Source organism: Erythrolamprus reginae, chromosome 1 (genome assembly GCF_031021105.1).
Source record: "Erythrolamprus reginae isolate rEryReg1 chromosome 1, rEryReg1.hap1, whole genome shotgun sequence".
Classification (NCBI taxonomy): Eukaryota; Metazoa; Chordata; class Lepidosauria; order Squamata; family Dipsadidae; genus Erythrolamprus; species Erythrolamprus reginae.
Window position 1 is genome coordinate 251,280,484 of NC_091950.1, and position 249,884 is coordinate 251,530,367.

At 41.1% G+C, this 249,884-nt stretch overlaps 3 protein-coding genes and 1 long non-coding RNA gene across 24 annotated transcripts; 2 read left to right on the top strand and 2 right to left on the bottom strand.

The window, feature by feature from the left end:
* The first annotated feature begins 30,236 nt into the window (after window positions 1–30,236).
* Window positions 30,237–40,720, top strand: LOC139160536 (uncharacterized). Of its 3 annotated transcripts, XR_011557956.1 has the most exons (4): window positions 30,237–30,373; window positions 34,259–34,399; window positions 35,418–35,508; window positions 40,510–40,720. It is a non-coding gene; the product is annotated as an uncharacterized lncRNA (long non-coding RNA). The 3 variants fall into 3 exon arrangements; XR_011557957.1 differs by lacking the exon at window positions 35,418–35,508; XR_011557954.1 differs by lacking the exons at window positions 34,259–34,399; window positions 35,418–35,508 and adding an exon at window positions 35,613–35,704.
* Window positions 40,721–70,439: 29,719 nt separating this feature from the next.
* On the bottom strand, window positions 70,440–73,518 carry RHOB (ras homolog family member B). Its single transcript, XM_070732811.1, has one exon. It carries the CDS (start codon window positions 72,672–72,674, stop codon window positions 72,084–72,086), a length of 591 nt encoding a protein of 196 aa, XP_070588912.1. The 5' UTR covers window positions 72,675–73,518; the 3' UTR covers window positions 70,440–72,083.
* Window positions 73,519–99,716: 26,198 nt separating this feature from the next.
* Window positions 99,717–123,646, bottom strand: LOC139160544 (b(0,+)-type amino acid transporter 1-like). Its single transcript, XM_070738557.1, has 6 exons — window positions 122,884–123,646; window positions 116,964–117,097; window positions 106,866–106,995; window positions 104,757–104,881; window positions 103,443–103,530; window positions 99,717–101,081 (listed from the first exon to the last, which is right to left on the bottom strand). The coding sequence occupies exons 1-6, from the start codon at window positions 123,637–123,639 to the stop codon at window positions 100,848–100,850; spliced, it is 1,467 nt and encodes a 488-aa protein (XP_070594658.1). The 5' UTR covers window positions 123,640–123,646; the 3' UTR covers window positions 99,717–100,847.
* A 21,345-nt stretch (window positions 123,647–144,991) lies between these two features.
* Window positions 144,992–221,699, top strand: PUM2 (pumilio RNA binding family member 2). 19 transcript variants are annotated; one of them, XM_070732813.1, is made up of 21 exons: window positions 145,004–145,304; window positions 155,471–155,539; window positions 157,856–157,961; window positions 158,115–158,302; window positions 160,235–160,407; window positions 167,307–167,577; window positions 168,669–168,762; window positions 176,584–176,706; window positions 180,777–180,919; window positions 181,835–181,973; window positions 191,354–191,497; window positions 194,256–194,537; window positions 197,065–197,301; window positions 207,200–207,467; window positions 207,971–208,100; window positions 211,647–211,781; window positions 212,308–212,445; window positions 213,197–213,322; window positions 216,262–216,383; window positions 217,144–217,336; window positions 219,894–221,699. In XM_070732813.1, exons 1-21 carry the CDS (start codon window positions 145,014–145,016, stop codon window positions 220,023–220,025), a joined length of 3,504 nt encoding a protein of 1,167 aa, XP_070588914.1. In that variant the 5' UTR covers window positions 145,004–145,013; the 3' UTR covers window positions 220,026–221,699. The 19 variants fall into 19 exon arrangements, with proteins under 19 accessions (XP_070588923.1, XP_070588914.1, XP_070588916.1 ...); XM_070732815.1 differs by having other exon boundaries at window positions 211,647–211,775; XM_070732817.1 differs by having other exon boundaries at window positions 145,012–145,304; window positions 176,599–176,706.
* The last annotated feature ends 28,185 nt before the right edge of the window (window positions 221,700–249,884 follow it).

The following is a 249,884-nucleotide window of genomic DNA, read 5'->3' on the forward strand; positions in this document are numbered from 1 at the left end:
CTCATTCTGTGTTTTTTCCAAACGGAGAAGTTCAGCAGTTTCCCTCCTTAGTTCTTTCTTTGCAGCTGTATCATCTCTTATTTGATCATTCCCTCGATAGAATATTCCCCCCTTCACCCATTTCCTAAAGTTATTCCCCATTACAATGGCAGATTGACAAGTCCAGTAGGTCCATTTTTAAAAGACATTTTTTAAATATTCTTGCCTAATCTCTAAGGGCAACAAGTATCCCAACTCCATCATATTTTTCGTCACCTTGGGGTGGTACTGGTATATTTAAAAAATAAAAGGCAAGATAAAACAAATGAATGTCACATGTAAGAATATGACTGTAGTCAATACTTTCAATACAACGGCTTTAATTAGAAGTATTACTCTTTCTGGACAAACCATCTATTTAACTAAACATTACAAGCAAGCTCAAACAGAGCTTCAGACATCAGACTTCAAAGCTCATATAGTTCATATGAACACTGATTTTCCTCCCAGTAACCTTTAATACTATTTATTAGGTTTAGCATACACTGTAAGATTTTGACTCCCAAAAGCTGGTGGGCACGCTTCCAATGCAAACCAAATCTTTTTCCTCCTGCCATCTTGCTGGGAGTACATACCATATTTTTTGGGGGGAGGAAATAGGGGAAAGAATTTGCTTACAAGGTATTCATCTGGCTCACACCTTTAGTCTGGTCAGTTTCAGCAGATTATTTTATCCCCTGGTTAGGACTTTAAAAAAACCTTATTTGGAGAGAGTAACAATGAAAGAGCTTGCAAGCCAGTAAGAGCTGGGAACATTGCTAGCACATGGTTAGGGCTGGAAAGAAACATGTGGAGCAAGTTAGAGCAATGAAAAAACCCTGCAAAGACTTAAGGCTTGGAAAACATTATTGGCAGAAACAATGAAAGATCTTACAAGCCAGTGAGAGCTGGGAACATTGTTAACACCTGGTTAGGGCTGGAAATAAACATTTCGGAGCAAGTAGAACACTAAAAAAACATACAAAGACAAGGTTTTGAAAACATTATTCACAGAGAGTTACATTGAACATCATTAGCAGCTGGTTAGGGCTGGAACGAAACATTTGGAGCAAATTAGAGCAATGAAAAAAACCTGCAAAGGCAGGGCTTGGAAAACAATCTTAGCAGAGAGTAACATTGAAAGAGCTTGCAAGCGGTAAGATCTGGGAACATTGTTAGCACCTGGTGAGGGCTGGAAAGAAACTTACTTAGAGTTTGAGAAATGAAAAAAAACCTCTGCAAAGACTTAGAGCTTGGAAAACATTCTTCTCAGACAGTAAAAATGAAAGAACCTGCAAAATGAGAGCTGGAAAGATTGTTAGCACCTAGTTAGGGCTGGGGAAAAAAGCTTCAAAGAAAGCTGCATTCAGCATATAAAACTCACCTTAATTTTCAGCCTCTTTTAGGGAGGAAAAGGGTGCGTCTTATACTCTGAAAAATATCTGAATGTCTGAATATCCTTCCCTCACCCACTTTTGAAAACCCTGGATATGTCACAAAGAACCTGGCAATACTTATAAAATCAATCAAAGTTGTATAGCTCTACCCTGTGCAATCAGTTGAAGGAGTGATGGCGCCTGGCATAACAGTACCATATTCCCCTGAAAATAAGACTCTATGTTATATTTTTATTTCTTTGAACTCTGAAATAAGCGCTTGGCCTTATTGCCATGCACTCAAAAGCCCGATTGGGCTTATTATCAGGGGATGTTGTATTTTGGGAGAAACAAGGTAGTAATTATATTGATCAAGCCTATCTAACTAAACATGATATCAGCAGAGAATAAACCAATATTGTAACAGAGTGCAATCAATCACAACATTTCAGTATAAAAGAAGGACCCTCTGGACAAAAAAGTCAGTGGCCTATAATATCAACATCTGCACCTTCAAATGAAGAGTAAGAATGTTTTAAAACAATTTTACAAGGACTTTAAAATCTAGGAAATATAATAGTAAGACAGTTGAAGTTTAGGATTGATGGGGAAGAAGGAGAAGTCACAAATGGTGGAAGGAGCATCCCAAAGGCCATTTCGGAAATGCTGAGAAATAAAAATACATAGTGTAAAAGTCTTTATGAAGGAGAAGATGGGTAATGGCAGGTTTGTCATCCCCCCCCCCCTAAACAATGGAGAAACAGATAAAAGTTGTATTTTCAGGGACAAATCTTCAGCTGCAATGACAGACATCAGACAGACATCAGAGGCGTACATAAGTGCACTGGTGTGCCTTTCGTCCCCTGTCCAATTGTCTTTCCTTTCTTTCACCTATCATATATATTCTCTTCCTTTCATATATCCTCTCTTCTAAGTTCACTTTTACCCTTATATATATTACCACATGTCTATTTTTCTTCCTATGTATTTGTGTATTGGACAAATGAATAAATAAATAAATAATAAATAAATAAAATATAGACTATAAAGAACCCTTGTATCTCTTTCTCATAGAATAAAAACTAATGTAGTGCATGAGGGAGAAAAGGAATTAGGCAGAAAATGAAGAATTGCCAGAAGAAAAATGGTAGTTGTCGAGTGCAGCACCACTTTATTTATTTATTTTACAGCGCCGCTGAATAAAACAGGCTAAAATTCAAGAATCCGATGCAATTTGGCTTCAGAGGGGAAAAGCTGTCAGACTGACAGAACAATTTGTAAAGGCAGAAAACTTCCCAGGGTTTCGGCTTTTCAACTGTGCATCTTTGAAAATTTCCAGACTCCTTTCCTGAGGCAATAATAACCATGGCCTCCAAAATGGTGCAGCATCAGGATGAAAAGGGAAAAAAGGCTGACAGAAGAAGGGACGCAGCAGCAAAGCACAGCTCACCAGGCCTCAAAGCAAACCCTCAATAGGCCTGGCCTTCACAACATTAATCAGTTAAAGAGATTAAGAAATTGAGGAAGAAAACTTGTTCTGGGATTAACGTTTATGGGTACATACAGTGAAGGGCTACCAACATTTTTACTACCACACTGTGGGCGTGGTTTATGCAGGACATCTGGCATTTTCTTTCAGTGTAAATTGGGAGCTCTGGGGTGGAGCTCCATTTTCACTACCCCACTGCGTTCCCCCCCATGAGTGACAGGGAGGAGGAGAGTGTGGCAGACAGCTCAGAAGAAAATCAATTATCTAGCTCCTCCTTGGATTCAGAACAAGAGTTAATGATACAGCCACATATGCGGAGAGCGATGCATAGGCAACAACAACTGAGAGATTATTATCAAAGAAAATGAGGCCACCTGTGGTTGGGTGGGGCTGTGGTAATTAGTGAGGCTGCTATAAATAGCAGCCTGTGGGTTTGGCCATTGTGGAGGATTATCTGATCGTTGTGTTTCGTGACTGTTTTACTGACTTTGACTTTTTGTGTGCTGATTTTCCCCCGCTTTGAAACTAAACCAGAGCAAAGTGTGTTTCACTTTGTGAAAGAAGAAGGACTGTGAATTGCCTCACAGCTGCAAGCTAAGTATCACAGAACTGATAAGGGACTTGTACAAATTACCAGTTTGGTTGGAGACAAGTGCTCCTTGCTATACCAAAAGAGGGCTTGGGTTAAGTGAAATTTCATTATAAAGAACATTGTTTTGAATTTTCAAACGTGTGTGTGTGTGTGTGTCTGAAATTTGTACCTGTGAATTTTTGGGAGGAGTCTACCAGAGAGCCCGACAGAACAGTTTCTCTCCCAAGAAACCAAGCCGCCATCACCACCATTACTATACCTCTCCAGAAATGGCATGAACTAGGTGGGGATTCCTACTTACCGCTGCTACTGGTGTGCTCCATGGGCAGCTCCGGGTGACCAGTGGGTGCGTGGGTGCATCCCATTGAGCTTTTGTTTCTGCGCATGCACAGGAAGTAAAGCCTTGTGAGGGGACATGCCTGGGCATGAGATTTCGGCAATTTTTTTGCTTCAGCGTTAAAATCTCATGTATGTATGCTCATGAGATTTTGCTTCCTGCGCATGCACAGAAACAAAATCTCGCTCAGACAGGGGCCCATGCACACTGGAGATGTGGAGCTGCGCGCCCAGCTCCATTTTCGCTATTGGAGCTAGGTGTGACAACGCACTACTGGTATGTAGCTATAAATGCTAATCCCAGAACAGGTTTACTTCCTCAATACCAGAGCTGGCAGGTCTATATTGAGGAAATCCAGATGACCACAAGATGGCAACAAAGAGTGAGAGTTTTTGGTATATTTGCTGTCATCTAGTGGTCATCTTATTCATTACATACTGAGGCTGGCTCTTTCTGCCTGCTGCTGTGCCTCACCCATCTTGACACCTTGAGCAAATTTCAGGTCTCTCTACAGCTGCACCTCATCTTTGCTTTGACTGTGACAGGTGAAGTTTGCTTGATTAACATTTTTATTTGCAGCTCAGAAAGGCACTCTGGAGCAAATCCTCTTTTGTGTTTGTGTGTGTGTGTGTATGTGTACAAAGGATGACTGAATTCTGCAATCATGAACATTTCCCAGGAGTCCCACAGCAAGAAAGGAACTGTTTTCTCAACAATCTCTGTAAACTACACTCCCCAAGATTCTCTAGGAGATGGCAATGTACGAAGAAGAGTTCAATGTGTGTTAAATCAGTGATTTACCCACCATTCTTTCTGTCCTCTTCAAACAAGCCACTGTAGCATGCAGGCTCAATCTAAATTACTTATTAAGGGGCGTACATAAGTGCACTAGTGTGCCTTTCATCCCCTGTCCAATTGTCTTTCCTTTATCTCATATATCATATATATTTTCTTCCTTTCATATATCTTCTCCTCTATTTTTACATATTATCTTTATATATATTACTTCATGTCTATTCTCTTCCATATGTATTGTGTATTGGACAAATGAATAAAAAAATAAAATGAAATTAAGAACAAAGGGGGGGTGGCATACATATTCAAGGTCATTAAGACACCACTGTCATATATTAGGAAGTGGTGAAGTTGACCCCCCCATCCACCCCCCCACCCCCAAAAAAGCTATAAACAAGTCTGCAGTCACAAATGTGTGAGCTGTTGGTTATCTTTGTAGAGCAGAATTACAGTAATTAAAGCTTTTACCTCAGAAATTTTAGGAATGCAGAAATCTGTAGTATGTAAAGAATTTTCTTTCTTTCTCTGTGATGTTTTTGTATACCTTGAGGAACTATGGAATTTGTTAAAGGAGAGTGTGTGTGCATCACAGATTTATGAGGCTGTGGACTGTAAACTTGGATTGCTTTCTGAATGAAAGAAGATCACCCCAAAAGAATAAGGAAAGAAAGCCACTTAGGTGACCACTGTATGTCTTGCATTTTTCTGATGAAATAACACAAAGGAATCCCTGGCGTTTGCTCCCTTATTTCCATCTCTTTGTGGTGTTACTCAGAAGGTGACAAATGAACAGTTGGTTGTAGCAGGAAAACAAGCAGATGCCAAGATGCAACAGTGAAGGGTCTGTTAATGACCCCAGGAAAGGAAAGGAACAGCGGCATTAAATCACATCTCCATCTTTACATGTTGTTGTAGCCAACAATATGCAATCAGCCTTTCATTAATGAGGTTTGTGTTCCTCATGCAAGTTTCTTATCACAACAGGCAGGATCATTTCACATATCATTTCACTTAGGTCCCTCAAATAAGATAATTTGTATAAATCACAAAACATTCATCAACTCTGCTAAAGCACAATATGCTATTTGTTTTGGCTTAACACAGTGGTTTCCCAATCTCTTTTTTGGGGGGCCATGCCCCACCTAAGCATCTCTAAAATCCCGAAGCCTCCCCCCCACCCCATGACATATAATTCTTATTATTCAAAATGTGAACTACTCACACAGAGGAAGCCTAAAAGGCCATTAACTAAGTTTAAATAAGGTTCCAATTGCCCACATTAAAAATGAAATTGCACCCGGGCTTAACATGTCTTTGGAGTCTTTGGAGATGGATGGTATATAAATCTTGATGATGATGATGATGATGATGATGATGATGATGATGATGATGTTTCATGAATTCAGTCAATTGTGGATTGTTCAGTAAATCTTGACAACACTGTTGCTTAGGACAAATTGTCAACCCAATATAAGCAGGTCAATTACAGAGTCTCAGAGCTCAGAATTTGCTATAAAATACAGAGTGGGGGGAAAACTCTTCTGACCAAGCTCCTCAATTATGACAAACCCTCTGTGGTTATAGCAATGATTCCTTTATTAGCAACACCAGCAGCCCAGGCAAAAAATTTCTCTCACACAGCATGCTAACAAGTCTATCAGGTGGGGAGATGAATAGTCATCTGCCACATCTATTTATCTCCAGCCCCTGCCTTTTATCCCCAGCAGTGGTGGCTCTTCCTTCGTGAGGATCGAGGATTGGTCCACAGATTTCCACTGCTCTCCTCTCCTCTGCTTTCTGTGCATCCACGCATCAGTCACTGGACCCAGCTGTTCCTCACCAGCCACCTCCAGAACTGGGAGCTGTTGACTCTCCATCTGAGGAATGATGGATAGCCCAGGACCCACCTTTCTCTCTCTCTCTCTCTCTCTCTCTCTCTCTCTCTCTCTCTCTCTCTCTGACAGCTCCATTCCTTCTTCCCCCTCAGAGCTCTCGGGTTGGCTTGATGTTGACCCTGCCTTCCATGCCTCCTTCTCATCTTTTCATCCTTCTCATCTGATTCAGTTGCTAAAGGGCTGGTGGCCAATAGGCCACAAGAAAAACCAATGTACAGTGGTACCTCTACTTATGAACTTAATTCGTTCCATGACCAGGTTCTTAAGTAGAAAAGTTTGTAAGAAGAAGCAATTTTTCCCCATAGGAATCAATGTAAAAGCAAATAACGTGTGTGATTGGGGAAACCACAGGGAGGGTAGAGGCCCTGTTTCCTCCCAGGAGATTCCTAGAGAGGCCCCACGGAGGCTTCTCCTCACCTTCCAGCCCTGTTTTTTCCCAGGGGATTCTTAGAGAGGCCCCACAGAGGCTTCTTCCCTCCTTTCATGGCCCTGTTTCTTTCCAGGGGATTCCTAGAGAGGCCCCACGGAGGCTTCTCCCCACCTTTTCCAGCCCTGTTTCTTTCCAGGGGATTCCTAGAGAGGGCCCACTGAGACTTCTCCCTGCCTTTTCCAGTTACAGTTTCGGTGGCTCAGGTTTGTAAGTGGAAAATGGTTCTGGAGAATAGGCAAAAAAATCTTGAACGTCCTGTTCTTATCTAGAAAAGTTTGTAAGTAGAGGCATTCTTAGGCAGAGGTACCACTGTACTTGATTGGGGGAGTGGGAGGCATAAGAGGACGAATAGCATCTGTTGTTGCTTCTGTCTAACCCAGGGGTGTCAAACTAGATGCATTATACACATGTCACGTCCATCCCAGCTTCACAAAAAGGAAAAACATCATGATATTTCATATGATGGCAATATGATGCCGCAGGTTTGATACCCGTGGTCTACCCTTAAATCAATGTAAGGTTACTAGATCTGGGTGTAATCATCTGGTCTAGTGTCTCAGTCTCATCTTCCTCTTGCTCCAATGTGGATGTTTAAATGTTCTTTTCCTATACCCTCTTTTTACATAATTGTCCCAGTAAACTTCCCGTTATCCCCCTTTTGGTTTATCTTTGCTGATGTGCTCCCTTGCAAAAAAATGCTCTCTTAAGCAAGGAAAAATCTACCTCCGAAAGCAGAGTCTGTTTTTATTTTTGTTTTCTTACTCTTGGGACTACGTGTCCAAGATGAAAGAAAGGAGTGTGGTTATGCATGTGATCAGGCTCACTGATACCATAAACAACATGAGCTTTGGCAAGCTCTTTAATTCCCCAAGGTCTCTGATGATTTTTGATGAGAAGCAGCTTTTATTGTATTGGGCACTGGATTCCCTTTGCTTTATTTTATTTGAGTTTTTTTTTTAAAGGCACATGGTTACCCTTTCTGAGCAGATGGCAAGAAACTAATGCAATGAGCAAATAAATAAACTGAAGGGCTTTGTAGAAAAAAGCAAATCTTGTTTATGGCTGGCTGACTTTCTTGCCAAAGTGATTGTGTTATGGAGGTACTTTTCTAAAGATAAAAGCATGTCAATACATGCATATATAAGGGGAGGGGGTAGTCCAGGGGTGAAATCCAGCAGGTTCTGACAGGTTCCAGAGAACCAGTAGCAAAAATTTTGAATAGTTCAGAGAACAAGAAAATACCTCCTCTGGCTAGCCCCAGAGTGGGGAGGGAATGGAGGTTTTGTGGTATCCTTCCCCCAGGAGAGGGGAAGGAATGGGGATTTTGCTGTATCCTTCCCCAAGGAGAGGGGAGGGAATGGGGATTTTGTAGTATCCTTCCCCCAGGAAGTGGGAGGAAATGGGGATTTTGCAATCTTCTTCCCCCAGTAGGGGGAGAGAATGGAGATTTTGCAGTATCCTTCCCCCAGGAGGGGGGAGGGAATGGGGATTTTGCAGTATCCTTCCCCCAGAAGAGGGGAGGGAATGGGGATTTTGTAGTATTCTTCCCCCAGGAGGGGGGAGGGAATGGGGATTTTGCAGTATCCTTCCCCCAGAAGAGGGGAGGGAATGGGGATTTTGCAGTATCCTTCCCCCAGGAGGGGGGAGGGAATGGGGATTTTGTAGTATTCCCCCCCCCAGGAGGTGGGAGGGAATGGGGATTTTGCAGTATCCTTCCCCCAGGAGGGGGAAGGGAATGGGGATTTTGCAGTACCCTTCCCCCAGAAGAGGGGAGGGAATGGGGATTTTGCAACATCCTTCCCCCAGGAGTGGGGAGGGAATGGGGATTTTGTAGTATTCTTCCCCCAGGAGGAAGGAAGGAATAGGGATTTTGCAGTATCCTTCCCCTGCCACACCCACCAAGCCAGGCCCACCAAGCCACACTATTCTCACCAAGCCATGCCCACAGAACGGGCAGTAAAAAAAATTGGATTTCATCACTGTGATGGTGTCCCTCTCAATGTCATAAAAAGGAGAAGGAAAATGTTCATATAAGAATCAGCCCCACTGAAGTCATTGAGAATTATTTCAGAATAGACAAGAACAGAATTCTACTAGAAATACTGTATACCTTGTGAAAGCAGCCAATGTAATCTTCCGTATGCTTTACACAGAGGTTTGTTCCTTTGATTTCAAAGGATGATTGTACTATGCATACTGTTAATGTATGAGCAGAGTAATCCTTGTTTACCAAGGTTATGCACACAACACCCAGAATCGTTTAGATTGAGATTAGTTGTGAAAAACTACTCAGTCACACACAGATATACTAACTTGTATTAAAGTTTACTTTGAGAAATAACATATACAGATAAACAGTCTAAAGTCATACACATAGAAAGTCAGAATAACAATCCAAATATTATTAAGCACAAAGTCTTTGCCTTTGTCATAATCAGTAAACAAAGATATCAAGCCTAAACACATTTTAGTTGATATACATAAGTACAATAAAAAGAGATTGCAGAGCTAACCTAATAGTGAGTAGCCATTAATAGTGAGTAGACAGGCAAAGAGAGAACAAAGAGGGACTCCAAAGAAATAAGCTATGAACTCTAGCTCTTTCTTGTGGCAATTGCAACACATCAGCCAAACAGAAATAGCTCAGTTATAACACATATTGATGGGCTATATATTGCCAACCCAATCATTATGGAGAGCCCTAACACATACAATCATGCAGTGTGTGCAAGCTTAAAATGTAAATAGTGTTGCAAATTTTCTCCATGGTCAGGGTTTTAACATGATGACTGGGATCACCAGTTGGCCTACAGAATTATCCCTTGAGACCCAATAGCCTTCCTGTCCCAACTGATTTATTTTTATATGACTTTAGTGCAAACAGGAAATGGGAAATTAACCTATTACAAAGTCAGTGCCAGCTATTATTGTGATCTGTTTCTTTTCCCCAAAAAATATTTCTGTACTCCATACAGTATAGCTATTCTTAGAACACTAAAATAGTGGTTAGCTACAGCCTGGTGTTTTGCTTGGAAATGTGCTCACTTTGCAAAGGAAAGAAAAAGTCAGCTGAGTTGGTAGAGACTATTCTTGAGCTCGGATGAGAAAACAAGGAGAAAACGCCCAAAATTTACCTTCTGATAACCCAGACTTAGGCAACAGGTCACAGCCACCCTGTCGCCATTTTGCAAAACTTTCGGCCCCGTTATGAGAGCATCCACAACATACATTTATTTATTTATTCATTCATTCATTCATTCATTCATTCATTCATTCATTAGATTTGTATGCCGCCCCTCTCTGTAGACTCGGGGCGGCTAACAACAATAATGAAACAATATGTAACAAATCTAATATTTAAAATAATTTTAAAAACCCTTATTTAAAAAAAACCAAACATACACACAAGCATACCATGCATAAATTGTATAGGCCTAGGGGGAAGGGAATATCTCAGTTCCCCCATGCCTGATGACAAAGGTGGGTTTTAAGGAGCTTACGAAAGGCGAGGAGGGGGGGCAATTCTGATCTCTGGGGGTAGCTGGTTCCAGAGGGTCGGGGCTGCCACAGAGAAAGCTCTTCCCCTGGGTCCCGCCAAATGACATTGTTTAGTCGACATACCTTCTAGCCTAGTGGTTCTTAGCCTGTGGTCCACAGACCTCAGATCTCTGGGGAGGGATTATGATGTCATGACCGGGGGATCAGCAAAGGAAGAAATGTTATCATTTAAACCTCAGGTTAAGTCTCAGAGGTCCGTGGACATGGTCAATGGCCACAAAAGGAGGTCTGCCATGAAGTAAAAGCTGAGAACCACTGCTCTAGCCTAAAGGTGATTCCAATTGCTGGCTGAATATCTCTCATGGTGCCAGGCCAACTGGGAACAGTTTTTTTCTCTCACTTGGCTGTCTCATATGTAGAGGGAATGGGTGGTGGTAGTAATAATAATAATTATTTATTTATTTGTTTTGTCCAATACACAATAATACACAATAATAATAGAGGATATATGCAAGTAGAATGTATCAAAGAGGGTATAGAAGAGAAATATAGGAGTAAAATATAACTAGAGAAAATAGCAGAAAATGTAAGAGATAAAAGAGATACAAGAGATATAATGGATAGAAGAGAAGATATATATGAGATATAGCAGAGACTATAGGACAGGGGACGGTAGGCACTCTGGTGCACTTATGTATTATTAGTATTATTAGTATTATTATGTATTAGTAATTATATAATTATAATTTATTAGATTTGTAAGCCGCCCCTCTCCGAGGACTCAGGGCGGTTAGTAGGTAGAACATTTTAGGTAGTGTTTTTAGGTAGCATTTTAGGTAGCTAGTAGGTAGAACAGTTCTAGTAGGTAGAACATTTAACATGTGGCTTGAAGAAGGTGGTAAAGTATTAAGCACTCTCTCCTGTAAATCATTTAACTTCTCACATTATATAATTTAAAAACAACAACAACTACAGGTTCACCTTGAAAGACCTCTTGCCTGCATTCTGGAAGACTGAAGGATAAATTAAGGACATATTTGAGAAGAAAGCCACGAGGTAGGACCAAAAATAGAGGAGCAGAATCCAGTAAAGTATAATTGGAACGGAAGCCATTTTATAGCCCTGTCAGGAGGAGTTCAGAGGCTCACGAAGTTAGGAGGCTGGGCTGACGATCAGCAGGCCTGTGTTCGAAACCCAGTTCTGATTTGGAATGGGGTGAGGCCCCATCACACACTTCAGCTTTTGACAACCCAGCAGTTTGAAAGCGGGGGATTGCAAAAATAGATATTTCTTTAGTAGGTGACTTAACAGGGACATGATAGGAGCGCCCAGCTGTGTGCAATGGTGATTCTTTCAACCCAGAAGCTTCCAACATGACGGTGGTAGTAGTAGTACTAGCCCTGCCAGAACAGGGCTCCACAAACTTCATATGGCTGAGGAAGCAAAGAGAGATGCAATGTCAAAAAGGCACAAAACAAAACAAAATCTTGATGGGATCTAAATCAATCACATCAGTGATGCTGAAAGAAATAGAGAGAAATGCCTGGTCAGCGGTTTAAACCGCCGGCTGAAATTACCTTCGGAGCCCAGGAGACGCTGCCGGCAGCTCTCTTAGCTCCGTACTACAGAAGTTCAGCTTTTGGCAGTGCGCCAAGGTGGCACGCTGCCTACTGGGACTAAGGGGAGGTCCTGGATCGACTCGGACAGGATCTCCCCCTTGCTCTGGCTCCCTCCAAAGCGAACAGCTGCCCACCCTCCGCTATCAACAGTGTGTCCTGAGGAGGTTGCTTCGGGGCCGAATAGGATTTTTTTGCAGCCTCCCCTTTAGAGGCGGCCGTTTTTTTGCCTATTCCACACTGACGGTGCGGACTGGATTGGTTAGGGGGTGCGGCGCACTTAGTGGTATAGGCCTCCCTTTGGTCATTGGGGTTTGGCAGGTTAGGGGCGGAAATGGGTAATTAGAAGTGACTGTGCATGCTCCTTTGGGGCATCCTTCAAAGGGTGATGGACCGCCTCTCTCCAGGAACTAGAGGTTGGAACAATGTCGAGGATTGGAGAGAGGATGTCCATGGGAATCACCGGATCCAATTTCCCACGGGGATTGGGGGGTGAACTCCTCCCACACAATGAAGGGGCGTGGCTTGGATCCAGGTGAAGGTGGTACCTTCACCTGGTTCAGCAAGGAGTTTTGCCCAAAGTTGCCAAGGAATTTTCTGGTAGGAATTTCCGCCCTGTTAGTTTTGGCCTCTGCAGGTCCTTAGTTCGTTCTGAATTTAAATATTTAAATTGACGTATTCAAATTTATTTAAATTTATGTTAATTCAATAAATGGCCCATATTTAATCCACAACATGTCTCAGCGTCGTTACTCGGCTTCCGGGGGTAAATAAAGTTTACTATTTGGAGTGCTCATTTAGTTTTGGAGGGGGGGGGGAAATAATGTTGCAATTAGTCTTTTTTTCAAAAGGTTTCTTTAACCCTGACAAGAAAATAAACTCCAGGTGACCTCTCTGAGCAGGAAACAAGTAATGTCAATATCATGGCATTCAAACAAGGCTTACAAATTTGACACAAAGTGAGATAAACATCAGCTCTGCTTTCTATCATCGAGGGCTGCAAAGTGGCCATGTAGTCATTGTACAAAGCCCACACTACCTATGGAAAAGGTCAGATAGAGTCCACTCTCCATTTCTAGAGAAGCAGATAGTCATGGAGAGCATTGGTTTATTGAATCTTCCCGTCCCTCCACACCCACGTTTCATAAAGAAAGATTAGCAGAAACAGTCATTTCCGACTGTGCACAGTAGCCCAGGGGCACTTGATCTGAGATTAACTCTTCCTGCTCTTGATTTGTCGGCAGTTTTGTTAGTAGAGTTTTGTGAAGTGCCTGACAACCACACAGTGCTTTTTTCTATAAGGAACAGCTGTGTGGCTCAAACCAAAGATCTATCTGATCAAGCATCATTTCCCCCCCACTGTGGCCAGTGGCCACAGAAACATCTCACATGCAGAATACAGTGTAAGAAAAAGCCTAAGGTTCAGGAGGGAAGTGTTTTTAATAGGAAAGTGAACACAAAGAACAAGGGGACACAATCTGAATTTAGTTGGGGGGAAAGATCAGAAGCAACGTGAGAAAATATTATTTTACTGAAAGAGTAGTAGATGCTTGGAACAAACTTCCAGCAGACGTGGTTGGTAAATCCACAGTAACTGAATTTAAACATGCCTGGGATAAACATATATCCATCGTAAGATAAAATACAGGAAATAGTATAAGGGCAGACTAGATGGACCATGAGGTCTTTTTCTGCCGTCAATTTTCTACGTTTCTATGTTTCTATGCCTCTCCTACAGCTACAGCTAAGTTGAGAGCAGCCTGCCTCTGAAATCTGATCTCCCATCCCTTCATTGCCACATTATAATTATCTTACCAGGATATTATTCACACACCGCTGCTTCCTTGCCGGTTTGATGACTAGTCGCTGATCCTGTGAATTGATTTTAGCAGTTACATTGGAAATAGTATGGGATAACGTGGAAGCTGTGTCTCTATAATGCCTCCACGGGCATCTGTAGTGTTTCACTCGCAACAAACCTATTGCAATCATCAAGTGATAAACTGGGCTAAGCGATAAGCCTTACAGATCAGAGTGTTCTGGAGATCCTACAGTGCATCTTTACCTCTGTGAAGTCTTAGTTTTTTTGGCTTCTGTTGCACTCCTTATTTCTTTGTTTTTCATTTCCCCGCAATCAGTGAAGGGCTATCAAAATTTTTACTACCACACTGTGGGTGTGGCTTATGCAGGATGCCCTGCATTTTCTTTCAACATCTTTTAGTGCCAATTGGGTGCTCTGGGGTGGAGCTCCATTTTCGCTACCCCACTGCGTCCCTCCCCCATCCGGGCAGTAGTCCACCCTTGCTCACAATGCTTTACATTTGAAGGCCAATGGGTGATCCTCACTGTGCAGGGGTGCAAATCTTCAACCCTTTCCCCACTGGGCTCATGTGGCAGGCACAACTACTTAAGTAACCATTCCACATTTTTCTCTCTGCTAACGATAAAACAATATTACTAGCTGCACCACCACATTAATCATCTCAGAAACAGAATGCATTTTGCAAATGGAATTATTAAATGTATTTATTTATTAAACTTACTTGCTGCCCATCTCACTATCCAGAGTGATTCTGGATCTGAGTGGTTTGCAGTGGCATAAAAGCATAAATATTAAAATGTTAAAATTAAGAACGATTAAATAAAGATTTAAAAGCAAGAGTATGGGTGGTATAAGTGGGAGCTTCCTTCTCTCTCTCTCTCTCCCCCCTCCCTCCCTCCTTCCCTCTCTCTCTTTCATCATTCTGAAACAAGTAGCCTAGCAAATGGATTATAGTTACTAAAACTGACTGCTTCACTTACAGAACCCCTTGTCATTTGGGGTAATTACTTTATGAGTCATTTCTGTTGAAGACATACAGCCTACTCAAGCAAGGAGAAAATTTCAGATCCTTTTTACCCCCAGTTAAAAAAAATGTCATTGCCAATTGCTCATGAGATATTGCCCTTGAATGACTGGAAACTAAGTTCCAAGCATATATGTGATGACCCAGGGCACTGCACAGAGATAACATAAACAGCTGGCAGTTCAAACCTGCCCTTTTAGTGCTCCAAATCTCCCCCAAACAAACCTCAAACAGCCTCTGGTCCCATGACGATATATGGCGAGTAGGATCCGAGACCAAGCTATAAGAAACAAGTTGGAATCACTCTATAAAATGTAAAGAAATATTTCACTCTTGGGTTTAAATGATTTATACAAGAAATACCCCCAACTGGTGGTGGGGTATGATTGATTGTCTGGTGGTGGGCACAATCACTGAGCACATGTTATATGTTATGATTTCTTCCCCATCCATCCAGCTACACATATATAATTTTTAAATAATTTCTGAGGTTATAAAAGTTTCATTGTAATCACTAGGCCTGATTTCCATCCGATGAAATGTACATGATCTCTTCGTAGTTAACCCACATTGGAGTCAGACAGGTGGTTTTAGCTGACAAAGATAAAAATACTATAACTTGGAAAAGCTGAAGAAGCATTTGGAATCCGAGAGGAGGCCAAGAAGCTGATGAAACTGAGTAGAGGACAAAACAATTAGATTTTAAAATTAAAAAAAATTTACTGACTAGAGTTGAAGACAGTTTGGTATTTGCAGTGGAAAGACAGCAAACGCCTCCCCCCGTCCTCCACACACACACAAACATCATTTTTGGTCATCAAAAATGACAAACTAATTCCTAGATACATGGGGACAATGGCTTAGCCATGGAGGGGAGAAACTCACGTGCCATCCCATGTACCAGCAATTAAAAATAGGAAGAGTTCCAATGGGCCGCCATTTCATATAATCAGGTCTCCCCTAATTTCCTTCCAAATATTTATCCTCATGCAGTGAAGGGCTACCAAAATTCTTACTACCACACTGTGGGTGTGGCTTATGCAGGATGCCCTGCATTTTCTTTCAACATCTTTCAGTGCAAATTGGATGCTCCGGGGTGGGGCTCCATTTTCGGTACCCCACTGCGTTTCCCACCCCATCCCCTGTCGGGGCAGTAGCATGGTATCCTTTGTAGAAATGCAGACTGACAGAGAGTGATGGAGTTCAAAATAATAAAGTAAACAAAAAAAAAGTCAGGAATTTAATTCCAGGATTTTTAAATCAGACTTGCTTGCTGCATCTTGTTGGTTAATGCCAGTCAATTTTGTTTGTACATGCTATATTTATTTATTTATTTATTTATTTATTTATTTATTTATTTATTTATTCATTCATTCATTCATTCATTCATTCATTCATTCATTCATTCATTCATTCAATTTATTCATTCAATTTTTATGCCGCCCTTCTCCTTAGACTCAGGGTGGCTTACAACATGTTAGCAATAGCACTTTTTAACAGAGCCAGCCTATTGCCCCCACAATCCGGGTCCTCATTTTACCCACCTCGGAAGGATGGAAGGCTATGTGTTCTTGTTGTTCTCTCTTGTTGTTTTGGTCAACCAAAACTGGCAATTACATTATAGTCTAATATAAAATTAATTCAGTGTTGGTATACTCTGCATCAAAAGAAAATAATAAAAGAGTCAGGTGAATTCATTGACAAATGGATGCAGCCCCACAGTGATCAGGTCACTTTTGCCATAATGGCTTTTGGCTTTTGTTTTACAGTTCTAAGAAATATGGTCATGAGCAATAATGATTTCTGCCTGACAGGAGATCCATGGATTTCCTATCAAAGGTCAATCCTATGAAACTTTGCTTGGAATTTAGATCCTCGATATTCACTCTTTGCCCATAGGCTGCTTGTTTAATTTTTCTAAACAAATTGGCAGAGAGATTAGCAGCCGGGCTGTCTGGTCCTTGGTATGAGACTGTGGGTTGCATGTGTTGTCAAGGTGATATCTGCAACCATATGATTGAAGCCCTGCCTCGTTTTTATGTGTGAGGAACACACACACACAATTGGGTTTCTATTGAGTGGTCATAATTGCCTTTTTTACTCAGTCCTGTGGATACCTTGAAAGACCCGTCACTCATGTCACTTTCCCCTGAAAGTCTCCCGGAAGAGATGGTCTAAACCAGTGATTTTCAAACTTTTTTGAGCCATGGCACATTTTTTACATTTACGAAACCCTGGGACACATTGAGTGGGGAGTGGGGGGCGGCTAAAAAAAGTTTGGACAAAAAAAATCTCTCTCTCTTCCTCCCCTTTGCTCTATTTCTTTCTCCCCCCCTCTTTCTCTCCCTTCCTTCCTTCCTCTCTCTCTCTCTCTCCATCCCTCTTTCTTTCTCTTCCTTCCTTCCTTTATTTTTTGCTCTCTTTCTCTCTCCCTCCCTGCCTCCCTCTATGTCTTTCTCTCTCTCTCCTTCCCTCCCTCTCTCTTTCTCTTGTTCTCTTTCTCTCTCTCTTGCTTTCTTTCTCTCTGAGCTTTGCGGCACACATGACCATGTCTCGCGGCACACTAGCATGCCGCGGCACACTGGTTGAAAAACACTGGTCTAAACAAAGGTAGCAAATATAGCAGGAATTCCTTTCAAGAACTAAGCAGCACCTTGAATTTCATGCAGGCTAATTGGCATCCACGGTGCTATAACTGGGCAGCACAGGAAGCATCCGATGCGCTCTCTGGCCCATTCCTTGCCTATGATACATTGCCAATGCAGTGGCAGGCCCTGCTCTCTTTGCCTTAACCTCTGCTTGAAACCCATTCCCCAAAATTGGATTAGTGCTATCTCCTCTCCCCAAGGACTCAGTCAGTCTGACATAATCTGGCTTCCCTGGCACATTGGCGTGCGCCTTAAAGCCTCCTTTTCTTACTAGATTAAACCACAAATCCTGCCTGTTCCAACTTTCCTCGTAGGCTTCCCATATTCCTGATGGCCTTCCTGGCCCCTCTCTCTTTGTTGCAATCTGCCTTTGTCCCTCTTAAAAGATTATGCCAAGATAGGGGCCCAAGTCAAAAACAGCAAGTGGAATTAAGTGATTAAATATCTCCCAACTGTCTCAAGATTAGGTTTTGCAGCTAATCCATCCCCAGATCAGATTTGTATCAAGGGGCATTGCTGGCTGCCCCTGCTCAAGTTCTTCGGTTTTCTGTGAGGCGGCAACTCAGATGGTACAGCTTGTTCAATGACCTCCAGGCTTGTTTAAATACAATAAATATTACAGAGTGCGACTGAGCTGTGTGTTTATATCAGTGGCTGGAGCCAGGTGAATGAATAACCAGTCTCGGTTAAAATGAATAATTCAAAAGGCAGCTTATTCCTTACCATGCATATTGTTTGAAAAATTAACTGGGCCTCTTTATGAGTTATCTTTTGTTTGAAATGGCTTCTTTAAACAGTGGTTGGAAGGATGCTTTCTGGAAACCACCAGCTGCTCTAAATGGCCAAATATAGAACCTGATCCACAAACTGATTACATTTAAGTCCTTGGATGTAAGATGATAGAATTAAATTGGCCGGTGTTAACTCTTTCCCATCTAATTTGGGGGGGGGGGAGGTCTAATATTTCAAGTTACTTTTTAAAATAAAATATAAATGAAGAAAAAAATATCGCCCCAAATAAGGTGATTAACTTGGCTCTGCCAACAGGCCTGTGGCCATTGAGCAGGAGAAGCACGGCATAGAAACCAATCAACCAATCAATCAATCAATCAACCAACCAAATAAATAAATAAATAAATAATAAATAAATAAATACGTACATACATACATATATGCATATATAAATACATAAATAGCATCTATCTCAGGCCCAGAAGTATGAATGCTTTATTAATGGGGTTTTAACTGTTTTCTACTGTTTTATATTATTTTTTTACCTGTTGTACGCTGCCCAGAGTCCGAAAGGAGTTGGGCAGCTCACAAATCCAATAAATTAAATTAAATTAAACAGGCAGGGTAAATGAGAGAAGGAGTTCATAAAGCAATTCTAATTTGTTGGGCACCAGACCAAGTTTTGGAGGGTCAAAAATGTTTCTTCTGAAACTTATCTCAGTAGACCACAGGAGAAGAGCAGTTTGAGCTGGAAGGTGGAGTTAAATATGTCGTCGGTTTAGAGTCATTGCGTTGCCACAAGTGACTCAGGTCCAACCCCTCCCCATGAATTCCATTAACTTTTATCTAGAGTCAATTTAGCTTTGACCGCTAGTTGACTAGATTCTTGTATAGAGGTAGCAAGAATAAACTGTTCTGTGCTTTGAACTTTGCAAATGCTTCTGGATATTTGTGCCAGGCATAGACTGAGAAAATTAAACGAGTAAACAACTGAATTGGATTCTCAAGGTCCACTCTCTTAGCTTCCCACTCCCAACCTTGTTTCCTTTCCTCCTTGCTAGTAAATTGGTTACCCTATCTCACCTGCCTGAGATGCTTTTGAAGAGCACTGTAGGAAAAAGTTATTAAAGCAAATAGCAAAGATAGAGTATTGTAGCAAATTGGAGCATGGTTCCTTCTACTTCTTTTACAATTAGTTGGGCTCCCTTGGAATTCTGAGAATTGTGGTGTGGAAGTCACAAGAAAACACTTTAGTAACTTTTTAACACTCCCATCTGTTTTGAAATATGTGACTTCCAAAAAGAAAAAGGGCAAAATGTCCAATAATATCTCTGTTGGGGCATTGTCAAATAACAGTCAAGGGTTACTCATGGCTGGATCTGTTATTTGAGTTTCAGGATACAGGAAGCAAAACTTTTGAAGGCTCCAAGAGAAGCAACTCAATTGCCTATGTTTTGAATCTAAAATTGTTAAAGGCACCGGGATAGAACTGGCAATTTAGCAAGCTTTAAGAACATATGGATAATCTGTAGGCCATGGGCCACATGCTGTCTTCAACATGACATACTGGGGGTGTCCAGCTGCCGTCAATGTGCTGTGAATGCCCACCACTGCTTGATCTTGCCCAGCACAGCCTTTAGCAAGCTGGCTGGATAGCAGAGTTGCAAGATGAAAGTTGAAAGTTATTATAAAGATGAAAAGTTATTTCTTCTCCTCCTACTCACTTTCAACTAATCTCTTTTTCTTTATCCATGGAATATAGTGAAGTAGACCCAGAGACAGGGTTCAAACAAATCGGTACTTTTTATTCAGCTCAGAGAACAAGTGACAGCTCAGCAAGGCAAGTGACAATTCAGCGAGTACCGACTGACTCTGCTTGGAGAAACCGCTTCTTTTATACATTTGCGGCTCCCGCCAAAGCAAGAGCCAGCCGCGTCTGAGCCAATCAGGAGCGACTTCCTGCTTTAGCTCAGACAGCGCTGGAAGACGGAACAAACTATCTACAGGAAATACAAGGTAGCCATTACAAGATACAACACCCCTCCCCTCATAGTTGGACACATCCATCAGGATAGCCATGTGACAAAGTCGTCCAATCGGTGGGGTCTTCGTGAAGCTCGCTCTGACCTGCGCAGTTCAATTTCTCCTTCGACACCGACTGTGGAGGATGGCTCTCCGTTGTTCTCCCGGTGCGGTGGACTGGGCCTGGCGGGCCCAACGAGGACCTCGGAGGAGGAGGATGGCTCGGCGTCGCTGGATGGCTCTCCCTGGCCCGATAAGTTCCTTTGCGTGTCTCTTAATTCGGGCAATGTGTTAAAGTCTGTTGAGGGGGGAGAGTCCATGTCAGCGGTTTGTGGCAAAGGATTTTCTGTTCGTTTCCGAATGTGGTCGATGTGTCGTTTCCACAGTCGACCATCCTCTAGTTTTACCACATAAGTCTTTGGTGCATTTTGTTTAACAACAATTCCCTTCATCCAGTTTACACCTCCATCAAAAATTTTTACATATACATTTTGTCCCAAGTACATTTCTCTTTCAGGTTTTACAAACATTTGATTATTAACACAGAATCTTGGGTTCAACCTATCTAGTGGTGACCTTAATTTTCTTCCCATTAGTAACTCTGCAGGGCTTACATGTGTGTGAGAGTTAGGGGTGATGTGTTGGGTGAGCAAGAATTGGTCCAAGTTTTGTTGTACATCCCCAGGGCCTGACCTGCGCAATGCCTCCTTTGCCACACGAACGTAACGTTCTGCCAAGCCATTAGCCCATGGCGAGTAAGGCGAGATGAGGGCATGCCTGACCCCTAGGCCATCTAGGAACAATTCGAATTGCCTGGCTGTTAGCTGTGGCCCATTGTCAGACACTAAGATATCCGGGCAACCATGGGTGGCAAACAGTCTACTCAATACCTTGATGGTGGCACTTGTGGTTATGCTGTTCATTGCTATTATTTCCACCCATTTGGAGAACGCATCAACCACTATTAAGAAATACTGGGATCCCACTGGACCAGCAAAGTCAATGTGGATTCTTGACCAAGGCCCAGCAGGCTGCTCCCACTCTGCTGGAGTTGTTTTGGGGGGATTGGGCCGTGATTCTTGGCATGGGTCACACTTTGATACCCAGTTTTCAATATCAGTATCCAAACCTGGCCACCATAAATGCCCTCTCGCTAGGCTCTTCATCCTGACAATCCCAGGATGGCCCACATGTAACATTTTGAGTACCTTTACCCTTAGGCTTTTGGGGATGACCACTCTATCTCCCCACAGCAGGCAACCCTTTACATATGATAACTCAAGTCTTTTGGTTTTGAAATCACACAATTCAGGTTTCACAGAGTCATTTTGCCATCCCTTAAGTACACAGTTGACCACTTGTTTAAGGATTTGATCTTGCTGCGTGTGTGCAGCTACCTCTTTGGCTGTGGTTAGTGGGTTATCCTCGAGCTCTATCATTAATACATCTGTGGAAGGAGCAGGGTCCTCCACTAAGTCTGTTATGGGGCACCTACTGAGGCCATCTGCATGATTGATTTCCTTCCCCCCCTTGTGGGTGAGTTCATACTGGTACCCTGAGAGGAAAAGGGCCCACCTGATCAGTCTTGGAGACATAAATGGCGGAGTGGGCTTGTTGGGGGCTAGCAGGCCTAGTAAGGGCTTGTGGTCTGTAACCAATTCAAAACTTCTTCCAAAAATGTAATTGTGAAATTTCTTCACCCCTGCTACTAAAGCTAGAGCCTCTTTATCTAACTGGCTATAATTCCTCTCTGTGCTGGTCATGGTTCTGGAAAAATATGCGATTGGGGCCTCTGTACTATTAGGCAGAACGTGAGCTAGGACTCCTCCTATGCCGTACGGTGAAGCGTCGCACGTGAGCCTAATGGGTAGTGAAGTACTGTACTGGACTACCACACTTTTAGAAGTTAATAATTGCTTTATTTGGAAAAAGGCTTCACGTTCAGTTTCCCCCCAGGTCCAACGGGTTTCCTTCTGGAGTAAACGATGTAGAGGCTCTGCTACTGTTGCCTTCTGCTTCAAAAAAACGGAATAAAAATTAAGGAGGCCTAAAAATGCCTGCAGTTCATTCTTATCTTGTGGCTCCGGGGCTTCCCTAATGGCCCTCAGTTTCTCTGTTGTGGGGTGGATACCTTCTTTGTCCACTTTATATCCCAGGAATTCTATACTGTTGGTTCCCCAGACACATTTGTCAGGCTTGATCCTTAAGCCTTTATCCTGTAACCTCTTAAGTACTTCCCTTATCCTTTTGTTTACTTGTTCTTGGTTTTCCCCTGCAATTAAGATGTCATCAAAATATGGGATGGCCCCATTTACCCCTGACAATAGGCGTTCCATAATACTCTGGAATATCCCTGGGGCTATGCTTACCCCAAACTGTAACCTCGTGCATTTGAAAGCCCCCCTGTGCGTTACAATCGTTTGTGCGTTTGCTGTTTGTTCATCGACCGGAAGTTGCTGGTAAGCCTGCGCGAGGTCGATTTTTGCAAACCTTTTCCCTTCCCCCAGGGAGTGTAGGAGTTGTTGTACCACCGGGATGGGGTAGGGGTGATGTTGGAGAGCCTTATTAAGGGTGGATTTATAGTCAGCGCAAACCCTTAAAGAACCATCTGGCTTAAGAGGCGTAACTATGGGCGTTTCCCATGGCCCTTGTTCCACAGGGACCAAAATACCTTGGCTTATAAGTTTATCTAGCTGCAGGTCTAGCTTGGGGAGAAGCGGGAGGGGTACCCTGCGAGGTTTGAGCCGGACTGGTGGGACCTTGGGGTCAATAGAAAATGATATAGGGGGCCCCTTATACGATCCCAAGGTGGGGCTGAACATTTCAGGGAACTCTTGCACAAAGTTAGGCATATTTACAGTACAAACACCAGAAATTTCAATCCCCAAAGGTTCCATCCAAGCCAAACCCAGGAGAGAGTGCTTAGCCCCTGTGACAATAAGCATGGGTAGGGTACATTTGACATTCTTGAATACAATAGGTACATTTGCTGTTCCCAGGACCGAGATTACCCCCCCTTGAAAATCTCTGATTACTAAAGAGGTTTGCCTTAGATCAGATTTAGACAGATTAGGCATATACAGTTTAAACTTCTCCCATGGCATAATGGTATATCTAGACCCTGTATCAAGCTCCATCGAGCATGGTTGGTTGTTAAGTAACAGTGAGATAACAATTTTACCCCCTTTTTTGGTTGCCGTGTTATTCACGGAAAATTGAGTGTTACCTCTTGAGTAGTCGCGGTTGGCGGCTGAGTAGTTCCTTTGACCCGAATAGCGGAACGGTCGGTTTTCTCGCGGCTGGGGCGTTTGGTTTTGTGGCCGTTGGTGGCGCGGTGTGGAGAAAGTTTCCTCTGGTGTCGATGCTCTGCATGCGATGGCGATGTGGCCTCGACGGTTGCAGCGGTGGCATGTGGCGTCCCGGAAGGGGCATCGATGGCGCTGGTGGTTCCCTCGGCAGCCGGCGCAGGGGACTGGGGGGTGAGTAGCTCTGTGGTGTCTTGGCTGGTCTTGTACCAGGAAGCAGTTGTCCACGTTGTGAGCTGGTTGGCTGAGGTCGTCTGATCCCTTGGCGCGGGGAGACGCGGAGTCAATCTTGGCGATGAGTTCTCGCCTTCCATGTTCTTTTAATTCCTTAGCCGCTGCATCGGCGGCTTCAGTGGTTTGCGCTAGTTTAATCACGGTTTGTAGAGTCGGTTCGTCTTCGGTGAGGAGTTTGTTTCTCACCGTGGCGCTTCTCATTCCGAAAACCAAGGCATCGGTGAGGCGAGCTTCCGGGTCTTTAAACTTGCATTGTGCAAGTACCGTCCGAAGTCACGTTGTAAACTGGTTGATTGATTCTGTTTCCTTCTGAGCCATCATGGAGAACTGATGCCGAAAAACCATGGCTGGCTTGGTCGGCTTGAAGTGGCTCGCTAGCTTGGCTTGTAGGACGTCCCAAGCGACGGTTCTTGCTGGCTGCGGGTCGGTGAGAGTCTGGGCAAGGCCACGGATTTCTGGGCCGCAGTAATTTAAGAAAATAGCCCGTCTGCGATCGGCGTCGGCGTCCTGTATTCCTGCCGCCTCGAGGAAGATCTCGAAGGTAGCCAGGTATTCGTCCCAGGACGTTTTTTCGGGGTCGAAGAATTCTGAAGCCCGGCCGATCTGGACGTTGCTCATGTTGCACGCGAGGTTTTCTTCCGTCCGTCGTCGCCAGTGAAGTAGACCCAGAGACAGGGTTCAAACAAATCGGTACTTTTTATTCAGCTCAGAGAACAAGTGACAGCTCAGCAAGGCAAGTGACAATTCAGCGAGTACCGACTGACTCTGCTTGGAGAAACCGCTTCTTTTATACATTTGCGGCTCCCGCCAAAGCAAGAGCCAGCCGCGTCTGAGCCAATCAGGAGCGACTTCCTGCTTTAGCTCAGACAGCGCTGGAAGACGGAACAAACTATCTACAGGAAATACAAGGTAGCCATTACAAGATACAACATATAGTATCTGTAAAAATTCCAGCTCATCTTGCTTTTGAAGATGAAATGACAACTCAGTCTTTGCTAAGCTCTTTTTTCCATCTTAGGCAGGGGAACAGCAGTTGGGAATCTCCCTTCCCTAATCATTGCATGTGATGATAGCAGGATAATTGGTGATAATGAGTGTTACACCTAACCATAGCTGAACTGTGATTGCCTCGGTATGTATGTTGTTTGATTGGATAGTTTGTGAAAGGTTTTTTATCATTGGTATTATGGAGGTTTTACTATGTTACTATGTTATATTTGACTTTTTGTAACTTTGTATTGTATTATTATTGTTTTAAGCCGCCCTCAGTCCCATTGGGATTGGGTGGCATAAAAGTCAAAAGTCGAAGTTGAATAAATTAAATTTAGGAGGGTGTGGGGTTAACTATGGCACCTATGCTTCTTCTCTGCCCTCCAAGACAAGCAAATGGTGGGATGAATTAGACCAGTGGTAATTCTTTTCTGGCTGGCTGGGCACTTAGAGGAAAAGGGGAGGGAACTATTTTGAGAGCAGCAAAGATTGTAGCAGTAATGCAGTGGCCATTTTGTTCAACAAGGAGAGGGGTCTTTTAAAAAACACATGCAATGTATCCCAGATTTCTTTTCACTGAGTGTTCTCTGGTGCAGGCTAAACTAGGGAAGATCCAAAGCAAAGGCCCTGAGACCAGATTAGTCTGTCACAGTAACAAATAATGACAGGTGTCCACCACCACTCTGTCCCTTATGCAGGGGTGGGCTACTGCCTGGACGGGGGGGATGCAGTGGGCTAGCAAAAATGGAGCTCCACCCCAGAGCACCCAATTTGCACTGAAAGATGTTGAAGGAAAATGCAGGGTGTCCTGCGTAAACCATGCCCACAGTGTGGTAGTAAAAATTTTGGTAGCCCTTCACTCCCCATATGACACATAACTAGGGGTTTGCAGGTGCTGGGACATAGTGTGGGTCTTGCACCATTATAATAGCTAAAATAAAACTGTATTAGAAGGATCTATGCCCTCTAGTGCTGGCCCAGGTGAAGCCAGACATCTTCTAAGAGAAGTTTGCTACAAGGTTGTTTGATTGAAGCAGCCATCTTATGGAGCAAGTAAGCCCCTTTAAGAGAGTATTAGGTTAGCAACCCTCTATGTGTGTATACTTAGAGGCAGTGAAGGGCTACTACAATTTTTACTACCGTGGCTTTTGCAGGACGCCCTGAATTTTCTTTCAACATCTTTCAGTGCAGGTTGGGTGCTCTGGGGTGGAGCTCCATTTTTGCTACCCCACTGCGTTCCCCCCCCATACCCGGCTTAGAGGTACCAGTGACTTTAGTGCATCTTTCACCCATGTATGAGGGCATAGCTATACAGTCTCTCATAGTCTCTCATCTCAGGCAACATAGCCATTTGAGTGAACTTTGGGCCTGGGTTAACTTTGTCAACGTTTCCAGAATCATAACAGATGGTTTTAGCACACAAGAAAATAACTATTTGACATTATTATTATTATTATTATTATTATTATTATTATTATTATTATTTATTTATTTATTAGATTTGTATGCCGCCCCTCTCCGAAGACTTGGGTCTATTGTTTTTGACATTGCCAAAACAATGGAAATCTATACTGTGAAATCAAAGGTTGCTTTTCTACGTTTCAAAAATTGCATGGCATTATATTTATTATTCACTTTATTATTATTATTATTATTATTATTATTATTATTATTATTATTATTATTTATTGGATTTGTATGCCGCCCCTCTCTGTAGACTCGGGGCGGCTAACAACAATGATAAAAACAGCATGTAACAATCCAATACTAAAACAACTAAAAAAAACCCTTATTATAAAAGCAAACATACACGCAAACTTATACAACACGGCTTCCATTTTCTCCATATTTCTTAGATTGCTTTCTAAAAATAAATACTGCAGCACTTGCCAGAAATATGGTAAAGAATAATACCTGTGTTATTAGAGGAATCATAATTTTTTATTTTATTTATTTATTTGTCAAAACATGTACAAGATAACAGGTATAAACACAAATAAAAGCAAAGTAGGTATAGGCAAAATTGGACATAGGACATTAGGACAGGAACGGTAGGCACGATGGTGCACTTATGCATGCCCCTTATAGACCTCTTAGGAATGGGGAGAGGTCAACAGTAGACAATCTGAGGTTAAAGTTTTGGGAACATTTTTGCTTTTTGCAATGCAGGTGGTCTTCATTGACTGCAATTGGGCCTCATAAAGCCATCACTAAGTAACATGGTCATATACTGAAACAATATGCCAATATTGTCAAAGGTCAATATGACTTTGACATTTTCAGGCTGCAGTTGCGAAATGAATCACTCACTTGAAGTCAATAAATATGACATCATGTGATCACTTCTTGCAATTTCCTGCTGGCTTCTCCATTGATGTTGCCATTTATTTATTTATTTATTTATTTATTTTATTTATTCAATTTTTATGCCGCCCTTCTCCTTAGACTCAGGGTGGCTTACAACATGTTAGCAATAGCACTTTTTAACAGAGCCAGCATATTTCCCCCACAATCCACGTCCTCATTTTACCCACCTCGGAAGGATGGAAGGCTGAGTCAACCTTGAGCTGGTTATGAGATTTGAACCTCTGACCTTCAGATCTACAGTCAGCTTCAGTGGCCTGAAGTACAGCACTCTACCTGCTGCGCCACCCCGGCCATTGCTCGGAAAGCGGCAGTGGAGTCACAAATGGCAATTGTATAACCCCAAGATGGTGTGATCATTATAAACATCCACCAGTTGTAAAGCACACACATTACAATCATGTGACCATGAAGAGGCTATGACAATAATAAGTTCAGATATCAGACATAAATACCCTTTTCAGTGCTATCATCATTTTGTAGAGGAGTTCAAAATTATGATGGCTGAAGGAGTTCATAACCAAGGACTTATGTGCATATATGCACATGTAAGAAATAAGATCTTTAATCTTGGACTTTCATAGCTTATATCATAAAAGACCTTTTCAAAGCAGTGTATATGTCTCCTGTGATTGTCTCATATCTCCAGTGAAAGACTGCAAAACATTTTTACTACCGCACTGTGGGCGTGGCTTATTTTATGGGCGTGTCTTATTGGCCATGTGATCAGGTAGGAGTGTCTTGATGGTCATGTGACCAGGGGTGGCTTAGAGGTCATGTGATTGGCTTAAAGATGGCCAACTTGACATCACTCACATCAAAGGTTTGGGTTAGGGTACCTGGCCTCTTCTCGCCTCAAAGAGATACAATTTCCCCATCTATTTACCATTACTGAACATCTAAAATATACTATTTAATTCTATGTATATATGCCATACATATTACTCACAGTCACACAAAAATATACATTATCTACTATATAAAATGTATGTGTATGCACACACACACACGCACACACAGCTCTTCTAAAATTATATACATTTAACCTCATTTACTGCAATACCCTGTTTCCCCGATAGTAAGACACCCCCGATTGTAAGACGTATCGGGGTTTCAGGGGGGTCGGCTAATATAAGCCGTACCCCGAAAGTAAGACATAGTGGGGCTTTTGGGGGTAAAAAGAAAGTAAGACACTGTCTTACTTTCGGGGAAAGACGGTAGGAAAAACATACCCAGAGCCCAGAAGGGAAAAAAAGAAAAAAAAATCCAAATTTTTCTATCGGTTCTGCGTACCTGACCAAATATTTTCTACCAGTTCTGCGTACCTGACCGTACCCGTAGGCAGTGTTCTCCGCAAGCTGTGCGCATGCACATGCGCATGCCCCAAAATACCCCCCGCGCACCCTTTTCCATGGGCGGGCGTGCACTCCCCATCCCCCTGCCAGCCCACGGGGAGAGGGGGAGGGGGCAGGGAGGTGCCGGCAGTAGAAGGAAAGGGAGCCGCGGCCACCCCTGCCTCCCCACAGTGCCTCCGGCCCCCTCGCGCCCCTGGCCTCTCGGCGCTGCCGCCCGATCCGCCCCCTCTCCTCCTCCGCTGCCTCCTGCCTTGGGGCACGACTTCTCCTGCGGCAGTGGCTGCGGCTTCTCCTTCTCCACATGCGCTCCCAGCCAGGGGGCTGCGAGAGAGGGTTTTCTCCGCGCGCTTCGGGAATGCCCACCCCGTCCCTCTCACAGCCCCTTCGCTGGGAGCGTTTTCATCCCGGACTTTTAGCAAGGGGGCTGCAGTAGAGGCAGGGCAGGCATTCCCGAAGCGCTCAGAGAAAGCGCTCTCGCAGCCCCCTCGCTGACAGAGAGAGAGGGAGAGAGAAAGTAAATGAGAAAGAGAGAGGGGGGAGAGAGATAGCAAGAGAGAGAAGAGAAAGAAAGCAAGAGAGATAGAAAGAAAGAGTGAGAGAGAAAGAAAGCAATAGAAAGAGAAAGAAAATGAGAGAGAGAGAGAAAGAGAGAGAGAGCAAGAGGGGGAGAGAGATCGAAAGAGAGGGAGAGAGAAAGTGAGAAAAAGAGAGAGAGAGCAAGAGGAAGAGAGAGAAAGAGAGAGAAATGACTCTTGATTTAAAGCATATGGTAAAAAGCACCCAAATAATAACAGAGGGGGGGAAACCAGCCGTGTGTGTGTGTGTGTGAGAGAGAGAGAGAGAGAGAGAGAGAGAGAGAACTCTTGAACCATTTCCAATAGCTTACCTGTTATTGGAAATGGTTCAAGAGTTCACACACATACACACACACACAGGGATTGAAAAAGAGGAGAAGATAGTAATAATAGTAACAGATTTTGGTTTTGTTTTATTATTAATTTCTTTTAATAAAAAAGAAGGGAATTTTTTTCTTATTTATCTATCTATCTATCTATCTATCTATCTATTTATTTATTTATTTATATTTCTATGCCGCCCAGTCCCAAAGGGACTGCCGCTCAGACACTATATTTTTCCGCCCACACCGAAAAAAAATTAGAGGGAACATTGCCCGTAGGAGCCCATCACTACATATCTCGGGGAAAAAACCTTTATTCCTATTTTTTAATCTTTATACTCAGGCAATGCTACACAATTCTTCATATCTTCTTATTCTCCTTTCCTATTTTTATAATTATGCAAAAGCACAATACAGTCTTTCCTGCTGTGCCTCGCTTCCTCCCTATGCCTTTGTTTTGTTCAAAACGCTAAGCAATGTCGTGCCATGAAAGTGTCAGTTTTCCGTGCTTGTGCTGTGCCTTCTGATATACTTCCCTGTAAAAGAGGCTGCATTCGGCCTATTTCAAAGGATGCATTTGTATGTGGCCTCACTTACTTCTCGCTAAGTTATTATTTGGTCTTATGCTTATAAATCCCGGCCAAGTCATTTCTGGAAGAACTACATCATTCAGACATTTAATTAATAACTGTTTGGATTAACTGCTAGAGCTAATGCCTTGGCTTACATACCTGCCATTTAATGATCCCCCAGGAATCTCCACTCTACTCTATTAAATTTAAGGCTATTAGCCTGAGGGGAACAATGTAGCTCAGAAGACAAGGTCTGTCCAATGAAGCTTGCTGGTCTGCCAGATTTGCAATGCAGAGTGAAAAGAGAGGATGAATTTGAATCTCAGTTTCATTACAGAATCAATGAGATTCACTTTAAAAGGTTAGTTCGAAGGGGTCTTCTTCAGGGGCAATTAGAAACTTAGATACTATTATTATTGGAAACACTTTTTAGATATCACTTCTATGAGAAGGTGCCAAGTCTCAAAGATGCTTCAGATTTCTCAAAGGGTGTTCAAAGGCTAATAAGAGTGATGGGCTCCTATGGATATGGTCAAGTACGCAGAACCGGTAGAAAAAAATTGATTTTTTTTCCCCTTTTTTTCTCTTCTGGGCTCTGGGTATATTTTTCTTATCGCAGTAAATGAGATTGAATGTACAGTGATCCCCCGCTCGTTGCGAGGGTTCCGTTCCAGGAGCCCCCGCAACGAGCGGGTTTTCGCGAAGTAGCGATGCGGAAGTAAAAACACCTTCTGCGCATGTGCAGATTGTGTTTTTATTCCCACAGCGCTAGCGAGGAGCCGAAGATTGGGGGCGGCACGGCTGTTTGCCGCCGGCATGGAGGGCTTCCTAGCAGCCCCCCAAACCCGGGTTGGAGGTCCGGGGGGCGCTGGCTCTCGCCGCTTTCGAGCTGAATCCGGGAGCGAATTCGCTCCTGGATTCAGCTCGAAAGCGGCGAGAACGAATGGCAAGGAACGCCTTTTCTACGCCGTTCATTCTCGCCGATTTTGAGCTGAATCCAGGGGCGAATTCGCTCCTGGATTCGGCTCGAAAGCGGCGAGAACGAATGGCAAGGAACGCCTTTTCTACGCCGTTCATTCTCGCCGATTTTGAGCTGAATCCAGGGGCGAATTCGCTCCTGGATGCGGCTCGAAAGCGGCGAGAACGAATGGCAAGGAACGTCTTTTCTACGCCTTTCATTCTCGCCGATTTTGAGCTGAATCCAGGGGCGAATTCGCTCCTGGATGCGGCTCGAAAGCGGCGAGAACGAATGGCAAGGAACGTCTTTTCTACGCCTTTCATTCTCGCCGATTTTGAGCTGAATCCTGGATTCGGCTCGAAAGCGGCGAGAACGAATGGCAAGGAACGCCTTTTCTACGCCTTTCATTCTCGCCGATTTTGAGCTGAATCCAGGAGCGAATTCGCTCCTGGATTCGGCTCGAAAGCGGCGAGAATGAACGGCGTGGGCGGGCGAAGGGCGGGCGGCAGCGAGGAGTTTGCGTGGGCGGTGGGGAAACTCCTCGCTGACGCCAGCAAGAGGGGGAAGACTCAGGGAAGCCGCCCAGCAGCTGATCTCCCGGTTGCCATCTACGCATGCGTGCCCACGGGCACGCATGCGTAGATGGTATTTTGACTTCCGGGTTGAAAAATAGCGAAGTACCCTGTTCGCAATGGTTGGGGACGCAATAAACGGGGGATCACTGTATATAATTTTAGAAGAGCTGTGCAGGTGTGTATGTTTGTACATATGCATACAGTTTATATACTATTGTTATTATTATTATTATTATTATTATTATTATTATTATTATTATTATTAATTAAATTTGTATGCCACCCCTCTCCGCAGACTCGGGGCGGCTCACAGCAGCAATAGAAAACAATATACAATACAAATCTAATATTACAAAGTTAAAAACCCATAATTTTAAAAACATGCACACAAATATATGTTAATAGATAATGTGTATTTTTGTGTGCCTGTGTGTAATATGTAATATCTAGGGCATATATACATAGAATTAAATAGCATATTTTGGATGTTCATTAATAGTAAATAGATAGGGAAATTGCATCTCTTTGAGGCAAGGAGTGGCCAGGCACCCTAACCCTAACCCAACCCTTGATGTGAGTGATGTCAAGTTGGCCACCTTTAAGCCAGTCACATGACCTTTAAGTCACCCCGGTCACATGATCATCAATCCATATCCACCTGGTCACATGGCTGACAAGCGACAGCCACAAAATAAGCCATGCCTACAGTATAGTAATAATTTTTTTTGCAGCCCTTCACTGGCTGATAAATACAAATGATGTACAAATCTTCCAAAACTTAAAGGTCGTGTGCAGGGGTGGGTTGTGACTTACCTTGCTATCGGTTTGCTTCCTCCCTGAAAAACAGATGGTTGCCACCTGTATAGTGCTGGAACTTGGCTTCTGCATATGCTCAGAAAGAAAAATAAAAATAAAAAACCCCATCCCAAACAAAATGGTGATGCATGTGCAATGCCAAGAACTCAGCTTCTGCGCATGCTCAGAAGAAGAAGAAAAGAACCTCCCCCAATTGAAAAATATTCAAAAAGATTCCAGAAAAAAATGGCACACCCCAGGAATTGGCACCGGATTGATGACATCATCAGTGGGCTGCTACCAGTGCGCCACACCAGGCAGGAATGATATGGAATGTTTGTGTGTATGTTTTTATATAAGGTTTTTTTTTAGGTTTTTAATGTAAAATTGTTATTTTAGACTTAATATTAGATTTGTCATTGTATACTGTTTTATCACTGCTGTGAGCCGCCCCAAGTCTGCGGAGAGGGGCGGCATACAAATCTAATAAATAAAATAAAATATAAAATAAAATAAAGTAAAGTAAAGTAAAGAAAAGTAAAGAAAAGAAAAGTAAAGTAAAGTAAAGTAAAATAAAAAATAAAATAAAATAAAATAAATAAATAAATAAATAAAAATTAAAAAAAGTAAAATAATAATAAAATAAAATAAAATAAAATAAAATAAATAAAATAAAATAAAATAAAATAAAATAAAATAAAATGAAATGAAATGAAATGAAATGAAATGAAATGAAATGAAATGAAATGAAATGAAATGAAATGAAATGAAATAAAATAAAATAAAATAAAATAGTGTGAATAAATAACAAAGGATGGCTTTAACAAGGATGGGTCAACCATAACAGTTCAAACTCAAGTTTCATCACCTAGAATCTCTTGTGCTGTAGAATTTAGTGAGAAAATGAAGGATTTCAGTATTGTGTGGATTTGGAGATGTGTTTCGGTTGATCGGTTGTGGGGTTTTTGCATTTTAAAAATGAAATAAAAGGTAAAACAGGTCTGGCAGACATAGTTCTCTCTAAGCTGAGCAGTGAGCAATCGCTCACTTAAAAATCATCATCAACTCAGAGTTTTCCAAACCTGCCCAGAAGCCGAGAGGGAAAGAGTGAGAGGGAAGGAGAGAGAGGGGAAGAGAGGAAGAGAGAGAAACGGATAGAAAAAAGAGAGGAAGGAAAAGAGAAAGAAAAAGAATGGGACTAACGAAGAGAGAAAGAAAATCAAAATCTAGTTTGAAACTAGCTCAACTATTTAAGTGGCATTTTGATATTGATAGAGTTGCCCTATTATGAGCTCACTGTTATAGACACACGGTACAGTATTTTATTTTGAAATTCTCTGAGGCAAAACAGGGTGGGTTTTTTATTTGTTTGTTTGTTTGTTTATTTATTTATTTATTTATTATTTCTGTGCCACCCAGTCCCGAAGGGACTGCCACTCAGACACTATAGTTTTCCGCCCACCCCCCAAAAAAAATTAGGGGGAACACTGCTGGCAGACTTTTTCCTTCTTGCAAAGTATCCATAGGCTTATGTCAGTCAGAGTCTGCCTGTGCTTCAAATTAATATAATGCTATATTACTTCCTCTGTTAATATTCTCCTGCCATAGTGGCAAGGCTTCTTAGTATAATCTTCAGAATTGCATTTTGTGTAATTCTGTTTTTTCAAACAACTCAAGCAACTACTACAGGGCAGCCATGTTTTCAGGCTTTATCAGACAAATCAGAACTAGAAAATTCAGCTGAAAAATTCATACATGGCAACAATTATGTATTTTCTGTGCTTCTTGGGAAAGTTGCGGATGTTTCACACTTTTTGCTACAAATCAAAATTACCTTTGCATGCAGCTTCATTTCTACAAAAAATAGTATTTTCCCATGCTTGTCATTTTGCAAACTGTATATGCTCCATTTCTACAGGTGCTTTTTAGGAGAGCACACAGAGCAAGTTCCTAAGATCGGTGCCTCCTAGAAAAATTTGATTACAGTTCCAATAATTTACTACTACATGATTTTTGGCCATAGTGGTTGGAGATAAACGGACAAAATTGAAATAGCCAGGTACAGAAATTGTAAATATTTTTAAACTCTTGTTTGTGGACAACCTGTTCATTTTAAATATGCAATAGCTAATCATGGAATAGCGGTTAACAACAACATGACCTATAAACAGTCAATTAATTAATGATTTACTCAGAATTCTTTCAGCACTCTGCTTAAGATTTTCTGGCACTTCTTCCACTAATTCTAGTCTCCAACAAAGATGCTCCTTCAAAAATCCTGTTTATTCAATGAAAGCAGAGCCTTCTTGGCCAACTTAAAGGGCTCATTAAATTGCACCAGAGGTTGGTGAAAACCATCTTTTAGTGTACATGCCATTTTTGTTCAAATGATGTACCTTCCTAGTGTACATGTTTTCTTTTCTTTTATAAACTTTATTAATTTTCCATAAAAATTGACAAACATACAAACATTTAACATAAAGTTGGGGTTACAATTCCCCCTTTTGTCATAGAAGTCAAATTTCCTTACAGAAAAAAGAATACATTGTTAATACCTTAAGTCAAAATATTAATTTAAATGAAAAGAAGAAATTTTATTCAACCTTATATTTAAAAAACTTCATATATAAACAAAACAAGAAGGTAAATCATTACGATACATCTACAATTCTCATATAAATTTTGTATTTAATTTTTCTTCTTATTTATCCATATATACACCTTATTCCAAATCACATAGAATTCTGATTCCTCTTGGTTATTTAACCATCTTGTCGTCATATCCATCTCAGCACAATCTAATATTTTCTTAATTACCTCTTCCTCTTTGGGAATATTTTTTCCTTTCCAATTTTGCACATATACTATCCTGGCTGCAGTCAAAATATGAATAACTAAATGAAGAATATCTTTCTTATATTTCTGTTTAGTTATACCCAGTAAATAAAATTCTGGGGTTTTTTCTATCTCTTGCAATACTATTTCTTTTATTATTCTTTCTATCATTTTCCAGTATAACTTAACTTTGCTACAGATCCACCATTGATGATAATATGAACCTATTTCTTTCTTCCTAGTGTACATGTTTTCACCTGGCATAAAGTTTGATAACAGACTATTGAGGGGAGATTTGACAAAAGCAGAGGAAAACTGTTTATGCTGAGTGAGGTATGAGGCTGAGAGGCAGCAAAAAGGAAGAGTTGACTTGTTCTTCCTGCTATTAAATAGTCGCAGCTATGTTTACAGAATTCTTGTTCATAACATCTTTCCAGACTCTCTGACTCACTTATAGAAGCAAGCAAATCATGCTGCAAGCTGACTGAACGGTAACAACGTTATCTCTTCCTGGAAGCTAAAAGGCATAGTATGTCTGGCACTTTTCCTCTTATTTTATTGGCTTCCTGTTTTTCTCTTACTTAAAGGCTGGCTAAAGATGTTTCGTGTCTTTCTTTGGTGGTTGTTTTTTTCCTGAAGAAAAGGCACAGGAAAGAATGGAAGTCGTAGCCCAACACATGAAGAGAACATCAGGTTCTGCAAAGTTGCTGCAGAGGCCAGCCTATGAACTGAAGTGCTCCCACACAAATGTTCCCCAACAAACATTTCTGTCCTCTGCCATAGCTCATTCAGTAATCTATATCTCCATTAGCTTTTGCTCTTCTTTGGCTGTAATCATAGTGATGCTATGGTTCCTAAAGCCTCTTCTGCAGCTACCTGCAGCCCTGGGAACAGAGGTGAAATACTCGTGCCTGCGAATCGTCAGAGAGCTGGCCGTGAAGGGTGCGCAACGCTCTGCCCATCCACCAAGATACCTCCATTTGGGTTCTTTTACCCTCTGTACATGCACAAAGTGTTCTGCAGCCCACCCCACTATTTGAAAAGCACTGCCCTAATCCTAACTATTGAAACATGGCATCTCAAATCAACAATGCTTATTTCTAAATAAGCAGATATATCTTATTTGTTTGTTTGTTTAATATCTATGCTGACCATCTTCCCTACTACCCTGTTTTCCCCGAAATAACACTTCTCCTGATAAGCAGCCCAATCGGACTTTTGAATACATGGCAATAAGGCCAAGCACTTATTTCAGGGTTCAAAAAAATATAAGCCAGGGTCTTATTTTGGGGAAAACACAATAGATGATTCTTGTAGGATTACCACCAAGATACTTTATCTGCCCAATCATTCAAGCTCTCTGGCCATCTCATTTTTTATAGATTAGATTAGATTAGGTTAGGTTAGGTTAGGTTAGGTTAGGTTAGGTTAGGTTAGGTTAGATTAGATTAGATTAGATTAGATTAGATTAGATTAGATTTGTATGCCACCCCTCTCCGTAGAGTGGGGGCAGCTAACAACAGTAATAAACAGCATGTAACAAATCTAATGTTTAAAATAATTAAAAACCCTTATTGTAAAACTAAACATACATAAAAACAAACATACCATGCATAAATTGTATAGGCCTAGGGGGGAAAGGGTAGTTCAGTTCCCCCAATCCTGATGACAGAGGTGGGTTTTAAGGAGCTTATGAAAGGCAAGGAGGGTGGGGGCAATTCTGATCTGCGGGGGGAGCTGGTTCCAGAGGGTTGGGGCCGCCACAGAGAAGGTTCTTCCCCTGGGTCCCGCCAGACAACATTGTTTAGTTGACGAGACCCGGAGATGTCCTACTCTGTGGGACCTAACTGGTCGCTGGGATTCGTGCGGTAGAAGGCGGACCCGGGTGTATTCTGGTCCGATGCCATGAAGGACTTTATAGTCATAACCAACACTTTGAATTGTGACCGGAAACTGATCGGCAACCAATGCAGACTGCGGAGTGTTGGTGCAACATGGGCATACCTGGGGAAGCCCATGATTGCTCTCGCAGCTGCATTCTGCACGATCTGAAGTTTCCGAACACTTTTCAAAGGTAGTCCCATGTAGAGAGCGTTACAGTAGTCGAGCCTCGAGGTGATGAGGGCATGAGTGACTGTGAGCAGTGACTCCCAGTCGAAATAGGACCGCAACTGGTGCACCAGGCGAACCTGGGAAAACGCCCCCCTCGCCACAGCTGAAATATGTTTCTCCAATGTGAGCTGTGGATCGAGAAGGACGCCCAAGTTGCAGACCCTCTCTGAGGGCGTCAATGTTCCCCCCCCCCCAAGGGTGATGGACGGACAGATGGAATTGTCCCTGGGAGGCAAAACCCACAGCCACTCCATCTTATCAGGGTTGAGTTTGAGTCTGTTGACACCCATCCAGACTCCAACAGCCTCCAGGCACCGGCACATCACATCCACTGCTTCATTGACTGGACATGGGGTGGAGATGTAAAACTGGGTATCATCCGCATACTGATGATACCTCACCCCATGCCCTTGGATGATCTCACACAGCGGTTTCATGTAGATATTGAATAGCAAGGGGCAGAGGACCGACCCCTGAGGCACCCCACAAGGGAGAGACCTAGAGGTCAACCTCTGATCCCCCACTAACACCGACTGTGACTGACCAGAGAGGTAGGAGGAGAACCACTGTAGAACAGTGCCTCCCACTCCCAACCCCTCCAGTCGGCGCTGAAGGATACCATGTTCGATGGTATCGAAAGCCGCTGAGAGGTCGAGAAGCACCAGGACAGAGGATAAACCCCTGTTCCGGGCCTTGCCTTGGCTCTCATTTCCCTAACAGAGTAATTGTTCCTGCCAACTAAATTTAAACCATGATGAAATTTCTTTGGTGTCAGTGTCAATAGTGCTTCCTGTTCTGTTTCATATTTGCTGTCGCTATCACTCTGTTGACAGAGTAGGTTCAGACAGAGAGGGTGTCAGCCTGAAACCCTGCGAACTAAACGGGCCAAATGAGATCATTTTGAAAGCAGCACATACTCTTGCATCACCCATTAGATAATTTAAATATATATATATACACAGACTACCTATTTAAGGAAATGGGACCATTGTATAACCAACCTGCTCATAATAAGATCTTGCGAGCATTTTAAAATTATTATTACAATATCAGAGCAATTGAAGAGTCAGACTGGATCAAACAAAAAGTTTTGGTGTTTGTACCGGTATTTGTTTTTCACAATGGCTAAGCAGATACTGATGAGATCACAAGTAAAATGGGAATTTTTCTCCTTGTGTTCCCCAGCAACTGATAGTCATAGGAATAACACCATCAATAATAAATGTATATAATATGACAATAGTGGCCATTGCTAGCCTTATCCACTACGACTTGAACTACTTCCATGTTGAAGCCATTGAACATTGACATCACTACATCATCTTGTAATGGACTCTATAACTCAGTTATATTTCCTTTATCACGCCAGAATTTTTTATCATTTGCCTTAAACCGAAGATTCCAATTAAGTTCAGAGATTATAAAAGAGAAAAATGTTTCTTTACAGTATATATTAGTCATCATGCATAATTTTATAAATGTCTGCCTTTTGAACAAGACACCAGTATTGTTTCATTGTTCAAAAACTTCTACTGTATGTATTCATTAGGTACAGTACCTATAAGCCCAGAGTTCCATTTTTCACTATATTTCATATATTTCACCATATTTCACTATAAATGATCAATTATGAGTAATGCTAGAAGTTGTAATTCATTAAGGTTGAAGAGACACAAGTTTCTTGACCTATAACTAAATATGGGAAGAAAGTGAGATACATGAGTGTAAATTCTTTTTCATATATCTTCAACATTATTACTATAAAGGCAACAGTGCAATCAAAGCTACCAATTCCTTAGAGCCTACTGGCCATCATTCATATAGAATTCTTACCAAGTAACTTACGATGTCATAACGTACTGGCATATGTGCAGATCAAAGCAGTGTGATCTTTTGTAATTGACAGATAGAAATTTTGTCAAAGCAATAATTTTCTAAGTGCTTGACAAGATTTTTTGGTATGGCACCCAGTGTGCCGATAATAGACCATCATCACTGGTTAATACCATAATCTTTCAACTTCAGTTTTGATCTTGGTATTTATGATCTTTTATGTCTTCTATTCTACTATCCCCTGGTAATTGCCACATCAATTATCCACAGTTTTTCTTTTCAACCACAGTTAAATTTAGTGATGAGCAGTTCAGAGTTTGTTATGAGGTGGATAGCTATATGTTTTAAATAGTGATGGGCGAACCCAACGGTGTTCGGGTTCGGCAAGTTAGGACGAACTTTATGCAAAATTTGGCCGAACCCGAACTGAACCCGAACCCAAATGGGGAATCCCACCAAGAGATTCCGGGGGCGGAGCTTTGACATCATGTATACCGGCAGGTTGCTAAGGACGCCAAGGTGATCACTTCCTGGATTCCAAACACCGAACGTGACCCCGAACTTTGCCCGAAGTTTCAAAAAATTTCGGGTTCGTGTTCGGCATATCGAACACCGCAAAATTCAGTACAGACCCGAATTGTGCTGGTTCGGTTTGCCCATCACTAGTTTTAAATGAAATAAATAAAATAAGACTGTATCAGTTTACACTCAGAAATCTCACAATATTTTAATCTCTCATCTTTAAGTACTTTCTCAACTCTATGCTCCTACTAATTTTTCATTAGTGACTTTTTACAGATATTCCAGTGAATCATTTCAGCCTCTCATTGTTTATAATCAGTTTGTCAGATCTTTTTACATGATCAAGGAGAATCAGTTTGATTTAGCGATTAAGTCATCAAACAAGAAAACAATAAACCATGGGTTCCAGTCCCATCTTAGCAGGTTTGGATTGGTTCACCCATACTGTTAGTGAGCTGCTGATGACATCGTGATGATGTCACCAAACTGGTTCAGTCAGTGCTGGTCCATGGGCACCGCCATCTTTTTTTTGAATTTTTAAAAATATTTTTTCCTTATGAGAATGTGCAGCAGCCGGGTTCTGGCACTGTGCATGCGGTCACCATCTGTGCAAGAGGAAGCGAAGTGAACTGGCAGCAAGGTAGGTTAGAACCCACTCCTGCATCTTAACTATGGAAGTCAGCTGGGTGACTTTAGGCTAGTCACATTCTTGTAGCCCAACTCACCCCACAGAGTTGTGGGGAAAATAGGAGCAGGGAGGTGTGTTGGATATGGTCATCATCATGAGTTATTCGTAATAATATTAATGGTGGGATAAAATTAAACAAGTAAATAAAGTGATTTGCTCTTTCTTCTACTTCTTTGCAGAATCTACAGCTTGAATCTTTTGAGGATTTTTATTACTATATTTGTACTCCATCTTTATGTTTGGTCAAAGTAAGATGCTGAAGAAACCTAATACAGTCCTTGCCTCCATTTTTTCTCAAATAACAATCTGTGAAAAGGGATAAAATGGGACAGATAAAGTTTAAAAGACAAATCTTCTTCTTCCCCACATCAAATAAATAAAATAAATAAATAATCCCATATAAAATTCCCTGTGAGTCTTTTATTTTTCATATATTAGCTGCTAGTCCTGTAAAACATTAGGCTTGTTGCCTTGCTGCATTTTATTTTAAATGAATATTTTTTTTAAAAAAAACTGCTATTTTTCGCTCACAATCATCAAAGGAATGTTTTTAACTAATGTCTCGGTTCTATTTTGGGGTTTTAAACCTGATTGTAACTTTCAGGAAATCCACAAAGATAAACAAATACATATGGCTTGAAGGCCCTTCCTGTTTTGATCCTCCCCCCCCCCCAATTTGGGTTGCTTGCATCTATTCCTTTGTGGTTCCAATTGTTCATGAGGACCAGAACTAAAGAGGGAGAGGAGAACCAAAACTAGCTCTCTAAAAATGCAATCCAGAATTTGATTAAAGGCAACCTGGAGGATGAAAATAGTTCATTAAACCTGATTTGGTAGGAAGGATCTTCTGTAGACCTTAAAGCCTAAGGAAACCTTACAACGAAGAATTCACTCTTTCAGATGGTCTAGTTCCAAATTAGATTAGGCTTTCTAAAACCATTCCCTATAATTGAATCAGCAAAGAAATAGACTCTGGATCAACTGATATTTCCAACCACATTTAAAATATATCCCAGTTATCGAAGTGAAATGTTACTAATACATAGGTTACAACAGCCATGTAGAGCTTCCCCTTAGCAATAGATATTATTGGTGTGTTAACAATGGCTGTATCATTATAGCTCTATTCAGAGTCAAGTACTGATTAGTGATGGGAGAACCGAACCCGCACAACTCGGGTCCGTACCGAAATTTGCGGTGTTCGGTATGCAGAACACAAAACCAAAAATTTTTAAACTTCGGGCAAAGTTTGGGGTCGTGTTCAGCATTCGGAGCTTTGATGTCACCGGCAGGTTGCTAAGGACGCCAAGGTGATCACTTCCTGGATTCCATGGAATCCAGGAAGTGATCACCTTGGCATCCTTAGCAACCTGCCGGTGACATCAAAGCTTCGCCCCCAGAATCTCTTCATGGGAGGGATTCCCCGTTCGGGTTCAAATTTGGGTTCAGTTCGGGTTCGGCTAAATTTTGTGTAAAATTCGGGCGAACTTGCGCAACCTGAACACCGTTGGGTTCGCCCATCACTAGTACTGATATATATTCCAAAATACTCACAATGGGACACTGTTCCAGTTTGTGATTCAGGTGTCTAAGAGTATCCTTGTCTTCATCCAGTTTCCATCTGCTTCTCCTCATCCAATCCATTACTGATGTAAATCTTGATATAGATCTTGAAGAGAAAGAAAGGGTTACTCCTTGGTATAAAAGTGACACTGACATCTAACTCCTTGATTATAGATTAATTCTATATTCTATAATTAATCCTATAATTATAAATAGGCAAGAGAGAATCCACAGACAAATCTCCAAACTTTCCCATGTGGTAAAATATATGAATTGCATCTGAATTTAGAAACATGGCACATAGGCAATGGCCTGAAATAATAATAAAGGAATAAAGCAAAGCAACCCACTAAACACTTGAAAGAATGTGGCATTAGATGTACAAAGACTTGTGAATGGCTTAATTTGAAACTAGACCAGATCAGGAGCCAACCACTCAGCGAAAGCCACACTTCAAATAGTAAAATCTTGCTCACTCAGCAGTGATAGCAAATAATGTCAGCACAGTTAAGATGGAAAGTTAAAAAAAACTGCTATGAAAAAGGGATGGATAGAAATCTGATTATAAGACATCCTTCTGCACAAGCAGTAGAATCATAACCAGGGGTCAAATCCAGCAGGTTCTGACAGGTTCTGTAGAACCGGTAGCAGAAATTTTGAGTAGTTCGGAGAACCGGCAAATACCACTTCTGGCTTGCCCCAGTGTTGGGTGGGAATGGAGATTTTGTAGTACAGTAGTCCCTCACCTATCGCTGGTGTTACGTTCCAGACCGGGCCGCGATAGGTGAAAGCTGCGATGGGGAATTTATCGACTGATGGTACTTATTTAAGTATTTAAATTGTAATTGTTTGGTAAGTTTTCATTGTTTTAAGTGTTTATAAACCCTTCCCACACAGTATTTATTTTAGATACAGTATTTAAATACAGTATTTACAATTTTAGATTTTTTTTTTTTTAAAGCCTGCCGATCGAGTTCGGCGGGCTGTTTAAATCTGCTGATCGACTTCCTCAGAAACCCGCGATGAAGTGAAGCCGCAGTAGGTGAAGCGCGGTATAGCGAGGGACTACTGTATCCACACCCACCAAGCCACGCCCACAGAACTGGTAGTTAAAAAAATGGATTTCACCATGATCACAACACATTTTTTCCATTCCAATCAAATTTCTTAACCAGTTATTTTGACGGAGTCTGATGAATAGCATAGGTGAGAATGAAAGGTACATATGTGTGCACGCTTAAGCAAAGGCTTGCTAGTGATCTATTATGATCAGTAAAGCTGTGAGATTGCTAATTAATTGATTGATTGATTGATTAATTAATTAGAAATGGGGCTCCATGATACTGGTTACTTCCAAGTAATGTGTTTTATTACACTTAGCTCATAAAAAGCATATTTTGACATTGTTTGTCACTGGAGTTTTACAAACCAGATCCCACTTCAGGATCGGAATGGGGCATGGCTCGATGGCATTGTTTCCCAAGTTGTGTCTTTTATTCAAGTTTCAGAGCACAAGCATGCAGTTTGGGTGAAGGCCAAGCCTATCAGTTTTCAGCTTCAATGTTGTTAATTGTTTTGCATTCTTTAGCGGTTTCCCATTTCCTGGACTACAGCAAATTGCTAATTTAATAAGTATTAGACTTATCTTTGTACTTAAAAGCATTCTAAGTAAACAGAGCTTAACACAATAGTATGTGTTTTCCAAATACAGTGATACCTCGTCTTACAAACGCCTCATCATACAAACTTTTCGAGATACAAACCCGGGGTTTAAGATTTTTTTGCCTCTTCTTACAAACTATTTTCACCTTACAAACCCGCCGCCGCCACTGAGATGCCCCGCCTCCAGACTTCCGTTGCCAGAGAAGCACCTGTTTTTGCGCTGCTGGAATTCCCCTGAGACTCCCCTCCATGGGAAAACCCACATCCGGACTTCCGTGTTTTTGTGATGCTGCAGGGGAATCCCAGCAGCGCAAAAACAGGCACTTCGCTGGCAACGGAAGTCTGGAGGTGGGGTTTCCCAGCAAGGGGAGCCTCAGTGAAATCGCAGCATCGCAAAAACACAGAGGTCCAGAGGTGGGGTTTTAAGGACTTCAGTGTTTTTGTGATGCTGCGATTTCACTGAGGCTCCCCTTGCTGGGAAACCCCACCTCCAGACTTCCGTTGCCAGCGAAGCGCTCATTTTTGCGATGCTGGGATTCCCCTGCAGCATCGCAAAAACACAGAAGTCCAGAGGTGTGGTTTCCCATGAAGGGGAGCGTCGGGAGAATCCCAGCAGCGCAAAAACGAGCGCTTCGGCTGGCAAAAGGGGTGAATTTTGGTCTTGCACGCATTAATCACTTTTCCATTGATTCCTATGGGAAACATTGTTTCATCTTACAAACTTTTCACCTTAAGAACCTCGTCCCGGAACCAATTAAGTTTGTAAGACAAGGTATCACTGTATATGCAAACATGCCAAGGTCCCTAGCTCTTAGATCTACTCCTATTTACCCTTGTAACTCTTAGGAAAAGGCTTATATGATTGATTGGAATATCATTTACTCCAGGCTGAAGATGGCTGATCCTAGAGCAGTGATGGCGAACCTTTTTTTCCTTGGTGCCGAAAGAGTGTATATGTGCCCCTATCATACATGCGCAAGTGCCCACACTCTTAATTCAATGTCTGGGGAGGGTGAAAACAGTTTTCCCCATCCCCTGCAGGCCCTCTGGAGGCTGGAAATAGACTGTTTCCCGACTTCTGGTGGGCCCCGTGGGCTTGTGTTTCGCCCTCTCCAGGCTCCAAAGGGTTCCCTGGAGCTGGGGGAGGGTAAAAAATGCCCTCCCCCATCCCCCTGGTGGCTCTCTGGAAGCCAAAAATTAATTTGTTTGTTTGTTTGTTTGTTTGTTTGTTTGTTTATTTACTTACTTACTTACTTACTTACTTACTTACTTACTTACTTACTTACTTACTTACTTATTTATTTGCCACCCCTCTCTGTAGAGTCTGTGTGAGCCAAAAATCATACAGGCACGTTGGAGCTGAGTTAGGGCAACGGCTCGCGTGCCAGCAGAGATGGCTCCACCTGTCACCTGTGGCACCCGTGCCATAGGTTCACCATCACTGTCCTAGAGTCTTCAAGTCAAGCGTCCCCACAATGCTGTTCCTTTTCAGCATTTATTTCCCTAAGGCTGTGATGACAAATCTATGATGTGCATGCGCAAAGTGGCACATGAAGCCATGTCACCCAATACGTGTGGCCTTGCTTGTTTGTCTTTCGGGTTTCTGGAATGCATGTGCATGTGACAATTAGCTGTCCATTGGGCGTGCGGCAGTGACAAAAACAGATGTGTGCAAGCATGCCAGCCAGCATACATCCATGCTAGAACCCGGAAGTTCAGTTTTTATGTAGTGCGGTCCCACTCAGTGCCAAAAAAGGTTTGCCATCACTGCCCTAAGGCATATTCTCAACTACTTTGATGAGTCAACATCCCTTAAATTCTAGTTAGTGTCAACTAGACATGCCATTTTAACTTACCAGCCAAACTTATTATAGGTAAAAACTTAGAGTCCAATAAAGCGCCTTCAACAGCTGTGAGAGATTCCTAGTCTATTTTATCATTTATAACCTCTGTTATCTTGGTGTGGTCTTCATGGGAGTTTCCAAAATCCTTTCCTTCATGCCAAATCTATATCTCCATCTCTTTCTATTTTCAAAATCCAATCCAAAGTCATATCCTCATTCCTTATCAGCAAGCAATAGCTTCATTTAGAAGTTAAGAAGAAGGACTAAACCCTAGAACACCCGATATAGGAGTGTCGAGAGTTTTGTTCTGTCTTCTTCATCACTCTTGCTTGGAGCCACACACTTGGAAAGAGTAAAGCCATTGTCAAAGCCCCCCCCCCAAAAAAAACCTCTAGCTCTTACAGGCAGCTCTATGATATCAAAAATCACTGACAGTTATAATAGGACCAAAAGAACAGCACTCACCCCATGCTGATTCCATTCCAGGTAATCCTCAAGAGTGACCAATGCAGGGTCTCTCCGATACCTAGATCTGAATCTATGATGACAAAGATCCAGATCATCCAATTTTTCCAAGTTTCCTATGCAGCTTAGACCCAAATATTAGCCAGAGGTCATCTTGCAGAGGATCCAACCCATTCTTCAGTGTCCAAATGATTGTATAGCTTCCAGATAATATGGCAAGATAATGTTGTAGGCAACTCAGTGGTCTTTGCATAAGAGGCATTTAAGCTCTTATTAAGTTGGGGTGGCATGCCTATTTATGGAAAGACGATAAACAAAAACAAACTGTCTTTAACAAACACATGATAAGAAAATCTCTCCTTAAAACCTGGTATGAGACTAAAAGAAAATTTTACAACAAAATTCCTAGATGGCTATCTACCATGGAAGCCATAGTATATCCGAATTTAATAGACCCTACCAAGACCATAAAATATAAAGATATTTTACATCCAAATGGAGAAATTAAAACTAAACAAGAATTGGAAATACAAAATTATAGGATGGACGAGTGGACATATATGCAAATAAAATCAAGATATAATAAGGATAAACAAATACCAGGTATAGCAAATTCCACCCAAACTCTAGACAAAATCTTAACAGGAAACGCTGAAAAACAGATAACTAAACTATACCAGATTTTATTAGAACACGAGAAAGAAAAAGAGATGATTAAAAATCCAATGGTAGCCTGGGAGAAAAACCTACAAAGAAAAATCCATATAGCAGAATGGGAGAAAACATGGAATACAATAACCAAAATCACCCTATCATCAGCCTATAAAGAAAATTATTACAAACTATTTTACAGGTGGTATCTACCACCGGCAAGACTTGCCAAAATTTACCCAGCACTACAAAATGTATGTTGGAAATGCAATAAAGAAAAAGGAACTTTCTTCCATATGTGGTGGTCCTGCCCTAAAATCCAAAAAATTTGGGAAACAATTTACAAATGGTTAAAGGAAATCACAAAGGAGGAAATAGAGTACTCACCGGAGGGGATGCTACTCGGAATTTGGAAAAAATCTTACTCGAAACAAACCCTTTTTTTAGTGACTCACATAAATACAGCTACAAGAATTGCAATTGCGCAAACATGGAAGAACAAACAGACCCCCAATATAAATTTAATAATAGAAAAAATATATACATGTGCAGAAATGGATAAATTAACAAACCTACTTAAGGGAAACAGAATCAACGAATCTAAAAGCATGTGGAACAATTGGCACGAGTGGATTCAAAGGAAAAGATTTGTATAACCTTATACAAAATAGCAGTACAAACCTTAAAAAAAAAAAAATGAAAATACCATTTGAATGTTTTTACCCTGTTTTGCATTGCATAGTATTAAGTTATTATTATCCATATAACAACTGTAACCGGTAAAAAAGTTGGATAAGACCTGTAAACTGTATAAACAAATTGTGATATATGTATCTATAAAACAATAAAAAGATTTGCAAAAAAAAAAAAAAAAAAAGAGGCATTTAAGCTCTGAGTGACAAGCTACCCCTTAAAAAAACTGAAATGGTTTGTTAGTTTGAAAATGATTTAGATATTATATTCATTTTTTACACCATTAAATTCCTAGGATAGGTCTTAAAAATAAATGTATTAGCTTGAAACTAATTTATTCAATCATGTTTCTTTTTTATATATATAATAAACTTTATTAATTTTCTTAAAATTAACAAACATACAAACACACACTTAACATAAAATTGGGGTTGCATTCAATCATGTTTCACCCTTACTGTCCTCCACTTGGTTTGTCTCAGTTTAAGGTATAGCCATTGAATTTTGTAAAGTCCAATTTACAAATATTTATGGTATTTGATTTCCCCCCACCCCAACAAACTGTAGTTAAACATTGAGGTTTAATGTATTGTGCTAGCCCAGACATTAAACAGAAGCTTCATGGTTTAGGCTTCCATTATGATTTGCAGTTCTGGCTTAAGTCCCAAGGCTAAAAAGAAAGATTAAGTGGAATTCTTCTCTTTAGAAATCAGCCTAGAGTGATGATTGCAGAAAGAAAATAAATGCTCCCAAAGCAACCCCTTCACTGATGTTTCCAGTCTCAACTGTGAAATATCCATCTGTTTTCCTCTTGGATCTGGGTGACAAGCAAGTGTTCCCTGTCCCTTAGAGAGAAAAAGACAAATTTTGTACTGTGGTGAGAACTCTGATTTTGAGTAAGGGTTTTCTCCTTAAATTGTGAGGTCATTGTGATGACTGTGCCTGTGCATTTTTGGCATTTTAAAAATGTTTGGAAGAAGCTACCCAAAGGTTTTCTGATGGGACAGAGAAGAATTTGAAAACTTCTGCAGAATCTGAAGCTAAAGAATTTGTGGTTTCTGTGACTCCCATTTTTTCAAGGACATCTCTTCCATTTCCTGTGTCATAACTTTGGGTCTTTTGCTGAGCTTCTGGTGGAGGGGAAGGTCACATTTTGAATGAGTCATTTAAAGGGAATACAAACTGGTCTTTCAACTCTTAAAAGGACAGATTCCTCCTTTCTCTGCAGTTCAGTTTAGCTTTTCTTGAGGAATTTTTTGTTTGAATGAGAACTGAAGCATATTAAGGAGTTGCAATTAATATGCTCTTGCAGTGGCTGAGTTCACACAACTAATTAAGAACAAAAAGAGGGCTAACCTAACACACTTGCTAAATATGAAGCAAATAAACAGCATTGTGACCTAACTGATGGTCAATTCGTGCAACAGGTTAAGATGATGGCAGGGTTCAAATAAAATATTATACCACCAATGCCGCAACCACATTTTAGATTAACCCAGGATGCTTTATGAATACTGACAGTGCATGGATTCCAGTAACCAAGTTTACTATTTGCAAAACATGCCTATGTATGCAGGTAACATTACATTCACAGGTAGGGTTTAAAATATGCTGAGAACAACTACATTTGGCATCTTAACTGATTTTCAAGTGAATGTAGTATAATCTGGTTTCAGCTTCCCATTTTCCCCCTTTCTTTAACTCTCAAATTAGCCCATTTGTTTCTTTATATACTAAGAAAGGAACCACCATGTGACAGCTGTTCAAATTACCATTTGATAAATAGCTACAACTTGAGTAATTAGCATGGTTGTGTGAAGTAGCCTATAGCAAAATGATCAATATACAAACCAATTAAGGTAAATTATATATTTTGAAACTGGTTGAGTAACCCTGGTTCCTTCATCTTAACTAAATAATGATGTCAAGGAGGCTTATATACTGTTCAAAAAATAAATAAAGGGAACACTCAAAGAACACATCCTAGATATGAATGAATGAAATATTCTCATTGAATATTTCATTGGCACAACTATTCCATTGGCACAACAACATGTGAAATTGATTGTCAATCGGTGTTGCTTTCTAAGTGGACAGTTTGATTTCACAAAGATTTGATTTACTGTTTTTAAGTGTTCTCTTTATTTTTTTGAGCAGTGTATTTTGTAAAGCAACACGGTCTTTTATTTCTAAAGGGGAATTGAAGCAACAAAGCTTATGTCCACTTTCTGCAGAGCTCACCATAGGGGAGGAGGCCGAGAGAAAATGTCTAGGATTGCAAGGTACTACAGCAGGGGTGTCAAATTCATGTCAACCTGGCGGCATCAGAAGACATATCGGGACTTCTTTCCTCTTTGATAAATCGGGTGTGGGTGTGGCCATCATGTGACGTATCCGGCCTGTGGGCCAGAAGTTTGACAGTCCTGTACTACAAAATTAGATGAAGTAGAGCAGGGGTCCCCAAACTTTTTACACAGGGGGCCAGTTCACTGTCCCTCAGACTGTTGGAGGGCCGGACTATAAAAAAAACTATGAACAAATCCCTATGCACACTGCACATACCTTGTTTTAACGTAAAAAAACAAAATGGGAATGTACTATTTAGAGGGGGGGGGGGAGAAGTCTGAAATTCATACATGTTTATGTTTTGTTTTTAATTTTCTTTTGTTAACATATGATTGGCTATACAAGGTTTTCTTGGTTTATAGAAAAATGTATAAAAATATTTATAGAAAAATATATAAAGAAAGAAGGAAGCACTTTGGCATAATGGTTAATAAGTTAGAAATATAATTGGTGTTGTACTTTTTGAAGGAACATTAAGGAGGGAATTTAATTAAAAGAAAAGTATGTACCTGGATGACAACATTAGAAAAAAAAATTTGCAACTTTTTTGATGATTGATATTAGTTACTGACAAAATACTGCATTTTATTCAGGGAAAATTAGATGGTACATGGTATTGTTTGAATGAATGTTGAGAGAAAAATTTTAAAAAATTTACATCCCCCCCCCCAAAAGTCCTTCCTCCCTCCGCCCCTCCATTCATTTCATTCTTCCTTCCTTCCTTGTTCCCTCCATTTCTTCTTCCTTCATTCTTCCTTTCCTTCCTTCCTTTTCCCTCCATTTCTTCTTCTTTCCCTCTCCCTTATTTTCCTTCTTTCTCATTTGTTTTGTTTCCCTCTCCCTCGTTCTTTCCCTCCATCATTTTCTCATTTTTCTTTTTCTCTCTCACATTCCCTCCCCCTCTCACTTGTTTTCTCTCCCTCTCTCTCTTGCTTTCTTTCTCTCTCTCTCTCCTTTTCTTCTATCTTCCTTCCTCTCTTCTTTTTTTTCCTGCCCTGCAACACGCCGTGGGGCAGTCAGCTGCAAGCAGAAGCTCCAAGACGGTGGCACCGATGTCGGGTCGCAGTACATTGCTGGCGCTGCACTGGGCATGGGCACGGACTGGCACTGGCCCACTGGCTGGGCCGGGACAGAGGTGCCAGCCCCATGCCCAGCGCAGCGCCAGCAATGTGCGGCGTCCTGCAACACATCAAGCTGCCGCCGGCGCCAGTGCCTTGCAGCCAACCGCCCCACCGCCACCCCACGCAACTGCTCAGTGCCCTCCCGCTCGACCCACATTTGGCTGCACCACCTTCGCGGCTTGCCCTGCTGCCCCGCGCCCGCCAGAGCTGCCCGGTGCAGACTAAGTGCGGGGCAGAGTAGGCAGCGGCGGTGGCTTCAGGCCCGCCCCCAAGCTGAGCTTCCTTTGGCTTTCTTCGAGGCAAAACTGCAAAGCTCACCTGCCGCCTCGAAGGAAGCCAAAGGAAGCTCAGCTCAACGAGGACCGGCTGTTGGTCTCTTGAAGCTGCCGCCGCCGCCCACTGCAGAGATCCCTTCGCCCGAACGGAGGCGGTGGTGGCGGGCTCGAGGGACCAAGAGCCGGTCTTTCTTGGCGCTGAATAGTTGCAGCCTCTGAGGCTGCCTCCGCCTCCAGGCGAAGGGATCTCCTCGGTGGGCGGCATCGGAGGCTGCAGCAACGCAGCTCCGAAAAGGACCGGCTGTTGGTCCCTTGAAGCTGCCGCCGCTGCCGCCGCTGCCGCCTCCATTCGGGCGAAGAGATCTCCGCAGTGGGTGGCGGCGGTGGCGGCAGCTTCAAGGGACCAACAGCCGGTCCTTTTCGGAGCTGCGTTGCTGCAGCCTCCGATGCCGCCCACCGAGGAGATCCCTTCGCCTGGAGGCGGAGGCAGCCTCAGAAGCTGCAACTATTCAGCACCGAGAAAGACCGGCTCTTGGTCCCTTCAGCCCACCGCCTCCACCTCCGTTCGGGCGAAGGGATCTCTGCAGTGGGCGGTGGCGGCGGCAGCTTCAAGAGACCAACAGCCGGTCCTCGTTGAGCTGAGCTTCCTTTGGCTTCCTCCGAGGCGGCAGGTGAGCTTTGCAACTTTGCCTCGAAGGAAGCCAAAGGAAGCTCAGCTTGGAGGCGGGCCTGAAGCCACTGCTGCCGCCTACTTCTCCCCGCGCTTTGGCCGCACCGGGGCCAAGTAAGCCAAGGTTAGGCCTGTCGCCCCCGGCTCCAAGCGCGGGGCCTGGGCGGCGGGCAAGCATCGAGAAGGCCTCGCCGTCGCCTGGCCGGGGAAAAGCTCCCCTCCCCGCGATCCGGCCGTTAACAAGTTAGTGCGCAGGGGTCCTGATGGCTTGTTTACTGTCCCCTCCAGATGCTCTTGCAGGGCTTCCAGGCTCCCCGTGGGGCAGTGAAGAAGCAAAATAGCAGTACTCTCCCGCTGTCTCTGCCCCTCTCTTTCTTGCTTTATTTCTCTCTCTCACTCCCTTTCTATCTCTCCCTCTTTCTCTCTCTCTCCCTCTCCACAGCAGACCCCCCCAACGCAAAAGTGCCCAAACACGCGCAAACCTCTCTGGTGCAAAACAAAAAAGCAAAAAAGCGGCACTGGAGGGACCAAGACGGTCTGCAGCTGAGTGTCTGGAGGAGGAGGAGGTGGAAAGCCAGGGGGCGGGGAGGAAAGCAATTGGCCAATTTCTTTCTCGCCTTTAGGGAGAGGAACTGTTGCTGCTCTGCCATAGGGTGCTTTCCTCCCCGCCCCCTGGCTTTCCTCCTCTTCCTTGCCGCCGCCAGACGCTCAGCAGCAGAGTGGAGGGGAGATTCAGGAACTTAGTATATAGATTGTAAAATCTCGTACGCTGCTGCGGGCCGGGCAAATGGCCTCAGCGGGCCGCATCCGGCCCGCGGGCCGTAGTTTGGGGACCGCTGAAGTAGAGCATCCCCAGTGTTGACTGTGGTCCATCAGGCTATGCACAGTTCCTTAGCATGCAATTCCTGTGTTCAATTCCACAGCACTGGTTGAAACTGTTTACCTGGGCACCGGGGAACGGCATGTGGCACCCCTGCACCACGTTTTGGCTTCCAGGTTGATTCAGGAGGCCTTCCAGGCCCAAAACTGGGTACAGGGGAGGAGGGGGAGGCACATGTATAAAACCCCCCAAAATGCAATGCAAGGATCCCATGCATGCACTTTGAATCCTGCACATGTGTGTCCAATGCATGTGGGGGGGCCATGCATGTGCAGCAGAGACACAAAGACTAGCTGGCTAGCAGAAGGTGCATGCGCAGTGCAGCTGGGCTGGGGCAACGATAGGTGTGCCTACAGAGAAGGCCCTGCATGCCATCTGGGCCATAGGTTCACCATCACGGGGCTAGAGTCCGCCCTAACTTCAATGGCATTGCTCCTACCAATTCTTGCTAATGAAAGACAGTGGTGAATTTGAAAGCTTCTGACCAGTGTGTTTCATTAAAACTTCCTATAGTGCTGATGGAACTCTATAGTTAGTGCAATAATCTAATTTCATGTTTCCTACAACTCAGCTCCATCATATTTTTCTGTCACCCAACATGCATTCATGCCTGCCAGTTTTCATCATAGAGCATTTACCATTTGAAGAGGCCATATCCATTTGAGTCAAGCCTTTAATTTGCACTTTGAAGTTATAGCAGAGCAAAAAGAAGCTCTTGTGGTTCCTAATTATTTTCATCCCTAACCCTTCCTGTACTTTTCTCTGCCTGGGCTTCATAAACAGGAGCTAAAATGCAGAATTGTTCTTGCGGCATCACCAAAGCTGCAAATTGGAATGTCAGCAAAAATGAAGACTTATAAGGAAGTAATTTCCCGGGAGAAAAAGGAGGAGGCATCTGTCTTTTATAGAGAGAAATTAGTATTTCTCTCTTTTCTTTGAAATCTTTTCAGCAAACTCAGCCTCTGACCCAGAGGTGGGCTCCTCCCAGTTTGCACCAGTTCTATAGAACCGGTAGTAAACCGGTGGTGACCCCACACAACCAATTCTGTTGGTGCCGGTCCATGGTCACTGCCATCTTTTTAAAAAAAAAAAAATAATTGGTGGTTTTGCTTTGTGCAAAAGTAAAGTTGAAATGAGGTGAGCAACCAACAGCCATTTTAGAGGCCATACATCTCTCTCAGTAATGGGCATTCCCCGGAATGGGGGGAATACCATTCCAGTAGGAAAAATGGAGCTGACCGGCTGCCGTTCACAGTCGCAACTGGCAAAATTCCAGCGATTTTCGACAGTTTTTTAAAAAAAAAAAACGGCGAAAATCGTCAAAATTTCACTCGCACAAGGATGTTCACGTGAGATTTGGTTGATGCGCATGCACTGCAGCCAAATCTCACCACACACCTGAGAGCCCCAGCCAGCAGCAATAGCGGCTGCAGCAACGCCGGGCTCTAGCCGCCCAACCTACTCCCCATGCTGCAGAAGAGGGCGAAGAAGCAAGCAGCAGTAAAGGTAGGGAAAAAAGAGACCGGGCAGCGGCGACACAAAGGGGAACAGGTGGGGGGAACACTGGAACGAGTGGCGAGGACATGGAGAGGAAACTTTTGCATTGGGGGGGCGGCTAGAGGTCTCTTACCTATGCAGGCAAGGGCCAGTGGAGAGGAGAAGGCTCTTCTGCTCCCCTCTTGCCCTTTGAGTTGCAGCTGAAGCCATGTTTCACCGATTTTTGGCTATTTTTTGCTTCTGCACATGCACGGAAGCAAAAAAATGCTGAAGATTGGCAAAATCATGCATATGCATATGTCCTCGCACAAGATTCAGCTTCTGCGCATGCGTAGAAGCCAAATCTTATGCCGGGAGCATGCACAAGTGTGCTCCCAGGGCATTCCAGCCCTTCACTAGTTTCCTCCCCATTCAGTTCTATAGATCTGGGAGTTTTAGACTGTATCATGCAGAGTTTTAGACTGTATCATGCAGCCTTGTACAGAGTTGTAGGATTCTATGAGAACTCGGTGGATATGAGAGACTACGTTTTAAAAAAATAGTCAGTCTATTTGAAATGCAGCCAAGTTTCTATCACTACAGCTTTAAAAAAAATGAAAATCCCTTCTATGGTGCAATGCACTGCGGTAGGATCACTTCCAGATGGGTTGAATTGGACTTTCCACGATTCCTAGGGCAGAAGGGTCTGCTTAGGCCACTGATGCCAAACTCTTTGGGCTTGGTGGTCTTAATTTGATTTTGCTGCTGTGTCTTGTACCCAAACACACATACCCCAAACACAAGAGATAATTCTCTATGTGTCAACCCTCAGCCACTAGTGATGGGTGAACCCAACGGTGTTCGGGTTCGGCAAGTTCGGATGAATTTTACGCAAAATTCGGCCGAACCCAAACCCAAACCCGAATGGGGAATCCCACCTAGAAATTCCGGGGGCGGAGCTTTGACATCACGTATACTGGCAGGTTGCTAAGGACGCCAAAGTGATCACTTCCTGGATTCCATGGAATCCAGGAGGTGATCACCTTGGTGTCCTTAGCAACTTGCCGGTGACATCAAAGCTCCGAATGCCGAACGTGACCCTAAACTTTGCCCAAAGTTTAAAAAAATTTCAGGTTCATGTTCTGCATACCGAACACCGCAAAATTCGGTACGGACCCGAATTGTGCGGGTTCGGTTTGCCCATCACTATCAGCCACCTCCCATCTAGGCCACCCTGAACAGCGGTACTCAGTGGCAGCACTGAACCTGGGCTTGAAGTAGTGGCCCAGGCCTCAACTTCAATCCTAACACCATTACTGCCACTCATAAAGGACATTTTGTACCATTTTCCAAGGTGCATGAGCCATTCCTAGGATCTGCCATGCGCTGCTTACCTTCAGGTGATGGTGTCTTTCTATTGACAGACCCCTGTGGTCTACCAAAACCTGCCATGAGTCACGCAAAGCCTCCATTCTAGAAGCACCTTGGAAGAAGGATCTTCCACAGCCTCTGCATCCTCCAAAAACGACGTGAAGCTACCACCCCTTTCTTGTGCAATTTTCCAAGATTCCACAGGCCTTTGCAACTTGCCTAGGATCTGGAGGCTAACTATGAGTATGGCTGATTCTTGCATGGCTTCAAAAATGAACATGAGAACAGAACAGAATAACAGAGTTGGAAGGGACCTTGGAGGTCTTCTAGTCCAACCCCCTGCTTAGGCAGAAATGTGCTTTCAAGAATAATGCTGGTGAATGCCGGCATGTCACCCCCAAAAGTTGTGGTGTGGTCCCCTTTAACATGTGTATCATAGAGTCACCGTCCCTGGCTTAAGCATTATAGGAAAGCAAGATGAAAAAAGGAAATAAGAGCAGTTCACCATTCATTATTTCTAATTAAAAGGCACTGTTTGAATCTCCAGAGTGTGGCCCCTGGAGCACTTCTAGAAAGTGCTAACAAATTGCTTCTTTGCATGTGACAGATAGTAGAAATAATGAATATGTAAAAATGATTATATTGTAACGGGGTGCAATTAACTTTAATCACTTGGTTCGGATTGAATTTATAGTTTTTGTACTGACTTGACTTACTTCTTTTCCCGTGACTCTGCTTCTCTGTTGGAATTGAATAGTTTCATGCCCTACCAGTCTTGAAGTTGGGTACAGTAGTCCCTCACCTATCGCTGGTGTTATGTTCCAGACCTGGCCGCGATAGGTGAAATCCGCGATGGGGAATTTATCGACTGATAGTACATATTTAAGTATTTATATTGTAATTGTTTGGTAAGTTTTCATTGTTTTAAGTGTTTATAAACCCTTCCCACACAGTATTTATTTTAGATACACTATTTAAATACAGTATTTACAATTTTAGATTTATTTATTTTTTTGAAAAACCTGCCGATTGAGTTCGGCGGGCTGTTTAAATCTGCCGATCGGCTTCCTCAGAAACCAGCGATGAAGTGAAGCCGCAGTAGGTGAAGCGCGGTATAGCGAGGGACTACTGTAATCCTCAATTTATGACTGCAATTAGAACCAGAATTTTCTGTTGCTAAGCAAGAGGGTTGTTAGAGTGAATTGTGTTCGGTTTTATGACCTTTCCTGCCACAGTTGTTAAGCAAATCACTGTAGTTCTTAAATGGGAGCTACATTTAAGTCATTAAGCAAATCTGACTTCCCCCCTTGACTTTGCTTGTCATAAGCCATTTGATGATCACCTGAATCTGGGATGCTGCAACCCTAGATCACATGACTTTGGGGAAACTGCAATGATTGGTAAGTGTGAATATTGGCTGTAAATCACTTTTTTCAGTGCTGTTATAACTTAAAAACATCTCTAAATGAGTGGCAGTAAATTGAGGACATGTAATTCTATTGAATGTAAGAGAAGAGGATAATACAAGTTTGGAATTCCTGGTTCTTTTTCAATTAACAATTAACTCCAATGCTACCTGGTAACTTCACTATGAACAACAGGCATATTATATGTACATTATATATGTACTCATTTCATATGCTCCTATCCATGTTTATACTTACACCTGTTATCTTGACAATCTAAATAAAATGAAAATAAAAACAATACAGTTCTCGTCAAGCAGTTTTATTAGCATTAGAGTCTTCGGAGAGGGGCAGCATACAAATCTAATAAATTATTGTTGTTGTTGTTGTTGTTGTTGTTGATTGGAAATAGCATATGTAATCTTTTTTCCAGAATTATTTTCTAGATGAAATTTTTTCTGCCTTTTCCCCCAACACTATGCTGTGTTCCCAAAAAATGGGTAGAACAACAAAAATGTATATAACATCATTCAATGAAGCAAAAGAGCTAAATAAAATTTAATGAAATCTAATTTAATGTTTTGTTTTTTTTGTTTTTAAAAATAATTTATTTTCAGTTTTTGTCTCCTAGATCAAGTTCAATTTGACCCAATTCAAAATCTCTGGGTAGTGAATCACAAAGCAAAACTGAAAGATAAAATAACCATCACAAAATAATCAACTCATGTTAAAAGCACAGGTTTGATTTGAGGACTTTACAGAGGGGAGAAGGACTAACCAACCCTTGGAGCAGAAGTGGGTTCCTCCTGGTTTTGACCAGTTCGCCCAAACTGGTAGCAAGCCGTTGATGACATCATGATGATGTCACAGAGCCAGTTCTATCAGTGCTGATCCATGGGTGCTGCCATCTTTTTTAAAAAAAAATGGGTTTCTTCTTCTGCACATGTGCAGAACCCAAATTTCCAGCACTGTGCATGTGTTGCTATCAGGTTTTTGGCATTTGGGGAAGGAGATTTTTTTTAAAAAAAAATGGCACTGCGCATGGTGGCATGGAAGGAAGTGAACCAGCAGCAAGGTAAGTTAGCACCCACCCCTGTTCTGGAGGACAAGAGTTCCAGAACATTGCAATGACAATGAAAAAGAGAAGAAGAAAAGGCCTGTTGCCTTTTATCACAAGTTATAATTCAGCCAAGTATCTGAGAAGTAATAATCCCCAAATCTACGAAGAAAACTTCCAAAGACCTCCAATTTGTTCATTCCTGGCCTTATTCAATGGATATTTAAATATCTAAACAAACTGTGAACCTTTGGGGAGGCAGGGTGAGAGAGATGAGGCTTCCATTAAAAACATCATTATAATTTTATTCTCAATAGTAGAAGATTCATGATGAAAATTAAAATGGTTCTGTTATCCCTGTATTAAAACTCGGGGGGGGGGGGGAAGCAAGACATGATTAATATAGAAAAGCTGAAGGATGGTCATTACTCTTTTGCGTCAACCATTTAATTGTAAATTATTGCCATTGCTCATGAATTCCCGCATTCCTAATGGGCATGCTTACTGGTGGGATTTTTTTAAAAAAAATAGCTATAATCAGAGAAAATTGAGCTGTGGGTTCATGGAAGAGAAAAAAATAACTAAATGAATTTATTTATTATTATGCCATGGCAATCAGCCCTGGCCAGCTGATTTTTAGCTGGCCCCACCCTTGCTGCCCTTCCTCTCCCCGGAGTCTCCACATGGCCTGTTTTGGATGCCAGATAAGTACAGGGCTCACACAGAGGCTCTGAGAGGATGAAAAAACAGGCTTCCCAGAAGTCTGGCAACAGGCTGTTTCTGGCCTCCGGAGAGGCGGGGTAGGCTGTTTTTGCCCTCCTGGAGGCTTCAGGAAAGCCTCTGGAGCCTGGGGAGGGCAAAAAACAGGCCATTGGAAGTCCAGAAATGGGCTATTTCCAGTCTACGGCAGTGTTTCCCAACCTTGGCAACTTGAAGATATTTGGACTTCAACTCCCAGAATTCCCCAGCCAGCATTCGCTGGCTGGGGAATTCTGGAAGTTGAAGTCCAAATATCTTCAAGTTGCCAAGGTTGGGAAACACTGGTCTATGGGGGCTACAGGGAGGCCTGCCAGCCCCCAAATGGGGGGGGAGCGGGGGCGGATGATCATGCGGACATATGCAAGGGGGATCACAGGGGGATTGCATGCGCATGTGCAGGAGAGAGGGGCAGCATGGAGGGGGTCACACACGCATGTGTAGGGAGCATTGCATTATACGTGCACGCTTTTGGCACCCAAAGGGAAAAAAGATTAGCCATCGCTGCTCTATGACATCTGCTGCTGAATAGCTAGCAAAGTTAAGAAGAGCATGAATTTCTTTAAACCAGTTTAGATTCCATCTTTACCCGCTTAGCCTGTTTCTAGCAGTGTCTCAAAGCAGGAAATGATCTTTGGCTACAAACCTCAAGATCACTCCAGGCAAAGTAACAGAGCTTTCTGTAATTTTTACTTACCATTGAAAGATCATCTGGATCTATGGAACATTGCAAAGAAGAAATTGTGAACTGAAAATGAATTGTGGTGAAATGAAGAGCCAGAAAGTAGACTGGTTCTTTGTAATTCCTCTCAGTACATCACCCATAGGCGCTTCATATAATTGCTGTTCACAAGGAGATCACCCAAAAAGTGGGTTTAGACCTCTGGGTGATGAGAGAATAACCATCTTTTTGGTGGGACACTGGCTTTTCATACTTCCTTTTCTAATCATTTTTGGAAATTATTAACTGCTTTTCAGATATTGGGAACCTTTAAATCAGAGGTCTTCAAACTTAGCAACTTTAAGACTTGTGGACATCAGCTCCCAGAATTCTCCAGCCAGCTATGCTACGCTAGCTGGAAAACTCTGGGAACTGAAGTCCCCAAATCTTAAAATTGCCAAGTTTGGGGACCCCTGCTTTAGATCAACAGGTTTTACAGCATCAGGTGAGTTTCCTTAAATCCTTAGTGAAAATAAGTTTTGATCTACACTAATTCACTCCTCATATCTACTCTCCATTTTTCAATTTCTTGCCTCCAAGTTCACAGAACAATGTATGTTGCCATCTAGTTATCTTGGACTTGGATATAAACCCGGAACACTTTTTACACTACGGTTTTATCACTTGTCCCTAGTTGCACTTCACCTTATCTTGCTTTGGCAGCAGAAGAGGTACAGCTGAAGCCTGATACAAGTCGTTTTGTGTGCTAAACCCAGGGGTGGGCTACTGCCCAGCCTGGAGGTGGGGAACGCAGTGGGGTAGTGAAAATGGAACTCCACCCCAGAGCACCCAATTTGCACTGAAAGATGTTGAAAGAAAATGCAGGGTTCCCCGCATAAGTCACGTCCACAGTGTAATAGTAAAAATTTTGGTAGCCCTTCACTGGCTAAAACTATCTTCAGTTCAAAAATGTTACTCCCAGGTAAGTGGGTAAAGCAGCCTTCCCCAGCCAATAGTTTGCTTGCAGCTTATAATAAATAAAATAATAAATATTAACAGTAAAATTCCATTGGGCCCCCGATCAGAGAGTTGTATGTGTGTGCAAAATGTTTACTTCTTCCGTGTGTGTGTGTGGGGGGGCTTAACAGAAAATAATTAAGAAGCACTGCATTACACTAACATGAGTAAATGTGCATTCAGACTTTTAAAGAGTAGTGCACACTCATATAATTGTTCCTTGTACTAATACACACACACACACACTAGCTGATGAGGCCAGAATAAGGCCGAAATAGCGCTATCCTAGCCTCCCTTAATTTTAAAAAATCAGCATATATATGTTTTCGTAGATTTTCACGGGTACAGGTATGACGGTCTTGGTATATTCGGGTTTCTTCCCGTGTAGGATTTGGAAATTTCTGGCGATGTTTCGATGAGGTCCCACTCATCATCTTCAGGCTAGTGTTTCTGTCCTAGTTCTAAGGCGAACACTGCGAGACCTAAGCTGCCTTCCTTCTATAAATACTGGTGGCTGGGTGTGGTTTGATGGCTCAGCAATTGCCTGCTGTGTAGAAACTTCCTGGTGAGTCAGTGGGATAACATCTGGGGTCGTTGATGTAGCTGAGGTATGCTGATTAGTTAATGGTTGTTGATTAGGCATGATATCCTGGGTAGTTGGAGCTTGCAGGCTACTTGATTGTTTTGCAATATGTGTTCTGAATCTAGTTTCTGTTTTTATGGCTGGGTTACGTTTGAGGGCTGGTTTCCAGATGTCTGGTAGGCGGGAGGTATCATCCCGCTTGTTCATATTTTGGGAATGTTTTTCTATCTCGATGGCTTCCATTATTATTCTTTTGCTGTAGTGTTCTGTTTTGGAAATTAATTTAGTACTATCAAAATCTTTTTGTAGGTTTTCATGGGTACAGGTATGAAGGTCTTGGCATATTTGGGTTTCTTCCCGTGTAAGTTTTAGAGATCTCTAAAACTTACATGGGAAGAAACCCGAATATGCCAAGACCTTCATACCTGTACCCATGAAAACCTACAAAAACACACACATATATAAAATTATTATTATTATTATTATTATTATTATTATTATTATTATTATTATTATTATTATTATTTCTCTCAATATACTCAGCAGACCAGAAAAACAAATTAAGAAAAACAATTCTATATGGTTTTAATTAGTTTTTAAAAATCTGTATAAAGTTTTCTGTATTGCTTTGACATCCGGGCATTTGTGGTCCAGATCTGGTAACCTGAAATCTGCCTCCCCACCTCTCCAGAAGCTGATGGCAGAGGCTGCTACAACCAGGGATGTCTGCATAGGGGGATTTTAAAAATCAGGAAGGCAGCTGTGATTATAAAATCAAAATCCTGCCCTTTTTAAGTGTGCCAACTTGATGTTCTCGCCACTGGCCCATGGGTTTTCTGGCTTTCACATTTTGGCTCTGCAAAGCTGACCAGACACATCCTCTCAGTCCACTTATAATCCCTTCCAGAAAGGAACATTTTAGGTCCTATACCCCTCTAAACTATTGTAAGAGGTAGGACCCACTAGGATGCTCCAGTAAATAACATTTTATGGGAATGGAAACAACTAAATTGTTTTCATAATCTTTTGGAGAAGGACCCTAGCATTTTAATTATGGAAATTGAAATGCTGCCCTGTATTCATCTACTGTATGTATGAATACATAGTTGTATTCATACAATTGTATAATAGATCAAGGAAACCAGTGGTGAAGGCCTGACCATATTCTCAGGGGTTCTTTAACTGAATGACAAAAACTTGCCACAGGCAATAAAAATGTGGACTCTATTGGTGATCCTGCCCAGCTTAAATATGAATATGTTTTAAATTAAAGACATTTGCAAAGAATGGAGCCATTCAGCGTTCCTTTTGAATCATCGCCAACCAAATGGAAACAAACAGGACCCAAACAGCTATAGCCATCGGCAACCATTCAGTTGTTACCATATTTAGTTACCTCACACAACAATTTAAAATGGAGGATCTCTGCCCTCTATTCATATACATTCTATGAATGGATAATTGAACACACACACACAATTCCCATTCAGTATAGTCCTCGATTTACGACCATAATGGAGCTCAAAATTTACGTTGCTAAGTGAAACATTTGTTAAGTGAGTTTTGTCTAAGTTTACAAACTTTCTTGCCAGAGTTGCTAAGTGAAATACTACAGTTGCTAACACAGTTGTTAAAGAGAATCAGGCTCCTCCGTTGACTTTGCTTGTCAGAAGGTCACCAAAAATGATGGTCACAAAGTATCAGGTAGGACGCACGTCTCGTGGTGGGGCGCAATTTGGGGTGGCAGGTCGGGCGGGGTGGGCTGCAAGACAGCCGTTGATGGAGAGTTGGGGGGGGCAAAATGTTTACTTCTTCCTAGGGGGAGCGTAACAGAAAAGTATTGAGAAGCACTGGACTAGGTCAAGAAGTTTGCTTCTGGGTATCATGAGTCATGGCTCATAGTGGGGATTAGGCCCTGCATGGTGGGTTTACACCCAGTGAAGGACTACCAAATTTTTTACTACCACATTGTGGGCGTGGCTTATGCAGGACGCCCTTCATTTTCTTTCAACATCTTTCTGTGCAAATTGGGTGCTCTGGGGTGGAGCTCCATTTTTGCTACCCCATTGTATCCCCCCTGGTCCAGGCAGTAGCCCACCCGTTTACGCCACTTATTGGGAAGCATACAAATTAAACAAAAGCGCTTTTCCCAAATATTTGCTAAGATGATGGCTGCAAATGAATGAGTTGTTGTCTCCAAAAGAGGGAATTTGCAAGGGTTTGCTAGGGCAGTGTTTCCCAACCTTGGCAACTTGAAGATATTTGGACTTCAACTCCCAGAATTCCCCAGCCAAGCTGCCAAAGTTGGGAAACACTGTGCTAGGGGACCATTTTCACAGGCCAGGATCTTTATCTCTATAATAATTCTGCTAATATTAAATAAGGAGAGGTAATACACACTTTTGTTCTTTGTCCATTTTCCCAGCTGTTTGTTTCTTATAGCCACAGGCTTGGCACGTATGAACAGTGGCTTTCTTCTCATTCTTGTGCGCTCGCAGAATTTATTTATTTTTATTTATTTGTATCACACCTTTATCAGTTTCACGAAAACCCAAGGCAGTGAATATATCAAGCATACCTCCTCCTATTTTAACCACAACAGCAATCCTATGAGGCGGGTTTGGCTGAGGGAGACTGACCCAACTGGCTTTTATGGCTAAGGCAGGACTAGAACTCCCAATCACCAGATTTCTAGACCGATGCCTTAACCACTAGACCAAACTGTCTCTTCTGCAGTATGAATGCAGTATGTTCAGGAATGCAGAGGTGGCCTCTTTCCCTGGATTCTGCCTCTCTTTTTTTCTGGCATTGTAGTACACTCTGCCAGCCTGAGGAAAACTTGGGAGTGTTGTGTTTGCACAGCTGTTTTTTTTATTTCTTGCCTTGTTCTCTAAAATAATACCAATCTGTCAAAATAAAGTCAAAGCTAATGATGCTTCTTGCATGAGACTTCTTTGGCATTAATAAAACCAAGATGTTCTCTTGATTTATGCCACCTTCTAAATGTCATGGAATGTGGCTCTAAGTAATCAGCACATCCACAAGGAAAATGCAATGAGTGTGCTGAAGGGATGCATGGCGATGCACACAAATTAGCATTGCAGACACACACACCCCGCAGTTTCCACCTCATCACGGTAACTCTCCTGGGGATGGAGACATTGATACTCTGGTTGGAGGTTTTTTTTATTGTTGTTGAATTAGCAGAAAGAGGATTCTATGTGGGACACCCAGGTTCTGCTCTGGATCAGTCATTTGGAGGGATATGTGCAGTGAAGGGCTGCAAAAAAAAATTCCACCACACTGTGGGTGTGGCTTATTGTGTGGGTGTGGTCTGATGGTCATGTGACCGGGTAGGAGTGGCATGCTGGCCATGTGACCAGGTGGGTGTGGCATGACAATCACGTGACCAGGGGGTGGCTTAAAGGTCATGTGACTGGGTGGGAGTGGCTTGCCGACCAAGATGCGTTTTCAGATAGGTGCTTGGACTCTTTTTCAGTTTATGAAGTCACATGATTTGAACAAATCAAACGACAAATGATAGACAGAATTATTTGTTAAGGAGCGCAGTCACATTTTAAGGTTTTGTACTGAAACCACAAGGTTCAGTATGATAACAGATTAGGCAAGTAGCTCAATTTTCTTTCATTGCTATAAAAGTTAAGTTCTAGATAATGATTAGTGTTTATGGATAAAAACATACTATTTAATTATTTTCTATTTTAAAAGTAATCAAGGCTCCTATTAAGGTACTAGAGAAGGAAGGGCAATAAAAAACTATTATGTAATCAATAAATAGGGCATAAATTTATACCCTCATCGCGTCACCCTCCTGTGGGGACAGCAATCCATCACTGGATGTGTGTCATATTTTTACAGTGGATCCTGCTCACCTAAGTAGCGTGAAAGCATGCCAAATGTGAGTAGATAAATAGGTACCATTTCAGTAGGAAGGTTCTGTGCAGCTCAGTATATAAACATGCTGGCCACAGAACCATGAAAATGTCTTTGACAATGCTGACTCTCTCAACTAAGAAACGGAGGCCAACTCCTAGAGGTGGATACAACTGGTCAGGAAAAACCTTTACCTTTATAAAACAGAAAAGCACCTTGATGACAAAAGCTATTTTCAGATTCTGCTCTTACTTATTTGATTATGAATCCTTTTTATTATTTTAGCAATAACAAACATATATAATCCTCTTATTTTCTCCACAACCACCATACTATGAGGTAGGTCGAACTGAAAGAAAGTCAGCTTTCCTGCCTAAAACAAGACTAGACCTCACCGTCTCCTGGTTTCTAAGGAATACCGTCAGGTCCTGGGGTTTTGTTATTGTGCTGTTTTGCAATGGCCAATTTAATTTCTGTAGAAGTGATATTCCTATTTAGTTTTTTTTCTTTCTTCCTCTGTTATCTGAAATGTTTCATTTAAAGCTAAGTATTTCTTAATTGCGGAGTTATCTGGTTTGTCTGAGTTGTATAGGTCCTGATAAAATTGTTGTATTATGTTTTTCTTTTCCTCTGTGTTGTTTTCAGTAGGCCCGAGTTATCGTAAAGCGATTCTATTGCTTTGTCAGCTTTTTGTTGCGCTAACTTAAAAGCCAACCATCGACCAGGTTTATTAGCGGATTCAAAGTTTAGTTGTTTTAAAGTTTTGTACTTAGCAGTGAGTTGTTGTTGAGTTTCTAGATTTATTTCATGTTTTATAGTTTTAATTTTGGTTAGTGTAGCTGTGTCATCCGGATATTGTTGTAGTGTTGTTTCTGCTTCCTGTAATTTAGTGTTGAGGTTGTTAAGTTTCTCTTTTTTTTTTGTTTATTGGTATAGGCTGAATAAGATATACAGTGATCCCCCGTTTATTGCGTCCCCAACCATTGCGAACAGGGTACTTCGCTATTTTTCAACCCGGAAGTCAAAAATACCATCTACGCATGCGTGCCGGGCACGCATGCGTAGATGGCAGCGGCTTCCCTGGGTCTTCCCCCTCTTGCTGGCGTCAGCGAGGAGTTTCCCCACCGCCCACGCAAACTCCTCGCTGCCGCCCGCCCTTCGCCCGCCCACGCCGTTCATTCTCGCCGCTTTTGAGCTAAATCCGGGAGCGAATTCGCTCCCGGATTTAGCTCAAAACCGCCGATAGCAAGCGGCAAGGAACAGCTTGTCTCGGCGCTTTCGAGCTGTCAGCTCGAAAGCGCCGAGACAAGCCGTTCCTTGCCGCTTGGTATCGCCGGTTTTGAGCTCAAAACCGCCGGTTTTCAGCTCAAAACCGCCGATAGCAAGCGGCAAGGAACGCCTTGTCTCGGCGCTTTCGAGCTGACAGCTCGAAAGCGCCGAGACAAGCCGTTCCTTGCCGCTTGGTATCGCCGGTTTTGAGCTCAAAACCGCCGGTTTTCAGCTCAAAACCGCCGATAGCAAGCGGCAAGGAACGCCTTGTCTCGGCGCTTTCGAGCTGACAGCTCGAAAGCGCCGAGACAAGCCGTTCCTTGCCGCTTGGTATCGCCGGTTTTGAGCTCAAAACCGCCGGTTTTCAGCTCAAAACCGGCGATACCAAGCGGCAAGGAATGGCTTGTCTCGGCGCTTTCGAGCTGACAGCTCGAAAGCGCCGAGACAAGGCGTTCCTTGCCGCTTGCTATCGGCGGTTTTGAGCTGAGTCCGGAAGCGAATTCGCTTCCGGACTCAGCTCAAAACCGGCGATACCAAGCGCCCCCCGGACCCCCAACCCGGGTTTGGGGGGCTGCTAGGAAGCCCTCCATGCCGGCGGCAAACAGCCGCCCCGCCCCCAATCTTCGGCTCCTCGCTAGCGCTGTGGGAGTAAAAACACCGTCTGCACATGCGCAGACGGTGTTTTTACTTCCGCATCGCTACTTCGCGAAAACCCGCTCGTTGCGGGGGCTCCTGGAACGGAACCCTCGCAACGAGCGGGGGATCACTGTATATATTCCACGTATATAGGCTTTCATTGTATCCCAAACTCCTGGTTTCTAGATCAGCACCTTAACCGCCAACACCAAATTGGCTTCACCAAACTATACAACCACACTTTATCAAACTATAAATAAGAAAGGTCTGAATCTGTGTGAAATTAACAGCCTACGATGCTGGATAATGCTGTACGATCAAGAGATGTTTTTGTTCTGAACAAACAGGACACCCAGCTAGGACCATGTCTGTTATGTTTGTCATGGATACGCATGCATTAAACTTCAGGGTTTGATTGAGATTGAACTACCACATTTTTATTTGATGAGAATATGAAATATCCACAGCTGTACAGTTCAGAATTTCTGTAGCATTTTTCTGGTTCTAAAGCACTTTAATAATTCTTGTCCTTGAAGCAATCTTGAAAGACATGTTTAATTAAGAGGAATGAGGCGTGCCCGTGGTGGTCTGAAAATCTGCCAGTTTGATGATCTCTCCCACACTGAGTAGCAATATTCACTTCATCAGCTCTGGTCTAATATTCAGCAACTGGCTTCTATTACCTCCAGGAAAAAGAAAATTGTGGTAATAAAAGGAGATGCGCCTGTATCACAGGCTGTGCCAGAGCATTGTTATTATAAAACATATATAAAACTGCAGATGTTCTTCATTTATATTAGCTTACAAGATGAATTTCAGAACCTCCTTTTATCTTTACAAATCCATAGTGAAGTGCACATACAACACATGAGCAAGGCTAGGAAAACAAATCAAATCACCAGCTGAAAGACAAGGAAAAGCCTATTCAGAATTACTGTTAAAATACTTAACTAAAATTTACCGAATGGGAATTGAAGTCCTAGAAGTGGCAGATAAAACAACTTATTACTCATATTGACTTCTTTTTTTGAATTGTTTTTTTTCCAGTTTATCCTACAGTGGTAGATTTCTGAGGTATCTATACTTCATATCCTTAGGTTCATATGCAAAGATTTCATGAAATAACGAAGCTGCACAATTCTCAGAGGATTTGAATTCCAACCAATTGTCTCAGGGGATTTTGAGGTGGTTTCCAGAGCATTTTGCAAAGGACCAAAGAGAAATCACTTATGGCCTACAATACTGGAGAGTTGGGACATATAATGGATGTCTGATCCCATATACCGTATTTTTCAGAGTGTAAGATGTACTTCCCCACCCCAAAAGAGGGTGGAAATGTATGTTTTATACACTGAATGCAACCATTTTTGGCCTCCCGAAGTCCCGTTCTACACGAAAATGGTGTGTAGAGGGTTTGGGAAGTCTAGAGTGCCCCTGGGGGCTGAGGGAGGGAAAAATTGCAAAAAAACGGCTTGTTTTTCACAAAAAATGCGGTGTGCAGAGAGTTTGGGAGGTCTGCAGAGTGCGCCTGGGGGTTGAGGGAGGCAAAAAACTTTTTTTTCTTACTTACCTCTCCGAAATCTTGGTGTGTTTTATACATCGGTGCGTCTTATAGTCCAAAAAATACGGTAGGCCTGTTACGTAGCTATGGATATACAGTACTATATTGGTGAAATGGGAAGTGGGATTTTTAAAAGTGAGGTTCTTAAGGGACAAAAGTGAAGTAAAAATATTATTTTTAAGTTGGGTCAGGGAAACACTGCCAAATAATGGTAAAACTAAACCACTGATAGATTAAAAGGTAATTCCTAAGAGAACCTAGACATGATACTGCCAACCACATCCCATTGTTCATAAATAATGATTTTACTATGGGTCTCAACCTGACAAATGAGGTGGAATGAAATAATAGCCAAGGGTAAAGATGCTGTCTAAGCAAAAGAGGCAGATTTCACTGAATGCAGTGAAATTTAAATTAGACAAAACCACAACTCCAGCATGCCATCATCACTGGTGTATTCATTAGGGCTACAGGCAAAAAGAGCAAAACTAAAACCCAGTAATTAAAATAACAAAGATGATTAAGAACAAGTTTAACAAGAGGCTATAATGAAAAAAAAGGCATTCCATATATCCATTGTGGCACTGGAATATGTGGACTGTATTTTCTGTACACATTTAACAAATATGCTTGGCATTTAGAACCAATCTAACCCAAATAGCAAACTTAAGGAGGAATTTATTCAGGTTATGGATAAGATAAAATAAAGCACTGCCTTATTGTAGTTATTTCACCATTTACCCCCCAACTATACTTTTCTAGATACTCAGCCTTATCTTCTAAATGGCAATCTTTTTGCCTTGAGCAGAGCCGCTCTGAACTGCTTGAGAGAAATAGGAATCTATAGCCTCCAGATGCTGAACTACAACTCCCAGCAATCACCAAGTCAGTAAATTCAGTGATGAAAATGCTGCACTTCAGCATCATGTGAAGAACGGTAAGTGCTTCAGTTAAAAAAACCCAACTATTAATTCATTTTAGCAAATGCATTTCCTCCCTCTTTACTGTGCATAGTTGGGCCTTTTTCAAATTATACTTAATGTCAAAGCAATCTTGCCAAAGTGTATTTGCTCACTTAAATTGAAACTTTATGTCACAAGATAGTTCTGTCTTCCAGCTTAAAATTATAACCAACTAAATTAATACTGGAATTTAAGTGAAGTGAAAGTACGCTTAAAATGACTTATTTTATCATCACTAATTGAAACCAATTGTTTGGATGGTTGGATAAAATTTCTAGTGGAATAGCCTGGTTAATTTTTCTTCCCGCTCATGCTAATCTAACCAAGATAAATGATTAGCAGCACCAATCAAGAGAAAATTGACATCAAGTGTACACTAACTTAATGTCACATAATCAAACTATCACTCAAAGTAATTTTGTGATTTATTTTTATAAATTAATCTATATATTTGAGAAATGGATGGTTCAGATATTTCAAAGCTGTATGTTTGATCTATTGTGCTATGGAATCTAATTGTAATAATTGAAAAATCATGCTTAATCAGTATGAACCTAGAGAACTGTTTTCAATAAGCTATGGTTTAATTCTAACCATTTTAAATTATGAGTTAACTAGGACATTGTATGAATGAGTCAGTGCTTGGATAAGAACTCCAAATTATAGGTAAGGTGGTACGCAGAAATATTCAGAATTTTGCTTAATTAGCATCAATATAGAAATATTCCATCCCATTATGTCAGATCTACTATTTATTGAATCCATGTAAATAATGGGCCCTACGACCCTGAAGACTCAGGGCAAAGGGCATTGAGCTCATTCAAACAGGACAAAGGCTTTAAAAACAAAAATACTGCACAGCTGTTTCCTAAGGATCTAGGACCCATTCTCAAAACCTTGTTTTAAGTAGCAATCCATTTCCTTCCCTGTTATAAAAATATCTCTTTAGTGCAAGCTCTTTACTTCTAGAACTGTAGTCCTGCATGTACTTTGGGATGTGGAAATTCACAATGTAATTTTTTAAAAAAAAACAAGATGGAAAAATGGCACCCAATTTTAATCCACTATGCCATTGAGAGTTTATGTATGCTTCCAAGGGGATCCTATTTCACTATTGTGAGCCTGAGTGATGTAATTTTCAGTTAGTCCAGTAAGGATCCAGGATGTTTAAAACAGTTTCCAGCAGCTGTTATTTCAAAGGAAAACGCTTACATTCCCCCACCCCCCAGAACCAACAGCAGACATTCATTCAATCAGTCACAACAAAGAAGCAAATAATATTCTCATGAATGTAGTCATAGAACTTTTTTTTAATACTTTACCAAAAAAATGTCCTGCATATACAGCTTAGATGATTTTGAAGTAAACTCCACAAGTCTTTTCTTGTAACCAAATCAATATAGTGTTTTGTGTGCTTGTTTTAAATAATAAAACTCTTTAGTACCACTGTTAAAAAATGGTCAGTGGGGAGGGGGGGGTTAAATCAATCAACTCTCTGAAACAGAGAAGCACAGGTTATTCTCGCACACCACTTGGACGTGGGTTGGTGAAAATAAGTGTACTACTCTTTGAAAGGAGACCAGAGATGGCACTTAGTGCTGAAAAGGTAAAACAAAAAAAAATGTCACATTCTTTTAAAAAGACAGTGTTTCCACTTGTTTCTTGATGCAACAATAACCCCAGAAGATATTACAGTGGCTTTACACAAGTCATCAGTTATACAGAAACAAAAGGCGCACAACCCAGTCAAAAAAAAGAGAAGCATTTGAAAGTCCCATTGATGGCTATCTTGTTGATATCTTGACTCAACAGTCAAGGGAAAGGAGGAGGCTGTTAAAAAGTGTTTCCCCTGGAAAGTGCTTAGTTGGACTGTGCTCCAAATGAGGTTCTGGCTGCAAGGGGTTTTTGTGTGTGTCTGTTTGTAATGGTACAGTGTCACACTGCGCATCCCAAGTGCATTAAGGTGTCCAGATAAACACCCTCATCGTTTGTGCAAAATAGGTTTGCCATAGAAATCAGATTAAAGAGGGATGGGGAAAAAGAGAGAGAGAGAGAAAGGAGGGCATCCAAACGGTATGGAGGACAACAGGCACCAGAACTTTGGGAAGTTTGGGAATTCTTTCCACCACCACCACCTCCAGCAACCCAAGGGAAACAAATTATAGCATTCTTCTTGCAAGAAGGGGGGGATATTTTCATTACGGAGGGGCTGGGAAGAAAGAAGCCCAATCCACTCAAACTCCCCCCCCCCAAAAAAAAACCCCCCATAGAATCAGTCTCAAAGAGAGCAAGGTCCAGTGTTAAAACAAGCACGACATCCTTTCCTTGCCCCCAAATTCAAACAATCGGCTATGTACAGTCAGCAAATGCCCCTCCCCTCCCTCCCTCTCAGCGTTTCTCAGTGTATGAACCCAGCTTGAAGGAAAACACCGATTCAGTGCAAAGTGAGTTGGGGGGGAGTGGATCCCGATCTAGGCAGATCCCGATCCACCAGCCTCCTTTTTCCAAGGTTAGAGAGCAAGGCGCAGCTACAGTCTTTGGATCGCCTCCTGCAGTTTTGTTTGTTTGTTTCTTTCCCACGGGAGATCTAGGCGCGGCGCCCCAATAGGCAAGTCCAGTTCTTTTCCTCCGGCAAGGAAACAAAAAGAGGAGCAGGGAGGAGCGCGTTGGGTTCGCGGAAGTCCCACGCGTGTCCTTCGCGAACGAGGCGTAATAAAGAGAGCCAAGATCGAGAGTTTGCATCAACGGGGGCGCCTGCTTTGCTCTCTTTCTCCCCCACCCACCCGTCCCCCGAAGAATAGGAGGGGTCCGACCCCTCCCCGGTTTTTGTTCTGCGGTGCGGGGGGGGGCTCTTCTCCGACGGGCTTTTGCAATTGTCAGCCCCGAGTCCTTCTTCTCCCGCCCCTCCCTTCCACCACCCACCCATCCAGGGCATTATAGCACCTTGCAACAATTGATGCAACCGTTCTGGGTGCCGTAGCGCTTCTGCAAAGCGGCTCGGGTGGCCGTCTCGAAGACCTCCCGGACGCCCTCCTTGGTCTTGGCCGAGCACTCGAGGTAATCGTAGGCTTGGATGCGGACGGCCATGGCGCGGCCGTCTTCGGTGCGGACGGGCTCCTGCTTCATGCGGGCCAGCTCGTTGCGGACGTGCTCGTCGTTGCGCAGGTCCTTCTTGTTGGCCACCAGGATGATGGGCACGTTGGGGCAGAAGTGCTTGACCTCGGGCACCCACTTCTCCGGGATGTTCTCCAGCGAGTCCGGGCTGTCCACCGAGAAGCACATGAGGATGACGTCGGTGTCCGGGTAGGAGAGGGGGCGCAAGCGGTCGTAGTCCTCCTGGCCGGCCGTGTCCCAGAGGGCCAGCTCCACCTGCTTGCCGTCCACCTCTATGTCGGCCACGTAGTTCTCGAAGACGGTGGGCACGTAGACTTCGGGGAACTCGTCCTTGCTGAAGACGATCAGCAGGCACGTCTTCCCGCACGCCCCGTCGCCCACCACCACCAGCTTCTTGCGGATCGCCGCCATGGCCAGGGTCGCCGCCAAGCCCGCCCGGTTGTGGGGCTCCAGCAGGAAGCCCGAAGCGCTCGCTTCCCCCCGGCGCCCGGTTGCGGGAGCTACTCCGGCCTCTTCTTCGCCTTTCCCACAAGGCAGCGTGGCTCGGTCTCTCTCTCTCTTGGCCGGGCGGGAGCGAGAACGAACTCTTTAGGAAAGGGGGCGCCGCCCACTCCGCCCGGGTCTCGCTTCTCTTCTGGGCTGGCTCAGCCGATGCTCTCCGCCCGCTCGGCTCTTTTTCTCGCCGCTTCTTTCCAAGGGAGGCGGAAGAAGCCGAAAACACCCGAGCTCTCAAAGAAAAGCGGCCGCGGTTGGTGTATTTTTTTTTTCCCTTGCAAGTTTCGTGCACCGGCTTTTCCCCACCTTTTTTTCTTTTGGACAAACTACCCAACAAGCCGACTGTATTTTATGCCATAGCCAGGCGACAAGTCGGGGCTCTGCTATTTAAAGGGGCCGGCTGCGTTCTTAATATAGCCGGCCAATGGAAAGGCAAAGGATGAAGTCATCGGTTTGGAGGAGGCGGGTGATTGGTGGAGAGCATCGCAGGCGCTGGGGTTGAAGGGAGGGGGGAGAGAAGCAGGAAGTGAGTGACAGTCGATCATGAAAAAAGGGAGGTGTCTTTTTTGTGATTTCGAGAGCTGCTGAGATTTGGGGGGGAAGGGGGTTTGTGGGGAAATTCGAAACAGAAAAAGAGGGTTTCAAATTTTTTGTATGCCCCTTCTTCCGCCTACCGATCTTCCAAATTCCCCGCTCCAATCTGGAGATGGGTTTTTTTTTAAATAAAGTTTCATCCAAGGTAAAAATAAAATAGAATAGAATAGAATTTTTTATTGGCCAAGTGTGATTGGACATTGTCTTTGGCGCATATGCTCTCAGTGTGCATAAAAGAAAATATAGATTTGTCAAGAATCATGAGAAACAACACATGATTGTCTTAAGGTACAAATAAGCAATCAGGAAGCAATATAAATTGTAAGGATACAAGCAACAAGTTACAGTCATAAGTGGGAGGAGATGAGGGATAGGAACATGATGATGATAAAAATAATGATGATGATGATGATATAATAATAATAATAATAATAATAATAATAATAATAATAATAATAATAAATTAGATTTGTATGCCGCCCCTCTCCAAAGACCGGGGGGGGGCTCACACCCATAAAATCTCTCTTTAGCCTTCCCCTCTTGCTTCCCAACCCCCCCCCCCTATAAACAATACATATTAGCTCAGGTTTGTCATTCAAGAAAGGACCACAAAAGATGGCTTAAAAAGGCTTTGCATATTTTTTAAAAATATATATTTTAGAGCTTTTCTATACTGTACTGTATTGTTTTGTTCATAAAGACTCGACAAGCTGTAGTTGGTCATTTGTTGCTTCTTCTGGGAATTGAAGCCCACGCCTCATAAAGTTACCACAGCTGGAGACCTCTGATCTACAGTATATAATTCTGTTAATTTCTGTGGCCCAACTCTCCTCAAATGGAAGTAATATTTTGCAGTAGAAAGCCAAGGCCCTATCAGGCTGTTGTTTATGTAATGAGTGTCAAATCACATAAAAGGAGAAGTCCCTACTGACATTCTACAGTAAGACCTCACCTATCGCGGGTGTTACGTTCCAGACCCGGCTGCGATAGGTGAAATCCGCGATGGGGAATTTATCCTCCTCCCCACAAGCTCCGGATGCCTGGAGGCGAGCAACGGCTAACCTTCCCCCCCCCACTACTACTTACTCTGCGCCTGAGGAAAAGAAGGGGAGGGGGCAAAAGAATCGCGGGCCCCGAGCATTCCCGACCCACTGCTGTTCTTTGCAGCGGTTCGGCCAAACGTTGTCTTTTTTGCCTTGCCCCGGCTGGAAACTCCCTGGTGAGCTGCCCCGGCTGGTTCTTTTTTTCTCTCTCTCTTTTCTTTTTTTTTTCCCCCTCCACCCGCCCAGCACTTCCTCTTCTGCCCTCGAGCCCAGTCTGTAAATCCCCGCCGCGTCACGTTCCTTTCTTTGCTCGCGCTCGCCCGTTCGCACGCTGCCGGGAGCTCTTTCTACAACCCCAAGCACACCGCCGCCACCGCCAACCACTAAGCGCGCCTCCAAAGACTGCCTTCTCGGCACTGGCGAGGCGGGTTGAACGAGGGGACGGGCCTCCGCTGGAGCTCAGTCCCCGCCCCGCTCATCATTTGGGAGTCCCGCTGGAATTATTCTAGCGCTTGTTTGTGTGGTGAAATGATTCAAATGAAGCTTCTCTCTGAGCATGAGCTGAGCGCTTGTCCTGCCCTTCCAAACTTCTAAGCGCCGTATCTGTGCCAATGCTGACTTCAAAACCCGCGATGAAGTGAAGCCGCGGTAGGTGAAGCGCGATATAGCGAGGGACTATTGTACATGTATGATAAAATAAAACTAAAATAAACCCCCTATCCTACTGTATCCCTTAGGTAGAGAAAATCTACCTATGTGCTATTTAAGAGTCAACAGCCACTTGATGGTACACCATTATATTACTACTGTAAAATGTAGCTACACCATAGTAGAGAAATTAAAGAAAAAAATGTAATGAAATCCAACTCCTTGGGAATTATTTAGAACTCATTTGAAATAAGAAATTCTCCATTTAGTTTTAAAACAGAGTTTTTGTTTTTCTTCAACACCAGATGGTACCAAAATGTTCACAAAAAATGAAAAACCCAGAGCGGTGAATCTAGTAAGTCAAAGTACTACCAATACTGAGGGCCACGCAGAGTCAAGTAAGGTGGATTTTGTAATATAGAAGCGATTGTAATAACCTTCTTGGCTCTAAAGTCCAGCAGAATTACTTCAGATTAAGTGTCAGTCACAGAATAATGAGTTGGCAAAGGATTGGTGAGCATTTGAGTTCAACTCACAGCGGTTCTGTATAACCTATTGGCGCCCAACAGAGGACATGTTTAGACGACATAAGCAGCTTCAGCTTATCCTTGGTTTTTGTTATAGCCAATCTAAATTAAAAAAAAATACTTTCAACTTTCCTGCAGAGTTGATCTTGATTTATTAGTCCTATCTAGCTAACGGGGCTCATATCAATCTTACAAACATTTGGTCTCCTCTTTCTCCTTGCTTAGTGAATTAGAGAGGTGTCCGACAGAGTTGCTTCAACATATTATCTGAAATATGAACTGAAAATATGTTTTACTCCTCATCACCCTGACAACACATCTTGCATATGTCCATCAAGGTTATCGCCCTTTCTTTCTAGATATAAACCACTTTACTATTATTTTATTATTATTATTTATTAGATTTGTATGCCGCCCCTCTCCGAAGACTCGGTGCGGCTCACAACAGTAATAAAAATAATATAGTAGTGGAACAAATCTAATATTGAAAAACATATAAAACCCTACCATTATTTTAAAAAACCAAACAGCACTTCCTCCTACTTTAGTCTATGCTCCTGTTATCAGATTAATTTTTTGCTAAGCTGACTAATAATAGGCATGGAAGAGAGGGTTAACTGACTGGAAGCAAAGGGAGCATTCCCTCTCATGTCACTAGGCCAGGCAATTGGACAGGTGGCTAAACCCACTAATATAAGCAACTGTCTAAACATTGCCCTATCCCGCTCCATATTAGGGAGAGTGGTGGAATCCCCCACACCCCCACTGGCAGGTGAAGCTTAATAAAAACAGAATCAAAGCTGGAGAAATCTATTATTCTCTACTCTAAAGGTGATCCACAACTGTAAGTAAGGTTAAAACCGGGGGTAGTTTCTAACTTACCTCGCCACCAGTTCGCTTCTTCCCTCACCACATAGCTGCACAGGCATTGTGGACCACGTGCAGTGAAGGGCTACCAAAATTTTTACGACCACACTGTGGCTGTGGCTTATGCAGGATGCCCTGCATTTTCTTTCAACATCTTTTGGTGCTCTGGGGTCGAGCTCCATTATCGTGTGTCGTCCCCCACCCCCGTCCAGGCAGCAGCCCATTCCTGGCCACATGGCTGTGCTGCCCGGGCGCAGTGCCAAAAACTGGCCTTCTATACATGCGCAGAAGCAAAACCCAACAAAAATAGCAAAACAAAAAAGCAAAAAAAGAAAAAAGGTGATGGCAGAAAAGTGCGGAAAACTCAGCTTCTGTGCATAAGCAGTAGGAAAAAATAGTAAAACAGACACACACACATGCGCGCGCACACACAAAGATGGCGGTGGCCATGAACCAGTATCGATAAAACCAGCTGTGTGATATCACCACTGGTTTAGTACCTGTGCTGTAGAACCAGTAGGAATTCACTTCTGGTTAGTACCATTTGGGAGGTCTCATTATTCTCGTTACTCTATTGAATAGAGCCTGGCAGTGGGCAATACACAGTTTACACTTTTTTACTGATTAAAGACCTAGCGGAAAGCATTTGAACCAGATGGGAAAATTTATATTCTACTCAGTAATTATTATCTCTTTAAGAAATACTCTCTGTTAACCAACTTCCATGCTCACTTCCTCACCAGCCCAATCTGACTTCTTCTCCATAGTTCTCCTTAACTTTTCATCACTTTCCATCGTCAGGTCCATCCCACTTCTACTTCCACAATGATGGGCTGTTTTCTACTGAATCACAGAGGTTCCATTTCCTCCTCCTATCCAAGTTCTTCTTTCCTTTTTCTTGGTTCCCCCCACCAAGCAACCACCAACAAAATGGGTTTTAGTCCCTTATTATGCTAGTTTTGAATGTCTGAGAGAGAGAGAGAGACTACAACTGAAATGAATACAGTGGTACCTCTACCTAAGAATGCCTTTACTTAAGAGGTTTTCTAGATAAGAATTGGGTATTCAAATTTTTTTTGCCTCTTCTTAAGAACCCTTTTCTACTTAAGAACCTGAGCTCAGAAAAATTTCCTAGGAAATTTGAGAGCAGCAGGAAGACCCAGTCAGTTTCCTGCCATTCCCCCTTTAATCCCGGCCATCTCGGGCTTTTCTCGGCTGCCAGAAGAGCCTTTCGGTGGAGCTTAAGGAGGCTTTGGCAGCCCAGAGCGAATGGAGTGTTTCCCTTTCTCTGGGTGCTTGGAGAGGGAATAAACCTCCTCCTCCCACCCAAATTCCGAGCTTTTATTTCTTTCCTAATGCAAAAGCATTATTTGCTTTTACATTGATTCCTATGGGAAAAATTGCTTCTACTTACAAACTTTTCTACTTAAGAACCTGGTCACGAAACGAATAAAGTTCTTAAGTAGAGGCACCACTGTACTACTGAATCACGCGAGGATTTCAACTTACTACCGCTACTGGTGCAGATGCGTGCACAGCTCTGGATGGCCGATGCGCGCATCGGAGTGAGGTTTAGCTTCTGCACATGTGCAGGAAGCAAATCTTGTGAGAAGAAGGGCGGGTTGCGAGATTTCAGTGATTTTTTTTTGCTTCTGTGCATGTGCAAAAACAAAAAAAATGCACGAAATCACCAAAATCTCACATGCGTACGTGCGCTTCCTCTCACAAGATTTGGCTTCTTGTGCATGAACAGAAGCCAAAGCTTGCTCCAATGCGTGCGTACGCCCACCAGTCACCCACAGCTGCACACGCAACTCCATTTCTGCTACCGGCAATGGGGACCACCTTCTGCCACACGAATCCCAGCGACCGGTTAGGTCTCATAGAGTTGGCCTTCTCTGGGTCCCGTTGACGAAACAATGTCATCTGGTGGGACCCAGGGGAGGAGCCTCCTCTGTGGCGCCCCCGACCCTCTGGAACCAACTCCCCCCGGAGATTAGGATTGCCCTCACCCTCCTTGCCTTTTGCAAAGTCCTTAAAACCCACCTCTATCGTCAGACATGGGGAAATTGATTCCCCTGGGCCGTTCTGTTTTATGTATGGTTTATATGAGATGTATGATTGCTTTGTATATTAAGGGTTTTTAAATTGTTTTAATCATTGGATTTGTACTGTTTTATGTTGTGAGCCGCTCCGAGTCTCCGGAGAGGGGTGGCATACAAATATAATAATAATAATAATAATAATAATAATAATAATAATAATAATAATAATAATAATAATCACGCAGTCCTAGGTGCTTGGGAAGCGCCCGACTGGTGATGAAATACAAAATCCAGCATAGTGATCTCGTTTGCTGAGTTGTATTGACATAATAATTATTAATAATTATTATTAATAATAATAATAATAATAATAATAATAATAATTCTCCCTCCCCATCCAGGTAGGAACCCACTGAATTAATAATGAATGAATATCATACATAACTGTCATTAGGTATGATATTCATTCAACCTTTCTTGTGATTACATATGGACACAGCAAATAATCTTTTAAAATCATGCTAAAGAAATAATGTTTGCCTTGTCTCAATATGCTAGTTTCACCAGATTCTCTACCAACCCATTGTTTTTCCCCTCAGTTATAGCTCCTTTTGTTCCCAGACCCCATGTCTTGTTCTTAGTCCATTGAGTCGTGGTGACACATATGTGCATAAGCATTAATACTGATATCCAGGGGTGGGCTAATGCATGGATTGGGGGGGGGGCGCAGTGGGGTAGCAAAAATGGAACTCCACCCCAGAGCACCCAATTTGCACTGAAAGATGTTGAAAGAAAATGCAGGGCGTCCTGCATAAGCCACGGCCTTCACTGATGATATCCCACCTTTCTAGACAAAATCCTATTCTAGACTGCCCAGAACAAAACAATATAACCAAGATGGCATCTGAGGAGAATGATTTTTGGAGATGAGCTTATGAGAGATAGTTAATTGGTGGGTTTGGGACTGAAGATACATCACTGGCTTGACGGTTGTGGAAATTTGGGGAGGGAATCTTACTGGGCAGCTCTAGCATGGACTCTGGTAGTATTGGAACAGGGCGCTAATTGTAGGGAGATGTTAACTGTCACCCTTCAGCAGAGGTGGTTAATTATGGCCTCTTTATGATTTGTGGACTTCAACTCCCAGAATTCCTGAGCCAGTATGGCTGGCTCAGGAATTTTGGGAGTTGAAGTCCACAAGTCTTAGAAGGGCCTCTGCCCTATACAGTAGATCATACATAAAGGCCCAAAACTAACTAGAACAGCTATAACAACAGAATCTTGCAAGTCTGAACATGCTTCCCTCCTCCCTCACTTAATCTTTGGGTGAAGTAAGGAGCAGCCACCTGCAGTATTCCCCCCACACACACACACACAATTTTTAGTGTTTTCCTTTTTAAAAAAACAAAAACTATAATATCCTGATTGGAATGGATGCCTTCATCAACACTCATGATAAGGAAAGCCTGAATCTCATTCTTACCACATTGGTCCCGCTTAACGTAGGCACAAACTTCAGATTTGCATGGAGGGAAAGTAGAGTTGGGAAAAACAAGAGGTGCTGAATCAGCACTAACATGAGTCACTCCTTTCTCCCATCTCTATTGTTTGGAGGACAAAATAGGGAGTGAACACTCCACCCTGTCTAGGTTCAGGGGATACATTACATTGCCAAGGTTGAAGTGAATGAATCTGGAATGATCTGTGGGCAAATGTTTTCGTCTTAACTTCATTGCAATTTGACCTGCAGAACTGCATATTATATACTAAGCCTATAGGATGCTGTATACTATATTAAGCCTAACACAACCTGCAGTAAACAATATCCTTGGTGTCAGGGTAAGAAAAGCTAAGCCTGCTTAATATTGATGTATTATGATGCAAATGAAGGAACATCTGGGGAGGGCTGGTGTTAAACTTTGATGAACATACCCATAAATATGTTTTATCGCTCAGGAAATCTGCCGATCCATCTGTAGGATATTTGCATGCTTTATTGCCATAGATTATTATGACAAGCAGAGCCATGTTTCAATTTCAAAGGGAAAAAAAATCTATTGTTGGGTTCGGTTTAAGGAATACACTCCTTATTCTCCTTTACATAATACAACAAGGCCATTACTCAATAATTACTTCATGCCGCAGGCTAAATCATTCTCTTTCAAGACTGGATTTACTCTTGTGGTGATGATGATGATTTGAACATGTCTCTGCTGGTCCCCGCTGTTTGATTTATTGATTTTGTCCAATACACAATGAGGGTTTTAGTGGGTATATACATAGTAAAATACATAATGTTCACCTAGACCATCTTCCAGGGAATTATTCTCTCTTTCTTTTTTAACTTCCAAGAATGCAAGGCATAACCTTGGCAATTCTCTGCTAGCAATTATTAGCTAGAACTCTTCCTGCTCCGTTTCTGAACCCAGACAAGGTCTGCCCAAGTAAGCCACTGCCTGAAGGGAGACAAACAATAGAGCTTTAAAAACAAACCAAAGTAGTAGAATTGAGTTGGGCTTTACTGCCCTCTGATGGTCATCTGTATGATCTGATACAAGGTGTGGTGCTGAGGATTGGTGGGGTAGGGTGGGCAGGAGATTTTGGTCCCTGGAAAATGAGCAGGTAATTACAGTACTTTATGGATCTGAAATAATAGGTCTCCTGAAGCTAAAATCATTTAAATGTTGCTGAACGAATACAACAATACTTCCCCCCCCCCTTGCATATTCAGGAACTGGCTTGTCAAGAGAAGCAATCTAAAATGCGCTTTCAAAAATGTGTGTGCACAAACTGTTTGCATAGGGCGCTAAGCCAGGGTTATTTCTAGCATGGTTTGTTAAGTAAGTCAGATTTTTTTTTCCTAACCTCCTTTATTTATATGCTTTCAATCCCATTAGATTCTGTGAATCTAAGCAGCTGGCTTGTATTATGCAATCACGCTGCAGGCAGAACTGTGGTTTTTGTCTTTGGATTTGTCTTAAGATGCCATATAGATGCAGCCCATGTGCCATTCACTGTTTCTTTGTCCAAGAAAATGAGTATCATCTGATACATGGAACATCAAATTGTGACTCACTCAGCATGCAGTCACCATCCATTTTCCGTGTAGACACAACACTTGGCCAGATGTTTTAAATTGCCTGTTTCTTCTACTCTTCCCCCTTTTAAAAAACAACAACAACTTAGCCTGATGAAGTTTTGCACACTCAGGTAATCCTTGATTTACAACTAGGCATTTAACAACCCTTTATCATTAGGAGGATCTTGGAAGGGGTGCTTAAAGCAGTGTTTCCCAACCTTGGCAACTTGAAGATACCTGGACTTCAACTCCCAGAATTCCCCAGCCAGCATTTGCTGGCTGGGGAATTCTGGGAGTTGAAGTCCAGATATCTTCAAGTTGCCAAGGTTGGGAAACACTGGCTTAAAGCACTTCTGGCCGTTGTAAAACGTCCCATTGCTTCTACTCCACCCTCACACGATCACATCTTGGGTGCTTGGCAACCCATTTGCATTGGTAGTGATAGCAAAGCATATTGCGCGCATGTAATTATCATTTGAAATAGTCTCTGCTGGTTACTCCAGAAAGTTAATGGTTGCAAACCAAGGGGATGGAGGAGAGCCCTCAGTTGGTATGTATAAAACATTGGCTGGATGTGTCTATAAGAAGCTGCAGAAAAATGAAAAAGTAAGTTGTGGAGCTGGCCAAGGATTTCTGCACACTGTTGGGTGCATAGGTGGGGACATAGGCCCTGGAACTGGTTGAAGATTCCCAGCATTGCATAGGTGGCTGAAACATCAGAACCCTGCAGGTTCATATGCACTAGTAAGTCTTGAAGCCAGTCAATCCTTCCTGGCCTACAGCAGATCTCCACATACTGGAAGACACCAGGTCTCCAGGGCCTCTCTCAGCCTCCCAATTTCCCCAAAGCCCTCTGTTTAATGGCCTTCATGGATGTTAACCACCATAATTGGGTGAGCCAGGATTGTGGTGGTGCAGTGAAGCCGTTATGTTGGCAATCACCAGACCTCTCACTTAACTACTTTACACAATGACCAACATTCAGGTCCCGACTGTGGTTGATTACTTCCTGTAGTAAAGATAAGGCCCAGGTGTATTTTTACAAACTAGTTTCAAGCTATTCCAATTTCACCAATGACTTGTATTTCTGGGAGAGCTGTACCTAGTAGCAGAACATCTGCTTTGCAAGAAGGAAATTTTAAATATGGCCTTTCCTATCTCCTGGTAAGGTTATGGGGGGGGGGGGATGGAGCCAACCATTGTTGTTAATCTTGGGCAACATGGAACTTTGCTTTTATATACAAGAGGCATAAAATAAACAATGCTATTTACTAATCAGCACCAAAATAAAAAAAAGGTCATGCTTAAAACTTCTAATTTTAGGAGCAAGTACCTTGTATAAGACACACCCTTTTCCTCCCTAAAAGAGGCTGATAATTTGGGTGTGTCTCATACTCTGAATGTAGCCCTAACTAACTGCTAACAATCTTCCCAGCTGTGACCTTGCAGGCTCTTTCATTGTTTCTCTCTGGGAAGAATGTTTTCCAAACCCTAAGTCTTTGCAGGTTTTGTTTTCATTGCTCTAATTTGCTCTGAATAAGTTTCTTTCCAGCCTTAACCAGGTGCTAACGATATTCCCAGCTCTTACCAGCTTACTCTTTCATTGTTACTCTCTGCGAAGAATGTTTTCCAAGCCCTAAGTCTTTGCAGGGTTTTTTCATTGCTCTATTTGCTCCAAATGTTTCTTTCCAGGTGCTAATGATGTTCCCAGCTCTTACTGGCTTGCAAGCTCTTTCATTGTTACTCCCTCCAAATAAGTTTTTTTTAAAGCCCTAACCAGGGGATAAATTAATGTGCTGAAGCTGACCAGACTAAGGACGCTAGCCAGATGAATATCTGGTAAGCAGATTCTTTTCCTTATTTTCCTCCCCAATAACTAAGGTATGTCTTATACTCCAGTGCATCTTATATGCCGAAAAATACCGTAGACAATCTCACATAAAGACTTTAGCAAGTCTTTATGTGAGATTGGTTCATAAGTATAATATGGCACACAATGTGGTGTTCTTTTTGTTTGAAATCTTAAGAGGCATTGAGAAACTTGTGCTAGAAACATTTTCCAGCAATGAGATATGAGGGATAATTTTGAAATTAGAATTGAATACAGGAAACATAAAAACAGAGTTCGAAGGAATCTTGGAGGTCTTCTACTCCAACCCCCACCCCCCTGCTCAGGCATGATACCCAAATCATTCTGAAGTCATCATAATGATCAGGCTTAGAGACATACCTTTGGAGATGGGCGGCATACAAATCTAATAAATAAATAAATAAATAAATACCCTGACATGAATGGAATAGCCCTCCTTACAATTAGCTGGACTGAATTCATTTGGGTTATTATCTTGTTTAATGTTTTAATCATTCCTCTGGGTTATATATACCAAAAGTTAATCTAGTAACGCCTACAGTAGCATGTTACAGTTAGCAACACTCCTATGTCAATGCCGCAAAAGCAAAAAGTGTTGCCCAGCAACCACTGTGTTAAACTCTTTTTCATCCTCATGTCAGAGAAACAACTTTTGAAATATTGTGGCTTGACAACAATCTCTGTGGCCTTCCTCTCTCTTTGCATTTTCTATTGTAGCTAATTCAATGTATCACACCTTGGACCATAGAACGCAGATTAAGGAGATACAGAGTTGAGTCTAACCCCATCCTTGGAAACGCACTAGATGACTTTAGATCTGAGGGGTCCTCCTTTTTTCTATGGACTTAGTTGTTTTCTTGCAGACATTTCATTACCCAAACTAGGTAACATAATCAGAGAATAGAACAGAATAGAATAGAATAGAAATTCTTTATTGGCCAAGTGTGATTGGACACACAAGGAATTTGTCTTGGTGCATATGCTCTCAGCGTACATAAAAGAAAAAGATACATTTGTCAAGAATCATGTGGTACAACAATGAATGATTGTCACAGGGGTCAAATAAGCCATGAAGAAACAAACAATATTAATAAAAATCTTAGGATACAAGCAACAAGTTACAGTCATACAGTCCTAAGTGGGAGGAAAAGGATGATAGGAATGATGAGAAAAACTAGTAGAAATAGAAGTGCAGATTTACTAAAAAGTCTGACAGCATAGAGGGAATTATTTGTTTAGCAGAGTGATGGTGTTCAGGAAAAAACTGTTCTTGTGTCTAGTTGTCTTGGTGTGCAGTGCTCTGTAGCAACGTTTTGAGTGTAGGAATTGAAACAGTTTATGTCCAGGATGCAAGGGGTCAGTAAATATTTTCCCCACCCTCTTTTTGACTCATGCAGTGCTGGTACATCACTAATTTGGGTAATAAAATCTGCAAGAAATGTAAACTGTAAGAAAACAACTAAGTTTATTGAACACCAAAGGACCTCTCATTTCAACCCTGAGCTATAAATATTCTCCATGACTTTAGATATTTAGGGGTGCATGGGGTGTTCAGGGAGGGGTAGCACCTCTGATGTAGGGACATGTCATGTCCTTTTACAGCAGCTCATTTTAGGGCAGCTTTTAGGGCAGCTCGTTCACCTTTGGTCCCCACTTATCACTCAGTGGGGTGGCTTCTAGTATCTGTAACATGTGCAGTGGCCATACTCTTGGCAACAGTTCTGACAGGCTGGCCACACCAGGTTGAGAGTAGCCATTGGCAGGGGTGGGCTACTGTCAGGAGGGGGGGGGACACAGTGGGGTAGCGAAAATGGAGCTCTACCCCAGAGCACCCAATTTGCACTGAAAGATATTGAAAGAAAATGCATAAGCCACGCCGACAGTGTGGTAGTAAAAAAATTGGTAGCCCTTCACTGGCCGTTGGGTTGTTGACCTTTGGTGAGATAGGGACTTGTCTATCCCGAGCATGTGAAGACAGTGGACTGAGTGAATGAAATCTACTAGATTAGGACAACGGTGGTCTCTGCAAGCGACATGGTATGCTAGAAGAACGGCAAGACAGGAAAGACATTCTGGTCAAGTACTGCGCCCAGCTCATCTCCAATTGTCTTGACTCTTGTCCTGTTATTGGAGCAAGATGGAATCTGGGAAGAGAGAGTGAGGCTGATTATGTGCACCTCTCCCTCACTTTAATCCAATTCATGTACAAGTCTCGACATCCCCCCAATTTAGATCCTCTTCGAACACGATGGAAAAATATCAGATCTTTCGCCATCTCTTAACTCAATGGCTTTCAATACAGCCATATGTGTCTTGGGGACAATGCCTTTCCAAATACTTTATTTTTATAATATAAGGATAGTTACATGATTTAGCTTGGGTTAATAAAGAAGAGCAAATGATAAAGTACCTCTCTCACATCCCTCATAGTTACTGTTAGCTGGACGAAAAGGTACCTCCGGAACCGTCTTCTGCCGCACGAATCCCAGTGGCCGATAAAGTCCCACAGAGTTGGCCTTCTCCAGGTCCCGTTGACTAAACAATGTCATTTGGCGGGCCCTGGGAGAAGAGCCTTCTCTGTGGCGGCCCCAGCCCCCCCAGAGATTAGAACTGCCCCCACCCTCTTTGTCTTTTGTAAATTACTTAAAAACCACTTATATTGCCAGGCATGGGGGAATTGAGACATCTTCCCCAGGCTTTTATAGTTTTATGTATGGTATGCGTGTGTTGCATGGTTTTTAAATGATGGGGTTTTTAGATGTTTTTTAGTATTCAATTTGTTTACATTGTAACACTGTTGTTATTATTGTTGTGAGCCGCCCCGAGTCTTCGGAGAGGGGCGGCATACAAATCTAATAAATTTTTATTTTTATTTTTATTTTTATTTCATTTTTTATTTTTATTTCATTTTTTTATTTTTATTTTTATTTTTATTTTTATTTTTATTTTATTTTTATTTTTATTTTTATTTTTATTTTTATTTTTATTTTTATTTTTATTTTTATTTTTATTTTTATTTTTATTTTTATTTTACGAGCTGAGGAGGATGGCCATGAGCAAAAAAGAAAAAGAAAAAAGATTGAGAACCTTTGTCTTAACTCAAACTACCTTATCAAATTATTAATGTGGGGGAAATGATCTTAAATCCAGGAAGAAAGGGTGGATATAAATAAGATAAATATAGTGCATCTCTTCTCGCCTCCCTGTTTCCTAGCAAGCCTTAAAGAGGATTCTTTCCCCTAAGATCCAAAGCTACACAAATAAAGACATGACTAGCCAACATGTTTCCTTATGTGAGATTGGTTGGAGGGAAACACATGGTTTAGAGGAGGTAAAGCAGGATAAACAGCTCATGGCATTCCAGATGTTGCACTCCCAGCCCTCAGCCTTTCTGCAGAAGATTATAACAGCGGTGAGGTTCTTTGTTAGCGCCAAATCTGCATGCCATCCTCAACCATAAAACCTGATTAAGTCTTCTTTGTCACGTTCTTTTCTCCCTAGCTAAAATAATTCTAGTTAAGCCCAGGTTTTCCCCGACCCCCACCTTCTGCAGGGTAGGCCTTTTGTCTGGTGCGGTCTAATGACTTCATTTTTCCCCCAACTCTCCAACTTGTTCTACAGCTTTGTGAGAACTTTGGCTTCATTTCCATGGAATGCATTCATTGTGCACTTTAGAATGTGAAGATTTATATTGATCTTTCTGCTTCGTCTTCCGTCCAGCTGGGTCATTTCTTGAAAGGCAAGAGAGAAAAATCAGGTCCTGATATATTTTTAAAAAAATAAAATCTCAACTTTGCCTACACATAATTCAAAGCGTATGATGAAAAGCTTCTGGGGGGTAATATTTCAGGCTGTAGTTGTCTTCAGGTCAGACTACCATGGTTCTGGAAGAATTTGCTCTGTACGGCAGGCAAACACATTCAAGAAAATTTTTTGAAGTAACCAAGAGTATTTTTCTTGGGATTTCTTTAAAAATATGACAGACACACCCCAGTCCATTCATACAATTGGAGTCTAAAGGTGTTCACTTTCAATTTGTCATTTGTAAGCATCTGTGCCTTGTGTTAATACTGTGTCTCCCCGAAAATAAGACCCCGTCTTATTTTTTTTAACCTTGAAATAAACGTTTGGCCTTGTTGCCAGGCAATAATGTCTTATTTTGGGGGAAACAAGGGTATCTGACAATCTACTGAGAAGAAAGGGTTTATCCTGGGTTGTACCGCTGGTGTTTGGCTGCAATAAAGTATATTTGATCTAATCCTGAGCTGTATCATAAGTGCTTCCATTATTTTAAGGAAGCTGGCATTTGTGTAGTGTTCATGATCAAATGTGCCTTTCATTAATCTACCATTCACTCAAATGAAGTATGCTTTAGCCTCAATGGGGGGGAATGATGATGATGATGATGATTATTATTATTATTATTATTATTATTATTATTATTATTATTATTAATTAGATTTGTAATAGACTCGGGGCAGCTGGATGAAATAGGGTTCACACACATTCCTAAGTTTCTAGGTGCTTTGTTTATTTATGGTTTAGCATGGACTTATTAACCCAGATATGATTATGTTTAAGCTATGATTTAGACCTTAATATAAACCCAGCCACTGTCACTTTTTCAACAAACCACAGCTAAGACATTATGATTAGTGCAATATGATTAAAACCAGGCATGGTTCAATGTACAGTAATATGCTACACTTTAACTCGTTGAATATGGCAATAAACGTAATAACTAAGTTTCATATTAGTTGTACTAATATGGGTACTTTGATATATTAGACGATATATCAGAATCCCGAGCTTGCCACACATGTATAACTGGAAAGCTATATAAACAACCCTTGCTCCCTATATGGGAGTCTTGGATCTTGATTTCTCTTGCACTACAAGAGTTCTACTAAATCACAACTATGAACTTATTGGGGAAGGGTTCCATAATTTCAAATCACTGCTTGATCTAAATTATACAGACAGACAGATATATATATACTGCATCCAGTTTTGATGACCACATTATAAAAAAGATGTTCAGACTCTAGAAAGAGTGTAGAGAAGAGCAACCAAGATTATTAAGGGACTGGAGACTAAAACATATGAAGAGCAGTTATAGGAACCAGGCATGGCTAAGAAGGACCAGGGAAGACATGGTATCTGTCTTCCAATATTTAAGGGGCTACCACAGAGAGAAAGGGGTCAAGCTATTTTCCAAAACATCTATAAGCCTGACAAGGAATAATAGATGGAAACTGAACAAGTAGAGATTTAATCAGGATAAAAAGATAAAATTTCTGACAGTGAGAATGATCAATCAATGGAACAGCTTGCCTTCAGAAATTGTGGGAGCTTCATCACTAGAGACTTTCAAGAAAAGAATGGACTGCCATTTATCAGAAATGGTTTAGGGTCGCCTACTTGGACGGGGGTGGTGGTGGTTGGACTAGATGACCTACAAGGTCCCTTCCAACTCTGTTACTCTGATGTTTGAATAAATTCCAGCATCTTGATTTTTGGCTTTTACTCTATGCCAAAAACTTATACACCTCTTTTATTACATTCTCAGCAAATCAAGGGCAATGCTATTTTACCTTTGTGTGAGAATTTTCAAATTTCAATATTTCTTTCAGGGACACTTTACTTTTCTTTATCCTCCTAGTGACACTAATCCAGAAAATCCACATCATAAATTGTCCCTGTAACAAAGTTGTCCGTGTTTACTCCAAAGTAAAGCCCACTGGATTCCAGGAAGATTAGTCCTAAATATCTGCATGAGATTCAGTGAAGGGCTACCAAAGTTTTTACTACCATACTGTGGGCATGGCTTATTCAGGATGTCCTGCTTTTTCTTTCAACATCTTTCAGTGCAAATTGGATGCTCTGCATCCCACCCCACTACCCCCACCCCCACCACCCCAGTCCAGGCAGTAGCCCACCTCTGATGGGATTATAAGGTTAATATTGGTATAACAATCAGGCAATATAGATAATAAGTACAAGATATAAGTTTGTCTTCCTGGCTATTTGACAGGATCAGGATCAAAACAATAAAATTTATGAAATGTAACATTCTATATGAAAGCTTGGCCTAGACATCTCCACCTTTCAAAATCATCAGGAGAGAAACAGACACAAAGGTAGAGAAACAATGGAAAAGTAGAAGAAAAAATATTCTTGGTTTTGGAGTACTCTGTAAACAAGTAAAGAATCCACAGCCTTTAGCTCTCCACTCTTAATTGTTAGCCATGCTTTGTTCATCCATCCAATAATATTTGCTAAAGATTAGCTGGGTACATTTTCTAAAGGAGAATATTGAATCCACGCATTATGAATTTTAGTGGCTTTATTTTGTTACACCAGTGTTTTTCAACCAGTGTGCCGTGGCACACTAGTGTGCCGTGAGACATGGTCAGGTGTGCCGCGAAGCTCAGAGAAAGAAAACAAGAGAGAGAGAGAAAGAAAGAGAGAGAGAGAAAGAGAAAGCAAACAAGAGAGAAAGCAAGCTAGAGAGAGAAAGAAAGAGAGAGAGAGAAAGAAAGAGAGAGAGAGAAAGAGAAAGCAAACAAGAGAGAAAGCAAGCTAGAGAAAGAAAGCAAGAGAGAGAGCAAGAGAGAGAAAGAAAGAAAGCAAGAGAGAGAGAGAGAAAGAGAGGGAGGGAAGGTGGGAGAGAGAAAGACATAGAGGGAGGGAGGGAGAGAGAGAGAGAACGAGAGCAAAAAAGAGGAAAGAAGGAAGAGAAAGAAAGAGGGATGGAGAGAGAGAAAAAAGAGGAAGGTAGAGAAAGAGAGAGAGAGAAATAGAGCGAACGGGAGGAAGAGAGAGAATTTTTTTGGCCAATATTTTTTTAGCCGCCGCCCCCCCAACTCAATGTGCCCCATGGTTTTGTAAATGTAAAAAATGTGCCGCGGCTCAAAAAAGGTTGAAAATCACTGTGTTAGACTTCTAATCGACAAAAGAGAAAAAACCCTCCATTCTTCACAGACTTATTGCTAAATAGCTCTAAACTCTTGAAATGTGTATTTTAAAGAGGAAATGTAGCGTGATAAATGGTTGCATCTATAAAATCAAGATGAGTGTGTTTTTGCTTTCAATTTAGCACAACATTAGAAAAAAAAATAGCTTGCCTTTTATAACAATCTGGGAGACTAAGGTTGGAGTGGAAAAATTGATGACAGTATATATCCACATAAAAGTTTAACCAAATTGAAGCAAGAATAACTCCCTTACAGTATATACAATATACAGTATCACACAGCAAGGCAAATTTAAATATCTGGAATGTGGTTTTTAGGACTTAAATAGAAATTAGCAACTGTAATGGCAGATGCAAAATTTAAATATTTAAATTCTGACTAATAATTGAGTCCAAAGGAAGGGAAGAGGAAAATGTATCACCAAAAGCAATTTTTTTTAAAGCTATGATTTGGTTTTATCTTGCTTTTATTTTCTTTCTATTTTTATATTGTAACAATAAAACATGGGTTATCAAAATAAATGGGAAACAGTCTTCTCAAATAATATATCTTTTTTAAAAAAAAAATAACACCAGAAGTACATTTATGGAAGTATGGTTTATTACAATCAATAGGTCAACATATTAGAAAAACAATTCCTAAACAGTTGAAGTACACATAGATGTGCAAATTCTGGGATGCGCCAAATCATAAATGTGCTTATCTGTAATGCAATGTCTGGATGACCTTTAGGAATGAGGGATAGAGAGACTACCTAGGAAACAATTATTCCGTCTCTCGTCTCATTGTTTCCTAGGCAGCATTTCTTCTCCTTCACCAAGGTCATCCACACATTCCAATACATGAAGTTAGACGTGGTAATCAGTTTCATCGCAATACCCTTCCCATATATTCCAGAGCAGTTTGGGGCTCTCCCCCTGAAATTAGATGCATTTTAAACCCCAGAATGTACACATTTTGATGTAATTTAGTAATGCATATTTTGAATTAATGTCTAAAACACATTTATTCATGAATATATAATGACATTGATATTTTGTGCAGATTTTTAAATAAATCACAGCTGAAAATTAAATTATGGATTTGATAGCATCCTGAGGATAAAATATACTGTACCTGCTGTGACAGTAATCCTGTTACCAGGATATCTGTTATCCTGCTCCTATTAGCAAGTCATTTTCTAAATATTTAGTGGGATTTAATTGACTTGAGGGACTCAAGAAATGAGTGGTATTCTACCAGTTTGAACCAGTTCGGGTGAACTGAATGCTCCAACGATCATCTGGGAGTGAACTGGTTTGCTCTGACAATCAGATGGGCCTGCCTGCCCGCCTGCTTTACTGACCTATATCTTTTCAGCTGATTCGCACAACAGAACAGATTGCAGCATCTCAGCTGTGTTTCTCCTCAGCAATAAAATAAAACTCTGCATGCGCGTGCATCATCAAACCAGTTGTTAAACCGGCAAGATCCCATCACTGGACTCAACATGTGTCCCCCAAATTCCATATGTCCGGAGTGTCCAGCCCACAGGGCGCTTAAATCTGGCCCGCAGGGCCACTGTGGAAATAGCAAAACGCATGGTGCATCTGCTAGCAAAAGTGGAGCTTGCCTACCAAGCTCTGTTTTCGGCTGTGACAGCCTCTTGCACCCCTCTGTGTTGTGGTTAGCTCTGGCCCAGCTCATGCCCCAAGGAAAGTGCAGGTGGATGTGGGGGAAACATCCACATGCCACAGGCCTGTTTTGCTCCCGATGGGATCTGCCGACGAAGCCTCCTCTGACCAAGGAAGCATGAGTGACAGGGAAGAGGGGAGTTTGGCAGACAGCCCAGGAGGAGATCAATCATCTGTATCATCCCTGGATTCTGAACAAGAATTAATGACACAGCCACGCATGCATAGAGTGATGCATAGGAGACAACAACTGAAGGATTATGACAAGAGAAAATGAGGCCACCTGTGATTGGGTGGGGCTGCTGTAATTAGTGCTACAGATAAAAGTGCAACCTGGTGTTTTAGCCTCATGGCAGTTTATCTGATTCATTGTTTCGTCAAGATCGTGGTTTTTGTGCCGTTCAAGATTGTGTGTGGACTCTCTGGACTTTAGAATTGGACTCAATTTTCCAGTTATTGGGTGAGCAATTGGATTGCATTTAACCTGTGCCTTGTGTGTACCAGAAAATCCCTTTTACATTTAAAAAGGGAGCTGTTTCTGCTTTTCTATTTATAAAAACTTTTGGGTTTTCCTTTTATCGTGTGGTGTGTGTCTTCCTGGATTAATTACCCTGTAATTACGGGCAGTTGAAACGCGCTAGCAGAACACTCTGCCAATGAAATTAAGCTCAGGAGGGCTGCCTTCCTAAGCTCTGTTTTCACTGGCAGAGCACTTGGGCCAGCACAGGTGCTCTTCAGGCTGGCCATGCCTACCCTGGCCACACCCTCCTGGTCCTTCGAGGTCAAACACAGCCCTCAATGAAATCGACTATGTTTATCTGTGTGTAATAATAGTGGCTTTTTTTAGCCACCTTCTCTTTGTGTCCATGTATTTCTCTATCTGTCTGATATTTCAAAATATGTTGCAGCAATTAATCATATGCTGCCATACTTTCCTTGGCAGCAGCCCATGTTCTCCATCGTTTGATTTTCAGCCCTTGCTTGCTTGCCATTCATGGCTGGTCAAAGTTCTAGAATGTTTTCAAAACAAACTCCAACTTTGCCCACCTACACACCTATCTACTTTCTCTGCTCTCCTTTCTTTCTCGTGGTTTAAGAGGACCATATGTTTCGCCTAGAAAACAAAACTGTACATGCATAAGCCTGAGCTTCTTGCATATGTTCATGTCATGATAGTTTACCAAAAAAAATCAGATGATGGTGATTTTTTTAATAACAAGTGCTTGAGTAAGCAGTGGCTGAAGCCAAATTATGTATCATCATCTGAAGTGCTGTCATGCTTTTTAAAAATAAAATTATTATATGGCAGTATAACAAACATAAATGATTTGCCTCCAAGTAGAAAAAGGAACTGATGAGGGTCTGTATGAAGATGTTTATACTGATGTTTTAATATTTTTTTCTGATTTCCCTAATCACAAAATCCTAAGGTTGGAAGAAGTCATTTAAAAAGACCAGTCCAATTTCTGTTCAAACTGGCAGCTTAGCTGGAACACTTCCTCTTCATCCCACTTCTCCAGGCTTCTTCAGGGTGATCGACTACAATGCTCTGATGCTTTAGAAATTGTGAACTTCAGTGCAAAAGGCAACAGTTACATATTAGGAGTAGGAGAGATGAGGCCACTTGTTTTTGTTTCGACCTATCCTTCCGCTTTATCCATTAGTTGCTCGGTGTTTATAAAACTCTTAACTGGATTAGTCCAAATCCGACTGAGAGAGTCCTAGGAACCTGCTGAAAGCGGGTTTCAACTGTCTTAAACTGTCTTTAGTGCGATATGACAGTTTTTCACGCTTATGACCGTTGCAGTATCCCCACGGTCACGAGAAGGCGGGTAAGGTACTCCTCAACATGACTGATGCAGAAAGTGACCTAGAAAACATCAACCATTCCACCCATGCCAGAACACTTACAATTGCAGAGATGCCTAAACTCCTGCCACTTACTATCTCTGTTTAGTTCAGCAACGGGTGACTCCATTGTGTCAGTTCTTCGTCTAGCTTGCGGGTTCTACACCTTCGTCCCCAGTGTTTAGTTCAGCAATTAGAGACAGACATGTCGTAGCCTTAACTCATTTTATTGGGTTGGCTGGAATGGATCCCAAATGGTTAACAAGCATGAACTGTCTCTGTGCTTGCAATAGTCCTTGCCGCGGCTTGCGGCTCCTTTTAAAAAGTTTTTCTTTTGTGGAGGTGTGGCTTGACAGCCGCTCAAATTTCCCGGCCACGTCTGGACCAATCCATAGCCTGTATGCAAATGGGGGTATTTAGGTACACAACAATCTCCCCCTGATTTATTCCTTTTGGATCACCCTGCATATCACACCACAGAAACGGAAAACAGAACTCCACTGGCTGCCATCTGTAGTTCACAGTTCAAGCCACTTTAATGCATTGTTAATAAGCTGCAACCAGTAGTATGCTAGTAAATGTTTCACAGCTGGTTAGAAACATAGAAACATAGAAGTCTGACGGCAGAAAAAGACCTCATGGTCCATCTAGTCTGCCCTTATACTATTTTCTGTATTTTATCTTAGGATGGATATATGTTTATCCCAGGCATGTTTAAATTCAGTTACTGTGGATTTATCTACCACGTCTGCTGGAAGTTTGTTCCAAGGATCTACTACTCTTTCAGTAAAATAATATTTTCTCATGTTGCTTTTGATCTTTCCCCCAACTAACTTCAGATTGTGACCCCTTGTTCTTGTGTTCACTTTCCTATTAAAAACACTTCCCTCCTGGACCTTATTTAACCCTTTAATATATTTAAATGTTTCGATCATGTCCCCCCTTTTCCTTCTGTCCTCCAGACTATGCAGATTGAGTTCATTAAGTCTTTCCTGATACGTTTTATGCTTAAGACCTTCCACCATTCTTGTAGCCCGTCTTTGGACCCGTTCAATTTTGTCAATATCTTTTTGTAGGTGAGGTCTCCAGAACTGAACACAGTATTCCAAATGTGGTCTCACCAGCATTCTATATAGCGGGATCATAATCTCCCTCTTCCTGCTTGTTATACCTCTAGCTATGCAGCCAAGCATCCTACTTGCTTTCCCTACCGCCTGACTGCACTGTTCACCCATTTTGAGACTGTCAGAAATCATTACCCCTAAATCCTTTTCTTTTGAAGTATTTGCTAACACAGAACTGCCAATACAATGCTCAGATTGAGGATTCCTTTTCCCCAAGTGCATTATTTTACATTTGGAAACATTAAACTGCAGTTTCCATTGCTTTGACCATTTATCTAGTAAAGCTAAATCATTTACCATATTACAGACCCCTCCAGGAATATCAACCCTATTGCACACTTTAGAGTCATCGGCAAATAGGCAAACTTTCCCTATCAAACCTTCCCCTATGTCACTCACAAACATATTAAAAAGAATAGGATCCAGAACAGACCCTTGTGGCACACCGCTTGTAACCTGACTCTGCTCAGAATACTCGCCATTAACAATAACTCTCTGATGTCTATGCTTCAGCCAGCTGCAAATCCATTGAACTATCCAGGGATTAAGTCCAATCTTCACTAATTTATCTATCAGCTCTTTATGTGGAACTATATCAAAGGCTTTGCTGAAGTCCAGGTAGGCAATATCCATGGCACCACCTTCATCCAACACCTTTGTGACATAGTCAAAGAAATCAATGAGATTAGTCTGACATGATTTGCCTTCAGTAAAGCCATGCTGATTTGGGTCCAATAAGTTATTGTTTTTTAGGTGCTGATTTATCCTCTTTTTGAGTAGAGTCTCCATCATTTTAACTACAACTGATGTCAAGCTAACTGGCCTGTAGTTACCAGCTTCTTCTCTACTGCCCTTCTTGTGAATAGGCACAACACTGGCCATTCTCCAATCCTCAGGAACTTCTCCTGTTAACAAGGATTGGTTAAACAAATCAGTCAGGGGGGTAGTAATGACAGATCTGAGTTCTTTAAGAACTCTGGGGTGGATGCCATCTGGACCCATTGCCTTATTTATCTTTAATCGTTCAAGTTCTTCTAAGACATCGGCTTCTAAGATCACTGGAGCTGAATCCATACAGCTGGAAGCAATGCTATATCCCTCTATAGTATTATTTTGTATGGTGTCTTTTGAGAAAACTGAACAGAAGTAGCTATTGAAATGGTCAGCGATCTCCTTATTCCCATTAATGCATGTATTATTCCCGGTACTAAGTTTCGTGATGCCGCAGTTTTTCTTCTTCTTATCACTAATATATCTGAAGAAGGTTTTATCCCCCTTCTTTACAGATTTGGCAATTTCTTCCTCTTTTGAGGCTTTAGCAGCATATATTATCTGTTTCGCCTCCTTCTGTCTCATTTTATACACCTCCCTATCAGCTATACTTCCAGACTCTTTATACCTCCTATAGGCAGCCTTTTTTTAATTGACTATAGCCCTTACATCATTGCTAAACCATAGCGGTTTCTTCTTCCTTTTACCTTTAGTTATTTGTCTTACATACAGTCCAGTGGCTTTTAAGATGGCCTTTTTTAATACAGTCTACTGGGTGCTCGCTCCTGCCATTTTATCCCTCCCCTTTAATTCATTTTCTAAATATTCCCCCATTGCATTAAAATTTGTTTTTCTGAAATCCAATACTTTGGTTGCATTATAGGATTGCTCACAATTAGTTTTTACATCAAACCACAAACATAGATGGTTCTGCTGGCTCCATTGGCACTGCCACACCACTAGATGTCAGAGCTTACTTCAATTCTCAACAGGCTCACAAAATTTCCAAACATTTAACAATTAGCTTTTGCAAGCCAGTACAGGCCAGTTCCAGCACACCATTAGCTATAACCCATATTTAGCAATGACATTGCATTTTCTCTTGAGTGGCAGGCCTACAGAATATTTACCTTCAGATCCATATGAAACTTATTCTCACAAATTTTGCTAGCACAGTTGAGCAAGATATTGCGGAGCATATGTGCAGTAAAATAATCTCCAGTAGTTTGAACAAAGACAATGGCTCTTTAACCCATTAGTGCAAGTTTTTTAACAGGTCAACTACACTGGTACCTCAACCTAAGAATGCCTCTACTTACGAACTTTTCTAGATAATAACCGGGTGTTCAAGGTTCTTTTTGCTTCTTCTCAGGAACCATTTCCCGAGCCTCTGAAACTGTAACTGGAAAAATGCAGGGAGAAGCCTCCGTGGGGCCTCTCTAGGAATCCTTGAGTGTCCAAATTCTTTGTGTGTTCAATCACACTTGGCCAATAAAATTCTATTCTATTCTATTCTATCTTCTGGGAGGAAACAGGGCTGGAAAAGGTGGGGAGAAGCCTCTGTGGGGCCTCTCTAGGAATCTCCTGGGAGGAAACAAGGCCTCCACCCTCCCTGTGGTTTCCCCAATTGACGCATTATTTGCTTTTACATTGATTCCTATGGGAAAAATAGCTTCTTCTTACAAACTTTTCTACTTAAGAATCTGGTCACGGAACTAATTAAGTTTGTAAGTAGAGGTACCACTGTACTTATCTCCCTGATCTTGGATTGCAGCTAGCACTACATAAATTTCCTCCTGTGTTAGAGCTTTATTGAATGCCAGTAGTCATATTTATAGTATATTTATAGATAACATTCACTCTAGGTGTTTGAAAAAGTACTTTCAAAATACTCAGTTAAAAGAAGAATTAAGTATCCCAGAAGGTGGAGAGGGGGTTATTGTTAGTGATGGGCTCACAATTCCAGTAGCAAAATTTGGAGCTCCACCCAGGAGCACCCAATTTGTACTGAAAGATGTTGAAACAAAATGCATAAGCCATACCCACAGTGTGGTAGCAAAAATTTTGGTAGCTCATCACTGGTTATTGTATTATATTAAGTTTGTGTAACAGGCAGCATTTAATAAGAATGGCTCCACAATTTTATAATTGCCAGCTATTGTTTCCATTACTATTATATCTTAAAACCACTGAAGAAAGATTTGCAGGATGCTTTGAGGTGAAAGTATTTCTAATGGCAAAAACTTTTGACCTTGTTCTTGTAGAGTAGTGCTTCTCAAATAGTGGGGTGCATGCCCCTGGGGGAGTGGGAGCGATTCCAGAGGCTGTGTGTGACTTTGGGGAACATGTGTGGTCCCTCTCAATCGATTCCCCCAGATGCGGAGTGTTTTCCCAGTTGCACACTGCTACAAGCTCAGAAGAGAAGGTGGCCAGGTGGGTCGGGGTGGCTGCGTGGGTTCTTGTTGTTCTCGGCGGGCACCATGGTAGCCATGAACAGCTGCTGGACAAGGAGGAGCATCCTCTGCAGCTGGGCCAAAGCTTTGAACGACACCTTAAAGCATTGATGGCGAACCTTTTTCCCCCTGGGTGCTGAAAGAACGTTGGCGTGCACTATTGCACATGTGCGAGTGCCCACACTCATAATTCAATGCCTGGGGAGGGCAAAAACAGCTTCTCTCACCCCCCGGAGGTCCTGGAAGCTGGAAATGGCTGTTTCTCAACTTCTGGTAAATCCAAAAGGCTCATGTTTTGCCCTCCCCAGGCTCCAAAGGTTTCCCTGGAGTTGGGGGAAGGTAAAAATGCCCTTCCCATCCCCCCGGAGGCTCTCTGGAAGCCAAAAACTGCCTCCCAGAGCCTCTGTGTGAGCCAAAAATCAGTTGGCTGGCACACACATGGAGCTGAGCTAGGGCAACGGCTTGCATGCCAGCAGATATGGCTCTGCGTGCCACCTGTGGCACCCATGCCATAGGCTCGCCATTACTGCCTTAAAGCCGCCTTCCACATTCGCTGTGAGGGCTTGCAGCTTATAATAAGTAAAATAATAAATATTAACACTAAAATTCCATTGGGGCCCATATCAGAGAGTTGGGAAAAGTGTGAAATGTTTACTTCTTCCTAGGCGGGGAGTAACAGAAAATAATTGAGAACCACTGTTGTAGAGGGAAGAGAGACGGGCCTTGAAGAACAGAAGGAAGAGCTTCTGCCAAGGCAATAGTCAAGATATCAATAGCAATAGTACTTAGACTTATATACCACTTCTCAGTGCTTTACAGCCCTCTCTAAGCAGTTTACAGAGTCAGCATATTGCCCCCAACAATCTGGGTCCTCATTTTACCCACCTTGGAAGGATGGAAGGTTGAGTCATTCTTTGAGCTGGTGAGGATCAAACTCCTGGCAGTGAGATGAATTAGCTTGCAATGCTGCATTCTAACCACTATGCCACCACTGCTTCAGAGAAAAGTGAATCTTAGCCAGGGCCAGAAAAGTAGTGTGAGTAAACATCTCAGACGATCCCTTCCCCAGTTCACACAAAGATAAAGGGAAGGAGAGAAGAAGCACGTTCAAACTTGCAAGATTCTATTGCAATAGCTTTACAAGATCTTGTCAAGATCAAAGGAATATACAGCTATTTTGTTCTACTTTTAAAATTAGTAGAGGGATGTTTTTAAAGTCCCTCCCCACAGGTACCAATCTCATTGTTTTGACGTTGCTAAGGAAACCAGTGCAAAAGGAACCAAAGATGGATGGAAAGAGACAAAGATTACTTTAGTTCTCCCTTTTGTCTATTTAGAAGAATCACTCACTAATTCATCCATAATTTTGTTTGAAGGGAGAATAAGGCAAGGACAACAGTGGTTTATTTATTTTTTTAATTTACTATTATGAGCTTTAAAAAAAGAAACAATACACAAAATTATAAAAGAAGAAAAAACTTTTTAAAAAGGAAGCAAAAAAATACAAAATATATATTTGCAGACATACATATACAGTGTTCCCTCGATTTTCGCGGGTTCAAACTTCGCGAAAAGTCTATACCACGGTTTTTCAAAAATATTAATTAAAAAAATACTTCACGGGTTTTTTCCCTATACCACGGTTTTTCCCGCCCGATGACGTCATATGTCATCGCCAAACTTTCGCCCACCTTTAATAGATATTTTTAAAATAAACTTTAATAAATAAACATGGTGAGTAATAATCTAAATGGTTGCTAAGGGCATGGGAAATTGTAATTTAGGGGTTTAAAGTGTTAAAGGAAGGCTTGTGATACTGTTCATAGCCAAAAATAGTGTATTTACTTCCGCATCTCTACTTCGCGGAAATTCGACTTTCGCGGGCGGTCTCGGAACGCTTCCCCCGCGAAAATCGAGGGAACACTGTATTAATAAATTGAAACTGATTCATTACAATCATCTCTAGCTATATTAATTAATATTGCAAACTGCTAAATAGTTGGACTTATATATTTGCATTCCAATGCTGGACAATATGTCATTGGATTCTGTGTTTATTCTGTCTGTCCAAAGTCAATTCCCATGTGATTGAGATAAATCTCAAGCTGAGTTAATATATGTTATCAGTTCTTACCAAAATGGAACAAGATGGAATGTTTACATAAGGTGATAGTTTCGATGCATCTCCAACAACATAAATGCAGTATTATTTTTTGTTGAAAAGGAAGCAATCTAAAAATCTATTGCTTTTTTAAACCTCTTTCCTTTTTTATTGGCTAAAATAAGATATTCAAGCAACAAAAGAAAAAAGAAAAAATGTTTATGTATAAAAAAAATAGGAATGAAAAATTTAAAAAGCAAAACAGACAATAAATATAAAAGGGGCATTCTGGCAGCTTCCTCTCTTTTTCCCCCAACCCCCAATTACTACCTAGAATCCTAGATAGAGGTAGGAACAATTGTGATCCAGTTTCAAAATGTTACTGAAATATGACCAAGAAAAGCTGTACCCTGTACAGATCAGAACTACAGATAATAACATTTGCCAAAATGACTTTATGAATATGAATTCACTTCATATCCTTTTCAGTTGCTGCAACCTCCATTAATAGCTGCATATAAATAGTTAATTTCTGCAAGCATGCAGGGCCATACTTGTAATGAACCAAGGGGAAATAAAATATAATACCACTGAGGATGAAGAGTATAACATAGAAGAACTCGAGCTGTGGTCGGTCAATGATGGGTGTCAGTACCAGGTAGATAGATATCATCAGAAAAACAATTGGTATGATAATTGGCACCTGGAATAAGAAGATACATGTTTATGGTCACTGTATAATTTGTTTGGGCAAGTTTTCCAAGAAGACAATGATGGCATCTGACCATTGCCATTTCATACTCAGTGAGAAAAGAAACACAGTTTCGTTCTTCATAGTTGATGAAATAAGAAGTACCTCGTATCAAAAGTCATATTATCCAGATATCTCATCAACCAACTTGCCATGATTATTTGAAGGATGCTCCATAAATTTTCCAGGTGTCTTCCAATAATCAGCATACATGGCATAGCCACTGAACAAACTCGGTCTCCATTGAATGTTGGATGTTCTGGCCCTCCCATCACTCTTATACTTCTCTTTTAAATTTCCTAGCACTTCTGTGAATTTTGGAATGTCCCCAAACCTGCTAATGTCTCCCTCTGGAATATGAAGGATGCTATTTCAGCTACATGATATTCAACAACGGAGATAGAAATAGAATAAAAAGGGGGCTGCACAGTTTTAGTGAAGTTTTAAACCAAGAGGTTTTTAAAACAAAAACAAAAAATCGAACAAACACTCCAGTCTCTTTATCTTGCTCCTCAAGCTTCAAGAGCAGCAGAAACAATTAAAATTAATTTTAAAAAATAAGTCAAAAAATCATAAGCAGGAGCACTGATTTTTGCCAAGAATAACAGCTAAAAGAAGGTAGGAAGGTTCTAATACTAATGGTTTTCCCCAAAAGTTGAAAGTACAGTTTTCCAAATAGTACTGACTATAAATCCTATAGTTTTCTGCAAGTGGCTGAAGCTGAGAAGAAATGAAACATTGGATGACACCAGCTTGTCTATTGTAAGTTGCCATCTTTTATACTCCTAGTCGTTATTTATGTAGTTTGCTATACTTTGTTACAAAGCATAACATTTCAATAGTATTTCAGTTTCTTATATTTTATGGGATCTTTGGATTTATGTAGTATAGAACAGCATGTATTATATTTTATTTTTCAATGAATTTACAGACAAGCGAGTGGGGGCAGGGGAATAAACAAGTTAGAGGGGCATTTTAAACAACTTTTTCTGAGATATATTGGGATGCTAAGATGAATAAAAATAACAAGCATCACATTGCCTGGAATGTGTCTTATAGACTGGATGGGACCCCTAGGTTGTTAAAATCTGCTCTCCTCTTATCCAAATTAGCCCAATTAGACCAGTGTTTTGATTATAAATTTTGAATAAGAATATCAGCCCTGGGTCACATGATTGTTGTGTTGTGAGCCGCCCCGAGTCTACGGAGAGGGGCGGCATACCAATCTAATAAATAATGATGATGATGATGATGATGATGATGATGATGATGATGATGATTGCAAGGAAACTAACAATGATGATTTTAAACAATTAGCGAGATAGCCCTTGTTTAGTGAGTGCCTTTTTATTTTTTATTTTTCAAAATATTTTATAATGTTTAATTTTCAATATAATTTGTTTAGTGACTGCCTTTTAAGCAACCATTCAGAGTTATAACAATGATTTTTTTTAAAGTAATTTTGTGACCAATTATCACATTTAGAACCTTTGCAGGTCAATAAAGCAAAGGAAAGCTGAAGTAAGATCATAAACATGGTCATAGCTTTATTAGGAACAGCTGCACTTAAAAACTAAGCAGCTATTCCCAAATATGGGTACTATATACAGTATATTCCCACATATGGGTACTATATATATATGCAAAGTGATGAATCTCACCCTCATTAATCCATATCAAACTTGTAGTACCCCTTGTAGTTCATAGTTATTCAACAGTTTAATCTAGAGTACGAGAAAGGGGTTAAATTCCTCCTTTGGCCCTGATCTTAATTTCCCTAACCACCATCTTCTCCCAGTAAAGGCGTTCCTGGTCACAAAACCTGCCTAATCATATGTAATGGTTGATACATCATGGCTATCAGGTCAGATGACCAGTCTCCTCTGCTAGAATGTCATGGGACAAAGATCAAGCAATCAGATGAGAGGCTATTGCACTTCCAATAGTTTCTTATCATTCTTAGACTGAAGCATTTCAAACAATTAGTTCATGTGACAAGACAAGGAAGACTGTGTGGTTCCTAAGAGTCAACCTTGAATATAGAAAAGGACAAGAGGTAGCCGGGAAATTATGGACCGCCAGAAAATATAGCAGTCTTCCCAGTTTGGCATTCAGATCTGTAGAACTGCAACTCCTACATGTTTGTAGAAAGTTAATAGAACAGTTGTAATTCTATCTATCTCGAGGATGCCAGTTTGGGGGGCGGAGGAAGAAAATTCAGATTATGAACATTGTCTTCTGCAACTAAATAAGAGAAAAGAAGAAAAAAGAAAAGAGAAAAAATGGATTTTATTGTTTTTATACAGTACTAACCTTGTAAGATCTTGGGAGTTCTGGATTCTTAATCTTTAAATACAGGAGACTTGCAACACTTATCCCGTTGAAAATCCAAGCTGTAAAGCTATATAAAGGAACATTTAGTTTCAGCCGTTCCATGTGTGATCATGCAATTTCTGCTGCTATTAAAAATATACACCCAGATACCTCCCCCTTCCTCCATATATATAATGTACACACACACACACGCTCGCACGCACGCATGTATGTATGTATCACATTTTTGCTGAATTTTTTAAATTAAGGGCGACTAGGATAGCACTATTTCAGCCACTATCCAACAGAAAAAAACATATATATATACACACACACTATATATATGTATGTATGTGTCACATGTTTTTGCTGAATTTTTAAAATTAAGAAAGAAAAAAAACAGAAAACAGAAAAAAACATATACAGTATATACTGTATATGTTTTTTTCTATATATATATATATACACACATACATACATACATAAATTCAGCAAAAACATGTGACACACACAAACACACACATATATATATATGTATAAGAAGAATATACATAATATACAGGGGCGGATTCCCATTCCCACTGCTACTGGTGTACTGCATGCACATCTTTGCTTCTGTATGTGTGCACGCACCTCCCAGCCTGTTTTTGCTTCTGCGCATGTGCAGAAGCAAAATCTTATGAGGGGATGTGAGCGTGCATGAGATTTTGGTGAGTTTTTATTTCTGTGCATGCGCAGAAGCAAAAAAAAAAACCAAAATCACTCACATGTGTCCCCTTGCAAGATTTTGTTTCCTGCGCATGCGCAGAAGCAAAAACATGTTTGGACGCACATGTGCACATGCAGGAGAAATGAAGCTGCACACGCAGCGCAACTTTCGCTACTGGTGCGGCGTCCTTATCCGGGACCAGCTAGCTCAGCTGCAAGCCTTTAAAGCAGCCTATCCTCCATTCGTTACTGCTCGGGTTAGGGGAGAAGGTCCGACTTGGGCAAAACTACCGCCACCCGCACTCACTTCCGGGTCTTTCAGCAACCCGCGATGCACTGAAGCCATGAAAGGTGAATCGCAAAGTGGTGAGGGATCACTGTATTGCCTTTATTTAAAATGTTGTGTCCAGTTTAGAGATGTATTGCATGGCATGCAGGATGAAAAAATGTGAATAAAATAAATAAGTAACACTAACAACTAAATAATACCATGCCCCCTCCCACTCTCTGAAATCTAGGCAATGTCACTTTCATGTATAAAAATAATCAAAAAGAGGCTGCGTGGTCAATTTCATTAACTAATTCGGAGTAGCTAGAAATACCCACCTGAAAAGGTTCACTATCTTGTTGAAACTCCCAGGTATTACCATTATTATCGACACCACACAAGTAAATATGAGAGCGGGAAAAGGTGTAAAATAACGTATGTGAACCATAGATAGAAAGTCGGGCTGAAAAGGAAGACATGAAAAACAAAAGACCATAACTAACTATGCTGGGAGGTTTGCTTTCCTCCTTCACATCTGTCCAGCTCTCCAAAGTTTTAATGCGTAAAGGAATGAACAGGAGGTCATGCCGCGAGAAATATTTTGAAATCTCAAGAGGCACAGTAAGTTCTGTTGTACCTCATTCATGTCATTCGGAATTTCACAGCCGTAATGGTCTCTCTATTGGCAGTCCACCAAATTTATTTCTTACGTGTTAATTTCTCTAGAACAGTGGTTCCCAAACTTGGCAACTTTAAGACTTGTGGACTTCAACTCCCAGAATTCCCCAGCCAGCTATGCTGGAGGCTATGGCTTGAAGTCCATAAGTCTTAAAGTTGGCAAGTTTGAAGACCACTGCTCTAGAACATTTTATCTTTGAACTAAACCCATTTGAATTAAAGCCTACTGTTTTTCAGGAGGACATCAGGGTAGGATGCCTTCCGCTTTCCTCTTGTTGAATCAGGACAGAATAGCCTTCCTCTTTCCTCCTGTTGAATACTTGCACACTAAGTTCTGGTAGTGTTAGGAAGTTCAAAATTCACAGCTCTCCTGGCAGAATATAAAGCTAGCGAATATAAACCGCTAGGCCCAAGCTGACACCTCCATCCTATAGCTCTTTTCAGTGTTCCCAGCCAGCTGTTGGACTCCAGAGCTAGAATCTTATAAGCTACTCCAGCGTAGAGAAGGGAGGAAGAGAGTAATCATCAGATTGATAAAATGTGGGTATCAATCACAAAATAATTGATTTATAGCTCATACTATAACATGTATTCACGATTGAATTTAGTAATAATTGCAATTGCATTTCTGGTACAATTTTGTGTAGGAGGGCAAAGCGTGCTATTAACGTATAGAAGAATTGGGCATGTAGCTTCTGCTGATAAAAATCCATATCCATTTTTTCATTGAACAAGAGAGGCGCGCAGCAGGGTTGTGACCAGAAACTTACAACAAATTCCCAGAAGCCTCACTTATTTTCTATTGATTCTTTAGTGTTATCTATATACAAATAGATTAAAACTCAAGACATTAGAGCCAAAGTAAATATGTTGTTCTCAATTCCCATTAAGATAACTATTGTAGCAACTACTGTACCCTATTAAGTCCAAAAAGTTTTACATACAATTAATTTATACACTGAGGCACATGCCTGCTCAAAAATAATTTAATTGGATTTACTTCTGGGTACATAAGTATAGGATTACATCCTAAATCTGGATTCAATTTTATGTATTTCCAAAAATCCAGTAGCCTAATATTATTTATCTATCTATCTATCTATCTATCTATCTATCTATCTATCTATCTATCTATCTATCTATCTATCTATCTATCTATTAGATTTGTATGCCGCCCCTCTCCGTAGACTCACTGACATATATGTATAGCTAATATAGCTGACAGCTAAGCAAACAGTCTTAATTTTAAAGAAGTTCAGGACCATTAGTTCGTTCAATTAACAGAATTTAAATTGTCAAATTGGGTGAAATGAGTTACAGGTAATTAAAAGTGTCAAATCTTAATAAAGAGCATAGGTTATATAAGGAATTTATGGCATGTGAAGCACTGTGTCTTTCATTCTCCCATCCTGCCAGTGCATTTTATTTTATTTTATTTATATATTGTCCTATGGGTTGTTCCTGGTTCAGACCGCTTCTTAGAACCGGTAATGCAGGCAGCAGGAGGCTCCGCCCACCTGCCCGGGATGCTTCTGCACATGTGCAGAAGTGTTGCATGCATGAAAATGGGTAGTAAAGGGTTTTAGAACCCATTACTGTTGCACACCCCTAATAATATGCAACCGCTGACTAGAAGACAAATTTATAAATCCACAAAGGACCCAAGGGGGCCTGGAATAACAGTAAAACATTCTAACATGAAAATGATTGATTAAACAATAATACACCCATGAATATAATGGGAAAAACAGTATGTTCACAGTCCTTACCATGTGGCCTTCTCTTGCTGCAATGTAGCACACCCGGCTTCCGCAGAAGAAAGTTCCATTAACCGATCCAAAGCAAGAAAGGGCAACTGCCAGGGACATCAGCCATACCCAGTTGCCCAGGACTTTATTTCTTTCGAAGGAAATAAAATAAAATATTACCAAAAAAGGAACCATGGTGGATTGGATACAGTGTTGGTTAAAGACCAAGAAGGCCTCAACTCAAGCTCAGATTCCACCCTGTCACTTTACATTTTTACTTGATTTTCATAATTTATTTTATTTATTTTATTTTATTTTATTTATTAGATTTGTATGCCGCCCCTCTCCGTAGACTCGTTGGTTGAAAGAAATCTGTATGCCAAGTTAACTCTGTTCTCCATCCCTTTTTAGTCAAATTTATGGCTTTTCCATACTGTGAATCTCCATGTTGCAAATCAATAGTAGCTATCAGTTTCAATAAAGTCTAATTAAAAATGTTAAAGTATGGTAAAACATTAGTTTCAGAGTTAACTAGAATTGGTGGTTATGCCACTTTTAGAAGGAATATATTTAACAGTGTAGAGTTAAATTGGTTCCCAACGTGGGGCCCACGCCCCACAGGGGGGCAATTTCATTTTTAATGGGGGCAATTGGAACCCTGTTTAAACCTAGTTAATGGCTTTTTAGGCTTCCTCCATGTGAGTTGTTCATTTTTTGAATAATAAGGATGTATTCTTATGTTTTCTTTGATATGTTGTGAGCTGCCCGAGTCCTCGGAGAGGGGTGGCATACAAATCCCATAAATAAATAAATTTTAGAGTTGCTTAGGTGGGGCATGGCCAAAAAAAGGTTGGGAACTGTTAGATATTTGCCTGGGTGACCTACCCAGACAGAGTAAAAGTCAAAAGTTCAGATTTGTTTATTGCATGTTGATTGGTTGCCTTCTTTTGGCGCTTAAAATGTATCTTTGTAAAACTGCCTGTTGCTGGGCTAGATTGTACAAATAGGAGAACTGTCATTGTATAGAGCTCTCAATACTCCATTGCTTGTTGACTGAATTGACTGCCTTGTCCTGTTAGCAAATAAACCTTGCTTGATTCAACCTTGCTTTGAGAGTTATTACATTGGCGACGAGAAGGCCAACCCTCCATGTGCTATCATGGCTACTCCGTCGGTAGTCCAGCCATCTGAATTCTTCGACCCAGAAAGAATGACCTGGACAGCCTACATGGCGAAGTTTGAAATATTTTTGGATAACCACTGCTATAGAAGCTTCAGAGTGCAATTCAAGTGCAAGTGGGAAATACACACCATCTCAATGATTTCGAAGTATAATTCCCATCAGTCCAATCAAAAATATTTGGAAGGGAAAATTTCAAAAAGGGTATCCTTGCCTCAGAATAAGAGGATTTATATGGTTCCATTAACAAGGACTATCAAATCTCGACTGCATCAACACAAAATACCACTAGTAGCCAAGAGAATTTCCTTGCTGTCTTTGCTGACATTTAGTAAATCACAGGGATTTTTGCAGCCCAGGTTTAAAAGCTCTACATTCATTCTTTAGACATACCCTGTTTCCCCAAAAATAAGACGTACCCCGAAAGTAAGGCATGTCAGAGGTTCTGCAGAATTTGCTAATATAAGGTACCCCCCGAAAATAAGGCCTAGTCAAGTTTACATACGGTACGATGGAAAAACATACGGTACCATTCAAAGCTGTTCATAGCGGTACCGTAATAATGTGGCGTCCCCTGCTGGCCCTTTCCATCGCTTTGTACCGTCCAGTACAGCAGACACAGTCTGCTGCTGTCTCACCGCCATTACAGTCTCCACTACAGTGCGTAGACTGTAGTTCCTCTGGTGGCCAGAAGCTGCAATAGCGGGAATATACTGTTGTACCATATAAGTGCCGTTGTTTGTGTGTGGGGGTGCCATACTGACAGGTACCGTACTGTAATTAGTGTACCATACGGTACACTTTCTTTGGGGGTGTCAGCTTTTCTGCTTGTGAATTTGTCTTATTTGAGAAATATAAGGCACTTCCTGAAAATAAGACGTAGCACAACCTTTGGAGCAAAAATTAATATAAGACAGTGTCTTATTTTCGGGGAAACACGGTAGTACATGCAGGCAGTCTTCAACTTATGACCACAATTGAGCCCAGAATTTATGTTGTTAAGTAAGAAATCTGTTAAGTGAGTTTTGACCCCATTTTATCACTTTTCTTCCCACATTCGTTAAACGAATCACTGCACGTGTTAAATTAGTAACCTGGTTGTTAAGTGAATCTAGCTTCCCCATTGACTTTGCTTGTCAGAAGGTCATAAAAGGTGATTGCATGACTCCGGGACACTTTAACTGTTATAAATAAGAATAGTTGGCTGATGTCTGAAGGTAAATCACGTGATCATGGGGATGTTGCAGCAATCATAAGTGTGAAAAACCAAAGGTGGGTTCCTCCCAGTTCGGACCGGTTCTAAAGAACCGATAGTAAATTGGCGGCGTGCATCACTATTTATTTTTTATTTTTTTTATTTATTTTGTCCAATACATAATACACATTGAAGATAATAGATATGTAGTAATATAAATAAAGAAAAGATATAAAAGTATAGGTGAACATATTTGAAAGGAAGAAAAGATAAATGAGATAAGGAGAGACAATTGGACAGGGGACGGAAGGCACACTGGTGCACTTATGCACGCCCCTTACTGACCACTAAGGAACCTGGAGAGGTCAATTGTGGATAGTCTAAGGGAAAAATGTTGGGGGTTAGGGGCTGACACTACTGAGTCAGGTAATGAGTTCCACGCTTCAACAACTCGGTTGCTGAAGTCATATTTTTTACAGTCAAGAATCAGCAGTGACCCAGGCCTGCAATGCCCTGAGTTGGTTCTCCAGGCAGCGCCATAGGAGCCACCATTTTGTTTTTAGCTGTGGATAAAGTACTAAGCATGTGCATGCCCGCAAAGCTTGTGCACCCACTCCTGAGCAAACTGGTAATGGAATAAACCAGAACCCACCCCTGTGTCAAATCTTCAAAACTGAGACTCGACAGCAAAGGATCTTATTGTCAAGCAGCTTCTCAGCTTGTGTGTAAAATTAAATTCTTCCTTGACTAAGGAAAAAAAAACTTTTAAAAAGTATGCTATGTTTGTCCTTCGATAAGGAAGAATCTCTACTTGTAATATTATTGCAAGTCCTGATGAGTTCTTGAACTTCTATTCTCCCACCATTAGAAAATCAAATCTGAATCTTTTTAACATTCATAATCCAGAAATTTAATATGAACCATACCAAAGGCCTTCTCAATATTCAACAAAATTAAAACAGATGAGTCCAATTGTCTGCAGCTATTTCCAAAATGTACATCATTAATGAATATTATAGATGCCAGCCTGTCGGTTTGTTTTTATTAATCCTGACTGAATTGGATAAAGCGAGTTGGACAAATTAGAAATGACACTATGTTTATACAATAACCTCTTTTTCAATGTCATAATTAATATCTTTGCATCTACGTTAGGCAACAATACGGGCTCATTGCTTGCACATCTGGCAGGGTCTTTCCCTGGTTTTAATAACATGCTAATAAGTCTCATAAAATGAAGAGTGGATTGTAGTGAGATTGAATGGCTCCTTAGAGTTCTATAATAATAATAACCATTGGCTCTGGCCAATCATATTTTTCCCCTGGAGAGGACTTCTACAACATTAGCACCTGATGTGGAATTGCAGAACTCTTCTATATTTTGTCTCATTCTTCTTGGCAGCTTTATTGGGGTTGAAGGGGGAGAGTTAATTGATTTGGGCTACTTGTGTTGGGACAGGTAAAAGGCTGGGGAAGGAGGTTAGGATCAGAATTAGGTTCCTACCGGAATGGGGGAACACACCGCATCAGTAGCGGAAATGGAACTGCGCGCACAGCTCTGGGTGACCAGCGAGTGTGCATGCACAACCGAGTGAGATTTGGCTTCTGAGCATGTGCAGGCAGCAAAAACATGTGAGAGCTGGGGTGGCACAGCAGGTAGAGTGCTGTACTGCAGGCCACTGAAGCTCACTGTAGATCTGTAGGTCAACGGTTCAAATCACATCACTGGCTAAAGGTTGACTCAGCCTTCCATCCTTCCGAGGTGAGTAAAATGAGGACCTGGATTGTGAGGGTAATATGCTGGCTCTGTTTAAAAGTGCTATTGCTAACATGTTGTAAGCCACCCTGAGTCTAAGGAGAAGGGCGGCATAAAAATAAATAAAATAAAATAAAATAAAATAAAATAAAATAAAATAAAATAAAATAAAATAAAATAAAATAAAATAAAATAAAATAAAATAAAATAAAATAAAATAAAATAAAATAAAATAAAATAAAATAAAATAAAATAAAATAAAATAAAATAAAATAAAATAAAATAAAATAAAATAAAATAAAATAAAATAAAATAAAATAAAATAAAATAAAATAAAATATAAAATAATAAAAAACTAAAATAAATAAAATCAAACAAAACAAATCAAATCAAATCAAATCAAATCAATAAATGTGCATATGTGTGAGATTTCAGCGAGTTTGGGCAATTTTTTGCTTCTGCGCCTGCATGGAAGCAAAAAACCACCGAAATCTCGTGCCCATGCATTTTCTGGCAAGATTTGCTTCCTGCGCATGTGCAGAAGCCAAATCTGGCTCTGACGCACGTGCCCACTGGTCACCCAGAGTTGCATGCGCATCAGCACTGGCAGCAGTGGTAAGTTGGAACCTCTGCCTGGTTAGGGAGAGTACTGGCCAAGAAGAAGTTGCAATTGTCAAGATAAAGGGAAGATCTCTGAGCATTGTGTCTGTATGGATTGTATATTCTGCTGTGATTTGCCTTGTTATGTATTGTCTCAGTGATGGGCTACCAAAATTTTTACTACCACATGGTGGACATGGCTTATGCATTTCCTTTCAACATCTTTCAGTGCAAATTGGGTGCTTTGGGGCAGAGCTCCATTTTCGCTACCCTACTGCATCCCCCCATCCAGGCAGTAGCCCACCCTTGTATTGCATGCTTTGGATTTTGTGGGCTCTGATTTGTAGATGGTGGAGAAAGTTTCTCTCCACTTTTGCCTGGCAGAATTGTTGTGAATGGTTTTGAACAGATTGCTGACCCCTGTAGTACAGCTGAATGGAGTGAGGAAGGATTGGGGGAGGAGAGAGATGGGATATTGGCCCCTGAGTAGGTCAGATTTAGGTCAGGTTGAGGTTAAGAGTTGAGTTGGGGGGATTAAACTACAGCACCATTAAACTTGGTGTTCACTTCCAAGTAGTTGTGCTGTCTGGGCATGCACAATATTATCATTTGTCCTTTGTTGTAGTCAGATTAGCCCAATGATGGGATTGGCCCTCTGGAATGGACAGTTGTTTGCATCCAGTTATTTGAGCTTCTAGAAAAAAGTTTAATGGTGGGAACTTTGGTGTGTGTGCAACCATGAAGAGCTGAGGTGGTGCAGTGGTTACAGTTCAGCACTGCAAGCTACTTCAGCTAACTGCTGGTTGTAGTTCAGCAGTTCAAATCTTACCACCAGCTCAAGATTGACTCAGCCTTCCCTCTTTCTGAGGTGGGTAAAATGAGGAGCCAGTTTGTTGGGGGCAATATACCGACTGTGTAAACTGATGAGAGAGGGCTGTAAAAGCACTATGAAGCGGTATATAAGTCTAAATGCTACATATTGTGTGGTGATTTTTTTAAATGTATTTTAAGATATCAGTGTTTAACATTATTGTGCTCTATTTAGTATGGGGAACTGCTGAGAGTCTTTTGTGATTTTGCCAGAGCATAAATCTGATAAATAAATTAAAAGTGCCAATTGAGCTATGAAAGTTTTGTACCATCCAATTGAAAATCCATCTGAGCCTATAGAGAATACTGCCATAGATTTAACTGCCTTTTAATTTCTTGTAGCATCAGTGATAGCATCAAATTATCTTTATGTTTTGGGGAAAGCTCTTCCATTTCAGTAGGTTTACCCAAATTAATCTGTTTGGTTGTAAAATCTTCTCATTTGTATGACATAGTAAAAATAAAAACCCTGATAGTTGATATACTCCATATTACAAGTTGCCCTCAATTTACAAGCACACTTAAGCCTAGAATTTAGGTTGGTAATGAGACATTTGTTAAACGAATTTTGTCCCATTTTACAACCTTTCTTGCCACAGTTAATAAGTGAATCGCTGCAGTTGTTAAATTAGTCACATGGTTGTTAAGTGAATCTGGTTTCTTCATTGACTTTATTGATCAGAAGGCCGCAAAATGGGACCATTTGACCCCCAGGACATGGCAGCCATCATACATATGAACCAATTAACAAGCATCCACCTTTTGATCATGGGACTCTGGGGCTGCTGCAGTCATAAGTGTGAAAAGGTCATAAGTTACTTTTTTCACTGCCGTAACTTTGAACAGTCACTAAAGGAGCTGTTGTAAGTAGTGGACTACCTGTAGTAAACAACTGGCTACCTCTGGGCTTAATTTCAGAGAAAATATTCAATTCTTTTTGTTGTTTCATCTGATGGGCAACTAGCTTTTCAGCTTCCTCTCCAAATTCTCAAAATTATGCTTCATATGGTACAGTGGTTAGAATGAAGTATTGCAGGCTACTTCAGCTGACAGCTAGCTTCAGTTCAGGAGTTCAAATCTCACCACTGGCTCAAGGTGGACTCAGCCTTCCATCTTTCCGAGGTGAGTAAAATGAGGACCCAGATTGTTGGGGACAATGTGCTGACTCTGTTAAACCCCTTAGATAGTGCTATGAAAGCACTATGAAGCAGTATATAAGTCTAAGTGCTAAAGTTTAAAGTAGAGATTTTCCCAGATTTACCAGAGTTGTCAATTGGGTTTCTAATATAAATCTGTAATAAAGCAGGCTTTAGCTTTTACATTAAGCTGAGTGCTCTTACGTTTCTCTCAGACATAGCAAAATACCGTTCCACTAAAAAAAATATGCCTTTAAAGTTAGTGGGGCTTCAATTAATTTCATTAGGAAATTAATTGAATCGATCTCTCAGCGGCTTTCGATACCATCGACCATGGTATCCTTCTGCGCCGGTTGGAGGGGCTGGGGGTGGGAGGCACTGTTCTTCAGTGGTTCTCCTCCTACCTCTCTGGCCGGTCGCAGTCGGTGTTAGTGGGGGGTCAGAGGTCGGCTCCAAGGTCTCTCCCTTGTGGGGTGCCTCAGGGGTCGGTCCTCTCCCCCTTGCTATTTAACATCTACATGAAACCGCTGGGTGAGATCATCCAAGGACATGGGGTGAGGTATCATCAATATGCCGATGATACCCAGCTTTACATCTCCACCCCAGGCCCAGTCAACGAAGCGGTGGAAGTGATGTGCCGGTGCCTGGAGGCTGTTGGGGCCTGGATGGGTGTCAACAGACTCAAACTCAACCCGGATAAGACGGAGTGGCTGTGGGTTTTGCCTCCCAAGGACAATTCCATCTGTCCGTCCATTACCCTGGGGGGGAATTATTGACCCCCTCAAAGAGGGTCCGCAACTTGGGCATCCTCCTCGATCCACAGCTCACATTAGAAAACCATCTCTCAGCTGTGGTGAGGGGGGCGTTTGCCCAGGTTCGCCTGGTGCACCAGTTGCGGCCCTATCTGGACCGGGACTCATTGCTCACAGTCACTCATGCCCTCATCACCTCGAGGTTCGACTACCGTAATGCTCTCTACATGGGGCTACCTTTGAAAAGTGTTCGGAAACTTCAGATCGTGCAGAATGCAGCTGCGAGAGCAGTCATGGGCTTACCTAGGTACGCCCATGTTTCACCATCACTCCGCAGTCTGCATTGGCTGCCGATCAATTTCCGGTCACAATTCAAAGTGTTGGTTATGACCTTTAAAGCCCTTCATGGCATCGGACCAGAATATCTCCGAGACCGCCTCCTGCCGCACGAATCCCAGTGACCGATTAGGTCCCACAGAGTGGGCCTTCTCCGGGTCCCGTCAACTAAACAATGCCGGTTGGCGGGTCCCAGGGGAAGAGCCTTCTCTGTGGTGGCGCCGGCTCTCTGGAACCAACTCCCCCCGGAGATTAGAACTGCCCCTACTCTTCCTGCCTTCCGAAAACTCCTTAAGACTCACCTTTGCCGTCAGGCATGGGGAAACTAAACATCTCCCCTGGGCATGTTAATTTATACATGGTATGCTTGTGTGTGTGTTTGCTATTACATGGGGTTTTTCTTAAATCGTTAAATATTTTAATTAATTGGATTGTTGTGACTGTTTTTACTTGTTGTGAGCCGCCCCGAGTCTTCGGAGAGGGGCGGCATACAAGTCCAACTAATAAATAAATAAAATAAATTAAAAATGCCACTTTTTTCCTCAATATATTTTACATAAGAAATGGTATTTTTGGAGCTGAAATTTCTGAAATCTGGTACGGTTATATTCAAATGTAAACACTGGTTGTTAATTTCAGAAAGATAGGTGGCACAGTGTTGTGTAAACAGAGCAAACTATTTATTTATTTATTTATTTATTTATTTATTTATTTATTTACTTACTTACTTACTTACTTACTTTACTTTACTTTACTTACTTACTTACTTACTTACTTACTTACTTACTTACTTACTTATTAAATTTGTATGCCGCCCCTCTCCGCAGACTCGGGGCGGCTCACAACAGCAACAGAAAACAATATGTAATACAAATTCAATAATTAGAAAGCTAAAAACCCATAATTTTAAAAACATGCACACAACATACCATACATAAACAGTATAGGCCTGGGGAAGTTATCTCAGTCCCCCCATGCCTGACGACAGAGGTGGGTTTTAAGTAGTTTGCGGAAGGCAAGGAGGGTGGGGGCAGTTCTAATCTCAGGGGGGAGCTGGTTTATAAGGAATAATGATGTGCCTTTCTGAACACAGGGAGCTGACTGCTGACTACGGAAGTAAAGCAGCAAGGGATTAATGCATTAGTGCAGGGCTAGGCAAAATTGGCTCTTCTATGACTTGTGGACTTTCAGCTCCCAGAATTCCTGAGCGAGCATGATTGGCTTCAGAATTCTGGGAGTTGAAGTCTACAAGTAATCGAAGAACCAACTTTGCCTACCCCTGCGTTAGCGCATGAGTGGGGAAACTATTGCCCTTTTGTGACCTGTGAACTTCAATCCCCAGAATTTCTGAGCCAGCCGCAGAGTTGAAGTCCGCAAGTCATAAAGGGCCCATAGTTCCTCACTCTTAGTGCATTAGTGGAACACATACACACAAAGGATCATTCATAAGATAGATCAATCACTAAGAATGAGATTGTATCATAAAGGAAGAAGAGGAAATGATAACACTAAAGATTTTTCTCAAGCTCCATGTCCCATTCAGACAATATGACTGAAGTATTTTATTTGTTTGTTTGTTTGTTTATTTATTCGTTCGTTCGTTCGTTCGTTCGTTCGTTCGTTCGTTCATTCATTCATTCATTCATTCATTCATTTATTTATTTATTTGATTGATTTGTATGCCGCCCCTCTCCGCAGACTCGGGGCGGCTAACAACAGTAACAAAACAGTATAATCCAATACTAAAAACAGTTAAAACCCATTATATAAAAACCAATCATACATACAGACATACCATGCATAAAATTTTAAAGGCCTAGGGGGAAAGGGTATCTCAGTTCCCCCATGCCTGGCGGCAGAAGCGGGTTTTAAGCAGCTTACGAAAGGCAAGGAGGGTGGGGGCAATTCTAATCTCTGGGGGGAGTTGGTTCCAGAGGGCCGGGGCCGCCACAGAGAAGGCTCTTCCCCTGGGTCCCGCCAAGCGACATTGTTTGGTTGACGGGACCCGGAGAAGACCCACTCTGTGGGACTTAACTGGTCGCTGGGATTCGTGCAGCAGAAGGCAGTCCCTGAGGTAACCATCATTACTTCAATACTTCAGTCATTCGTTTCCTTTTCCTCCCACAAAAGAGTTGTACATAAATGCTATTGGCTTTAAATATTCAGCAAGGCTGAAACTATCATACCTGTAGGAGATGGAAAGTATTTTTGAGGGCAGGTAAATGAAAGCTAGAGAAAATGTAGCCACCTACGTTGAACAATCTGATAAGGCCTTAGTGTTTAGCATTGCTCACCCCCAGGTAATGGCAATCGCACCCGAAGTCAGAAACTCGACAGAAGTCATGGCTGAAAAATAGCTGACGTTTACTAGCAAATAAAAGCAGGTCACCAGAGGAATAGCAATCATCAATGCCCTTGGCAGAGTCACCTGGAGAGAGAGAAGAAAATAAGATGCACAGTGATGAGCTATGTAGATGTATGACACTGCGTAACGTTTTGATACTGAGTTCTAAATATATAAACACAATTTCAGATATTTCTCACTTAGTCAAAAGGCAAAAGCGGAGGAGAGAAAATACAAAGAGTTCACAACACAGAAACCCCTGCATTTCCATATGCAAACGCAACACCAAACAACAAATGTGCAGCTATGAAAACAAAACGAGACTAAAAGGAACTCTGTATGCAATACATATTTCTTATATTCCTTCATCCCCATTTCTCCTTTAGGGGAAATATTCAATCCTGCCTTTTTAATATTTAATATTCAATCCTGCCTTTTTAATATTTCCCAAAATATTCCATTCTTCTAGGAGGGGATGGGGCTTCCTAGACAGCAATAGAGGCACCCTCTAGGAGGGAAATCCCAGCTGTTCCAGGACCAAACCACTCACAAAAACTCTGTAGAAAGCACAGATTATATCTATCTATCTATCTATCTATCTATCTATCTATCTATCTATCTATCTATCTATCTGTTAGATTAGATTAGATTAGATTAGATTAGATTAGATTAGATTAGATTAGATTAGACTAGACTCGGGGCGGCTAACAACAATAATAAAAACAGCATATAGCAAATCTAATATTTAAATTACTAAAAACCCTTATTAAAAACCAAACATACACACAAACATACCATGCATAAATTGTATAGGCCTAGGGGGAAGGTATATCTCAATTCCCCCATGCCTGATGACAGAGGTGGGTTTTAAGGAGTTTACGAAAGGCGAGGAGAGTGGGGTCAATTCTGATCATGTGCAAAGATGGACAAACACACTAGAGTTGAAGGACAAATTGGATACAGATTATTTTGAAACCTGGGATAAATTATATAACTAGATGGAAGAAAGGAGAACCAAGATTAGATGTTAGCGAATATGATGGGGAGATTCAAAAACTAATTCAAATCTAGATGGATATTGGGAAAATCAATAGGAAAAAAAGGAATGACTAATATATATAGATAAACTTTTCTTACATTTTTCACTTGTTTGTATTATGTTGCATTATTGTATGTATGTCTTGTTTTTAACTGTACTTTAAATAAAAACTTTTTAAATATATATAAAAATAGGTTAGACCAATTAGAAAGGCTGGGGGCAGGGAGGAAGAAACTGTTAATTTGCTAGCTCAAATTAAAGAACAGCAACAACAAATCGTTTATTCTGGAACTCATATGAATGACCTACAGGAAGCTCCCCAGGATGAGCTATCATCATTCATGTCTGGAGAAGGATAACTGTTTCACAATGGGCTGTTTATATTTTCCCCTTCCTTAAAGGGAATTGTTATGACTGTGTCAGGACAATAAAAGACTGGTTATGGGAAGCCCAGCGTTAGGTCCTTAGAGACTTTGGGTGCCCAAGAATAAAGACAGATATTGAGGATTATGTTTCATCCTGTCATGGGATGACAGATAAAGTTATTGAAAACCAACCACGTGCAGCAAACCAACACCTTGGGATACATTATCAATAGATTTGATTGCTAATCTCCACCTGGTATAGGTGTATGCCAGCATGTTTTTAATGTAGTGCTTTAATTGTTGTAGCTTTATTCACACAAGATTTTTTTTTTTGCTGTTTTAACCAATGGTGAAATCTACATTTTTTACTACCGGTTCTGTGGGCATGGCTTGGTTGGTATGGTGTGGTTTGGTGGGCATAGCTTGGTAGGCGTGGCAGGGGAAGGATACTGCAAAATCTCCATTCTTTCCCCATTCAGGGGGAAGGATATTGCAAAATCTCCATTCCCACCCAACTCTGGGACCAGCCAGAGGTGGTATTTGCTGGTTCTCTGAACTACTAAAAATGTCCACTACCAGTTCTCCAAACTAAGAATTAGCCACAAGTAAACCAGTGCCAAAACTGACAGTAGCGTTTATAACGATTATGTAGTAAGAAAATCAATGTTTGAACTCTATTATATATTCTCCTTCCATGATCTGCAGAAACATACCTCTGTTTTTGGCATGGACCTACTCTTGCTGTTCCTAAGCAGTAAATTATGCAGCAATTTGTTAATATCTAAAGAAACATTAGCTAAAGAACATGGACAAAAATGGGGAGAAAGTCCACTGAATAACAAACATCATTCTTAGAATTAAGTCAAGAGTTTCTGAAGCCTTCAAATAATTGTAAATGGAATAATTCATTAGGTATGGGAACCTGTTTATTTCTTTTAAAAATATTTGCTTACTCTTAATGCATTTAGAAATCCAAGATTTCACATGTTACTTGTGATAATTATTCCGTATTGGAATTATGTGGTAGTAATTAGTAGCATTAAATTTGTGTGTGTGTGTTGTGTGTGTGTAACATATTTTTGCTGATAATGAAAATGAATGGAGACTAATATAGATCTAGTTCAAAGGATGGAAGGCTAAGTCAACCTTGAGCCTGGTGAGATTTAAACTGCCAAATTGTAGGCATCTGGCAGTCAACAGAAATAGCCTGCAGTACTGAACTCTAATCTACCAGGGTGGTAGAGTCACAGGGAAATAGGCAGAGCTATGGATGGGTGTCACCAATGGGCACTATGGTGCATGGACAGGTGGTTGGGTGCTTGGGCCAAGCAATGGACAGGCAATAAAGCAGCAGGAGTGATTTGCAACTTCCTGCTAATTTTCCCATTGACTTTTCTTGTTGAGAGTCATCAGAGAAAGTCATAGATAGCAACTAGTGATGGGCGAACCCAACGGTGTTCGGGTTCGGCAAGTTCGGATGAACTTTACGCAAAATTTGGCTGAACCCGAACCGAACCCAAACTCGAACCCAAACGGGGAATCCCTCCCACAAAGAGATTCTGGGGGCGGAGCTTTGACGTCACTGGCAGGTTGCTAAGGACGCCAAGGTGATCACTTCCTGGATTCCATGGGATCCAGGAAGTGATCACCTTGACGTCCTTAGCAACCTGCTGGTGACGTCAAAGCTCCGAACACCGAACACGACCCGGAACTTTGCCCGAAGTTTCAAAAAATTTCGTGTTCGTGTTCGGCATACTGAACACCGCAAAATTCGGTACGGACCCGAATTGTGCGAGTTCGGTTCGCCCATCACTAATAGCAACTATGAGAGCACAGAATAGTGCAACCATAATAATTGTGAGCTGGTGCCCAAGTGCCTGAATCATGATAACATGACCATAGGAATGCTGCAATGGCTGCAACTTCTCAGACCAGTCCTAAGTTGTTCAGCTGAGCAATCATTTTAACAAATCCTTGGAACCCAAGGACTATTTGTATCTTAGCAATCTCTTGAGATAAACCAAATTAAAACCAATTATAAAATTTTCCATTCCCTTTCCAATAAATTCTGCTAAAGAAAATTCTTGGACAATCTCACTTTCTGTTGCAGTGAGTTACCAAGAGGTACTTCATACTATAGAACAGGGTGGTCAGAGTCACGCCATCACAGTGGCGTCACATGATGTATCATGACATTTTCCCCCTTCACTAAACTGGGCTTGGGCATGGCCAGCACATAATACATCTAGCCTTCGGGCCATGAGTTTGTCAGCCTGGCTATAGAGCCTTGAGATGCAACCTCACCATTTTCCTAATCCCTTTGTCTGAAGTGGTTAATTTGATTTGCTAAAACCTAAAGAATTGAGGACTTCACACTTCCCCGTCCAGATGTGCTCACCTATACTTCAACTTTATGGATGGTGTGTTTGGGTTGTATGACTGTTTTAATAGGTTTTTTTAAAAGACTGTTTTAACATTGGATTTGTATATGATGTTTTATTGTTGTGAGCTGCTCCAAGTCCTCAGAGAGGGGCGGCATACAAATCTAATAAATTATTATTATTATTATTATTATTATTATTATTATTATTATTAAATTGGCATTGGATAAGGGCAAAAGGAATTTAAGGGGACTTGGACTTGGATCACTTATGGCAACATAAGTACCTTAAGCTTATGACGTGTTTAACTCTGTTGCCAGATCCTGAAATTAACTGCCATAACTGCCATCTTGAGGGTATTGTCCTTTTTTTTTTAACCTCCCCATGGTTGCTGCTGGACAGGTTATTGATCTGAACAGAACTTTACACTAATTGCATTTATATTAATGCAAAAGAAAATTAAAAGGCAACTGTGTGCAACATAACTGTAGCCATTTTTCTATGTACCTGATATTACAATTCACAAAAGTTTAAGCTATTGGCCATTTGATGGCTTCAGCTTTAACAAGTGGCACTTGATTCATCAAAGCAGTCCTGTCTTTTTTTAGATCTCAGGGAAGCCTAAAAATGCATGAGCTTTGAAAAGAATGCCATGCTTAAAATTTTGCTCCGCCCTAAATACAGAGATACATTCCCACCCCCACTCTCCCAATTCTAGTTAATAGCCTAGGAAAGCCTTTTTGGAAATTGCAGCATTCTCCTATATTAAATTGTGCTGATGTAGAAGAGGAAGCAGGATTACCACGTGTCAGTTCCACAAGGCTTGGTAACCTCATGTTACGTGCATTGTATTCCATGTGTTCTAATGTGATGCAAATGTGATACTTTGATCAATTCATCAAAGCAACATTTATTGGATGCAGAGAACAGTGTTGCCCATTGAACCCCCACTAATTTAGAAATGTAAAGCAATATTCAAAGTTTTCAAATAGCACTACACTAATACCTAGATGAAGACTATATTCTGATCCAAGACAACTATAGACAACTATAGACACAATCTGAAGTTAGTTGGGGGAAAGATGAAAAGCAACCTGAGGAAATATTATTTTACTGAAAGAGTAGTAGATCCTTGGAACAAACTTCCAGCAGACGTGGTTGGTAAATCCACAGTAACTGAATTTAAACATGCCTGGGATAAACATATATCCATCCTAAGATAAAATACAGAAAATAGTATAAGGGCAGACTAGATGGATCATGAGGTCTTTTTCTGCCGTCAGTCTTCTATGTTTCTATGTTTCTATAGTATATTATAAGCATTTTCTTATCAATGAACCATGATGTCACCTAATCGCTTGATATTCTTTTGGTATCTCTAGCAAGCATTCCTGCTGGACACAAATCTCCAACAAAAAGAAATCTAGAAATTCTCATTTAAGATTCTCTTCTTAAGTCTCTTCTTGTAAGTCTCTTCTTTTCCTACCTATACATGTCTGTCATAGCCTTATTAGAACAATGCCATGCTATTAGTTTTACTAGTCAATGACTTTTACTTGTTTAATTTCTTTAATGAAAGCTGGGAACCTAATCTAAATAGACAGAAATGATCTGTACAGACAATTTCCAGAAAATTGGGTCATGTGATAAACCTTAGTATCAAATATGCAGATCTAAACTAATGATCAAACTATTTTCTAAGTCTGCATTACTATTAATATCCTTATCTTTGCCATCACCCATCTCTTCCCAGAAATGTCTGTATGACTGTAACTTTGTTGCTTGTATCCTTACAATTTATATTGTCTGGTTACTAATATAATTGGATTGCTTATTTATACCCAGACTATCATTAAGTGTTGTTCCTTATGATTCTTGACAAATGTATCCTTTTCTTTTATGTACAATGAGAGCATATGCAGCAAGACAAATTCCCTGTGTGTCGAATCACACTTGGCCAATAAAATTCTATTCTATTCTATTCTGTCTACAAAATGTCAAAATCGTATCACAATTCAGGTATCACCCATACATTAATCTGTAATGTATTGATCTATTTAAAAAATAAAAGCAGTCTTCACTCACGTCAGGTTTTTTAATTTCTTCAGTCACCGAGTTCAAGACGTTCCATCCATCAAAAGACCAGAGACCTTGATAAAACGCAATCCCAATAGCGCCAGCCTCCATATTGGTGTTTTGAAACGCATCTTGAAAACTGTGGGTTTGCCCCTGAGCAAGCAGCACTAGTCCTCCCACGGCGATGACCAATAGTGCCAAGAACTTGGCAGCCGTAAACAGGTTCATCATGGACGTCGCTAGCCTGACACTGAGGCAGTTGACCAAGGTCAGGAAGAGGATGCAGCTTATAGCAGTGCATTTGACAATGACCTGCGGAGGGGAGCAGCCAGAATAAAATGGCACCAGAGCATACTCTGCAAAGCTCAGTGAGATGGCTGCCACACCAGCAGGCCTGACCACAATGATTGTGATAAATGCAAATAGGAAAGCTGGAAGGGACCCAAAAGTCCTCAGGATGTAAATGTAGTCGCCCCCAGATTCTTTGATTAAAACCCCCAACTCAGCGTAGGACAGAGCTCCAAAGATGACCACCAAACCACAGGCTGCCCAAATAAGGAGACTACCACCAGGGCTCCCTATGTTATGCAGTACCCATTCTGGCGACATAAAAATACCTGATCCAATCATAGTCCCAGCTACGAGTGAGACAGCGCTGGTTAAGCCAATTTCTCTCTTCAATGTCAAGTTCTCTGATATCTCACTCGGCTGGGCGGCTGAGTTTTGGTGGTTGCTTCTGCTCTTCCCTAGGATAGAACTTGCCATGCTTGTTTCTTCAGCAGAGTGGAGCAGGGCTGGTCCATCGTGAGGAATAAATTACAATTCACACTTTGAGTTCAGTTAATGATTGCAGGCACTGAGTATCTTCCCACATTGGGCTTGTCCACAAGTAGTCCTCAAAGCCCTACCTTGTATAGGATGTTAATGTTATTTTCACTTGTAAGAAGCAATTTAGGATAGGAAACACAATAGTGAATTGTTTGAGCTCCGGGAATTTATCCTTTTGATTTCCTAGATAAGCAGAGAATCTTCCTGCTCTTGAGGGCCTTTTATAATCAGTTTGCATCAAGATTAGTAGTTGCTGTACTTAGTCCCTTCAGGTGATAAATGAAAAGCAACTGGGAATATTTTACATCCACCTTCTTACAAAACTATATCATAACTTAATGGTTTGAAGTCGTTGAAAGTCCCAGGAAATAAGTATGGTATTGTATACGACACATTGGCACTGTTCTCCTTTGAGGGAGAAGTCAATGGGCTGGGAAAACATCAAAGAGGACTTACCTGACCAGCCTGCAAATTCTTATGGAGCTAGATTCAGACCCAAAGAGATCCAGTCATGAGTATGTCAAACTTAAAAACTCTGCTTAATCTGCCATTTCACGGAATCCAGTGAGCTGCCCTGATCTATCTATCTATCTATCTATCTATCTATCTATCTATCTATCTATCTATCTATCTATCTATCTATCTATCTATCTATCTATCCATCCATCTTTCTTTCTTTCTCTTTCCTTCCTTTCTTTCTTCCATCCTTTCTTCTTTCCTTTCTTTCTCTCTCTCTATCCCTCTCTCTCTCTTCTTCCTCCCTCCCTCCTCCCTCTTCTGAACTGAAGGAGGTATGGTGAACATTTTCTTTCTTTTTCTCTTTCCTTCCTTCCTTCCTTACTCTCTCTGTCTGTCTCTCTCTTCTTTCTCCCTCCCTCCCCCTCCCTCTTCTGAACTGAAGGAGGTATGTGAACGTTTTCTCTTTTTTTCTCTTTCCTTCTTTCCTTCCTTCTGTTGCAATTATCTGTTGCAATTATTGGACGAGAATATTTATATGGCCAAATGAGAAACTTCTGTGAAAGGCCAAATTTCTCTTCCAGTATTTCTTCAACATCCTGGGCATATTTGCCTGGGCTATATTACAGGAATATAAAGCAGATTAATATTTAAACTCATTTTTGGCATTCCAGGGACCAGCAAAGCAAGTTTACAATATGGTGTGAACTTATCCAGTGTTCCAGCCAATCAGCCATGTCATCCTCTAATATATTCTTTTTCTTGACTATTTTGTTTTCATTTCTCCGGGCAGCCAGCTAGATTTCCAGGGTTGCTGCAAGTAAGCAGTCTTCCTTGGCCTTTCAGATTTTTAGGTTCTGGGTTTTTGATATTTTCTCTTTACGACTGATATACAAAATGTGTGTTGCCTTATGATTCTTACCTTGTTTGGCTGTAAATAGTATGGGCAGTGCCACTGAACTATATAACAATGGTTCTCATTTCGAAGCATAGAAGATAAAGAATATATCTTCTAGGCTCTACATGGCATCGGTCCGTCGACTAAACAATGTCATCTGGCGGGGCCTACGGGAAGAGCCTTCTCTGTGGTGGCCCCAGCCCTCTGGAATCAACTCCCCCCCAAGATTCTAACTGCTTCCACCCTCCTCGCCTTCCACAAGACCCTAAAGACCTATCTATGTCACCAGGCATGGGGCAATTAATGTATCCCCTTTTCTGACCATTAAGAGTTATGTGTGGCTGTGACTGTATTGTGTTGATTGTTTTTAATGATAGTGGGTTTTAGTCATAGTTTTTAATTATTCAATTTGTATTATATTATATTGTTCTTTTGCTGTTGTGAGCCGCCCCGAGTCTTCGGAGAGGGGCGGCACACAAGTCTAATAAATTATTATTATTGTTATTGTTGTTGTATTATTATTATTGTTGTTGTTGTTGCTGTTGTTTGTTGTTATTGTTGTTGTTGTTATTATTATTATTGTTGTTGTTATTATGTCACTACAACACAGCAAACAAGATCACTATGCTGGATTTCGTATTTCATCATCAGTCGGGCGCTTCCCAAGCACCTAGGACTGCGTGATGATTATTATTATTATTATTATTATTATTATTATTATTATTATTATTATTATTAATTAGATTTGTATGCCGCCCCTCTCCGGAGACTCTCTAGCCAGTTGGCTAAAAGGGACTGCTGGGCTTATTTCCTTTCTCCATTAAAACTGCATCCAGTTTGCCAGGGCTGGTCTAGTGTTCTGGAAGTCCTGAAAATAAAATGGAAGATTCATCAGAGAGAAACTATGGAAGGGTCCTACTAACCCTCAGTTGCAGGGGTGAAATGCTACTGGTTCTGACTGGTGCTTCTGAACCAATAACAAAAAATGTTACCAGTTCGGGTGATCGGTATTTCTGATGATCATCTGGGCCAGGGGTAGGCAAAGTTGGCTCTTCTATGATATGTGGACTTCAACTCCCAGAATTCTTGAGCTAGCATGATTCTGGGAAGAGCCAGGGCGGCGCAGCAGGTACTGCAGGCCACTGAAGCTGACTGTAGATCTGAAGGTCAGCAGTTCAAATCTCATGACCGGCTCAAGGTTGACTCAGCCTTCCATCCTTCCGAGGTGGGTCAAATGAGGACCCGGATTGTGGGGGCAATAGCCTAGCTCTGTTTTTAAAAAGTGCTATTGCTAACATGTTGTAAGCCGCCCTGAGTCTAAGGAGGAGGGCGGCATAAAAATGGAATAAATAAATAAATAAAATAAAATAAATTTCACAAGTCATAGAAGAGCCAATTTTGCCTACCCTGGATCTGGGCGATGATCAGCTGTGATGAGAGATTTATATTAGCTAGAATTGTTGGATTTCCTGCTTTCAAGCTAATCTAAATCACATAGCACAGCGGATACCCTCCCCTCACTGTTCTACTTACCTTTGCAGACTCTGAAGGCTTCAAAATGCTCTTTTTTTAGCACTGCGCAGGCACGCACTCAGTAGCAGACTCATAGCGCTAGTAGCAGACTTCAGAAGATTTCACCATTGCTCAGCTGTCTTTTATTTGAGAAAAAAACCTGGTATGATGATTGACTAAATCCCAACTTGTGTGATTTGAAGGGATTAAGCCTGCTGAAATAATGTTCCTTTGCTATGAGTTTGCCCCAGCTGTTTCATCATGCACTCTACAACTATATGCATTTCTCTATATTTGGCTATGAAAATATGTGTTCTTTTTGCCTAGCCTAGGGTTTTTTTGCCAGTTTGGCTGAAGTTTACCAACAAGTGATGGGCACTGATGATGTCTACTTATATATTAATTGGACTTTTATGCTGCCCATCTCTGAGGACTCGGGGCAGATTACAACATATGAAACAACAATATTACAATTAATCCAATTAATAACTAACAACCTAAAAACCCAAAGACCATAAAAACACTCATACCCATTCAGTCCACTAACTCGCATAACTTTCATTGGACAAGGGGCAGAAGTCTAATATTCCCAAGCTTGGCGACATAAATGTGTCTTGAGACTCTTATGGAAGGCAAGGAGGGTGGGGACAGTACAAATATCCGGGAGGAGCTAATTCCAGAGGGCCGGGGTCGCCACAGAGAAGGCTCTTCCCCTAGGCCCCGTCAAGCGACATTGTCTAGTTGACGTGGCCTGGAGAAGGCCCACTCTGTGGGACCTGACCAGTTGCTGAGACTCATGTGGCAGAAGGCGGTCCTGTAAATATTCTGGTCCAATGTTACCTAGTTTGGGTAATGAAACATTTGCAAGAAAGCTTCCAAGCTCAGAGAGCACCAAGGACCCCATATTTCAAGAACAAATATTCTCTTTTGTTGGCTTATCGTTATCAATCCTTTCAGAGCTAAGCAGCACTTGCAACATTTTGTAGCAGTGCCCACTTATCATGGATCAACTACATGGGTACAGATTTACTTTCTGAATATGTTGAATTTCTTTTTAAAACAAATAAAATTGAAACAAATCTCCAGCTGCTTATATAGACTTGCCATTCAGTATTCTTGTTCATTACTGGACAGAAGCCCTACTTATTTTAGAAAATTGTTTTACCAAGATCATTATATTGGCAACTTCTACCTAAAATATATTAGCTAGCAATTCTAGCAATTATTCTGTTGATAAAAGAATCTTCTGAAAAGTGTTGGGTTAATACAATAAGTTATTTTTGTACTTTGTATGGGTACTTGAAATATTCTCCACATTATGACAGAGGTCTATAACATTCAGTGCCTGCCTTCTTTCCTCTTTCCTCTTTTGTTCCTTAGTGAATAAATTGCCATGTACTTGAACAAATGAATGTATAATTTTATCCTTCCAAAAAGCTGGAACTACTGGATTCAAAAAAGGCAATCAATCAATCAATGTATGTATATGTATATGTATATGTATATGTATGTATGTATATATACATATATGTGTGTGTGTGTATGTCACATGTTTTGTTTTGTTTTGTTGAATTTGAAAATTAAGGGAGACTAGGATAGATCTATTTCGGCCTTATTTTGGCTTCATCATCTAGCCATACCCACTGGGACTTGAACCTGCAACCTTTGCCTTGTAAGGCAGAGAATTATCCTCTAGGCTACAGTATCCAATCCCTTCAGCTATATATAAATAATATATATATAAACTGGACTCACATATTATGCTACTAAGCCATGATTTGCTTAGCCACGGTTTATTCAATAAATCACAATTGTTGACTTTACATGACAAGCTAAATTTCAAGATTAATATTTAATAAACCAGACAAGACACTTTAGACTTAGCATGAAAGTCTTTTCCTGCAAAGGGTCACAAGACTCCAGTAATCAGCAAGAAAAAAAATGTAAATAAACAAAAAGATCATGAGGCCTTAAAATAAAGGTATCTCAGCAAGGAAGGTTTTCTTTAGAAAAGTCTGATTGATACATATCCATCAATGCCATTTTTAGGGGCAATAATGAATGGGGCTGTCATCTTGACACAGAGTGGAAGGAAGATGAGCTACGCAGCTGTACTTTAGAAGAGAATGGATATACCCAGTGACATAACTCTTTAATGAAGACAGTGGGTGGCATCTGACCTTTAATGATTCTTAATAAAGGCACAACAGAAACACAGGCAGGAGAGAAACTCCCACTTCTAGTACAGCTAATTCTGGAAACCAGATGGGTACATTCTGTAGTGTTTCTGGAACTGGATTTCTACATCTAACTTCGTTTTAAATGAATCCCTATTGCCATCTACTGGTCTTTATATAGTAAAAGCTTTATTTTATGAAATCTCTGCAGGTCGGACATAGCATGCAGAGATGGCTCTCATAGGCTCTGCAATGAAGAACTCTATCACAAAATTATAAAATCTTTGTACAATGAGATCTATCATTAGAAGACATGTAAAACCGCCATATTTTACAGAAGTAAAAAAAATTAAGGAAACAAATCAAAACTAAACAACCCAAGATGGAAGATGTAGTAAAAAAAAAGCAGCTCAGTGAAGACTTCAGTTGACAAATAACTAAGAAAATACATGGATTACATTTGACACATACAGAATATAGTTGTCGGCTATAAATAAATTAACTGCCTTGAAATGGTCCTGGGTTGGGCCTAGAGGCAAAAAGGAGCTGTGACGTTCCTTCAATATACCAGGGTGATCCGACATAAAAAACAAAAAATGTGTGTGTGTGTGTGTGTGTGTGTGTATATGTGTGTGTGTGTGTGCGCACACACACACACACACACACATATATGTGTGTGTGTGTGTGTATATATATATATATATATATGTCAAATGTTTTTTTAGCTGGAATTTTAAAATTAAGGGAGACTAGGATGGTCCCATTTCGGCCTTGTTCTGGCCTCATCAGCTAGCCACACCCTTCCTTACTGGGATTCAATCTGGTGGACTCTGCCTTGTAAGGCAGAGAATTAGCAGTTGAGCTATCAGACCTGATCCCTTCCAGCTCTGTACCAGGGAGGGGCTATATGTTTTTTTAATGTCGGATCACCCTGGTATATTGAAGGAAGGTCACAGCTCCTGTTCACAGTGCCTGTCCTGCATCCACTAAATATCAAGTGGAAGAATCTGGTACTTCTCATTAAGGTTCCCATGTTTAGATAATTTCTTCCCTCCAACTGCAGCAGCTACAGACACAGTCAACCACCATTGGTTAAAATCTAGCAATCCTATGGATAGTCTTTTGAGGAGGAAACAAAAGCCCTTTTGCAGTTAAAAAAAAATTGATCGTACATATTTCTGCTTATTACCACTGGCAAACCCCTCCCCCAAAATGTTTCTACTAAATCTATGTGTGTAATATACAGTACATACATGTATATTTATATATGTGTGTGTGTGTGTGTGCACGCGCGCACCCACGCACATATATATATACTGCTCAAAAAAATAAAGGGAACACTCAAATAACATCCTAGATCTGAATGAATAAAATATTCTCATTGAATAATTTGTTCTGTACAAAGTTGAATGTGTACAACAGCATGTGAAATTAATTGTCAATCAGTGTTACTTCCTAAGTGGACACTTTGATTTCACAGCAGTTTGATTTACTTGGAGTTATATTGTGTTGTTTTTCCCTTTATTTTTTTGAGCAGTGTATAAACAGCAGTGCTCTGAAAGTTTTTACTTTTTCCTCCTGTGTCCACATAATCTTTGGAAACCAGGAAGAAAGGAATGCCTACATTTGTGAGGAAGCTCAATAATGGGACTTCTAAATAATGGTAGCCATACATGCAATTCTTCCACAGTTCCCTCGATACCAGCATGCTGGAAGCCCATGAAATGCTTAGTCACCGCTTTACTGCTCAGGGGGGGGGGGTTTGGGGGGGAAGAAGCAGAGTTCTACATTAAAGCATTTCTAGGATTACAGAGGTTTCTACATATGGTAAAGCTTAATGAGGATCCTACTGTATTAATGCCCGAAAGAAACAGTAGAAGTATTTCAAACCGAGTTTACACATAATAAGGCTTTAGAAGGCATAGACAAGTATGAGCCAGGCATCTTGGAACTATAATTAGAACATAACTCTGACAGAGATGCAAGGGACAAGCTAGTATGTGGTATCAGTGATGAAAAATTCATGACTAGAGCCTGAACCACAGAATCCATATTTTGACTTTGCTACAAAGCTTCTCCAGGAGTCAGTATGGAATCAGTAAGTAAAAATACACCACCATTATCCGCTTGCAAAAATGAAAAAAAAATGAAGGAGTTATTAATAAAGTTGTGATTTTGTTGGCATTCTGACAAATCTAACCATCATTACCGTGTTTCCCCGATAGTAAGACCCCCCCCCCCGATTGTAAGACATATGGGGGGTTTCAGGGGGGTCAGCTAATATAAGCCATACCCCGAAAGTAAGACATATGTCTTACTTTCGGGGAAACACGGTACTAAAAGCGAGGGAGGCGTCCGCTACTCCCGCCGCCACCTTTGCTCTCCCCGCTGCGCCTGGGGCTGCCTGCCTGCCTGCTGCCGTAGCCGGGCTGGGCGCACGGCATCCTCGGTGTTGGGCAGCAGCGGGAGGAGCTGCAGCCTCCGGAGCCGGCCAGCTGGGCGCCCCCAGGACGCGCATCGCGGACCGGCCCCACCGCGGCGCAGGAGGGATGGAGGCCGGGCCCGACGGGCAGCCGCGCCTGCCGCGCAACGCCGCCTAACGCCGCCCGCCCGGAGGAGAAGAGGCCTCGCCCGGGCCGAAGCCCGAAGACGGGCCGGCCCCGGTGCCTGGGACAATATAATACATACCCCCAAAGTAAGACACAGTGGGGCTTTTGGGGGTAAAAAGATAGTAAGACACTGCCTTACTATCGGGGAAACACGGTAGTAAAATTATGGAATGTGCCGAACTAACAAAATTAACAATGGAAATTCAGAACAAAAATGATTCAGAGTTCTAGAAGGCCTGGGAGAAATGGTTCAGATGGCTATCCAACTCTAAAGATGACAAAGCGAAAAATAACCAAAATTGTTTAATATGAACCAAAATAAAGATATGTATAACCAAAAATCGGATCAAAAATAACTCAATCCCTGTCTGAGTTCAATCCATTTGATAACTATTAGAAATCTACTAATATTACAATCTATGATTAAATTCTACTAACAAAAACAATAAATATAATCCATCTAAGTCACCACAACCCAAATGCCTGCTTGCTTGCAGGTACTACCTCTCATCTTGCTATCTCTCTCTTCTTTCTCTTTTCTCTCTTTTTTTTTCTCTCCCTTTTCTCCCCTTCTATCCTTTCTCTTCCCACATTACTGTTGGATTATCAAATATTACATCTATAAGATACTTAATTAAGAACTCTGAATACGAAATATTTACATATGGACAAATACCCGAAATGTATATACAATAATATATATAAGCTGTGATATAACAATATTGTTTATCCCACTCCCCTCCCACTTTTCTTTTCTGTATTCCCATCCCCCTTTCCCCCTGTTTTATTCCTTTTTGTATAAATTAATAAAGTATATATCTTTTAATAAAGTTGTGAAATTTGCACCATGGATAGCCTAGGTAGTATTTATATTAAAAGCGTATGTTCCTTGGTGCACATATGGTGATTTCAAATGTTTTAAAATCCGATCTTCCAGCTAAGCAATCACCTGCTTCCTAAAGTGGAGTTCTTTTGCAGTATTAATGTGCTACATAAGTCTTCGAATTAGGGCAAATGAGAAGCAAGGCAGTTGATTTCATGAACTTCAACTGCTCAGTTATAAATCTTTCAACAGATGCAAGACAAAAATCTGAGCAGGCTAGTAGAATCCAAGAGGTGGAATAACCCATAAAGATCATTTAGTCCAACTCTTTGGCCTAAGGGTAGAGGTTTCACATGAGTGTCACTGGCAGGTAAGAATCCAGCCTCTGATTAAAAATGTTAGTGAAACAGAATTCATTCTGTTGTACTAGAGCCTCTTTCACCGATAGCTCCCAATCAGGAAGCTGCTTGACTTTCCTTCTGTAGTTTTGATATCATTGTACCTTGTGGGGCAACAGAGATGGGCAATAGAGATTACATCTACTACTCTTATACAATAATGTTCCAGATATTTAAATATTGCTGTTGTATTTCTACTTGGTTGTCTTTTCAGGAGACCAAGCATCCGTCATATTTTCCTTGGTTTCCAGGTTCCTCCTTGATTGCAGTCCTCTGTACTTGCTCCAATTTGTCACTGCCCTTTTGGTGCCAGGAATGGGACATACTCAGGGGTGGGCTACTGCCCGGACGGGGGGGGGGGGACACAGGTAGTGGAGTAGCGAAAATGGAGCTCCATCCCAGAACACCCAATTTGCATTAAAAGATGAAAGAAAATGCAGGGAATCCTGCATAAGCCACATCCACAGGGTGGTAGTAAAATTTTTGGTAGCCCTTCACTGAACATACTATTTCAAAGGGGTATGACCAAGGCAGAGGCAAATGGAACAATTGCTTCATGTGATCTGGATTCCCTGTTCCTGTTAACATGGATACAAGGTGGCATTTGCTTTTTAATCACTTGTTTCACATTGCTGGCTCATGTTTAACCTGTGCTTTAAAGAGACAACCAGGTGATCTATTGCCAAACCAAGTCTCCCCCAAGTTTAATATCTTTTGCCGTGCATTTTCCCCACCCAAATTTGGGTGAGATACCCAAACACCTCACCCAGGGCTCAATTCTTTCTCAATATTTCCACTTCCTTCTTAAGCATTAGTCACCCCTCTAAACTTTATAGTGTCCCTCATCCAACTCCTTGATAAAAATGTTGAAGAGCCAGGATCCAGGGAGCTCTCAGGCAATCAGTTTTGATACTTTCCTCCATTTTGAAATGGTGCAAAAAAGGGCAACAAGAATGATCAAGGGAATGGAGCATCTCCCTTATGAAACCAGGTTGCAACGCCTTGATCTCTTCAGCCTTGAAAGACAGTGTTTAAGGGGTGACTTGATCAAAGTGTATAAAATCATGCATGGGATAGAAAAGGTGGATAGAGAAAAATTCTTTTCTCTATCACACAATATTAGGACAAGGGGGCACTCCCTAAAGCTCATAGGTAAGAAAGTGAGGACAAATCAAGGGAAATAGTTCTTCACCCAAAGGATTTATGGAATTCACTTCCAGAAGAGGTCATGACAGTTGTCAGCCTGGGTAGCTTCAAGGCAGGATAAGACAGATTCATGGATGCCTAGTGTATCAGTGGTCATTGAAAGCAATGTCCATGTGCCGCCTCTATGTTGGTTGAGGCAGGCAGGATTCCCTTGAGTACCATTTGTTGGTGGTCAAAGGAAAGGGAGGGTCTTGCCTTCTCTTTCTGCTCAAGATCCCCATGGACAATTGGTGGGCCACTGTGTGAGACACAGAATGCTAGACTCGATGGGCTTTGGCCTGATTCAGCATGGCTCTTCTTATATTCTTATGAGCCATTAAGGCTAGGCTTTCAAACTCCCTGAACTGTTATAAGTCAAGGACTAAGGCATTCTGAGAAAAGATTGAATGCTTCCAAGCATTTCGGTTACCGCATCCATCTGCAGAACATTGAGCTGGTCCTTATTTTTCCACTTTTTAAAAAAGTAATTCCAATGGTGTTGCTTCATGGGGTTGACCTAGGGTAGCCCAGTGGTTAGAATGCAGTACTGCAGACTACTTCTGCTGGCTGCCAGCAGGTGGCAGTTCGTCTCTCACCAGTCGATTCAGCCTCCCATCCTTCTGAGGTCAGTAAAATGAGGGCCCAGATTGTTGGGGACATTAAGCTGACTCTGTAAACCGCTTAGAGAAGGTTGCACTATGAAGAGCTGTATAAGTCAATTCTCATAACCTAACTGTGTTAGACCTCTGTTGCAGTAAGCAGGTCCATAGCTACTAGTTGCAACTGTTCAAACTATTACAGTGGAACCTCAACATACGAGCAGCTCTACGTACGAGCTACTCGAGATAAGAGCTTGGAAGGGAGCGACATTTTTGTTCGCCTCCCGAGCTCACATCCGGGATACGAGCTGAGAGGAGCCGCGCCCCCCTGACGCTTTCGGCAGCTTCCGAAGACGCTGGAAGGAAGGCAAGCCAGCGCCTGGCTCCTCTCGGCTCGTATCCCGGCACTTGGTAAGCGGAGAGGCGTTCGCCTCCCCTGCCGCCCCACTCTGGAGGTCCTTGGCTTCTGCTTGGAGGTGGGGGGATCCGAACGGTGGCAGGGGGACTGTCCGCCGGCAAAGCCTTTTGTTTTTTTTAATTCCGAGGGGCCTAGCAGGGAGATCGGGAGCGCGCGCAACCGCCCGTGCGCCCCCGACATTTCCAGCACCCCCCCGAACCCCCAACCCGGGCTCGGGGGTTGCTAGAAAGCTCCCCCAGGCCAGCTGCGATCTTTTCAAACATGCGCATCGCCTCTCCGCTGACTCCTAAAGCCGGGAAGTTCGCCAGGAGTCAGCGGAGAGGCGGTGCGCCTGTTTGAAAAGATCGCAGCCCGCCTGGGGGAGCTTTCTAGCAACCCCCGAGCCCCCAACCCGGCTGCGATCTTTTAAAACCTCCGGAGGATCCCCATCCCGGGCGGAGCAGCCTGAGAGAGCCGCAACACACCGACACACGCGCGGCTCTCTCTCCATTCTTCTCTTTCCCCGGATCGCTTGCTTCCCCGGCCAGCAAGCCGGCTGCCTGGGAAAGCAAGCGATCCGGGGAAAGAGAAGAATGGAGAGAGAGCCGCGCGTGTGTCGCGGCTCTCTCAGGCTGCTCCGCCCGGGATGGGGATCCTCCGGAGGGGCGCACGGGAAGGGCTTAAGCCGCCGCCTTTTCCCTTCCCCTTCGGAGCCCGAGAGGGGGAAAGAGAAGAATGGAGAGAGAGACGCGACACACCGACACACGTGCGGCTCTCTCTCCATTCTTCTCTTTCCCCCTCTCGGGCTCCGAAGGGGAAGGGAAAAGGCGGCGACTTCTCTTTCCCCCTCTCGGGCTCCGAAGGGGAAGGGAAAAGGCGGCGGCTTCTCTTTTCACCTCTCGGGCTCCGAAGGGGAAGGGAAAAGGCGGCGGCTTAAGCCCTTCCCGTGCGCCCCTCCGGAGGATCCCCATCCCGGGCGGAGCAGCCTGAGAGAGCCGCGACACACGCGTGGCTCTCTCTCCATTCTTCTCTTTCCCGCTAAATCCTGTGGCAGCAAACATGCTTTGGGGGTTTGGCTGGGGGGGAGAGAGTTAGGAAGGTCCTTCTTCTTCTCCCCCCCAGCCAAACCCCCAAAGCATATTTGCTGCCACAGGATCTAGCGGCGAAGGGACGTGAAGGAATGGAAAGCTGAAACAGCCCCGTTTCAGCTTTCCATCCATCCACGTCACTTCGCCGCTAAATCCTGTGGCAGCAAACATGCTTTGGGGGTTTGGCTGGGGGGGAGAAGAAGTAGGACCTTCCTAACTCTCTCCCCCCCAGCCAAACCCCCAAAGCATGTTTGCTGCCACAGGATTTAGCGGCGAAGTGACGTGGATGGATGGAAAGCTGAAACGGGGCTGTTTCAGCTTTCCATTCCTTCACGTCCCTTCGCCGCTAGATCCTGTGGCAGCAAACATGCTTTGGGGGTTTGGCTGGGGGGGAGAAGAAGTAGGACCTTCCTAACTCTCTCCCCCCCAGCCAAACCCCCAAAGCATGTTTGCTGCCACAGGATTTACTGGCGAAGTGACGTGGATGGACGGAAAGCTGAAACGGGGCTGTTTCAGCTTTCCATTCCTTCACGTCCCTTCGCCGCTAGATCCTGTGGCAGCAAACATGCTTTGGGGGTTTGGCTGGGGGTGAGAAGAAGTAGGACCTTCCTAACTCTCTCCCCCACAGCCAAACCCCCAAAGCATGTTTGCTGCCACAGGATTTAGCGGCGAAGTGACGTGGATGGATGGAAAGCTGAAACGGGGCTGTTTCAGCTTTCCATTCCTTCACGTCCCTTCGCCGCTAGATCCTGTGGCAGCAAACATGCTTTGGGGGTTTGGCTGGGGGGGAGAAGAAGTAGGACCTTCCTAACTCTCTCCCCCCCAGCCAAACCCCCAAAGCATGTTTTCTGCCACAGGATTTAGCGGCGAAGTGACGTGGATGGATGGAAAGCTGAAACGGGGCTGTTTCAGCTTTCCATTCCTTCACGTCCCTTCGCCGCTAGATCCTGTGGCAGCAAACATGCTTTGGGGGTTTGGCTGGGGGGGAGAAGAAGTAGGACCTTCCTAACTCTCTCTTCCCCAGCCAAACCCCCAAAGCATGTTTGCTGCCACAGGATTTAGCGGCGAAGTGACGTGGATGGATGGAAAGCTGAAACTGGGCTGTTTCAGCTTTCCATTCCTTCACGTCCCTTCGCCGCTAGATCCTGTGGCAGCAAACATGCTTTGGGGGTTTGGCTGGGGGGGAGAAGAAGTAGGACCTTCCTAACTCTCTCCCCCCCAGCCAAACCCCCAAAGCATGTTTGCTGCCACAGGATTTAGCGGCGAAGTGACGTGGATGGATGGAAAGCTGAAACGGGGCTGTTTCAGCTTTCCATTCCTTCACGTCCCTTCGCCGCTAGATCCTGTGGCAGCAAACATGCTTTGGGGGTTTGGCTGGGGGGGAGAAGAAGTAGGACCTTCCTAACTCTCTCCCCCCCAGCCAAACCCCCAAAGCATGTTTGCTGCCACAGGATTTAGCGGGAAAGAGAAGAATGGAGAGAGAGCCGCGCGTGTGTCGCGGCTCTCTCAGGCTGCTCCGCCCGGGATGGGGATCCTCCAGAGGGGCGCACGGGAAGGGCTTAAGCCGTCGCCTTTTCCCTTCCCCTTTGGAGCCCGAGAGGTGAAAAGAGAAGCCGCCGCCTTTTCCCTTCCCCTTCGGAGCCCGAGAGGGGGAAAGAGAAGCCGCCGCCTTTTCCCTTCCCCTTCGGAGCCCGAGAGGGGGAAAGAGAAGAATGGAGAGAGAGCCGCGCGTGTGTCGGTGTGTCGCGGCTCTCTCTCCATTCTTCTCTTTCCCCCTCTCGGGCTCCGAAGGGGAAGGGAAAAGGCGGCGGCTTAAGCCCTTCCCTGTGCTTCGGAAGCCGCTGACGCGCCCCTCTGACGGTGTTCGGCGGCTTCCGAAGCACAGGGAAGGGCATTGAAAAGGCGCGAAAAGGTCCAGGAGGGGGAGAGAAAGAGAAAGAGAGAGGGGGGGGAGAGAGAGAGGGATAGAAAGAGAGAGAGAGTGAGAGATGCTCAGTGAGCCTTTCTTTGAAGTTGCCTTTCTTTCTTTCTTTCTTTCTCTTTTTCTTTCTCTCTTTTACCTTCCCTTCCTCTTTCTTCTTTTCTTTCTCCTTCCCACCTTCTACCCTCCCTCCCTTCACTCATTCCTCTCTTACTCTCCCCTTTCATAAGTTTCCTTGCTTCCTTCCTCTGTTCCTGTCCCTTCCACCTTTCTTTCTTTCTTTCTTTCTTTCTTTCTTGCTTTCTTGCTTTCTTTCTTGCTCTTTTTCTTTCTCTCTTTTACCTTCCCTTCCTCTATTTCTTCTTTTCTTTCTCCTTCCCACCTTCTTCCCTCCCTCCCTCCCTTCACTCATTCCTCTCTTACTCTCCCCTTTCATAAGTTTCCTTCCTTCCTTCCTCTGTTCCTGTCCCTTCCCCCTTTCTTTCTTTCTTTCTTTCTTTCTTTCTTTCTTTCTTTCTTTCTTTCTTTCTTTCTTGCTCTTTTTCTTTCTCTCTTTTACCTTCCCTTCCTCTATTTCTTCTTTTCTTTCTCCTTCCCACCTTCTTCCCTCCCTCCCTCCCTTCACTCATTCCTCTCTTACTCTCCCCTTTCATAAGTTTCCTTCCTTCCTTCCTCTGTTCCTGTCCCTTCCCTCTTTCCTTCCTTCCTTCCCACCCTCCGTCCATTCATTCACCCATTCCTCTCTTGATCGCTTAAAGCCGGTCCCTGCTGCAAAAAGGGTTGGGGACCTCTGTCCTACAGGATTGGGTGGCAGAGAAGTTGAACATATGTAAATTTAAAAGTTTAAGAAAGTTTACAAGTTAAGTGAAAGAAACTTCATTATTCATTTATATGTACATGTACATTTCTTCATTAAAAACATGTATTTTTGCATAATTTAGACTAACTTTGTGAGTTTTTTGAGGGCTGGAACCAATTAAAATTATTTACATTAATTCCTATGGGGAAAAGTCGTTCGAGATAAGAGCTGCTCGACTTAAGAGCCCAGGTCCGGAACGAATTAAACTCTTATCTCGAGGTACCACTGTAAATGGTAACATTTAATAAAATTCTTGTAAAGAGAGTAACAAGTTACAAGAGTAACTTGTAATTAAAGAAGATTTTGAATGCTTTTGCACCAATATTGACATATAAAGTAGGGGTCTGAGTTTTATACCTATAATAGTGAAATAAAGCCAATTATGATACCAGTAGTTAATAAAATAATCTCACCCATAAGATGCTAAAGCAATTATTGCAGGGGGGGTTTTAAAGCCTCATTATGGACACTCCTTGGTTGAAAGTAGCTCTTACAGCACAGACATATGAAGATGCAAGTATTTATTACATGCTCAAAATAACTGCTGCAAAAACCAGTTGGTTTTAAGATTCTTTTTGTTTTAATGAGGTGGGAAGACTGTTGGCTTGGAAAATATAGTATTATTTGTGTTGTATATCTTGCCACTTCTGCTACATGATTATTTATGTTTAGACTGGAAAGAATTAACTGATATATTTAGAGTGTAAAATTGCATAAAAATGTGCAGGCTAGACATAACACTGGACTCACGCTGGCATGTTATGCGCTGACAACTTTGGTTCTGCTTTTGAATAAACTGAAAGTAATTCCTATACAGATGGTCTGCACAGCTAGGCTTTTGAATGTTTTGGGGGGCAACTCTATAACTTCAACCAAGCAAACCAAAATAATTTACCATGTTGGCTGTGACCAGGATAATTTTTGACATAGGCCACTGTGCCTCCCAATTTTTGGGGTGCAGTTCCTTTATTCCTCCAAAATCTGCTAGCCGTTTTATTTATTTTTAAAAATTCTATACTACTTCTAGTTTTTCTTTAAAAATGCAAAACAGTTTACTATTAACTAAGCAGGTAAAAATCAATGGTAACATTTTAATATGACCCAGGAGGATGTCAGCACAAATACAAAGACTTACCTCTATAGACCAAGGGTGTAAAATTCTATTTCACTGAGGGCCGCACAAGGGTTTTGTTTGACCTCAGGAGCTGGGGTGGACACAGCCAGAGTGGACATGGCCAGCTCGACATCACTCATGTCGGGGGCACCTGTTGGCCTGGGCGGGGCTGGCAGAATCCACTGCCTCCAGCGGAGGAAGACAAGGCCAGGAAGACTGCCAAACCCTTGCTTTCCAGAAGAGCCTCCCTGTCCCTCTCAGGCCATCCAGAGGACCCCGGACAGCAGCGCAGGCTGTCCAGAGCCCTAAGCAGCAGAGGGCAAGTGCCCAGACTGGCCCTCAAGCTCCCAGGGTACTAGGACCCCAAAGTCCCAAGCTCTGTTTTCAGCTACAACAGCTTCCTGCAGCAGTCTGCCCGTGAAAATGGAGCTCGGGAAGGTGGTGCACAGCCTTCTCGAGGATAGTCCCCAAGCTCTTTTCACTGGCAGACAGCTGCAGGAGGCCATAGCGCAGCCCTCCCGTGCTCTGTTTTGGCTGTTAAGGGCACTGCGAGCCAGTCTTTCAATGTTTCAAGGGCAACCCCACAGGGCAGATCTAAGTACCCGGATCTGGCCCCCTGGGCCTTGAGTTTGACACCCCTGCTGTAGACAACGTCTATAATAGTCTCTGAACGGAGAGGAGGACCACTGTCATCAAGATGGAATATAGAGCAATAGATACACTTTTAAAAGACTTGAAGGACCACATTGGGAACATTCATTCATTCGATTTTTATGCCGCCCTTCTCCTTAGACTCAGGGCGGCTTACAATATGTTAACAATAGCACTTTTTAACAGAGCCAGCATATTCCCCCCACAATCCGGGTCCTCATTTTACCCACCTCGGAAGGATGGAAGGCTGAGTCAACCTTGAGCCGGTGCTGAGATTTGAACCGCTGACCTGCAGATCTACAGTCAGCTTTAGTGGCCTGCAGTACAGCACTCTACCTGTTGCACCACCCCGTCTGGAGATCCTCTTGGAGAAAATCTATTTTTATGATCTCTAAGAGTTTATCTTATTATTATTCTTTCTTTCTTATTTTTTATGACAAACATATCTAATACTCCTTCCTTCTCCTTATTTTCCCCACAACCCAGTTTGGTGAGTTGGCCTGAGAATGGCTTGCTTCTTTGTCTAAGGCAGGACTAGAACATGCAGTCGACCTTAACCAGTAGACCAAACTGGCTTTTTATTCCACTTATTATGTTTATTATTATAACATATAATTACTATTACATGATAAAATGTATTAAATATTTAAATTATATCACATTATAAAATTATTATAAATATATTAACAATGTAAAATATATAATCAATGTCATCTGTTCATAAGATGAGAGCACAGCTGTCAATTTCTTTAGCTGATATTGGCTTTCATGCAAACCAAGTTCTTCTGAAAAATTGAGGAGTGTGATGGTGACCCAATGGCACGCATGTCACAGGTGGCACGCACATCCCTCTCTGCGGGCATGCGAGCCGTTGCCCCAGCTCAGTTCCAGCAGGCATGTGCATGCACTTCCCGCTGGCCAGCTGGTTTCCAGGTCTGCTGCGCATGCATGGGAAGTAGGATGCATGTGGGAGATGTGCACGCATGCATGGGGCGGGGTACATGAGCAGGGGTCATGCACATATGCACGGGGCGTGGGGTCACATTTGCATTGCATTATGGGTGTGTGCATGCATACACTTTCAACTCTTGGGGCCGAAATGGTTAGACATCACTGATCTAGGATGTTGTAATGTATTGACATACCGTGTTTCCCCGAAAATAAGACAGTGTCTTATATTAATTTTTGCTCCAAAAGTTGTGCTACGTCTTATTTTCGGGGGGGGGGGGGGCTGTCTTATATTTCTCAAATAAGACAAATTCACAGGCAGAAAAGCTGATACCCCCAAAGAAAGTGTACCGTACGGTACACTGATTACGGTACGGTACCTGTCAGAATAGCACCCACACTCACAAACGACGGCACTTATATGGTACAACAGTATGCTCCTGCTATTGCAGCTTCCGGCCACCAGAGAAACTACAGTCTACGCACTGTAGTGGAGACTGTAATGGTGGTGAGACAGCAGCAGACTGTGTCTGCTGTACTGGACAGTACAAAGCGATGGAAGGGGCCAGCAGGGGACACCACATTATTACGGTACCGCTATGAACAGCTTTGAATGGTACCGTATGTTTTTCCACCGTACCGTATGTAAACTTGACTATGCCTTATTTTTGGGGGGTGCCTTATATTAGCAAATTCTGCAAAAACTCTGAAATGCTTTACTTTCGGGGTACGTCTTATTTTTGGGGAAACAGGGTAGTACACGTGCGGCTCCAAGCAACTGAGAGATGGAAATTTTGTATAATAATAATAATAATAATAATAATAATAATAATAATAATAATAACAACAACAACAACAACAATAACAACAACAATAACAATAATAAAAATAATTACCATTAATTATTAATCAATACTACTAATAGTTGCTTATTATACTCATGTCACATAATCATAAGGAACCAGAATTTTTAAAATGCATCACAGGCTAGCACTTGGTAAAACAGCAATGAAGACTTTTGAAAAAATCTTCAGGCATCATGACGTGTTTACACAAAGATCAGAATTGTGCATACTCATTTTCCTTGGAAGTGAAAATTAGACTTTGAAGAAGCAGGACAACAAATATTATTGCCTTAAACTTTGTTGTTGGAAATGATGAAAAGGTGGATGGATTTCATTACAGCATCAACAGTTACATTATTGGAAGCCCTGAAGGGCGAGATCATCCTGGAGAAGGTACAGGTAGTCCTCAACTTACAACCATTATTGAGCCCAAAATTTCTATTGCTTAAGTGAGATTTTGAAATTAAATGAATTTTGACCCATTTTATGCCTTTTCTTACCACAGTTGTTAAGTTAGCAATACGATTACATGAACATGACTTTTCCATTGACTTTGCTTGTCAGAAGATTGCAAAAGGGATTACATGACCCCAGTTGATCCTGCAACTGTCATAAATGTGAGTCAGTTGCCAAGTGTTTGAATTTTGATCACGTGGCCATGGTCATTAAGTATGAACAACTGTCATAAGTCACTTTTTTCACTACCGTTATCATTTAGAACAGTCACTACATGAAGTCAAGTACTACCTGTGTACATAAGTTACAGGTAGAAACTCACGGCATCATGTTGCCGTCATGTGAGATTTTGCAATTTTCCCCTTCATGAAGCTGGGGTAGGCGTTGTCTGCACATGACACATTTGGCCCAAAGGCCACCAGTTTGACATCTTATAAGTGGTAGCACACAAACTATCAATCAGTTAATGACTGACAGACTTTAACAATGGGCCCTATCCCAAAAATTAAATTTAATGTAGAGCAGGGGTGTCAAACTCACGGTGTCACATTGTCATGTGATGTATCACAACTTTTTCCCCCTTTCACTAAAATTGGGGTGGGGGTGGCCAATGTATGACTCATCCGGCCCATGAACTGCGAGTTTGGCATCCTGATGTAGAGAAAAGCAAGGTTTTACACCTGGCCAAGAAAAACCAAAGGCACAAGTACAGATTAGGTGAAACCTGGCTCAAAAAACAGCAACTGTGAGAGGGACCTTGGAGTCTTAATGGACAATCACTTAAACATGAGTTAAAAATGTGCAGCAGCATCCAAAAAAAATCTAATACAATCCTTGGTTGTATAAACAGAGGCACAGAATCAAAATCACATGAAGTATTAGTACCATTTTATAAAGCCTTGGTAAAACTACACCTGGAATACTACATCCAGTTTTGGTCACATGACAAAAAGGGCATTGAGACTTTGGAAAAAGTGCAAAGAAGAGCAATTAAGACTATGAAAGGCCTGGAGCAGTAGTGGTTCTAAATCCCATTGCTACTGGTTTACGTGGGTGCTTGTGCATGCAACACTTCTGTACATGTGCAGAAGCGTCCCAGGCAGGTAGGGAGGTTGGACTCCTATATTTTCATTTTTCTTGCCACCGCTGTTACCAATATGCCAAACCAGGTTGAACCAGTAGCAACACATCGCTGGCCTGGAGACTAAAATGTACAAAGAATGGTTGCAGGATTTGGGTTTGGCAAGTCTAGAAAAAAGAACTAGGTGGAACATAATAGCAACATTCCAGTATTTGAGAGGATGCCACAAAGAAAGGAGGGGGCATCCCCCCCCCCCACAGCACCAGAGGGCAGGACAAGAAACAATGGATGTAAACTAATCAAGGAGGGAATCAACCTGGACCTAACAGTGAAGACAATTCACCAGTGGAATAATTTGTCTTCACAAATTGTAGGTGTTTCATCACCTGAGGTTTGTAACAAAAGGGCGGACAGTCACTTGTCTGAAATGATAGGGTCTACTGCTTGAGCAGGAGGTTGGATTAGCAGACCTCCAAGGTCCCTTCCAGCTCTATTCTGATTCTGAATTACACCTGTATTTTCATTTTTCTTGAAAAGTGCATGGAGGACATGATTGTTACGATGCCACGATTCCAAAATGGGAGTGAGAAATAAATGAACATGCCAGAAGAATAAATGGGTGGGGGGAAGGGAACACTCAGTGTGTTGCAGGTCAGTGTTTCCCAACCTTGGCAACTTGAAGATATCTGGACTTCAACTCCCAGAATTCTCCAGCCAGCATTTGCTGGCTGGAGAATTCTGGGAGTTGAAGTCCAAATATCTTCAAGTTGCCAAGGTTGGGAAACACTGTTGCAGGTGACCTTGACTGTGGGCTGCTGATGACGCGTGGCTCTTCGCAGGTGTTCAAGATAACGTTGCATGTTTTGCTTGCCCATTCGGAGGAAAGGTCCAATTATTTCAGAAGAGTCGATTAAAAAGGCATCTTTTACGTTTACAGCAGCGTTGACTTTTTACATCTTTTTCCTTGCAGCGCCACTCCACTTTCAAACAGTCCGCAATCTGCAATCAGGGCCGGAAGTCTCCTTACTACCTTATGAGGCCTCGCGCTCTTTGCTTGGAACGGGTACGGGCTTTGTTTGGGTGTATGTCCTCCTCCTACCCCGCCCCCGCCGGCGTCCATCCGTCCATCGCACGCAGGCGCAAAAGCGGACGCCATAGCGAGCGCCGCACGCTTCGGGAGGGGGGAAAAATGCGCCGGGACGCACGCGTCCTCACGCACGCGCGCGCTGTCAACTCAAGCCATCCTACCGTAACCTCCCTTATGCCGGCGTCCGCCGACGGGTCGGCGGCGCGCATGCGCACTAGTGAGCCGCCGCCACCGCCGCCGCCGTGTATGTCCGTCCCTCTCTCTCTGCCTTTCACTCGCCATGTTGTGAGCTTCCTTCCCGTTGACAACGACGGTGGCGGCGGCAGAGGGGGAGGTGGTGGAGGTGGAGGAGGAGGGGGAGGGGCGGTGGCAGGAAGGCAAAGGTGGCAGGGAGGGGGCAACTGGATCGTGGTTGGCAAGAGTCTTCCGGGAGGAAGAGGGAGCCCCCTCCTTTCCCTGTCCGTTACAACAGACAGCGCTGCCCGCTCACCCCAGCTCGTGAGTATCCGGCCCTGGCAGAGGAGAGAGGGAGGTGGGGGGAGATGGAACGGAGGGGCAGCGCGGGAGGGAGGAGCAAAAGGATAAACACCCCCCTCACACACACCACCTGCGCGCGCCTTTCCGTTCCCCACACGGCGGATTCACCCACGTCCTTTTGTTTCGTTCCCCGTGGTGTGTGTGTGTGTGGGGGGGGGGGGTAGGAGAGAAAAAGAGCGGCTGCAGGCTGCCCTGGGCCTTGGGCTGGTGGTTCCGCGCACGTCGCAGCCTCGCCTCCAAAACCTTCCTCTTCCCCACCCCTCTCCCGCCGCCCTCCTTTCTTCCCTCCCTCCTTTGTGTTGCGGGGAACGCGTAGGCCTGTTAGGCAGGCCCGGGCTGGCCGAAGCGAGGAAGAAGAAGCCTTGTGTAAAAAGAGGGAGGGGGCTTAGCCGCAGCAGCAGCTGAGGGAAGAAAAGAAAGACGTCCCCGTGTGGGTGTGGTGGTTGGAACGAGCCCAGTATGGTGGTGATAGGAACGTTCGACCGGGTGGGTTTTGTTTCCGTTTTCTCTCTTCTCTTCTCTCATTGTTATTATGGCTGCGTTTCGGGCGAGGAGGAGTCGGAGAGAAGAAGGGGTGGGTGGGTGCCACGGGCCGCGGCTTGCGTGTAAACGGTGTTAGTGTGTGTATGTGGGGTGGGAGGTGGAGGGAAGGAATGGTGGAAGTGGCTGCCGGGTCTTTTTTTTTTTTTTTTTTTGAGGGGGGAGGGCTTTCCTTTGGGGAAGGAACGAGGTTGTTTTCGTTGCGGGGAGGAGGTATGGGGATGCGCTTCGGCGGGTTTCTTTTTCGCTCCCCACCAAATCCTGAAGAGGATGTGAGGGGTAAAACGGAGGAGGGGAGAGGCAGCGCTTGACCAAGCGGACGTCGTTTGCAGAAAGGAGTTGCTTTGACGGCCTATTCTTCTTGTGTGTGCGTGGGGAGAGATTCGAGCCACTGGGAGGGGGAGAGGAACGAGGTGTCTCTGAAGATTTGCCCTCGATCGGCCGCGAATAAAAGTACTTTACTGTCTTTGTTTAGGAGATGGGATTTGTCTCGAGCTTTTGTTTTGTTTTTGTTGTTTCCCCTGCAAGCGTTAAACGTTAGGTTGCTAAAATGTCAAGAACCTTGGTAGCGTGGGGTCTTTTTTTTAACCAGCGAATCGGAATGGTAACTGATCACTTGCTTTTTTATTTATTTATTTTGTCAAGCACGTATTGGTGGTATAAAAGGACATAACAATGTTTATATACATGATACTAGTAACATTAGGACAGGGGACGGTAGGCACGCTGGTGCACTTACGCACGCTTTCATTGTATAATAAAATAGTCTGTTATAATCTGAGAAAGGGTGAATTGAATGCGAGGAAAGGAAACAGTGCTGGAGGTGGCGACAATCATTAGAATTTCCTTGAAAATATGCGAAAGTGTTTTTAGAGGTCTGTTGTAATCCTAGTTTGCAAATAGATAATGTGGTTTGTCTGCCACTTTGAAATACAAACTGTACCTTTGGACCTGCTTTATATAGGACAAATGATTCTTGGGAAGAAAATACAGACGTCCACTGTATATTTAAATGTAAGATGACTTCCAGACTTAGGTTCGCAGAACGTATTAGGCTAAGATATTGGCTGGTGATGGTAGTTCATCAGTATGTTGTGCTATATTAATTTTAGTGTTTGGTGTAATTGAATGCACCATTCTTATAGAATTCTTACGGAAGCTGATCTTAAATGAAATGTGTAAGAACAATTTGTTTTGGTGCCTGTGAGGAGAATCTCTGGAAAGTGCAACCAGATATTATGAATGATAAAACAAAGGTCAACAAACAGGAAATAGTGTGGGGAAATTGTGTATTATGGTTTTTGGGTGTAACAAGATACTCAGTTTAAAAAAAGTCCTTGAACTATGCCTTGGTTAAAAAAAGATATTCTAATACATTTGTGAAGCATAAATTCATGATTTAAGCAAGGCAGATAAGCATGTGTTTCATTGTGCAATTTTAAATTCAAGAAACTGAGTGATGTGTGAATAAAGGAACTAGCATTTGTTTAAAAGTTTGGCTAAACATAGTTCTAAATATCATTTTTCTTTTTTGTCTTTAGAATAGTGAATATTTTTGTATACAGTATATGGTACAGGTGACAATAAATTTGGTTTTAATTAATGTTGCAATCAGAAAAAAAATTATTTCAGAATTATTGATGTCCCTTTCACTATATATTCAGATTGTTTAAAAATGATTAGTTTAAATAATATATGTTATTTTACGGTTCATTGAACAATCTAGATTATTGTTGCAGCCAGTAGGACAGGATACATAAACATGTATTTGTTTACAAACAAATATAGTGTTTGTGTCTGTCAAAACTATAGGGTTGTCTCTGTCAAAAACATAGCTTAAGAGATCCACTGAAATTGAATATTCATTAATAAAAACCAAAAATATTTTGTGAATTGTATCTAGAAATAACATATTCTGAGAGTCATCAGTCTGCTCTACTTTCTTCATAGAGTTCTGTGTAGAGCAGCATTTGAAAAGATATGTCCAGTTAATGCCTCCTCCCAAATATTCTGTTCTGGCTTTTATTATTTTTACTTTAGTATCAAATTTATGGACTCACTCAAAATAACTTATTGGGGGATAGGAGGAAGGGAGATTTACCCTACATTCACAATAATTTTACACTCTAGCCTGTGTTGACAAACTGTTTTCAAGAAACACTCAACGTAACACATGGGAATAAAAAAAATGGCAGAGCTTCAATAGCTGTGATATTTTCTGTATACAAAGTCTAAGGGGATAATGTTTAAAACCCCCAATACAAGTTATAATGCCCTTATTACCTCACATTAATCACATTTTTGCAGTAATTATTTCTCTATATTATTCAACGCCTAGAAAAGAGATAGTTTTCTAAGTGGCAGTGGGGTTCTTTTCCCCTCATAGTGATATAACAATGCCTGTGACTCAGCCAAGATGGAACCTACCAGAAAGTCCAGAAAAACATTGGACATGAGATTATCTCTTCTTGTACCATACATACCATACAACTCTATGAATGGTGTACATGTGCTTGATTGTGACTGCCTTTTTAAATAACTTTTTTATGGGGTTTAAGTTTTAGATAATGTTTGACTTCTTAGCTTTGTATCTATTTATATTGTATTTTTATTATTGTTGCAAGCCGCCTTGAGTCCTTCAGGATTGGGCGGCATAGAATTTGAATGAATGAATGAATGAATGAATAAATAAATAAATAAATAAATACACTTAATAGCTTTGGTTTTTTAAAGTAATGGTGCACAGATAAAAAGAAAAAGGCACATACAGTGGTACCTCGAGATACGAGTTTAATTCGTTCCGGACCTGGGCTCTTAAGTCGAGCAGCTCTTATCTCGAACGACTTTTCCCCATAGGAATTAATGTAAATAATTTTAATTGGTTCCAGCCCTCAAAAAACTCACAAAGTTAGTCTAAATTATGCAGAAAGACATGTTTTTAATGAAGAAATGTACATGTACATATAAATGAATAATGAAGTTTCTTTCACTTAACTTGTAAACTTTCTTAAACTTTTAAATTTACATATGTTCAACTTCTCTGCCACCCAATCCTGTAGGACAGAGGTCCCCAACCCTTTTTGCACCAGGGACCGGCTTTAAGCGATCAAGAGAGGACTGGGTGAATGAATGGACGGAGGGTGGGAAGGAAGGAAGGAAAGAGGGAAGGGACAGGAACAGAGGAAGGAAGCAAGGAAACTTATGAAAGGGGAGAGTAAGAGAGGAATGAGTGAAGGGAGGGAGGGAGGGAAGAAGGTGGGAAGGAGAAAGAAAAGAAGAAATAGAGGAAGGGAAGGTAAAAGAGAGAAAGAAAAAGAGCAAGAAAGAAAGCAAGAAAGAAAGAAAGAAAGAAAGGAAGGGGGAAGGGACAGGAACAGAGGAAGGAAGCAAGGAAACTTATGAAAGGGGAGAGTAAGAGAGGAATGAGTGAAGGGAGGGAGGGAGGGAAGAAGGTGGGAAGAAGAAAGAAAAGAAGAAATAGAGGAAGGGAAGGTAAAAGAGAGAAAGAAAAAGAGCAAGAAAGAAAGCTGCAAGCACTCCCCCGAGCCCCCCAGGCCGGCTGCAACCTTTTAAAACATGCGCGCCGCTTCGCAGCTGTCTCCTGAAGCCGAACGCGGAAGTTAGCGTTTGGCTTCAGGAGACAGCTCCTTGGCGCTTGTATCTCGAATTTGGGCTTGTAAGTAGAACAAAAATATCTCTCCCCTCCCAGCTCTTATCTCGAGTTGCTCTTAAGTAGAGCAGCTCTTATGTCGGGGTTCCACTGTATAGCTCTTTTGGGGTTCGATTTCCGACATTGAAAATGCATGTTCCTGCTCAGTTCAGAAGAGGGGAAAAAAAGAAGTATAGGGGACTTGAACAGGCAAAAAACACTACATATGAACACACAATTTTAGTATCTTGCTTGTTTGATTAGGATCATTGATGTCAAAGGCAAAAGATAACTGAATTGATGGATTAAAACCCATGCTGTAAATATCAGGAGACAGTTTCATGTGGTTGAACATGAAAGACATATAAATGCCAGGCATATGTTGCTCAGTCTAATGATCTAATGAGTGTTACAGTCATGTGAATTGTAGAAGAAGCCATTCTGGAAATCTCTTAATCACAGAGGGGGTCTTTCAATTCTGTATGGAACTAAGTGTGCTGTAGATCATGTTACTGTGAAGAGCGGTCTATGAAGAGCAAAATATAAGCTGGGGAAACAACAGTGTTCAGCAGTTGCATGGTTCCTAGATGAATAGTGGATTATTTTTTGGTCAAGAAATTAGTGGTAAATGAAGTGAATGAACTCACCAGTATTCATCGACAGCATTTAAATCCTGTAAAGGATGTCCCTGATTTACTACCATTTGTTTGGTTGCCATTTGAAGTTACAATAGTACTGAAAAAAGTGACTTATGATCAGGGATGGGCTACTGCCAGGACCAGGGAGGGGGGATGCAGTGGGGCAGCAAAAATGGAGCTCCATCCCAGAGCACCCAATTTACATTGAAAGTTATTGAAAGAAAATGCAGAGCGTCCTGCATAAGCCACGGCCACAGTGTGGTAGTAAAATTTTGGTAGCCCTTCACTGCCTATGACTATCACACCCAGGCGGGCGAGAGGGGGGAACCTCCTGCTCCTTTGACCAAAAGGCAGCTGCTGCTGCTGCTACTACTACTTGCTTCCTCTTCCTTCCCATGGTGAAGGGCTCCCCTCTCCTCTCCTCTCTCTCACTTTGTAGCCGGTGCCTTTCCTTCACTGTGGTGACTCCTCGGTTTGGCTGAAGCCGAGTTGATCCGGCCAGGACGAAGCGCCCCCTTTTGCATTTCCGTGCCCAGACGCTCTGGGAGGCAACCTCACACCGTGTGTATGGGAGGCAGCGGAAGGCAGTCACCACAGTGAAGTGGTTTATTCCCTCTCCAAGCGCCCAAAGAAAGGAAAACACTCCGTTCGCTCTGGTCTGCCCAGAGCAAAGGGGGCGTTTCTTTTCTCAGGGCACTGGCAGAGGTTTATTCCCTCTCCAAGCACCCAGAGAAAGGAAAATGCTTTGCTCTGGATTGCCAAATCCTCCTTAAGCGCCACCAAAAGGCTCCTCTGGCAGCCAACAAAAGCCTGAGATGGCTTGGATTAAAAGGGGAATGGCAGGAAACTGGCGAGGCCTTCATGCCGCTCTCAAATTTCCTGGGAAATTTTTCTGGGCTTGAGTTCTTAACTAGAAAATGGTTCTTGAGAAGAGGCAAAAAAATATTGAACACCCGGTTCTTATCTAGAAAAGTTCTTAAGTAGAGGCGTTCTTAGGTAGAGGTACCACTGTATTCATTTCAGTTGCAGTGTCCCAGTGTCATTTGATCACCTCCTGTGACCTTCTAACAAGCAGAGTCAATGAGGAAGCTTGATTCACTTAAGAACCATGTTACTAACAACTGTGATGAATCACTTAACTATAGCTAGAAGAGTCATAAAATGGGGCAAAATTCACTTAACAATGGTCTTGTTTAGCAACATAAGTTCTGGACTCAATTGTGATCATAAGTCAAGAACTATCTGTAGCTTTCCTATTTGCAGAGCCAATAGTGGTGTGCAGTGTGTAAATTATAGATTGGTCTGTTTCTTACAGACCTGGTTTTGGTGCTGCAAGGCAAATAAGGCCAATGAATATTGAGCTTGCAGCTATAATTATTAGAGCAGAAGACATTTTTCACCAGAAAGTGCACCTATGTTGAAAGGCATCTTTTGTAGTTGAAGGGTAATTATTTTTTATGAGGATATTTGGAGAAAAGGTGATATTCATAGAGGGATGAAAGGCTTGAGAACAGGGGATAATTACAGTTAATCCTCAATTTAGGACCACAATTCAGCCCAAAATGTATGTTAAGTGAGATACTGTATTTATTAAATGAGTTTTGCCCCATTTTACTATCTTTCTTGCTTCAGTTGTTAAGTGAATCACAGCAGTTGATAAGTTAATAATTCAGTTGTTAAGTGAATCTGGCTTACCCGTTGACCTTGTCAGAAGGTCACAAATGGTGATCACATGACCTTGGGACACAACAACAATCATAAATATTACTAAGCATCTGAGGTGAGCCGAGGTGGCGCAGCAGGTAGAATGCAGTACAGCAGACCACTAAAGCTGACTGCTGGATCTGCAGGTCAGCGGTTCAAACCTCATCACCGGCTCAAGGTTGACTCAGTCTTCCATCCTTCCGAGGTGGGTAAATGAGGACCCGGTTGTGGGGGCAACATGCTGGCTCTGTTAAGAAGTGCTATTGCTAACATGTTGTAAGCCGCCCTGAGTCTAAGGAGAAGGGCAGAATAAAAAACCCAAATAAATAAATACATACATACATACATACATACATACATACATACATACATACATACATACATACAACAAGCTCAAACTCAACCCAGACAAGACGGAGTGGCTGTGGATCTTACCTCCCAAGGACAACTCCATCTGTCCGTCCATTACCCTGGGGGGAGAATCACTGGCCCCCTCAGAGAAGGTTCGCAACTTGGGCGTCCTCCTCGATCCACAGCTCACATTAGAGAAACATCTTTCAGCTGTGGCGAGGGGGACGTTTGCCCAGGTTCGCCTGGTGCACCAGTTGCGACCCTACTTGGACCGGGAGTCACTGCTCACGGTCACTCATGCCCTCATCACCTCGAGGCTTGACTACTGTAACGCTCTCTACATGGGGCTACCTTTGAAAAATGTTCGGAAACTTCAGATCGTGCAGAATGCAGCTGCGAGAGCAATCATGGGCTTTCCCAAATATGCCCATGTTACACCAACACTCCGCAATCTGCATTGGTTGCCGATCAGTTTCCGGTCACAATTCAAAGTGTTGGTTATGACCTATAAAGCCCTTCATGGCACCGGACCAGATTACCTCAGGGACCGCCTTCTGCTGCACGAATCCCAGCGACCAGTTAGGTCCCACAGAGTGGATCTTCTCCGGGTCCCGTCAACTAAGCAATGTCGCCTGGTGGGACCCAGGGGAAGAGCCTTCTCTGTGGCGGCCCCGGCCCTCTGGAACCAACTCCCCCCAGAGATTAGAACTGCCCCCACCCTCCTTGCCTTTCGTAAACAACTTAAAACCCACCTCTGCCGCCAGGCATGGGGGAATTGAGATCCTCTTTCCCCCTAGGCCTTTACAATTCTATGCATGGTATGTATGTATGTATGTTTGGTTTTTATATTAATTGATTTTTAATCATCAATACCAAATTACTATTGTACACTGTTTTATTGTCGCTGTTAGCCGCCCCGAGTCTCTGGAGAGGGGCGGCATACAAATCCAATAAATAAATAAATAAATACATACATACATACATACATACATACATACATACATACATACATACAAACAAAGGTCGTAAGTGAAAAATGGCACCTTTTTCAGTGTCATTGTAACTTTGAATGGTCACTGAATGAACTGCTGTAAGTCGAGGACTACTTGTATTCAAATTATTTCAAAAAGTACATTCCAATTAAATAATACGAAGAAAAATTATTTTGAAGAATTGATTTGCACAGAGAAGATGAAGAACTTCATACCAGTTCTCAGGCTTGAAGGTGATATTGTTATGGATTGGGATGTTTGGGATCTGAACAGCTTGAAGGAAGCATGAATTCTGGCTTAGATCAGAGTATTCTAAGGAAAATAAACCTCTTCCTGGTTACCAGAAGAAGGAGCCAACAGGAAAGATTTAACTTTACCTTTTCTACTGGGAAGCCAGTGCTTAATGTTCTTTTCCATTTGGTGACAGCTAATTGTTTCTCAATCTTAGTTCTAACTTTTGCAGACCAAGAAAGGCTCTTTGGTACAATTTTCAGGCCTAGGGGTTTTTAAAAAATGATGAGGAAGGAAAATCCTTTCTAGAAGCACAGTGCAAGAAGTGGCAGGCAGACAGCTCCAGCATCAGTACCTTCTGCTTCTTTGTCTCTAGTCATGGAGAGCCAGTTGATGGAAAGTAGCTGTGCTATATGCAATCTGGCCAAGAGAGTGTATTGGAGTTCTCTGATCCCCAATTCAGTAAGGAGCCGTGAAGTTCCTCCTGTCTCATCCCAGTTTTTGTGTGTTTAGTCTTCTATCATCTCTATATACTGCCTGCAAGAGTCAAACATATTGACAGGCACTAGCTGCAGAAGATCTACTTTCCCTCACATCATAACCAATAGAGACTCATGTCTCAATACACCTGGGACTGATTGCAAAGAGGCACAGGCAGTTTAAGTAATTGAGTAATGGAGTTGGCTTTAGTTGTGCCCTTTGATGGACCTCCCCTCTTCAACAGGAACTGGCAGATAAAGATGTAAATCCAGTTTCCAGGTAATCTCCCATCCAGGGCTAGCTAATGGCTGGTGGTAGAGATTCCAGTTGTCTGCATCAGAAAGATTTCTGCAACTTCTAAATTAGGACATGTACCTGTCACTCACCCACTTTAAGTGAAGATGAGAGTACTGAATTAGAGATGCTGCTTGCAGAGGATGTGGGCTTGGCTATAGCTGAGGCTAGTTACGTCTAACAGACCTAGAATTATGGTAAAGAGCAGTTTCCAGTGGAGTCAATGGCAGACTCTAGGGTGGATACAAACTGCAGTCTCCCAAATATCAAGCAAAGCAGTAGTGTTCTCAGTGTTGAATCATTCATTGGACTGGTCCAAAGCAGTTCAGAGCTCATTTATGTTTGAGGAGACATCAACCATCACTTTTCTTATCTAAAGATTTTAGGGTGGTCTTAATATGACCGAATATTCACAGGAGTCCCTCTAGGAAAGGGGAATTAAGAGAGATAACAATGGAACCAACAGACGAAGCTCTTGTCTAAACTCAACTTTGAATTCCTTAAATAGAAAAGAAAGTTCCTACCAGATATAGTGCGTGAATGTGAGATCTAGGAAATCAAATGGGCCAAAGACTGCTCCTCAGAAAAGAATAGCTTTGTGATGGGGAACATGGAAACAGACTTCAGCACAAAAGTTCCAGAGGCTGTTCAAGTCAGATGCCTATAATGTGAAAGTCAAAAAGTTGGCAGAGTGTTACTGCTTACATTACTAAAAAGATCAGAGAGGTGCCAGGCACATCCATGCCAGACTGGGATTGCCTCTTCCTGATTTCCCCCCTGAAATAATTAGTAAGGAATGGGTGGAACCGTTGAAGAACAGAACTGTGTCTTCCTTGTTTGACTACTTTTATTTCCTGGCTGGGGAACATATGGACTAGATAAAAACCTGGAACAGAATTGGGGTGCGTACATGGGGCAGGAGAAAGTCCGTCTGCATAAGGATTTCATCTTTAGTTTAAATACAAAATTTAATGAAATTGCATGTGTTGTCTGAAAATGAGTATGTATCCTTGAAATGTTATTTGTTAGAAATGTTGATTCAGATTTCAGTTATACTATATTTATTTATATAGAAGTTTCTCATGCTGGCTGAGGAATTCTGGGAGTGGAAGTCCACAGGTCATAAAGTTGCCAAGCTTGGAGACCCCTGACCCATACTACAATTCTGTGCAATCTCATATTGCGTAACGTTTCATATAAAATCAATCAGTATTTTGTTTTGATTTATTTTTCCCATCTCTTTTTTAGGTTTGCTCTGTGGATGAAATGAATCATGAGTTTCAAGCTCTTGCATTAGAATCTCGGGGAATGGGAGAGGTAAATATTTAAAAATTTACAGAATATTTATAATTATTTGTTAATTGCACTTTCTAAGGCCTGGAAGTGTTACTCTATTTAGAATATATAATCTTTCTTCCAAAATGTAATTATTTTAATAATATATGCACAAATGAGATCAATTTTAATATAATTCTCATTTTTTAAAAATGAGTTTTTTCTTTTTAATAAAAGTTTAATTATTGCAGGGTATTTCCTCAAGAGTGTTTTTAAATATAGAAGAAGTAATGTTTGTTCTTTAACTGAAACTGCAAGAAAGAGAGGCTTCCTGGAGTGTGCAAATCATAGATGAATTTATTATAATAGAGACTAATATTTGTTAACATTCAATTTTTTTTATTCTGCACGGGTTGCAGGTTTTTTAATACATTGTGGTGCATTAACAATACCAATTGTTCCCGGCATTTACAAATTCCATATTCACCTAAAAGAAACATTGCCTTGACATTACATTCTTCCAATCTTTTCTGTGCTGCCACTTAGAATTGTCATCTCTCCCTGAAATCAATCTTGAGTATGAATTCTTTAGTGGATGCATATGTTTGGTTTATGCATAAATGGTTTTGTACATGCCAAAAAGAACAGAACAATATGTTACTAATTGAATTAATAAACACTGAATATTGATTAAAAGTACTTTAATTTAATTCATTTAATTTACATAAAATAACCCATCTATAGGAGAGTGTATCTTGTATATTTGGATGTACTCACACCATATGCACATATATGTGCAAACACAACATGCATACATATATTCAAGCCATTCTGTAATATATAATGCTCGCTGACACAAACATACAAGTAGATACAGTCATAAAGAATAACTTTAAGTTATACAGCCTGACTGCAATAAATCCCATTGTGTTCAGAGGTCATCTAGACCTAGTATTATCAGATGGGATGCTGGCCTTGCTCCCCTCTCATTTCTGTCTCACACTGAGACCAAGAAACTTCAATGAAGAGTCTCTTCATTTACAGAGTGCCTATTCAGTAAAGATCCTGATCTTCTTGTTTCCTGATTTACATGAAGAGTCTCTATTGAATAGAAGCATTTCAATGCTGAAAAAACTGTGCATTGTTTACACATTCAGGAGAACAAGTAAAGAATAGGGTTAGTATGTTTATCTCACTTGTTCTTGCTCTCCTCAGTTTCAGCCATGAGATTCATTATTTGCATTCCCCTTTCATGAGCTTGTTTTAAGCAGCTGCTAAAAATGTGTTCTCTGCGGCAAGAGAAAGATAAGGCTAGCATATTCATCCCAGTTCCCTACCTGCCATTTCTCTCTTTCCAGCTTTTGTTTCAGTCTCTTTCATCACTTGCTTCTCCTACCAGTTAGCTTTCTATCAGCATCTGTGATTATTACCAGTAATGAGATAATAAATAGCAATAGCAGGATGAATCCCTGCCCCTTCCATCTAAAAAACATTTTTTTCAATGTAAGAAGAATAACTTGGAAAATGTTTTGTCTTTCCGAGATAATTTGGAAAGCCCTTGTGTAAAATAAATGTTAAATAAAATATTCAAATTGTTGTAAATAAACAAATGAAAAATGAAATGATGCTTATTTATTTATTTTGCTCCCCCCACTGTGTGTAATTATGTTCACTTTATATATAGATTAGGCTGCAAGTTCCAAATTACATCCTTGTTTTTAGTACAATGGATTTCTTTCATAAAATTAGTTGTCTGGGTATCATGTACTTACTTTGCAAAAGGTATTCAAAAAAATTGGAACTTGCAGCCTAATCTATATATAAAGTGAACATAATTGCACACAGTGGGAGAGGGGGTTGGGGCTTTTCTGAGCAAAATAAATAAATAAGAATTAACTTTTTCATTTCTTTTTTCATTTGTTTATGATCAGGAATGTTCACATTACTATACCAATGCAAAAGGTATTTAAAAAACTTCCAGTAGCTAAAATCAACCTTTTTTTAGTCTGGGTCTAAAAGGACCCGGAACAGTACAAGTGTATAGTCATTGCGCCCAGCAAAAACTAAACAACCAAAAAAAAGAAACACCCCCCTTAGAAAGAAGCCCTCAAATGAGACAAAGTCATGTAATTTCAAGTTTTAGATATGCAGGGGAAATTTTTTACAGGGTCTCAAACTTTGTTTCTAGTACAATATTGGTTTATTAAATGCATTATTGTTTAATAAATACTTTTATATCAAAAGGGATAAGTGCAGAAACTCCAGATTGCTTTCTGTAAACATAATTTATGAATATACATCTGGGCATCAGTTTGTTAATAAATGATCATTAAATTTGAAATATTTATTTTGTAATAGCTGCTACCTGCCAAAAAATTTTGGGAACCAGATGATCCAGCAAAGGATGGACAAAAAGGGATATTTCTTGGTGATGAGTGGAGAGAAACTGCTTGGGCAACACCTCGTAAGTGATAATTATTTAAGCCATTATAAAAGTGTACAATTTAATGTGGGAAAAAGCTGTTCTTAGGTTCAGTGATGGAAAAATCTGCATTGATTTAAGCTGTATTAATTTGCATATTGATTTTAATATCTCTTTTTTTTAAATTTAAAATAGACCACTCCATGTCACAACCTATTATGGTTCAAAGAAAGCCTGGACATGTTTTTCATGGAACAAGTGAAGTAAACGCTGTCTTATCTCCTCGATCAGAGAGTGGTGGCCTTGGTGTGAGCATGGTCGAATATGTGCTAAGTTCTTCTCCAGCTGATAAATTGGACTCCCGGTTTAGGAAAGGAGCTTTTGTAAGTAATTTGTTTGTATCAATAAAAGTTATGGTAGGCTAGTCTACAGAGAGGGGCGGCATACAAATCTAATAAATAATAATAATAATCATCATAATAATATTACATCTGTTAATTTCCTTCATGTTGCCATGTAATTTAGTAGCAAGTATATTATTTAAGCTTTTGTTGTGGTCTCCAGAAAGCTAAACGAGATCTATATTCAGTTGTTTCATGCTAATATTGGGAAAATGGCTTCAAAATCATATCTGTAGCATGGAGGACATATAGATCTGCCATATGCCCCCCAGAGATTTTTCAATGGCTTTCTGTTCATAATAAATCCTTTTAAATGGCTGTACAGTGATACCTCGTCTTATGAACCCCTTGTCATATGAACTTTTCGAGATACGAACCCGGGTTTAAGATTTCTTTGCCTCGTCTTAAAAACCCTTTCCGTCTTACGAACCTGAACCTGGGTCCGTGGGCTCTCTTACTGCGCCTGTGCTCTCTGACTGCCGAAGGGATTTCCTTGCCTTTTGACTGTCACCGCCAGGATTTCCCATTTGCTTGCATGGGAATTCCCTGCCGGAATTCCCCTCCCCCTTTTGCTTGCACCTGAGGCGGGGAATGCTGGAGCTGCCCCATTTCCCTGCCACTTTTCCCTCTAGCCCTCTGCTTCCTCTGCTCCCTGCAGCCGCCCCATCCTGCTGCCAAAATTCCCCCTAGCTTGCCGCTTTCTTTGCCCCATGTCGCTGCTAAAATCACCCCTCCAAAAACTTCCTATCTTGCTCTAAATTCCCCAAAAAATCGCCACTTCAAAAGCTTCCTATCTTGCACTAAATTCCCCCCAAAATTGCCACTTCAAAAGGAAGGGGCTGACGCCCAGATCCGATGGGGGAGGCCCCAAGCAGGGGAGACATGAGCCTGGGGAACGCCCTGAGATGAAGGCGCCTGGGACTGTGTATATTCCAGGGATAGGATGGGCCCAGTGCCAGTGGGGCTCTTACCTCCCCCCTGCTCAGGAATTCCAGCAGCCAAGCCTTTTGAGTGAAACTGTGAGAACGACTGCTGTTTCTTTTCCTGCCCACCCTCCTCTCCTGTTCTTCCCCCTGCCAGCGGAATGAGACAGGAGCCCCCTTCTCAGCGGGGAGAGAGATTTGGGGTGGCATTAGCTTAGGACCTCCATTCCTCGCTTCTCCTCGCTGTCAGTCTCCATTCCGTTAGCCTTCACTTTGTCCGCCTGCCGCTTTTTCTTTAAGCCTTAAAGTTTGGATTTTCCTAATGGGTTTGCACAGATTATTTGCTTTTACATTGATTCCTATGGGAAACAATGTTTCGTCTTACGAACTTTTCACCTTACAAACCTCATCCCGGAACCAATTAAGTTTGTAAGACAAGGTATCACTGTATTTATTCCAAAGGCACTTTCCATTATGCGAAAGAGCAAGATGTCTTGCAAAAGGACACACTGAGCATAAAATGGCATTTTGTTTTTATGTTGTTCAGTAGCTTCCAATTTGTCATGATTTGATGAAGATAATTTTACCTGGTTTGTTTATTTGTAATTGCTTCTTTGAGTTTATACAATTTTAATTTCACATGTTTTACAATATTCACTCTAGACAATGTTACAAGGAAGAAGGGAGAACCAAAAACTACCTCTCTTCACTCTCTTATTTGCAGGGTTTAGATTTTGCTGGATCATCACAATCTCTTACAGTCGGAAAGACCACCCTCACTTTGTAGGAAATTTATCTTCAGCTAATGTTGATGTTTCAGTTTTCTCCTGAAAGCTAGCCTTATTTTATATATGTACAACACATTTTATTTAAGAATGATACCTGACAATCAAGGTAGCTTACAATATTAGTTAGATTTGATATTGATACCTTGTGGGTACTACATTAATTTTCTGCTAGATTCAGACCAAACATGTTTTTTTTTACTTAGGGCACCAGAGAAGCTGAAACAGATGGACCTGAGAAAGCAGACCAGAAAGGCAAGGTTTCTCCATTTGAGGAGGACAAGAACAGAGATCTTAAACAAGTTGATGATGACGATGTTACCAAAATAAATGGCAGAGGCTTGCCAAATGGAATGGATGCTGATAGCAAAGATTTTAAGTAAGGCTTAGCTTTTTTGGGGGGTGGGGAGAAAGATATATTTGTTTTCAATAAATAAAAGTTATGGATGTATGGGTTCAGGTTCAAAGTTTAATTTAGGCTTTGTGATGTTTTGCGTAATGGTTGCCATCTTAATATATGTTACGTTTTCTGTTTCAATTATGGAATTTGTGCAGGCTGTAATATAGATGGATGTCCTGTTGCTGTCATTAAATTTAATTAATGGAAATTGGAGTTCAGGAGCAATTTTTGGGAGGCCATACGTTGTCTGTTCTGCTAAAAAGAAAAAAAGTATACCCCTCCAAGAGGTTTCCACTCTTTTAAATTGTAGATCAGTCTTCAAAACCCATCTCCAAGTAGAGGGCCTATTCTCAATCTTTAAGACTACATTAAAGGATATGATGATTTGTAATTTTTCTTTTCAAAATATTTTTCCCCTGGCTACATTCATAAATGAGCCTTTGTTTTGTGCATTGATCAAGACTTGTTCAGATCTGCCTATATGCATGTATCCAAATAGGATATTGAACTCCCTGCTCGTGTTTCCTTTATGTCATACAGAATCTTTGCTTAGCAATAGCAGTTGAGACTAGAATTTTTATTGCTAAACGATGTGGTCATAAAGTGCAATATCAGGTGACCTCATCGCTTAGCAGTAGCAATCTTACTACATGTCATTAGGTGAGGACTTCCTTACAACTTTCTTCTGGCTTCAAGTGTCTGGGATGCTGCAGCTGCTGTAAGGGTGAGGCTGTTGCCAAGTGCCCATATTGCGATCAAGTGATCAGAAAGGTCAGATGATCATAACTTTGAATCAGTTATGTGTACCCCCTTGATGTTATAATTTGGAATGGTTACTGAATAAGTGCCATTTAACCAAGGACTACCTTTACAACAAATGCCCCGGTTAGCTTAGTTGTATATCATCATGGACAACAGTCTACTGAAGAGTGTCCACTTTGTTAAATTCTGACAGAGATATTAGCAGCTTGTTATGAAAGGAGGCCAACTAACGACTATCAGAAATCGCAAAGAATGTGTATATATTATATTTCATTGGTGCATGGGTGTGTAAATAGGGACGGTTAACAAATGTTTTCCTGGGAAGAGAAAAATGACACACCCACCCAATTGTGAAATCCCAATTTTTTTACTATTGGTTCTGTGGGCATGACTTACATTCAGAACTACTGACGTAATATACGTTGTAGTGGGAAATGTGTCTAAATCACACGTGATAAGGTTGATAGAGGAGCTTTAAATTTAATCAGTACAGTATATGTACATTCCTAAAGTAAGAGTTAGTGTCAGTACGTAGATGACACCCAGTTGTACATCTCCCCCCGTGTCAACTCAGTGAAGCACTGGAAGTGATATGCTGGTGTCTGGAGGCTGTTAGGGTTTGGATGGGTGTTAATAGGCTCAAGCTCAATCCCAATAAGAGGCAGTGGCTATGGGTTTTGCCTCCCAAAGGCAATCTCGTCTATCCATCCATTACTCTAAGGGGGGAGTTCTTGCCCCCCTTAGAGAGGGTCTGCAACTTCGGCATCCTGTTCGATCCACAGCTGAGCTTAGAACACCATCTCTCATCTGTGACGAGGGGGACGTTTGGACAGGTTCGCCTAGTGCACCAGTTGCAGCCCTATTGGGACAGGGAGTATCTCCTCACAATCACTCATGCCATCATCATCTTGAGATCGATTACTGCAATGCTCTCTATATGGGGCTACCTTTGAAGAATGCAGCCGCGCGAGTTCTCATGGGCTCCCATGATATGCCCATGTGTCTTCATCACTCCGCGAGGTGTACTGATTGCAGATTGGTCTCTGAACACAATTCAAAATGTTGGTTATAACCTATAAAGCCCTATATGGCTTAGGACCAGATTACTTATGAGACTGCCTTCTGCCTCATGTATTCCAGCGGCCGGTAGGTCCCACAGAGTTGGGTTTCTACAGGTCCCATCAGCTAGGCAATGCTACCTGGCGGGGCCTAGGAAAAGAACCTTCTCTGTGGCGGCCCTGGCCCTCTGGAATCAACTCCCTCCAGGGATTCGTACCACCCGCACCCTCCTGGTCCTCCACAAGGCTTTAAAAAACCACCTTTGCTGGCAGGCTTGGGGCTGTTGAGTGTTATGCCTAGCTCCAGCCAATGATTGAAATATACATGGGATGAGTGTGAATGATACTTTTAATGTATTGGGGTTTTAGATCTGATTTTTAAATTTATATTTCTTATACATTGCATTTTTGTACCTATATTGTGGTTCCCTGAGTGTGCGGAGAAGGACAGCATAAAAATTTAATTAATAAATATAAATAATAGATTGTGGGAATGCTGTATATCTTCAGCAAAACAATTAACAAAATACTCAGTAACCCATTCATTAAGGCTGGTAAAAAGACAAATTACATTCAAAATTTAGATAATTTGGAGAAATGGGCTGAAAGCGGTAGAATGAGTTTAACAGAATCAAGGATAAAGTTTAAACAAAAATTAGATATACAACTGTAGATGGCTTGGTATTAATAGTAACTGGTGTGGCTTGGCAATAGTTATAGAAAAGATTGGAATAGAGGCAATGCTGTTTTTACAAATGGGCTGCATTCTGAGAGGCTATTCAAAACACAAAAATATAATAAATAATAAATTTGTTTTGTTCACAAATCCAAACAAATATATATATGGCATACTGTAAACTAATCTCCCAATTCCTGGAACCATTTATGTTGGAGTTATGGACAAGTTTTTCTATATTGGTAAAAGTTCATAACTCAAAAGTTTTTGTGTGGAATAATGTTTTGTACTTGATTCCAAATTAAATATGAGCTAGCCATATGATGCAATTCCCCAAAAGGCAAATATAGTTGTAAGCTGCAGCAATAGAAATACCATTTCCTAATTAAGGAAATAAACTATTTTACTCTGTTCTGCTTTGATCAGATCCTATCTTATTACATCCAGTTCTGGGAGTTACAAGGAGTCAGAATAATTTGAACAAGTTCTAGAAAGAAGAATAGATTGTGTGAGGAAAGTTTGAAAAACACCCCCCTGTGTTTAAGAAAAGACTAAGGATGATATGACAGTAACACTTCAAACCAATTTGAAGAAACTCTTCAAAAGTCCTTGGATAATGACCCTCAGTCAGAGACTTTTATTAACAATGTTGAACAAATGGTACTTATGACTGTTTCTCAAAATTCTAGCTGTCCTAGGATCACTGTCATCCTGTGATTGTGATCCATGGTTTGACAACTGGCTTGCACTTAGGAGATTGCAGCGTTCCATATCATATGATTGCCATTTGCAACCTTCCCTGCTGCCTTCCCACAAACAAAGTCACAGGGGAAGCAGGCAAGGAAGGTTGTAAGCCATTCCTATAAATCATTCCCACTCAAGCCATTTTCCTGCATGCCCACCCATCTTCCACATGGCCATGCTTGCACAAGCAGCCATTTGGCTTTGCACTAGCATGCTTATGACCCACCTGGTTCTTATTATTTCCTCTCAGCTTTCCCGTTAACATTGCTTAAAAACTGGCAGGAAGTCAGGATAGAGTCCTAAGTTAATAACTGCCGATCCTCAGTTAGGACAAGAACATACTACCAGGATTGCCATAACTAAATGACAGGGTTACATAATGTGCTTCATGACTCCATGGAAATTCCAGTCGTAATTAACATTATTAAGGACTACCTATACCCCAATACAAATCACATAGAAAGAATTCAAAACTGTTCTTCTCTGTCTCGGGTACAAGAAACAGTTAATAGATTTTTATAGGAAGGTTGTGTCTGAATGTGAGGAAAAAATATGTCTATAAATGCAGTTTGAATGTGAGGAAAAAATAAGTTTATAAATGCAGTTTGATATGATACCTATTTCCCAGGGAGATAGACTATTATCTACTGGAAGACTACTCTTCATTGGATATTTTTTATTGGATATTTGTTTGTTTATTAAATTTATATAGCAGCCCATCTCACTATCATGATTCTGGGCATTGTACAAAAAAAACCAATTAAAATATATACAGTAAGACCTCACCTATCGCTGGTGTTAAGTTCCAGACACGGCCGCGATAGGTGAAATCCGCGATGGGGAATTTATCGACTGATAGTACTTATTTAAGTATTTATATTGTAATTGTTTGGTAAGTTTTCATTGTTTTAAGTGTTTATAAACCCTTCCCACACAGTATTTATTTTAGATACAGTATTTAAATACAGTATTTACAATTTTAGAATTTTTTTTTTGAAAAACCTGCCGATCGAGTTCGGCGGGCTGTTTAAATCTGCGGATCGACTTCCTCAGAAACCCGCGAACCAGCGAAGATCCGTGAATGATTTTTCTCATTAATATTTCTTGAAAACCCGCGATGAAGTGAAGCCGCAGTAGGTGAAGCGCGATATAGCGAGGGACTACTGTACAGTATCTTAAATAACCCAAACAAAATGTAAACACAGGAGAATGCACCAAAATCTCACTTACAACGCAACCCTCTTACAGTCTCTTCATTGTCTTGGGATACCTAAGGCTGTTAAAAATCCCCACGTTTTAGGAATATCTGGAAAAACCATGGTTAGGACCTAGAAAGCCAAATTTGTGATACACTTTCATTTGGATTCTTTCAGTGAATGGAGGTTGGAATCCATGGTTCTACCTTACTTTATGTTCATATTTTAATAATCAAAGCTCTTTCTCTTGTAAGAGAAGCATAGTTGCATCTTTGTCCTATTAGTGGCCAGAGAGATAATACTTCCCAAATTGACTGTTTGTGGTCTGACAGCTCTTAAATGTTTCCTAATGTAGAATGTACATTGTTTCTGGCTTCTGCATATTGTTCAATCTATATTATGCCAAAATCCAAGTGTGTTTTTAAATATAATTAATTTTACCTTCAAAATATGGTTTTGCCTGAAATGTTTTAATAGAAATAGTATTGTTATATATCTTTTTCAGTGTAAAAGAAACATAGTTATAGCTCCTGTAGGCCTGCTATGTAATTGACTCAGAATATGATTTCCTTAATTCTTTTAAGATTCACAATTAAGTTGGCTTTGAAGATACTGTATGTACTTAGCTTTGAAGCCTGAGCTTCTCATATTTCCATATTCCTCCAACCATGCTTTCCTACCACCTTCCTCAAATTATAGACCTATTCTTTTAAAATCTGAGATTTCTAATGTATTTTATTTTCCTTATGTACACTGAGAGCATATATACCAAAGACAAATTCCTTTGTGTGTCCAATCACACTTGGCCAATAAAGAATTATATTCTGTTCTATTTATTAAGTATTTATATTACCTTTACCAGGAAGTACTGAACACATACATGCTTTTTCATGACTTGGCTTGTTCAAGAAACAACAATAGCAGCAGCAAATGCAGGTTGATTTTACCAACTGTTTTCCCTAGAAAGCAATATCTATAAATTTTGATCACAAACATTAACTGTAGCTATATTTATCATAGATAAAAATAAAAGAAAAATTTAAGGAAAATAAGAAAAAAGGGAGATACATTTTTATAAGAGTTTCATATATTTTAGAAAAAGTTGAGAATGTATATTCTAATGTACAGTGATCCCCCGAGTTTCGCGATCCCGATCATTGCGAATCGCTATATCGCGATTTTTCCACCCGATGACGTCACTCCCTTCCTTTCTCATCTTTCTTTCTCTCTCTCTTTCTCTATCTTGCTTCTTCCTCTCTCACACTCTTTTCCTCCCTCTCTCATCTCTTTCTTTCCTTCTCTCTCTTTCTCTATCTCTCCCCCTCTTGCTCTCCAGCGATGGGGAAACCCCATCTTCGGCTCCTCGCTGCTGCGGCGCTGCAAGCGAGCAGCCGGGCGGGCGGGCGAACGGGCAAGCGGCAAGCGATCTTGGGGTTTCCCCTTTGCCTGGGCAACGGGGAAACCCCAAGATCGCTTGCTGCTTGCCCGTTCGCCCGCCCGCCCGGCTGCTCGCTTGCAGCGCCGCAGCAGCGAGGAGCCGGGCGGGCGGGCGAACGGGCAAGCGGCAAGCGATCTTGGGGTTTCCCCATTGCCCAGGCAACGGGGAAACCCCAAGATCGCTTGCCGCTTGCCCGTTCGCCCGCCCGGCTGCTCGCTTGCAGCGCGGCAGCAGCGAGGAGCCGGGCGGGCGGGCAAGCGGCAAGCGATCTTGGGGTTTCCCCGTTGCCCAGGCAAAGGGGAAACCCCAAGATCGCTTGCCGCTTGCCCGTTCGCCCGCCCCGCCCGGCTCGCTTGCAGCGCCGCAGCAGCGAGGAGCCGGGCGGGCGGGCGAACGGGCAAGCGGCAAGCGATCTTGGGGTTTCCCCGTTGCCTGGGCAACGGGGAAACCCCATCTTCAGCTCCTCGCTGCTGCCGCGCTGCGGAGCAGATCAGCTGTTGGGCGGCCGAAGGGGTCTTCCCCGCCGCCCACACGCAAACTCCACCATCTGCGCATGTGCGGCCATGGAAAACAGGACGCGCATGCGCAGATGGTGTTTTTACTTCCGTGCCGCTACATCGCGAGTTTATGATTATCGCGAGGGGTCTTGGAACGGAACCCTCGCGATAATCAGGGGATCACTGTATACGTTTTTGGGCATTAATCATTCAAATATGCTAATTTTCCCATTCTCTGTTAACATTCCACTGCTCCTGAAAGTAAAAATAACTATTATGTTGTATGTCATTATTTGAATTAAGGTACCATTTAATGTAAAATTATAGATGGATTTAATTTTCAAACAATTTCAACATTGACTACCATATAGAACAATTGTATGCCATTTTCTTATAAATCAAGGACCAAAAAATTATTGTGACATCCTTACATGCATAAAGTTTTTCAATATCTTTTTAGCCAGGTTTTTTTTTTAAATTAAAGCTCTTCTTCCCCCCCCTAAGCAGTCGTACTCCTGGAAGCCGACAAGCATCCCCAACTGAAGTAACTGAGCGTTTGGGTCCAAACCCTAACACTGCTGAAGGCTTGTCTTCACTTTCTAATCCTTCAACTCACAAGCCACTGGTGGAAGAATTTTCAAACTCCGAATCTCAGAATTTGGATGCTATGGAACAAGTGGGTCTTGACTCTCTGCAGTTTGATTATCCTGGAAATCAGGTACAAATGGATTCTTCAGGAGCTACTGTGGGACTCTTTGATTACAATTCTCAACAACAGGTTAGTAATTTTTTATAGCCACATTAATGGTTGGAATTACAGCATTATATAACTCACAGATTTCAAATAAAAATGTTGCCCCCATTTTAAATTCTATATTCTTTAGTAAAATTGTTTACACCATGTCAATTCCATATCAAAGGAAGACATTGTCTGGATTCTTATAATGTTGGTCATAATGCCTTAGCTTTGAATAAACTCTGCCATTGTTCTTTATGAATCATAATTCATATTATGCATGGTGTCTGAGTTGTATCTTATTCAAGACATTTAGCTTCTACCACCAGCTAGATTGTACAGTACACTGGTACCTCTACCTAAGAACGCCTCTACTTAAGAACTTTTCTAGATAAGAACCGGATGTTCAAGATTTTTTTGCCTCTACTTAAGAACCATTTTCTACTTAAGAACCCGAGCCCGGAAAAATTTCCCAGGAAATTTGACAGCGGCATGAAGGTCCGGCCAATTTCCTGCCATTCCCCTGGGTTTCTCTCTGGCACAGTGTATGGGAGGCAGCCTCGTGCTGGGTGTATAGGAGGCGCGTGCTCCTCCTCGCCACCTCAGAGTCCCTCTTTTTTTTTAAGCCTTAAAGTTTTGGATGTTTTTGATTCCCCTCACCTTCTTCCTTAGGCAGCGACTGTCCTCCTCCTATTCCTCCTCCTCCTCGTCCCACCCAAATTCCGAGCTTTTATTTCTTTCCTAATGGGTTTGCACACATTATTTGCTTTTACATTGATTCCTATGGGAAAAATTGTTTCTACTTACAAACTTTTCTACTTAAGAACCTGGTCACGGAACAAATTAAGTTCTTAAGTAGAGGTACCACTGTATATTAAAGAGATAGAAGAAGCAGAAGTGGCATTTCTGGTAGTAGTTTATTATAATATAGAAATCTTTCATAATATTCTTGAAGAATTATTTTTATTTAAATTTGAAATTCATAGTGTTGAACAGTCCTGATTATAACACTCCATGGAATAACAGTGGGCTAGTCTTATAAATAAAATAGGACTAGAAAGTGTATTTCCTAATATTGTAATACATGTTTCCTTCAAAAATCAAATCCCTTTTGATTGTCATTTTTGTTTTAGATATTTCAGAGGACTAATCCTCTTACAGTTCAGCAGCTAACAGCAGCACAACAGCAACAATATGCACTGGCAGCAGCTCAGCAACCACATATAGGTAAAACATTTTAAAGTTTGTAATAAAAAGTTTCTGGATTTCAGCTGGTATAGGGAACTGTGATATGTATATATGTATGTATGCATGCATGCATGTATGCATATGTATATATATATATGTATGAAGTTCTGATGACGTTTTGACAAGGTCCCACTCGTCATCTTCAGGCTGGTGTTTTTGGCTTCTTGCTAGAGCGGACAAAGTGTGGTCGGAACTGCCTCTTTCTATAAATATCGGTGGGTGGGTGTGGAGTGCTGGCTTAATTGCTATAAGCAGATTGTTTGGCTGTGTTGTAACATCTTGATTAGTTGATGGAGTGACACTTTGAGTAGTTGCTGGAGTTAATGTTTACAGATTAGTTGATGTTTGCAGATTAGGGGTGACATCCTGAGTAGTTGCTGGAGTTGATGTTTACAGATTAGTCGACTGAAATGTATGTCTGTGGTGTAACATCCTGGGCTTTGGTTTGACTCTGAGTTTGTGATCTGGCCTGTTTATGTTTATCGCATGTGTCAGTTTGCTTTGTTTGGGTGTTGGAAGGGGGTGCAGCAGTTGGAGGTGCCGACGTGGTTTGGCTTCTGTGTAGTGGTTGTATTTTGTCTGTAGGGTGGGTATGGGTTTGGGTCTGGTAAAAGTGATTGGCGGTGGCATCCTTTGTTGTTCTGGGTCCGGTGTCGGTTTTCATGGCTGGGATTCATTTATTGATTAGGGCTAGGAGAGAGAGAGAGCAAGCGACACAAGGCATGCACACCAATGTTCCCTCTAAGGTGCGCTGTGTGCTGTAGCGCATTAAAAATTTAAGCCTGGCACACGCTTTTCAAAGGTCGCGCAGGGAGGAGGGGGCTGAGGGGGGCCCCGCCCACCGCCACCACCACCACCAGATCTTTGCAGGGACTGGCTAACTCTAGCAGCATTTCGCGCTTCCTCCTCTGCCTCCTCAGCGGCGGGTGCTCCCTCCCCCGGCGGCGGCGCTGCTATTGCTGCTGCTCCTGGCTTGCAGCTCCCGGCTGGAAATATTGAATGAAATTATAGAAAAGTAAATATGGAAATATACAGTATTAATTGATGCATTGGTGTTCAGATAGATTTTCATAGTATTAGATTACTATAATACTATGATAAATATTTAAGAAATAAAGATTTTAAAGCATGGATTTATTAATAGTTGTGTTTTTGTTTTTGCTGATTGTTTTAGTTTTTATAGTAATAGATAGTTTTGGGGAAGGTTTGGTAGGGAAGGTTTGCCTATTTGCCGATGACTCTAAAGTGTGCAATAATTCCTGGAGGCGTCTGTAATATGGTAAATGATTTAGCTTTACTAGATAAATGGTCTAAGCAATGGAAACTGCAGTTTAATGTTTCCAAATGTAAAATAATGCACTTGGGGAAAAGGAATCCTCAATCTGAGTATTGTATTGGCAGTTCAGTGTTGGCAAATACTTCAAAAGAAAAGGATTTAGGCATTCATATTTTAAAAGGCATACATTAAGGAAATACTTATTAGAAGTATGGAAAGACATAAAGAAGAATCATTTCTTAAGCATTCCAGATTGGTTAGCTCCTTCAGAAGCAATAACACATCCAAAGTCTATAAAGGACAAGAAAATGACTTATAGATATAAAGAACTATTAAACGATCAGATGAAGCTTAAATCTAGAATTGAACTACAAGAAGAAGGGATAATACAGTGATCCCTCGAGTTTCGCGATCTCGATTATTGCGAAACGCTATATCGCGATTTTTCAACCCGGAAGTAAACAACACCATCTGCGCATGTGCGCCCTTTTTTTTCCCTATGGCCACGCATGCGTAGATGGTGGAGTTTGCTTCCCCGCCGGGCAGATCAGCTGCTGGGCGGCTTCCCTGGGTCTTCCCCCTCTTGCCGGGGTTTCCCCTTTGCGTGGGCGGCGGGGAAACCCCAGCGCTGCTTCCGCGAGCAACGGCGTGGGCAGGCGAAGGGCGGGCGCGCGGACAAGCGGCGGCCGGACAAACGGGAGCAATGCGGCGGCCTCACAAGCGGCGGCCGCGCCAGCAACGGTGGCGCGGCGGCCGGACAAACGGGAGCAACGCGGCGGCCTCACAAGCGGCGGCTGCACCAGCAACGGCGCCGCGGCGTCCGGACAAAGGGGAACAACGCGGCGGCCTCACAAGCGGCGGCCACGCCAGCAACAGCGGCGCGGCGGCCGCACAAACGGGAGCAACGCGGCGGCCTCACAAGCGGCGGCCACGCCAGCAATGGCGGCGCGGCGGCCGCACAAATGGGAGCAACGCGGCGGCCGCACAAACGGGAGCAACGCGGCGGCCTTACAAGCGGCGGCCGCGCCAGCAACGGCGGCGCGGCGGCCGCACAAACGGGAGCAGCGCGGCGGCCGCACAAACGGGAGCAACGCGGCGGCCTCACAAGCGGCGGCCACGCCAGCAACAGCAGCGCGGCGGCCGCACAAACGGGAGCAACGCGGCGGCCTCACAAGCGGCGGCCACGCCAGCAACAGCGGCGCGGCGGCCGCACAAACGGGAGCAACGCGGCGGCCTCACAAGCGGCGGCCACGCCAGCAATGGCGGCGCGGCGGCCGCACAAATGGGAGCAACGCGGCGGCCTTACAAGCGGCGGCCGCGCCAGCAACGGCGGCGCGGCGGCCGCACAAACGGGAGCAGCGCGGCGGCCGCACAAACGGGAGCAACGCGGCGGCCTCACAAGCGGCGGCCACGCCAGCAACAGCAGCGCGGCGGCCGCACAAACGGGAGCAACGCGGCGGCCTCACAAGCGGCGGCCACGCCAGCAACGGCGGCGCGGCGGCCGCACAAACAGGAGCAACACGGCGGCCTCACAAGCAGCGGCCGCGCTAGCAACGGCGGCACGGCGGCCGCACAAACGGGAGCAACGCAGCGGCCTCGCAAGTGGCGCCCGCGCCAGCAACGGCGGCATGAGGAACGCGGCCGCCGCGCCGCTCGTGCCGGGAACCAAACAGCCTGAGTTGCTCCCGGATTCTCCTCCGACCTGCCCTCAACTTACCTTCCAGCTGATGCTTCGATCCTTGGAAGAGGCCAGAGCGCCTTTCTGCACCACACTCTCCGCTTCGGTTCCTTTCCGGAAGATGGAAGTTTCTCTCCTTCCATCCTTTCTAGCAATACAATACTTGATGGTTAAAACCATCGAGTACAGTATTGTATTGCTAGAAAGGATGGTTAAAACCATCGAGTATTGTATTGCTAGAAAGGATGGAAGGAGAGAAACTTCCATCTTCCGGAAAGGAACCGAAGCGGAGAGCGTGGTGCAGAAAGGCGCTCTGGCCTCTTCCAAGGATCGAAGCATCAGCTGGAAGGTAAGTTGAGGGCAGGTCGGAGGAGAATCCGGGAGCAACTCAGGCTGTTTGGTTCCCGGCACGAGCGGCGCGGCGGCGGGCAGGCGGGTCCTCAGCTGTTGGTCGGGGGTCTTCCCAAGTGCGGAAGTGAAAAACACCATCTGCACATGCGCGAGGGCACGCATGCGCAGATGGTGTTTTTACTTCCGCACCACTATATTGCGAAAAATCGAGTATCGCGAGGGGTCTTGGAACGTAACCCTCGCGATACTCGAGGGATCACTGTAATAGATTGGTGGCACTACGCCCAGATCCGATCTAGATATCAGAAGGATAAAACTCTTTACATTTTTAATAAAAGTAAGAATCCTTTAACTACTTTAATAACCACTAACTCAACAAAAATGATAGGGAAAATATATAAATTACTTATTGCTCATAAAAATATAGAGTTGACTTTAAAAGATACTATGATAAGATGGTGTAGAAATATTGGTAAGGAAATAGACATAGACACATGGGAGAAAGTGTGGATTAATAATTGGAAAATGACTAAATCAGTTTCTCTAAAAGAAAACCAAATCAAAATGTTCTATAGATGGCATCTCCCACCAAATAGGATAGCAAAAATGTTTCCCAAAACATCCCCAATATGTTGGAAATGTAAGAAGGATATAGGAACTTATTATCATCAATGGTGGACATGTAGCAAAGCAAAAATATATTGGAAGATGATTGAAAAAATATTAAAAGAAATTATAAAGCAAGATATAGATAATACCCCGGAATTTTACTTATTAGGTGTCACAAACCAGATCTATAAGAAAGAAATTTTTTATCTAATTATACACATACTAACTGCGGCTAGAATAATATATGCGCAAAACTGGAAAGGGGAGGAAATCCCCAAGGAAGAAGAGGTTATAGCCAAGATATTAGATTGCGCTGAAATGGATATGATGACAAGAAGATTAAACGATCAAGAGGATACTAAATTTTATGAAACATGGAACAATGTTTACAAATGGATAGATAAGAAAAAATAAGATATATCTCTAGTAGTTGTTTTTTTTTATCTTTTTTTGTATTAGTTTTTACCTAGGTGATAATAATATTAATATTAGTTTAAAAGGACTTTTTGATGATTATGATATAGTAATGTATGTATAAGTATAAGCAAAATACTAAGATTTTCGAAGTATAATAGTTGAATTTAGTTTTACTGTTTGGATTGAAGGTTTGATACTACTTTACTATAGTAATTAGGATTATATTAAAGGTATTTTTTCTTTGGTAATTATGTTATACTAACCCTACCTAACACCCATACTAAGATTTGTAAACTTTAACTCAAATTTATTAATTTTTTTTTTCTATATAATAGTTAACATATATTTAATTATGTATTCTTTTTCTATATTTGAATGTATACTTTCATAAGAAGCGGGGGAAACACACCCCCACTTTATGTTCATTGTTTGTATGTATTTGTTTGTTTTTTTATGAAAAATAATAAAAAAAATTGAAAAAAAGAAAAAAAAAGAAAAGGATTTAGGGGTAGTGATTTCTGACAGTCTCAAAATGGGTGAACAGTGCAGTCAGGCGGTAGGGAAAGCAAGTAGGATGCTTGGCTGCATAGCTAGAGGTATAACAAGCAGGAAGAGGGAGATTATGATCCCACTATATAGAATGCTGGTGAGACCACATTTGGAATACTGTGTTCAGTTCTGGAGACCTCACCTACAAAAAGATATTGACAAAATTGAACGGGTCCAAAGACGGGCTACAAGAATGGTGGAAGGTCTTAAGCATAAAACGTATCAGGAAAGACTTAATGAACTCAATCTGTATAGTCTGGAGGACAGAAGGAAAAGGGGGGACATGATCGAAACATTTAAATATGTTAAAGGGTTAAATAAGGTTCAGGAGGGAAGTGTTTTTAATAGGAAAGTGAACACAAGAACAAGGGGACACAATCTGAAGTTAGTTGGGGGAAAGATCAAAAGCAACATGAGAAAATATTATTTTACTGAAAGAGTAGTAGATCCTTGGAACAAACTTCCAGCAGATGTGGTAGATAAATCCACAGTAACTGAATTTAAACATGCCTGGGATAAACATATATCCATCCTAAGATAAAATACAGAAAATAGTATAAGGGCAGACTAGATGGACCATGAGGTCTTTTTCTGCCGTCAGACTTCTATGTTTCTATGTTTTATTATTAATTTCTTTTAATAAAAAAGAAGGGAAATGTTTTTTCCTAATTAGGAAAAATTTGTATAAGGGTTTTTTGTTTCTTTTAAGAAGAATGTATAAGAAGGAGGAGTAGGCATGACGGCCTATCTAGATTTATAAGTGGATAATGATATGAATTGAAATATAAAATAACAGAATAACATAGTGGGAAGGGACCTTATTATGCCCCAGCGCTGAGCCCCAAATAATTACACAATAAGTTGTCTTGGGTGACATCTATGAAAAAAACACAGGCGCTGAGCATAGTTCCCTCTAAGCTGAGCAGTGAGCAATCGCTCACTTAAAAATCATCATCAACTCAGAGTTTTCCAAACCTGCCCAGAAGCCGAGAGGGAAAGAGTGAGAGGGAAGGAGAGAGAGAGGAAGAGAGAGAAACAGATAGAAAAAAGAGAGGAAGGAAAAGAAAAAAAAAAAGAATGGGACTAATGAAGAGAGAAAGAAAATCAAAATCTAGTTTGAAACTAGCTCAACTATTTAAGTGGCATTTTGATATTGATAGAGTTGCCCTATTATGAGCTCACTGTTATAGACACACAGTACAGTATTTTATTTTGAAATTCTCTCAGGCAAAACAGGGTGGGTTTTTTGTTTGTTTGTTTGTTTGTTTATTTATTTATTTATTTATTTCTGTGCCACCCAGTCCCGAAGGGACTGCCGCTCAGACACTATACTTTTCTGCCCACCCCAAAAAAATTTTTAGAGGGAATACTGGCGCTGAGGCATGAAAATTTATTTATTTATTTGTCTGTTTGTTTGTTTGTTTGTTTATTTATTTATTTATTTTGACTTTTGTGCCACCCAGTCCCAAAGGGACTGCCGCTCAGACACTGTACGTTTCTGCCCACACCAAGGGAACATTGATGCACACCCCATGGGACTGGCTCGGTTCCTCTGGGCTCTGCTTCCGGTGGCATTTTGAAGCACCTGCCTGCGAGGAGGAGGAGGTGAGGCAGACATCGAGAAGTTGTTAATTGCTCGTCCTCGCAAGACATTTTTCTGTACTTTGCAAGGTTTTTCCCTGCATAGACCAGCCGAGAAGTGCCACAGAGCAGCCAGATTGGATAAGATGCACGTCTTGCAGCCCGGCCCTCCTCCTGCACCCCAAAAATAATAAGAACCTCCCCCCAATCATAAGATCAAGAGTCTTATTTTTGGGGAAACACGGGTGTGTGTATGTAGGTTTCAGCGTATTCAGGTCTTTTTCCATGTGAGATTGATAGAATCGACGAGGTATATACTGTATATATTATATACGGTATATATACTGCTCAAAAAAATAAAGGGACCACTTAAGCAACACAATATAACTCCAAGTAAATCAAACCTTTGTGAAAACAAACTGTCCACTTAGGAAGCAACACTGTTTGACAGTCAATTTCACATGCTGTTGTGCACATTCAACTTTGTACAGAACAAATTATTCAATGAGAATATTTTATTCATTCAGATCTAGGATGTTATTTGAGTGTTCCCTTTATTTTTTTGAGCAGTATATATATGTGCGTGGGTGCGCGCGCACACACACACACATATATATAAATATACATGTAGGTACTGTATATTACACACATAGATTTAGTAGAAACATTTTGGGGGAGGGGTTTGCCAGTGGTAATAAGCAGAAATATGTACGATCAATTTTTTTTTAACTGCAAAAGGGCTTTTGTTTCCTCCTCAAAAGACTATCCATAGGATTGCTAGATTTTAACCAATGGTGGTTGACTGTGTCTGTAGCTGCTGCAGTTGGAGGGAAGAAATTATCTAAACATGGGAACCTTAATGAGAAGTACCAGATTCTTCCACTTGATATTTAGTGGAGCCGCCCCGAGTTTTCGGAGAGGGGCGGCATATAAATCCAATAAATGAATGAAATGGATGCAGGACAGGCACTGTGAACTGCTTTCTACCTGCACTACATTATATATCAGCCTTGGGACTGCAGTATTTGACAGTGAAGATTGTGAAAGTGCAAAGTAGAATCATAGTAGTAGCAAAATAAAAATATTTTATTGGAATGTATGTTCTAGTGTGAAATTAGCTTACAAAATGTTTCATTGCATATTGCTTGCATATTTTATATACTGAATCTTTAATATTTGCAGAGAAAATGAAATTGTCAGTTACAATCAAAGCCTTTTCAATTTTCTGCCAATATTACCTGAAATTGCATCATACTTGTAGCATTTAAAAACTTTTGTGGTACAACACTATACACAGTGTCTGTTTTTGGTGAAATTGAACCTTTTGTTACTGTAACAGGTGTATTTTCGGCAGGCTTGGCTCCAGCTGCTTTTGTGCCAAATCCCTATATTATCAGTGCTGCTCCCCCAGGTGCTGACCCATATACAGCGGCAGGCTTGGCTGCTGCAGCTACCTTAGCAGGTAAGTCAATACTGTTTTCAGACAACTCTAATATTGCATATTTTAACGTTTAAATTAAATTTAAATTAAAAAATCTTTGTTTAAAAAAAAAGTATCAATCATCCAGTTTAGTCAGATTGTTCCCCTAGATTTTCAAATATAAAAATATACTACAGACACCATAGCATTCAATCCTGTTCGTTTTCTATTGTATCCATGTCTGTGGAATGAGTTCAAACCAAGATTTTAATTTGCCTTTTCTATTCCTATTTTTCTTAATCTGCCAAGTTCCATGTTCCTCTTCATTCAAAACTTGGCATAAGATTGGGACAGGGCAGAAAAGATGAGGATATCACTATTTTCAATATTTTAATTATAAATTTACACCATCAGATAAAATGGATCAAACCTGATATTTGAGAAGAGAGATTAAGTCATTCTTGGATTAAAATCCATAATCAAATAGATAAGATCATCTAACTTGCTACCCCAATATGTACATAGTTAAATTACTTTTTATTGTGCTTAAATGATTTCTGTATGGCTTTCTAAGGGACTTTGTTATTTGCTGCTGAATGGAGGGCTGATTCAAATTACAAAACTGAATATGATTTATCCTCAATTTTATTAATCTATATGATTTGCAGGCATAGAAAAAGTTTTCTAAATACGAATTCCAGGTGAACCTATAATCACAGCCACAAACCAGCTACATAAGGTTCCTCTAAGTCTAGATGGAGACATATATTATTTTAAGCTGAAAAAGACAGATTCTACTAGCATTTACCCTCCAATTGTTCATAAGTGTTGCAGGTTCTTGTTCTACTATTGTTGTCAGTTGATGCAAATTATTTGGTCTCCTCTAATTTTATTCTTAATAAATATTTAGTCTGCAACCTTATTTGGATTACTGTAGCCCAGTGTAATTGGCGTAAGCCTTTACAGCCTCATTATTTGGTTTATGATAGCCTAGTTTCAGCCTTAGACTCCTGCTGACAGTTATTACTATCTACACAGTAACCCAAACAAATGGTTTATAACAATTTTGCTGATAAGGAGAACCTGGCAAAGTTACTATAAAGAAGCTTTCTTATCAGAGGAGGAAGGGCTATTGGATTGGCCTTAGTGGTGGAATCTTATATTATCAAAAGAACAGTAAAATATTGACTGGAATTGGAATAAAATTTGAAAGAAAGATACAAAGTGACTTGCAACTAAAATGAACCTAGACAGCTCTGGTTGTTAAAGATTTATGGTATTAAAGTGGTACTACTACTACTACTACTACTACTACCACCACCATTATTATTATTATTATTATTATTATTATTATTATTATTATTATTAATTAGATTTGTATACCACCCCTCTCCAAAGACTCGGGGCGGCTCACAACAACAATAATACAATATGCAGAATACAAATCAAATATTAGATAAAAAGCTAAATTTAAAACCCATAAATATTAAAAACAATTGTTACTGCACAATCACACCATTCTCATGTATTACATTCAGAAAAAAAGGTGGTGTTGGGGGAAGAGATAGTCCCCCCATGCCTGGCGACATAGACAGGTCTTCAACATCTTGCGGAAGGTGGGAAGAGTGGGGGCAATTTGAATCTCCGGGGGGAGTTGATTCCAGAGGGCCGGGGCTGCCACAGAGAAGGCTCTTCCCCAGGGTTCTGCCAAATGGTATTTTTTATTCCCTATTGTGGTTCTGTAATAATATCATATCATCTGGATAACATCTTTTCACAAATTTTGAGACCTGCTATTTGTTAATCAGGCTTTTTCTGTCATCATTTCTAAAGTTTTCTAAAAATACTAGTTTTCTTCCTTTATTTATTTGGAAATCTGAAAAGAGCATTCCATACCAGCAGCACAAATTGCCACTGAAAATTGTCAAAAGCTTTTTCTACGTAATCCCAGTTCAATGCATCTTTCTTTCTTTCTTTCTTTCTTTCTTTCTTTCTTTCTTTCTTTCTTTCTTTCTTTCTTTCTTTCTTTCTTTCTTTCTTTTTCTTGTTTTTAGATTCTGTTATATTGATTATAATCCTACTGTTGCTTTTTGTATTTCTTTTTGGGATAAAATCAGTTTAGTCAATATGTGTGATATCTAGCACACATATCTTCAGTCTGTTAGGTAATAGTTTAAAAAAAAACTTGTAATCTACCTGCATTTCTCCTAGAGCAGGCCCATGGGCCAGATCTGACACATGGGGCTGGACTAGAAATATCAAAGAACTGGCCCATGGTGCCTCTGCTGGGCAAAATGTTTTTATCCAGCAGAATACTGCTGGAGGCCGGGGAGGCCAAAGACAGGTTGTGCAGGATCTCTTTGCCACCTATTTTTGGTCAGCAGAGTGCTGCAGGAGGACTTTTATGTATCCTGATCTGGATAGAAAACAAGCAACCTCCTATGTCCATGATGGTGAACCTATGGCACGCGTGCCACAATTGGCATGCGAGCCGTTGCCCTAGGTCAGCTCCAGTGTGTATGTGTGCGTGCGTTTCATCTGGCCCCTCCCAGAAGTCTCCACAGAGCCCATTTTGGGCTTGTGCAGAGGCTCCAGGATGCCAAAAAATAGGCCTCTCAGGAGTCTGGAAAAAGGGCATCTCTGGTCTCTGGAGGCCAGGGGAGGTCATTTTTGCCCTCCTGGAGGCTCCAGGAAAGCCTTCGGATCTTGGGGACGGTGAAAAACAGGCCTACCGGGCCTACCAGAAATCTGGAAACAGACCATTTCTGGCCTCCAGAAGTCCTTTGGAGGCTGTTTTTGCTCTCCCTGAGCTCCAGAAAAGCCTCCAGAGCCTGGGTTAGGATTAGGGGTAGGGGTAGGGAGCCTGGGGAGTGCAAAAAGCAGGCCTACTGGAAGTCCGTAAATGGGTCATTTCTGGTCTCTGGAGGCTTCAGGGAGTCCTGCTAGGCCCAAAATGGAGGGGATTGGTATTTACTATCTTGGAAGTTTACCTTTGCTGTTAGATTTTGCATTATCATGTTATTTATGCTATTGATTTTTTATTATTAGTTGAATAGGGTAATAAAAATACAATAGTATAAGTTGCTTTTCTCCAGTGTAGTTGCGGGATAGTCCAGAATTGGTTGCTACAGTCTGATCTGCCTAGTTACTGAGTCTAGTTTTTTCAGCCACTCCTCCATGCCTCTCTGTGCCTGCCCCTGTTTCCAACTCAGTCAGATCTGAAAGAAGTCGCATTGCAGATTCGCTCTAACAAAGCATTCCTGGACATCCAGACTTCTGGATTCAGGTTTATTCTTTTCAATTCGGCCACTCCTAATTTAAAAAAAAGAAGAAAACTTTTTTTTTGGGGGGGGGGGGGGAAGAAAAGAAGCCCTTTAGATGCTTTCTAGCAGCGGTTGGCTTTGTACCCACTGCGCCCTGCCCTTTCAGGTGTAATTGGGGCCATTAATTTCTTGGACTTCGTTTTCCCTACCAGATTTGAAGACCTTGCAGCTGTGGCTGCTTTCTTTCAGCCATTTGAATCGTTAGCAGCCTTGGTGGCCATTTTGAAAGGCTCCAACAGTTTCAGAAGAGGTTTCTCTTGGTGCAGAGTCACTGATTGGCTCTGCCAACTCAGTTAGTGACTTTGGATTCACACCTTTGTCCCTCACTGCCCAAGGATTATTTTGAGGTCAAATCAGGCAGGTAGCTCCGGAGCCAGGCGCACAGACACTAAGTGAGGCATAGGCTCATTTAGTCATGGTTCTTTCTCCTGCACCTCATTCTTCTGAAAGAACATTTCTGGACTGCCAGTGGAGCCACTTGTACAGGGCTTTCCCTTCTATAATTTGGAGTTCACTAGTGTGCCTTTGCTTATTGTCTGGCATCCATGCATTGCTTCAAAAGCTGTGGTGATCATTTTGAGACGCTCGGCCTAGTAGATGGAGATAGGTTGCTCCCCAGTCCTCTAGGGCAGTGTTTTTCTTGGGGAATTTTGATATTACATCTGTAGTGATGTTTGTTTGCTTATTTATATTTATTTATTTATATTAGGTATGACCAAGCTACTTTGTTCCCAAAGCATTAGAAAGTAAAAATATAAATATTTTGATAAAAAATCTTTGCTTTGTCAGGGCCAGCAGTTGTTCCTCCTCAGTATTATGGAGTTCCTTGGGGTGTGTATCCAGCCAATTTGTTTCAACAGCAAGCAGCCGCAGCAGCAAACAGCACTGCCAATCAGCAGGCTGCATCCCAGGCACAACAAGGACAGCAGCAGGTAAACCAGCTAGATAGGCATGCCACAATATTTCTTTGCTTATATATTTTGCCATCTAGCAAGCCATATACTTAGGAGGGGGGTGTTGGGGAAATACCCCTATATGGCTTGATAAATTCCTTAGATGTAGCAATCTAAAACCTCTAATTCATGTATATTTTATTTTCAGGTTGGTCTGCAGTTTTTAGTTTCTATAACTATGATGTTGATTAAACTTGATTTTTGAACCTGAAATACTTAAACACCCCCCCCCCCCATTCACTAGTTGAATTCACATAGGCATCATGTTGGCTTTGTGTGTATGTGTGTGTGCAACACCCTACAGTAACAAAATCTAATTCAGAAAACAGCAGAAAGCCAGAAATCAAGCAACCTGAAGGATGACTTGCTCTAAGTTTTACCTTGGAAATAAGTTGGAAAACTATTGATTTATCTCACCTGGTTCCCTACTCTAGTTTATATCTGAAAGGATCACACAGATATTTGATCCCATTAGCATGCCCTACGAAATATTTGTGGATCATATTGTTTCTCATTTCTATACTTCCCTGCTAACTACCATACTAAATCCACTAAGCTGATTCCACAAGTAAAGATCATGTTTTTAGAAGGGCTGCTTGTCTAGCTCAGGGGTGTTAAACTGGCAGCCTATTAAGAAACACAATATAAAGGCTGATGATGGCTATAAAGATGGAACTCTTACCTGTTTGCCATGCTTACCTACTGCAATGCGTGGAATTTAATTCCTTGCCATTTCTTGAGTTATATTTAGCAGTATTGGATTCTATAAAACTTCATGTCTTGAACTTGCACCTTTTATGCTGTATATTTTCTATCAAAACAATTTGTTCCTAGTACACATTTCTTTTGTTTATACACTAAAAAAATACAATGAAAGTCATTGATCTTTTGTAGGTTCTTCGTACTGGAGGTAATCAGCGCCCTCTTACTCCCAACCAGAGTCAACAAGGGCAGCAGGCGGAGTCACTTGCAGCAGCTGCGGCGGCAAATCCAGCTTTGGCTTTTGGTCAGGGCCTTGCCACTGGCATGCCAGGTATATAACAATGAGTCAAGAAAACCAAAAATAAACTCTGTCCAAACATTCTGAAATCTTGATGTTATCGCAATAGCCTATTTAGATGTAATTTCTTTATAACTGTTATTTAGCCTGAATAAAACTCTGAATTGAGATTTTTGCCATGTTCATAACTGTCAGGATCAGCACAGAAGAATTAATTACCCATTTCCCCCCCAAATACAACATCTCCTGATAATAAGCTTTTGAGTGAATGGCAATAAGGTCAAATGCTTATTTTGGGGGAAACAGGGTAGGAGAAAAGCAAAGATTTGGGAATGATATTTAATGTAGTAGCCTGGTTCTAGCCCCTAGCCTAGAGTATTGTATCTATACTATCTCCCCCCAAATTAAAATTCCCTAGTTCTAATCTTCCACTTAATAGGGTTGGAATAGGGAATGCAAAATGGGCCTTGATTTATTTCTGTAGTTTTTCTCTGCTGCAGCATTGGGTACTTTCCAAAATATCAAAGCCAGGAACCATCTAAAATAGAAAATAAGCCATAAATGAAGACAGTTCCTATGTGCATTGTATCTAGCACCATTTAAATGTGTTTATCTTAAAATATATTTAGTATTTGTTATAATATATAATAAATAATTTAGAACTCAGTTCATCAACATTTCAGAAATGTTATATTTTTTTAAAAAAGTATTCTGCCTTAATCCATATTAATTATATTTATATATATTATATGTATATATTAAAGCATACATTTAGAGCTTTCCTTTGGTTAACACTAAATTAGATTTGTAATGTATGCATTTCTAAATTAGAAACTGAATTTGCATGCATAGCATTTAAGCTTTGCACTGCTGATAATGCAGCTGTGCTTCTCTGCTTTTATTCAAACCACAAAGCTGCAGCTGGCTATTATGGAATTTCTTTATTACGTAATAGTACGTTTTGTAAAACAGTTTAAATTTACTGATAATCCACAGCTATGGTTGCTTTGCCTTTGAGTGCAAAAAGGTAGCTTTGGGCACTTTTAATTTCAAATATTTCATCTTCCTAGCAAATGGATCATTTTATGATATTCAGAATAGAAGGTGAAACTTTGTGATATTTTTTGGCTGACCAAGTCAGGTGTTCTATTAGCCACTTGAATCACTCCTGTTCCACCAGGATTGCAAGTTCAGTTGATCATTCAGTCAACCATTCAGATTTCTTTCAGTTACTGCAAAGGAGTCTGAGATCCTCTAATTTCATTCTCTCTCCCTTTTACCCCCTTGGAACAAATCCAGGGTGGTTTGGTCATGGATAGGTATGGGTTATCCACACACTCTTTTGCAGTAGATAAAAACATAACAAGAATACAAATAAAATGCTTGATGAGAATCATTTTTATAGTACCGCTTGGTGGAGATAGTTTGAATTTTTAATTGGTCCTGTCTCTACTATTAACTGGATTATTGTGTTCTCATCACACACTAGTGCCTCTTCTCTGATCTAATTAAGTCTGTGGTGTGCATACTTTCTATGCTGTCTGTCTGTCTGCCTGCCTGCCTACCTACCTACCTACCTACTTACCTAACGGCATCTTCCTTGCATTTTCTTGCAAGCACAGGTCCCCCTTTTTTCTAGATATACTATTTTCTTAACTGCATTTATCTGTTAAACTAGGAAATAGAATGTGTAGTAACCCTTAGCATTCAGAGATACAAGTATTGTCATATTGTGTTACAATATAAATCATGCTGCATATAGCTTCATTATGGATCATTGCCATGTAGTTTAACTCATATTTAATTCAATTTTAATTGACAAAGTCAAACTGTTCATAATTTTAGGCATTAGAGTCTAGGGGGACATAATAACATTTTTGCTAAATGAACACATATAGTTCTACATTATGCTGATGGATATGATAATGGGAATCTATCCATATATACTTGGAATAACATCCTATCATCTTTCCGACTTCCCTCTCCTCTTAAAATTATTCTAGTAAAATAAAGATGCCAGAGATTTTGTCCAGTAAATTGCTGTTAGATATTTTTGGAGATTTAAACAGGTAAATTTGTTTTTTTTTTTTAAGAAAACTTTTAAAAGAAAAAAAGAATCAGCATAATTGCTAAAATACAAAGCCAATGAAGTTCTATAATGATTAAGTTGATAATGATGTTAACTAATTTAACATTGATTAAATTCATCCAACAGTAATAGAAGTGGCTGAGGTAAATCAAGGAAAGATTAAATTCAATCTTATGAAAAGACTCTAGGAAAACACTGTAGATCTCAGTTTTGGATATTTGAAGTGTATTTTACTTGACTTGAGAACCTTTTAGTAAGCAGAATAGAAATAAAAATGATATGTGCTACACCACTAGCGTATTCATACTTGTAGAATAATTAAGTAATCTCTTCTTTTTAGAACTCAAAGTCAATATGGAGTACAGATAGTCGTCAACTTATAGCCATTCATTTAGTGACTATTCAAAGTTTCAGTGGCATTGAAAAAAGTGACTTATGATTGTTTTTCACATTTACGACCATTGCAGCATCCCTATGGTCATGTGATCAGATTTTGGATGTTCAACCAATGGCACCTTTTTATGATGGCTGTAGTATAGGATCAGGTTGATCAACTTTTGTAACCTGACAAGCAAAGACAATGGGGAAGCCAGATTTTCTCTTAGCAACTGTGTTACAAACGTAACAGCTGCAGTGTGTCACTTAACTATTGTGGCAAGAAATGGAGCAGAACTTAACAACTGTCTTGCTTAGGAATGGAAATATGGGGCTCAGTTGTGGTCTTAAGTCAAGGGCTACCTGTATATTCCATATAATTATGGTTCTGTTGTGAAATTATACCACAGCTATGAATAGCAGTCAAAGAGAAGGATATTCATATACACCTTTTAAAATTTCTGCTCTGCTACCCACTTGACAAGTACCGTATATACTCGAGTATAAGCCGACCCGAGTATAAGCCGAGGCACCAATTTTTGCCACAAAAACTGGGAAAACGTATTGACCCGAGTATAAGCCGAGGTTAGAAAATGCAGTGGCTACTGGTAACTTATAAAAATGGAAAACAATAAAATTACATTAATTGAGACATGTTTTAGAATATTTATTTTAAAGAAAACCAGTAAACTAGCTCTGTAAATTTAAAAGAGGGTAAACAAATTAACAATATTAACAATAAATTAAAAAGTAAAAAAAGTAGCTCGATCAGGAACAAAGCTAAAACCTAAGAGTTAAAATCCTTCAAAACTGGATTCCTTCTCATCATTAATTGGATTTACATTATTGTTCTGTTTTTATATATGCTGTGAGCCACCCTGAGTCCTTGGAGAGGGATTGCATACAAATCCAATTAAATAAATAAATAAACAAACAAACAAACAAATAAATAAGTGTATCCAAAGAAGAGCTTCAGCATTAGCTGCTGTGAGGTTATCAGCATAGAAAGCCAAATAGATAGATAGATAGATAGATAGATAGATAGATAGATAGATAGATATAGATAGAAAGATAGATAGACAGACAGAAAAATAGATAGATAGATAGATAGAAATAGATACAGATAGATAGATAGATAGATAGAAAGAAAAATAGATAGATAGAAAAATAGATAGATAGAAAGATAGAAAAATAGATAGATAGAAATAGATACAGATAGATAGATAGATGATAGATAGATAGATAGATAGATAGATACAGATAGATATAGATAGAAAGATAGATAGACAGACAGACAGACAGATAGAAAAATAGATAGATAGATAGAAAGAAATAGATACAGATAGATAGATAGATAGATAGATAGAAAAATAGATAGATAGAAAGATAGACAGATAGAAAAAGAATTCCTGTCTAGCTCTGCCTCATAACACATTACAGTGGAACCCCGACTTACGAGTTTAATTGGTTCCGGAAGGAGGCTCGCACGTCGAACAGCTCGTATGTCGAAACATTGTTTCCCATAGGAAACAATGTAAAAGCGATTAATGCGTGCAAGCCCGAGGGCTGAGGGGAAAAGACGTCGGCTGAAGCGGGGAAGTTCGCCAGGAGGCAGCAGAAAAGCCGCGCGTGTCTTTTAAAACATCGGAGCCGGCATGGGGAGGCTTTTAATCAGCCTCCGAGCCCCGAACCCGGACTCGGGGGTTGATTGAGAGCCTCCCCATGCCGGCTCCGATGTTTTAAAACACACGCCCCCGCTTTAGGAGGCAGCGGAAAAGCCGCGCGTTTGTTTTAAAACATCGGAGCCGGCATGGGGAGGCTTTTAATCAGCCTCCGAGCCCCGAACCCGGACTCGGGGGTTGATTGAGAGCCTCCCCATGCCGGCTCCGATGTTTTAAAACACACGCCCCCCGCTTTAGGAGGCAGCGGAAAAGCCGCGCGTGTGTTTTAAAACATCGGAGCCGGCATGGGGAGGCTTTTAATCAGCCTCCGAGCCCCAAACCCGGACTCGGGGGTTGATTGAGAGCCTCCCCATGCCGGCTCCGATGTTTTAAAACACACGCCCCCGCTTTAGGAGGCAGCGGAAAAGCCGCGCGTGTGTTTTAAAACATCGGAGCCGGCATGGGGAGGCTTTTAATCAGCCTCCGAGCCCCGAACCCGGACTCTGGGGTTGATTGAGAGCCTCCCCATGCCGGCTCCGATGTTTTAAAACACACGCCCCCGCTTTAGGAGGCAGCGGAAAAGCCGCGCGTGTGTTTTAAAACATCGGAGCCGGCATGGGGAGGCTTTTAATCAGCCTCCGAGCCCCGAACCCGGACTCGGGGGTTGATTGAGAGCCTCCCCATGCCGGCCCCGATGTTTTAAAAGACACGCGCGGCTTTTCTGCTGCCTCCTGGCGAACTTCCCCGCTTTAGGAGGCAGCGGAAAAGCCGCTTATTTTTTCTTGCTTATTTTTTCCCGCCACTCGCAGCGAAAGTGCCCCGGTTTTTTTGCCCCCCCCCCCGCCCGCCTCGCAGCAAGTGCTTGTCCGGGCGTTTTTTTTTGCCGCCCCCCCCCCCCCCGCCTCTCGCAGCAAGTGCTTGTCCGGGCGTTTTTTTTGCCCCCCCCCCCGGCCCGCCTCGCAGCAAGTGCTTGTCCGGGCGTTTTTTTTGCCCCCCCCCCGCCCGCCCGCTTCTGCACCCCCAGCAGAAGCCAAGGACTCACCAAGAGCTGGATACTGAGAAGAGCCGGCCTGGCTTGCTTTGCTTCCGAGAAATAAAGCGTCACGCCCCCCTGACGCTTTTGGCGGCAAAAGAGCCCAGCATCGCTTCGGAAGCCGCCGAAAGCGTCAGAGGGGCGTGACGCTTTATTCGGCTCTGCATCAGCTCGGAAGCAAAGCAAGCCAGGCCGGCTCTTCTCGGCTCGTATCCCGAATGGAAGCTCGTGAGTCGAACAAAAATTTCTCTACTCTCCCAGCTCGTATCTCGAGTAGCTCGTAAGTAGAGCTGCTCGTATGTCGGGGTTCCACTGTATTAGATCCTATCCACGCAAGGACAGCAACTACCACAAAATACCAATGCAGAGAGAGCAAGGAATAGTTACTCACCATTGCTTTTTTCCCCTCTCGGTTGGAGCAAATGGCTGCCTCTGCTTGAGCTAGGGAGAGGAACTACGGCGTGCGAGAGGGGACAAAAGCTGGTGCCTCCTCGCTCTGGCTCAAGCAATGGCGCCCTCGTGTGGTGACTTTGTCAATGACCCGAGTATAAGCCGAGGCTGTGTTTTTCAGCCCATTTTTTGGGCTGAAAAACTCGGCTTATACTCGAGTATATACGGTACTCTTCTTACTTGGCATTGTTTAGCTTTCATTCTGCCAGTGGAAATTTCTATAATAACAAGACTGATGTAAACCAACTTTGTGATAGTAAGATCCTGATTACTACAGCAGTTTCAGATAGTAGGAGAACCAAATAAGAAAAACTTGACATTGTAGCTTACAATTCTTGCTTATTTTAGGGGAGAAAAGATTAGCTAATTTTCTTCTTTACCTCCAGATCAAACTTCAGGAATGGACAGATATGCATAATATTAGGACCAGTATCACCATACTAATTAGAACACCTTATTATGCTAACATACTTATTTCTTACTTATCTAGTACTGCTTATGATGCACATTCAGTTTAAGTAAATTGTTATTTCACTTTTAATATCCTCTAACAAATTATTCTACATTCTTTACAGAGGAGCAGTGAGCAGAAAGCAGTGAAAACCTGATCATTTGCTAGCACGTGAAAATATTAGCGAAGGTAGTAGAACAGAACAGAACAGTTTAGCTTTGTCTATGCATATATAATACGAAATACAGTAATTCCATTTTTCAGAAGCATGCTCCCCTGACAATACTTGAGTAGTGACAACTTAACTCTGCATTATCTGTTTTGTTACCTTTTTGCCTAATATATATATTTGCTTATTTTATAGCAAAGAAAAATGTATGCCAGACATTAAAAAAAAATGTATCCCTATCATCAGATAAGAATTCCTTCTAGGATTACATCTGTAGAATGTTGTCACTCAGAACATGATTAAACCCTGCTCTTCAAGGATGGAATGCTGGATCATGTTTCTGAAGTTTCTACTTCCTTTAGTTTTTCTGATAGATGTTAGCATTCTTGTTAATAGGGATAGGTACAGTATCATGAGGAGCATTTTGCTAGAATTAAGAGAGAATTGCCACTATAACTTAGTTGTAGCATTTTACCTCATGAGACCAGAGGAATGATGGATCATATGGTTTTATAATGCCTTAGGAATGTTCTAGAAAATATAGCCTTGCTAAGATTTCCTGCTTTTTATTTGGAATTAAGAAATATTCCTGCTAGTATTCACATAATATTTCAGAAGGCTTGGAGCAGTAAAAGAATCAAGGGTTCTTGCTGAAGCATGAGTGCCAGGAAATTTGTAAGTCTGCCTTAGATCTTACTCTAACAATGGTGATGACAGTGTGAAGTGATCACTTTGTCAACGTAATTTTGTAGATCCTTTTTGGGTGGGAATAGGCTTTAGGAGAGGCCAGTCAAAGCAATAGCATCAAATCTTAGAATATCTCTGCCCTATCTGCAGAACTTTCTCAATTAAGTTGACTATTTAGATACATTCTGATTCAGATTTACTATTGGTTATGAGACAGAAATAACCTCCTAGTATACCACAATTACATATCTATAATCATGTAGAAATTACTGACTATAATTACTCTTATATTATTATATTACAGTTACAATATTAGTAACTATATTGGCCATGCTAGCTGGAGGCATTAGGACCTGTAGTGCAACACTATTCAGAAAATCTCAAGTTATCATTACGTTGGTGATTTATCAGAACATAAGTAGGTGAGATAACCTGGAAATTTTGACAGCTTCAAAAAAATTGGATTTGTAAATTATGGTATTTTACTGAATTACTTAACAGAAGGAGCACAGGATGCCCAAAGTCCTTAGAAAAATTATCTTACAATGTATTGTCTGCATGATATCCTTCTGTACCATATTCATAGTCTAAGAAATGCCCTAAGGCAGTGATGGCGAACCATGCCAATAAAATGTGGATTAGACATGTTTATTTCATTTTTATCTTTTGACTTTGGGGACACTGGAAGCTTTAGAAGGTGCTGTGTTCAAATAAAATGACCAATCTGGATAAAGGAATTACTGTGACTTTATTTGCCCTGAATGAAGAACTAAATGATCAATTTAGTGCTGTATAACTTGACACTACTTTGGGGAAACTTATGGAAATTGTGGATAATTGCTTTTTTATACAGTGGAAATAGTACCTCTGGTACATAATGGTCCTGACTTCTGAAATGAACAATTTTAATATGCTCGGCATGAGGCTGTCTTCAGTGGTAATTCAGACCTTTCACCTGTTGCAGAATAGGGCTGCACAAATAATCATTGAAACCTGCTGATCATTCATGTGCTACCAATATTGCTCCATTTGTTCCAATGCATTTTCCAATCAAATTTAAAATTAGGATGGTAACTTTTAAATCTTAAAACTATTTGGGCTCAACTTAAAAGACAGTTATTCTTGGCCATTTTCAACAGGAAAGTCCCTTTACTTGGCATATGTTGCTACCAAGGACTTATTGGAAGAAACAACTTGATCTTCTGTTGTGGATTGTCAGGAACCGTTTTTACGATACTGCTTTATTCTTACTAATGTAATTTGCTTTGTTGGGTAGCCAGAATCTGTTTGAGTATTATATAAAACAGTATTGGCTATAAGAAAAGAGTTGCCTAGGATATCCCCCCCCCCAAAATAATAATAATAATAATAATAATAATAATAATAATAATAATAATAATAATCTGCATCTTGCACAGAAATAATTTTGACTTTAATACCTGTAATATATAAAGTACATTTCATATAGTGGAAACTATAAAATCATGTGTTTGCTGCTTCTTTGCAATAAGCTTTAAGAGAGTGAGATCCCAACCTTATAATGCTTTGTACCCGATAAAATTTAATATATCTGCAGTTTACATTCTATCCAATAATATAATCCGATATAAGAAGACCTTGGTTCTCTCTAAGCATAGGTGTTTATTTTGTTGATGTTTCATTATCCAACAAAGTAATACCAGTGCAATAGTGAATTTTGTTCCCTATTTATATACAAAAGCTTGCACTGCCAGTTTTGATGCGGTGAGATTTTTTCCAAAATTGGTAGAGCAAACTAGAACAGGGGGCAAACCCCACTCTCATACTGATGAAAAGTTACCTAATTGGAAAATGAGGCATTGGCAAGCAAACAGCTAAGCTCAACAAACACTGAAAACTCCATAGTTTGACACTGAGCTTAAATATATGCTTTTCTATTATAATCTGATAGAGCTAACCCCTCTCCGTCCCCCCTTTCCTAGACCAACTTGTTTGATGAAATGTTTGAAACTGAAAAAGACTTTAGCTGGCCCAGTAAAGATGTTGCTACAATGACCAGAATTTCCTTTGTAGTTCATCTGTTATTGTTTTACCACACATCTTTTACATATTCTGCTTCAAAACAGTACTATCTTAATGCTTCCTTTAAAAGTTTAATCAACACTTCTTTGCATGGCTAGGAAAAGTGATCAGGATCCATCTTGCATTTTTATCCTAGCTTGGAAAGACCAGATGTGATGTGATGGCAGCTGACTGAATAACTATATGAAGGCAGGAGAGAAGGGCAGGTGCATGGCCTTATGTGTTAATTCTGGTATTAATCTACAGTATTTAGCTTTGAACAAAAACATATGTAGCATACTGTACTCAGTAATATTTAAGCACAAAAAGAATAAGGATTTTCAGTTCTAGAAAACAGATGACATCCACCACTTTGCTCAAAGTTCAAATAGGCAGCTAATTGCAAAAAGATATCTTCACTTTAAAACTTATTAGATTGTGTGTTTTGTATTGATTAGGCTATCAAGTGCTAGCCCCCACTGCCTATTATGATCAGACGGGTGCCTTGGTGGTAGGTCCAGGGGCCAGAACTGGACTTGGAGCACCTGTCAGGTTGGTGGCTTCAGCACCCGTTATCATCAGTTCTGCAGCTGCACAAGCAGGTAAGCTTTTTTGCAATTTTATATTTTAAATGGTCTAATGGATGTTTTCCTGCTTTGCAATCTTCTAGGTCAGAGGTTCCCAAACTTGGCAAGTTTAAGACTTGTGGACTTCAACTCCCAGAATTCTCTAGCCAGCTATGCTGGCTGGAGAATTCTGGGAGTTGAAATCCACAAGTCTTAAAATTGCCAAGTTTGAAGAACTCTGTTCTAGGTACTATTCAGAATATTTGTTTGTTCACACACACACACACCCCACACACAGATGCAGGAACATTTTCATCTAGGATATTTCTCGTGACATTTATTCTGAAATTTGTCTCAAGGGCATGAAAGATTTCAGTTACTGTTTCTTAGGTTAATTCAGAAGTACTACTCATTCTTTTTATTTGTGACATAATGTTTAAAGAAATCTGCATAAAACAACAGTGAACAGAGTAATAAGCAATTGTCCCAGTGTGCTATAGTTAAAATATATTTTTCCATCCCTAAAGAATACAGAGAGCCCTCAACTTGCACTCACAATTGGGATTAGAATCTTGGTCACCGAGTAAAGCTGTTATTAAGTGAGATATGAACCAATATTTTTTTCTTGTTGTATGAAGAGAAGTAAATTTGGAATCTTCCTTGTAAAGGGCAGTCATATTAAAATGAGGGTTTAAAAAACATGAATGAGATAAGTAAGAATATAAGAAATGGACTGAAGCACTGTGGCATAGTTTTAGTAGAAAAAAACAAATAGCCAAGAGAAATTTTGATAGCTACCGTGTTTCCCCGATAGTAAGAAACCCCCGATTGTAAGACGTATCGGGGGTTTCAGGGGGGTCGGCTAATATAAGCCGTACCCCGAAAGTAAGACATATGTCTTACTTTCGGGAAAACACGGGGGGTATTGCCGGGGGGGAGCCGTTCCCGGAGGGCTCTTCTTGCCCGGGGTTTTCTTACGCGCCTTGCCCGCCGCCGCACCCCAGCCTTTGCCCAGGGAGCCCCGCTCGCCGGCCGAGCCTTGCGCGGGGCTGTGGCGTGGAGCGGCCGGCGAGCGGCAGCGGTCCATTTTCAGGCTGCCCAGGATCTCCGCCTCGGGGAGGTCTTCGGCATCGCTCAGCGAGCCCGTGGACATGGCCTTGGGACGGCGGGGGCAGGGAAAGGGAGTCCGCTCGGCTCGCTTCGGACCAGCGCCGTCCTTCGCTTGAGTCTCCCTTACGCAGCGTGCCACCGCCAGCTGGCACCAGGCTGCGTAAGGGAGATTCTCCTGGGCGCGCAGTAATAGCATTTTGAACCCGAATGAGAACAGAAAACAATCTTTGAAATCCGGATAACAAAATTAGAAAAGGAAGTAGCACAAGATAAATGATGTATACCACAACAAAACAGATAAATAATTAAGAATTTTGATTAAGAATTTGGCAATTGATACTATATTGTATTGTATTCTAATTTGAAGGTATGTGAATTTGTATTTCTGTAAGGTGTGGAGATGCAGTTCAAAGGTTGAAGCTTATTTATGCGGTTTGTACATGTCCTGCTTTTACCATACAGTATTTGGATGTGAAATTCATATGATTAAACGTTACTTTTCAAAGAACCATATTCTTCTATCTTCCTTCCCCACCCCCAAAAGTTATGATGTCTTTATGAAGGGGAAAGACCACAGGATGAATATATATTTGATCTGCCCACAGAAATTCTTGACCTATTGCTTTCAGCTTGTCTAACACTTATCTACAGAGTGGAAAGAAAAGTCACCCTTCTGACTCTCCTGTCATTTTCATTTAAACATATTTTTATAGTCTATATTGACTGCTAATTATAATTTTACATGATTATGCCGTAATATTTCTTAATGCTTATGCAGGAAGACAGCTGTCAACCATATCATTAGTATAACATTTGAAGTTGAATTAAATATTCATAATTTTTCTTAGATAGATTATAGTATATTGCTGCCATCACAATAACTTTGTAGTGGATATGAAGTATTTTTATATTGAGCCCTAATTAAAACAGCCTTAATAAAAGCATGTTGTATTCTAAGCTGACTCTGTTCGAAAGGAACAAAACATGTAATGCATACAATGTTCCACTATAGCAAATATTAGATAAGAAGTTTATTCTTCATTCCCTTGATTTTCTTCCTTAAACATAAATAAAATGATAGTCCATGCTACTTATCATCTAGCCTACAGGAAAAAATGGCAAAGGGAATGATAATAAAATCAAAAGCAGTATAGAAGCTGAGCATAGACACAATAATAACTGAATAGCATTAGCAGCAAAAATATTATTCTCTGGCTATTGACTTGAGGCCTCTAATTCAAGCATTTGGTAACCTGCCAGTGTCGCTCAAGAAACAAACAATGTAGTATTTATATTTAGCATACAGCATGAACTTTCACTTCATTAAGTGCATATAGATACACATATTAAAGCTCACAGACTAACCAAAGAGCCATTGCATTTGCATTTTAGAATTTGAAAATCTCAAACTATCAACAATATTTGTCAGAGCCTAGTACAGATCTTTGCATTTGTCCATCACAGGACGAGAGTCTTTAGGGACACTTAAGCTATTTGAGTGAAACAGCTCCCATTTATTTAAAAGACAGTGTTCTCAGAATACTGATGTACCCCTAGTATTTTTTCTTAGGCATCGTTACTCTTCGTATTGAAAATTTGCCATTATGGAAAAGTATAAGTGCTTTCTAAAACTTGAAATGTTCTACATTCCTACTGATTATTGAAAACCCATGGTGTCTTTCAGCTGCTGCAGCTTCAGCTGGAGGAACAGCAAACAATATCACAGGAACCACAAATGGGCTTTTTCGGCCCCTTGGTCCTCAGCCTCAACAGCAACAACAACAGACAAACAACAGTCTACAGTCTAATTCATTTTATGGCAACAATACTTTGACCAATAATTCTCAGAGCAGTTCACTCTTTTCACATGGTCCTGGTCAACCAGGAAACACATCTCTTGGCTTTGGAAGTAGCAGCTCCTTGGGAGCTGCCATTGGGTCTGCACTTGGTGGATTTGGCTCAACCGGTAAGTTGTTAACTTTTAAAGAAAGAAAACAGGGGAAGAGGTTGTATGGGTTAATGTAATTCAAATGATTTTTTTAAAAATTATTTGGATGCATTGGATTTCTATCTCTTGATTTGAAAGAAAGTCAGTTGGACCAGGCAGATCTTGCATATGAGCAACAACGTGCATTAGTGATTATGAGAGCTAACTCGCATTTTTAGGGATTTTTAAATAGCCCATTTTTGTGCTCCTGTGATTTTATATTAAGGATCATTGCATAAGTGTTAAAAGGGTTACTTTTGTTCCAGAGGTGGGCAAGAAATATCCTTTCACTTTGCTTCCCCCTCTCTCCAGCTTGGTCAGTTATCAGGAGGACTGCTGGAAGTGAACAATAGTTTCCTTTCTCAGTGTTGCAGGGATGCTCTCAAGAACACCTGGACGACTATGTTGAGCATTCTTTACTGTTTAAGCCAGGTATCCTACAGTATGCGAGAGTATAAACAAATACCTTCCATTTCCTGCTTAAAGATATTTTGCTTCAATATGGAGGCAAAAGATGTTCTTTTGCAGTTGTCTTGGAAATCCGTATAGCATTTGTCTTTCAAACACCTTGCAGTAGGTAAACATTGTTTTAATTGTTTCAGTTCACAGATGCTAAATCTTGTCATTTTTAATAGTTTCTCTTGTGTAATCTTTACTACTTTATTCACAGTGATGGTACATGGCCCTCCTTTTAGAATTCATAAAGTTCATAGATTGTGCAAATTGTTTTCTCATTGGATAACATGACATTTATTGATGCAGATAATGTCTGAATTGTTTATTTTGCATAGGCTAAGTCATGAAGAAGCACACACAATTTTGTGCACTGTATAAAAATGGGCTTGCACACCTTGATCTTGGAAAATGTCCCATGTGAAACAATTTTTTAAATATTTATGGACTTATTAAAGCTCTTCATATTGATTGTTATAAGCAACTCCTCATCATTTTTTGTCTTGTAGAATTTGTATTTTGGTTGATGTCCACTGAAATTAATAAATAGAAAACATTATTTTAAAAGGATCTAATAAATGCATAGTCATTCATTACATATTTTTTATTGAAAGTTATTATTGAAAGTTATTAATGGCATAATCAAAGAGGAATCTTCTGTGATTTTTTTACTTAAGGAGAATAATATCGTTAATATATTTTTACTTGTAGGCTTACAAGTCTTATTTGCAGTTTTTCTGCAGTTTTATGAATAATTAATGCTTTATATGAGTATTCGACTCAAACAAATCCATAATTAGTTTTTTAAAACTGTATAAGACATAGACTTTTTGTATCTATCACTCATTTTCCCTTCATTGCATTTTGAATACAATAATTCTCAAGTAGTCTTAAAATGTAAATTTCTGAAATACTATTTTTTAAAAAATACCTTTGCCTGTTACTCTTAGAACATTATCTCAAGGAGACAAGATTAAGTGATTTGTCAGAGTTATCTGAGGAGCTCGACAGCTGAATCAGGATTTTAAAATATCGATCCATATTTCATTTTAATTTTGAAAGAACAATTCATCCCCCCGTATATTAGTGCTTATTAAATTAATTGGCTCACAATACTATTTTAATCTTTAGAAATCATTGTAGTTTATTTTTTTCTGCATTAGACTGAAATTAAGAAATTCTAAAATAAAATATATATTTGCCAAATAGGGATACAAAATTGTTAATATGGCTAAACATCTCAATGTTCATAAGTTGTATTTCAATATTTATATTAGTTAAATTCTCAGATAAAACATTCTGTAAAATCAATATACAATATAACAAATGTTAATTTAAACTCCTAAACCATACGTTTATGAATGCATCCAATTTTGTTATTTATATTTGTTCACCCATCGCTATATTCTCTGTCTGTGATCCAAATCATTTTAAGACTTGCCTTCAAAGTATCTTAGGTTTTTTTTATTGAATTCCTTTATTTTTTATTAACCAAGAATGTATAGTGTGGCCACCATATCTTATTTTTGAAGAGTGCAGAATCTAAAGGTAATTTTAGTAATAGCTGTAAAACAGAATTTAAAAATTCATTATTTAGGCTTTCTTTATACAAAAACTTTTGTTGCATACCTAGAATATGACTTGAGTAGTTCCCCCTCTCAGACTAGTATCTAAGTTGAAAAGAAAAATTGAAGACATTTACAGAAATTATTTGCATTTAAGATGAAACTTCATTGGTTTGTATTAACACATTAAGACATGCCTAACTATTGGTCCCAAAGCCTGACTCCAGATTGCCAAATATTATGAAAATGTGACTAAGTCTTGAGTGAATCAAGACTTGGAGATTGCTCAAAATTTTTCCATATCTGAGGAATGCTTGTACTCATTTGTGATTTATTAAATCATGTGTGGTTATCACAGTAATTGTCTCTAGCATAACTTGATTGTTATAATGAATATGATCATATCTTGTATTGCCCAGCTGTAGGTTGGGGCTAGGTTTTCTTTGGTTGACACTGTATGTAATAGGGTCTTTTTATTTCTTCTTCAGTTGGCAGTTCTGCAAGTAGTAGTGCCACAAGGAGAGAGTCTCTATCTACTAGTTCTGACTTGTACAAAAGATCTAGTAGCAGCCTAGCACCCATAGGGCAGCCATTTTACAATAGTCTGGGATTTTCCTCCTCTCCAAGCCCAATAGGCATGCCTCTGCCAAGCCAAACTCCAGGACATTCACTTACGCCACCGCCATCACTTTCATCACATGGATCCTCATCCAGTTTGCATTTAGGTAAAAAAAACAAAGCCCTTTTTTGTTTGTATATGTTTGTGTGTATATGTATTTTTATATGTATATCAATATTTTATGTTGGGTAAAGATGTCAATCTGCCTTTTGGTAAAACACTGTGTAGGGGACCTAGTCCCAATATGTTGCTAATTGATTGGTCATTGAGAGTGATCAGCTTTGGGAGCAGCAAAGTGCTGGCCCATGCCACCTTACAGATTTTTCATATAAAAATGAAATCTTGATACGTAGTAAAATAAGAGTGGGTTGTTGTGTTGTTGTTGTTGTATGACAGGCAAAGGTATATTTTTTTCCGTATAACTGTAAATCATGCATCTTTTTTAATGGAGTCAGCTTTAGGCTAATCTTTAGTACATGATAATGATACAAGTTTTGCATCTTGGTTTTAAAAAAGCAAAGCTCAGCAAACCATGCAGTAAAGAAAACTGCTTTTAAATCAGTAGAATAATGAATTCCCAGTAAATTTTACAAATTCACTTTCAAAACAAAGAAAAAGTAAAAATGAAAGGCTTTCAGGAAATAATGACATTCAATCTGTAATGTGTTCTTTCCATACACCTGTAGTAATTTCATGGTTGAATAAGTAAAGGATATGTATAAGCATGGTTTGTATCTAGATTGATACTGTTGACTAGTATATGTTAAAATTACATTATACTGTGGCATGCTTTGTAGTATTTAGTCATATAATTCCCTATTATTAATTATATATTTAATGTATATTGTGAATAAATCACTTTATATGCTTTATTGTATAGGTATTTTACTAGAGAAAGGTCTCTCAGCATAAACGAGATCTTAAACTAGAATACTAAAAATGTTTCAAAATCCACATATCATATAACTTTCTTAAACTAAATTTACTCTGTTATGGCACATTGTCCAAATAAATACTCTAAAGTTCAAGTGCATGCCTACAGTGAGGAAAAAAACTAAATTATGTTCCAATAACAAAATGGATTAAAGTTCTACTTATAAATGGTCATGCATAGAGACTTTATAATGAAAAAGATCCTTGAAACTATCTTTGCAAATCTCCCAAGTTCTCTTGGAATCCTAAGGCAAATTGGATATTGTTCATCACCTGGGGTGGGTTAGGACTAGTTCACCCAAACTGATAGCAACCTTCTGGTGATGTCACTGAACCTAGATGGGTCCATGGGCACCGCCATCTCTTTTTAAAACAATTTATTTATTTATTTATTTATTTTTATTTATTTATATTTCTGAACATGTGTACTCTGCATGCTGTTGCCATCTGTTTTTCGGCTTGCTTTTTTTTTTGACACATGGCGCGAGAGGAAGCAAACCGGCAGCGAGATAAGTTAGATTGCTTCCAGGATCTCTTGTGCTGCTTTTGGCCCCCAGGAGGTTGTAGAGAGGCTTGTTAGGCCCAAAACGAGGTGCAGGGGAATGTGGCACCCTCCCCATGCTCCTTTTTTGCTTCCAGGGGACTGTAGGGAGGCTTGCTAGGCCCAAAAGAGGTGCAGGAGGGACCTTCAAGGAAGAAGGAAAGAAAGAAACCCTCACTATTTGGAGATCCCCAAGTACATGGAGTTTGAATTGAGACCTTATTATACGTTACTGCTAAGATATACTCAAACTAAGCTAATTGTGGAGCTCCAAGAATGCCAGATGATCATTGGGCATGTCCCCAGTTTCAATACGTCTTTTTTTCTTTTTACAAAGACCTTCTGGGGCTCTTCACAGGAAGGGAGGGAGGGAGAAAGAGAGGGAGGGAGGGAAGGGTAAACTCTTACTCATATTCAATCCTCACTGTTTAGGGATCTCCACGTGAATGGAGTTTGAGTTGAGAGTTTATAATAGGTGACTGCTAAGCTATCCTCAGACTAAACTAATCAACAGTGGAGCTCTAAGAATGTCAGATGATCAATGTTCTCAGTTTCAAAACGTCTGGCTTTTGCTCCTGCTACCAAAGACCTTCTGTGGTTCTTCACAGGAAGGGAGGGAGGGAGAGAGAGAGGGAAGGGGGGAGAGAGAGAGAGAGGAAGAAGAGGAAGGAAGCACCACAAACCCTGCCACTAGATATGGCTTCAGAAGAGACTTTGAAACAGCACAGTAATTTAGGGTTGGAAGATATCTCGGAGGTCATCTAGTCCAAACTCATGCTGCAGGAGGAAATCTTACATTATCTGGATTATTTTGGTTCCTCTAACAAAGGGGGAAAATTGCCAGAAAGAAGACGGAGTTTACTAGAACAAGGCTGCCATACAGAGGAAGGCAGAGATAGCCCTTGACTTATGACCACAATTGAGCTCAAAATTTTGGTTGCTAGGCAAGAGTATTGTTAAGTAGGTTTTACCACATTTTATTCAATCCATTACATTTCCTGGCTCTAACAGTGATGTGCAAGCTAAGGAAGAACATCTGAAGGCATGTGCAATGTTCTAATATATAGATGTTATGGTTATATGTGTGGCAGAAAGTGGACTCTGGATATGTTTTTCCAAATGCAGTGAGGTTGAATGTGTGTGTGTGTGTGTGTTTGTGTGTGTGTATGCACATGCACATACAGTATATATAGTAGATAATATATATTTTTGTGTACCTGTGTGTGATATGTACACATATGACTTATATACGTAGGATTAAATGGTATATTTTGGATGTTCAGTAGTAGTAAATAGACAGGAAAATTGTGTTTCGTTGAGGCCTTGAAGCACCCTAACCCCAAACCTTGATGTGACTGATGTCAATCTGGCCATGTCCACCGAGTCACATGACCACCCAGAATTTATGATCACCTAGCAATCCCCACCGTGACATGATTGTCAAACCACTCCACCCAGTCACATGACCACAAAGCCACGCCTACCATCACATGATACTCAAGCCATGCCCACAAAATAAGCCACACCCATAGAGCGGCAATAAAAAAAATGTGGAAGTCACCCTCATTGATTACAGCAAAATCTCTACTTGAGAAACAAAATGAGGACCCTTTTTGCACTACTACATAGTTTTGGTCTATACAACATTTGATTGTGCTATACAGTATTTTACTTTTTCACCTATCCCTAATTTTTCTGCAATACCATTCTCATATCAAATAATGCATCATTTCTCACTGCAACTTCAACCTTGTGCTTTCTGGAAGGCTGTTCCTAAAAATATGGACTTCCAGTGCAAGAAGAAAAGTTTTTAATATTCATCCTTCCTATTTCATTTATGCACACGGCTCTCTGGATTTTATTCAGAATCAAACATTAGGTGAAGTATATATATACTAAGTGATCCTAAGATTATTTATTACTTCAAAATAAATAACATGTCATCAAAATGAGTGTACTTCAACCTTCAGAAGTAAATAACCAATTTTATTTGTATAATATATAAATAATATACTGTACATTCTTCAACAAATGCTAAAATATAGTTTTTGTGAATTATCTATTACTTATTGGACATAATTTGTACTATACTGTATAACGTGTTCTGATTCTGACCGGTCATAGAGAAGAGCAAAAGATGAATCCATAAACATTTCAGTCTTCCTTACTTCAGTGCTGGGCTTGGAACATCCACTGGATTCTGGTGTTCAGCTTTAATTTTGTGTTCTCACCCATATAGGCATAAACTTTCAAATTAATTGATAGCAAACAATTTAAAGATATTGACAAAATTGAACGGGTCCAAAGACGGGCTACAAGAATGGTGGAAGGTCTTAAGCATAAAACGTATCAGGAAAGACTTAATGAACTCAATCTGTATAGTCTGGAGGACAGAAGGAAAAGGGGGGACATGATCGAAACATTTAAATATATTAAAGGGTTAAATAAGGTCCAGGAGGGAAGTGTTTTTAATAGGAAAGTGAACACAAGAACAAGGGGACACAATCTGAAGTTAGTTGGGGGAAAGATCAAAAGCAACATGAGAAAATATTATTTTACTGAAAGAGTAGTAGATCCTTGGAACAAACTTCCAGCAGACGTGGTAGATAAATCCACAGTAACTGAATTTAAACATGCCTGGGATAAACATATATCCATCCTAAGATAAAATACAGAAAATAGTATAAGGGCAGACTAGATGGACCATGAGGTCTTTTTCTGCCGTCAGACTTCTATGTTTCTATGTTTCTATTTAAAATGGCAATAGAATCATTTACTCACTTGTGTCTGCAGTAGGATTTGATCAAAATTATAAAAACATACGCAAGGAGTAAACATCATTGCAAAAGTGCAAAGCCTATCTAGACTTTGAAAAATACCTGACTAAAGACAAAATAAGAAATACATATGTTCAATGTTGGCTTGGCATCAATTGTTCATCTTTTCAGCACACATTCTGAAAAATATTTGTAAGACTTCTCACAAGAACTTTATGTATCTGTTAATAACTTTACAAAATGTGCCACATTTAAATCTAGGTGATAGATTCTAAACCAAAACTATTTTAATGTTTGATTTAAACATTTTAAAACATTTCTCACGAGTATTAAAATACATAGCACATTTAAAATTAATACACATTTTTATTTATAGTTTGTAGAAAGCAAGTATTATCCAAATCATTACAAGTTCAGAAGTACATTTTTATTGAATTTTTTTTTAATTAAATGTCTAAATTGCAAAATAGACCTATTATTTTTTCTCTTTCCAACGAAAGCATACTCCTTTTCTGCTCAGGATGCTCTTCTAATGGAATAGTGTCCCGTCCCCCCCCAATTACTATGTTAGATCTGATATTTTTCTGCAAAGCCTGCAGTCCTGCGGGATACAACTTTGCATGGTCAGAGATTTGCAATAGGAAGGGAAACAGCTGCATGAATCATAGCCAAAAGTGTTGCTTCTTAAACACTTTAAAAAGAGATTCCTTGCTTGTGCGTCTGAATGCTTTGTACACCACTAAAAACTAATATATCTTAGGCGAAAGCCTTCGGCTCAGCCTCAGGTATTCTTTAGTAACACAGGAGTTTCAACGGTGGATTTTTCTTGTGGGCATTAGAAGTCTCCCTTGATATTTGAGAGGACAGAATCCTATGTTCCAAGTCTCATAGCATTGTCATTATGAGATAAATTCTCAAGTTTCGAATAGGCTAAAGACAAAGATTATTACCTGTTAATTATTTTAATTATTGCCATACAAACAAATAGAGAGAAATTTCCTGCCATGATTGCTCTTTCTACAGAAAGACGTTTTTAACTGTACAGTGTTCCCTCGATTTTCGCGGGTTGGAACTTCGCGAAAAGTCTATACCATGGTTTTTCAAAAATATTAATTTAAAAATACTTTGCGGTTTCTTCCCTTATACCACGGTTTTTCCCGCCCGATGATGTCATATGTCATCACCAAACTTTCATCCGCCTTTAATAAATATTTTTTTTAAATAAACTTTAATAAATAAACATGGTGAGTAATAATCTAAATGGTTGCTAAGGGAATGGGAAATTGTAATTTAGGGGTTTAAAGTGTTAATGGAAGGCTTGTAATACTGTTCATAGCCAAAAATAGTGTATTTACTTCTGCATCTCTACTTTGTGGAAATTCGACTTTTGCGGGCAGTCTCGGAACGCATCCCCCGCGAAAATTGAGGGAACACTGTATATCATTTTCGTTATGCTAGAGAGAATAAGCTAATAGCAATGGCACTTAGACTTATAAAGTGCTCTATAGTGCTTTATAGCACTATCTAAGCAGACCTGGGCAAGATGCAGCCCAAAGGCTGGATGCGGCCCGCCTGCTGTCTGTGACCAGCTCACGGAGGTCAGTCCAACTTTTCTAGATAAGAACTGTGTGTTCAAGATATAATATATAATTATATATATAATATAATTTATAATTATAATATAATTAACTCAGTTCTACCCAATAATATACAGTATTGGGTAGAACTGAGTTAATTATATTAGTCCGGCCCTCTAAAACCATCCCAATTTCTCATGCGTCCCTATGTCAAAATTAATTGCCCACCCCTGGTCTAAGCAGTTTACAGAGTCAGCATATTGCCCCCAATAATTTTACCTCAGTTGAGGTAAATGAGATCCTCATTTTACTGACCTCAAAAGGATGGAAGGCTGAGTCAACCTTGAGCTGGTCAGGATTGAACTCCAGGCTATGGGCAGAGTTAGCCTGCAGTACTGCATTCTACCTACTGCACCACCATGGCTCCTAATGCTTTAATTTGATTAAAAGTATCTTAGAATAAAATTCATTTCTTTTCTTGGTGTATTAATCTTTGTGCTGTTTAAATTAATTGTTATTGCAGCCTTTTTGCTCATTCCCTGCTTCTTTGCCTTTCCTTGCTCCATTCCCACCTGGACCAATAAGCTGTTGCCACCTCTGCTAATGTTATGCCTCCCATTATCATGGTCTTTCCATGTATTATTGAATTTCAGTAATTCTCATAAACTTGTCTGTTTGTGTAATTATGAAGATGATGATAAAATGGATTTATTCATGCCTTATTTTACAGAAAGACGTTAAGTCTGGATATTTTGTAAAATATAAAATGAAAGTAAACTTGTATCTATTCCATTCTTAATAAAAACTGCCAAATATTAATAGAAAAAAAATTGTTTCCAGGGACAATTTTCCGAATAGGTTTAGTAAGATATTTTTAATAACATTAATTATCATGTGCTAGATGCATATCCAGTCACATGGCATATGTTTTTAGTAACCTTACTTAACACTGGTGTAAAACTTTATAATTGCATACATTTTATAACAAATTACAAATATCTAGTTCATGAAAGCAAATTGTGTGCAAGGTAGTCCTGATTTGTTTATTTTGCCTTGATTGTGTGCGCTGTTTACATCATTAAATTCATAAGAATTTCATTCCTATAAAAATTTACTACTGTAGATGCAGACTTTAGGTAGTTATTTCAAATATTGGAAATGGTAAAAAATGCTTTACTCTAAATAAACTTTGCTGTCACCTTTGGTTTTTACATTGTGAATGCACTTAACAAGATTTCAACTAGTAATCTTTCTATGCTTGTATTAATAACCTTATGCACATAATATATTTCATCTCTATTCAGGGTTATCTCCAGAACAAGAAACCATTAGTTTCATTTGTCAGAACTTTAAGAAAAGGAGCATAAACAATCTTTGGGATCTAGTTTTAGATACAAAGCTATTGCTATATAGTTATTTTCAAATAACTAATGCAACAGCAGGTTTTTAAAATTTTATCAGATAGACATTATTGTCATATTTCTTAAAAAAATACAGAACAAATTTTGTAAAATGTAGTGGGAGGTTTGAATAAAATGAATGGTTAAGAGAAGTCTAGTTTGGGCAGATTGAGAGAACATTTTCTGAGAGAATAGGTCTTTCTAAAGACATCTTTGTGGATTTGGAGTCCCCACGGGAACTGTGTGAGATATGTATAGAGGAAAAAGAACAAACAACTTTGAGTAACTCTTGGCGCAAGTAGAAGGATCTTCTATTCATCCAGGAGACTCTTCATATACCAGTCCTTAAAACTAGAATTTTAGGTTGTAGGTTATTAAATGTTAATGTAACCTTTGGTTTAGAGGCATTTAACTTTATAAATACATTTAATCTTTAGTTTTGAATTCTTTTTTCTGTAGCAGTAGTTTTTATAAGACAATAAATATAATACACTTCATGATGAAATTGCTAGTGCATTACAAACCAGTATTCCAGATTTTACAAAACATTTGAAATGTTTCAACTGCATTATTATAGGAGTGTTCTCTAAACTCTGAATATCATGATGTTTTGGCATTGCATTCAATTAAATAAAATTAACAACTCCTGTCTTTTCCTGAGCTGCCTATACCTCTTTCCAAAAAAGTTTTCTTGGAAGCTTGCCTGTATTTTCAGACATTTTCAATAGCTATGCCATATCCCATGTTATTCAGGAAGCCCTTTTAATGCCTCAAAGTAACCTTTCTAAGGGACTTTTTAAAGCAGAATGTAAAGAAGTCAACTTCTACTAATTTTATGTTATATATGTATTCGTCTTGGTATGGCTTTTTTTTTACAAAAACGAATTAGAACAAAAGGTTAAACAAGCAGAAAATGTATTGAGCAAGTGATTTCTGCCCTCTCAAATACTAAGGGATTCTTGTGAACCATCCTAATGAACTTATTTAGACAATTAGACTACCAATCCACATTACTTAGAATTATATCTTTTTCGTATTATGTAATAGATTTTTCTCCCACGCAAAATATTCTTTTTAATAGTTACATCAAAATGTGCACATTCCCCTGTATTCGAGATAGATAGGAAACTTTCTGTAGTTCCACATTTGATCTGTTCTTGCACATGATTGCTGCCATGGTGGTTCAATTGGAAGGTGTTTGTCATAGATTTTAAATATGCATTGAATTAGCATGTTTGAATGCTGGCTATTACAACATAGATGAAAATATCTTGTTCACCAGTATTTCAAATTTAATCAATAACAGTTATTTATTTGAGGATATGATTAAATATACGGTATGTAGCTCAGGGTTGAACTGTGAAGTCCTTGGTGATTGAGTTTGGCTGTTGGTTTACAGACATTTTGTTGCCCAACTGGATAATATCAGTGTGAATGAGTATGGGAAAGGAATTATCCTCCCACCAAAACTGGCAGAACATGCTACTATATATAAGTGGGGAGCAATCATCTCTCCACTTACTTGCACTGATTATTACCTAGTTGGGCAATGGAATCTCTGCAAGCATGTATTTATCCAAATTCGGATATCACCAAAAACTCACAGTTTTATCTGTTACTATTTATTTATTGAAATGCTTTATTTTGTTGAGTTTTAATATTTTAACTACCTTTGCTCTTTTATGTATATTTTATGTTAACTGCCTTGAGCATATTGGTAAAAAGAATAATTTTAATGGGTTGTTTAGGAAGCAACATTTAGGAGAGATGCTTGAGTTACTTTAATCTAAATAATAAAGTAGGTAAAAGCAGGATTTAGTTTGAGTAGATTTTGCAGTTATGATAAAAATCATTTATGTTTGTGTGAATATGTTTTAGAATATTCTAAATCTCTAACATAATTAGCCAATTTGTTAATACTAATTCCTTAGGGAGTAAAATGTATTGTCAGGAGAAGGGATTTAGTTATTTAATTGTTGCACCGCATGAGAAGGTTTAAAAGGGGTAACTTACATTGTTAATTTAATATACATACAACAATCAGTAATTAAAATTATATATATATATATTATTTATTTATTTATTTATTTATTGGATTTGTATGCCGCCCCTCTCCGCAGACTCGGGGCGGCTAACAACAGGAATAAAACAGTATATAACAAAATCCAATACTAAAAACAATTAAAAAACCCATTATATAAAAACCAATCATACATACAGACATACCATGCATAAAATTGTAAGGGCCTAGGGGGAAAGTGTATCTCAGTTCCCCCATGCCTGGCGGCAGAGGTGGGTTTTAAGCAGCTTACGAAATGCAAGGAGGGTGGGGGCCATTCTAATCTCAGGGAGGAGTTGGTCCCAGAGGGCCGGGGCCGCCACAGAGAAGGCTCTTCCTCTGGGTCCCGCCAAGCGACATTGTTTGGTTGACGGGACCTGGAGAAGACCCACTCTGTGGGACCTATCCTTTTGTGGAAAAATATTAATATCCAGAAGCTTGTTGCTGATTTTGTTATATGTTGCAGCCGTTTTTTTCAGAATTGTTTCAGCTGTTGCTTTTTAGACTTTAACTTTTAAAATTATTATATTTGGGACAAAAAGAAACAATCGGAGTGTCTTTTATTCCTTTCTTCTTAAGTAATTTCTGGTTCCCTGATTGTTTACTAGTATAGTTAAGAAAATGTAAATGGAAACTAATTCTAGCTTTCCTTAGTTTGAGTACAGTTAAAGTAGTGCATTCTTAAAATGTCGTACTAACCAAATTGCTTCATTGTAGGGGGATTGACCAATGGTAGTGGTCGCTATATTTCAGCAGCTCCTGGAGCAGAAGCCAAGTATCGCAGTGCTGCAAATACCTCCAGTCTTTTTAGCTCAAGCAGCCAGTTGTTTCCTCCCTCACGACTACGTTACAGTAGATCTGACATTATGCCCTCTGGGCGGAGTAGGTTATTGGAGGATTTCAGAAATAATCGCTTTCCTAACCTTCAACTAAGAGATCTTGTTGGGCATATAGTTGAATTTTCACGGGATCAACATGGCTCTAGGTAAGCATATATAGCTCTCCTGAATAAGTAAGGGAATATATGTTTCTTTTAGTAATGTCTTTGGATCAATCTATTGAATATTTAATATTCAACATGTGATGAATAATTCTGTTTTATTCACTCTCAGTATACCCAGAGACCTAAATTTGGGGGTTCAGTTGGCATTCAGAAGATGGGATGCACAATATGAGGTCAAATTTTGTTTTCAAAGTGAATCAGAGCCCACTTAAATTAATTGTACCTCATTGAAGTTGGATTGATGTGATTGTTAATAATAAAAACTATACCTAATGCTCCAACAAAATCTAAAAGTAGCTTTTATTTTACTATTCATACTTCCCATATTTCATTCACAAAATAATTGAAATGGAATTTTAATTGTGTGTATGGAATTCAGTTTCTTGTTGGCTTGACTGATTATAGTCATCAGCATTGTTCATGAAAAGCTTTAAAATACTTGCTGTATTTATTTATATTGGCATGTACATTTTTGACATTTACAGATTTATACAACAGAAATTAGAGAGAGCTACTCCAGCTGAGCGCCAAATGTTGTTTAGTGAAATTCTGCAAGCAGCGTATCAGCTGATGACAGATGTGTTTGGAAACTATGTAATACAGAAATTCTTTGAGGTAAATATCTTAAGAATATTGTTTAAAATTTTAATTATACTAATGTATTTAAATAAAAGATTATTCGGGGATGGAAAATTTAACAAACCTTAGAGATAGAGTTACTTTAACAAGCAATGAAAATAAAAGTTAAATATGCACATTTTTGTCCGTTTTGTGTAAACAGCTACAGGACAGAGCTCAGTAAATAAGCAGCCACAATGGATTAACCAGTAACACAAGCCATAAACAATGTAACATTGAAAATATTTTTTTCTGCTGGCTTGAGGCTTTCTAATGCACATGCATAATGTGTGATTTTTGTGTTTGACATTTTGAAAACTGAACAGGATATAACTCTTTATCTATAATCCATACTGACAATGGACAACTTTATAGACTAAATAGTGAACACAACATACAAAATACATAGAGGCAACAGTATTATAATTCAGGAACTTTTAACTTCTCCATAGCACAAAACTGAGAAATAAGTACTACACCTATAGGACAAGTAAGCAAAAATATTGTTTCTCAGCAGTTAGCCATTGCATTTGATGCAACGTCATACAGTTTCAGAATCTGCATACTCTTAATATTCACTGGTTGGTTAGTGGGGCTTCGCCATGTTTGTTAGGAGAAATAAAGCTAGTGTGTGACTGCGGGTTGTCAGAAGGTGAGAGAAAGGCTTAGTTCTTAACTACCTTCCAATGGCATGTTGGAAAATTCAGTAGTAGGAGACTATTTTTCAGGGAAACCAGCTTTTCCACTGTGTTTAATATGAGACATGGAATGTCAGTTGCCTTGGAGAACACAGTGTGACAATGTGTAATCATCTATGAACCTGGCTAGATGCAAGCCATGATGACTAAAACATGTTTTGCCATTTTTCTTGCTTATGAAAAAACTACAACACATACCCAGGGAGATTACAGTTAACTCTTATGTCTTTTTGCATAAGAAGCCAAGACTTCCTCCTCTTTCCTCACGCACAATGTGGTACATTCTTATGCTTGCCAAGGGAAACCCGCAGTTGGATCTGGTCCCCTGATTGTTGCTGATGCCAGAGTTGAAATATGCCTTAATATTTGTGCTGTGCCTCCTGGCAAGAGCCTAATCTTCTGACCTCTGCATGGCCTACACTTAGAAGTTTATTGTTTATGATGATTTTCTTCATTTGAGTACTCTATCACAGTTACTTTAGAAAGTAGATTACATTAGTTCCCAGTCAGCCGCCTTCAGACTGCAAATGAAGTTAAAAGAAATTGATATGAGCAGAATCTGCATTAATTTAGATGAGTTGATAGACAAATATGAAGATGATTTTTTATTATAGTTTGTTAAGAAAGCTTACCTCTATTTAGCTCTGCTGTGTACCCCCCTCAGGCAGCCATTTAAACAAGTTGGCAGACTTCTATTGCATATGCTTCGAAAGCAGGAATCAGAATACTGATTTCATTCTTATCTCTTTTTTTACACAGCAATAGAACTGCAGTATTTTTTGGAGTATAAGACGCATCCCTCCCCAAAAGAGGGTGGAAATGTTGGTGCATCTTATACACCAAATATAGCTATTTTGGCCTCCCGAAGCCCATTTTTTGCGAAAAACGGGGCATGCAGAGTTTTGGAGGCCTGCAAAGTGCTTCTGGGAGAAGACAAAAACAACCCCATTTTTGCAAAAAATTGGGTGTTTTGCCTTCTCCCAGAAGCATTCTGCAGGCCTCCCAAACCTGATGCATGCCCCATTTTTCATTTAAAAATGGGGTGCAGAGAGGGCTTGGGAGGCCTGCAGAGTGCTCCTGGGTGAAGAGGACAAAAACTTTTTCTTCTTTTTACTTACCTCTTCAAAATCTTGGTGCATCTTTATAGTCTGAAAAATATGGTACTTTGTAATTTCACAGAAGTTTCCAAATTATATTACCAACTTCTACAGGGTAACTTTAAAACTGGCCATTTTAAGACCAGGACTTCCTGCCAAAGTAAGAAAAAAATAATAATGTCCTTTGCATTGGTGACCCTGAACCTATGATTTAGCACCTCTGGTTGCAACCATCATTCAGGGTATGGACCACTGCATCTTATTTGCCACATGGGAGAAAATCATTGCCTTGGAATAAAGTGTCATCTGCCTGGTTCCTGATTCCTGCAGCACGAGAGATGCTACTCAATATAGACTTAAATCATTAATGCAGTTTCTATGCTATATTCCAACAATCTAATTTAATTCCTCCTAAATAAACAAGGGGTGTAAATTAGAGCTGTAGATTTTCCCTTCTTAACTATCCCCTATACTGCTTAGTAAGTAAAGTTGAGCAAGAAAAAACTACAGTATCAACTATAAAGAGTAGAGTGGGAAGGGGATGCTAACCTGTGCAAATAACCATTCTTCACCAGTTAATTTCTATTATTGTATCTGTGATTGCCAACTCAAGATTGCCTCTATGAATCAACAATCACAAATAGATCTTACTATTTAACATGTGCTCAACTGACTGTTTCTCAGTTTTTTTTCTTCCTTCCTTCACCAGCTCCAGTCAATAGCAGCTGCAATGGAACTTGTGCCTGCTGCTTGTTGACTAAAGCAGTCTACAGTTTTCCTTTGCTTAGACAGTTTTTCAAAGTTAATCATTAATGTTAGAACAGTCTAGGATGTGGTTCAAAACTAATTTTTGTCTCAAACTAAAGACAAAGTTCTAGACTCAAAAACACTCCATAGTTGTTCCAAACTCACATATCCCTTGTTTGAAGCATTTACATTCTGAATCTCAATTTTAAGAGTAGATCCTAGATTAATATTAAAAAATAATAGGGAAGTATTTTTCTAAATTCTGAATGTCATGGATGGTACAAAAAGATTAAGATCCCTTGTTCGTACCTACGGCAACCATTTCAGGCCATAATAGTTTTCAGTTGTGTGTGTTGCTTACAGAAACTTTCCTCCATTATTCTGTAATCAGAAAACACAAACTGAAATCTCCCTTTCCTCACTTTCAAAGGATTTTTAAATCATAGAAGTAAGGGAATATCATCCTGAAAGAATCAATTGTATATGTCATGCTTATTTAAATTGTAACTTTTGAGAGGATCAGTATTATTTCTGTTATATGTTAGATCCAAAAGATTTATTTCACTTGTTCTATATCAGAAAGACATTCTCTTCAATAATTTAAAATTAATAAAAATCAAGTTGCATTGCTTTAAAACCATTTTGCTTACCTAAGTCATAAGAAACCTGAAGTATGCTATAACTCTTAACATCTTCCTCCTTTGGTCTACTTCCTGGAGCTGCTATGAGGTGTAGTTCTACAACAACTTGTACAGATGAAAACTGAATTTGGACTTTCTTCACTGGATGATTTATTTCTGAGATTGCAAATTACATGTGTAGTTAATTCTCAAGGGGTGAAATACAAATCCTTGAGAAGAGCCATAAAGGAGATCCTAGTAATAAATGATAAAGTAGCTAACAATGCAGATACTCTTTATGAAGTTTTTAAACATGTAATTTTCTGCAGATGAACATGTAAAGTTTAATTTTTTTAAATAGTGCTTTCACTTTCATTATAGTTTGGAAGCATTGACCAGAAGTTAGCACTTGCAACGCGCATTCGTGGACATGTTCTCCCATTAGCTTTACAGATGTATGGGTGTCGAGTCATTCAGAAAGCTTTAGAGTCTATTTCACCTGACCAGCAGGTAATTGTAAGTTAGATCAATATTTTTGTATTTATATTTATAATCAAAATATAATCCCTTTTGATTAGTTCTGAAACATACTTATAGTGGTAATCTATTTTTTAGTTTAAGAATACTCTGAATTCTGGTGACATCATATAGGTTGATTGGTTGATAGGTTGAATCCAGCAATAAGTGGATTGTTATTGCTTTTTTCTGAGTTACTGTTTTGAGTTCTTAGTCTAGTCTTCAGCTACGGAATTTTCTAGTGGCCTCTCATCTGAATCAATGGAGATTCTCAGTCATTCAGGTCATGATAGTCCCAAAGGTGCCTTTTCAGGAGGCTACTGGACTTTCTTGTTTTTCTCTGAAGACATTTTGCTCTCCTACAAAAAGCTTCTTCAGCTCTTCAGTAATCTACTTCACATTTTGATACCACAAATATTAGCTTGCTGCTCCTATATATCTAGACAATTATTTATAGAAATACTTTGTAGGAGGAACATCAATTAAGGATATGCATACATTGATCTCTTATGTTATTTCTTTGTAGAATGAAATGGTGAAGGAACTAGATGGTCATGTCCTAAAATGTGTTAAGGATCAAAACGGAAATCATGTGGTACAAAAGTGTATTGAATGTGTTCAGCCACAATCACTCCAATTTATTATTGATGCTTTCAAAGGACAGGTAATTTTTCATTTATTATTTTGTGAATGAGGAATGACTTCCACAATTCATAGTTAGGCAATTGATAACTGCGAGAATACAACTTCAGTTTTGGATTTGTATTGTACAATATAGCCTTTTATTCCATAAGAGATTTTTCCTTGGTGACTCTATTGTAATTCTTCCTGCATGTACTTAAAATAGTTTAGTTTATACAATTTACAGTTATATATATTTATGAAATGCAAATTTCAAAACTTTTAACCTTTCTGTAGCTTTTGACTTATCATTTAAAGATTTTTCTAAGAGGTACTTTGAACCATTTGATTCTTTAGCTTTATATATACAGTACTGCACTATTCAGAACTTTCTATTAGGGCTGATGGATGGAATGTTTCACAGTTTTCTGGAATGTTCCATTCTTGGATTGAGTGTGTGTAGGTGCATTTAATAATATCTACCCTTTTAGTATATTGCTTTATCAAGATGAACTGCTAAATAACTATCCAAAATGCTTTGGAGAATAAAGACAGATATTCAGCATTGTCACTCTTTCTTATTTTCTTCTTGAAGTGAAATAGACTGCTTCAGATGTTATTAAATATATTCCCTGGGAGCTGTAAAATTTAAATATTCTCATAATCAGATGTTATTAAACACATTCTCTGGGAATGTATCTAATCTAGACATAACTAAGGATGGGAATCATTCTAAAAATTTCACACAGTTATGAGGTATTATATACTTATAATTAAAATCTTGTTATTTCAAGGTGTTTGTGCTTTCAACTCATCCTTATGGCTGTAGAGTAATTCAACGTATTCTTGAGCATTGTACTGCCGAACAGACCTTGCCCATTTTGGAAGAATTGCATCAACACACAGAACAGCTTGTACAGGTTGGTGTGTACTAAAATGCCAAGATGAACATAAACAATTGCAAAATCATTATAGGCGGAAAACATTGGAGAAAGTGGGTATTGGATTATGTTGGGTAATTTAATTATACTAATTATATTATATGATTTAATTAGACAGGATTGTGAATACAGGCATTTAGCTAAAATGTGATCAGAACTAAAACTAAATTTCTAAGCCAAACAAAAACACGCTGTATTGTCATTTCATGATCAAGCTATGAAGACCACTAAAAAACAAAGGCAGTGTGCAGACCACAAAGCAAAACCTCCTGTTTTTAATCTCTTGGTTTGTAAGTCACAGGGTCTCAATAGCTCCAAGGAAGCCATATACAATGTTTCCTGGACCAGATTGATTGACCACATTACTCTGCCCTCTAATAACCTCCAAATTAGACTACTGCAGTGAGCTTTATGTGGGCCTGCCCTTTAAGAACACTCAAAAGTAACAGTCAGAGCAAAAATATTTTTTCAGACCATTTTGTACTTATCCTGAATAAATAGTACTACCAGTAGTTTTTACTGTTTGTATTACATTTAAAAGACTGTATGTTAATTAATACTTGATGAAGGAACATTTTCCTAGTGTGCACCTGAACAAACATTAAGATTTGCAAAGGGGGAGGACTCTCTTTACTGGTTCATAGCTGTAAAAGTAATTATAGTCTACCTTATGGTACTCCATCTTTGGAATGCCCTTTCCTTAAAGACCAAACAAATGTTAACTTTTTTTTAATGTCAGGTGAAGACCTAGTTTTTTAGTGATTTACATAGGCCTTTGCTGTAACCTCCCCATGCCTTATTGCTCCATAATAATAAATGCCTCTCCACTAGGAATGTGCAGTTATTCAGATTCCAAGCAGAAAAGATGCTTTGCAAGCTGGGAATGCTTGCTGAATCAGTCAATGTTTCCAGGGAACGGTCCTGAAATATATATTTCAAAGAAGAAAACACTACTAGAACGTTCTTAGATATATATTTTGGGAGTGGGGGGCTGTGTGTAAATATAGAAATAGAAGCAGCTTTTTAAAGGAGGCACTACGAGTCTACGGAGAGGGGCGGCATACAAATCTAATAAATAAATAAATTCCACTAAAGCAGATTTCCCATTTTGGATCTGAATTAATTAAACATCCTTAATTTCCAAGTGGTTCTCATTTATGGTAGATGTGATTTGCCAGGATGATTGCCTCTCTCCTGCATCTCATCTTGGCCAAAGGAGAGCTAAAGGGAATGGCAAAGCATGCTACCTTTGGATTCATCCCTCCATGTTTTATACCTGGGCTTCCTTCAGAACTAAACCATCATATGAAACTGTTCCTTCCTCATCCTCTTCCCTCCCCCCCAAAAAGCAACAATCACAACATACTGTTCCCATCTGCCTTTTCTCAACCTGAGCCCATGGCCAGGCAGGATATCTCTGCTGTATTTCTGAAGCTTTCCATGGAAGGAACCAGTCAGGAGAAAAGGGTTTTTTTCTATGTAAAACTGGGAAAGAGTCTTTAACGGGGAAGGGTGTGGAGGCCTTTTTTCTGCTGCTGCTTCCCTGAAGCGCCCTGAGAAGCAGCATGTTCACCTTCTCAAGTTTTTTGCAAGCATTTCTTGCAGTTTGAAGCTTTTCTCACTGCTTCTATGTAACACAACTGTAACCAGGTAAGCCCAGCGAGAGAGCTGTAGCTCCAGGGAAGGGTTGCAGAGCGTTTTGTAAGCTGAATGAAGAAGCAATGCCATGGATTTTTTTTTTTAAAGGACAACTGATTTGTGTGCAGTGGTACAATAGGCTCCTGCTTGAATGGAGTGGGCACAGGTGGATTGGAAGACCTTCAAGTTCCCTTCCAATTCTTGTCAGTTTTAAATAATAAAAAGCGGAGGTGGACAAAACTACAACTACAGCCCTGGGGCAGGCGGGGCAGGGGACAAGGCTTTGCAGCTGAACTTGGGGAGTTTGGGCTCCTGCAGGGAATGGCAGAGTGCACTTTTAAATTTTTGCTCCATGATGGGGAGCGAAAGAGTCATGGGGAGTTGCGCAGCCTCAGCGAAGCGCTGTTTTGGGGGGGAGATTGGGCAGAGAGGCTTCATCCTGAGGAAGCTCTTTTTTTCTTTCTGGAATTTGGTGCATCCATTTAGGTCCAAAATGACACAATGAGCAAACCGTAAGTGTGTTTTTCCGAACTTCCGGTTTGTCCGTTGGGCAATTTTTTTCACCTACCAGGCTTCAGAAAGGCCTATGCGCATGCGTGGTGGCCAGCTGGGTGGTGCGCTTGTGCGGGGGTAGGAAAGGGGTGTGGGCACGTTACGTATGCTAGAGCCCCCCCATTTTGGCACGCGAACCAAAAAAGGTTCGCCATCACTGATCTAGTACAACTCCGACTGGCATAGCAGTTGAAAGATGGATGGGATGGGTAGAAAGCCTGCCCCTTTTAACTGTTGATTCCATGACTTGGAACTTTGACTGGATGCACATTATAGAAATAGAAGAGGAATAAATGTTTTCCTTCCAAGCCCATGTAGCCCCAAGATAATTTTGAATTTTAGAGCTAAGATATCTCAACCTGCTTATACAAAAAACAGTTTTTAAAATAATTCATAATGGCATATTGATTGTTTTGCCATCAAAGGTGACTGGAATATGTGAATTTGGAGAACACAGGAAGTGAAGCAATTTGTGTAATTGTCTAAGTGGTGCCTCATGAGTGAAACCATACTTAGTTAATCTTGTCACTTAGCATATTAGACGCATATGCCCATTCCAATGAAATATTGTGCCTTCTTTCCACTTATTTTTGCTTATTATTTGGACATGGCCATTTGCTCATATATCTTTCATTTCTAAACGCTGAAGCATTTTCATGCGGTGAGTAATCACCTCTTTGATATCATATTTTAAAAACTAATGATATGACTCTATTAACTTATTTTAGGATCAATATGGAAACTATGTTATTCAGCATGTTCTGGAACATGGCCGGCCTGAAGACAAGAGTAAAATTGTTACTGAAATCAGAGGGAAAGTTCTGACTTTAAGTCAGCATAAATTTGCCAGGTATGGTAAATAACAAATTTCTAATTGTACTGGCTTTGGCTGGTTGAATGTTTTAAAGAAAGGATAGCTGAGTTAATCCTAGAAGAAGAAGAAAATTAAGAACAGCCCTAAGCAAAACGGAATACAAAAAAGTGCAAACCTTTATATTCTGGATAGCTGTTCTAGGATGATAACAAAAAAGAAAAAGAAAGAAGCAAAAAAAATTCAAATCATTAGCCAGATATTTTAGTTAAAAGTTAGCAATAAAATGGATGCACTTAACTCAGTAAGTATTGAAGCAAGATAATAGGGCAAACCATTTTTGGTTTGTGTGCCCGTTTTTCACTCTCCCCAGGCTTCAGAGCCTTTCTAGGATCCTGGGGAGTGCAGAAAGGGCCTCCCCCCCATCCCACTGGAGATCCTCCAGAGGCCGGAATCATTCCATTTGCCAACTTCCGGTTGAACCAGAAGTTCCATTTTTTCCCCCTCTTTCTCTCCCCTGTCTTTAGAGCCTTTCTATGAGCCTGGGGAGGGCAAAAATGGCCCGTCTCTGAGTCTCTCAGAGGCCAGAAATGGCCTGTTTCAATTTACTTCATAGCAAAGAAACTCTATAATACGTATGTCTTTGGATAGCAGATGGAATCCCAGCAATTACTCAAGGAAAAAATTAAAGGAAGCTCATATGAATTGCAGTTAGCGCAAGGGCATTAATTTTATTGTATTGACAGGGTTTGGGTAAAATAATGTTTATTTCTATTGTCCAACCTCATAACTTTTACAGCAATGTGGTGGAAAAATGTGTGACTCATGCATCTCGTGCTGAAAGAGCTTTGCTTATTGATGAAGTATGCTGCCAGAATGATGGTCCTCACAGTGCCTTATACACCATGATGAAGGACCAATATGCAAACTATGTTGTTCAGAAGATGATTGACATGGCGGAACCAGCTCAGCGTAAGATTATAATGCACAAAGTAAGAATGAAATCTTTACATTGCTCTGCTTGAGAATTGCTTCTATCAGCAGATCAAGGAAAGAATAATTCCTCATCCCTTTTTCCATGTAATCATACAAATAGATTTGAAGGAAGGAAGAATGTCTTGTCACGGGTGCTGGCTTTTTCCTGTGAATTTATTGCAAGAGTTTAAAAAGTCTTCACATAAAATTAAATACTTTACAATATTTGTAATTAGACTGATGCCATTATGTCTGTATAAATTAATATCTTATATTAGTTTTATGAAAAATGGGATTATTGTAATTTTTTATTTTATTCTTCCAAATGTCAGGCCGAAGCCATTGTTTCTCTCTGAATTTCTCTCTGAATGTTGACAGAAACAAACTTTAATTACCAATAGCTTTCCTTGTAAAATTTCATTTTACTGAATAATGTCCAATTAAATAATACAAGGATGAACAATTTAACTATTTTAAAGAACCCTAAATTTTATCTTCACCAAATATAATCTTGGCTTGAATCCATATATAATCTTCTGCAGTCAGAAGTTATATCTTCTTGCACAAAGTGGTCTTTTATCAATTCTCCTTTTTTTGCTGGAGACTTCTGAATTATCTTCTACCTCTATAGCAATACATGGGAAAGAGAAATAATATATCTGTATACAACAACCAATTTTCTTTACATTGGATGTTAGGAATATTTTGGCCTCAGAACTTGAGGAAAGAACTTTTAGGGCTGAAATTTTGAGTCTTACCCTTACAACTCTTACCTCCTTTTTTAAAAAGTGAAAATACTAATGTTGAACATTTTAGAGTTGGGTTCTATGGGAGAAAAGAAGGGCTAGGATTACATGTAGCCCATTTGTTTCTCAGTCTGCCGGTAGATCCAGTCCGTTGTCTATACTCATAGGGCTACACAAAACTTTGATTCTATAATTCAATTCAACATTAGTTGAATTGAATCTCAGAAATCAAATTCAAAAATCAGATTGGCTGCCAAATCAATTCAGAAAATCAAACACCCAATTTCATACACTGTATTGTAAAATCAAGAACTGACTTGTTTTTTTTAATTGGTTTGAATTAGATTAGAGCCAAATAAATGAGTACTCCATGTAACTGAATGAATAACTAACTTTGGAGTAGCATTGTTCATTTGTGGTTAAAAATAATTACTGTAAATCTGTTCTGTTCGTGAAGTCAGAGTTTAAGTCCATAACTTTTTTTGTCTACACCAATATTATTTCATTTGTCATATATATAGTCACATACCTAAAATGTGGCATTTCTGTTTGACTGTGTTCTAGTTTACAACTTCCTATCTGTTAATATAATAAATTGCCATTGGGTTCTGTCTGTTATCCAGAAAAGTTTGATCCATTTTATTTTATTTTTTTCACTTCTATATTTTACATGTAATATTCCTAATTGAGCATACTGAACCTATTCCCATTCAACACAGAAATAGGAGAAAACTCTAGATACTGTATTTTTGGAGTATAACACGCACCTTAGCTTTGGGAAAGAAAAACAAGGGGAAAAAATTCTGCCTTTGCCTCCCAGAAAACAGCAAACAGTACAGATGGTATACACTGTTTGCTATGTATTTCTGTGCATGTGTGCCTGACCCATAAAAATAGCAAAGAATTGGAGAAATCTCCATTATGGCAGTATATTAATGTCAGAAAATTTTATTAAATGTAGTCACACCAACTCCTCCCAGTTATTTAAATAGATCTACTCCAAACATGACTAAGTCAGGATTGAACTCAACTGCCTTATTTTAACACTAAAACAGGACACTACTTTCAGATTATACTTATATAGATACTATTAAAATTGATGTGGCTTTCTGGAAGTATACATTATTCTCTGCTATTTAAAAGAGGATACAAAAGCACTGGGCCTCTTTAGGTAATGCATTTATTTTAAAAAGCTTTTCCATTTTGTTGTCTACAGCAATAATAAATCAGTATTTAAAAAATAAATCTAATAATTTGAACATTCTACTAACATTTATAGTTATTGACTTACCTCCTTTCATCCAGTTTCAGCAGTCTAATTGGCAGAAAAAAATAAAATTCTGCCTCTGCCACTACTTCCCAGCAATTTGCCTTTTTGCAGCTTTAGTTTCACTTTCAGTTTCAGCATCTGGCTTGCCTGAAGCCTCAAATCAGCTGTGGGTCAAGAAGATGATAATGAGTTGCTTGGCTTGTTCTGTTTGCTGCAAGGAGGTAAATTGCTGGGAGGCAGAGACCAAAGGGTGGGATGGCTGGGTGGGGCTATATTTGGTGTATACGATGCACCAAGGTTTTCACCCGTTTGTGGGGATAAAAGTGTTATACTCCAAAAAAATATGGTAATAGGCATTACAATATCTATTGTATCTGCATGCACACTGATGTAGCACTTTTACTCACCATTAGTTCTTCAGGGTCTTAACATTGTTCAAAAATGTTAAGAAAAGACACATTGAAAGATATGTTATATTTGTCTTTATCTTTCTAACTATTCTTCACAATGTCAATTTTGCTGATGGGAGTATTGATGGTCTCAATTTCTTCTTTTCAGATTCGACCCCATATTACAACCTTGCGTAAATACACCTATGGGAAGCATATCCTTGCCAAGCTGGAAAAGTATTACCTGAAGAACAATGCTGATCTGGGGCCAGTTGGAGGACCACCAAATGGGATGCTTTGAAGATAAGTTTAAGGAGCAGTCCAAAAGATTAATTGTATTGTGAATTATCAAAACACCCAACTTAACTAAAATTTTGTGATTTTTTAAAAAATATATTTATTGACTTCATCCATTTGTAAAAATGTTATTCATGTGTATATTTTTGGGGAATGAATTACAACATATTGCCATTTCTTAACAGAGACCTATCAGATTGCAAGGCTTACAAAGCACAGAATGCCTGTAAATGATGTAACTATCGGAATAGCTGTCCCATTTTGTAAATTTTTATCTTGTAAAGTCACTGAATAAAATAGTTTTTAAAGGGAAAAAGTACAGTATTCTTTTAATATACTGGCTTACAGTCTGGTAGGTCTAGCCACCATCATTGCACAACATGTTTATATAATTGTATATAGAATTAGTTTTCATTTTTCCCCTTTGTGTGGAATCTTTTTTATAACAGTTGGAAATGAAGCAATTGCATAATTATTATTTAATGTGATACAGAAAGTTAAGTTCTGTATTTTGGTGGTTCACAATTTTATAGTCCCAAAAGCAATCAAGGTACTGCAAATACCAGTAAATAAGTCATAAAATGTGAACACTGATGAGTAGTTTCCATCTTTTACTCTGGAAATATTTTTTTTTTGAAAAAAAAAACAGTGCCCTTTTCTCCAGCAGTGTACAGAAGCCATGTATATAATTTAATATTTAACTAATGGTGCAAGAATAGGGTATAAAATCAAAGTAGTACTTGGATCCAGCAATGTACTGTCTGGGAAAGAGTAAATTCAATAAATAAATAGGCAGACAGTTGGTGTAAATGTGTGTTTTGCTTTGCATATACAATTGTAAGATGGGATTTGAAAATTGAGCATATGCTTGAAGTAGTAGATGAATTTGTAGGCAATTGTTGGAGGAAAGAGCCTACTTAAATTTGATAGTGCAACATCTAAAGCATGATTAAATATTCAGATAGGGTTTTTTGCTTCCTTATAAATATAAGCATTATATAAGTATAGTTAATAGATGTAAGTTTACCGTTTGTAAACAGATTCCTTGTTTTCAATGTTTTAAAAGCCTTGCTAATTAAGTAGTGATGCTTACCTTGGTTGTACAGATGTACATTTGTAAACCTTCATGCTGTAAATGTAATTTGTTTTACCCCTTTTGGGAAGAAAAATTGCATTTTAGTGTATATTCATATCCCTGCCCCTCTACCCTGACATAGTGTTGTATAATGTAAATTTATTTCGGCAAATCAAGACTGGTTTTTTAAAAATTCTATCTTTATATGGTTTCAGAGATATGAATCAGCTTTCTTTGATCTGTTACAAAAATCTTTTGTTTATTACATAGCTATTCTGTTAATATGGACATTTTGGAAATTAAATCAGTTTAAACATTAATGAAAATAAAGATAATTAATGGACAGAAATACTGATGACAGAAACCAGTGCTTCTTCCATCTTATATGTGGCACGATTTGTTTTTGTATAGAAGGATGCTGTATTTTTGAACAGCTTGTTTCATCCTAAAGCAAATATGTATGATACTGTCAATTTAAACACAACACTGTAACAGTAAGATAAAGGTGTACATTTACAAGCGGCCTTATGTACATTTCCCAGTTTCCTTTTTAAGGCAAGAATTGTGACTATATGTGTATAATTAAAATCCTTTTTAATCCTTTGCCTTTGAAGATATTTTGGAAAGACATTTACTTTACTGAAAGATAAAATGCATTGTATTTTGTTCAAGCTGGCATTTTGTATAAACACTTCTTCATTTTTGTGACATAATATAGGTGCTTTGCCTCAGAATTGTTGGAGGGAGTGACAGTTACAGCATATAGAAAAGCTTTGGGGTGGAGGTTCCAAGAAATGGAAAAGAACAGTGCGTTTTATGCAGCTTCTTAATAGAAACATGCAAATACCTGTATACCATAAAATAGTTTATTCCAACATTTTTGAAAAATAATAATAACAATAATAATATCAACTAAAATACCTGAAGTGTATGGTAATTTCTGGTCATAATAGCTTTCTCTCCGCTTACATAATTGTTAAATGTGTGTTAATTATATTTGTCCTAGAACAGTTTTCTCATAGAAGTTGCAACTCGATAGAATTCTGAAATTCCAGTAAAATTTATCTTCTCATCCAAAGAATATATGATTTGAAGAGTTGGAAGAATATAGATCTGCTATATGTTAGAAAACCTACATGTGTATAAAACCTAATTCAAATATAATTTACTGCTCAATATATTGCAAGTCTGTCCTATAATCTATTGGCTCAATGAAATGTCATATTTATTATACAGTGGTACCTCGAGATACGAGTTTAATTCGTTCCGGACCTGGGCTCTTAAGTCGAGCAGCTCTTATCTCGAACGACTTTTCCCCATAGGAATTAATGTAAATAATTTTAATTGGTTCCAGCCCTCAAAAAACTCACAAAGTTAGTCTAAATTATGCAGAAAGACATGTTTTTAATGAAGAAATGTACATGTACATATAAATGAATAATGAAGTTTCTTTCACTTAACTTGTAAACTTTCTTAAACTTTTAAATTTACATATGTTCAACTTCTCTGCCACCCAATCCTGTAGGACAGAGGTCCCCAACCCTTTTTGCACCAGGGACCGGCTTTAAGCGATCAAGAGAGGAATGGGTGAATGAATGGACGGAGGGTGGGAAGGAAGGAAGGAAAGAGGGAAGGGACAGGAACAGAGGAAGGAAGCAAGGAAACTTATGAAAGGGGAGAGTAAGAGAGGAATGAGTGAAGGGAGGGAGGGAGGGAAGAAGGTGGGAAGGAGAAAGAAAAGAAGAAATAGAGGAAGGGAAGGTAAAAGAGAAAGAAAAAGAGAAAGAAAGAAAGAAAGAAAGAAAGAAAGGGGGAAGGGACAGGAACAGAGGAAGGAAGCAAGGAAACTTATGAAAGGGGAGAGTAAGAGAGGAATGAGTGAAGGGAGGGAGGGAGGGAAGAAGGTGGGAAGGAGAAAGAAAAGAAGAAATAGAGGAAGGGAAGGTAAAAGAGAGAAAGAAAAAGAGCAAGAAAGAAAGCTGCAAGCACCCCCCCGAGCCCCCCAGGCCGGCTGCAACCTTTTAAAACACGCGCGCCGCTTCGCAGCTGTCTCCTGAAGCCGAACGCGGAAGTTAGCGTTTGGCTTCAGGAGACAGCTCCTTGGCGCTTGTATCTCGAATTTGGGCTTGTAAGTAGAACAAAAATATCTCTCCCCTCCCAGCTCTTATCTCGAGTTGCTCTTAAGTAGAGCAGCTCTTATGTCGGGGTTCCACTGTACAGGAAACTCTACTATCTGAATGAGATATATTTACACTGTAGAAATATGGAACAATGGAATGGCTTTCCTCAATTAGCAGCTGGAAACAATCTCTATTTCCCTCCCACCCCCTTGATACACTTCTTTGATATCCCCTTTAATGTAAATTTGTTTAGGTCTGCTCAGCATCTAAGCCGCTATTAGTTCATATTGAATGATGTAATATTCACTTGTAATATTCTGTATAGAAAAAATGAAAATGTGTAAGTTTATGCAGTTTGTTCTTCTTTCCAAAATGTGGTGGTCACCTGACTATAATTACTACTCTACTTTCGTTGGAAACTTTTATCTATATTAGGCATCTTTTTTTTCCCCTTGGGTTTTTAAATATTAAGGATGATTGTGCAGTCAGCCAGATGCTTAGACTGAATTTGGCATTTTTGTCCACCTGTTGAATTCTTCCTTAAGGAACTGGAATTAGTAGTTGTTGTTATTTGATAATATTAAAGCTATTGTTGCATGATTAGGGTTGGTCACACAGCCTTATAGTTAGACTGGATTTGACATTGTTAATCCACTTACCAAGTTTTTAAATACCTGTTCACAACAGTGTGAAGTCGCAGCTGCCCATTCTTTAACTGCTGTTGGCCTTCATACACATAGAGTTCTTCTGAAGAACCTAGGATGTCATAATGTATCAGCATAGTATATTGGGCAATCCAAGTAGTGTGGCCTTTTGCAATTGATAAATGGAAATGTTGTCAATGCACTGATTTTCTAAGTGCTGTCTAAGATAACTACTAGGACCATCATGTCTGGTTTATGTCACTTCAATTTCTAGATCTTGATATTAATAGTATTATTATTTAGTATTTATATGCCACCTATCAAACTATCAGTTATGCTTCAGCTATCTGTTAGTTTCCCACTTGTTTGGCCACTTATAAAACAATCCCTTGCAATTGACCTTGGTAGCTGACGCTAATGGGAGTTGTTTAAAATGAACCTTTGTAGTAATATTTGATCCATGTATTTTCTATAGAAGCTTCTATGTATTCTTGTAAAGTTTCCACTGGAAAGTACAAGACACCTGAGAGCCCAATGTTTTGTATGTTCAAATTTGTATATCTGTCACATGTATGTATATATTGGATAAAATACATTTTAACACCCATTGTCTAATTACTACTGTATAAATGAAAATGTTCTTAATGATAATTACCGTAGATGCCATATCTCAACCAGTTATTTGCCTATTTATAAGAAAAGAATTCACTTTTTAAATTAATAATGTGCTTTTTTCTAAATTAGAATTTACCTGAAGGATATCTGTTGTGTGAAATCTGACCTAGATCAGAAACAACTTTTCCTCTATAAAATTGGTGAAGAAATATATCTGAGTGAATCTATTCAAGAGAGGTTATCCTTGGGAAATTTGAGAAACTACGTTTTACATTAACCACAGAATCCCTTAATCCTTAGAAGTGACCTGGAAGGATCATGGAGCAGAAACAAGACGTCAGAAAAACATACTGGATGAATAGAGTTCTCCTGCCTTTATTCTTCACAAGTCAGTTGAGCTGTGGATTTTAATCATCATCCTAATATTCCAAAATTATTAGTATTGATTCCAATTTACCCCTATTGAATAATGAGAAAATGAAAACAGCAATTACTTAAGTTTAACTGGAATGCATTATTCTTGGCAACTTTTCAAAACGAGGCACAGAAATAGTTTTCTTTATCAGTATCAGTAAATTCCATGTATTTCCATACATATTTATGTATATAGTTTTGTCTTATAACTGCAAGCTGGCTTCATTTTGTCAGAAGTTATATATCATCCACAGATTGTTCTCCATTTCCTTAGCAAAGAAAGGAACTGTTCGGACTTCCAATTGTTTTGTTTCAGTCAAGTAGTTATTGTTTCTGCTTTGCCTTTTTCCCCTCAAGGACCTAATCATTCTTAAGTTAGGTCAAATTCTTGAATATCATAAGAAGCATCGCTTTTGATTTAACTTATTTTGAAATAAACACATTTTGTTATTCTAATCCAGCACATTAAGGCCTCCCTTGCAAATTGATACCATCAAAATAAATGAACTTGAAAAGGTCCTAAATAATACCTTCCAAATGAAATGGCAAGATACCTATGCCATATGGCTCACTAGTGTTTCCCTAGCCCATAACCATCATACATTTATTGACTTCATTTTCTAATGTAAAAAAGATTCTTCAGACTGAAGCTTAGCATTTGGTGTACAGCTGGAATGTATAATTTATTCCACAGCATTGAATTTCAATTAATTGGGCCCAGGCATTTTACCAGTGCTCTTATTCAGCACACTAACGTGTCAAAATTCTCTTCTGCATTAACAAAAAATGGAACATTGGCCAACCATTACGTTGGTATACAGTGAACCCTCGAGTTTCGCGTCCTCAAGGATCGCGAAAGGGCTATTTCGCTAGTTTTCAACCCGGAAGTAAACTCCACCATCTGCGCATGCGTGCCCTTCCACGCATGCGTAGATGGTGGAGTTTCCCCGCCGGGCAGAGGCTTCCCTGGGTCTTCCCCCTCTTGCCCCGGTAAGACCCCAGCGGCGGTGGGCTGGAGCGCGAGCTTGGGGCAGCCTAGCTCCACTTCCCAGCTGGGAAGCGGAGCCGGCAACAGCGTGGGCGGGCGGGCGGTGCGCGCGAGCTTGGGGCAGCCTGGCTTCGCTTCCCAGCTGGGAAGCGGAGCCGGCAACAGCGTGGGCGGGCGGCGCGCGCGAGCTTGGGGCAGCCTGGCTTCGCTTCCCAGCTGGGGAGCAGCCCCAGCAACGCGCGCGAGCTTGGGGCAGCCTAGCTTTGCTTCCCAGCTGGGAAGCGGAGCCGGCAACAGCGTGGGCGGGCGGGCGGCGCGCGCGAGCTTGGGGCAGCCTGGCTTCGCTTCCCAGCTGGGAAGCGGAGCCGGCAACAGCGTGGGCGGGCGGGCGGCGCCCGTGAGCTTGGGGCAGCCTGGCTTCGCTTCCCAGCTGGGAAGCGGAGCCGGCAACAGCGTGGGCGGGCGGGCGGCGCGCGCGCGAGCGAGCTTGGGGCAGCCTGGCTTCGCTTCCCAGCTGGGAAGCGGAGCCGGCAACAGCGTGGGCGGGCGGGCGGCGCGCGCGAGCTTGGGGCAGCCTGGCTTCGCTTCCCAGCTGGGGAGCAGCCCCAGCAACGCGCGTGAGCTTGGGGCAGCCTAGCTTTGCTTCCCAGCTGGGAAGCGGAGCCGGCAACAGCGTGGGCGGGCGGGCGGCGCGCGCGCGAGCTTGGGGCAGCCTGGCTTCGCTTCCCAGCTGGGAAGCGGAGCCGGCAACAGCGTGGGCGGGCGGGCGGCGCGCGCGAGCTTGGGGCAGCCTGGCTTTGCTTCCCAGCTGGGGAGCAGCCCCAGCAACGCGCGCGAGCTTGGGGCAGCCTAGCTTCGCTTCCCAGCTGGGAAGCGGAGCCGGCAACAGCGTGGGCGGGCGGGCGGCGCGCGCGAGCTTGGGGCAGCCTGGCTTCGCTTCCCAGCTGGGAAGCGGAGCCGGCAACAGCGTGGGCGGGCGGGCGGCGCGCGCGAGCTTGGGGCAGCCTGGCTTCGCTTCCCAGCTGGGAAGCGGAGCCGGCAACAGCGTGGGCGGGCGGGCGGCGCGCGCGAGCTTGGGGCAGCCTGGCTTCGCTTCCCAGCTGGGAAGCGGAGCCGGCAACAGCGTGGGCGGGCGGGCGGCGCGCGCGAGCTTGGGGCAGCCTGGCTTCGCTTCCCAGCTGGGGAGCAGCCCCAGCAACGCGCGCGAGCTTGGGGCAGCCTAGCTTTGCTTCCCAGCTGGGAAGCGGAGCCGGCAACAGCGTGGGCGGGCGGGCGGCGCGCGCGAGCTTGGGGCAGCCTGGCTTCGCTTCCCAGCTGGGAAGCGGAGCCGGCAACAGCGTGGGCGGGCGGGCGGCGCGCGCGAGCTTGGGGCAGCCTGGCTTTGCTTCCCAGCTGGGGAGCAGCCCCAGCAACGCGCGCGAGCTTGGGGCAGCCTAGCTTTGCTTCCCAGCTGGGAAGCGGAGCCGGCAACGCGCGCGCGCTTGGGGAAACCCCAGATCCGCTCCCCAGCTGGGAAGCGGCCCCAGCAACTCGCGCGCGCTTGGGGAAACCCCAGATCCGCTCCCCAGCTGGGGAGCGGCCCCAGCAACGCGCGCGCGCTCCCCAGCAACGCGCGGCGGCGGTGGAAGTAAAAACACCATCTGCACATGCGCAGATGGTGTTTTTACTTCCGCACCGCTACTTCGCGAAAAATCGATCATCGCTTGGGGTCCTGGAACGGAACCCTCGCGATGATCGAGGGTTCACTGTATATGATTAAAAAAAAACATTGAAAATATGAAGCTGGAACCAGAGTTGATATTTCACTCTGGGTTTCTAGCTGTGTCCTAGTTGATGGTGACAGTAGCTCTTCAGTTCCACTGCACCCTCTGCATTACAGGGATCTATCCTGACCTTTATTCTATTACCAGGTACCGTATTTACTCGAGTATAAGCCGAGTTTTTCAGCCCCAAAAATGGGCTGAAAACCCCGACCTCGACTTATACTCGAGTCACCACAAGATGGCGCCGAATCACCACAAGAGGCCAGCAAGCTAAACGGGGAGGATGGGGACGGCATGAACTCTCTCCAGGCTTTAGAAGCCTCCAGACTGAGAGAGAAGCAGATTTGTTAAAGAGATCCACTTGGTACGGCAGCAGGGGAAGGAGGAGAAGGAAGAAGAGGACACTCCTCCTCCTCCTCCCATGCGGCTGTGGACTATTCTGGCTCTCCACCTACTTCTTTCTCTGCTGCCCTCCCAAGTGGATCTCTTTAGCAAATCTGCTTCCCTGCACAACACATGGGGCAATAAAGGGAGATGAGGAGGAGGGAGGATCAGGGGTGGGAGATCAAGCCAACGAGCCAGCCAGCAAGCTAAAGAGGAGGGGGGGTGGAAACAGCATGAACTCTCTCCAGGCTTCTAAAAACTCAAGTTTAAAGAGCCCTGGGTTAGGGTTAGAAATGCAAGAGTCTTCAAACCTGGAAAGATTAAGGCTTGTGGACTTCAACTCCTACTCCTGACGTAGCATGGCTCGTGCAGGAATTCTGGGAGTTCAAGTCCACTAGTCTTAAAACTGTCAAGTTTAAAGAGCCCTGGGTTAGGGTTAAAAATGCAAGAGTCTTCAAACCTGGAAAGATTAAGGCTTGTGGACTTCAACTCCTACTCCTGAAATAGCATGGCTCATGCAGGAATTCTGGGAGTTCAAGTCCACTAGTCTTAAAACTGTCAAGTTTAAAGAGCCCTGGGTTAGGGTTAGAAATGCAAGTCTTCAAACCTGGAAAGATTAGGGCTTGTGGACTTCAACTCCTACTCCTGAAGTAGCATGGCTGGTGCAGGAATTCTGGGAGTTGAAGTCCACTAGTCTTAAAACTGTCAAGTTTAAAGAGCCCTGGGTTAGGGTTAGAAATAGGTTTTAGCTTGGTTGCTGATTGAGCTACTTTTTTTACTTTTTAATTAATTGTTATTACCAGATTGTTTTCGTTTACCCTCTTTTAAATTTACAGAGCTAATTTTGGTTTTCTTTAAAATAAATATTCTAAAACATTTAATCTACTGATGTCTCAATTAATGTAATTTTATTGGTTTCCATTTTTATAAGTTACCAGTAGCCACTGCATTTTCTAACCTCGGCTTATATTCGGGTCAATAAGTTTTCCCAGGTTTTTGTGGCAAAAACTGGTGCCTCGGCTTATACTCGGGTCGGCTTATACTCGAGTATATATGGTAATCTACAACCATTGGGATCTTACATTATGGGTTTGTGAGACAAAAGTATTCATTTCTAAAACATGGATACATTTACCATTGTTCACTGCTGATTGAGAAAATGTAATGACAGCAGAGACCTGTTTAAAAAGTGGGCATTGAAGTAACCCCCTGAAGTTCAGGGGCCCCCAAAAGTCCATTTTGGAATGGAAATGGAGGCAGGAGCAAGCAGCCCCGATTCAATAAGTGATGGTCTTTCCTATAAGTTCCTTCCTTCACCGTTTAAAAAGTATCCTAGGATCAAAATATTTGTCAGATGTGTTTACAACAATTTTCATTTTACTTTTTTTTAAAATAATATTTTCTACCATAGATACACAAGTAGTCATAATTTATTTGATTGACTGTTACAAATGGCAATTATAATTGTGAAAGTCTAGCAGAAGCCATCTTGCCTATTTGCATGTAAAACCACTATGTAATAATAAGCAGAACTTTCAATTGCACTTGGATTTTTTTTAATTTTTTTTTTAAACCCTAGGCAACAGTGGCCAATTATTTTACTATCAGCAGAAAAACTGCATAGATGCCTGTACAGTTACTGCAGACTGAATTTGATTTAAAGGTGGCCACCTTTTAATACATGAAACCAGAAATATTTATCTCCAGTTTTAAAATTCCAGCTAGCTAATGTATTACAAAACTCACAGTAGTAGAAACAGGAAGTCTGAATTTGTTTCTTTGGGGAATGCCTCAGGTAATCTTGCCATGTTTCTGGCAAGAATAGTTTGGCAACCTTTAGATAATGGTTCAGTTGGCTTTCGATTATCACCACTAAATTATATATTAACAATTGTCCAAGTGACTTACACTGAATCATCAAAATTCCCTTCAACTTGAGTTGCTGAAAAGTTTTCATTTCTGGGCAGCAGGTTCTGGGCATCAGATTGCAAACTTGTTTGAGGGTGGGGAAGGGCCATAATACCATTCCAAAACCCATTTGTGTAAGTGATGTTAGGACTAAAGTAGAGTGGCACCTCTACTTATGAACACCTCTACTTAAGAACTTTTCTAGATAAGAACTGGGTGTTCAAGATTTTTTTTGCCTCTACTTAAGAATCATTTTCTACTTAAGAACCCGAGCCCGGAAAAATTTCCCAGGAAATTTGAAAACAGCACGAAGGTCCGACCAGTTTCCTGCCATTCCCCCTTTAATACTACCAGCCATCTCGGGCTGCCAGAGGAGCCTTTTGGTGGCGCTTAAGAAGGCTTTGACAGTCCAGAGCTTTTTCCTTTCTCTGAGCACTTGGACAGGGAATAAACCTCTGCCAGCGTTCAGAGAAAAGAAACGCTCCCTTCGCTCTGGGCAGCCGAGGAGTCACCACAGCGAAGGAAAGGCGCTGACTACAAAGCGAGCAAGCAAGAAGAGAGGGGAGCCCTTCAGCATGGGAAGGAAGAGGCAGCAGGTAGCAGCAGCAGCAGCCAGTGTATGGGAGGCAGTGTATGGGAGGCAGCCTCACGCAGGGAATATGGGAGATGTGTGCTCCTCGCTGTCTCAGAGTCCCTCTTTTTTTTTTTTAAGCCTAAAGTTTTGGATTTTTTTGATTTCCCTCACCTCACCTTCTTCCTTTGGCAGCGACTGTCCTCCTCCTCTTCTTCCTCCTCCTCCTCCCACCCAAATTCTGAGCTTTTATTTTTTTCCTAATGGGTTTGCACGCATTATTTGCTTTTACATTGATTCCTATGGGAAAAATTGCTTCTTAAGAACGTTTCTACTTAAGAACCTGGTCACGGAATGAATTAAGTTCTTAAGTCGAGATACCACTGTACTTTGAATTCAACTCCAGGACAGGATAAAATTCACATAAATGAGGGATTCTTTACCCTGTCAGATGCAAACAACCAGATGCACAAATGCAAGAATTCAAGCTAACTACTTTATTATGTTCTATCTACAGTACAGGAATCTCCCCACAGTAGCAGCCTTCTCTTGGGAACAAATGGATACGGTTCCAAGGAACTTTGGGTCACTCAGTTGGTCCTAGCCCATTTGCAGTTAACTGCGCTTGAGCCTTCCTCTAGGCTGGTTGCTTCCCAACGCATTCTCCTTATTAGCTAGAAAACAAAGTATGAATAAGAAATGAGGTGATATGCTTCCTGATTTTCTTCAGATTTCATTATTATTGATCAACTTCAATATCTGCTTATATACTTCCTCATTATGTAAATGTAAAAGTTAGTCACATTTTGCCCAGGAACTTAACACATCTTCTTGACTCTTAAATTACACAGAGAGAGAGAGACCAACCCTTTGTGTTTTGTTTTCTCGGCCTCTGCATTCTGGAACATCCTGCCACCTGAGAACACCTGATCTACATTCTGGCCATGGTTACAATAATTCTGAAAACTTGGCACCTCCCCTGCGTAAGCACGTGCCAAATCCTGGATATTTCATTGTTGCCAAGCCATTATTATTTTCCCAGATACATAAGAGTTTTACTTGCTTTTATCATATGCTTCCCAAAGTCTTTAGAGAGCCTTATAAATTTAATTAAGAGACTTCTTTAAAGAAAACAAGAAAACTCATACCAGATTAGGTCATGAGTCTGATAATCTGGTTAAAATTTATTTATTTATTTATTTATTATTTGGATTTGTATGCCGCCCCTCTCCGAAGACTCGGGGCGGCTCACAACAAGTGAAAAACAATCCAATACAATCCAATTAATTAAAATATTATGAGTTTAAGAAAATCCCCTATACTAACATACACACATACAGGCATACCATATATAACTTCAACGTGCCCAGGGGAGATGTTTAGTTTCCCCATGCCTGACGGCAAAGGTGGGTTTTGAGGAGTTTACGGAAGGCAGGAAGAGTAGGGGCAGTTCTGATCTCCGGGGGGAGTTGGTTCCAGAGGGCCGGTGCCGCCACAGAGAAGGCTCTCCCCCTGGGGCCCGCCAACCGGCATTGTTTAGTTGACGGGACCCGGAGGAGGCCCACTCTGTGGGACCGAATCGGTCGCTGGGATTCGTGCGGCAGAAGGCGGTCTCGGAGATATTCTGGTCCAGTGCCATAAAGGGCTTTAAAGGTCATAACCAACACTTTGAATTGTGACCGGAAACTGATCGGCAGCCAATGCAGACTGCGGAGTGATGGTGAAACATGGGCATACCTGGGTAAGCCCATGACTGCTCTCGCAGCTGCATTCTGCACGATCTGAAGTTTCCGAACACTTTTCAAAGGTAGCCCCATGTAGAGAGCATTACAGTAGTCGAACCTCGAGGTGATGAGGGCATGAGTGACTGTGAGTAATGAGTCCCGGTCCAGATAGGGCCGCAACTGGTGCACCAGGCGAACCTGGGCAAACGCCCCCCTCGCCACAGCTGAAAGGTGGTTCTCTAATGTGAGCTGTGGATCGAGGAGGACGCCCAAGTTGCGGACCCTCTCTGAGGGGGTCAATGATTCCCCCCCCAGGGTAATGGACGGACAGATGGGATTGTCCTTGGGAGGCAAAACCCACAGCCACTCCGTCTTATCCGGGTTGAGCTTGAGTCTGTTGACACCCATCCAGGCCCCAACAGCCTCCAGGCACCGGCACATCACTTCCACCGCTTCGTTGACTGGGCATGGGGTGGAGATGTAAAGCTGGGTATCATCGGCATATTGATGATACCTCACCCCATGTCCTTGGATGATCTCACCCAGCGGTTTCATGTAGATGTTAAATAGCAAGGGGGAGAGGACCGACCCCTGAGGCACCCCACAAGGGAGAGACCTCGGAGTCGACCTCTGACCCCCCACTAACACCGACTGCGACCGGCCAGAGAGGTAGGAGGAGAACCACTGAAGCACAGTGCCTCCCACCCCCAACCCCTCCAACCGGTGCAGAAGGATACCATGGTCGATGGTATCGAAAGCCGCTGAGAGATCGAGGAGTACCAGGACAGAGGATAAACCCCTGTCCCGGGCCCGCCAGAGATCATCCATCAACGCGACCAAAGCAGTTTCCGTGCTGTAACCGGGCCTGAAGCCCGACTGCTGGGGACCTAGATAATCGGCTTCTTCCAAGGACCGCTGGAGCTGGAGTGCCACCACCTTCTCGACAACCTTCCCCATGAAGGGAAGGTTGGAGACTGGACGGTAGTTGTTGAGTACTGCTGGGTCCAGGGAAGGCTTCTTGAGGAGGGGGCGCACAAGCGCTTCTTTATAGAGTGATGGAAAAACTCCCCTCCCCAAGGAAGCGTTGGTAATCTCCTGGGCCCAGCTCCGTGTCACCTCCCTGCTGGCCGAGACCAACCAGGAGGGACACGGATCCAGTAAACAGGTGGCGGAACTCACAGCTCCAATGGCCTTGTCCACTTCATCAGGTGTCACCAGATCAAACTCTTCCCAGACAGGTGGACAAGTACGTGCCCCAGTCACCTCGACTGACTCGTTGTCAGTCGACTCTGTTTTACAATTGGAGTCGAGGTCGGCCCGGATCTGAGCGACTTTATCAGCGAAAAACGTGTTAAACTCCTCGGCACTACTCTGCAAGGGCTCCCCAACTCCCCCCTGGTTAAGAAGGGAGCGGGTCACCCTAAACAGAGCGGCCGGGCGGGATTCCGCTGATGCAATCAAGGCGGCATGGTACGCGCATCTTGCCGCCTTGAGCGCCACTTTGTAAGTCTTAATAAAAGCTCTTACAAGTGTTCGATCAGATTCAGACCTACTCTTCCTCCATCGCTTCTCTAGACGTCTCTTTTGGCGTTTCAACTCCCGGAGCTCCTCGTTGAACCATGGGGCTCTACGGGGTCTAGCGCCACGGAGAGGTCGCAAAGGCGCAATCCGGTCGAGAGCCTCCGCAGCAGCCGTATTCCAGGCCTCCGCAAGAGACTCCGCCGAACTGTGGATGAGTGCCTCTGGAATAACCCCAAGCGCCGTCTGGAAACCCTCTGGATCCATTAGGCGTCTGGGGCGGAACATCTTCATTGGTTCCGCCTCCCTGCGGGGAAGGATTGGAGCCAGGAAGTCAAGCCTTAGTAGAAAATGGTCTGACCATGACAAAGGCACTGCTTCTAAGCCCCTTAGTCTAAGACCATTGATCAATTGCTCGGAAAGGAATACCATGTCAGGTGCGTGCCCCCCCTCATGAGTCGGACTCCGTACTACTTGAGTCAGGTCCATGGCTGTCATGGTGGCCATGAACTCCTGTGCCAACCCCGAGGTTTCGCCGAGTGACGGCAGGTTGAAGTCCCCCAAGACAATAAGTCTGGGGAACTCCACCGCCAACCCGGCTACCTCCTCGAGTAGCACAGGCAGGGCTTTTGACACGCAGCTGGGAGGCAGGTACGTGAGAAATAAGCCCACCTGAACCCCTAAGTCCAACCTCATAAAGAGTGACTCGCAACCCGCAATTTCCGGAGCAATGAGTCCACGTAGGCAAAGGCTCTCCCTGGCTATAATAGCCACTCCTCCCCCCCTTCCCTGGGGTCGAGGTTGATGCCATATCTGAAACCCAGCTGGGCAAATTTCAGAGAGAGGAACACCTCCCTCTGGGCCCAGAGGGATGCTGTCAAAAAAAAAGTCTTATAATTAACCCGATTCAGTTGTGATTTGGCCAGTTGCAGTGTCTTGGCTTAGTCTTCTTCAGAGGTTCATTGCACAGATAAAATTGAAAGGTGAATGGTGTGTGCTCTGCCTTGAGTTCTTGGAGGGTAGGATGAATATAAATAGAAAAAGACAAAGAAAGGAAGACAATCTATACCTAATAAAGATCACCACCTTCCAATTGCTTCCGATCAACCTGCAGATTATTTCAGAAGACTTCTGCAAGGAATTATCAGAATGTGGAGGGCTTTTTTCCCCTTTTTTTCAGGAACACACTCAGGTTTCAGCCATTATTCATCTAGAAAACTGCACTTCCTGGGTTAAACTGAATATCTCAATGTATCTGTTGAAAGGAATATCCTTCTGAGTTTGGTTCCAAGTGGGAAGAAAGAAACATGGTGACTGCTTGGAAAGGTGGTTTTTAATGGTGGACAGCAGGACCACGTGATCTGAGGTCTTGGGGAAAGGGGGATCACACGCCTCAAAGATGTTGAAGAAGAAGAGAAAAGGGGCAAGATGCTGAGAGTCCCTTGGTTTTATGCCCTCTCTTGGGCCCTGCTCTGGGGCTTCTTGCTCCTGTGCAAGAAATGTACTCATTGGCTGTCAGATTCCCATGAGGACTGGAAAGTCCAAGTGGATACCAGTATGGCTTACGAATGAGGTAAAGGAGGTTATTGGAAAGAAGAAAAACTCATTTAAGAAATGGAAGGCTCTTCCTACCGAGGAGAACAGGAAGGATCACAAAGTCTGGCAGACCAAATGCAAGGCGATAGTCAGGAAAGCCAAGATAGATTTTGGGGAGCATATAGCAAAGAATATTAAAAATAATAACAAAATCTTTTTTTTTAAGTACATCAGAAGCAGGAACCCAACCAGAAAAACAGTTGGGCCACTCGATGACAGTGGTCAGAAGGGGATAATCAGAGAAGACAAGGAGATTGCTGAGAGACTAAATGACTTATTTGCCTCCGTTTTCACTGAGGAGGATAGAGATCATTTTGCCTGCCACTGAATTAGCTTTCCCAGGGAGGGAATTAGAAGAATTAAAGCAGATAGAGATAAACAAGGAAACCATTATTAAAGATAAAATTACTGGGCACATAGAAAAACAGGCATTGCTGAAAGAAAATCAACATGGTTTCTGCAAAGGCAAATCATGTCTGACTAACTTGTTTGAGGGTGTAAATAAACACTAGATAAAGGGGACCCAGTTGATATTGTATATCTTGACTTTCAAAAGGCTTTTGACAAAGTCCCTCACCAAAGGCTCCTAAAAACCCCCCAGCAAATTCCATGCTTAGCTTGATTAGGAAGGGAATTGAAAATAAGTTGGTAAGTGTTGTATTGCCTCTGTACAAATCAATGGTGAGACCATACTTGGAGTACTGTGTACAGTTCTGGTCACTGCACCTCAAGAAGGATATAATGGAACTGGAAAAGTTGCAAAAAATGGCAACAAGGATGATCAAGGGAATGGAGCATCTCCCTTATGAAACCAGGTTGCAACGCCTTGGTCTCTTCAGCCTTGAAAGATGACGTTTAAGGGGTGACTTGATCGAAGTGTATAAAATCATGCATGGTATAGAAAAGGTGGATAGAGAAAAATTATTTTCTCTATCACACAATACTAGGACAAGGGGGCACTCCCTAAAGCTCATAGGTAAGAAAGTGAGGACAAATCAAGGGAAATAGTTCTTCACCTAGAGGGTCGTTGGTTTATGGAATTCACTTCCAGAAGAGGTCGGGACAGCTGTCAGTCTTGATAGCTTCAAGGCAGGATTAGACAGATTCATGGATGCCCAGTGTATCGGTGGTTATTGAAACGGATGTCCATCTGCCGCCTCTATGTTGGTTGAGGCAGGCAGGATTCCCTTGAGTACCATTTGTTGGGTGTCAGGAGAAAGGGAGGGTCTTGCCTTCTCTTTCTGCTCAAGATCCCCATGGACAATTGGTGGGCCACTGTATGTATGACACAGAATGCTGGACTCAATGGGCTTTGGCCTGATTCAGCATGGCTCTTCTTATGTTCTTATGGTGTCATGTGGGGGCAACTATTGTGTCCTAATGGTGAAGGCCTTAATCCCATCACACTGGAGCTGAAGCGGCCAGAGGGGGAGGGAGCTGCAGGAAGCTGCTTTGTCTTTAAAACATGGGGTTTTTTTTCCTCATCCAGGGAAACATATTCTTCCTTTTCAATATTTCCTAGGATATCTCATTCTTGTAGGCGAAGGGTGGATGCTAACTTTCTTCATATGTAAACAGTATCCATTGTTGGCTTTGATTGTCAGAATGAGCTCGTTCTGCATACTTGCATGATCAACAAATATCGACAAAAGGAAAATATATCCTCTGTATTCTGTACCACTGTTCACTAAATATTTTTTTAAGAAATCTTGCCTTAAAAGTAATAACAATTCTCTGGTATAATTGTACTCTAAACGAATGGGAAATAGCTCTGCCACATCCAGAAAATGGCTCAGGGCCAGACTATTTACGGGACTGCCTTCTCCCTCATACCTCGCTGCGGCCAGTAAGGGCCCACAGAGTTGGCCTTCTCCAGGTCCTGTCCGCCAAACAATGTCAGTTGACAAGACCTCAGGGAAGAGCCTTCTCTGTGGCGGCTCCGACCCTTTGGAACCAACTGCCATCCTACCGGTCTTCCGGAAAGCTGTTAAGACCTGGCTTTTCCAGCAGGCCTGGAGTTAGGCTGATTGCAAGTATGTATGTTTTTTTATATTAATGTTATTATTGACTTTTATTATTATATTTTAACTTTTTATTGTTGTTGTATTTATTCTGATTGTTAGCCGCTCAGAGTCCGTTTGGAGTGAGCAGCATATAAATACAGTAAACACAATAAATAAATAAAATAAATAATAAATATTGGTTAAAAGTTCTAGTGATAGAAGAGAAAGTGCCCTTTGTTATCACAACAATGGTAGAGCACTGTTAAAATTTAACTCTTTAAAAGCAGGAAAGTTATAGGATACGCTATCATATTTTCCCTGCAAACAGTTGAGACAGAAATAAAATGTTTTGGAATGAAGGTAACTTTTCGGTGATAATGGTGGAATGTCATAAACAAAGTCTGCCAAAGAGTTTTTTACATATGATTCTCAAAGGGATACATACTTCTTTCTCTGCAGTTCCAGGAGCACTTTGGTGTATCTTCTGCTGCTCCTTAATCTTTTTTTTTAATGTCAAGGTCCTGCCTGTAAGTAAGACCATTGTTGGTTATGCCTGCATTGACTAATATCAAGAGGGACCACACAATGCTTTGAAGATATGCATTGCCTGTGTGTGGAGGCATCCCTCAAAGAAGTCAGAGAGATGCTGGGCCTGTGGGAAGCTACCAAATGACTGCATGAAATACATGTTTTAAAGGAACCGCCCACAAAGAATTGGCTGCATGCTATCAGACTGTGTGTACCTCCCAAGAATATTAATTTTAGCTGATTCATATGATTTCATATTTCATCACTGAGCGATTTATAGTTATCAGATGCAGGATCAATTTCTGTGAGATATTGCATTAAGCTTTTTAGAGGATAGAAAATTGTGTTGGTAATCATTTGAATGACTTGTTGCTCAGACATCAAACCATCATAAATTATGCATATAAAGTAATAAATCAATTACATTAAATGGTGGTCAGCTTTTTAGCTTAACACTCTCCCTGGAGGGAAGAGAGGCAATGTTGTAATGATCACTATAACAACAGCTATTCTCGTATTTTATATCAAGCTATGCTTGTTTTCAAAATAAGCTATGCTTTCTTTTTTTAAAATTTTATTGGAAAGGTCAATAACAATAGTTAGAATAGTTGTTAAAGTGAATCACTGCAGTTGTTAACAAGACAGTTGTTAAGGGAATAGGGCTAGCCCATTGATTTTGCTTGTCAGAAGGTCGCAAAAGAGGATCACATGATCCCAGGACCCTGCAACCATCATAAATATAAGTCAGGTGCCAAGCTTCTGGATTTTGATCCCAGGACCATGGGGAGGTTACAGTGGTTATAAGTGTGAAAAACAGTCATAAGTCACTGTTTTTACTAAATGAAGTGTTGCAAGTCGAGGACTACCTCTATAGATCACATCTCGATGAGCGTGATGGGGTAGGGTGGGCGCTACAAACAACCTACAACCTCAGGTTGTATCTCCTTGTACGCAAGAACCAGCTTTACTCTATGATGAAAAGTTTACCCATAAAGTTGACTAGGGGGGGACTGTGATTCAGCTGTCCTATGAATCAGAAAACCCACTTCCCTGCCCCCGTGGGATGATGACAAACAGAAAAAAATTCCCCCTGGCAGATGCAGTTATGCGGATGATAGAACAATGATTAACCTTATCGTTTCAGTAACGAACACTTAATATTTTCTTACTTACACTTGTCCCAGATTTTTCTTTTCCCATCTCTTCCATCAGTCTGTTATTCATTAACTACATCCTGGATTCTTTTATACCACTTTTTTTTTTTTTGGGGGGGGGGGGGGTTGGTTTTTGTTGTTGTTGTTTGCTCAGGGTAGTTTAAAGCTATTCCCTGCACAGTAATTAGTCCTGCTAACAAAATCCTCCATTGGGTTAGGTGGCTGGGGGCATAGATTTATAGGTTTTCTCTCACTAAAAGTAGTTTCTCTATCCTTGCAATATTATTGGGTGCATTTGCTAGTGAAAACTGCAGACAGCAGGTGGCAGTACCTAGCTGTATTTGGTTGATTCTGAAATGCTAAGCAAGGCCCAGTCCAATAAACAGGGCCCTGGACAGGCCTTGAAAGGATCCAGAAATCCGTCAGACCTCAGGAAAACCCAACATGGATGAATGGTCTGAGGCTGAATGGGAAAATACTAATTGAGATGGAATTTCTGCTTCTGAATATTGACTGAATGGACAGCCAAGATACTGCAAAGGATTGGACAAATGCACTACCCTTACTAATGGGAGGAACTGCTAAAGGGATCAAGATACCCTATGGAAATAACATCAAGAGTAATCGGGACAAATAACTGGGCATCCTTCAGACATCCTTCAGGCTGATACCATCAAACATTCATTCATTCATTCATTCATTCATTTATTAGATTTGTATGCCGCCCCTCTCCGTAGACTCGGGGCTGCTAACAACAGTAAGACAATAAAAACAAATCTAATATTTAAGTTAATTTAAAAACCCTAATTTAAGAGACCAATCATACATACAGACATACCATGCATAAATTTTATAAGCCAAGGGGGAAGGGAATATCTCAGTTCCCCCATGCCTGATGACAGAGGTGGGTTTTAAGGACTTACAAAAGGCAAGGAGGGTGGGGGCAACTCTGATATCTGGGGGGAGTTGGTTCCAGAGGGTCGGGGCTGCCACAGAGAAGGCTCTTCCCCTGGGTCCCACCAAACAAGAAAATGGTCAGAAATGAATATATCATGGGAAGGAAGAAGATCTTAAAGTCCAAAGTCAACTAAAGAAATACTTATCAAGTCAACGAATACCTGAACAATTCCAGTCATTCACAGGGGTGTCAAACTGGCGGCCTGTGGGTTGGATGCCTCACATGCAGGCCATGGCCACCCCAACACCACGAAGGGGAGAAATGTAGTGATACATCACGTGACACCATGAGTTAGACACCCGTGCAGTAGAAAAATGAACAGGACACAAGCAGAACCAAAAGCCAACCCACGCAATGATGTCCCAGACTCGGTTCACCAAGGAAAATGGGTGTCTATGGAAAAAATAAATGCAAAGCAAAATACAGTGGTACCTCTACTTACGAACTTAATCCATTCCGTGACCAGGTTCTTAAGTAGAAAACTTTGTAAGAAGAAGCAATTTTTCCCATAGAAATCAATGTAAAAGCAAATAATGCTTGTGATTGGGGAAACCACAGGGAGGATGGAGGGCTTAAGAACAAATGCATACAAAGCTTGAATTGGGAAGACAGCAACTGACAGTAAATGCCACCTTTGCAAAAAAAACCCTGAAGAAACAGTGGGTCACCTGGTTAGCTGCTGCAAGATCACATGAGACAGATTACAAATAAAGGTTTGACAAGGTAGCAACAATGGTGTATTGGAATATCTGCAAGAAATACGATATAGCTGCAAGAACTGGTAGGACCACAAAATAGACAAAGTAATAAAAAATAAAGCTAAAATGCTCAGACTGCAATTCAAACAAATAAGTACCTGCTACAAAACACCTCAGACTTAAAAGGTAGCTTGTAACAACTTGTATCCTGTGACAATACCTATAATATTATTAAACAACAACATCTGCCTATCCCAGTGATGGCGAACCTATGACACGCGTGTCAGCACTGACACGCGTAGCCATTTTCGGTGACACGCGGCTGCCGGAGAAACAGGGAGCTTTAGGGAGTGCAATTGCAACCGCAATTATTATTATTATTTTTCCTCTCCCCTTAATTAAGAGGCCGGGCGATTTTAGCCCGGCCGATATTTGCGATGGCTGGGAGGGGCGAGAACACCGCCTCCCAGTTGGGCGCGCCTGCGCAGAGCGCAGGCTCGCCCACACGCTGCCTTTGGCAGCACAAGCATGCCTGTCCCGCCGGGGGAAGAATCGCCCCGGCCGGACGTCAGTTTCAGCGCCTCCCAGCTGATTGGCGCGGCGCCAAGCGTCGGAGCCCACCACGAACGGTGGTTGGCTCGCAGGGGCCGCTGAGAGCGAGGGGAGGGGTTGCAGGCCTATTTCAGGGTCTGCACCCCTCACCCTCGCCCCTCTGCTCCCTGCTCGCCTTCCAGAACGGTGTTACAGGAGACGGTGCTAAGGTAAACCCTTACTGGGTTATTAATTTGTAATTTTAAAAAAATCACGCCGGGCTCGCAAAAAAGAGAGTCTGAAAAAAAACCTGATTGGACATCGCACCATTTGCTTCCTCCTTTGGCGGCTCATAACTAGATTTTTACAACCCCCCCCCCCCCCCTTGATAAGCTTTTTCTTGAATCTGAATAGTTTGGGGGTTCGCCAAAGAGAGAAAAGTGAACGAGAGGGAGAGAGAAAGGGAGGAAGAGAGAAAAGTGAACGAGAGGGAGAGAGGAAGGAAGGAAGAGAAAAGTGAACGAGAGGGAGAGAGGAAGGAAGGAAGAGAGAAATATAAAGGGAGAGAGGGAGAAAGAGAGGGAGGGGAAGAGGGGAAGGAAGGAAAAGAGAGAGAAGGAGAAAAAAGTGGAAGGAAGAGAAAGAAAGGAAGGGAGAGAGAGAAAGAGAAAAAAGTGGAAGGAAGAGAGAAGGAAAGAAAGGAAGGGAGAGAGAGAGAGAAAGAGTGAGAGAGAGAAGATAGGAAGAGAGAGAGAGAGAGAGAAATGATAGAATAAAGGGGAGAAAAAAAAGAGAAATGAGAAAATGATTGAGGCAGAGAATGACAGGAAAGAGAGAGAAAGAGAGAAGTGACTCTTGATTTAAAGCATATGGTAAAAGCACTTAAATAATAACAGAGAAAAAAAAACCCAACCCTCACCTGTTTTTATTAATAGTTATGTTTTTGAATTTGCTGGTTGTTTTAGTTTTAATAGTAATAGAGTTTGGTTTGGTTTTATTATTAATTTCTTTTAATAAAAAAGAAGGGATTTATTATTTATTAATATTTATATTTATTTTTTGTTTGTTTATCTGTCTACCTACCTACCTACCTACCTATATATATATACTTCTATGCCGCCCAGTTTTTTTTCTCTACCTACCTACCTACCTATATATATATACTTCTATGCCGCCCAGTTTTTTTCTCAAGGTGACACACCACCGGAGTTATGCTCAGTTTTTTCGCGAATTTTGACACACCAAGCTCAAAAGGTTGCCCATCACTGGCCTATCCCAAGATCTTGGGAAGGCTTGGTAGGTGGACAAAATCCAGAAATTCAAATCCTTGATAGGAGGACAAAATCCAAAACGCCAATCCAGTCTCAACATTAGGCTGATTATGTGACCAACCATGATAATAATAATAATAATATGGCTGCTTGAACAGTACTTTCAATAACATGAATGGATTTCTTAAAGTGGCAGCAACTTTATTCAGGTTTACAAGACTATCCTGAAGGTACTAAAACAATAACAATTTAAAAAAGGAATCGGGAAGACCGTTTTGTGACATTCCCCATGAGGTCTCCTGCTTTGGCCACATGTGCCACATGAACTCAATCTGTATAGTCTGGTGGACAGAATGAAAAGTGTGGACATGATCAAAACATTTAAATATGTTAAAGGGTTAAATAAGGTCCAGGAGGGAAGTGTTTTTAATAGGAAAGTGAACACAAGAACAAGGGGACACAATCTGAAGTTAGTTGGGGGAAAGATCAAAAGCAACATGAGAAAATATTATTTTACTGAAAGAGTAGTAGATCCTTGGAACAAACTTCCAGCAGACGTGGTAGATAAATCCACAGTAACTGAATTTAAACATGCCTGGGATAAACTTATATCCATCCTAAGATAAAATACAGAAAATAGTATAAGGGCAGACTAGATGGACCATGGGGTCTTTTTCTGCCGTCAGACTTCTATGTTTCTATGTAACAACAGAGAGATGTATGGCTGAAGCCTTGACTAAACACCCCAGCACTGGTTATAGTTGTTTGAAAAGACTGATAAGATTGGCTTTGTGTTCACAAACTTTCAATCTGTTATTGACTATGACACTCATAAATCTTGTGAAAGTGTCAGTCATTTCTGGATAGGTTTGGAGGAAAAGGAAGGGAGTGGTTTTAGCCTGTGGAATTATGATTTCTGCTTATCTTTTTGAAAATTAGAAGCAGCAGGCCAGAAGTTATTAATGGCTTAAGTGGGAAATTAACCATATGGCTACATATCCCATGAGCTTGCACAGCTTCAGTATATCTTTTTTGGTTGGACTTGGCAGTCGGCATTTTGGTGACCATCCTCAAAGCTTCCTTTCTCCCTTTTTTGCCAGGCTTCTCCAGACCCCGTCCCAGCACAGAGAAGACCTGTCATCCAACTTCACAGGGCATCTCCCGTTCTGGGGACAAAGCCATTATTCAGCAAAGAGCTTCTCCTTTTTATTTATTTTTATTATTTATTTGTTTGTTTGTTTTGTCCAATACACAATAGAAACATAGAAGACTGACGGCAGAAAAAGACCTCCTGGTCCATCTAGTCTGCCCTTATACTATTTCCTGTATTTTATCTTACAATGGATATATGTTTATCCCAGGCATGTTTAAATTCAGTTACTGTGGATTTACCAACCACATCTGCTGGAAGTTTGTTCCAAGGATCTACTACTCTTTCAGTAAAATAATATTTTCTCATGTTGCCTTTGATCTTTCCCCCAACTAACTTCAGATTGTGTCCCCTTGTTCTTGTGTTCACTTTCCTATTTAAAACACTTCCCTCCTGAACCTTATTTAACCCTTTAATATATTTAAATGTTTCGATCATGTCCCCCCTTTTCCTTCTGTCCTCCAGACTATACAAATTGAGTTCATTAAGTCTTTCCTGATACGTTTTATACTTAAGACCTTCCACCATTCTTGTAGCCCGTCTTTGGACCCGTTCAATTTTGTCAATATCTTTTTGTAGGTGAGGTCTCCAGAACTGAACACAGTACTCCAAATGTGGTCTCACCAGCGCTCTATATAAGGGGATCACAATCTCCCTCTTCCTGCTTGTTATACCTCTAGCTATGCAGCCAAGCATCCTACTTGCTTTTCCTACCGCCCGACCACACTGCTCACCCATTTGGAGACTGTCAGAAATCACTACCCCTAAATCCTTCTCTTCTGAAGTTTTTGCTAACACAGAACTGCCAATGCAATACTCAGATTGAGGATTCCTTTTCCCCAAGTGCATTCTTTTACATTTGGAAACATTAAACTGCAGTTTAATAATACACAATGAGGGTTATAGAGGATATAATCAGGTAGAATGTATTAAAGGGGGAATAGAGGAGAAAATAAAGGAGTGAAATATAACTATGAGAGAATAGCAGAAAAAGATATAGGTATAGAAGAGAAGATATAGGAGATATAGGAGAGACAATAGGACAGGGGACGGTAGGCACTCTAGTGCACTTATGTTTCCACTCCCTTCTCCTCCGCAGATGGGAAGGGTGGGAAAAGGAACAAGTTACAAGGCCTTTCGGTGACAAGGAAAGACCAGCTGTTGATAACGGAGGCTTCCTCCCACCTGAGTTGCTGTGCAGGAAGGACCAGGAGAGACAGGTCCAGACAGAAGCCCTAACAACCCTCCTGCCGGGTTTCCTGGTGTCTGAATCAGCACTTATGCAAAAGGAGGAGTGAACTGGAACACAAGCTGCTGCAGCAGTTACAACCCCTTTGAAGCTGCTGATCAGGTAGCTTATACTTGGACTCAATCACAACGGGGTGATATCAGAGCAGGGTATGCCTTGGGGTTGGAGAGGACCAGATGGTACTTAACATGCAGTGCAAGTCACGGCAGTCTAGTCTGGGAAGTTGGTGGTAGAGGTAACCAGTTAGTGGTTAAGGCTCCAAGCAACAAACCGGGAGTCTGTGAGTCTAGTCTGGCAGGGTAACTTTGGGTCAGTCAGTCTACCAGGCTGAAGCCGAAGTCATCGTTGACTTGGAGACTTTGGCCTGCCACGCTTATGCTGTAGAATGTGTTCCAGCTGTGGGAATCTGGGAGGGGCTGTTGCAAGAGGGATGTGGCCATGTAGCCATAACAAATTCCTTCTAGATAGTTTCTCAGCCCAAATGAGCTCACAGGATGGTTGCTACAAGTAAAATAGGAGGAAGAAGCAGTATAAGGTATGTTCCCTGCCTTGAGTTATTTATAAAAATAATAAAAGTGGATGAAAAATTAAATAAATAAAGCTTTTCCTTCGTGCCAGCTTCTTTTGGCCCCAGAAGGGACAGGTAAATATTGTGACATTTCAAAGATTGTGAATTATAACCCCAACGCCTGGTATTCCCAGCTTGCAGGGCTAACAGAAGAGAATTCTAGGAATAGTAGTTCAGCAACAACCAACTCCCCCCGGATATCAGAGTTGCCCCCACCCTCCTCGCCTTTCGTATGTTTCTTAAAACCCACCTCTGTCATCAGGCATGGGGGAATTGAGATATTCCCTTCCCCCTAGGCTTATAAAATTTATGCATGGTATGTCTGTATGTATGATTGGTTCTTTAAATTGGGGTTTTTTAAATTACTTTTAATATTAGATTTGTTTATAGTGTCTTTTTACTGTTGTTAGCTGCCCCGAGTCTGCGAAGAGGGGCGGCATACAAATCTAATAAATAGATAGATAGATAGATAGATAGATAGATAGATAGATAGATAGATAGATAGATAGATAGATAGATAGATAGATAAAAAACATCTGATACATGACAAGTTATATATCGCTGGTCTAGCTTCGCTTCTAGACCACATACTGTTGGGAGTGCTCCTTGTCCACCTCAGGTCATGTCAGATTCTGAGGTGGACAAAGAGCACTCACTACACATTTATTTATTCATTCATTCATTCAATTTTTATGCCGCCCTTCTCCTTAGACTCAGGGCGGCTTACAACATGTTAGCAATAGCACTTTTTAACAGAGCCAGCATATTACCCCCACAATCCAGGTCCTCATTTTGCCCACCTCGGAAGGATGGAAGGCTGAGTCAACCTTGAGCCGGTGATGAGATTTGAACTGCTGACCTTCAGATCTATAGTCAGCTTCAGTGGCCTGCAGTACAGCACTCTACCTGCTGCGCCACGCCGGCTCTAAATTGAGGTTACATGCCAAAAACTGGTGAGATTTTTCTGGAGGCAATTTTTCACAAAGATACCTGCAGATTTACATTGTAAAAGTAGAGAGATTGATGGTAAAGGGACCCAGTTCAGGTATACATACAGCAGGCTACCTCTAACACAGCTTTTTAAAGACTTCAATCAGAATTCTTGATGAAAGTGGTATTGATATGGCCACCGCAAAATATTTATACATTATATATCTTGCCCAATTATGTTCTCAGCAACATTCAGATTCACTAGGTACATACACGTAGACAGAACTTCTAAACTCTGGTGATTATTCTACCTGATTCATAAAAAGAATTGTCCTGGGAAATCAGTTCTGAAGGACAAAACATATTTTATAGTATGAATATAAATCAGTAAAATAAGTAATTAAGCAAATTACCTAATGCTCCCCACATAACTGTGAAAAGCAGACCATGGGTAGCTTGGAAAAGTCAATGCTAATCTCCTGGCCCAATTTGCTATCATCAAGCATTGAGTTTTGTGCAGAAGATCAATTCATAGTTTGGTCCAACATTCTGAGAATATGAAGAAATGTTAGTGTGGTTCTTCAAATAAAATCTGTTGGCCACACATACTCAGTCATCACTCCAAATGAGTCTATGGGATTTATGCTTAGGAATACATCTGAAGATGAATGTTGTGCAGCTGTGTATGTGTCATATATTTCAGCATACTTGCAAGGCATTTTTAAATGCATGATTATTCTTCATAAAGAAGACCTCCAATGCAGCATCTATCAATGAGAACAACCATCTCTTACTAAAATGAAATAGATAATTTATAGAGAAGGCCAGTAAAGACTGTTTACAGCTTATTCCCATACTGCATACATGGCAATTGATTCTAATGGTCTCTTTGAGGTGAGAAGAGATGGGGCCAATTTATTGAAACAGAGCAAGCAGGGGAAAGATAACAATGTGTTGACCCATTTGTGATAAATGTATCTTCCAGAACTTTGGGCTAGATGTCCCATCATTTCTGACCAAGCTGGCTACTTATGAGCTAAACTACAAGGATAAGGATGCTTGATCTGTTTCAGATTGGAATAGATCTCGGACATCAACACCCTTGAAAATGTCCAAAGATACTTCACCAGAAGAGCCCTTCACTCCTCCACTCGAAATAGAATACCCTACGAAAACAGACTATCAATCCTAGGTCTAGAAAGCTTAGAACTACGTCGCCTAAAACACGATCTAAGTATTGCCCACAAGATCATATGCTGCAACCTTCTACCTGTCAATGACTACTTCAGCTTCAATCACAACAACACAAGAGCACGCAACAGATTCAAACTTAATATTAACCGCTCCAAACTTGACTGTAAAAAATATGACTTCAGCAACCGTGTTGTCGAAGCATGGAACTCATTACCTGACTCAGTAGTGTCAACCCCTAACCCCCAACATTTTTTCCTTAGACTATCCACGATTGACCTCTCCAGGTTCCTTAGAGGTCAGTAAGGGGCGTGCATAAGTGCACCAGTGTGTCTTCCGTCACCTGTCCAATTGTCTCTCCTTATCTCATTTATCTTTTCTTCCTTTCAAATATGTTCACCTATACTTTTATATCTTTTCTTCTATTCTTTTCTTTATTTATATTATTACATATCTATTCTCTTCAATGTGTATTATGTATTGGACTAACTAACTAACTGAATGAATGAATGAATGAATGAATGAATAAATAAATAAATAAAATTCCCCAATTTTAGTCCTCCAATTTTGACAAGTGTAGCCTGTTCCCTGTTGTAAAAATGACTTTGCTACAAAGATCCTACCCTGTTTTAGTTGCTTGGCTAGCAGAATTTCTCTGCCTTTCTGCTTTCCCCTTATGGCCACCCAATTCATGACTCTGGACAGCTTACAAACTACTAAAAATAATTTTAAAAAGCAATACAAATCAAGTAAAACAAAACAAACTGACAACCAAGGATGTGCCCAGAGTCAGAATCTCTCAAAACTCTGATTTTCTCTCTTAAGCATAGATCTTAACCAGAACCATATACCCATCTCTTTAAGGAGGAATTATTCAAACTGAATTTGTTGAGATACAGTATATATTGCAAAAGTGTGAAGCAGTATTGACAAGCAGGGAAAAAAAGCTACGTGTGAAATGAAGGATTTTAAGAAGGAAAAAATAGCTAGGCTCTACTGTGTCGAACTAGAGTTGCCAGCTGTCTTACAACAAATTGCCCATCTGGATTTTTGACCCAGATATTCTTGGTTCTGATTGCAATGGTCCTTGTCAGCAACCCCTTAAAGTCACACTGTCACCACAGGAAAAGACGCACAGTGTAAATGTTTAAGGACTAGAAAATGGGCATGTGATGGATATAAGATTAGTCATAGCGCACAAGCCACGAAAAGTGCAGCGAGGTTAAAAATGTCTCATCTCAGACTTATTTAGATTCTAAGCTCCTACCAGAGGTGTTAAGTCTGGAATTGATAAGAGCCAGATCCCCCATGTAGATATACAAAGGGCCATAAAAAGAGGGGGGGGAGAAACAATCCAGGCACCTATTCAAGAATCATGGAGCTTGCTGTTTCTGCTTGCTGTTCAGTAGCTCATAGACTTGAGTGACCTTCACTCCAAGAGATGTAGTTATTATTATCATCAGAGGAATTCTTGCAAATAGGAAGAACCAACCCCATCTAAGTTTTCCCAAGAGCTGCTAAAAGAAACAATTAAGCACAATAGTGTTTCTCTCTCTCTCCTTCCCCTTTTCCCTCTTGGCATGCCAATAATCATAATTTTAAAAAAACAGGAAGTTTGCAACAGCACTAAGCTTCTGGCTCACAATCCTCATTTATGCTTACCCCAATCTGGAGCTCTTCCTAAATGCTTGCAATACATTTTTTTATCACCCTTGGACACTTGGCTCATTGATCATCTTGGCTGGGGATACGTAGTCCAAAACATCTGGCCTACATCCTGATCAACATTAAATCACAGGAAATGTCAGTTCCAGATTGCAAACTAGCAGCAGACACCAATGTCAATATGTACTTTTTTTTCTTTCGCTAGAGTGCAGGATCTCTCCAGCACCTTCAAGGTGACACACATTTTTCTAACTCAACCTGTACAGCCAGAAAAGCCGCTGTAGGAAAAGCAGAAAGTGTTTATGCTGCAGTAGTGATATGAAATCAGCAACTCACCCCATCCCCCAAGCACCCAGAGAAGGACCAAGGAAAAGCTTAATTGTTGCAATTAAGCACCTGTTTCCAGATAATAATAATAATAATAATAATAATAATAATAATAATTATTATTATTATTATTATTATTTTATTAGATTTGTATGCCACCCCTCTCCGAAGACACATTTCCTCCTCTTTCTCCTTCTCCTCCTCCTCCTCCTCCAATAATGCTGCCTGGAAACCTAAAATTGCAATGGTCCTGCAGTAGGGAAGGAACACTAATTCAGGGGAATATTGTGTCACATCTGGAAGCGATGCTACAATCCCTG

Excerpts from the sequence above, each read along its gene's own strand:
- PUM2 (XM_070732813.1), top strand. The coding sequence starts at position 145,014 with ATGCGCACTAGTGAGCCGCCGCCACCGCCGCCGCCGTGTATGTCCGTC. Across the intron at positions 145,305-155,470 it reads CTGCCCGCTCACCCCAGCTC|GTTTGCTCTGTGGATGAAAT; the intron begins GTGAGTATCCGG and ends TCTCTTTTTTAG. Across the intron at positions 180,920-181,834 it reads CACAACAAGGACAGCAGCAG|GTTCTTCGTACTGGAGGTAA; the intron begins GTAAACCAGCTA and ends GATCTTTTGTAG.
- RHOB (XM_070732811.1), bottom strand. The coding sequence starts at position 72,674 with ATGGCGGCGATCCGCAAGAAGCTGGTGGTGGTGGGCGACGGGGCGTGC.
- LOC139160544 (XM_070738557.1), bottom strand. The coding sequence starts at position 123,639 with ATGGCAAGTTCTATCCTAGGGAAGAGCAGAAGCAACCACCAAAACTCA. Across the intron at positions 117,098-122,883 it reads AAGAAATTAAAAAACCTGAC|GTGACTCTGCCAAGGGCATT; the intron begins GTGAGTGAAGAC and ends CTCTCTCTCCAG. Across the intron at positions 103,531-104,756 it reads AAGATAGTGAACCTTTTCAG|CTTTACAGCTTGGATTTTCA; the intron begins GTGGGTATTTCT and ends TCCTTTATATAG.